General features: G+C 39.3%; 6 protein-coding genes across 7 annotated transcripts; 3 read left to right on the forward strand and 3 right to left on the reverse strand.

The window, feature by feature from the left end:
- The first annotated feature begins 19,010 nt into the window (after nucleotides 1-19,010).
- slc39a13 (solute carrier family 39 member 13) lies at nucleotides 19,011-36,914 on the forward strand. Its single transcript, XM_042480911.1, has 10 exons — nucleotides 19,011-19,349; nucleotides 20,749-21,114; nucleotides 24,562-24,669; nucleotides 26,320-26,462; nucleotides 28,969-29,088; nucleotides 30,172-30,261; nucleotides 33,045-33,095; nucleotides 33,268-33,400; nucleotides 33,485-33,584; nucleotides 34,899-36,914. The coding sequence occupies exons 2-10, from the start codon at nucleotides 20,787-20,789 to the stop codon at nucleotides 34,972-34,974; spliced, it is 1,149 nt and encodes a 382-aa protein (XP_042336845.1). The 5' UTR covers nucleotides 19,011-19,349; nucleotides 20,749-20,786; the 3' UTR covers nucleotides 34,975-36,914.
- A 2,574-nt stretch (nucleotides 36,915-39,488) lies between these two features.
- tmem276b (transmembrane protein 276b) lies at nucleotides 39,489-51,949 on the forward strand. 2 transcript variants are annotated; one of them, XM_042484402.1, is made up of 4 exons: nucleotides 39,489-40,215; nucleotides 44,591-44,704; nucleotides 46,716-46,853; nucleotides 47,622-51,949. In XM_042484402.1, the coding sequence occupies exons 1-4, from the start codon at nucleotides 39,819-39,821 to the stop codon at nucleotides 47,867-47,869; spliced, it is 897 nt and encodes a 298-aa protein (XP_042340336.1). In that variant the 5' UTR covers nucleotides 39,489-39,818; the 3' UTR covers nucleotides 47,870-51,949. The 2 variants fall into 2 exon arrangements, with proteins under 2 accessions (XP_042340336.1, XP_042341125.1); XM_042485191.1 differs by lacking the exon at nucleotides 46,716-46,853.
- A 1,343-nt stretch (nucleotides 51,950-53,292) lies between these two features.
- Nucleotides 53,293-67,839, reverse strand: gas2b (growth arrest-specific 2b). The gene is made up of 7 exons (XM_042492706.1): nucleotides 67,617-67,839; nucleotides 66,783-66,892; nucleotides 65,355-65,496; nucleotides 62,819-62,882; nucleotides 60,892-61,453; nucleotides 60,697-60,804; nucleotides 53,293-53,502 (listed from the first exon to the last, which is right to left on the reverse strand). The coding sequence occupies exons 1-7, from the start codon at nucleotides 67,837-67,839 to the stop codon at nucleotides 53,293-53,295; spliced, it is 1,419 nt and encodes a 472-aa protein (XP_042348640.1).
- A 26,016-nt stretch (nucleotides 67,840-93,855) lies between these two features.
- slc17a6b (solute carrier family 17 member 6b) lies at nucleotides 93,856-108,642 on the reverse strand. Its single transcript, XM_042486328.1, has 12 exons — nucleotides 108,224-108,642; nucleotides 106,484-106,739; nucleotides 105,419-105,537; nucleotides 103,433-103,547; nucleotides 101,986-102,073; nucleotides 100,623-100,709; nucleotides 100,039-100,181; nucleotides 99,688-99,837; nucleotides 99,064-99,196; nucleotides 98,591-98,701; nucleotides 95,264-95,391; nucleotides 93,856-94,198 (listed from the first exon to the last, which is right to left on the reverse strand). Exons 1-12 carry the CDS (start codon nucleotides 108,295-108,297, stop codon nucleotides 93,857-93,859), a joined length of 1,746 nt encoding a protein of 581 aa, XP_042342262.1. The 5' UTR covers nucleotides 108,298-108,642; the 3' UTR covers nucleotide 93,856.
- Nucleotides 108,643-114,348: 5,706 nt separating this feature from the next.
- On the reverse strand, nucleotides 114,349-148,091 carry ano5b (anoctamin 5b). Its single transcript, XM_042487460.1, has 20 exons — nucleotides 147,782-148,091; nucleotides 131,279-131,343; nucleotides 128,211-128,318; nucleotides 126,180-126,248; nucleotides 125,711-125,995; nucleotides 125,354-125,473; nucleotides 123,351-123,466; nucleotides 123,104-123,238; nucleotides 122,141-122,246; nucleotides 121,353-121,413; nucleotides 120,710-120,861; nucleotides 120,516-120,590; nucleotides 119,554-119,779; nucleotides 118,555-118,733; nucleotides 118,286-118,383; nucleotides 116,933-117,063; nucleotides 116,570-116,775; nucleotides 116,267-116,454; nucleotides 114,996-115,101; nucleotides 114,349-114,897 (listed from the first exon to the last, which is right to left on the reverse strand). The coding sequence occupies exons 1-20, from the start codon at nucleotides 147,855-147,857 to the stop codon at nucleotides 114,673-114,675; spliced, it is 2,727 nt and encodes a 908-aa protein (XP_042343394.1). The 5' UTR covers nucleotides 147,858-148,091; the 3' UTR covers nucleotides 114,349-114,672.
- A 5,594-nt stretch (nucleotides 148,092-153,685) lies between these two features.
- On the forward strand, nucleotides 153,686-221,929 carry igdcc3 (immunoglobulin superfamily, DCC subclass, member 3). The gene is made up of 14 exons (XM_042488616.1): nucleotides 153,686-153,755; nucleotides 159,632-159,937; nucleotides 193,612-193,756; nucleotides 193,865-193,995; nucleotides 194,213-194,350; nucleotides 197,476-197,634; nucleotides 203,330-203,495; nucleotides 215,787-216,034; nucleotides 218,059-218,223; nucleotides 219,351-219,539; nucleotides 219,894-219,998; nucleotides 220,218-220,353; nucleotides 220,491-220,701; nucleotides 221,804-221,929. The coding sequence occupies exons 1-14, from the start codon at nucleotides 153,686-153,688 to the stop codon at nucleotides 221,927-221,929; spliced, it is 2,295 nt and encodes a 764-aa protein (XP_042344550.1).
- Nucleotides 221,930-223,022: the final 1,093 nt, after the last annotated feature.

The raw sequence follows: 223,022 nt of genomic DNA on the forward strand, positions 1-223,022 counted from the left end.
GAATTTGACTTGATTTAAAGCAGCTTACACACAGTTAAAAAAAAAAAAGCACATGAAGCATTGAGAAAATAAGTAAAGACAGCATTTACTGTGAAAGGGGATGTAATTTAAACTGTTTGCACACTATGTGTGCAGTGTGAGTGTCTTTAAACTACATCCATCCGTCTGGGTTCTGACTGCAGATCTGAAACTAATGGCCCGAGAGGTTACACTGTAGCAAAATGACTAAAACATGTTGCTTGGTGAAACAGGACTTTTAAGAGGAAAAATGTTGACACACAGACACACTCGCACTCACACTCACACTCACACTCACACTCACACATACACACACACACACACACACACATCTGGAAGATAAGATGAAGGTACAGTATCTGTGTTGTAACCACACTGGAGGCAAAAGGGGACTATTATTATCACAAAGAGGAGATACTGTTAAAAGAACCCCTGCTGGGCCTTTGAGTTGTGGTGCTAAAAAAAAAAGAGAAAAGTCTGTTTGTTTTAGTAATGCATTGTTATGCAATATACTATGGTTAATCAGTTGGTGTACATCCATATGACATTTGGGCAAAATAAAAGTTAAATATGTTGGTTTTGACACCTGAAACTGAAACTATATATTTTCCAAATGTAAAGATAGCTGTTAAATTATAGCAAAAATCTGTATATTGTGTATATTGTTAGCACTGTCTGTTTAAGAGGAAGACTGCAGCACAGTGATAAGGCGAAGCACTGAAAATATTGCTTTCTGTAAGATTAAAATACTGAGGTTAAGTTTATCTTCTAACCAAGGTCACCGTGTTTATTCCCATGGGTGCTGAGATCTCAGCTACATGTTAAAAACATGGTCAAACCCTCTTTCAAATACTTTACACAACACAGTCAGGTACATTTACCACACAAGAAGACTTACAATGAAGCTGCAGCAGATAGTGATTGTTGTTTGACATATTAGTTGTACTGTGTGCAGATGTATCTAAAACATTTATCCTCTGCTGCACACTCTATGTTACATACAGGTTGACAAGAATTTAAAATAGTTGGTTTAGATGATTCTACCTCCATGTCTGTTGTTATTTCAAAGGTTTTTGATCAAGGGGACACTCTCCTTGTTAACTTTTGGAGGACCATTGTCATCAGAGTCTCTGTTTGGGGAGCTGTTAAAACCACACAGACTGTGGGCAACCTCGACGGCCCCATCTTAATCACAGCTGGCTGAGCAAAACTGATGATACACAGTACAGTAGCATTTTCCGTGAGTATTAATACACAGAGTGAGCTGCAGCACGCCGGGCACTATTTCCATCATAACTATTTTCAGTGAAGCCACAGGATAATGCTTTTTTCTCTTTTTATTTGGTATTTTTGTGTACATCGTGCAAAGAACATAACTGAAAAGATATACTTTAAGATACATTCTATTTTCAACCAAAACCCTGTTTGTGTTGAGTATACTCAACTTACTGTAAAATACAAAGTCAAGTTTGATCATTTAGATATAAGGTTACAGAACAGCATCACATTGAGCCATGCTGAACACGGTGACGCGACTGTGGTGTAGATTGTTTATAGTCACGCAATAGCTTTTTACCTCTGGCAAATGTGTTTATAGGCTTCAAAAATCTTGAAAGTGGTGTTCATATGGGAAAATTATCCTGCTGAACAAAACATGTAAGTATTATGAACATTTATTCACCACAGAGCTTATTTTCTGCAATAATCCAAAATCCAATGAAAAATCCTATAGACTTTTTTGATGAGAGAACAAGGGCAGTGTTAGCTTCCGATCCTTTCTGGTTGGCCTACATAAAACGTCATCCCTGGGGCAGTCTATGAGGCAGCACGCTACACTATCTGCCATTTTACAGCCTTTTGCCACTTGGTAGAGGGCTCCAACTGTGCTTACAGAACTGCGTTACAATTTTGTAACCTACGTTCTCTCTCAGACAGGCGCCTTCTACTGGACAATGAGCACAGTGAGTGGAGCCTGAATGAACATCCTTTCAGAAGCAACACAATTACCACATACGCAACCTTTTTCACAGTACTATGTTGTTCCAGTGAGCACAAAACATGAAAAGAAGTCTGACATGTCCAGTGACACCACTACTGTGTGTAGTGTGCATGGGCCACAGTGGGAGGGCCCCTGCCCGCCTGATATGCTTGGTAGATGCACTTACAAAGCCATATGGCAAGGCGTTTCTTGGATAGGGCCTTTGTAGCCACACCATCTCTGAAGCACAAAACAGCTGCTCAGTGCATGCGGTGGGGGCCATGTGTTCAACATAACATGCCAACATGTTGTACAAGACAAAAAGTATTTCAGTATATAACTTTAAAACTTAAAGAACTCCAACAGCAAAGGAAGGATATGGTCTGAGAGAAGCCCTGCTCTGGTCACTATGAAGGCGCAAGCTTCTCAGCCAAGGCAAGCAGCAGCAAAGTTGTATTTAATGACAATGCCTTCAGAGAGGAGCACTAGAGGTTAAAATGGATCTTTCAACAAGGCATTGAGCATCAGTGGGAAGTCCAATTGCAGGGAAGAGGCATGCATCACCCGGAAATGTCTCCTGACCCACTGCAAGAACTGCTCAATGTCAGGGTGGGCTAAAACAGGAGGACATGTATGCTGCACACACTATAGTGGCACGTGACAGTGTTCTTTCCATCAAACACTGCAAAAAGCAAAGAACCGATCCAACTGCACATGACAGGGGATCTAGCCTCAATTCCTTGCATCAGCATTGAACATCATGACCACTGTGTTGTAACTCACAGTAGTGGATGCTGCTCTTGCCACCTGGGTGGTCTGCACATTCTTTACAGACAACCCAGCCCCCTTCTCAGCCTGTAAACCTCAGAGGCCAGGCCTAAAGTGGTTGACCCAGCGTGGCCAAAGTGCCTACTGTACCCATCCCCTGAAACAGAGCCCCCCAGAATCCGCCATTTGTCTTGTGGCGGCCTACCCTTGAACATGAGGTTGGCAACCCCATTCTCCAGACCGAGAACATGTAGCGCACTCAGAGACAACAGGTGCTTTGAGGCCCTCAACCACAGACTCAGTGCCATCCTCAACAGTGCAGTGGACCAAACTCCACCCTGTCAGTTGATGTAGGCCATTGTGGTGCAGTTGTCGGCCCTTACTAACATGTGCCTCCCCTGTGACAGGTGCCTTAAGTGTTGGGTAATATCCTGTAGCTCAAGGAGGCTGATGTGTGAGGCCACACACCACCTACCGCTCTCCCAAAGCAGGCCCCTCCCCATCTCATCAGGGAAGCATCCATAAACACCAGGATGCAGGAGCTCACTCATCCCAGCAGTGTTCCCTTGAACACGTGTACCCAGTATCACACCTGGTCCTGTACTAAGTGGGGAATGGCAACCAAGAATTGCTTGTGCTTCTTGGTGTCAAAACAAAGACTGGCTACCTCTGAAGGTGTTGCATGTGCAGTAACCCTGGTGGTGCCAGTAGGTGGGCCACTTCCATGAACCCCAACACCTACATGACATTCAGTACCATCACCGTCGCAACCCAGTCCATAAACTGCTTGCTGAAGGGCCATCCCTTTGTGTTCCAAAAGACTGGTCCACAGCCTGAGCGCATCAAACACAACTCCCAGGTACTCCACTTGTGGGTGTGACAGGGAGCTGCTCTTCTTTCAGTTGATTGTGAACCCTGACTTGGTTAGGTGTAAGATTGACTGGGCCGTGTGGAACATAGCCCATTCCTTTGACATGGCCATTATATTGAGGTTGATGACATAAAAGAAGACCCTCCTGTCACTGTTGCACAGCAGCTGAAGCACTGTCTCCACACGTTTGCTAAAGGTGCAGGTGCCAGAAAACAGCAAACAGCAGTCTGTTGAATTCAAAGGCTATCCCCTAGAAGGCCCAACATGGCACTGTCACCAGTATGTGCAGGATTTTTTGGTTCTTTCACAGTCAGAGTATATAATTATATGAATTTAGAGTGAAAGTTGACCTAAATTAGAAATATAAAAGTTATTATTTGATGATACTGGATTTGATGTTTCCACTTAAAATCAGTGTGTCATCTGGGTTTGATTGCTAGGTAGTAGGACTGAGATGCTGCTTTTATGTTTTGTTTAGGGGTTTTTTCCTAACCTCAAAGGCCTTTGCACACTCAGATGTACAATTACAACATTGTGTGCAGTACTTTATTTGAGAAATGAATCACTTTACCCAGCGAGGGTCAGGCAATGTACTGAACAAGGAGATGGTCAAAATAAAACTTCATCACTGCTGCACTTGCTGAAGAGTTACTAAACATTGACTTAACATTAACACTTATATCTAAAATAACTATTTTTTAAAATATTCCTAGTTTGGTCCTGTTCTTTGTTTCTGTCATACTTTTTGAGGATGTTTCAGATAACCTTTTCGTCTCAGTCTGTTTGTTTTCCTTGTGGCCTGAGAGAAGTACTTGCAGAATACAAAGCATGCAGTGACATATTTTTTTAAATGAGGAACTGGGAAACTTGGCTTTCAGATTCAGTTCCTTGAAGGCTGCCTTTAAATTAATCCATTTACGTGTCATATGGTCAGATTATCCAGACCTCTATATGGGTCGGTTACCTTGTTAGTGAATTTTTCTTCCTATTCGTGTGCGAAATGATCGCCTAGTGGTTCAATCTACTGTTCTTCAACTTTGGTGCCAACTCTCTGTGAAACTTTTTCTCATGCAATATGAATGTTGGCCTGCTGAAATGTCCTTTAACTCAACACTAAATCCACACCAGCTGTAGTTAAACTTTACTGTGTCATCCTCTTGGAAAAGTACTGGATCTTAGAAGTAGAAAATAAAGAGACATTCTAATATCAGCACCCAGTATTAACTGTGTATACACTTGGCATGGTTGACAACTGAAAATTGTGGCTTTTTGTGTAAGTCATATAAGAACAACAGCAAACAGAAATTGGCATATAATAAGTTTGGCTTTATGTATTTATTATAGTGCTGTCAAAAACACATTAATTGTCTAGTATTTTTTACAAATAGTCGAAAAAATGCAATTAATTCATTTTATTTCATTTTGTGTTTAGTAAGCCTTTTTCACTTTGTGCAGGCAGATTGCAACATCATCAAAAGACCATAAACCCTGACAGATCACATGCTGTCTACTGTTTTTTTCCAAAATGTTTCACTTTGTCATGTGCAGTGACCATATATCACTGTTATTGCTCTCAGTGACTTTGACAAGCATCGTCGACAAACACTGGGTGGCCACTTTATTCGGTACTCCTATAAAATGGAGTGCAACACAACACCTCTGCCATGGATTTTACCTTTACAAAGATAATACTACTCAGTTTTGATTGATGCTGTCAGAGAGGTATTAATTCAACTACATGATCATTATTGAGGTTGATGCTGAGTGTTAAACTGCCCTACCAACCCATTTACAAACATGAGAGGAAATATTAGAAACACATTTCCACAACAGTCCACTACAGTGTATTACACTACAGTTCCACACCACCAATAATAACTACAACCTCAGGAACAAACATGAAGGTCAGTTAACACCTCTTTGACTGTGTCAACAAAAACTGACTTCATGTGGAATTTGTGGCAGATCTAAAAGCAGCACGGGCTTCATAAATGACTCCTTCAACTGTGGAAACAGGGACCAACAATATGTAATCATAAAAAAGTGGTGGGCACACTAACATTAACATTTATTTGCTAAATATATTGAAATTCGAACAGCCCTGCAGATCATTACTTTTACAATGTCCAGTTTTAGTTATCTATCATTTCAGCTCTGTTATTTATTCACCCACACCTCCTCACAACTGACAAACTAAGAGCCCCACAAATACTGCAAGAAACTTAGCACAAGTTTAAGGTACTTGCAATGTAATTGGATATTTCAATGTGATGGCTCTGTGTACCTCCAATCCACAGCATACAATTCAGAGGGACATAATTAGACTTTTTAATCCACAAGATTCAGTCTAGTTACAGTTTTTGTATGATGCATTGTTATAGAATAAACTACCCAACAACATAGGTAAGATATTTAGAATTAGCTCTGACTGAACCATCAAAAATGGTATGGGCAAATGAGCAAAGCTGGGTTTTATTGCTTATGAATTCATCATTTCAGTTTGTAAGAGGAATAATGTGTTATTTCTTTTTTTTTTTAAATGTTACATCATCTCACACTAAGTAACATTTTCAAAGCTGAATTTTTACTTGTAACTTAGTATTTTTACAGTGTGGTATCACTATTTATTTTTTTTTATTTCCCTGGTTTCACAGGGTTTGTAACAGACACAATCAGGCTGGCTGTTTCCCCTTTTTTAAGTCATCGTGCTAAGCTGACCTAAACAATGTAAAAAATAACAAGCCAATAGCAAAAACACTAACTACCTCCCAAAAAAAACAACAAAAGTGTAATGCATTAGATTGCCTTACACTGATTTCGTTTACATGTACACTATATTCTACTATCATTCTGAATCTGACAATATTCTGAATTTGATACGGGTAATGTAAACTCCATACTCTATTTGGATATCATGAATTAGACTTCTTTCTGAGTACAGCAATTTGCAATAAGACATTTGGGATATGCCAGTATTATTCAGGCTTTAACAGCATCATTTGGGCATGTTTACTGTACAATCAGAGTAGTATGCATCTCAATGAGGGTTTTTACAGCAGTTTGCAAGGCTGCTATAGAGATGCATGCCCAAAAGAAAAACCCACCATCCTGGTCGCAAGGAGAAACGCACACAGTTTAATACATTATGAAAGACTTCGCATTAGACACATTTTTTGGATATGCATAAATGTTGCAATGCTGACCTTTTCAAGATGTTTGAAAGAAATGAAAGAGGGAGGCTATGTTTACATAGTCCAACAAGTCCACCACTGGTAGGGAACTTTGAAAAAAAATCTATTTTGCAAAGAAGCAAATTGGCACAAGTGGCTCCAGCCATTCCACTTATCAATATTTTGACGTGATATACAACTCTTGTTAACGGGAATATTAGTGGAATATGCACCTTCATTAGCCATGTAAACAGCTTAGTAGACATATTGTCTTTTTTTAGAATAAGAGCAATAACTGGAATATTTTGTGCATGCAAACATACTCACTGAGCAGGTTTTCTGTAGTGACTATTCTCACTCTATAAAAACATATCCAAAGAGATATAATGTATGAAATGAAGTTGCCAACATTGTTATATTTGTTTTGAGGTGTAAGTGACCCACTGTGAAATTACAGAGTTGTGAACTGCAGTTACTCTGACCGAGTACTGCTTTCTGGTTTGATCCTGCTACATGGGTGTAACTAAGCACTTCACAGTTTTCCGTCTGAATGCAGTCACAAGATACATATCTTTGATGGCCATGGCCTCACAAGCATGCAAACTGTTACATTTGCACCTCATCATACACAGTCACATAGTTTGGACCCCTGAGTTTTTGAGCCTGCTGTTTCGAGGTGTTGATGTCCTCATCACCATCTTTGTATGCAGTTATTTTAAGAGGCTACTAATATTCTGAAGGAAGCACTGCTATAGCCCAATTAACACTTCAAAACACAGAGATTACAATGAACAATGTGTTTTTCAGCTCTCAATAATTAAGTCATTTCTCAACAGTCTTGAACATTTATTGTGCTGTTCTACATATATTTTTTGCTGACATTCAGAGTTTTTCTCTGACATGTGGAGTCTCCCTCAATTCAGTCTCATAAGATTCACAGCGCAGGGTCACAAGATTGTGCCAACATAGTCTCGCAGAGGGGAATGACACGCATGACCACTGACTGTGGAAAACAGGATACAGGCTACGTCGCAACAGGAAGTGTTGCACTCCTCCTCTGCAGAACATCAGTTTGACCAGAATGACTGCAGGTTGATGTCCACACTCTGTAACTCCTGTGGCAGTATTCAAATTTCGTAATCGTCTTCGCTCACCATTTCTTCTGAGTTAGTTGAGTAATTCAGTTGAAAAAAAAAGTTAAAAAAAGGTTTTATCAAAACATGAAAAAAAAATCCCCCAGATGGGCTGCACTTTTCTTCATGCTGAATGAATCCAGATAATAAATACAGATAAAACATTTCAATATTCAAGATAGTATAAAGTTTAAATTTAGTGGGCTTTAATATAAAAACATAAATAATAACCAATACGTAACGCAAATAATCTCCATTTCTTGATTATTTGTACATTTTGAGTAATTATACAACAGGATTCAGCCTTTTAAATAAAAAATAGAAAGCATGTAAATTGCCATCTGTTAGGTCAAACTTATCAAAATCTGACAGGTGAATTTAAATCAGCAAAAGTGCCTTTATCTATCTATCTATCTATCTATCTATCTACTAATAAACTAATACTAATACTCCCAGAAAACTACTGTTAAACAGCTTTATCAGCTAGTAAACTCAACACTGTATACCTACAATGCACAAAGTAACACTATCTCCATCCATCTCATATCAGCATGCTTGTATAAGGACAGTCAGGAAACGCCCACAGTCTCACTCAGAGAACAAACTTACTTTGGTCTTGCTGTCGCCCTCTGCACTACATCCACTGATGAGCTGTAAAGGTGTCCACAGGGGAGTTGTTGAACTACTGGAAGCAAATTGCCAAAGGTGGTTGAAAATGCAGGCTTTCTGTATATCTCTGAATTAGCAGGGGAACTAAAAACTTCCTTAATTCTACCAATTTAGGTTGGTACCATAAGGCTTCTTCTTCTTCTTCTCCTTCTCCTTCTTCTTGTTCCTTATTAAAACAAGAAGGTGACAAACTCTTCCGACAAAATAAGTTTTTAAGGTTGTTGATCTAGCGTGAGCTCCTGATAAAGCTGATGAATTCAGTTCATATGGCCACATCTTAAGTCTAAAGCATGTGCCCTTCATTACACTTCAGTGCAATTTTCATTTTTGAATTAGCTGTACATTAACACACACACTGACCCAATGAAAGTGACCTTTTTCATGTTAACGTTGCATGTCTACCTCGATTTTTCTCTTTTTGGTAACGATTAAATAAGCTGTTGCATATTTTTATCAATGCTGAGTGATTAAAATATATCTACAGTACAGAGTGACATGAGCTGTATGGAAACAGGCTTCAACAGAACTGTTGCCACACTTTGAATTCAATGACAGCATGCAACAATTATTAGTTAAAAATTAGTAGTAAAAAAGTAGTAGTTTCCCCTTTATCTAACAAATTTCAATAAAAGACATTCGCTGTAATGTAACAATTATATTTTTTAAAAAGCAGAGAGATAGAGTATTTTTTTAAAAAATCAACATGTATTTACAGAACTAACTTTGTGAAGTGACTGACAGATTTCAATTTGATCATTTTGTGACCAGGAGTATCACAGCAGCTGTGCCACTCCTTGTGATATACAAAGCTGGGATAAATAAGAAGCATTCAAATCAGCTCATTCATTTTCATTTGATCTCACTGAATGAATGAGAGGAGCTCATCTGAATTACAGAGCAGCCTCTACAGCACCGTGTTTTGTGTCCAGATCAGCTCATACCAAAAGAAAGCACATTTTATCTGCAGGAGGTACCGTGTTACAACGTGCAAATATAGTTTTTAAGTTAAATCTAAGTTTCTGAAATGTTTGCTCGCACAAATACATTGCAAACAGTTTTTAGAAGACAAATAAATAAGCAGACCTTTAAAAGCAATCAGATGTGCATGCTGTATTTTTATGCACTAAAATAATCAAAAATGAAAGAGAACGAATTCCGGTGCAGAAATAAATGGATATTTAATCTATTATTATAAAAAGAATTATATGAGTTAGATAATTTATTGACACCCCTGCAGGCATCATTTACTGTGTGAGTTACAAATACCAGCAGATGGAAAAAATAGTCACTTATACATGCAATACAATTCTGTATGACACCATCTGAGGTGTTGACAGGCACAACATCATCGCTGAACCTGAAAAGCAATCCCGCAAGCATCTAAAGCCATCCTCTCAAGGGACACAACATTAAGAACATGTGCATTTGTCCCCTCCAGTAACATAAAGTGGCGGAGGATATTTGTTTGGACAAAATGAAAGATGTTTACACCTAACTGTTGCAGGAAATGCAAAAATTGGTCCAACAGTCTTTAGAATGCAGCTGTTGCAGGATTAGCCTTAAATTGGAGCCACAGATGGGCTTTTAACAAAATTCTGTTTCACCTACGAGTCTCATGAAATCTGCAGAAACAAGTGAATATTACACTGAATATTTCAGTTCTGTGGTGGACAGTCCACAGAGAGGGCCCATGCTTCCTGGCTGATAGTCACCAGAGGTTTCAGTGGCCATCATGCGTTTCACAATGACATGGAACGGTCGCTTGACATGCGTGCAAGGGGACATCCAGCCCTCTCACTTCTTATTCCTGATTCCTCATTTTCTCTGGACTCCACAAGAGTCAACTATCAGACAAGGCTGTGTGGGTATTATTAGACAAGGGTGAATCACAAGGCACATGGAGACACACACACACACACACACACACACACACACACACGCAAAAAACTATTCACAGTGGAAAGCTACTTTTTTTCCATTGCTTTTACCCAACGTGTCAAGAGCACCATTCTGCAGTGATAGATCTAATATGATGTCTCAATGTCTTAGACAACATTTGAGTTTTCGCTCATCCTTATTCCCAAGCAACACACACACAAACACGCACATATACCCGTATACACCCATATAAGGCTTTCGGGCTTCAGATCCCACCAAACACCCAAGTTCCTCTTTCTTTCTGTATTGCTCAAGTCAGACAAGGATGACTCAGTGCGGATATTAATCATGTTTTTTTTGTTATCTTCACATCTCGCTGTGCTAAGTCCGCCTGTCAGGGCCGCAGTTAGCCAGTCTATTTTTAAAAATCAGAGAACTTAAAGATTGGTTAGTTGTTAGTAGATGTTGTTCTGAAAAGTTGAAAACAACATCCCTAACAAACACATTGTCCATTTGACCCTGACAAAATGCTGTTGAGAGGAGTTAAGAGTGTTCATTATCATATGTCTGTACATTAAAGCCATTTTATGTATTTCACTGTAATGGTGGCAAGCTTACTTTAAAGTGTCAGCTACAATTATTTATTCTGGAACTCCTTTAAAACATCTCAGGCAGTGAGAAACAAATTAAACAAGGGTTTTCACAGTTGATCCAAAATCAAAAGGAGAGGAAAAAGGTCCAAACCAACTCAGGAGATACTGCTGAGTTACCTGTGTGTTTAGCTACAAGTGCAAAAAAAGATTTAAAAGCAGACAAAATGTAATTGCAGTGACTATATTTTTTCTTGGCTGGTGTCAGGGAAAATGTCATTAATTTATGCAGAAAACTTTTGTCACATGCACCACCTGCTGGTCAGGCAGTTTATTAAGAGAAGTTATACTACTGTTGGCCTTGGGTGCGCCATGAGAGGTGAGGTGGAGATGTGGGTGCACATACATTACTCAACCATGGGAGCAAATAGTCAGTGTGGACCTTGAAAGAGCGTATTATTCAAAAACAGATAAAATGCTTTTACTAATTCACTATTTTAGAACAGCTTCTGTTTAAATTTAAGAGAGGAAGTATTCTCATCCTGTGGTTAACCCTTTAGCATATGGATCGACATCAGTTTTCTTGCGCTGCATCAGATGCTTTTTACCAGCACTTAAACCTCTGAAACCCAAGACTTTTTTTTTTGTTTGATTTCTGTCACAAAAATGAGCAACTTGGCAAGACATGTAAAAATGCAAAATGCAAAAAATTATATTAGGATATTTCTTGTTAAGTTTCATATCACCCTCTTCCAATGTTTTTGAAAGAAATTCAACTTTTTTTTTCATTTAAAGTTTCTCATGTTTCAAATGGTTAAGTAAAACTAATACATGAATCATAAAACTACTTCAAAAGTAAAAACCCCACATCAAATGCATTATCATGTACACATTCTGCAGAAAAAAATGGTACTTATATGTGAATATATGATAGTTTTGTCAAAAATATCAGTTTACTGAGAAATATTAATTCTGAACATTTAAAGCAGTTCGATACATCGCTGCCCTTTCTTGGTATTTCTAATTGTTATTTTTTTTACTACAGTCATTCTGCTTTTTTCTGTTACAAACAAAAAAAGAAAATCTGTATGTTATATTATTTTTGTTTTTATTTTTTTAAAATCATGTGTATGCCCACAATTATTGAAAATTGTATTGAATATCAATATTTTTCCAGGTATTGTATTGAAGTTAGAAACTCCAGTACTATGAACACATTGGTATATGATACTGACAGATTGCTGCTGATGCATTAATGTGTATGTTGCAATTTCATTGTTGTAGCTGCTCTAGGTGGAGCTTGTTTTAACAATTTAATATACAGCACGATTGATTTTACTCAGTAGCTCCCAAAATGGGGGCCAGGCCCCTAAAAAGGGCAACACGATAAATCTGTGGAGTTGTGAGATGATGAATGGGGCAGGAAGGTAGAAAAAACAACAGTCTACGGCACAAATCCAAATTCATTTTTGGTGCAGTCTGTCCTCTTTGAGACTCAACCAGCTTATGTACCATTTGAAAAGGTTAGAAGGGATTTCTGTCTTTTGTGGACCTTTCAACAACTTAAAGACAAGAGGAGCCCCAATTAGACACTGCTTTTTTGTCAGAAGTCCTGACCCAAAAAGATTGCAAACCACTGGTTTAATCTTTAACAGTGTATTGTTTTACAAGCTTAGAGATTCAAAAATAACTCTGAGGAAGAGCGTTTTGGCTCAAAACTTCACTTATTTTGTAGAATAAAATCCTTTAAGAGGAGCTTCCCGGTGTGCAGATCTCTGTCTTTTCACATTTTGTTTTACAAGCTTATCATATGTTTTTATTCTAAAATCTTAATCTGAAAGTGACCAGTAGCTACAGCTATCATATACAGTAAATGATAAGAAAGTCAAGTAAATGTAGTGGAAAATGAAATATCTCCCTCCTAAATATAATAAAAAAGGAGTATGAAGCACCAAAAATTTAAATATTCAAAGAAACATACATATACTTCATAATTACACTTAAAGAGATATATACCAAAAACTAGCATTGGAGACAGAGGGTGACTACAGAGAATTAGACAGAGAAAAATATGACAAATATATATATATATATTAACATTAAAGCATGTAAATATACTCTATTATAAACTAATATACAAGTATGAGCCTCAAAATGAGGATAATATGAGTCCTCTATGTACAGTAATTACTTCCTACCATTAAAAATAATTTTTTTCCATGTTAGCTATGAAACCATCCCCCCTAGACAAAGACTTGGCTGTACAGTGAAAGCACACTTATTGATATCCACAGGGTCTGTGATTTCTTTGCTACACCTATGCCTGGTTTCTATTACCTCCAGATATATCCAGTGGCTTGTAGAGTTTATTAATAAGCCCCATTTTTTCCATCTAAACTGATAGGGTTTCTATTTATACCAGCGAGAACACTGCTGCCAGGATGGTGGGCTTTATAACAGTTTTAATATATTCTTTATCCCTTTCTACTTATCGTTTGTCTACTTCAAAACTATCTGGCGTCAAGCAAAGCAACAGCTCATCACTGCAACAAATTTGCTATTTCTATTCAGTTCAATTCAAAATGTTATTTTATGGACTCAGCTTATAGAGCGGTTCATAGGTAAGGACACAAAATAAAAGGAAAAAAATATTTATAAAGATATATAAAAACATAGCACAGTGAATCAGTCATTTACATACAGACATGAACGCCAGTGGTTCCAAAAAATTCCAAATTGAACTCAGTTCAGGATTGGCTACGGCCAAAATAACTCTACATACCTAGAAATCAGATTTCTTATTACAGCACAACAAGTAGGAACACCAACACTGGTAAACATTTGGCTTTCACTAGAACTCCAAGCAGCTTTCAGCAGCAGCTTCATACTGTCATTATAGGGCAGTCAGTCTCTGCAAGCTGTCTTTTTTGTAGTGATGCCACAGATGGGCCGTATACAGAGGCGTACAGAAAGCTTTAAACAGAGAGATTTTCACAGGCTGCGTACACATACTAAATTTACGAGCCAACATGTTACCTTGTGCGTATAATTTACAGCGCTGTCTGAGTATATCCCAATCATCTGAGCGATCACTGCTGATGTAATGGCCCAGGTATTTTATCTCATACAACACCTTAAGAGCTGTACAAGACAAGAGGAAGTCAGGGAATACCAGTTTTCTGTCGTCCTTACTTCTGACAATCATGATATTACTCTTATTTGCGTTACATTAGATGTCAAAATCTGTGTAGTTCTGGACTTCAACTGTTGAAGAGACAAAATGACCAAATCATCTGCGTACATAAGGTGATTGACAAGAGAGCTACCTACCATACATCCAGAGTACATCTGTTTAACTGCATTGACAATTTATCCACATAAATATTAAATAAAAACAGAGATAAAATACCACCCCGTCGGACACCATTACTCACTTGAAGTGGGGCAGATATAGAATGTCCCCATTGTATTTGCCTTGTCTGATGCACATAGCAAAACACCAGGATTCTTACAGGGAACCCAGGAACCCCTCTTTGCAACAGTTTCTTAAATAATTTTTCATGATTTACACAATCGGAGGACTCGATGCATCAATAAAAACAAACACTGTGAAATTTTGCCTGTGATATTTATCAAGGATTGTCTTTAATGCAAAAAGGCACATATCAATGCCATGTTAGTGTTTATAGCCACACTGATTATCGGTAGTGCAGGTGTCCTGCTCTGGCCTGGTCAAGAGGACTCTCTCCAGCACTTTGGATAAAACACTGGACAGGGCTATGGGCCTGTAGTTGTCTGAGCTGTTCAGTTTAGCAGATTTATCTTTGATAACAGGCACTAGTATGACGGATAACAGAGTCTGGCAGGATTCCATGGACTAAAAAACCTGTGATACACAAAGATAACAAAGGAAAAAGTTTTTTACAAGCAAATTTTAAGTGTTCTGCAGTTATGTTATCAATGCCACATGCCTTGTTATTTTTTAGCTTAAACATCGCTTCTTCTGTTTCTTGAGAAGTACCAGTCACGCCTGGATTTCTCTCTTTGTTTCCCACTCTAAGTGTATTGCTTTTGATAAAGTTAAACATATCTTAACAATGTTTTTGCCACAGCTGAAAAATATCATCACAGCCACTTAGTCCATCATCTCTAACCTAATTCCAAAAATCATTGTAGCTATTATTTTGCAACTTCCTTGCAAGTGAATCTGACCTCAGTGTGTTCTCATTCCTTTTAATAAATCAAAGAGCATGTTTAAAATTTGCATTAGTGCATTTCTTATAATCAAACAAAGGGCCATGTTTCTCTCTGCCTGACTCTGCTGATGCTTTAAATGCCCTTCTAGCCTCAGCTTGTAGTTCTCCTACACAGTCATTCCAGCCTGGCTTACCCTTGTACTTATTGCCCTTCTGTTTATAGAGAGGCCTACTAGACAAGGAGAGGACCTTTACAATAGCATCATAAAATATACACAGCTTGGTACTATGTTTCGGGTTCTTACAATTCATATCACAACACACTATGCATCTGTTGGTAGCTCATTACCCCCGAATAAAGTGTCAGTCTGAGAACTGTATTCATTAAGATCCTCTCTTTATCAAAGCATGTAAACATTGAACTTAAAGCTTGTCCAAAGGTTTATCAATTTGTGTGTGTCTTATAAAATATTGACCTTAAAGACAACATGGGAGCTGCTTTCATTGAGTATAATAATGGATTCAGCTACTGGTTCCCAGAACTGAGCTCTGGCAGGACTTCAATTATTTTACTTCCTGCACATTGGTATAATGACAGTACCCATGAGGATGAGCAATTTTCTCATAGGTGTCGCTTTTCACCATTTTTATGTTCCCATACACAACCTACAATACCACACAGGCTAACTCATGAATGGAGTAATTCTGTCAAAGGTTGTATCTAACAACAGCAGTGTGCTTTAACGGGGCCCTTGCGGGCAAATTTTACAATATGCCATATTGGCCATTTTTATATTTGTATTGTGAATATTTTGGTTTTTTGTTTCACCTAATGATCTTGTGCCTTATGTAGCTTTATATGGTGTTTTGTTGTTATTCCCAGCAAACACTGCTCTGAGCTGAAGAAGATTGAGTCAGTGATATATATCTTAAATCTGATTAGAACAAGTCTGTAATGATGTCTAACACAGATTTATTTCCAGGGAACACTGATATAAAAATGTTTTGCCAACAAGATTTGACACAGACTTTTTGGCTCCTGGTGTGTTGAATGGGTCCTTTAATGCTGTGCTCATGCAAGCTAACGCTAAAGTACTGAATCTCAGACTGCTCAAATGGGGAACCCTATGTTTTGATTTGTATAAGACTTTGAAGGAACAAAGGGAACATATTCATTTTACAACACGGTACACCTTAGTTCAAAGTGTGAATTTAAGAGAAAAGGACTGTAGTGATATTTAATCCTCGAGTGAGTACGTAAAGGCCGTTTTCAAAACAGACTTTTATGTAAGTAGGAAACAGGTGTTACTATGAACACTAGTGCAGTCCATGTTGTGATAAAATCACTGTGATCTGCGGCTTAAAAGGAAAAGTTGGGTCAGGGACGTAATTGGACGTAAATTGGAGGGGTAATGGCCCCTTCTTTTCTTTGTACCCCCAGACCACACCTCTCTTCAAATTTGGTACCCCTTTTTATCTCAACTACACATAGAGTTTTATAAATTAAGGTTGCACTGTTACAACGTCATTGTATTCACAAAAGTGTCTATAGACACACAGACATTGTAAAAAATATGCAAAATGCTCAAAATGGCTTGTGTCTTAATGCCACTATAATAGGTGCTACCAGGACCACATTTTGCCATGATGACATGACACAAACACACACATAAGACTAGGTAAAAAGAAAACTTACAATGTTTTTGCAGCTAGTAAAAAGCCTATATATAGTCACATGTCGAACCAAGGGAGCAGCAAATTACAAAAAATGGTGCAAACCTACCGTAAAATGTTGTCCTCAAGGGCCTCATCTGAGTACACTGCTGTTGTCCACTATGCAGGCTACCTGTTGTGAATCATAAGAACAAAAAACTGTAGTGAAAGGTGATTCAGTGAAATATTGAGTATGAATGGAAATAAATTATAAACTGTATTAAAGGTCCAGTGTGCCCGATTTAGTGGCCTCTAGTAGTGAGGTTGCAGTGTTGAAACAGCAGTGTTTTTATGATTTTTGAAGCGTAAATGCAATTGCGAGAAGTAAAAAGCTAATGTTAAGCTATGAACAAAACCACAGTTGCATTCATTTAACATCACCACCACCACAAGGCTGTAAGGTCATGTTTGGTGCGGTTCAACATAAAGACATTTTATGGGCCTAGTCTCACTTAGCCACTTGTTAACAACTGTCTTTGAAGAAAGGCTTTAAAATTCACAAGTCGTGTATTTGTTGATGTATTTTATGTCATAGAACAAAATGTGAAATTTCTACAGCTTGTATGAACCACAGACCTTATTTCAGGCATCTAACCAAAAAACCCATTAACTTTGAGACAAGGGCACCAGGAGTGTTAAAATGTTAACTCATTTCCAGTTTTTAGGAGTCATTCTTGCACCACTCTAATGCTGCATTCAAATGAAACTCGCAAGCTTGTAGTTACGACATGGACAATGACATGGTCACGACATAACAATTTAGCAAGTAAGTCATGTAATACAGGTAATGCAAAGGTATAGTGTCAGGAGTAAAAGATGGGGCCATTGGAATCAACATTTCCTCATACTATAAAATTAAGACCGATTCTGATTCTTACCATCTGCCAAAAAAATTAGCATTTATGGCCTGCGCCATTTTTGAATCACGTCACAACTCGCAAACACTGATTCCACTTATGAGGTGGTAAATACGATATGAGGGGGGCAATCATATGGATTTATGTCATGAACACGGTAAACACGACCCCAAATGAGAACACCTTTTGAGACGAGGGAAAGTGCTAAAATGCTAACTTATTTTTGAGTTTTAGGACTAATTCCTCCGCTTGAGGAGACATGACGTTTTTCTGTTGGCCAACCTGCAAGTTAACGTTGCCCTAGTTCCCTTGTCAAAACATCTAGTGGATTTTTCCATTGGATTTTGGATAATTGCAGAAAATAAGCTGTTTGGCAAATAATCATTTATGACTCTTACACATTTTGATCAGCAAGATAATCTTCATAAATGAATACCACTTTTAGGATTTTTGAAGCCTAAACGCATTCACCAGAAATAAAAAGCTATTGTAGGCCATAAACGATCTGTACCACTGCTGCATCCCCCTACAAGGCTGTAGAGCCGGGCTCTGTGCGGTTCTGCATGATGACGTTCTGTAGTCTCATTTAGCCACTTGTTAGAAACAGCCTTTTCAAAGAAAAGTCAAAGCTTAAAAGTTTGCCTGTGGGGTACTTACTAATGTATTTTATGATGCAGAATAAACCTGAAAGTCTCTTAAGCTTGTGTTAACCACAGACCTTATTCAAGGCTTCTAACATCAAAACAATTCAAAAACCCTGTTGACTTTGAGAGGAGGGAACTGAGGGTGCATAAATGCTAAAGGATTGCTTGGTTTTAGGACTCATTACTGGGGTTCTCAAAGTGCCCCTAAATCCTACATAGCGGACCTTTAAAGGAGTGCATCATGTACATTTGGAACAGCTACTGAGACTGGATGAAAAACAGTTTCAATTCCTGTATTCAAATAAAAGTGATTTGGGTAACTCAAAAAGAAACTGTCTTTCAAATTCTCATAAAACAAACCGAGCTGCCTTCGTGTTGTGATCTCCAATTCACCAAGATTGACCAAAAACTCACTGTTATCCTTTATGTGATTTTGCGTGTTAACTGAGCCTAAATGTGAACATCCACGACTTAATTACCAGCTGGCAGATTTGTTCATTGGGTTTGTTTATCTTCATTTACCCACCCTTTCAGTAACCTCTCCTGAAGTCTCCTCCTGAATGTGGAAAACGTGTCTGCAGTTCTTTGGGCTAAAGTAACTTCCTATAATCTCCCGTGGGGCGGGATCCATGTCTGTCCCGGGTCTCCCCTCCTCCTGTTTACAGTTTTTTCTCCCCTCCAGGATCCTGATACGTGGCTGTTTGGGGGAGCAGCGGTGGCGGACAGTAACTGCCGTGCTGCAGCTAGCGGCTCCCCGCCTTCAGCTGCTGGGAGTCTGGAGAAAGTCAGCGGCGTCAGCCTGCATTCATTAAGTCGGCCTGGATGGCAGGGACACACTGGTGCAACGACTGCCGAAACCACAAGGTATTTAAACACAAAATGTCCCATTCGTGTTTGAATTTGACGGTAGCGGGTTTCCCGGCCCGTAACGTTAGCATGAACTTAGTCAAACTGATGCTAGTTGAAGCCGTTAAACCCGTTAGCGTTGATTTGCAGTGATTGCTAGCTAACCTCTGTAGCTGTGAGCGTCTACATGGCACTGAGTGTTTACTAGCTAACGTTAGCTTGCTAACTTTTATTCACAGAGTTAGCTAGTGAGTAAGCCGCGGTTAAAAAGCACGATTATCAGTGCAGCTTAATTAGCTGTTTGTCATTTTAGCACCGTGCCGTTTTAATCTTATGTACATTTTATTTTTAACTGTAGTGAGTTAAGTGGTACTTCATTTGGTCGCCTTGTCCTGTCAAGTCCCAGACAGGAAACTGATGAGCAGCATGCTTTAAAACGCTGATAAATACTTGTTGTAGAGAGAAAGATGAATAATCGGTTGCATTAAGGTTAATGCTGCAATAACTTAAAACTGCACATCTGGCCAGACAGCCGCAGGCAGCTGCTAAAGGGAAGCATACACTATAGTATTTCTGGACTTTTCTCTTCTTGGCACAACTTATCTGACAACTGAAGCATGTCAGCAGCTGGTCAGAGTGACATCAGTTTACATCTGGCTGGATTTAACATTCATTTGTTCAAGCAAAAATGCAAGCAAGCTTATTCCGCTTTGACTTGTGTCATAGACACATTAATATTTTTAGTTTTAGATTGTCAAACAAAACAAGTTGTTTAAACTGTTGGCTTAGGAAAATAATAACAGGAGTTTCTTCTGAAATTTAACTCCAGACCAGATTTAGTGATAAGTAAAATAATTGTGAGTTGCTTAATTTAAAGGCTTAGTGTGGGGCGTATATTGTCAGAAATGGAATATGGTTCTATAGTGTACAATGATGTGAAAATTAGGAATTTTTTCTAGTATTTTTTACCTCAGAATGAGCTGCTTTTACGTGCATATGGAGCGGGTACTCGTTTGTGAATATTGCACGTTGCTCAGCCATGTTTCTACAGTAGCCCAGAACAGACATATCAAATACTGACTGTAGATAGGGCCATTTGCTGTTTTACATGTTTGACCACCATAGTTAATATGAGAGCAATGAGATGCAAGCATGAGAGCAATGAGAATACCAGAAAACAATGATTTAAAAAAAAAACATTTTTACATGTCACTGCTTCATTCAGTGTTTTTATCAGTTTAAACACTGGGTCTGTTTTAAGTTTCAGCAGATTGCAATCTGCAGTCTGCACTGTTATATGCCATTAAATCCTCCTAAATCTTTCACACTGTTCCTGTAATGCTAATTAAAAATGTTCACATGTGTTTGAGAAGGTTTGTGAGAGGCCTGTTTGTCTAAAAGTGTGCCCTTCTTGCAGCATTACTGGTTGCAAGTGCTTTTTGGACCGTGGGACGGATGAACGGTAGAAGCTGTAGGAAGCCCAGCTGGGCTGTAGCTGCTCTTTTTATCCCCGTTACCCTGCTGATGCTGACCTCCAGGGGGGCATCAAGCAGCCACAAGATGACACAAACAGCTATGGCTCATGCAACAGACAGGGCTGCAGGACCAGGCCCCAGCCTGACAGATGACCTCCCAGGCCTCCAGGCAGTAGCAAGCTTCTTATCCAGCGAAAATGCCCATGTGTGGCTCTTGTCCCTCGTGGGCTCTGTTGCTGTAGGCCTCAGTGGGATTTTCCCTCTTCTTGTCATTCCCATTGAAGCTGGAGCAGCCCTCAAAACAGAAGGTAAGAGACGGTAGCATGTAACCCAAAAATGCCTGTAAATTTCTTGCAATGCAATATTTTGCTCATGGCAAGAATAATTAACAACCAGAGTCATGAAATTCCTGGAAAAGTTATGAAATTTGAAGTACTGTTTTCCAGGCCTGGAAATGCTTTGGAATTAACAGAAAGTTTTGGAAAAGTTTATGATATTCATTGTTTCAACTATCTTTGAAATTCTGTCCATAAAATTCCCAAAACATGTTGAACATTGCGCACAATATGTAAAATCGGCGCTGCGTGGCCATGGATTGGACTGACAGTTTTTTATCCCCAAAAAAGGAGATTTAGCCTTGGCATTTTGTGAAGTACCGGTATGTGATGGTTTGGTCTAATGGTATATGCAACTAGCTCGTGTAAATTTCTAACTCGCAAGTAAAGATATCAAAGCTTTAGCAGTTTGCTTATGTAAATGCGTGGGAAGTGTTTGTTTACAGCCTACCCGTTTTAAACTACTTAAATAAAGTCATGGAAAAGAAATAAAACATGATCTGGAAAAGTTTTGAAAAGTAATTGGTAAAAACACACAATTCTGCAATATTCAATATTATACAAAACAGTCATCTATAATAAATCATAGCATCTGTGTAGAAGAAGAGGTGCCTTTTAAATGTAATGTAACTTTTTGACAAGCAGGAATCAAGTCATGTCCTTTCCCAATGTACTTCATTGGAGATTGTCTTTGTGATGCTAAGACTACTTTGAATTTCAGCATTAAAAATAGGTGCAGTATTTTTTATGCATGCATGTCAACATAACTACAAATGGCACCATGAAAATGCTTAACGGCTATAAACTGACAGAAGACGGAAGCATTTAAAAGCAGAAGAGTTCAGAGTTCAAATAGTCGCAGTAAGGAAATATTTCTGCCTCATTAACTATATACGTAAAATTCCAGCTCTTTAGTGGCTCTGTAGTAAATGTCAGCTCTCCACACCCCATAACAAGAGAAAACAACTGCTGTTGGGTCAGAAAGTAGTTCTGTTGGTTTTTTTGTCAGTGAGTCCTAGACTCAGCTGTACCTTCTTTAAATTCTTAAGTTGTGTACAGTTAAAGATCCCATAAAATGGGCACTTGAACTTCCTGGAAAACAGCAGCTTCCTGGAAAACAGAGCATCTTCAGTCTAGTCTAACTGAGACTGCAGGCTTTGAAAGCAGGCTGCCCAGTAATAAGTATGTAAATTTATGTGAAACTTTTCCTTAAAAACTTTTTTTTCCTCTTCTGTAACATGACAAAATTGGTAGCAAGAGTTGCATTTTGTAGTGAATAGGAGGAATGTCAGACTGTTAGTTAAAAGGTCAGCCAGTTCCACATTAAATAAAACTGAATTGAAAAATATACGGTGGAAAACAAGAATATTTAAAAGTAGGTTGGGTAATTAAAGGCACTATGTGTAAAATTTCCACATTCTCGTGTCAGGCACCTCCAGAGGTACCGTTAAACCATAATGAGAGTCTACAGCCTTGTGTTTAGCTTTGTGAGGCTGCACTGAGCATACTAATATGCTTGCAATATTAACAACTACAATTCATCCTGAGGGGGACATGAATGCATTTAGTGGAAATCCATGTAAGTGAGACATTTCACTCAAAACCACAAACATGAACCTCAAAATAGCACAAGAAAAGGGCACAAGGGATCACTGAAGCCATTAGGACGCATTGTCTGTCAGGGAAGCATGAGTGTCTGGACAAAATTTCATCACAGTCCATCCATTTGTTGATGTCCTCTTAGTCTGGACTAAGTCGGAGGAAAAAATGACACAGAACAGACTCCAACAGACACTGTGGCAGACAGTAATGTGCACTGGTTATGCCCAGAGTCCATGTTGATAGCTGTTTCATCAGAGGGATTTTCATTCCCTTTTTGTAGCCCCTAACACCCGGACCATCGTCAGTTTTCATGTGCTGCATTTAGATGCCTTTCACAAGCATTTTGACCTCTGAACCCCAGACAGTTGGTTTGATTTCTCTCAAAACACATAGTGAACAACTTCGTGAGAAATATCCCTCAAACTGAAAAAAGAAAAAAAAAAAAAAGTAAAAGGGGACATGGAAATAATAAAAATGAGAAAATAATTCCCAGAAAACTTTATTAACAAATTTCTTAATTATATATTTAAATTCATGTTACAGAAATAAAGGAAAGAAAGTCATTTTAATTAGAAAGAAAATTATTTTTGGGTACTTTCTTGTGGTTATTTTCTCTTGTTTTGTTTGTATGTTTGTATTTTTACTTCGCGCCTCCTCACTGCTTCAGCGGCTCCTCCTGGCTGCGTGCTTATGATCTGGCACCTGGCGGCTACGTTTTAATAGAGTCCTGCCCTCACACGCTGTACACTGTTATTGGCTGGGGGTTATTGCACACTGCCCAAACGGTGACACCCAGAAATGTCCTGAACACAGTACAATAAGAAAATACAGGCAGAGGGCAGACTCTCTGCAGATACAAATACTGCTAAAAACTTAGTCTATACATTTTGAGTCTTTACATTTTTTTTTAGATTTTTATTTTTCTGCCGAGTATGCCTTTTAATTTATGCTTGAATACACAAAGTAGGTTTCAGTGCACCTGTTTCTATGTGCATTTTCAATTTGCACATTCAATAATCCAGCCCAAGTGATTGTAGGTCAGCCTGCAGCCTCTTTAGTGGCCCCACCCATAGAAACGTGGCATTTCAGATGTATTTTAGGCCGTGGGGTTTTCATGTGCAGTCCTGACCGGAGGTTAGTCATTACAGAGGAAACTCCTTAAGAATAAAAATGTTCTGTGGGGTGCATGAGTGATCACTGTGTATATTAGTAGCCAGAGACACATTTGTGAATTTATGAGTGCGTCATGTGATTTAAAACATATGATTTAATCAGTAGAAAATTTCCCATTAAAAAAAGGAAAAGGCAGAAGGAACTGTAGAGCTGTGAATTTTTATTTGGGGCTGCAATCACAAGCCAAAATGAAAGAAGATCCTGTCACAAAACTGGCCTGAAGTTGGTGTCATAGAAAGGGAATTACTCATAAAATAAGGTCAAATAAAAGTAATGATGTTAATCAAAAAGGAAAGTAGAACAGGTGATGAATGCAGTAGAAGGATAAGTGTTTGATGGGTGTAAACAAATTACAAAATCTGAACCAAACGTGCTGGTGGAGGCCTGGGAGGAAGAGAAGAGAGGGGTTAGAGATGAAGCCGTTTAACTAGGCTGAGACAAATTCATTCACGTGTAGGCTTTTTCCTCATGTCCTTTCCCACTCTGCCCATTGACTCCCGAACCAGGAAGCCAAGCCAACCATACAACCAACAGGCAGAGAGAAATGTCACAGTCACGTTAAAATCAATATGCCGTTCATTATTAAACACACCGTACAGTAATTGCTACCTTTTCCCCCTTCTGTCTTTCCCTGTGTTTTCTCAGCTGGAGGCCAGAAACTGAAGCAGCTCTTGAGCTTTGCTATTGGCGGTCTCCTTGGCGATGTATTCCTTCACCTCCTTCCAGAGGCGTGGGCGCTCTCTGGCTCCTCAGGTGGGCTTCCTTTCCACGAATGCCATCACCACTATTGTATTAAAAGTTTTTTCATGTCTTTGACCCCTTTTAAACATACATGAGAATAATGAGGACAGGTCTCATCAATTTATAATACTTTGTTAGAACACACACAAACCCCAATAGGATGAAACATTGTGGAATAAGAACTTCTCTGAATCCACAGACTGGAGCAAACTTTGTGGAAATGTTTTTCACAAAACTTCAATAAAATTAACAAATGTGAATTTCATGTATAAAACCTATTTGACACCGAAGTTACTGTAAACTATGTGACTACATACTTAAAGGCTGCTATGGCTAGTAGCATGCACTGTTGCTAAAAAAAATGTTGGTGGTTAGGTGCAGCCACCACACGCTCTTTCTGTTTAGCATTGGATTCATTCTTTAACTGAGATTTTATTTGTGGAGCTCTCTGTTGCTAGGATAAATCATGCAGGACACTTTATGCTTGAGGCAGGGGAGGAGGCACTCAACTTGACTAGAGATATGATATGAGTTTGCATTCATCTTTTTTCCTTGTTGTCACTCTGTAATGCACATACGAGAAACTTTGAACATGTATATTGGAATTTAGAAAAAGACCCAAGGGGAGGAGGCATGTCAGGTAATGTATTAAGAGAATGTCAAATATGTATTTCATTTGATATGTCTTTTTTGTTATTTACCTGGCTTTTATTGCCCTGATATTTATGTGTTGTGGTAGTGACACAGTTATTGGTTGATGTAATCTGTGCTGAAAAAAAATACAGATATAGATATGATTTTATATTAACAATAATGATTAATATATAATATTAATATAATAATAATATATTAGTAATGCCTTATATTGCTTTTAAAAATAAATATCTATTTTGCAATAATTTATTTTTATTTAATGCAACTCTTAGTTTTAGTCATTTTTAACCAGGGATCGAAATAATTTTCCTCTTTGTCCATGCACTGGTTTACGTATCTTTTCAAAATTACATGCACCAATTTTTTTTAACCTGCATATGAGACCAATTTGCTGTCATTTTAATCATAACGTCCATTACTATTGTTATGTCAGCATGAAGGTGTGGAAAAAACCACTGGTTTTGCATTATTTAAACAGTAATACATTGATGATCCCTAAATTAGCCCCTCTAGCAGTTAAACAAAGGGCTGTGAGGTGACCTCGCCGTCCTCCTACTGACTGCATCGGGCAAAACTGAGTAAGACGCTGCTGGGTTCGGAGTGAATGTCGGTGAAATATCCAGCTTAAAACTGACTTCATCGTGGCGCACCAGCCACAGCTGGCTTGACAGCAGTGTTTTATGATGCTGCACTGCTCTTTCTGTCTTTCTGTCAGTGTCATCTTTTCTCACAGCAACGTTAAGTGCGTTTGTTTGAAAATGGACGAGTAAACAGTCAGTCATGTTCGATGTGTGACAGTTGGCAGCTGTAGCATTTTACATGCACAAGTGCCTGTGGAGCTGAGAATTATATGCATAGCTCAAATTTTATGGGCATTACCATGCATTTGCATGAGGTATTTCGATCCCTGTAAACAGTGCTGTTTGTAGCGCTCATGTTAAAGTTTGGTTGTCACTTGCTGCCTTTGCTTACACAGTCTTATGTGCAATCTCTCCATTTCCATCCCAGCTGGTAAACACAACCACTACATGACCCAGGGCTTGTGGGTAATCGTTGGCCTGTTGGCCTTCCTCCTCCTGGAGAAGATGTTCCCAGACGAAGACGGCTATGAGGAGCCCACTTCAAATTCAGACCTGAATGCTAACTCTGCTGTAAGTGTTTCAGCTGAATATATATATACATTTTTTTAGGAAAATAAGCTCATTGCCGTCCACTGCAGGAGTCTCACTGCAAACAGACATGTCACTACAAGCCTTCACATATTTGTTTTGCATAGGTCTGTTAGTGCTCAGTCTGCATATTTATGACTGTAGCATCAGATGACCTACTGTACCACCGGCCTATCAGTGATCTGCTCTAACAGGGAGGACTTTGAAGGAATTTGTTTGACATTTTCTTGCTGTCTTGTTGTCACTGTAAGGATGCCAGGCAACCACTGGAGATTGGGGGATGTTACTGCGCCCAAAGAAGAAATAGCCCAGCATGTTACCCCCACAAAACAGCAAGGTGTTGCTTTTACACTGAAGAGTTTGTTCAGATTTAAACAGACAAAAGATGAAAACTTTTATTAGTGAGATTTAGAGACAATTGTTGGTGGATTTTGTTACCCTTGGACAGAGCCAGACCGCCTGTTTCCAGACTTTATGCTAAGCTAAGCTAAGCAGACAGACACAGAGAGTAGCATCAATCTTATAATTTAACTCTCGGCAAGAAAGCAAATAAGCCTCTTTATCAACATGTCAAACTATTATTTTTATCCTTGTAGTATGAATAATTGCAAAATAGATGTTTATCAATGAGCAAACTCAGACATGAGGTATTGTGTCTTTACTGGGTTGAAACATTTTTTCATATCTATTATTTAATGTGTTAAAGTAATACTTGATCCACAAAATGACAATATGTATATCAATAAGTCATGCCATGTTACCTTGAAGTCATAAGAAAATGTTGATTTTGTGCACTCCTTAATAGAAAACACTACACATATTAATTTATTAATTAACTGTTTAATCAATGTATTTTGGAGTATAGCTTTGAATTTATTATTAAACATTGACCCCAAGTTTCACTTTCAGTTCTTTTATTTTTTTTTATTTATTTCTTTTTATTTTATTTTAATTTTTAAATGCATGTATTTGGGAATTGCTGAGCATATGACTGTATAGATGAGACTCGGATTACACTGCAGGAGTTGTGTAAGAGTATGTTAACATATATTAGGATATACTTTTGCTGTTGTTATAAGTGGTCCTCAGTCACTCAATAAATTGTTGTGCTCACCATTTTCTAGTGATGTGAAAAAAAAATGAATTCAGGGTAACAGTATAACTAATTTATACAAGTAGTCATTTTGTGGGTGGAGTATTACTTTTTACTGATGTCAAAATGCTTGGTAATGATAGAATAAACAGTATAATCTGAAAAAGCCCCTGGAAGACTGACAAATACAACTTTTGAATCCTTGGCCTCTTTATAGACAATGAATGGCTGACTGCAGCGTGTGTGTAAAGGTCGTCTCATCCTCCCTCTTGTCTTCATATTGCCAGTGAGGGAGAAGATTGGAATCCACGGCTCAGCTCCTTCACCAGTGTCTATTTATAGTGCCAGGGTGAAGCAGCTGCTTTAGCCATTTCAGTGTCCACAGGAGAGCACTCAGTTTATAGACAGAGGCAACAATAGGCGAGGACGGTGTGTGACAGTGTGTGAGAGAGAAAGTTACAAGTGTTTTTTCTTTAAAATATTGTGTTTAAGCATATCTTACAAAATCTAACTGAACTTCTTTTTACTTGAATTGGGTCAGTGTTTCTGATGGATGTGTGATATGTGTGGAGAGCTCTGATGCTTGATGTAAAGTGCGATGAAGAGATTTAATCACTTTCTTATTTTTAGGTCATTTTAAACTAGTTGTGTTGCAACTACAATTTAACTCCAATCTGTCTTACAGCAGGAGGAGATTTATAGCCCCGAAAAATCATCATACTCTATTACTTCCTCATGTTTCAATCACAGACACAGAGCAAACATTTCCTCTTTGCAACCAGAAGACAGCAGGCTATTTTCCTCCCACGTAATTTAACTATCAGTCTAAATGGCAGCGTAAGTGTTTTCTGAATGAGGGAACAGGGAAGTTGCACTGTTCTCGGAAAAGGAAAGGCCATAGCCTGAAATGAATCTGTCTCTTGTTTTATATTCAAAATATAAACATGTTTAGCAGTTTGGGAATTTAAAGGTCATCTGTTGTGTCGGGAAATTAAAAGCAAAAGTACAAATGGCTGCTTATTACTAAATATGTAGGATGTTAGAAAAATAATCAGGACTTTTTTTCAGCAGCTGTTCTGCCGGCAGGAGGTGAAGGCCTTTGACGCACAGTAGGAGCAACAATAAAATGCATGTTTATTGCGCTGTGGAATCCAGGGTACCATTAACTTACTGTTTTTAGAAAGACTGGTGTTTTTCTCTCCACGTGGTTTTCTCAGGGGAGATACAGTATGCCCTTCCAAGTTAATGGCATTTTACTGATGGTGGAACTTGATGGTTGATAATAACATAAACAGTATTTATGGAAAAAAAACTTTAGTAGTGTGTAAAACAAAGGTTATAGTGGAGAATGCATCTTCATTTTTGTCTTGTTATTCTATATTTTTTCCTCCACAGTCACAGTCAAATTCAGCTCTCAGTGGAAAGGCAGTGGCAACGCTCAGAAATGGGCACCATGCTGAGTCATGGAAATCCTCCAAGCAACAGAGTCTGCAGGAAAGATCAGAGAAAATCAAGGTAAATCTGACAACCAAAACATTTTCCACTTAACTGAAAAGACAGAAATTTATTTTGTATTTTTTTTAAATAGACACTGCTTGGGGTAAATGCTTGATATAGGTTGCTTATATGGGGCAGCAGTAGCTTAGTCAGTGGGGACTTGGCTTTGGAATTGGTGGGTTGCTGTTTAAAGTCCCGTTACGTACCAAGCACGGAGTGTGGCCCCGTAGCTGAGCAGCCAGTTCTCCTTGTGGACACTGCTGGGGTGCTCTTACGCCAGGCACCAAACCCCCAAAACTGCTCTAGGGGTATCATACTATGGCTGGTTATGTGTGTAGTATCTAGGAGGGATGTGTGGGAAAATATATTTCAGCTTCCTTGTCTGAATTACCTGGTGTATTTTTTTTTTTTTTTTTTTTTTGGACAAACATAGTGTCTGTCTTTTCTCTTCTTATGTAAGAGATTTTGCATTTTCATTCCTCCAAACTGATTCATGTAGTTTAATTGATAACCAGCAAGTTGGGCAAGTTGGCTCAATAAAATAAAATAAAATAAAGTTTGGGTTAAAATCTCCTCAACCAGCTTTCATCAGCCAAACAACAAGCAATTGCCAATATATTTGTGTAAGTATGTGTGCAGGTCACACTTAACTGTAGTTTCAGCTGGGAGATGTGTTCACGCAGCAAGTGTGCTTTATTCCACATGCCCTCCGCAGCTGCCAAGAAACTCACAAAATAAATATTCTTACACGTGTTTTCCTTCTAACACACGTCTTGTTAACTCATCATAAAACACACCTCATTTAAACTGGACAGAGACAAAATAAAACTCTCCAAAACCATCTCAATCAATGTTTTTCCACTGTTTCAGCAATCACCAACTCTGGTTTGGTTAAAATAAAACATTAATTCACCAAGCTGCGGCTCTCACTTGTTTTTCTGACATCATTAATCATTAATCAAAGATCATTAAATTACCACAATAAAATATCAAAAATATTCCAAAAACAACTAGCAATGTGAAACAAACAAACAATGAAAAACAAAAAATGTAAAGTAATATAAATAATGTAACAGTGGCATTATTTTATGTGTGTTGCAGACAAGTGGATACCTAAATTTGCTCGCCAACTGCATTGACAACTTCACCCATGGACTGGCAGTAGCAGGAAGTTTCCTGGTTAGCAAAAAGGTGAGACGCTGTGATAATTTCAGCACTAAAAAGTAAGAAAATAACCATCTTATTTTGGAATATCTGTCTTTCTCATTCAAATGTGGTTAACACACACAAAGAGAAGATTTGTTTTTATCAATGAATGGGAGCACCCACAGTCTTTCACCCTTTCCTACAGTTATACTAATATGTAGTATGTAGATTAAGAACTGTTTGTGTCGCTTAGATGTTTAATGTTTCTCTTAAGTAAAGATCTAGTCTCGAATTTGAGTTTTATAGTCCTATAATAGCTCTGACTATACAGCAGTAAATATTACAGTATAGTTCTGACGATCTCAGAATGCAGCATATGTAATACACGTTTAGTTATTTCATGCAATCAGTCCTTGAATCAAAAATTTAAATGTTAAATTTGATGGTAAAATGTCTTTCAACTGCTTCCCAAACACAGAATATGAAGCAGTGAGTAAATTGTATTTTAAAAGAAGAGTGCACTGCAGTAACAGACCTGATGCTTCAGTTATCAACAGCGAGTAAGCAGGGTTTTGTGCCAAAAATGTGTATATTTCTAACTATAATGGTAAGCGAATGACTCATGCGTAAGGATGTGATTACATTCACATTAAGTCCTCAGCATGCATATTAATACACGAGCTCCTGGTCTTCATAAAGTATAATTGCAGGTGAAATAGCTCCCTGGGGTTGCAGACCAAATAAGCACACAATTATGAACTGACAATCATTGCTAATGAGTAAAATGCTGATAACTGACACTGGACTGTCTGTCACTTCAACATGTGGGACTATTGAGATACCTATATAAAGTTGTTGTTCAGTGTCTATTCAGTGTAACATTAGGCTGGTTGTTTGCTCTTTAAAAGTATGCAGGAGTGCTGTAAAATGCCCAATGAGGAGCGCTATAATACCTGATTTAAGCAAAGGACTAAAATATATCCAGGGAATTTGGACATATAACACCTTCCTTGTGAGTACAAGGTTTGGCAGCGTGTGCTGGCTCACTGGCAGAGCAGCAGATCTGTTGTATCGGCAGTCTCACAGTCCTAAGAGTTTAAAGCTCAATGGATATTTAATACGGAATATAACAAACTTTTTTTTTAGTTTGAAATGCATTTTTGTGTTATCGCACAAGCTTAGCTAGGAAAAGGTGCACTTTAAACTGCAGTAAGATGTGTTTGCGTTGCCTCAGTAGGTTACTGTGTATATGTAGCTGTGGGAAGGAGAGGGTCCAGCTGGAGAGACATAAGGCTAGCAGCATGAACTTTGGATCATTGTGCCAGAGAGGAAGTTAACTAGATTCCTCAAACATACACATACAAGACATCTCACCAGTGTTTTCTGTTTTCTCTCATGCACGTTTATCACAATGTGACTTTGCCACAGTGAAATGCTGTATGAAAATGATCTGTATCAGCGCAGTGTTGATTTAATATGTAGATGTTCGAGTTCACAGTTTTTAATTCTGAATGGCCACTGAACATGTTAAACTTTGATCTTTCATTAATTAATAGCAATTAAGGGATATCAGGATAATGTACATTTGTGGATTTCCTGCCTGTGGTCAATAAACTTTTATTTTGAAGGGAGGTCAACGCTAGAACCCAATTAGCTTAATGTGGCTTAAACCACAAACCACATTACGTCATTCAGTTATCATGTTTTCATCCTACAGTGCTGATTTGATGAGTGGAATTATGAGCTTTTGCATCCCTCTGCTTCCTGGACAAAGTTTAATATTATAATCATCATTTAATTAGGCATCATTGTGCTTTTCATTTTTAATTTAATTTTGATGCTAACAGATTTTTCTTACACTTATACTTGAAGACATTTCTCATTTACTATAATACACTCTTTGGCTCTTATCTCCAAAATATAATATAATATAATTGTAACATTAAAATAAAAAAATTAAGATTATTTCAGAAGTAAGTTATTAAGCTTTATGATACCTCATGGCATTTTGTCTATATTTCCAACTTTTGTCCTTGAGATGATGAAGAGATACAGCTCAGCTATGGTTATCAATCGTTTACATAATCCTTAAAATTCAGTTAACTTTATTTTGACATAACATTTCACCTACATGGTGTGTAAAACTACGTTCCCAACTTCATTCTGATGCACACAGTTGATAGGTCTCATCTAGGTTTGCAACGGCAGCAGATTCTCACAGAACCATAACTGTCTCAGAAAATATCACATTTCACAGTATGACAGTATAAGGTATTGCATAATTGTTGTTTTCATTTCTTACAATGATTCTTAAAGGAGTGAAAACAGAAATGCTTTTTTGATTGAATAAAATGCTTTATTACTATAATTGAAATTTAAAACCATTGTTTCAATGGTTTGATTAATATATATCTCCCTTTTAGAAATAAATTAAGCTGAAATTCATCTGGTTGCATCTTTTTTTCAAAACCATAAAAAAGCAAATGTACACGTGTGATAACTGACATTTTTCAGACCACATTATACCTTGAAACTGGTAAACTGCTGCAACCCTAGTCTCATGCTCTTCATGTCGGATTATAAAAAACGTATAAAGACTTTAAGCTGTCGCAGCTTTACAGCTCTTTTAGTAGCTCAAAGTCTGTACTTTGTCTTTTACATTTTCCCTCTCTGCTCTATGCACTGCAAGCTGAACACATACAGTAGAGCTTAGCACTTGACTCAAGTGCTCTCTAGGATGAATTTGTTGTATATTTTCCCTTTGATACTTTTGAGCACATTTCTGTACCGAGCAAGACGAAACATTATTAATGAGACTTTTCTTGCAGGTTGGGTTCCTCACCACCCTCGCCATCCTACTCCATGAAATCCCGCATGAGGTGAGATTTACAAATCCTTGGTTAAACTGTACAATATCATTTCTAAAGGTTTACTTGGAGGTTTTGTATTTACATAGCAGAAAGTGCATAGGAAAATTTGACTGACACTGTGCTTGTAAACACACTGAATGTTTAGCCATTCCTCTGCTGAGGGAAATGTCATCGTCTGCAGGTGGGGGACTTCGCCATTCTGCTGAGGGCCGGGTTTGACCGGTGGAGTGCTGCCCGCATGCAGCTATCCACAGCGCTGGTTGGGGTCTTGGGCGCCTGCTTTGCTCTGTGCGCTCAGTCACCAAAAGGCACAGGTAAGAACCTCAGTGTGAAACACATTTTATTCAACTGGAGACCATTTTACAGTTTCCAGAATCAGTCTCTCCTACTGTTTCCAGAAAATGCCACAGCCTGGATATTGCCATTCACCTCTGGAGGCTTCCTCTACATCGCCTTGGTTAACGTGGTGCCAGACCTGCTCGAGGAGTCAAGTTTAAGGTGTGTATCGCTGTGGATGTCGGCATTACAAACAGAACAGTGACTCAGAAAAACATGAATCCATAGCACAGTTAATGACTTCAAACAGCGCAGTGTGTGCAGAAGAATAGTGTGTCTCTTTACCTAGAGCACCACGCCCATCCCTCACCGCAGGGCAGGGCACTTCCAGCACGAAGGGAAACCAAACACTGTTCATCTGCACACAATGACATGACATGACATATAGCTGATGAAATATCAGCAAAGTTTTTCTTTAACAGTGTTCCCACAGTCATGGAAAACCTGGAAAAGTCATGGAATTAGTAAACAAATATTGCAAGTTTTGGAAAAGTCATGGAACTTTGTTGTGGGTAACGACATTAATGTCTACAGTAACCCTCTGCGGATATGCATTGTGTGTCGACTCAGGGCTGCACGATATATCATTACATCAGTGTCAACACTGTGATGTGCAGTAGCTGCATCCAAGGACCTACAGCGCCAACTCAGGCAAAATTACTCAAACAACTAATTTGCTGCTTGGTACAAAAGGAAAACTTGCACAGTTTTCTCATTTTCCATGACTCATACTGACCAAGCCCTCCCCTTGGATACTTTTAAGCGCATCTTTGTACCAAGTAAAACATTATCAATGAGACTTTTCTTGGAGGTTACGTGTTTTTGTGATGTAGTATTTAGTTTTAAGCTGTTTTCAGTGCAGAGGGAGTTAAACATTATGGAAACATCTGTCAAATGCACATTGCAGTCCCTTATTTTTGCTTCCCTCTGAACACCCTTTTTGGTTTTTGTGTTATCGTTTTTTTTAAATGCTGATATTTCTTCAAGGAGTGCAGTTAGCTCCAGTAGCTTCCCGGACATTCACAAAGGGGCGTTTACCCAGGGGCAAGTTACCCCTGACTCCTCCTAAAATAATCCTTGAACTATCATCCAGGCAAAGCTGGGAGAGCTGGTGATTTCTCCTCTTTCTGAGGGTCGCCAATTTCTGTTTCCCTGCGACATATCAGTGACGGCAAATGCCCTCCGACTGTCCAGTTTTCATGCAGATTTTAAGGTACATATCTGCAAGTTTGTTTCACGGTAAAATAGTGGTTACGCTGAGGGCAGGTGATTCTGTGGTTGCCTAGCAACAATTGGGGAAAAAAAAAGAACCAGCAACCTGCAAAACATGTTCCTTCTTAGCGGGGCTAAGAGGGCTGTTTACTGTTGAACAAAACTTTGTATATGTTGTCCTGTGGTGTGTAAATGTGGCAGATGGTATTTTTCTCTAATATCCTTGAAACTGTCTGAATCTGCCCTCTTTGTTTGTTTTTTCAGGCAGTCACTTCTGCAGATCCTGCTCATTTTCTGTGGTGTGGCCGTCATGGCTGCGCTCTCTGCCATTGTTGACTGAACATGGAGTTACCCCCCCCCTTTGCCTTACCAAACACTAAAGCTCAGCATTCACAATCTACCCGTCATATCTGGTACCTTTCATTTATCATGTTACATCAAAACAAATATCTGACAAGAGAACAGCACTTTATGGATGGATGACTGAACGGAAAACCCTCTTGATCTGCTGACAGGACATTTGTGTGGACACTTTAAAATGTGCCAAACATCAAGGGAATTAAGAGGGTTTGTATGGATATGTGTTACCAAATTGTCTTATATTGTTGATCAGACAATCATGTTGTTTTGCACATACATTTACACAGGTACATCTGACGTACCAGCTCAACAGAACAGGTATTATTGACCCTCTACAGGGGCCTCCCTCTTTAAAATGTATTCAACCCCGAATTGTTAGGACATTGTATGTATTGTTACTTTTTCTGATTTAGCTGCTGCATATTTATTGAAAATTAGACAAGCAACATATAGTTTTATGAGATGTGCACCACCACCACTCCATAAGTTTTTCAAAGAAATAAGTGCCGAAAAGTCAGGATGGTCTGTTACACCAGAGTCAGGTCTACACCAAAGTTAAGTTTTTTTCTGTTTTGTATCTTCCTCACTCAATACTGTCTGTAGCTTTTGATCTCTGCTTTAATACGTAATTGTGATAAAGTGGAAGTTATTGAAGAAAAAAGATTGGTACTATTTGTTAATTCAGTGGAAACCACTTTAAGTGATCTTTTTTTTCTCACGCTATTAATTGACATTTATGAATTCATTACATGACTATTATGGACTAAAACAGACATCTACTTACAGTATTTCACTGACTGTTTCAAAATACAGCACAGCTGTTTGATTTCGTGGGGGCATTATCAATGCAGTTGACGAAGGCGGCTTCAACCACAGGTGCTCTCCTTGTGTGCATTTGTTTTGTGTCTGCATCACCAGCAGACTTTTTTATGTTGTTTGGATTGACATGAGTTGGTCAAAAGCTTTTAGGAGACTACAGTTTCTCAACACAATTGCCAAACACAAATGTTGGCATTGTACTTTTCTGTAAACCTCTGATGTTATGTTTGCACATTATTATGTTGTGGAGACATCGTTAAAAACACAGAGTGATGGGGGTTCAGTCCTTGCCAGAGAAGCAGCAACGTCTCAGTAAAACAACAGCAGAATTTCATGCCACTGTTCTGGCAGTAAATACATTGATGTAATTGCTCTTCATGGCACTGTTCTTGCAGGAAAAAATGATAGCGGTCGCTACGAAACACCCACAGTTAGCCTAAAAAGATGCCAGAAACAAAGGTGTGACTCACTAAATCACAACTGGTTTTCTTGTATTCTGGTCTGGAACAGTGGTCTGCAGCTCAGCAGGAACCTCACTAAAATGACACCATATCCACCATCCCTTCCACCTCCCAATAATGAAGTCAGCTCAAATATAACGCCACTTTAGAAACGTTGACATGATATGTCTAAAATTTGAAAATGTTACGTATTTGTGTTTTGCAGAAACAAACATTGAAAACATTTTCTTATGGTGAGAGAAAATGACTTTCTTTTTCCCGTCATGATGTCAGTGAGCACACAGCACCAGCTGAAAGCTGACGGGTTACCATGCAGCAGAGTATCATGGGGCTAAAGTAAAAATGAAAAAACTTACACTGTAAGAAGAGTACTTGATTATTATTATTATTATTATCATTATTATATGCAAATTATTTAAACAACATTTGTACAGGAAAGATCTTGTCCCAACCTTTTTTGATCCATATAAGAGGTTTCCACTGTATTAAGTTTTGACTTCTATTTGTTGCCAAGGATTTTGTGAGACTAGGGACCGATAACTCTTAAAAAGCAGGATTATTCAGAGCATTATGTTTTTGATACACATCTTGGTGAAAGTTTCCATTCTCAAAGAAATAAACTGTAAAATCCAGAAATCTATGTAAAGATAAGAACTCTGTTTATCAACTTAATGACAAAAGCAGCACACACAATGCAGAAGTACGATGTAAAAGTACTAATACTACACTGTGAAAACACTTTTTTTCAAGTAAAAGTCCCATATAGAAAATGTTACTTAATAATGTAAGTATAATAAGGAAAATGTGCTTTAACCATTAAAAGTAAAAGTACCCAATGCAGAAAAGAAAAACTCAGAGTTATATATATTAATTATATTATATAATTTTAGATGTTTATACATAAATCTTAGTTTGTAACTAGCAACTAAAGCGGTCAGATAAATATAGTGCAGTTAGAAGTACAATATTTTCCTCTGAAATGTAGTTGAGTAAAAGTGTAAATGAAAAGAAAATACTCACGCAATGTAAAAGCACCTAAAATTTGTACCTAAGTGCAGTACTTGATTAAATGTGCTTTGTTGCGTTCCACCGCTTACCACACATACGAGCAGACAGTTAGTATGAAGAACTGCGTCGCAGGTGTTTTAATGATCTCAGAGGGATTAGGATATCCTGATATTGATCGGTGTTCCTGTGTCGAGGTGCTGAGGCAGCCTGGTGTGTTGTGACCTCGCTCCACAGAAACCTGTCCACCGTGAGCATATTTTTACCGCAAAGATCCCATGCCTAAAAATGTCATATGGGAGTGGAGGGAGGGGGGTATTGATTGTGTGTTCACACTTGTCCAATTTCAACACAGTCTGTTTGGCAAGCTTCTGTTGCCATAACGACTCCGCGGCGGGTTGCCTTCCTTAGTCATCAGCCTGTGAGCAGCCTATTGTCTGTGGGAGCCTTCCTCAGTCACAGCACAGAAGGACAACAAGCAACCACTATGTACACTGTAGTGCAGACGCACGAGTGACAAATCTTTCATTGATACTCAACTGCGCTCCCAAAACATCAGAGCTCAGTCCAAGTGATAAATTCCTGGAATCTGAATGAGAATATCCGATTGATCTTGTGGACGAAAACATTTGAACCGTTTGCTCAGTTGTTGAGTGGATTTGCTCACAAAATCCTGAAATGATCTATCAGCTTTGTGATTTAATTTTCTGTGCTGGAATCAACATGTCATACACACAAACTGTGACTGTCTCCAACATGACAACAAGTTCTTTAATGAAAAAAATATGAAATATCAGTGTTTTATGCTGTAATATGGTCCTGTGCTATCAGGAATGGGTTCCAATAGGCTTGGTAACAGATGGTCATTTACAGTGGCTGACATAAAGTAAGCAGAAGTAAAGAATTAAAGGTGCAGGCTTCCTTTGTCAGCCTATGTAGACATTTCCAAATCAAATTAATTTTATTGACATGATTAGAATTTCAGAAGCAATATAAGTAAAAGTAAACAATAAAAGAGTTATTGTTTATCAGTGGAATACTATTATGTATTTATGTATGTAGAGTCCCCCTTATAGAAAAACAATCTATGCAGTATTTTACATCTCAAACTCACCACCAATGGTGGAATGTAACAAAGTCATTTACTCACACACTGTACTTCAAGTATGACTTTGAGGTACTCTTACTTTGCTTGAGTATTTTCACACCATTTTCAAACCTTTACTACATTTCAGAGAGAAATATTGTACTTTTTACTTCACTACATTTAGCTGACAGTTTTAAGTAACTTTACAAATCAAGGTGTGTATAAATGATATAAGAGTTAATAAAATATGATGTGTTATAAATTAAATTACCAAAACAGTTTATACAAGTACAGCTGCAACAAATAGCTGAATAATCAACGAGTTGCTCACTATTTTGATAACCATTTCAGTCTTTTTATAATATAAACAAAATGGCAATCTCTGTAGAAGAGAACCTACTCCTTATAAAGATATTAACCCCTTAAAACCTGGTTGGACATCAGTTTTCTTGGGCTGCGTTCAGACATCTTTCACAAGCTATTTAAATCTTTGAAACTTGAGAAAAATGGTTTGACTTTTTTTCAAAATCATGGGGGGAAAAGCAATGAGCAACTTGGCAAGAAGTGTCCTGTTAATTGCAAAAAATTAAAATTAGTTTTAAAAAAGGAGGGAGAATTATTTGAAAACTGTTGAAAACTGTGGGGATGTCCAGAAAACTATGTTTATAATCACAGTTACATATTTAGTTACAGAAAGAAAGTATATACTTTTTTATTTTCTGCCCTTCTCCAGGCCATTTTCTTGCGGTTGATATATATATATATATATAGTTTCTTTATTTGTTTGTTTTTCTTATTTTCAGCTAATTTTCCTATAACTTTTAACTAAATTCTTGCTATGTTTTGACATGTGTTGTTAAGTTGCTTGTTGCTCAAGGGGTTAATTGACACATCAACAATAATATAAACACAACAATTAAATCACCAGGATTAGGAACATTAAAACTCATCACTTGCTGCTCTTTATGAACATTCAAGTTAAGAAAATAAATAATAATTGATGGAAAAGGTGATTTGCATATGATTAAAAGGTCCCCCCACTGCACCTGTGTTTAACATGTTTACCAGATCCAAAACGGGACCATCCAAGCATCACAAATGACCACTCCCCCACAACAGAGCAGCACTTTCCTGTCTCCCCATCCCGCACCAACCTGGAGGAGAGAGAGCGCAACTACATCACTGCCCCTGCCTCCTCCTCACAGCGTTGGTCGCCATCCATCCCCTCTCCTCCTGTACCATAACAGATGGTGGGAACAACATTGCATCCACCGGGCACCACAACAATAGACCGCAGCATCCAGTCCAGACGACGCTGGCCTTGCACCATCATGCTCCTCGTGCAGGGCTGCGCGAGGCTGTGAGTGCCGTCGTGATCCGTTTCACGCGGTACCACCACGGCCACGGAGGAACCTTCTTGCGACTGTTTGGGCTCTCCATCGAGCGGGGAAGATGGCCGCTATGAAAATATTAACAGGCACGGGGCTCTTCTTGGCTTTCTGTGCGCTCGGGCTGCTCGCCATGGCGATTTGCACCGATTATTGGTACGAGACCGACGCGAGGAGACATCGGGAGAGGTGTAAAAACTATGCCAACAAGCGAAACGACCCGGGCTACATCTACATTTCCAACCACAACCTCCCCCTCCAGATGCCTCCAAAGAGCCTGGAGAGGAAAGGTAACGGCCCAGATGCTGGAGCTCTCATCAGGGGGAAGCGCCACTTTCTGGCCGCCGCGTCTGCCATGGAGTCCCACTGCAGCCGGCAGTTTAACTCCACCATCTCCGGGCTGTGGAGGAAGTGTCACCGGGAGGGCTTCGACCTGGAGACCGAGGACCTTATTTACAAAGGTAAACACGAGCTGTCTGGCTTTTCTTGTGTGCACCAGGCCGTGATGCTCAGCGATGAGCTCACACCTAGCCTGACACAAACAGGATGGCACAGAGGCCCACTGTCTCCTCTCACTTCAGTGTGTGTCTGATTTTTACATTTTGAAGATTATAAAATTAGATAAACCTGTGGGGGTTTTTTTTAAATAGAGGCTTTTGTTTTTCTGGGATTTTCCCTGTCCATGGTGCTGAGTGAACCCCCCTTTTGCTGAGTCTCTCTCTTAGATAATGGCTGCTCCTCTATTCTCTGTCTGTGAGCAACATCTTGCAAAGATTCATGTCTTAAAATGTGATTTTACTCTGCAAACAAGCCGAATCATTGATATATTTGATTTGAGTTTTGGCCCACACAAGACAAAAACATAATGCACAGCCCTCCTCACTGAGCAACAATGAGAAGCCATATTTCAGGCCTCATTCATTTATGTACCTGATTTAGAGGAGGATCCCAAATCTGAGGAGATGCACAAAGAAGGGAACCACTCTGTGCAGAAAAACAGGGGTGTCACGAGCTGTTGTTGTGATTACTGCTGTCAAAGTAGACATCAGTATACTGAAAATCAGCCCAGTGACAGTTTTTCCTTTTAAGCGGTGACTCTAGAAAATGTCCAAAACATCATGTAAATCCATCAAGTCTGAGAATACACCACTTTATCTGCTTGAAAATAATGAATAATGCCATTAAAAAGAATAAATAACACACAAGGCTCTGGAATAGAACCATCCACAGTGTTATGCTTTCAGGTTTTCTAAAATCATAATATACTGACATCAGTGTAGAGTAGTTCCTTTTTTTGTCTTTTTGTTAATATTGTCTTTTATGTATGTTTTGGGTTTTTTTCTTTTGCATTCATAAATTTAGTATTAAATGAGTTACTCATAAGTGTGTGGTAAATAAAAAGGGCAGATTTAATCAACTTAAACTTCAGCCTACACCTTCTCAATCTATACTTTTGTTTTTCCTTTCGTTTCCCTCCTAGCTCAATGCTTTGATGTTTATTCTTTATTATGTGCATTCCTCTTGGAAAACTGAACCGAAATATATAACCACAAACCAACAAACACTTAAAATGTATAAAATGTATTTATATACAGTTTTTACAATGACAACACAGTCTTGTTTTTTGTTTGATTGACCCTCAGTCCAACACTCTTTATGGTCTGACCACATGAATCTGATACTTCTGTAACACATAAAAACTTTATGAAGTGTCTTATCTTACTGTTTTTGTTGACATGTCTGAGAAAGGTGTGGATTTAGTCCTGTTTTTCAAGTTTTATTTTGTAGTGTTATTAATCCTGACTGCATACAGTCTAAAAATAATTAACTGTTTCTTAAAGATAGTGTGAGTGGGGCTGGGCGATATGGAGAAAATCAGATATCACAATAATTTTAAACAAATCCTTCAGTATCGATATTGCAACAATATTGCCATGTGGATTATTGGTGCTTTAAAAACCTATTTACAGAAAGAGAGTTTTGAGAAATAATCATCAGCAATATTAATATAATGACTGTGTGGATAAATAGAACAGCTTGAACAGTCTGGTAAGTTAAGAAAATGAAATCACTTTATTGTAATGCCCCTTTAAAACATTGAAAATACAACATTTACGACATTACGACATCCAAAATCTAAGATGATACCTAGTCTCATATCATGACTTGATATAATATCAATGTATCGCCCACCCCTAACTGTAAACTAAAAATGTAAATCACAAGCTTCCCACAGGTAATATTTGTTGCTGTGCTATAGGCAATCTACTGTAAATGAACACATTACATTCATCAGTTTACTGAGCCTCGTCTAATTACTAAAATCAGATTAAATCCTTTTCCATAATCATGTTTAGGCCCAACATAGGTATTGATTTCTGCTGATCACATGTTAGTAGACTACTGTTTTTACAGATTATTTTTAAAGGTTAATAACTAATAAATGTGCCTCCCTCTGTCATTTGCATGTTCACTACAGAGTAGATATATTTTCACATTATTAGATCTGGCACACCTGCCAAAGTGACACAAATGTACATAATTCAACAACATAATAGTTTATGCTTGTTCGTTTAAGAGCACATTACAACAGCCAGACTACTATACTTTAAGAATATATTTACAGCAATGCAGTTTACAAAACTCTGTTAAGAAATATGTCCTCATGCACAGGTAAAAAAGGTGTCTGCTGTTTGTTTAGTCATGCTTAAAGTTTCAGTGATCACAGTGTTGATGTCAGGAAAATAACAAATGCTGCTGGTGTGGACTCACTAGTAAAGTGTTAAAATAACGCATTAAGTTTTGAACACGTTTCACGTATACCGCAGAGTGCCAGTGAGTGTTGATCTCTGAGTGGTATTTCATTAGGCCTTTTACACCCACACAGGTGTTTTCACTTATTTTGGCTGATTAGACGTCTGCTCAGATTAAAGGGGAGCAGAGAAATGCTGGGAATCAAATCAAGTCACCAAACTCAGTGTACCAGTGAGACTTAAAAAGGCATACTTTGTCTCAACCCAATATGAACTACAAAGCCAACAGGAAAGTCAGGGAGCTGTCAATCAAGCACGGTCCTGAGAGGAGCTCTAATCAGGCAAAATAACTGAAATCACCTGTGTGGATCTACCACAGCTGTGCAGGGCATTTACAATTTTATCAGGTAGCCACTATTTTCTCTGTTAAAGTAACTTAAAAACATAATTTCTTTAGAATTGTGACAGTGGAGGAGTCTTAACTGAAGTGATTTTTTTTTTTACAACATGTTTCACAACTGCATTCAAAGCAGCTTGGTACGGGAATCTGGAGTCTTAATAAAAGTGCTGCTGAAGCTTTTTAGATGTGATGTACTTATGTCATGTTGACAGTAAATGGTGTTTGGGATACAGTGCTTTCCATTTCACACATCAGGTTTTTGTTTCTTTGTGTTTTGTTAGGGTTTTTTGGCGTGATTTTGAATACACAAAATGACAAAACAACAAATATAATACAGTGCATGGGGATGCAGAAAACCCACTGGGCTTACTTGAAGCCTTCACCTAGTTAGAATTTCTCAGTCATCATAAAAGTGATGACAAACTAATAACACTAATGATGTGGTTTAGGCTCTAGATGTACAACAGAATACCACAGGTGCCTAAACGAAGCAGCAGGCTGCAATTTGGCACCAGATGTTGGCTTTTCTATACATCAGTCCGTCTGCAAAACATGAAATATTTGGACTAAAATGCTGCTGTGATATTGTAATGGCAGCCTCGGTGCTTTAACAAAGAAGATTCAGATCAAAGTATGGAGATCACAAATCTGACTACCAGAAGGAAAAATTTGAGATTAATGAAGTTTGACAAAAGCTTTTACAGCTATGGGAATTTAAAATTGTATTCTCACATCATTAAGCTCCCATTATCAAAGAAAGACATCTCCTGTGGTTGTAGCCGGTTACATATGTGAAGTAGAAAAAACCTGGTCTTCCCTAAAATGTTCAGTTAGTCAAAGGTCTATTGTGTAGGGTGTAGGGGATATATTGGCAGAAAGGGAATATAATATAAGAAGTATTTTTTCTTTAGTGTATAATCACCTGAAAAACAGTAAAAACTTTCTGAATGTCTGGATCTTAAGTAGTTGGAGAAAATGGTGAGCAAAAAGACCAGCTAGTGGCTCATCTGCCATATGCCAAACAGCATAGGAGAAACACTTGTAACATGAAACTGCTTTATTCATTGTGGGCAGCGTTTTAAATCACTGGGTCTGTTTGTTTTGGAGAGGATGAGACCTCTGTGAAAATTTGGCTCTGGTTCATAAAAACTCTGAACAATGAACGCTAAAGAAATTCTAACCGGGAGTCAATGTTTGCCACATTGGAGAAGGTTCAGCTTGTTGGATGTCTTTATATACATTGTAGCTGCTTGACTAAAATACTTGTATATGTATTTTGAATATATTGAGCTCTGAATGCTTAGTTTAAACGCAGTTTACTGCACTGACAGTTAAGTCAATATAAGTAGATTCACTTGAAGTGACAACAGTTAAGATTCTTTATGTAGCCTTCAGTAGAATAATTCATATTTTTTTCTCCTCCCCCCTTAATAACAGTGTAGGAGTGGCTAGGAACACAAGGTTAATAAAGCAACCTCAGTAAATTAAAAGTGAGGGTGTAAAGTGAATATGAAGTTTTTCTATAATGTCTGTATATTATTTCACAATCCTACAAGTTGGGCAAAGGTTCTGAATGATATTTATACCAAATTTTCTTCTTTGTTACTTCTCTATACTTGTATTAAAGATATTTGTGCTCCGGTAATAATTGTCTCCATCATATTCTTTTTATTTTCTTGTCAGGAATTATTCAAAGATGTACCCCAGTCAAGTATCACTACTCTTCGTCCATCCTACCACGCAATTTACCCATCAACATCACAAAGACCATACGACAGGATGAGTGGCATGCACTCCGTAAGTCTGAAAGTTTATGTTTGTCTTTATGTTGGTTGGACTTGTTAGTTTAGTCACCGATTATCTACTTTTTGCAAATTTTGTATTTATCAACATTCAGTGTTTGGCCTCATGATTCTACTATTTCATTCAACGAATAAAGTCACATTTAGTAATAAATAGAGAAAACAAGGAAGAGAAAAGGTTGAGAAAATCCACAATCAACCATTTCATAATACTCCAAGCTCAATTTTAAGTCACTTTATTCAAAAAATATTTTAAAATGTTATCCTTTAGACAAGCTTGTCATTTATTTAGTTGGCTATATGAAATTTGATGTTCCTCAAGGCACAATTTTTGGGACCTTTCTTTTTTTCATTGCACATATTTCTATTTTATAACATTATTCACAAACATGTCTCTACCGCTGGCATTCTGGGATGTTTGGGAAATTTTAAGAATAAATCAAAACTGCTATTATATTTTAAATTTACCCCTTCAAAGACTTGCCAGTTTATTTGTTTGTTTTTTTTACAGTCAAACTAGTGAAAAAATTCATGCCATTACCTCCCTGTGCCTTCATTCTCTTCAGTCCCTCATAAATATCTCATCTACACTTACAGCAGCCAGGTTGTTTACCTAAACCAAAACAAAAAAGAGTCTATATTACAATAGCGTTTGCTTCTTTACACTCATAACCTGTTAATTTCTGAATTTTTTTAAAGATTATACTACATCTTGCTCCTGAATATATATCACTGACCTTAAAAGCCCTTCTGTGCTGTGTCTAGACTCATGACCTGAGGTTGTCAATATCAGCTCATCACTGTTAGGAAGCCATTAGCTTAAGAGTGGCTTATCTGAGGGCATTACATCTGACAGATCAATGTCGTCTTTCAAATTTCTACTTAAAACACTTGGATAGGCTTGTATTTCTTACATGATATCCTTGTTCAAAGCGAGGGGGTAAGGGAGTTGTTTGACCTTGGATTGCATCAGTATGATTTTCAGTTTTGAAACCTTTTTTTTTTTTTTTTTTAATCCAGTGTTGTTGTGAATGTGCTTTGATATGGTCTGTTTTGAACATGCTGTACCAAAACCTTATCTGAGCTGTTATTCATATTCGTAGTAGTATTTATGGATACCACAACTGTAAGCTACAAATATCTCTATACTCATGACTGTTTATATCATTGTCATCCATGAAGATTTTATCCTCTATTGTATATTTTCAGGGTAAAGCTAACTGGTACTGACTTTAGGGATAATGGAGACTGTGTTAAATGTATACACTTAATGTACAAACACTTAGTACACTTAATTAATCAATAATTAATTAATAAAGTTGTTATCATGATCTAGTATTAATTTCATTATACATGAAGACTAAAGTTTCTAATTTTAAAAAAAAAAGAATATTTAGTTGGGTTTAATTTGAGGTTTGTTACAAGGATTGTCTTTCCTTTTTCCCTATACCGCTTTTTTCAGAAAACAAAGAAAATACAAATTTCTTTTAATTATAACAGTAACAATAATAACCATAATAATAAAGCATCTTTAAAACAGCAAATGGGATGATATAAATAAATAAAATAAATAAAAAGAAGACAGCACACAAAAGCAAGTCTATAAAGACTGGATTTGGGTCATTTAGTTCTTTAACATTCAAATAATAAAAAAAACCCACTAGTGCATTTAAAGGATCACACATTTTCCTACTGACAATACAATTAAAGAAATGTTATAATCATTTTCCAATTATCTGATAGATCAAAAACATTCCAGTGTCCATCAGGTCTGACAGGCCTTAAAAGCATAACTAAAAAACATTTTTCAGCAAACAATTCATAGAAACATACACATAATTGCATAATAAACCTACTCATCCCCCTCGCAACTTCATGCTCTGGTGATTTGAAGACAACAGATTCTAGATTCTAACGCAATGCAAAATTAGTATACAACAATTTAAACAAGAGTCTTCAGCTACACTCTTCAGTTTCGGCAGTGACGTTTCTGCCTTTGCCTGCAGATCTAAGAAGAATGACGGCCGGCTTTGTGGGCATGGCTGTGTCCATCATTCTCTTTGGCTGGATCATTGGAGTGCTGGGATGCTGCCAGCAGCATGACCTCATGCAATATGTAGCTGGGCTACTCTTTCTCATGGGAGGTACTGTGAGAGCACATATGGCCACATCGACACACAAACATGCAGACAAAATCCAATTTGTATTCAATTTCTGTATTTATTTGGTGACAGCTGAGAGCTTCTCTGGCTAAACGTGAGATAGTAGATCAATCATCTGCAGTAACAAGACTCCTGTCCTGCAGTAACATGCACAGTACATGTAGGAATTTAGTATTTCTCCAATATAAAGAAGGCCCTCACATAAAACTAGGCTGTCTCTGCCGTAGAAAGACGCAAATACTTTTGAAATTGGTGCTACATGGCCAGAGAAAACTGAGAAAAAGGGTACTTTTATTCAAGAGGTGGAAAACCTACAATTACCAGAATGCTATGTGCCTGACATAATGTGGACCTGTCTGTATGAAACAATGGCGCTCGGACAGACATTTGAGGTGAGAAATATGCAACTCAATAACAGAATCTTGGTTTGTATTTGATCAGTGCAGCTTAGTTCTTTGAGTACATGATGGTGGCAGCATGGTTCGTGGCGGGCAATACTAAAATGCGTAAGTACAGCCTGTAGTTTAAGCAACAGCCCCAGAGCAAGCGAAACTCGTTCAAATGATATAAATTATGTCGTTTGGAGGATTTTCACCGGGGGGCAAGAGGGATATCTGGGCACTGGTTAGATGGAAGTAAGTTTACCACAGTTCATCTATAAATAATATCGCACATTGTTTTGATAAAAAGCTGGTTGAAAATCGGTGCGATATCCCTTTAAGTCACTGTTTGTCTCCTCTGCTCACACAGGAACATGCTGCATCATCTCCTTGTGCACATGTGTGGCAGGAATCAACTTTGAGTTATCCCGCTACCCCCGCTACATGTACGGCCTCCCTGAGGACATTAGCCATGGCTATGGCTGGTCCATGTTTTGTGCCTGGGGGGGCCTCGGTCTCACATTGCTGGCTGGCTTCCTCTGCACCTTGGCCCCCTCCCTGAGCACGCCCGCTCGCACAACAACCCACAAGCCCAGGCAGGAGAATGGAACCGTGTGACAGAGGCGTCGTGAAGCGACTGACCCACCGAACGCACAAACCACACCCTTTCAACCTTGATGTTTAACTCAGAAACAGTTTTTGTCTGATCACCATCTCACACCACCCTCGACATCTCCATCTCCCCTTGAGTGTTCAGTGTGCCTGAGTTGTGACCGAAAGGAGCGACAAACTTCACACACCTAATCTCAAAATTTCCCAGAGGGACCTCCAGGAACACCAAGACTATCACCTGCAGTGACATACGACTGGGGCACAGCTCTCATAGCACAAATAAGACATTTTTTTTGGTTCAGATGTTTGACATGCTGATCTAAAGGTGACTGTTTTCTCTAAAGAGAATTTGTCTTAAAATGGTGCTCTCTTAAATACGTAAAGCCACACACACTCCCACACAGCACACACACACCAGCACATGCTTTTCCACACATGCTCAATTACTCCGGATGAATCATGGGAGAAAAAAAACCCACATCAGGCCAGAGCATCTTGTCAGCATTCCTCTTTCAGTCGAGTGATGTGCACTGTGTTATTGTTCGTAATGAAAAAAAAAAATCTGGTGTTGACTGCCCATTGCTTATCTTTAGCATAGCACACTAACTGATATGAAACATGAGCCCTGGGGGGAGCGTCTACAGCCTCTGCAGAGCACAAAATGGATCTAGCAGCGTGGTCAGTACGATAAAATAATCTAAAGTAAAACAGCATTGAAGAGAAAACAGTTTGACTTCTTTAAAGATTCTATATGTATAAATGCATCTCTGTGTAGATCCAGATCATTGTTTGTGAAGTAGATTTTGAATAAGACTGTTTGTTTTCTGTTTGTTTAGAGGTGATGATGGCTGACAGGGAGGAGAGGATAAAGAGTTACAGAGTGGTGCTACAAGAGCGTGAATCCATTCTTGGATTCAGCAACGTAAAGGTATTTTACCAAACTGACAGACGCAACCCGGCTGTTTGCTGACAAAACAAGAAAACAAAACTGTGGAGGGAGTGTTTGATTGCTCCATTGTTTACCCTCAATGTTGGTCAGCCTTTTTGTGTAATACAAGCAAGTTAAGCGATTTTTGAAGGGAGAAAAAAAAATGAAACTTCAGTGATCCTGCGAAAAACAAAAGCACAAGCTGCGTTCCAAATCCTCATCTACACTAAGCACAGTAACATAGTAACATCACACATCAATAGAGGGCCAAAGTGTCATCACATCTTGAATATAATCAGCTCAGTGGTGGTTTAAACAATGAAACAAGCACAGTATGGATGATCATTTATGTGACTGATAATGTTCTCACAATGAATTGCACACAGGAGACAGAGGAGCTGTTTTTTTTAAAACATGTGGACATCATAAATCCATGAGACGTTTGATTTTAAAGTCTAAAACTAGATTCACAGTTTGACTGATGTGTTGAACACATCTTGTATAATTTATTGAGGCGGAAAATACATATTTATTGTGTACTTACATAGAAAATGGTACACTATGTATCATGTAGTGTACTTAATTTTTGGGATTCAATTGTTGGATTAAAAGTACTTCCAAATTTGGTGTTGAAAAAAGCACAAATAGTAATTTAGAAAGGACTGCAGTCGTGTATGTTTAGAGCTGTATTCCAAATACACACTGTAAGCTTATTTTGTGTTTTAATCGGAAAATGACAAAATGAAGTTCACTTAAGAATCAGTACTAAAATGACAAGGTATATTATGCAGGATTTCTATAAAAACAATGTGTAGACTCACGCAGAATCATCCATTATTACCCCCTTGAACTGTGTGGAAGTGTATTTTCCTGCAGAGACTCTGCACTCTGCCTGTATTTTCTATTTTCTGGGTTCAGAATAGTTTTTTGGGCATGTACCCCCACAGCACTGTGGCGAGGTCGGGGCTTTGGTGTCACCTGATGTGGACCCAAATGCAAGAGAAGGCAGGCGACAGGAATTTGATTTGATCACTTTGTATTACAATGATGGAAACAGCACACTGAAAATCTGACAAATCAATGATCCAACAAAGACTGAAATGATAAATGAAATACAAACTAGTCTTGACGAGGGGATGAATTGCAGGTGGAGAGAAATGGTGGAGGAGCTCAAGTGAGGGAAATGAGGTGATTAGGCAGGAGAACAGGCAGCGAGCTGATTGGCTGGGAGAAACTGAGGAGCAGGGAAGGACTAACAAGGCTGATGCGGGACAGCTGTGTAGATGGACAAATAAGGGAGAGGCAGCACAAAAACACAGCAACAGAATCTTCTAAAAAAAAAAACAGCAGAGTAAAAAACAAGGACAAACTAATTCAGGCAACTTAAATGAGTCTTTTACACTCAAAAATGCAAATATAGTGAGGGGAAACGCCAAATGAGAGTGAATCTCAGGTTGGCTTTTACGATGATCTTCATTTTCACTGGAGTCTGTTTACAAACACTATCCAAGAATCCTGCATGGTATACCTAGAAGTGTTTGACAGCAGTTCAAAAACTAGGACATTTTGCGTGAAAAAAAGTAATAAAGTCAACATTTCTTAAAATTGTGCTGTTTCAACTCAGCAGTCGGATTGCTGTTTGGTGCACAGCTTGAACTATGTGTCTTCAGTACAAATCAGACAAACACCAGTTTGTGTGTCTCAACTTACAAAATTGTACACTTCATAGTACGTAGTATGGGTCAGGGCCATGTTTCAGACTTAATTTGTTCAGTGGAAAAATGAGAAACAAAAATGATAACCCACAACAGCCATTTTTCTGTTACCCCACCCCAGTTATTAGAGCTCATTTATTTTCAAACTCATGTCACGAGTTCATGAAACAAGAATACTACAGCCATGTGTGTTGAAGTTTTTATAAATCGCTGGAGATGAGTCATGAGATATTCTATCAGCTATGTCAATTAACTTTCATAAAAAAAGGTGTTATAATGTGTGTTGACAACACTGTGTGTGATGTTCAGTCCTCTCACCATCACCATTAACCTCCTCATGAGGCTAACACTCTTCAGAAGTCGAGGAAATTAACTGAGGCATGATTGAAAACTGTATCTTCAGTGTCTTGTTGAATCTTTGCACTTTGCTGGGTCTCATAAAAGTCTGTGAACCTGAAGTCTGAGCAGGTAGAGTTCTAAGTTTTATGTTTGCAAGGTCACATGTGAGAGCAGAAGATGATCAGAGCATGTAATAAGCACCCTGTTGTGTCTTTTACAACAGGTTTGGGTTTATACCATGTTGTGTGTTTAGGGTCAGTCGGTCTAGGCTCTTATTGTGAAAATATTTATGCCAGAAACAAGGACATGCCATAAATATAAAAGTATTTATATCTATGGTCATTACACTAACACCTGAGTCAGTGTGATTTCTGACGTCCACAGAATGCAATGCTGTTTGGTGTTTTGGTTTTATAAAGTTTTAAGTTCACACCCAGACTGATGTGCAGTAATAGAAGTATTACTGTAAGCAGTAATCTGTAATGTATAAGTACATGGTGCAAGTATAATGTGTTGTTAGGACTGAAGCACAATTGCACACAACTCTTATAAGGTTTTTTCATGTATTATAGTTGGGGAATCTGACTTTTCCAGTACTGATTTGCCACCACTGCACATGTGCAGGACTTAGTATTACAAGCAAAAATTTTCAAGCAAATATTAATGACCCCGTATCGCAAAAAGTAAATTACAAGAACACTAACAATTGTCTGTATTTTCAAGCTAAGATTTTGTCACTGATTGGAGTTTCAATACAGGAGAACAGCAGCACACAGTAGCAAGATTGACAAAACACTAAGAATGATGTGCTTTAGAGAACAAATGAGGTCAACGCAGTGTAACTGTATTTGGAAATTGTTGTAAAATCCCTCTAAAGTGGCAACTTCCTTTGTCTCATGAGGAATTTAGACATGTACTCTGTGCAATGAGAGATGCCCTGTGAAAACGCCACCATTCAGAGTGGCACTTGTTTCAGTAGCACAGCTATTATTTTCTACAAGTCATTTATACTGGTTCAATCCACTGCAGATGTTACGTGGGGACTAAAAGACATTACAGTCTTGCATGATCTCATTACAGTTAGTTTCTTTCAATATATTTAAACTTGTGTCCATTTTTAATTGATTTATTTTACTGAAATAAAACATGTAATTACTAAAGTGTTGTGACTTTGTGTTCTGCAGATTGGCTCCTTTTTAAATTTACATGTATCTCTCTTAATCTTGGTGACGAGGCAGTGATGTGTTTTGTACCATTGTATCTGTGGGAGTCGCTTAGTTTATGGAACTGGAAACAGATTTTCAGTCCAACTAAGAGGTGAATGTCTAGCAGATGATTATAGCAGCAGCGTGGACAGCACCCTCCCACAGATAAGCGCGGAGGCGAGGCCTCTTGTCACTTAGGACATGGTGCCATCTAGAGGGAGTATGTGGTGCTTTGCGTCTTTGCCTCTTAAAGGCTGAGGTGATACAATCTCTGGTATAAGCCCATTATGTAAAAAAACAAATACGAAATATTGGTGGTGGTTTTTGGATCCATCATGTGTTACAGAATATTAAATGAATAATAAATTGTGATACAACTATTAGAAACAAAATGATATAGGCTAGGGTTTTCAACATTTTTAAATCTTTTAAACAGCGTTCAAAAATAGATTTTTGAAACATGTTTATTTTTAACAGAAACCAACAAAAGTATTATTCAGTAAAATACAGAAAAATAATTCCATACATTTAAAGTCATTATGCATACTGACTACTACTAAAACTGCTGCTGGAACAAAATAAAATAAAGCTCACATATAAATTCAATCTACAGTACCATGATACATACACAAATAAATGTATGTTTGCTAACTAAACTAGATCATTATGAATGTGTAATTTAACTTATAATGACTTTATTGCACACAATGCTCTACACTTTCCTTGAAAGAATATTTGATGGTGAGTACACGAGAGTTACATAATACGTATCAACTGTTGCTGCAGCTTTCAATTATTTTCATTATTGTTGTATTGCTTTCACTATTACATATTTAATCTGTAGAATGTCAGCAAATAGTGAACAATTCCTGTGACATCTCATAACCAAAACTGATGTATTCAGATTTTTTATTCAACCACTGGTCTGAAACCAAAGATATTTGGCTTATTATCATAAGAGCAGTGAATCCTCACATTTAAGTAACAAGGACCAGCAAATGTTTGGCTTTTTTTCCTTTATTTTTTTTTTTGAGAAGTGAGTGAGATGATTAATGGATTTTTATAATCGCTGCCAATTGATTTATACAGACTTATACAAATACCAATTATGCAAGAACCAGTCATATTCATGACTTTTAAGTAAAGGTAAAAAACTTAAAGTTAAAAGAAAGGTTTATGTTAAATCATCGACCTTGTACAGTTTGACCTGATTAAGTGAAATGTTTAGAGCAGTTTTAGGGTCTACTTCTTGCTGCGGCAATGGGCGCCAACCACCATGTAACTGTCAGGTGAGATGTTCAAACTGGGTGGCTTGGTTCTGTCCCTGCAAAGCCTGACCTCAGATCTTTTGGCTGGACCTCCTCCTCTACAGGGGTCGTGTTTCTGCAGGTAACTTATAAAGGTCTCCCAGCCGCCGCCTACACGTACCATCACATGACGCTCATTCAGCATCTGCAAAGGTGACACAAGACAGCACGGTCAAGACGGGAAAATGAGCAAAAAAATGTGCATATATTTTCTTTTTGTTGATGAATAGAACTCTCTATATTAAAAAAGCAGCCCCCCCTCCTCTCCGCACACACACACCAATCTAATATTTACAACCTTCTTGTGTGAAGCTCTGGCTATGAAAGGTAAATGATCTCTCGGATAGCTTTGTCAAAATCTCATTAAACCAAATGAAACAACACCTCGTGGCACCAGCTGAGCACACACACAGGACTAATCCACATATGAACATGCGTACACACACATGCAGTGATGCACAAAGGCACACCCACATGGATCTGCAATACCTAACAAACAGTATTTTGAACAAAAACAACTTCAGTATAGCCAGTCTGTCTGTTAACAGGAGTTGCAGAAAGGTCAGATGTATCTCAACACATCGTTCAAAGACAGCCGTCCTTACAGCTGAAAATGAACTGCTGCCATGGCAACTACAGCCACAATATAAAGCCTTGAGAAAAAAATGAAAGGAGAAATTGAGATGAGTTCAGCACAGACTCTCAACTCCCAGCAGACATTAATGTTCCCAGGAGGCCTTGCAAAGCAATCCATTGTCCTATCAGCACCAGCCCACCCCCCCCCCTTGCCCTGTCCCCAATAAACCCTTCCTTACGGAGCCATTAAGAATGTGATAATACAAGTAGATATACTCCTCTTATGTGGCGAGGTGTGTGTCACATGCATGGGGTGAAAAAAATCAATGGCACAAGCACAGACGCACACCGACACAGAGGGAACCCCAGACGTGGTCCGTCTCAGCTGTCATCCTGCAGATTAAAATGTTGAGGTTGACAGAGGTCAAGTCTGACAAGCTGAGTAAAGCACTTTACTGTCAGACGTGGGGGGAATGTAATTCTGACTGGTCTCAAAATAAATAAATAAATAAATCCAGTCATCAACCAAAGTTTATTCTTAAGAAATTAAATATTTTTTTTTAAAAATCCAGCATTTATTTCCGCTTCCAGATTCATATGTTTAATATGTTATCAAAATTTTCTTTGATTTCTGCGCTCTTTTTATACTGCGTAGTTTTATCTGTAATGTTTAACCCTTTGAAACATGAGCAAATTGGCTTGATTTCTTTCTAAAACATGGAAAGAAGGGAATGAGCAACCAAAAAAAGAAATTACCCCAAAATTAGCAAAAGAAATTAGTAAAAAGTACAAGAAAAATACCTGAAAATGTGTCTATAGAAAGGATGAAAAAAGCAGAGCAAAGTACAAGATCAGCCACCATTTAACAAGAAAATAAATGAAGGTAAATGACTGCTGTTGTCATGTTATGCCATTGTTACTGTTCGGAAAGAACATGTTATATGTCACACTAGAGACCAACACTGTTGTTTCAAAGGCCACGCCCATCACTCCTCTTTTGGTCCCACAATGCTGGCATGCTGTCTAAAATCACACACTGGAGCAGCTTCACGCTGCCATTGGTTAGTTTTATGTAAAAAATGCAAAAGCAGCATAAAGAAGGGCCTTTGGAGCAGCCCTATAGCATAATCTCTGTGTAAAACGGGCTATGACTGTTTCTTGTTACCTGCTTAGATAAACTGACAATATTAACTGTGTTTCGATATGTGATTTGTGTATTTCCATAGCTAAACTCAACCGCATATTATACATTAGAGCTATTCTAAAGCAGGGACACACACTGCAAATCTAACATGATGATCATTTAATGGAAAACAGCCAGTCTCTATCTGTACTGTAATATTAAACACAAGCCCTCTTTGTCAGGCAGACTCCTTTATTTCTGTCTCTACACCTCCCCCCTCCCCCCCGTCAGGTCTCCATACAAAGTGTGCTACGTCTGCAGACCATAAACTACCGCCTGGATTCCCCTGTGTCCTTCCTGGCAGCTCCATTGATTCCCTCTCTCCTTTTCTGCTGAAAGATGTATGAGTGTACTCAGCGAGGAGCTGTCATTTAAGCCACCACCAGTAGGAGGCACGCTTTAGCCACAGCCATCTGGCTTTGATGCTGTTTTGTTTTGGGGGGGGGGGGGGGTACAATCAGTCCTTTTTAAAATTTAAAGTACAGAAAGAAATTAAGTAGCACTACAGTGTATGGGCTGCTGACACATATGTGTCTCATCTCCTATCTTTATTTCTGCTGTATGCAGGTCTGCTTTGATCTCAATGAAAATGCATGATTAAATAAAGTATAATGTATATGATATATGTGGGCTACTGTATATTGAAGAGCCCCTGGGTCAGCACATAGTCTGCAGATAAACTATTCTGAAAATAACACTGATTAATTATCAAAGATTTTTTACCTCTTCTTTCCTTCAAAGCTTTTGTGTGGAGTTTTTCAAGGTTTGATGATAAAAGTTTTCATATGAAGTAAAGGTTGTAAAGCCCTTTGAGCCAAGTTTTTGCTACTAAAATTGACTTGAATTATTTCAGAAGATAAGTAAAAAGATTTAAGCCATGCTATTAGCATGACTCAAAGGATGGCAATGTGAGTCATTTTATCCGTCATTTTGACATCCGGTTCAAGTGTTATCATTCCATTAAATGACTGTTATCACTTGTTATTGGGTGCAGTATTTCTGCATGCCATTTATCTCAGGATTTAAAATTGGGCATGATGTCATAGGAGTTAACTGTGTTCCAGTACAACAAGAAAACCCAAGATATACCAGTTTTATCCAGGTTAGACATCATTAGCAATACCAGTTGATAACAATGCACCATATTTTGCTCATACAAACACAGTAGCAACATGTCCAATACTGTGTGTATGACTAACAGTATATACATAATAAACAGTTCATTATAACAGCTTTCACTTCTGCTGATGCATGAAGAAGCCATCTTGGATTTTGAGGTTGGGGTTGGCAAGGATCTTCTGACTGTGACCTCGGAAATTACTATTACCCAGTTCAATCGGAATGGACCATATGGCCCTATTCTATCTCCCAGTTAGGCCTACGTTTATTACTAGGCGGCAAACTCTAGTGGTTGTAGTAAATAGGCAAACAAGCAAGTCAGGTGACATAGTATAAAGAGCGACAAAGTCACCATGGGGAGAAGTTCAGATTAGATGAATGGGTCAAATAAACAAAAGGCTTTGACCCAGGAGAATGCCGCTTGTGTCCTGTGAGAAACCAAAAGTCACTGTTGACTTAATTAAACTTACATGCATTTGCTAACTTACCTGACCAACTTAACTTATCTCACATATGCTATGTCCAAATGATACCTACATTATTTAAAGCCCAAACCATGACCTGTTCCCAAATCTATTCGAGTCGTTTTGGTGCATAAACCTAATGGTGGGTATGCACCTTATGGCCTGCTGGTAGGTGCAGTTTGCCGAAGCATTAATAGAAGAGCTCTCATGGCATTTTGTACAGACATTCATGTTCTTCTTAGCATTGTATTAGATGAATATTAAATGTAATGACAGAATACCTGCAAAACGAATGACATTCCCTTCAGCATTAGCATAGCTTAGCATGCTTATGCTAAACTAAAGTGGTGGACATGATAAAAATGACACCTGCTTAGCATCAAAATGTTAGCATTATACAGTAAGACTATGTTACTAAGACTACTAGTAAGACTATTACTAAGACACTAAGTTCACAAGTTACTGTTGGCATGATACATTTGGCTCAAAATCCGAAGCAATTAATTGAAGTCTAGCTCCAGTGTAGGTCAAGGGTCACCTACAGAAGCAAGACCATGGGGCTTCTAGTCAATGACACTTAAAAAATGATGATAAGAGGGTTGTCTGCGAAACGCTGCTCCGAAGGCAAGAAAAACTATTTTATCACACTAGTTTAGGTCCTGATTTTGGTTCCAGTCTTCATAATAAGACCTTTTCATTTCACTTTTTAGGTTCATGTCTTATGTAGACAGCATGATAAACAGGAGAATTGATGCTTCATGATATTAAGAGGTGTTTTGAATGTCTTTTCCTTCCATTGACACAGTCAGACAGTGTCGCTACAAAGCCGAAGGAGAGCCTAATTGGGCGCAGAAAAGAAAGAAAAGCCTTCCTCTTTTTCAACACCAAAGAATGGCGGAGCACTCCGGGGCCAGTGTGATTGAATAGACTCCAGAGGGAATAGAGAAAGGGGGAAGAGGTGGGTTGGTGGGGTAGAAAGTTACACGTGAGGAGGGGGCGGTCATGCTCAGCCGCTCATTAACAAGCTGTCTGATTAAACCCCTCACTAATGACTCTGTCTCGGTAATCAATAGTATCTGCTCTTTAAAAAGGTCTGTACACATTAAATGGGGTGCTCTCTCCTAGGAGCTGCACAGGGGTTATCGTGGTATATGGTAATTGAGGTTTATGGCATGTTTCCCTGCACGCACGTAGGCAGCTCAAGGTAATGGATGGAGTCAGGGTCGATGGGCTGTGGTGCTCTATTCACACAGCTGAGAAGTGATTGAGAAAAGGGAGGGGAGCCGTGCAAGTAGTGTCTACAAACTAGTAATTATAGCTTGAAACTGACAGAAGGACACAGAGTTATGGTGAAATATTGTACCTGCAAGGCTGCATAAAGCAGTCAAGCACAAAAGGTCAATAAGTCAAGAAAGAGCAGAAAAACAAATCCTTGAAATATTGAAATATGATTTTTCTTGCATTTTGTTGTATCTGACTGTAAACTAATTATACGCTTTGGTTATCACATCTTTATTGCCTTTCTTTGATGTTTTGTTCAAGCCCGTGCTCCCCTGTTATTGACAGGTGTGCTGTCAAGAAACAGGTGTTCTGTGACTTAAAGGAAGGCATTTTTTTCTAAATGGGCAGTAAAAACATGTTGTCTGTCAGCTGGTCAGAAATATAGCTGTTGTAAACGGATGCTCCAGCATTGATTACCATTTTAGAGAGTGTCGGGTCAATACAATCTACAAATCATTAAATCAGTTCCAACCATAAACTGTATGTAAAGATGGACAACATGACAGTTCTCAAAAGTGAAGCAAAAACATCTCGATCGTCCTGGGTCAAAGTACACGTCAATTTTTTTTTCTCCTGAAGATGGTTTCTGTCATTTTTAGATAGTTCTTTTGAATAAATGAAAAATTTAATTGCCCCAAGGGGAATTTTCTTTGTACAAATGTGCATAAGGATTTGACATCGTGACTGACAGCAGTGGTGCCTCTTGCAGTGGGTCAGACAGGTGTATTGGCAGAAACTTGAGATCGCTACTGCACAGACTCTGTCTCCAAATGAGGTCACCAGCACAAGATGGAAGCGGCCATATCAGGGATATCGTGGCTTCATTTTTGTACAGTCGGAGTGAGTGGAGATGCATCATTCTTTTTTATATATAGTCTATGGTTCCATTTAGCGACCAATTAGCCACCAAAGCTGTGATACACCTCTGAGTGATTCTGTTTGATATAGAAGATAGCTTATATGGTTACATTTATTCTGCTGAAAAATAGACCATTTTAAAATTTGCAGCATGTGCTTTTAATAGATTTATAAATAATGCCTTACTTAGACAACATACTCTATACACTGTTCACTAAATATATATTGAAGCTGTTATATTTCCTGTTTGTATTGCCTGAAGTAAAGTAAAACCTTCCTCTTATGTTCACAACCGTCTATACCCAGGAAGACTTGAAATCCTGAGTGGGCTGCCATTTGAACCACACATCACGTTCATATCTTTGCCAAATCATCCTGAAAGAGACATGTATGTTTTTCCTTCAGATTTGAACTCTTCGCTGAAGGTCTATGTACTGAATAAAATCACTGTCAACCCAGTCTTATCCTGACCATTGGTTGCCAAGCAACTCTGCCTCCCCGAAGGCAATTCCTCGAGCCTTTGTACAGACGCACACGGCATGGTGCACGACTCAGGGAGGCTGAAAGGCACCAACGTCTCCATCCCAAATGATTGCTAATCAGTATCTCTGACACACTGCACTTGTTGCTGACTCAGCTGTTGATTAATAACCTGAGGGCCTTCACACCTCACATCTCATTATGTTTTAGCATCTATGACGCATCTTCACCGGATGAGCCATAAGATTATATTTAATAAGTCATGGTATCAAACTACAAAGTGATAATTTCACACATCAGAATTCACACGAATGCATCTAATTTTACACAACTGAAGCTTAAATTTAGTTAGTTTACAGCCTTAATGCATGTATCTTATAAAACAGCATATAAGCAGTTTTATTATCAATCTAGTGGAGGCGGTGTGCATGAACAAACCATCAACCTGGTTGTCAGAAGAAAACGTAGGCATTGCATGTTTAATGCAAACCATAGATATGTTGTATTTGTTCATTTTATTTGCATCAGTAACGCTTTTTAAGTGATGCAGTTTTGATTATATGTGTATGAGCCCAGTTCCTCATTAGGACGTGGAGGGGAAGATGGACTGTAAAACAGCTGCCAAGCTGCAAAGCACTGTTAGAGCCTAACAAACAACAAAAGGGGTTGTTTTTTTGCACAACATCTGCAGCATTTTTAGCCTTAACTGTGGCACTAAAACCTAGTTTCTAATTTAAAAACATGAATTTTTATGACTAAAGAAGTTTTGTGATTAAATATGACTATGTGTTAATCGTAGCACTGTTGAAATGTAAAGAAACATAAAGTGTCCTATTATCTGCTACATGTATAAATATTACACATGGTTTGCAGAAATTTACAATGCCAACAATTTATTCTGGCAACTGGGTTGTAGTCTTCTAGAATATATACATTTATAGCTGATGTAGCTGTTCTGCATCAGCTAATAGGAATTCTAATAAAATTGTGAATCCTAAAATGTGTTTTTAGTACCACTAATTTGTTTTGTTATATTTTTATGTGAAACATAATTATAATTCAGTAACTATGCTCAGTGGGAGTCAATTCTCAAGCGTTAGGAAGTGCTTGATATCTACACAAGTGGTAGGAAAGAGGTCAGGGAGGATGGTGGACATATGACATACATTTTGATTAGGGAATAATTGAATGTTTGGATAAATAATAGTAAACATGTCCTGTCTCAGGCTTACAGTCTGGACTTTTTCAATATTTAGCCAAAACCACCATATTTCCCAACCTATGTGTTCTCTTATTTTGATTAAAAAAAAAAACTGGAGTGGCATACTACGTTTGAAACTTAATTTCTAGTAGACAGAGTAAACGTGAACATACTCACCCGTATATATAGAACTTTATCCCCAACACGGTAGCAGCCTTTAGGTTGCTTTTCAACAAGGAACCTGGTGGGACAGCTGCAGGGAGGGTTTCCAATAATATTCCTTACCTGGAAGGGATTAGACACAAAGATGGTCAATCATTCATTCTCTGTTAAGTCGAATAAGCTTACTTTCACTGTGAATAAAATACGCACAATATCATCCAAAAGGTTGTTGGCACTGGTGCTCCTCCTGCTTGTGGATCTGCTGGAGGAGCGAGGAGCCGCAGGTGGGGAAACGATTGGAGGCGTAGCTGTGGGTGTGTGGTTGATTATTGTGACTTTGGTCGATACCAGGGTTTGGGTTGGCGAGGGTGCTGGCAGTGGAGCTGGAGCAGATGTATCAGTGATGCAGGATGAGGAGAACAAAGGTGTTTGTGTGGAGGCTGTGGTTGAACAGGGGTTAGAGGCTGAGAGGGAGGAGGACTGAGGAGGGGATAAACATGTAGGTACTGGGTTTGTTGTGGCTGATGGAAGATCAGAGGCGAGGGAGGTAGCGAGGGGTTCAGACAGACAGGTTGTGCTTGGAGTGAGGGGCGCAGGTGGATGAGGAGGAGGAGGAGAGGGGGCTGGGGGTAGGGATGATTGTGATGGTGAATACAATGATGTAGGAGGAAAAAAGGAGAAGGGCAGAGGGGATGTTGGAGATAAGCACCCTGCCTCTTCTCTCTCTATCTCCCTCTCCAACTTCACCAGCCCCGGAGGCTCCACTCCATACCTAAGAGAGGTTTAACAGATATATCAGCAATGGTTGGATAAATCAACACTAAATTACACAGCACATTCCCAACCAGGAATTTTTGAACGCCAAGGGATACTTGTGCAGTCCCCGCAGGGCATGTGGAAAGACTGAAATTGGTATAGCTCAACTAATTTGAAGAAAACATACATTATTATTGATACTGAAAAATAAATTCATTTATTCAGCCATTTGTAACTGAACACCATGAGTTTCAAGAGTGTGTGAAAACTTAGATCTGAATAAGTTTTTCAATTAGGTCATTTAACGTATTAAATAAATGATTGACCTTAAAGGAATAAGCTAAAAATATATAGACGGTAGATTTTTTAATTCATTTTTAAACAAAGTTTAAAACTGTCCTTAATCCTGCGAAGTCTTTGAAATTTATAGAATGAGTTCGTTAAAATCAGCAGCTACTATGATAATTCCATCCCGTTGCTTGGACATGTTGCTGCTGGTGGCATCATTCAATATCTGCAGTGCATTTTTTGAATTTGCATCTGTCTTGTGTCCTTATGGCTCCCAACAAGGTCTGCAAGTGAAGCCAATATGGAAGTGCCAAAATCTGCAATTCATCAAATGGCCACTTGAGGTTGGCAGCAAAACAGAGTTAATCCTCAGAGACTCCCATGTTAAAATTCATGACTTTACAGCAGAAATAAATATGTTTAAAGTTACACATATTTCAGGGCAGGGCCACTTGAGTCACAAGCTGTCTGCGAGGCTTTGCTACAGTCTATGAGTCAGATCCACCCTCGCTTCTCCGCAGCTCCAGCCTCTCATCCAAATTTGGTCACTTCAACCTCCAAAAATTTAAGATGGCGATGGCCGAAATGCCAAAACTGAAGGCTTCAAAACGGCATTCCATAAACCAGTGGGTGACATCACGGTAACTACGTCCATTATTCATACAGTCTGTGGTTTGTATGCAGATTTGTGATGTGACTGCAGCACCCCCAAACCCCAGTGTAGCACAGTGCCTGTCATATATATAGACTTTTATATAATTACCTGTGTTAAGTAATAAGCAATTTAAATATTAATTAATGAACACATTAGGAATATTAAGGGTTGAAAGGGTATTCAAGTTCATCTGTAAGGGGCTCTAGGGCATAGCAAAAGCAGATATAAACTAATTTAGACATGTAGGTGCTCTGTGATGGTTTAGCATGCTGCATCTTGTAAATGTAAAATCTAAAATGTAAAAAAAAACAACAACAACAGATAATTTACTTTGTCAGTAAATGGACACTTTCTTTAACCAGAAGAGCTGAAGTTTTCTGCTCAGTGTGATTTAGTTGTAATATTTTTCAGTAGCTGTACCAAAGGTGGGGCAGTTACCTGGCTGCAATCCTTCCCAGCTCCATTAGGCACAGACACACCTCCCGAGGCTGCTTGTGGAGGACTTCAAACAGCATACACAGAGAGCACAAACAAAGAGGGTGGAGGGGGAGATATAAAAGCATAAAAAGTCACTCATCTGAAAGGAAAGATGTTTCCGGAGATAAACTTTTGTCTGTGTCAAAAGCAAACAGGAGCTGCAGTCTGAACAGAGAGGGCACATGTTCTGTGTCTATTGTGAATCTCTGTCTTTGAAGCTGAGCAGAAATTCCTGTGGAGGTGCAGCTGAGGGCACGATAGCATGAAAGCTTCATAAACAAGTCTCCTGAGCAGCTCGATGCAATCAGTTGGGACAAGAAAAAGTCTTGGTTTGTTAATTTGTTATGATGATTTGGTTGAGCATGCATGTCCAATATGTGCAACCAATCTCTAAAAGTCCACAACAAAACAGAAAAAAAAAAAAAAAAGATGTAATGAGCACAGAATATGTCACTAATGGTATTTTTATTCACCTGTATTTGACATCCACCATTATCATCATCATGGCTGCAGCAAGAAAAGCAGATGAGAAAAGATAAAATGTAATAATCTGTGACTTTGTGTCAGTGAGGCAGAAAACTGCAGAAGCCTGTCAAAGTACAATAAGTTTACTCTCAATTCACCTCACTCAGTTAGTAAAGTAGGTTAATCTGCCTGCAGGATGGGGGGAATTTATTGCTAGTGGGGATTAACCTGCAAATTATCATTCTCACGCACCTGCCGCCCTGCGTAGACATGCCAGAGTAAAATGTGGACGTTTAATGATACAGAACAACGTTAGCATGTTAACTTCATGTTGTTGTCTCCTGCAGGCACACATCATAGCATCATACATGCAGAGGGTGAAAGAGAGAAATGATACAGGGAGTCTGAGAGCAAAGAATCATATAATCATCACATTTAAAATGTTACAGCCCATCCCATACAGCTAAATCAAATTCCCATGCTTGCTAAAGCTATTGTAAATCACCAACAATACCAGTTATGTAATGGTTTTCAATTAGACTTTGTTCATTTATCATTCATGTATCCACTTGGTATGTTTGTGCATTGTGCCACTCCCTTTGCTGCCCTCATTCCACCTGCTGTTCATCACTCACCTGCTCCTCATTCCCCCATTAGCTCCCAGTATATATACCAGTCCAACGTTTGGCAGCTCTCTGCGAGATTGTCTTTGTGCCCCCCTGCTTTAGCTTTTCAGCATTTTTTATCTGCATTGTGACTTTTTGATCAAGATTTTGACCCTGCCTACATTTTGGATTCCTGCTCAGCCCAACCCCTTTTTAATTTGTCAATTGCCTGAATTATTTTGCATCCTTGTACTTTGTCCTGCTCAGTAAAGACTCTGCTTTTGTTCACCTGCCTTCTGAGTTGTGCTCTTGGGTTTTTCATGAGTGCACTGTGATAAATTAACCAGAAAACATACCAATGCACAGGAAAAATTCAAACAAAACACATTTATACACAACCCTTTTGTTTTTGATCCCTTTGTTCACAGATTTAACTTAAAGAGCTAAGGCTTTCTTTATGCACGTAAAAGATATACTTCTTTGGTAAAATCCATGTAAGTGAGCACATCTTCTCCAAGACACCTGACAGGTGTGGCATATGAAGATGCTAATAAACATGACTGTTGCTTACAGGTATGCCTTGAGATGGTCACAATAAAAGGCCAGTTGGATGTAAAACCAAATTCATGGCAATGACATTAAAGTCATCTTATGGTACTTAAATGAACATTCAGTTCACAGGCATCAGGTCTGGTGAATGTTCCTGCAGCCAGCATGCCAATGGCACGCTCCTTCAAAACTTGTAACATCTGTGGCACTGTGTTGTGTGATCAAACTGCACATTTTAGAGCAGCCTATAACTGTGACCATCACAAGGCACACCTGTGTAGTAATACTGCTGTTTAATCACCATCGTGATATGCCATACCTGCTGGGTGAATTGATTATCTTGGAAACAGTGCTAACTAACACAGATTTTAACAAATGTTTGTTCAAAATTTAAGATTAAAAAATCTATTGAGTGCCTATAAATGTCTTAGATCTTTAACTTAAAGCTGTGAGAACTTGTTGAGAAAACTCAACAACTCAAAACTAAATGCTTGTCCAAGAAAATGAAAATAAATGTGTTATTTCTTTTAAGCATTAAATGGTGCAAAATGCTGAGTCCCTCACATTGATTCAGACAGAGTTTCGCAGGTGGAAAAAAGCAAGGACATAGTAGACAAGAGCACTAAACACATCAGCACAGAGAGATTTAAGAGTAATGGAAAGATAAAGCACATGATGTTCTCACACAACAAACAGAGCCTACAGTAGATAGATATGAATGGAAATAAAAGTCTAGAGACGGCTCTTGTGACTTAATGAAGGTGAAAGTCCAAAAATTTTAATTTAATTAATAACACACTGTAAGTGTTGCATGACATGATTCACTTTAGAGCTTCTTAACTTCATAATGTAAGGCCCAATCTCCGGCCTTAACTCACCCAAATCCTCTGACTCGAAAAGGTAAGCCTCATCAACGCCAATCTTTCGACACCAGTAAAGGAAGTTGGCTGTGTTGTCTCGGGCGAAGAATGATCCAGAAGTTGCATCGGCTCGCCAGTTAATCACTCTTCTTATTAAAGGCTGTGATTACACACACACACACACACACACAGAAATGGTATTTCATTGTACTTATATATAAATGGTAAATGGACTTGCATTTGTCTCGCACCTTTCTCTTTTTTTGACTACTGTTATACTATGTATCACATTCTCACACACACATTGAGATATTGGCGGCTGAGGCGCAGAGGCTGAGGTGCCCCTTGCTACCCAGCGAGTATTTTTTCCCCAAGGATACTTTGTACGAGCCAGGGATCAAACCACCAATCTTACGAATAGTGGACGACCCGTTCTATCTCCTCAGCCACAGCTGCATTGAAGTGAGAATATAAAATATTCAATATGATGAATTCTGAGCTCATACAACCAATGAATCTTTTTGGGCAAATGTATCCTGGCCCCTCACTCATACGCTAACATACACATACATGTTCAGAGCTGCCAATTTTGCAACTTTCTCGCTAGATTTAGTGACTTTTCAGACAGTCTTTGCAACTTTATTTCTTGCCCCTTTGAAACCAGAGCCAAGTGGCTTGATTTCTTTCAAGAACATAAGAAGAGGATAATGGGCAACTTTACAAGAATTGTCCCAAACACCAAAAATAAAAGAAAAGAAAATTAAAGAAATTAAGAAATTACCTGACAAAGGTGCCACATACTACAGAATTTTTAATATATAATCATAAAAATATTTTTTAAAAATCAAGACATTTTCCCCATTCATATTTTTTTATCGATAATTTTCTAATAATTCTGTCTATCTCGCTTTTTTTTTTTTTTTAGGTCCTTTTCTTGTCACTTTTTAATTATCCCATGCTTTTTGAAGGACATTTCTTGCCATGTTGCTCCTTCCCTTTTCTCTATGTTTTTGAAAGAGAGCAGACCAATTTACTTAACTGTTTACATGCTTATAAAATGTGTCTGAACGCAGGACAGGAAGACCGGTGTCGATCCAGGTTTCAAAAGTTAAAAAACCAATGGTTATTTAGAGGCATCCCCTTCTGTAACATCAAGGCACAGCTGGCTCTGACTCATGCAATGGTTAGTTATCAGTTCATCATGAAGACACACCAAAAATGACAGCACACAATAATAAACTAAGAGCTACGTGAGGACATGTGGACATTCATGGTTATTAGCTCAAGCACATATGGTCTAATTTTTTTAAGATCAAGATTAAGATTTGGTGGAATAAAAATACTGGCATGCTGTGACTTTATGTTTTAGCAAGTTGATTGAATCCTCTCTTCTGTATGCATGTTTGCGTGTGTGAATATGTGCATGATGTTGTGTTGTTGCAGCACCTTGCCATTGTTGGTGTGCATCATCTTCTCCTGGAGCAGCTGTGCCAGTTGACAGAGGAGAACGCCGTTATCCAACCTCTCCATCAGACCGTCTGCTGTGAGGTCCACACCTGAGGATCCACACACAAACACCAAACTGTGTAAAGTAACTTATAGTTACTACTCAAGGCTCATCATTTTACTTTCTGCCAAAAAGAAAGAAACCCAGATCTTTCCAAAGGAGTACTTAAAACAATATTTCTCTCACACTTTATATCCCAATTCATGCTAATACTATTGAGAACTATTTATATAGAACATCTAATACACAAAATGCAGCTCTAAGTGCTCTACAAATTTAACATCGAGAGGAAAACAACATTATCTGTTTAAATCTAGTCCTCATTTATGGATTTACAAAATACCAAATGTAGCCACAGGAATGTTTTGACTAAGAAAAGCTGTTAAGTGGCAGACTCATCCTGTTGGAGTCTTGTCACTTACCAGACACCTTCCAACATGTTGTGGCATGTGCAGACCCTTTTTGTTTTCCCTCACAGTGCAGTAAAGTGGGAAAAACATCCCTTTCCCTGGAATCCCAGCCACAATACCCGCCGTGGAGAGGTGTTTCAAGGATTTGGGATAATAAGTAGGTTAATGTGCTTCTGTGTGCAGCTTTTTTTTTTTAACCTTGTCTTCAAAATAAAAGCTCCAGTTCCAAACTTTCAAAGGTTATTTATCTGTCGATTACTGTGAGTAATTCAGTTCTCTAATCTGTTTACTGTTGCTGATGTGGAGCCAACGTTGTTAACATGAGTTTGCTATATGAGGATTAATGGAGGTAAAATGTCTCACCCATGATGGTGTTGAGCCAGAAGGCCAGGTCTTCCTTCATGGGCAGCAGGCTGGCGTCATGGCGATAAGGCAGCCACTGGTTGTACTCCTGAGGACTGGCGAGGCCGGGCCCAGAGTGTCTGTACTTTGGGCTGAGAAGACAGTTCATCCCCAACCCGGTCAGGTGCCTGGGGCTCAGGGGACTGTCGAGACTGGTGTTCATCGCTTCCACTTCACTGTCCATGCTTCAGCTCAGATTGGTCTTTGATGGACCCTGGAGGACCAGATTACGCATGTTTTTAATGCTTTTATTAGGTTTTGATTTTAACATTTTGTATAAAGTGAGTATGCTCTTATTAACAGTTAAATTTACCAATGTTTTCATCACAATCAGAGGGTTTGGTTTAGATTTAGCAACATGTTGATTGATGTACAATTGACCATGAATCTGAGTCCCTCTGGTGAATCTACTATGCTAGGGTTTAAGTACTTTAATTAAAATTAAAATCAGATAACAATTTTTTGTTTTAAATTGTAATTGCATTGCAATGAACTTTTTTGGGGGGGTACAGTTTGTAAATATTCTGATTTAGTAAACATGTTAAACAAGCTAATGAGGCCTCTTAACTTCAAGGATTAGTTCACTTCCCCCCAAAGTGTAACTTTTCAATCTGGATTGTCCCCGTATGTCTGTCTGCAGTATAGGTCATAGAGTCCTCCCCCTCCATGTTAGTGAATGGGACAAACTAAAAAGTGCATGCCAAATAAATTTTACTGAAGGTAGTATTCATCACCTTGATGTTTGATCAAGAGCTAATTGATATAAGTTTGGTTTTAGTTATTCAGTCATGACTGATGACTGTGGAAGCCTATATAGACCTACATATATTATAATTTTTGTGTCTATGTATTCACATGTAAAGCTTATAAATATAAATACAAATATTTATAAGTTCTCAAACATGCAAACCCATCTCTTATAATGGAGTCAAAAAACTCAATATTAACCCAGCTAGAATAAAATTATAGGCTTATTCTACATATACTATTGAAAACTATCAACAAGCTATTAAAAACGATTCAATCAAATGATTATTTTCTTATTTTCTTTTATGTTTATTTTGCATACAGATGCAGTGTAATTGCTTTGTAAGGTATGCATGTTGTTGTCCAATCGTAAGTCTCTATTTGATCATGTGACAAGACGACGCCACTCCAGCAGGTGAAGCCAAAATCTGTCAACACCGAGCTGAGTACAGATAGGCAAGCCGAGGGAGCTGTCACGCCGTCAAAAACACAAAAGCGGTCGCAAGAAAAGCCAGGAGAGAGAACAGGAGGAGACGGCAGCAAAGCTCCCTAAATTAGACTTTAATAACAAACAGTCGCCAGATCAGGAACAAGCCCCTCGCGCTGCCCTCAGCGTGTCAACGAGCATGTAGCAGGTAAGCTAACGTTGGCAACAAGCGAGATAATGCTGGTCTAAATAATCGTAACGTTTGGTTATTTTGTCATGCGAATTTAAAGACAAGGCATGCATGTATTGTGTAGGCTACGTTGTAGGTTACTATTAAATTAATGTGTCTACCAGGTGGATAGCCAGCCTATGAATTATTATGCTAAGCTAACTAATAGCCTAGTATATGCTAGCTGTTCCTAGCATCAGATAACCATTATATTTACATATTTTCGGTTGCAGGACTAACGAGTCAGAGTCAGAAACATTCAAGTTGGTGAGTACAAGTGACTTTTTAAGGGGATTTTGGGTGTCCGACGGGCCGCCGTGCCCTTGTTTCTAATGTTATTTTTTTGGAGTCAGGTGGCTGTTTCATTGTGTGTGTGCGTGTGCGTGTGTGTGGTTAACTGTGCGCGTGCTGCTGTAGCTGGCTAGTTTTCGTGATATGCTGTTGTTTGTTGATAAGTGCAGTGGTTGTTGTACTAAAATGCCTGAAAAAGTTTGCGGTCATTTCAGCAGACAGTGAAATGGAAAGCTGCTCTGCTCTCAGGTGCTTGTTGTCAAGCGTGTGAACTTTGACTGTCACAGCACTGTCCATGCTTTCTCTTTAACCTCTGTACTCTGCAAATACAATAGCACATTCTCACTTTAAAATCCAACACAAAGCGGGTATTGTATATGTACGCTTAATTGTGTTTGCATGTGGAAGTATGTGCTTATATGTGTGTGTGTGCTTAGTAACTAATGAGCCCCAGGGCCCGTCATAATACTAACTTGATACTAATCTACTCTTAGACATGTCAAAGATGTTAGCCAGTTTTAACTTGAGTCAGCCAAATCAAGAGGGTATTTTCCAAAATCACTTTGTGCAAAATTCTCTTTTTCTGTCAGACATATTTGCTTGCTGAGCTCTGATGGAAAGTAAACAAAAAAAGATGTCTTAAAAAGCTGTGCAGCTATCCTACAGGAAAGCAAAAAATAATTAAAACAAAATGTTTTTTGAAAATAATAATGGTGCAGTGAAAACATAGAGCTTCCTTGCCAAAAATGTTGTTGTACAAAAGCAACAGTACTTGCTGAAACACATTTCATACACTGGCCTCACTTGCATTCACAACAAAACTACTCAATCATTAATCAAGGGGATTAAACTGACTGACTGCAGGTTTAATAAGATGTACAGCTGCAGCCCTGAGCCAGTCTCCTGGTGCCGCTATATGGCTCATTTGTCCTGTTCCCAGGGCAGCCTTCATCATAAAGCTCAGCCCCATGCAGAGACATGCTCTCACTGCCAGTAACACTCGCTGCTAGTCAGCTGGAAATAAGACAACAACACATGCAGCAGGTCACACTAGGTCTGCTGGGTTATATACAGTAGAAACAGAGGCTCAGTTTGTGCCAGATGTAAAGCAACAGGCAGACATTCACATGAAAAACAGCCAGTGGGCGATGTGAAAATGTGAATGCCAGTGTTTGCAATTTGATTGAACATAGATCTGACTGTAGCTATAGTCCACGATCTTAAGATCTGGGGTTGTTATCTGTTCCTATTGCACAGACTGAGCTGGGAAAGAAAGCTTTTATGTGCTCTCCTCCCTTCACTTGGAATAGCCTCCAAAAATATTTGAAATTAAGAGAACCGGTCTCTCTGCCTGATTTAAAAGCTTGCAGCATGTTGGAATGAACATTTGGGACTTGTCATTTTGCGTGGGTGTTTTAATATTTCCACATCTTGTGGTTTATCTTCTATGGTTTGTCATTGTGGTTGTTATTTGTAACTTTGCTGATGCTGCTGTTTTGATCAGGTCTCCCTTTAAAAAGGGCTTGCTAATCCAACGGGAGTTACCTGGTTAAAATGGGTTAAATAAAAAATTGAGAGGCGCCCAGCAGCTCATATATTAGAGGCTACGTCCTTGCCACAGAGGCTGCAGGTTCGATTCGGCCCTTTACTACATGTCATCCTCTCTCTTGCTCCCTTTCGTGCTGTTTCTAGCTATCCTATCAAATGAAGGCAACAAGCTACAAAAAATAAATTAAAATAAATAAATAAGTGTTTGGTTTGTCCATTTGGGGCTACTTTAGAAACATAGTGGTGTCTTCAGTTAATTTTTCACTAAAGAAAACAAACTTTTTAAGGTAATATTCATTTTCTGCTAAAAAATATCCCCCTAATTCCTACACAGTGACTCTTCACTGTTTCGGATCATCTTCAGCAGTTTAAGTGCAGTTTCTTGTTAAAGTTGCCTCATATCAGCAAAAAGCAGTTGACAAATCCCTCTCACATGATCACAAAGAAACTAGGGCAAAGGCGTACATGTATTCATGTATGTCAGTGAATCCAGAACGCAGCTTGTTTGAGACAAATGTGAGGATGTTGTAGACACACAGTTTCGACTGGACAGTGTGAAAAGGGTCTTTTGTGAACACATCGTCATGCAGAGGTGGGACAGAGACGAGGTATATGTAGAGGGAGCTGCCTGCCAAGTTTGAGGCTGGTTTACAGGTTGACCAGCAGGGCATGAGAGCGTCTGTCTCTAACAAAACATCCAGGTGCAATATTCACACCTCTGCTACAGGATGGTTCTGTAGGGAAGGGGAAGGCAAAGGTCACCTACTGGCCTAGCTCTGAGACACTACCAGCCTTTATACTCCTGCAGAGCTGAGGGTCCATGTCTGTAAACACACACACACACACACGCGCACACACACACACACACACACACACACACACACACACTCAGGCCCATGCATGTGTCACTATTTCTATTCCACCTCATTTACGTTGCACAACAATCAAGTAAGATTAGCTTCAGTGGTTTTTCACAGCCTTTAATTGTGTTTTCGTAATAAAAGTGAACTTCTTCGCAGTCAAACTGGCTGTTAGGGGGGAACAGCTTAAATTACACACCAGCCCACCTGAAAAATGTGTGCAAAATGACGGATCTGCGTTGAAGCATTGGCTTTCTACATGTACTGTATGTATGTAAGATGACACAGTGATTGATGATTTGTTTGCAGCACGGCTCTGACACTGGTGTCTGTGGAGAATAAAACCAAAGCTCATGTCTGGTAAACAACTAACTTCACAACTAGTTGACAAAATTCTGTTTCTTTACATGACAGTCACGGCTCTTGTGTTTAGTTTGGAAAAAAAGTAGCACATAGGTCACTGAAAGACTTGTCTCTTCTGTCAGGAATATTTGTTAAAATCACAATCACTTGCGGGCTTTAGCATCTGCTTTTATTCTCAAAGCTTGTGCAGAATCTATATCTCTATTTTTGCATCAAAACTATTCAGAAAACATAATTGGCAACGTCAAGTGCATGTCCAAAAGCACTGCTTGTAGCTCTGTCCATCAGCTTTGACTCATTGATCTGCTATCTAAGGTGTCAGTTTGTAGCAGCTTAAAAGAGGTAATGTTAAACTCGTGATTGAATAAAATGTATTGAATGGATCCAGCAGCATACTAGTTGAGGTATAGGTTTCAGCTATAGTGGAGCTTTCTCCCCATGGCTTTCCTTCAGCTGCTTCTAGACTAAATAAACCTCACATCAACACAGGATGGAAAGGTCTGTTGCCTGCTGAACAGCGGAGACTCACTGTAACTCCAGCTCCAGTAAAACCCAATAAAATCTATTTTGGCACCAAGATTTCAAAAAAAGAACAATCTTTTTGAGGGATTGTTATAGTGTGAGGTAAATGACACAATGAATGGTCGTCTCTGAACAGCTTCTTCATTGAGGAAGGTCTGACTCAACTTTTATCAGCTTTTCTTTATTCGAATCAGAAAACATGCACATTGTTGGAGGATTCATTTCTGTGCTGATATGCTGAGTGCCTGAGTGTTAACTCGTTGTCAAAATGAATTAACACTTACTGTTAATTTACTGAATTACACGGCAGTATAAAACAGAATATTCTAGGACATAAAAAGCGTGCAAAATTTTAGGAAGCAAAAGACGACACTCAAGGTGTTTTAAATTGTACAGTGATGTTAAGGAAACATTGATAAGAAGCCTACAAAATCCTAATAGAAAGTTTAGGAATAATTTAAAACTTTTTTTGAATTTCTAAGACTACTGCATTATCCCTGCAAATAACAAGCGATATAATCATATTTTACATAAAAAAAACTGACCTTCCTTCAAGCTATATCAACATAACAAACAAACTTTTGCAGAAACACTGAAATAATCCCTATTTGTGATTTTCACATGCTATTTGAAGTTTGTTTTGATTGACATCATAATCTGTAACATTCTTCACTTTTAAAACGTTAAAAACACAGTATCTTTAGCTTTTTATCATGCAAAAATGTACTTACTAAATGCGAACAGTAACAGCAGGATTTTTCAGAAGGTTTCCTTTTTCATAAAAGTTTCCTCTCTGTACCTTCCCGCCTGCAGTTTTCTCTTACTTGCATGCACACATCACTCTCAGCCAGATGTTCACCGCCCTCAGGTTCTCCACATGTAAGTACACACGGCTCTGCAACAAGCTGCAGGCTGCCGTCACTTTTAAAACACTCTCTCCTGAACACGCCTGCAAGTTTGTGGTGTCAACTTACAAGGTAAACTACTGAAAACATGTTAGACATGAGAGAGAAAAAACATCCCATCGGGCTGCTCGCTTTTCTTTGTCATCTTTAAAATCAGAAAATTTTAGTGAGCAAAGTTGGCAAACTGTGATTCAGTTTATAATAAAACAATTTAAATTTGCCCCAAGTCGATGTTTATTGGTGTGGTTGCTGCACTGTAAAATCTGACAAGTTGATCTTGGAAACCGATTGCGTTGATAAAGGAAAACAAATATAATAACTATAAATCTTATATCAAATCTAAACATATCAAGCTCATACATTTTTTGCAATTTGTTAAATTTCTCCCCTGACTGAACTGACCTTTACAACCACAGAGAGTGATGAGCTTATTTTATTATTTTATTGTCTTTAGTGTTAAATGGACAGTTACCCCCAGAATCAAAAATGCATAACCTATTTTTCCTCTTACCTATAGAGCTGTTTATCAGTTGAGATTATTTTGGTGTGAGTTGCCGAGTGTTGGCAGTACGTAGTCTGAACAGTGATATGGTTGGCAGGTGTAGTTCAATAGAAAGAAAATAGTTACTACGTGAAACTGCTCACAACAAGGTCTGTGGATTATCTGAGTATCTTGAGTCATGATGTCTGGAAACAGACATTGCTGTTGAGTTTTTCAAATGTATTTTTTGGTGCTTTGAGCACCAAAAGCCGAGACTAGTTCCATTATGTCGGAGAAAAGGCAAACAAATCTAAAGCCAATATCGCCAACACTCTGCAACTCACAACATAATGATTTAGGTTGATAAACAGCACGACAGGTAAGAGGGTGAACTGTCTCTTTAAGCTTGTCTTAATTTTTTCACAAAATAAAGAGTGACCTATTGTAAGCCTACAATTTGTGATACCTGCTGAGTAGCATCAGAGGCAGGGGGGACACTCAACACTGAATTTCCCAAGTGAAAGGAGCTGAGTGCTTTGACGTGGGTTTCCCAGTCAGCCATGTTTTTTGGTCTAAAAATATATTTTTTACACAAAATTTATTACAAATTAGCCTTACGATTGTTAAGAATTAGACAGCTTCAGGCAACAGATCAACTGATTCATCCACCTGAAGTGTCTTTTAGTTAGATAAAAGCCATGGTCAAAATCTGTCTCTTTGTGAAACTGTCCTTTTTAAAACGGAGACAAAAACACCCCTGTTTTTGTGCCACTGAATCAACCAACACTTTCATAACATGTTGGAAATGTTGGCCCACCAGAAGAAGCACATATGCTGGATTAAGTTATGACCTGCAAAAATCGAATGATTGCAGGAAATCATTCTGATGGAGACGGGATAGTGTGATTAGTGTCATACATTGTTGTCTGCTTCGGCACCATTGTCAACACTGCCACCGGATGGTGCTAAAGTAAGATATTTTCAAATCCTCCACATCGACGCTTTAAATTTTAGGCCTTGCAAACTATATTATTCATAGTTAGTATGCCAGCTACACAAGTGGGTTACATAATCTCATCATCACAAACCTCAGTGGCATTCTTTGTAATAACCCCAATTTATTGCACCACTAGTGCACAGTTATGCAGAGCATAACTTATGTCACAGTTTTCTGTCAGAAAGAGACAACGTCCACAGTATTAGATCATTTCAAACAGTTATCTTAAAAAAATGTTTTTAATTTGTACATTAACCCTCTGAAACCTGGATTGACATCAGTTTTCTTGTGCTGCGTTCAGACGCCTTTGCAATCATTTAAACTTTCAAAATCTGAGCAAATTGGTTTGCTTGCTTTGGAAAAACAAACCAGCGACCATTTTCAGGTCATTTCCATTTGTTGTTGTCTCTTATTTTTATTCTTCTAATTTTTATTTCTTTTTTTGCTAATTTTTGGGCCATTTCTTCTTAAGTTGCATATTTCCCTTTTCCCATGTTTTTAGAAGAAATGACGCCAATTTGCTCAGGAATCTTAGGGTTATTGTACTTTTATGGGCAGCTTTAAATCCCAGAAATACAGAGCGAAAAACTTTAGAATCCATCTTATTACAATATCATATTGAGATAAATTGTCTCACTATCAGTATTGACAACTAATAACTCTTATAATAATTCTTCTGGTTGATATTTTTTATTACTACTGTCTGGATGACGTTGGTGTTATTTACACATCCTCAAAAGATACAGTGTTTTATTTTGTTTCTTTTAGTAGCAGAAAGCAGCATCATGTTTGTGTGTGTGTGTGTGTGTGTGTGTGTGTGTGTGTGTGCGCGTGTGTCTGTCTGTTGTGTAGTCCCATGTGTGGCTGCTGGTTCATTTGCAGCACTCTCCCAGGGGACGAGTCCCTCATGTTGCTGCGTCTATTAGACCCTCCCCTCTCCTCCGTCAGTACACTGCACTGCTGCCTCTCTACTCATTTGCACTGGTTAGCATTCATCTGACTTGTGCTATTGTGAATTTTAATGAGTGTTTGTGTTGGTGTATTAGTCTCGCTTCATGCTACATGAAGTTTAGATTATGTATAATCTAAACATCTATTCTATCTATCATTCTATTTTTTAAATTCCAATCCCCGAGATACATAATGAGTCGTTTGAGTGAACTGTTGCGTTGGAGAAGCGTCTGAACAGTGAGCACTAAACTGAGTGTGAATCACATCCTGTCTCTGTTATATACGCAATGTGCCTTTGAGCCGGTATGGTATAGCGGACATACTGATGATGTTTTAAAGACCTGTTAAAGCAATTTAATAATGACTCAGAAGCACCCACAGAGTTAATAAATGGCCCCTCAGCATCTGGAGTGCAGCCTGGGTTGTAAAATGAAGCCAGACAAACAAAGTGACGTACACATTTTTTTCATATGCTTTTCACACAGCTTTCTGTACATTTTATATATTTAATTTAATTTTATTTTATTTGTATCGTCAACGAATACCACAAACAGACAAAAACCAACAATGAGCTTCTGCTGATAAGTATTTTTGTCTTAGCCAAAGCCTGAAGTCATTTATCTGTGCCATTGAGTTCCACTGTTGTCCAAAATCTATAAATTAATTTTGCTTCAGAGGACATTTTCTTAATGAACATGTACACTGTAGTTTATTTTGAGTCAGTTGAACATACGCAGCTGAAAAAAGTCCCTAACAAATGCATTAACTACCCAATTTTGAAAGATTTACATCTTCAGTAGAAATAAATAAACTTTGGATCAGAGAGCTGCAGATGGGGTGGAAATGTCTGAAGTACTGAAAGACTAATTGAGAACAAGTTCATTGGTTGTTTTGGTCTTTTTTATTAGATTTCTTTGATGAATATCTGCCCGTGCAAAAGTTTCACATTTTGGGAAATAAACGTATTTACTTTTTGGGCGAAGAATTACATGAAAAGATTGAATGTTAAATTTTAGACCCAGCGCTTATCTTAGCACCAAGACTGAAAACAGGGGAAATGGCGGGAAAATCCTGTAGATGTCAGTGGAATTTGACATGTGTTTGGATTGTAATTTGGACATGTCTGTATGTATTTCTTTCTTGTTAAACAAATGTTTGTTTGATAGTCGTGTCAAATCATTATTTTAAAGCCTTGCCTGAAATTCAGCGTTTGTGATACCTTAATAAATGAAGTTTGTGACTGTATGTCAGCAGCCTTGCAGTACTAACTGTCACCAGCGTCATTTACCGATTTAACACACTGACAGTGAATATTCGGGAATCTTATGTGCCTCAAATCTCAGTGTGAAAGCCTTGGTTAACATGCTAAGCGACAGCTTTTCAGCATTTTTACATGTCTGTCATATGTGACAGCGTGTTTCCTTCCTCCAAAAGGGGGCGTGGCCTTGGCAATGACAAATAAAAAGTTGCTGCTCCTGCTTAGAGTAGTCCACAAAATTAAAAAAAACAGTAAAACAGTGATTTTACATTTTTACACTTTTTTTATGGATTAAACAAATGAAAAACAGGCAGAAAGTAAATGGATCTTTTTTTTTTTTTTACCTTTAAAACAAACCAAGTTAGCAGTATCCACCTATTTCCAGTCATTATGCTTCGCTAAGCTGACCAGCTGCTGTCTTTAGTCATTGGATGCACAGACATGAAAATGGCATTTTTCAGCTGTAGTCTCTGCATCGTGTCTTACATTGTTCAAAGTGACATATTCCACCACTAATTTTAGTAAAAACCCATCTTATAACTCAGCCCTGCCTGTTAAATGCTGACTGTGTTGTTATATTTTAACAGCAGGTCTGTCTGGCAATGAGGAAATGATTGAATTAAAACAATGTCTCAGCTACACGATGTGCATCAGCACACACATGACAGATGGCATCTCAGGTTGCCAAGACAACTGAACCCTAATCCGCCTCCCTCTTATCCCCTCTGCAATGGTGGTGGTGGTGGTGGTGGTGGTGGTCGATAATTCAGCACAGGGCACCATGTGCTGTGCTACCACTCAAATTGGTCCCCAGGGCCCAGAGGACCCGAGGCCCATCAGATGGGGACACACTTATTAGAGACTCAAAAGTGTTTTATCACTCTGTCAGATTAAAGCCAATCTCATTTTGAGGTGGAATGAGCTGCGTTCATGTAATTGATTGTTTTTTGGTGTTGCTGCTGTTAGCCTGATATGTGCATGCATCCATTTTCTGTTCAGGTTTCAAATATGCAAATTGGTTTGATTTCTTTCAAAAACATAGGAAGAAGGCATGTATTTCATTTTATTATATTTTTCTGTTACATAATTTTACATATAAATGTATTATAAATATAGTTTTCTGGACATTTTTCTATTTAAAAATAAATAAATAAATAATAATTTTACAAAAACCAAAATATACCAAATACGGCCACTTCCATTTTGCACTGGGGACATCATTTGGAGTCTGTGAAGTATCGGGTCTCAGCACCTCACCTGTCTTATTCCAAGCAGCACCACTGAACGGCAGCCCAACTTTTGACTCACACAGCTGTCAATTATGACATCACAGCTCACTTTTATTGCATTAAATAACTAATTTTTAAAAACTTAAAACTTAAACGTCAGTATTTTAAGAACTAACTAAAATGTCAGAAACTGTCTTCAGAAAAAAAAATGACACATACTTTGACCTTTTAGTTTGTCCCATATCCCATTTATTAACATGGAGTGGATGGGGTTTATGACCTATGCTGAAGCCAGCCACAAGGGGGCAATTGAAATGTTTTGGCTTCACTTTTGTCCTCTTATAGGCTGCTGTCATGTCCTCCATCTGGAGGAATTGTCTCCATGGTTACTTAGGCACAAGCGTAGAGACAATGAGTGCCTGTGTTACAAAGCACATGGAGTTTGAAAGATGTGTGTATTTACCAGGCAGGGAGTGTGTAATGAAGAGATGCTGAAGTGATGCTGAGGGTTTGTTTTTGGAGCTTGACTTACACTACAGACGAAAACTCAAGATATCTTGGCCTCCGCTGAGTCAAGTTTCACAATTTCTTTTTACAATGTGTCTCTTTTGAGTCCATAAACTTTATGGAAGATCAGTACTAAACTTAGGACAATTGCCATTTTTACCTTACCCTTGTGATAACCCCTGGGGTGTCATCTCTATGCTGTGCGATTTACCTGTGTGTGTGCTCTCCTGCTGCAGGCAGGTGATTGTTAGGGTAACTGGGAACACCTGAGGTGTTTTAAGTCTGTATGCAGCTGGTAGCTCTGTCTTTGCTGCTGCAGCTCTCTGTCCATCTTTGGTTTGGTTGCTTAAGTTGTTTGTTTTGCTTATGTGCTTCTGTGCAACACCTGCAAACGTTTTCCACTCATGCATCTATGACCACTGACTTCCATATTCCACAAACACTAAGATAAGCTTTAATTTGGGGTAATGTGGTTTGATTTGATAAAGTAAATATCTTTTGTTCTACTTTGCCATGGTGTGTCTTAGGGGTGGGAATCATAAGGGGCCCTATGATACGATATCACGAGACTTAAGTCACGATACAATATAATTTCAGTTTTAAATGTTTTGTGATATGCAGAGTGTTGCCATAACATATATTGAGAAATATTATGAGTTATTACCTTTTTCAAATGCAAATTAAGCTATAAGAACACTTTAACAAACGTTTTGTCTAATAAGATAGCATTATTAGTGCATTCATCTCACCTCAATCTTTTTTTGCAGCACCAGCAGCAAAAAAATGTTTAGTAGACTGAAAATACAAATAATTTTATTATTCTAGTAGGCTAAAAAGTAGTCTAGTAGTAGTATGCCGAAATGTTAGCATCTTTATATTGTGATTGTATGCTGTATTGACCAAAGATTGGCCAGAAAATAAGCAAGAAATTGGTAAAAAAAAAGTAACAAGAAAACTGTGAAGATAATTTTACAAAAGTTAAAAAAAAGAAAATTAATTATAAATATTAATATTGATTAATAATTAAAAATAAAATTAAAATATAAATATAAATAGTTTTGTGTAATATAATTGTAAATATATATAACAATTTGAAATTATAAATATAGTTTTCTGAACATGTTCCCTATTTTTGATCATAATTATAAATCTCCCGATGGCTTATTTTCAAGTCCTTTTTTCCTTATGTTTTACTAATTTTTTTTGCAGCTGTAGGGACATTTTTTTTGTCAAGTTGCACATTGCCCTTTTTCCATGTTTTCAAAAGAAATCAAATCAATTTTGTCAGGTTCCAGAGGTTTAAATGCTTATGAAAGGCATCTGAATGCAGCACAACATGACCAGTGTTCATCCCAGGTTCTAAAGGGTTAACTGATAAAAAAAAAAAAAGCAAATATCATTCAAAGCAAATACAAAATACTTTGTATTTTTGCATTTAATTAAAAAAAAAAAAAAAAAAAACACTTCCATCATCATATTATGCTCTGTGAGGAAAACCCCTGCTTTTTCCATCTCACAGGAATTGATTGTGATTTAGATCACATTAGCATGGTCTTAATTACCACTGATCATCCCCACAAAGCATTAAACACCTGTCTCACTGTCGCAGCCTGTCAGCAATGTGTGGCTGTGAGGCATTCATATAAATGACTAATAAATAATATGTCAGCCAGTCGTGCACATGACAAATGAATACTGGTTACCTCGGCTCAGGCTGGCAGGCCAGGGGTCAGTAGCTGCAGGGAGACCTTTTCTTTAATTAACTACCTGTCACACTGAGCGTCTAAATGCAGAGCCAGTCTGGAATCATAACCAGGAAATGACTGGGCTATACCTTTGAGTCTAAAGTATAAATGTGGGAACAAAGGACCTAAACAGATTTATTCATGCTAATATGTTGCATATATTTTGCAGTTCACTATACTATAAAACAAACCATCAATGCAATACCCTGATACAGCAAAATGGTTTTTAGTGATTGTAAAGAAATGGCAACCAGAGGGCAGCATAGTGACTTCATCAGAAGCTCTTCAAGCCAGACTAAAAAAGGAAACAGGAGGAGCCATCTTTACTTTTAATGGAGTGGGGTGCAGCCATTGTGGGTTTTTTATGTATCTGCTTTTAAGTTAAAAAAAATAATAAATAAATAGAAAGATTGTTCAATTCATTATAAAGCTGCAAACAGCAAATGGACAGATCTTTGATGGGAACCAGAAAAGAATACCTGCATTTAAAAGTGCATCTCAGCACCTGTATGCATTTGCAGCTCCATGGTTACCTGAAAAAATACACGCACTTCAAAACCTCAGTCAGATGTAGAGAGGGCTCTGCTGCACCGGCAGCTGCCTCACTGTCATTCGTCTCTCTGTCACTGCGATCCCAATCACTGGGATTTTAACAAGATTACCGGGAGCGAGTGGAAGCAATGGAGTACCAGTGTAATGTAATTATCAAGTGATGGAGTGCCTCAAACAGCTGTATTATCACTGGCCAGTCGCTTAACCCCTGTCAACACGTGAAGGATCACACCCTCACTCCCTGTGTGACAATGAGCAAACGTTCGTCAGCAGTTATGAGTGTAAATGTGGGTTGATGTTTTCATTAATTTACAAACAACAGAAGGGTGGATGGGTAGTCTTCTGTCTTTGTGTCTATATATTTGTGTGACATAATGAATGGGGAAAAAAAAGAAATTACTTAACTGTTGAGAAAATCGGAACCTTGAGTCCAGACACAGTCTGCAGGTCACTCTTTCAGCCTCAAACTCGTTAAAAAGTTTGGTGTGTGCCATCATGTTCCTGTAAAAATGCAAGTGCAACAACTCCCTTAACACCCGCAGGTGCAACACACCTGACCGTGTGGTCCCAGAGTGTTGCCTGACAACCACATTTCTCTTTTTGCCACTTCCCTTTCACACAAGTATCCCAGTCTCCATAGCAACTCACCTCAGTTTTAGAAACATGGACAAAAGACACAGGGGAAAAAAAGAAAATCAGGCAAGGACATACACCAATAATACGTGTTGACGCACATTAATAATCAATAGAACATGCACACATGTACATTCAGAATCAGGTGTACGCAAATGTTACAACAACACCTACTTCCACTATTTAGAAATTATTAAAAAAACACAGGAATTATTATTTGGATTTTGATAATGTTTCATTGCATCTTGTCATTTCGTTGATTTAATTTCCTCAGTCACAAAGGAACTAATATCAACGTCACTGACATGTTTGCACATCATTATGACATCACTCCAGCCTGAAAACGCCTTGATGAAATGACTAGTATTGACTAGTATAGTATAATATTTTTTATTAAGATGCTTCGTCACCTTAACAGTCCAATTTCTTGCTTTGATAAATTCTATAAATGAAGTTTACAGTTGATGTTTCATATGAACTTTTTCTGAGTCACTTCTTTATTTCCAACTCTGTTGGCCTAATTCCGCTTAATTCATTTGTTATGTTACAAGGTAGGCCATTGTCATTCAGTCTAACTCACGTAATCATCAGCCAATAGGTGTTGATCTTATAACATATGCATATCAGGCTGTCCTCATTATATGACTGAAGCAATAGAGGAGATCAAGTGATGTAAAGAGTGACACAAAGGGAGGCATTTGTGTTGGTTGGATGGATGGGTCAAACAAACACAGGACTTTGACCCAGGACACAGGTTATATTTTGTGAAATCAAATGTCAGTATTGAGATATTTTAAGTTACCCATGTATGCAACGTAGTCACACCCAACCATAAGTCTTTGCCTACACCTAACCTAATAAGTAGGGGACATGTGAGGATACATTGGATGGGGTATGGGAGGCACATCTGTGATATGTCATGCAAGTTAAAATTGTGTGCAAATTATATATATATATATATATATATATATATATATAATTGTCTTTTATTACTTATTTTATTTATATCTGCCAATTTACAAATGGAAAATAGTGTGTTATAAACAAGGGGTTATCTCCAGGTCTGAAAAGTGAAGCCAATGCAGGAGTCTTGCAGAGCCTGCATTCTTTCTAATGGCCAGCAGGGGGCAACTCCACCAGTTGCAAAAGAAGTCAAACTGTATAGAAGTCTGTGAGATATTTAATCTGCTTCTCACTAGATTACCTCAACAAACATTTTCCTAATGTGTTCATGGCCTCAATCACTAGTCTCTTATGGTAAATTATGGTCCCATGTAGAGTAAAACAGACAGTGAAGCAGGGTGTGCTGTAGGGCGTTGCTACCTTGTGCACCTCATGTTGCTACCACAGTGGTTTCTTTAGGTTCTCAGTCAGATCCACCCCTCACTCCTCCACAACTCCACCCTTTTGTCCAAATATGGTCACATCTGGCCAAAACGACAAACTTGAGACTTCAAAGCAGCAATCCACAGACCAATAGGTGACTTCACGGTGGCTGCGTCAACTTCTGTTACACTGTCTGTGGTTATAAACAGTTTATCGCATATATATGTTCTTTATGTAAATGCTCAACAAGGGACTTAAAGTGGAGTGTTACCTTTAAAATGGTAGTTGATTGACATGTTGCTAATTTTAATGACTTTTATGAACTGTTGCAAAGTCAAAGTTAAAAGTACAATTTCACATAGCATGGAAATACTCACATAAAGTATCTCAAAATTGTACAATGCTAAATGTACTTGTTGTTTTCATTCACTGCTTGCAGAGAGCTGCTGAGCTTGACTGACTTGTTGAAGCCTGCGAAACAAAGACTTTGCATGTGTTTATGTTTGTGTTAGTACAGAAAGTAGAGTGTGTAAGTGATTTAAAAACTCTCCGTTTGACAGATGACAGATGACAGATGGACAGAGCGAGCGAGGGAATGAAGAAAAAACTTGCCCCTCTCTGTTGTAGTGGATTGACAGATTTACTCTGTGTGTGTGTGTGTGTGTGTGTGTGTACATGTTTCTTGTGCAGCAGTGGTCAGGGCGGTGTGAAGGAAACACCATTAAAATCAGCTTGTTTGTTTTGTCAGGAGGGAAGGTGCAGAGGAGAGTTTAAACATAAGCTATGTTGGATACGTCAGTCATGGCAGCTCACTGTCTGTAGAGCTGAATCTGCCAGAGCTTTAATGGATATAAGTATGTGCAGCCTTTCAGTGCCAATGTGTCTTTGTGCAGTGTTTGTGTACGTGTGGAAAAAACTTTTCAGAGGTGGACAGCGTCCGATCGGTGTGTGACTCATCCGATATACCATTCAGATGTAGCATCTCTGCAGTGTCTGAGTCACCATGCAGCAGTGACAGAGTGAGGAAAAGGGAGGGAGAGAGAGCAAAAGGAAAGGAGCTGGTAACAAAGGAAGCTGATATGATGAAAGAAAGATCATGACATTATCTTCTTTTCATCTGACTCTTTTCAGCAGCCTTACTTTAGTCTGTCAGAGGTGTTATCTGGTCGTACGAGTGATATTGTGTCAATCTAGAGCTCACAGGAGGTACAAGCTTTGTGAGTGTTTTGAATTTTCAAAATTTTCAACATCTTCCTCAATAATACTGCACATATCAATAATAGTGAATAATATTTGATGTTGAAAGGTGGGCAGGTGTTTCTGAAGCATTTCTTTTACCTTTTTATGGAGGTAGGACAATATTTGCAATTATGAGGAGAAAATGAGACATGAGAAAAATGAAGGACAGCGTTCAATATTTCTACATTGAGTTATTAATATCAGTATTACAGATAGTACTGCTTAAATATGGATCTATTTTTTTTTCTTTTGCTGATGAATAACTGTATATAATTCAATTTCATTGATTTCTAGAAACCTCCACTCATGACTATATCTCAAAAACTCATTAACTCTTGGTGTAATTTTACCAGTTGTGATGTAAAACTAATGGGAGTTGTAGCTTTGCTCTCTGTTTCCATGTTAAATATCAAGCTGCACATTTTTCCATCATCTTTCCAAAGCAAATGTCAGAGGCAGCATCTCCTGTGTGTTTTAACCTATTTGTTTATTGTCTGTCCCTTTTCTCTCACACACCCTCGTCCCAAGGTGTCGCCTCTCACAGGCTCAGCTCTTAAAGGCGCCATGCATCAATATTTCACCACTGCAAAATCCATTAGCTGAATGCAAATATGTGCTGTTAAGCTCACATTAAAAATGGCTGCAGGAAGTCACTAACAAAGAGTGAAAAGAGCAACCCCTTCGACTCTGCAATTTCTTTCAAATGAAGAGCTCTAGTGTTTGGCTGCTGCTGTGGATGGGGAGTAATTGCCTGCAATTGCAAAGCAATTTTAACCCTAATGGGTAAATTGCAAGGCGTTGTTGTTGTGCCATTCATACTGGCAATTACCACAAATGGTTTAACATGAGATGATAAAAGGCCTGTTTTAAAGATTACGGTTGTTAAACATGTGTTTTTATCTAACACAAGTGAAAGAAAATTGATTTATCCTGTTCAGCAGTGGCAGGGAGGAGTGCGTGCGCAGCCGTCTCTCTAAACACAGAACAAAAGGGCAGACGGTGATAGTGTCGTCCTTGTGTTATCTCTCCGCTTTGAGACCTCTATCAGACGTGTCACATCACTGTAACTAATGAAATCAGATGGACAAGGATTGTCCATGAAATCAATAAAGCATCCAAGGGTGTGTGTGCACTTAAGTGTGTGTGGTTTACCTCCATAGTATGAGTAAAAATGTTGTTTCTCTTATTTTATTACTATAAATGTTGTGATAATGTCATAAAAAAGCAACAAAAATGAATTGCAAAAAGTGAACGTAGTCATAGTGATGTACTTTAAATGCTCATATAACACAAAATTGCTTACCTAAGTTATTGCTATTAAATATGTGTCCTCCAGTCCCCATTAGACATGAAAGCCCTCCCCCCATCTCTCACTTTTTAATGAGATTTGGAGTGTGTGTGTCACCCCACTGCGAAGCCATCGGTGACAGGCAAGAGGACAAAAGGAGGCCTGATGCTTTGGTTTTGGGAAATACCCCCCTCCTAACCACACACACACACACACACACACACACACACACACACACACACACACACACACACACACACACAGCTCCCATCTGGTGATGAGGCATTAAAAGGCGAGGCTGAATAAGGAACTACTGGCACACACGCATGCATGTCCATGCACACACACATACACACACTTCAATCCAGGTGCTTTAGCTGCATTAATTGAAAGAAAAAAGAAAAATGCCTCCCTCCCTTGGAGCCCCATGTTCCTAATGTTCTTCTGCTCGGCTTCCACTCGTGCTGCAGAACTGTGCCCCATCGGTTTTGTCTCAAATATTAAAGCACATCGGGCTGCAGAGGAGAAAATAAAGCAACAAGCCATTTTTGTTTGCAAAAAATAAAACCAAAAAAAGAAAAAGAAATTAGTCTAAAAAAATTTCAAAGCCTGAAATGCATTACATTGAATTTGTAACAAGTTGTTTCTTCTTAGAGCTTCTGTGAGAGTGCAATGAAAGGCGTGTTCAACAGATTTCTTCCCTATATCTCTCCAAGATATCAAATGTATGTTTTATGCTGAATAATGTAAGAATTTGTGATCAAACCAGCAGAATCCCTGAAGTATTTTCAAATTAATCCTCCTGAGAGAAAATTACTATTATTTATTTATTTTTGCCTATTTTGTCTTAGAACTGCTTCAGTTTGAAACTGGTCCAAGATCTGAGGTGGAAAAAGAGAATAAGACAAAGAAAGATCATTGTTGTGAACTGTGCACACCTGCAAACTTCTCGGTTCCATGCACATTTTTTCAGATGTCTTTCTTTGTGTGTGTGTGTGTGATCACGCAGGAGGCCTGATGGAGGAGAGTTTCTGACTTTGTAATATTATCATGCCTCGCCCCAGAGGCTCCCCCTTGACAAGCCTATGACGCACTTCCTGACAAGGTGGTAGGAGACTGCATATGAGGAGAGGTAGGGGGGAGTAAAAGGGGGGTGGGGGGGTGATGGTGAGGACCAGCTAAATATACACCAGCTGTGGTGATAGTGCTGAAGGCTGGCATGTGCACCCAATCATGCTTCCTGACTCGTGCGGGAGGAGGATCCTGCTGTTGTTTCCCAAGCCAACCAGTGCTGATCCAGAGCCTGTTGTGGAGGGGGGTTGTTACCCAGCATTCTTGTAGAAGCGCGACATATAGAACAGGATCATTTAAGGTCTTGAATACCACGATGCCATGCTGTATTCTGCATATCTATGTGCCTCTTTGTGGACACGCCCATGGTCGTGTTACGCAGTGATTCTTCATTGAGCATCATGGACAGCTCACGTGTGGATGTATGTGACTGCAGAGAGCCGGAAAGTTACAACACAAAACAAAGATATTTCTCTGTTTGCAGTTATTTTTAAGAAAGCAACTCCTAAAAATGCTAATGAGTGACTCAGAAAAGGTTTAATAATTCATGAAGTTTGGAAAAAGAAGGCAGAGAAAGCTTTGTTTGTGATACTTTGAGGATAATAATTCAGTCAAATGATCCTCAAATGCATCCTGCTTTAAGTCCATATCCTATCTAAAGACATATACTTTCTCATCATCCCATGACTCGCCCAAAGGTGCTGGAGGCACATTGTGCAAATCAGGAGCTTATTTATGGGCAGCACATGGTCTCAGGGGCCCAAACACAACATGAGCACAGCCCCCGAGTCATTAAACAGTGATTTTGGCATCCACTTCTACTCCTCTCTCACACCCCCTCTGCTCCCTCGAGACTGGAGCACCACCTGCCCCCCACCCACATGTGAACAGCCATTTAAGATGCTAAACATATGCGCACGCATTCTCTCAATTTAGTGTCCATGCTGTGAAATGCACACGCCCACATGCTGTATTTATATACAGTATGTGATGCAAATGAAGACATGAAAACCCAAGAGAACATTTAAAGAGCTGCCGGGTGACGTGTTTCTGCACAAAGACTTGCATCAGACGCAGAGGCTGATGTTACCTTCATTTTTTTTTGTTTTATTTTTTTACGTGTTTAGAGACGGTGGCAGGTTTTGTGTAATAGGCGGATTGATTGTCACAAAGGGTTATGGGTCACCTCCCTCGCTTGCTCTGGGACAGGATGACGGTTCTGGCTGGTTGACTGTGAGAAAATACCATTTAGGACTGGTGACACGTTTATTGAGCCTGTCAAATTAACAAAAGCAATGAGCTGAGTCGGGACAAGAGTCGCAATAACACACACACACACACACACACACACACACACACACACACACACACACGGACAGAGAGCATGTTTTTAATATCACCTGATCCAGAAGTTGTGCATCAATAAAACTCTGATCTCAGTCACCTCTGGGCTTTTCAGGGCTCCTGCAGAGTTGTTTGAAGTCAGTGATGTTTGGGGAGAAAATGGACTGAATTTTACTTCTCTGATTTGTCTCCGCACATTAAAGGAAGCCATACTAAGGGACTTTAAAAATAGGCATCTACGTAGGGTAAACTAGCTATGTAGGAAAGAGATGAGCAGGTACACAGATGAAGAACCAGGGGGGCAGACACAAAAATGCAGATGGCCCTATCTAGAGCTAGTGTTTGGCATGTCCCTTCTGGGCTACTGTAGAACAACATGGCAGACTCTGTGGAAGAGGACCTGCTCTGCATGTAGATATAAACAGCTAATTCTGAGTTACTAAAAGCACAACACAGAGAAATTAAGTTATTTTCAGGTGATTATACACTAATGAAAATGTGCTTCTGCTTATAATATACCTTTTTTGGCCAATATGCAACTAAATCACTGGCCCTTAACCCTTTAAGACCTGGATCGACATCAGTTTTCTTTTGCAGCGTTCAGACTCCTATCACAAGCATTCAAACTGGAATACCTGAAAATATTTCTCATGTTCTTGAAATAAATCAAGATAATTTTCTCAGGTTTAAAGGGGTTAAAGGAGATAGTTTAGCAGAGCTGGATCATGTCTCGTATTTTACATAGCTGCCATTCATCATCTATCTTATCTACATGGTCACACTGTCTACTTTCTTGAATATTCATAATTGACAGTACATAAAGCTGCTTTTGAATTATTTTAAAAGCCTTATGGCACATGTTTTCAGACATATAAATAATAGTGTCTTTAGAATCACTGTTTGGGTCATCATTTTGTAGTCAGATGTCTGGTGCTCACATGTTCTTTTGTTTGTTTATAAAAACTGAATATTGTCATGGAAAACTATGGCATCTCAGTCGCTCAGGTGTGCTGTTTTGTTTTGTTGTACAGTTTCTCCTCCTGGTGATCATCTGTGAGAGCTGTGTGCCGAAGCTTTGTTGGTGGAGGTAGGGATCGGCTTCTAAATCGAAATAACACCTCCAAATAGCTCAATAAGTGCTCCTCCTCCCCCTCATCTCCATTAAGAGGTTAGAACAGTCGATAGGTCCAGCCGAACACTGGGGACCCACCCTATTGATTTCACAGACGGGGAGGGAGGGCAGCCATTAACTGTGCACTTCCTGTGGCCTTGGAGGAGCAGCTAACACTCACTCTGTGGAAAACACAACTGTCATTTTTTTACACTGATCCCGTGCATTTTGTAAGATCATTTCGATGCCAGTACGTGATATTCCTAACTTTTCTTTTGCTGCATTTAGACACCTTTTACAAGTATTTGAACCTTTGAAACCTGAGCAATTGGTTTGATTTCTTCCAAAAACATGGGTAAAAAGGCAATGAGCAACTTGACAAGAAGTGTCCCACAACGTGAAAGAAATTAGCTTAATTAAGCTAGGAAAAAATCTAGAGAAAACAATACTTTTAATGTTCATAATTTTGTATTTATTTATTTTTTTTTTACATAATTATTACTACTTTTTAATTGGCTTTTTCTTTCAAGAACACAGAGAAAAAGCAATTAGCAAATGCTCCACACATTGCAACAGATTAGATTTAGAATTTTTTTTTGTCAAGGTGAAAAAAAAGCTAGGAAAAAACTCTAGACCTGTTTATTATTATCGAAATTGCATATTTAACATTATGTGACATTTGCAAATATAGTTTTTAATATTATTATTGTCCTTTTTTATTTTTTATTTTCACATAATTTTCTTGTTCTTTTCACTAATTTCTTGGTAAATTTTGGATCATTTCTTCTTTCGTTGCTTATTGCCATCTTCTCATGCTTTTGGAGGAAATCAAACCCATTTGATCAGGTTTCAAAGGGGTAAGTTAACCCTAGCTCAACAAATAATGTTTTTTTTAACTCAATCTGTCAGGTGGACTCCCTAATTGTCACATGCACTTAGCCAGTTTGTGACATATGTTTGTCAGCACTGTCTGACTTGTTCCATTACTCTTTTGTTTTCAACACAAAAACTCAGGACACAGAGTTGTTTGCTTTTTTTTTTATCAAAAAGGATATAGAGTATTTCATTTGGACACCAACAAATCTCCCAATTTACACAGCAACAGAAGCCATAGAATCACACTGTAACTTCAGAGGCACAAAAACAGGAAACTTTTAACTACTTCAGGTTGCACATTTGTCATTTTTGAAAATGTAGAATCACCTGTTCAGGTTTCATCCTTAATGTTGATGGAAACTGTAACGATGAAATCAGGGTTGATTGGGGGTAGAGGTACATGTGGTTAAGTAGGGGGGTCCAGCCACTGAACGAAGAACATTAATTAAACAAAAAAGTGAGGAAAGAGAGACGGAGACAGAGGGAGAGAGACAGAGAGAGGACAACATGGACCACACCAAAACAGAAACGTGAAGAAGAGCGTCCGCTTCTCACACGGAGCTCTTTTTATCATTCTCATCGGGTGAGCAGCCCCTTCACAAACTCCTTGCACTTCTTTGTGATCAAAGATGTTTGTGTTGGACTCTATTACTATATTTTTTCATACATATATTTATATGTTTTTTTCTTTACAAGTGTTTATTTTCTACATTTGTTATCACAAAAAACACGACTTTTAAACAAATGCATAAAAACCTGTTACATAATGACTGTTCGTGACATTAGACAGAACTGTTACTATGGATTTATTGCTTTGTACACTGAGTAATGTTTGGTGCCACCTGCACACTGGGGGTCCAGATGTTGGAACCTCGCTGCTGATGGTCTGTACTCCCTTAAAAATATTTGACTTCCAGCTAAAAACCCAGCTCTGCTCTTCACCTTTGGTTAATTGTGCAAAGAAATTGAAGCATCAGTAACAGTTTCTGTGACAGACAAATAAGTTTGAAAGAAAAACAGAAAATTTAAAAAAAGGACATACTACAAATTTCACTTTGTTCCATGCATAAATACACATCCACACACATCTATATTGTGAAGTGCTGACTTAAGGTCTCCACAGACAAGTGATAAATTAAACAAAATTGGCCCCCTTCAGACCTTGTCAGTGTAAGTGCAGAATGAAGACAGAACAGATGCTGGAGGTGTTGTTGCTTGTTCTTTCTAATCAGAAGACGAAAACACTTCTCATTACCAGAATCCCTCAAAGACAGGTCATTGCATTGTACATCAAAACATAAAATGTTTCATCTCACTTCCATTCTGTAATGGAAATGGACAAATAGCAGTTTGTCCAAATTGCACACATTTGTGATTGCCCCTTCTGCTGTATCTTCTCAATAACTGTAAATAGAAATCTCCTGTTTTGGTAAACTTTATGCAAAGAATTATAGATATATGTAAACATTCAAATACTAGTTTATTCATTTAAACTTCTATAATGTCATTTGACAATTTAAACTCTTCTCTCTTTACATTTAAAAGCCCTGAAACACATTTTCTCAGTCAGCTTCTCTCTTTAAAGGGGACCTATTATGCTGGAGGTTTATGTTAAATGTGGCCAAAGTTTCAAATAATGACCTTCTGTGACTGTCTTCCTCCAAATTACACCTGCACGGGCCATTTTTTCACGCCACCTCTAGCTCAACATGCAAGCCTAGTCCTTAGCAGCAACCCGTTTGCTGCATGTTATCCCCATTCTCTCTGCTCCATTTCATGTCAGTCTACACCTACAACTGTACTATAACAAAGAAAAAAAGAACCTCATTTAACCATATTTACGTGTTTTGTTTTGTTTTTTTGGGTTATGTGGTGACCTCTAGTGGTCATAGTATTTATTATGGGAGCAGAAGAAGAAGTCAGACAACGTATAGCCTACTGAAAAAAGAGAATTGTTGACTGACTTTTAAAAAATACTTCAGTCAATAACACATAAACGAATTTCGTTTTTTCATATAGTACCAATTGAAGTAATATTTTAAGTTGGCTCACAATTTTCGTTTTTCAGTATAGTGTAAAAAGCCAGCAAGTCTGCTTTGGGTGGGAAGGAGGGAAAGAAGGTGGATGGGTCAAACAAGCACCGGACTGTTATACACAAGACTGGTGTTGGTGTCCTGTGTCAAACTAAATATCAATGTAACTGCTGACGAATCAGAGCAGACTGGGCTTTTTTTGGAGGGGTTCTTAAAAAGAAAGGTGCTAAAGGGGATCGTCTCAGACAGGGTGTGAATAGGGGTGCATTTAGGAAGACAGTATGAGGAAAATAGTGTTGTTGTTTTTTTTTTTTTTTACCATTAAAGCATATAAACATGTCCTACAAGAAACTTAAACACTTGTATAAACCTGAAAAAAACATAATAGGTCCCCTTTAAGCAATGTGTGTTGAGGTTAGATTAGTTTTGATTATTTCACGAAACAGATGCTTTGATTGTTGCTTCTTTTGTCATAATTATTTGAAGATTTAGAGAAATACATTGTCTTCAGGGGCTTTATACTCTTTTATCCATTTTATTATGTAAATATCTATTTCAAGCTATTTTAGATATCCTTTTGCCTCTTCTCATTAAACATTATAAGGTTTGCTGCTCTAACGTAATAAGAATCTCATACTGATTTTGGTTAGTCTCTGCTTAACTCTTTGCATTGCACAAACCCCTCATAAGGTTGTGTACGATCATGAATCTCTTGGCCTAACCTTAATTTATAAACTCTTAAACATGTTTATTTCTAGTAATCTCTGTCATATATGTTTTATCTAAGACAAATCTTTCAACAACGCATAGGTACAACTAGACTTTTGACGGTAACGGAGAGTATAATGATGAGAATGGCTTTACTCCTGCACTACACTGCTGAGATGTGACGGGTTGAAAATGCTAAAATCAAGCGCTCAACTGCAGAGTTACCAAGTTACAAAATGGATCACACGTAGCAAACATTAGATACACGTTTCACCTTATATGCAAGTGTAACCAAACGGTCGTCACAGGTCATTATAAGCCACTCAAATCTCTACACCAGGTCACTTACATGTTAAGGACTTTAACACACACAAAGAAGCCGGTGATAAGAAAACAAAAACCATCATATTGTGCATTAAAAGGACACACTACTCTGAGTGCAGTCAGGAGAGATACAGTACAATCTAGAGTGTCTAGTTTCTGTGTACGACGCTGTGCAGTGACATAGCTACACACTGTAATGGCTGGCTTCTAGGACGTTTCGTACTGTAACAGTTAGTTTGATTAATAAGGGGTCAGTTTAGATGGGCGGCTTCTATGTAACCCTACAGGCTTCAGAGTGGTCAGGAAGCCTCTGCTGATGGGATGGAAATGTTCACATTTACACACAATTGTACTCCAAATGAATATATCTATTATCAATATGCATAATAATACATTTACAGACTGCCAATTTGATATGTGTCACACCTCTATTAATCGAATATCTTTGCTTTTTTTTTTTACACATTTTAGTCATTTTTACATCAAGTTGATCATTTTTTAGATTTTTTCTTTTAGAATTTGTGCAAACGATACAACGATGGATTGTAGTTATTCTCATTTGTTGATATTTTTTGGACTAAACTGATGCACACTCAGGAAAATAAGTCTACTCGTGTCAGCGACTGTGTGTTTGGTCTAGGAGTATCCCTCATCCTGCCTGTATCCGTAGCCTCCTGCCTGCGCCTCTTCCTGGACGTACTCCTCCGTCTTCTCCCAGCCTGAAGCCCAGCCTCCGTTCACCTGTGTAGTCGCACCGTACGTCTTAGGCTGACCTCCAAAGGCACCGTAACTTTGAGTGATGTCGCCCGTTTCTTCTGCCAGCTCATCCTCATCTATGAAGCCACACTTCTCCTCGCTGGTCAGTTCTGGGTCGGCCCACGGCTGTTTTTCTCCCGAAGCGAAAATCCCATAGAAGATCACACCACCGTAATGCACCAAGGAGGCGATCAGGAACACATACTGCCACTCCTCTCGAGTCTAAAGAGATAAGAAAAACAGAATGTTGTATATATGTAGGTTAGGGCTGCCCCAGGGCTGACCCCTCAGGCGACCTGATCCTTAAATCGAGCAGTTTTTGTGTCAGTAAGTCAGTATGCAGTATACTTCAGAGAGAGATTAAGCTGCAGAGTAAGTGCTCCTCGCTTTTAAGCTGCTCTGCGGTACAGGAAGCTGAAGACTTAGACTAAGTGTGAGTGTGAGTGAGATGGAGGCAGCTGTCTGGAGGAGAGGCTTTACCCAGTCAGGCTCTAAGATAATGTTTCCTTCTTTTTGCTTAGAAGTTGTGAATGTACAACTTAATACAATACAGTCTGTGGCTCTTGTTTGATATCTTGTGTCTGCAGAAAAAAAAATGTTGTTGTACATTTCCAATCTTTTGTTATCGTAGTTAGCACATATTCGCTCAGAAGGCTAAGTGGGCTTGTTTACTGTATTACATGCACGTCTTTGTCACTCTGAACATCCCAGTAAACCCCTTTAAAATTCTTAAACTCTACATAAAAATAAATGAATAAAAAGTCAAATATTCGTTTTAACAGCCAAATCTGATTTTACTGACATAATTCTGAGTTTGGTACATGTGTGATGTAGAATTAGGTGTTAAACTGTATAAATGCTAATCAGGGGACTCAAAGTGTTGACAACTTATGGCAACAACAGTGGGGCCCCCAGAAGGTTTTCATTGGGATAACCAGATGAGGCTAATGAAAATCACCAAAACCAAAAGCCACAATGTCGTGAATTCTATAATGCTGTTGAGGCACACAAGCTAGTTGAAAAATATGTCAACATGAGGTTTAAGGATGACGTATTTTGATTTCTTATTTTACAGTTAATGTAACCAATTATCTGATGTGCAAAGACTTAAAAGAGCAGTTAACATTTTGACAATCCGGTTCTAATGTGTTTTGTGTCTCATATACACCTTAACCCACTGTTCTCCAAATAGGCTTGTTGTCCTTTTGTTAGAATGACAAAGATACTGATATAATTTGAAGGAGCATATTGATTGTTAGTTTGATGGCTGAGTGCGGAAGCCCTCACCTTGTTCTTTGTCATGGTACCAACAATTAGCGGGCACACCATCCCAGACAGGGTACCCACACCATTCGATATTCCCATTAAGATACTGGCGTAGCGTGGAGCAATGTCCAGGTGATTGACATTAAAGCCTGATGGAGAAAAAACAAAACAATACTGCTGATAAATTTTACACTTGTGAATTATGACAAGGCCAGACAACCAGATAAAAATGCCAAATTGAGGCAGACACTGGCACAGTATGTAACAAGTAGTAAAAGCAATAGAAGCAGGACACAGTTGTGGATAAAAGCAGCACAAATGGTGACCATCTTGTTTCAGAAATAGGCAGCAACTCGCCACACATCCTCCTCCTCCCCCACACTGACTGGCTGAATGAGTAAGTGTCCTCGCGATCTGCCTCACACTGCCTGCCTGGCAAATCCCCCGAGACAGCTAGCACTGAATTATTAAACACTCCAGGAGAAAGCTCAAGAACAACAGGCAAGAAACTGATTTTGCACACAGTCACAGCTCTCTGCATCTTCTCTAACAAAGCATAAACAGGAAAAGATCTGTTGAATGAATGGTGGCATAAAGCTGAGATATTCATTTTGCCAGTCAGTGAAAACGTGTTACAAATAATATCTGAAATCTGACGTTGATTAAGCTCAGTGTTTGTGTTATTTGGGTGTTGAACATACAATTTGAAAGAGCACACTGACATCCATCTGCAACATCATATTATCAAACATATCACTGCTTTGGATGTTAACACAATTTCCATATAATATTCACTAATTCTTCATGTTCTCAGATTGCACAGAAACCCAAATAAGGCAACACAGTGTTGGTCATTCTCTAAAATTATGTGTTAATTTAGAAAAAAAAAAGGAATTTGGGTTGAAACAAAAGAAGAAATGGTCAAATAAAGACTAAAAAAAAAATGACTAAAGAACAACTACGATGACTCAGCTATCACATGTAAATTAATGAGCTTTAGAGGTGGTAGTTGATTTTGTCATGCTATTAGGTTTTGTTTCCTGTTTTATTTTGTATTATCACTCCTCGTGTGTCATGTCTGGTTTTACTTCCTGTGTTTGTGTGTTTTCCCGCCCTTGTGTTTCTCTGATTAGTTTCGCCTATTCTCACTTTCCCCTATCATTTTCTTGTGTCCTTAGTTCTCCCTGCCTTTGTCTCTTCCCCTCCTGTTTCCTAACTCACCTGTTATGTTTTAGTGTTATTTGCTCTAATTTTTAGCCAGTCCCTGTTTCCCTCCTTTTCCGTGTCCATCTACCTTAGCTGTGTGTTGCTGTCTTGATTAGTTCCCTGTCTGTGTATACCTGTGTGTTCGCCTTTGTTCCTCGTCAGTTCGTCTGTTATCCTCCCTCTGATCCTCCGTGTTGTTTGCCGCTGCCTTCATCTGAGTTCTTCCTTGTTTTCCTGGTTGGTTTCAGTTTGATTCATGTTTTCTTTGTACTTTGTGTTTTTGTTACCTGTTTTTTTGGACATTATTATAGCATCAAAGCTCGCTTTTTGTTTGTATACCTGTCAGCCCTTTTTTGTTCTGCATTTGGGTCTTCATCTTAACATGAGTGTGTTCTCGAACTTCTCATCTAATGTTCAGCAAGTGTATTTCCCAAAAATGTCCAACTATTCTTCTAAAGGGAAAATTTGCCACCTGTTATGTGGATGTCCAGTCAGTGTTGATGGTAAATGTTAACTGAAGCAATAAGTTCTTTGGTGCATGACTAATTGACCAAGGAAGTTGAGTTCTCCAGCCTACATGTACCAAGATGCATTGCGTGACATGTATCACCACCTTAGCCTGTTACTTTTTCGATCAAAAAATAGCTTTAGGTGACAAAAATCCTCACTCAGTGTTATCTGCGCTCTCTGCCCTGCTGGTCTTAGTTGTCTTTCCCAGTTTATCTTAGGGACCCTGAGGAAGGTCTCCAGCACACCTCTGTCCAAGTGAGGAGTAAAACTTTAAGGCACAGTGAGGCTCTCTCGGGGCTCTCCCAAGGTCGACAACAATATCCAACAAAAACTGCCCATGCTGAAATTTATTGCAGCAGAATGATAAAGTTTACATTGGACTACAAGGGAAATTTGAGCAAAGGCACCACCAATCGATTTTTGCTCTCGGCAGTTTATGTTCTTGAGGGTCCCCACTGGTCATATCCTCAAGCACAGCTCATGCAGCTCCAGCCTTGGCCTCTTTCTGCTGCATGTCTTCAGCTGTATAATATAGCTTGAATAAATACATCTCAATATCCCAGTCAGTCAAAACACTAAAAAATATTTTCCCAACCATAACGTCCTCTGAATTCATAATTTGGGATGAAATTTCTGCTATTGGATTCAGAGCTATGCCATACAAGCGAAGAGAGCAAAGGACGTTCTGTTCTTGAGCGGCATCTAGAGCACGCCCTCTGGTTACCTGGAGCCTCAGACTCACAGGAAGTGTGCCAGGCTTTGAAACCGATTTTGGAAGTGGCCAAACTCCGGAATTACAACATGTGGGTCCATCACATGATGCCCTGCAGCCGAACAAAGACTTCTCCCGATTGGCTTACATTGCAAAAGACACTTCTGTAAATTAGTGGGTACATTTAATTGATTGCCAAAGCCTCAGCAAAGTCTAGAAGAGCCACACAATTGAATTAATTTATCCCTGCTCAAGATAGCAGAGTGCTACGCAGAAGTAGTAGTGCTCTTGCTTTATGGGCTGCACAGTGCAGAAGCAGTGTCGGATCATTTGGGTAATTTTATACGCAGCAGAACCATTTCGGTTTATGCATCACTGAGAAACTGTGATAGGAATGAATGAGGCCCTGCTGTAAACAGTTCTCTTGATATGACCATACTGGAAATCCAAGATTGAATAGCCTTTAGTTCTTCCTCCTTCCAACTACGTCAGTCACGTCAAATGACAGCACTGGATGCTGGAAGAACAGCCCATTTAGCAGCTGCGAACTCAGCCTTCAACAAAGCACACACTGAGGAATTAATCACTTCATTTGACTACATTTATTATCAACACTGACGATATCCACATAAATAGTGACACACTCTCCCTTTAACTACATTTTTTAATTTCATTGTTCACTTTCTCTAAAAGTGCCGGTGTATTTTTAAAATTATGCAGAGAAACAGTACTGTAACCCCAGCAGTTGTTGTTGTGAGCATATATCCTCTTCAAATGTGGCTTATTATCTTTCTCTTTGTCGCCTCACATCCATTGGCCATCCATTGAAATCTATGCAAAACCAAACTACATGAGATCTGACTCCACAACAGTGGTCACATGATTTTATCTAAATAACACTGTGTTTTTCTTGTACCAACCTGATATAGCAAATCCACTGAAGCCCACTGCCAGCACCAGGAAGGAGATGGCCACCCCTTTGCTGTGGGAATATCCGACCACCAGCAGCAATGTGGCCTCCATGCCAAATCCTGACGGAGACAGACAGCAGGTCGAGAACACACAGAAACACACACACAGAAACACACACACAGAAACACACAAAGCCCGCAGGCTGTTGGTTATTGCGGTGCCAATTAAATTAAGCATGATACATGGCCTGCACTCAATTACATAAGTGACAGCTATGAAATCAATGCACAGTCACAATCAGCGAGTCAACTAAGTATTGAGCAGATAGATTTTACAAAAATATAAACCCAACTATCTCTCTGGCATTGAAGCGCAGTCAAAAAGAGAGCAGTATGGATCCAACATCATGAGGGTAACACCCTGTGGCTGTGCAGAGGGAGGTGTGAAAAATGATATTTCATCCACAGTTTAGACTTCTCACCTCCACAGTTCATGATTTTCCTGACAGTGGTAGTCGACAGGATGTTCTTGCTGCGTAGGTGGTCGGCCAGCTGGCCGCCGATGGGCACGATGATGGTCATCACCAGATGCGGCAGGGCAGACAGTATGCCGACCTACAACCACATGCAGAAAATCAAACAAAACACCATTGAGATAATACAGCACAATTAAGTCATAACGCCTTTTTGGGAAAAATCGTTATAAAGGGAATTAGGTTGCAGATATAATTTTACATTCATTTATTTTGATTCTTAATGAATCACTCACTTTTTGGCAAATTTTAAAAAGATGTCAGCGTCAAAGACTTTGTGATAGGAGTCAAATGTTTGCGTCCTCTGTGAAACCGATGCTGCCTTATTATGTAATCAGTGCATGAGAGAGACAGACTCACAGGCCACCAGTTGCACTGATATTGATATTGATTTTGATAATGAATCATTCCAAGAGCAAAGTATCACATCCTCAACTCTAAAACATCTAACAATAGTGTTGTTTTTTCCCCCATAGCATTTGAATCTATCATTTTGATCACTCGGGTCATGCTCAGTGTTTGTCACTTGTCCAGTGACTTGTATTAAGACTTGTATTAAATCAGTAATCCCACCTTGCTTATCTCAAAGCCAAAGACTTCTTCGAAGTATGCAGGCTGGCTGATCAGCAGCAGGTAAAACGTCCAGCTCCTGCAGAAGTTGGCCACGATGATTGCATAGACAGGCATAGAGGTGAAGAACTTCCTCCAGGGGGTCTTGAATTTCTGGAATAAATGATCACAAAGGATTGAATTTTATGCATAAATACAGTGTCTCTGTGGCAAAAGACAAAAGGTGATAGAAATGGCTTATTAAACTCTGTATTTTGTTGGTTCTTTTAGTGCCTTCTACAAGGCAAAGACCTGAAAACAGAGAGTGCCGGGTGGAGTAAATTATATTTATTGTCCTCCTTAAGCTGCTGTTACCTCGGCAGGACCCGCTAGCCTGGCGCTCTCTCCAATGCTCTCCTCGATGTAGCAGCGTTCCTCATCCGTGATGGTAGGATGAACAGCAGGGCTTTCATAAGACACCAGGATCCAGAACAAATACCAGAAGATGCCAAAGCATCCTGCATATCAGACAGATTACAAGTCAGAACTTCAGATGATTACAGATGAAGAACTGCAGTTTATTTTGACCTCAGCAGTAAGGCCATGCAGAATATTTGGCAGTCTGATCTTTCCAAAATGCCTGAGAGAATAAAACCCAGACAGGAAAGCTGACTGTATCCAGTCAAGAGAGAAACATGGGGGGGTTATTTATTGACACACCAAAGCATCGGGGGGAGGAAATCAATACACAGTCTGCCTGGATAAATCCATTTGACTTTCACTGGAATCTCTGAGTGTCAAACTCTTGAAGGTTTCAGCCAAGCTTACAAACACTTTAGCCAAACATTTTTCCACACATTTTGGTCATTATTTTACCTCATCTCATATTCACGTTCAATGACACACACACACACACACACACACACACACACGTCACATGCATCATCAGTCTGTCTTACCATAGACATAGAACACGGAGGACCAGCCTGAATACTGAACCAGGATCCCGGCCAAAGGCATCGCTATCACAGCACCAGCATAAGAGCCTGACAGAGCGTGAGACAAGGAACTCAAGTCAGATTTCTTAAAGATGTCTTTCACTCCTGGAAAGATGGTCTTTTCATAAAACTGGGCTGTCTATGCAGTAGAAAGATGCAAACATTGAAACTGGTGCTACTATATGACCAGAAAAAATGGCTGTGGTATTCGCTTTTGCTCAAAAACTAGCAAACCTACAGCTACCAGAATGCACTGCACCACACTGGACCAATAAACTCTCCCGCTGTAAGGTGATGTTATGCTAGCTTGGAGGTTTTTCCATAGGAAACAATATGGCTGCCCGGCCGTTAACAAAAAATCTCGAATAACAGACAGTAAGCTAAAATAAGTTTCTGAAAACAATTGACATTTTGTCTCTCTTTTGATCTGTTTTCTATACTCTTTGTGGTGACAGGCAGCAAATTTGCATTTCCTAGGATGGCAATGGATTGACCCGCCATACTTTCACTCTGTTGGTGGGATTGGTTAGGTTTAGTCAAGAGGAGGAAGGTTGGTTAGGTTCAGGGTGAGAATATCAGGGTATGTCTATCAGAGTGGGACAGGTCATTCTTCACTCTCTTCTGTATCACAAATTTGCTTGGGGCAATACGAAATCCAAGGCTATTCAATGACAAGGTAATTCAACAAAGGCTTGGGCACGGCCTCCGATCCCATGGGGGGTATGACACGTGCATTGTAACTGGAGCTGCGCTCACTCTGAGAGAACGTTTTGCACATGCTTGAGTGGATGGTTGCCAATATACAATAAAATCTTTTATATAGAAAGCATTTGTTTATGGTCACCCGAATCTTTTCAAATGTATTTCAACCCAAGGCCGACAGCGGATACCTGAATGTAACAAATCAGTCATGTTCTATGATAGATCGCCGGCTACTGACTCTTTCAGTAAGTGCAGACTAGATTTTATGCACGTAATATGATGCAATAGGACACTGCGACTTCTCCTCTTTTTATCCTTCTTGCAGAAATCAAGGAACCTTGATGGAAATGCAGAAGTAAAATCTGTAGCCAGCCAAAATCTGCTAGATCATCCAACAGATGATGTGAAACAATTTACGCTGGGAGACGAGCAGCGAGATCTGGGTGCTGCTAAGATGGAGGAAAGTTTACCACAGTTCATTTAAACATACTTCCCACATTGTCGTGATACAAGGCTTGCTGAAACTTGGCAGAGTATCCCCTTTCACCAAGTTGCTAATGCTTCAACATTTCTGAACCAAATTTCGAAAAAAATAACAAAATGATGAATAATGGTTATTTACCACAGAACGAGAGGGTGGCCAGACGACTCCTTTCCAGCGGAGGAGCCCACTTACTCCAGATGCCATGACAGGCCGGGTAGGTCACTCCCTAAACACACCACACACCAACAGTCTGTGTTAATTCACGGTGAAGAAACTTGTTAGAAAATTAGCAGCAGGCTGGAACTACAAGTTCTTTAACTTATCATTTTGGGCTCTCTTACAGTTTGAAATGTCAGTGCTCCATGTTGGACATTTTTTGGCATTTGGTTAAAATAAATGTACAGATTTGTACAGTGAACAAATTATATTACTATTTTCCATTTTTTTGATGGATCCAATAAAGTATTGTTCCAGTAGATAATATTCTTAAAATCCCTTTATAAATAGCAACAAAACCATTTTACACATCTATTCTGAGCATTTCAAAGGCGGTATACTGCGTTACATTTGTTTCTGGACTCATTGAGTTTAGGGATGTTCTAACAATGAGGGAATACCCTTTCAGATATGAGCGTGAACCAACAGATGTCTGATATAATAACTAACAAAAATTAACATTTTCACCCTTGTAATTAACGTCAGCAAATTGCCACAGTGCCAGGAGAAAAGAGGAGCTGTCCGTGGAGCAAAGCAGCCCTGCAGCTATTAAATGTTCATCAGCCACTAATTTGGACAAATTGTGCTGACGTAAAATACAATCTGCATAGACTTTCATTGGAGTGCAGTCCAGTGTGTTATAGATTGCTTTTATTTATTCCACACAAAAATTAGCATGTTGTACGATGCAAAAGGTTACGGTGAAAGAATTCTTTGCCATTATGACTAAGCAACTGATACCATTTGTCCAAAAAGATTGAAATTAAATGGAAAATCCTCAGCCAGACCAACATCTTGAAATTCCTTAAAGTCTGCCATGTTTGCATAATAATTTCAGTGTCAGCTTTCTTTTTACACCATAATAGACAAATTTCTTCAACTTCAGCTACAGGAGACAGATATCTGAGTTTCATGTTTTACTACAAAGCCAGGGGATTGATGTGCTTTTGCCTGTCAGCATTTCCTTTTGCATCTCTCTGTAAACCAGCACTCTGCTGTTGTGTTTCCAAGATACAAAGCGTGACAGCAAAATAGGAAACTGGACTATCCCACAAACGCTCAGCTGTAGTGGACTGGATCAATACAGCTCGCTTCACATTTCCTCTGTTGAATATCCAGTGCATGTCACTTTCCTTTGCTTTTTTGTGGTGTTGCATTTGGAGAAAGCCCCTTTGTGTTGCAAATCCTCAGACATTGATAACCACAATAACAGAAAGTCACATCACAAATGCAGCTTTTATGTTCTGTTAATACTGAGGAGGTTTTTTACTTTTAGATACATTAAATCCATCCATGATCTTCATAAAAGGCAAGAAAGAAAGAAATAGTTTTTTATACTGTAGACCTTTAGATATTAAAATGCCCTTACCTCCACTAACCCTTGTAATATCCTGACAAAGATGACACACCCATAGTGGACTCGGGCAGCCGAGGGAATGAACATGTTGAGAGTCGAGGTGAGCACAATGGCTGCACCAAATACCCTGGAAATGATAGGATGTATTTTAAATATAGCATTTTATATTTATTTGAAATGAACTGACATAGTTTAGCCTTGAGCCACAGTAACAAAGACCAGATCATTAAAATATGACACAATAGACAATAGATGAAAGGCTTTTTTGTTTTGTTTAGGAAATATTCAATATATATGTATATATTTGTGGCCTATTCGTTTTTTTTAATGACACCTTACTTTTCTAAAAGTATTGTGCAAAACTATTGATTTATATTTTACACAAAAGGCCATTAAACGTCTTTTTGTCTTAATCTCCTTCCGGAAATAACAGACATTTCCCACATTGTAGTGCATAATCCATACAAAAGCTCTCATTTGATTTCTGTGCTGGCCTATGATCATTTATTGCGATCAACAAGAGCAGCATCGACGCAGCTCGTAGATGTCTCCTCTGTTCTGATTGGCCTTGCGCCACACGCGCTTCTCTGGCGTCATTGAAATAAATATTTTAAGCAGCACCGCCCCGAGCACACTCACATCAGCACCACGCGTTGCCTAGCAGCCGTTTTCACTTAGCCTACTGTTTTAGGATTTTTTTCTTTCATGCAGAATCATATTTTAATATGGCTTTAAAATAAAGAGGCCTTATTTATAACAAATGCGGTGGCCATTCTTTGCTAATTATCTGACAAAGGAAGGCTTTTGTTAGAAAGCTAACACTTGGAGGCGATGGGATATAAAATAAGGTTTCTTGGGCTTTTTTTTTTTTTTTTTTGTTACCGCGAGGACGCAGCTGAACAAGTGAAATCACGCGCAGGGAGGGCCAGGCCATCCATAAACGCCGAGTTATTTCTCATGTATGTCACGTTTCCCGCCCCTCTCATCTGCACGTGGGGGGCAAATCCTAATCCGGTTGAGACTACTGATGGGCACGAGACCAATTGATTCGATTACACGCTCGTGTCAATCATGAGGACGAGAAGCAAACAGGGTGCAAGAATTTAATGTAGCCTATCTCGCTTGAAAAAAAATATATATATAGCTATATATATTTACATATATATTTTTTAAACTTAGGCTGTAGCAGGTAGGCTATAACTATAAGCGGTTACCTTTTTCACGATTAGTAAGCTAGGCTATTTCTCAATATTTGGCTATTTTGTTTGACTTTTATGTTAAAACATTTATTGTAGTCCTAATAGCGGTTTATAACTGGAACTATTTTTTTCTTTATCTAATGCTGTTTATGATTAAATGACAATTTTAGAGCCATATATCAACATGCAATCCCTAAAAACGTGCACTTTCGTAATAATATTATATCCTATAGTGTCTATAATAATTATACTGACGCTTTGGCATAGCTCGTGTGAATTAAAGCCTTTGGCGACAGGACAGGGTCTGGTCTCCATGCCCTGAGAGAGCGACAGATTAGACCCGGCTCTCCCCGGGGAGCTCATTAACAGGTGGCAGAGAGCCCTGACACCGGGAGCTGCAGGCCTGCCAGCCCGCTGCATCTCTGCGGAGCAGCTCACTGTCTGTCTGCTGCCTTCATGGACTCAAATCAGCCTGTAACTGTCAATTCTCCAATAATTCACAATTCAGGCAAAAATGACGCCATTTTTTATGTCTGGCCTTGGCTGCGTTATTTTTATTGTCTGAATTTATTCCAGTCCCCATGTGTTCATTTTCGTTTCCTACGTGCTTTAAAAATAACAAACAATACAGAATGACAGCGAGGGGGAGAGGAAAACCAAGCCAACTGTTCAGTCATTTTTGTTTAATTGGCCAAAAATGATTTTTTTTAAATAAAATTTGTATTTTAATCACAATGATTCATCAGCCGAGTGAGTGTCGCTGTGTTGTATTTATGGTGATTCACGGGGAGCCGCCTACCTGTTTGCTGCTAGTCTAGAGGAGATGTATCCTCCCGGGATTTGTGTAACGATGTAGCCCCAGAAAAAAGATCCGTGAATCATTCCCACCGTCTCTGGATCCCAGTTGAACTTGGCTTTCTGGGAGATAATGTGGGACAAATAATACCAGTTTAAAGAAGGAGAAATAAGCACTAACATTTTGTGTTGTCAAATAACCTCTAATGAACAAATTTTAGACAATCAACCAAGAAACAAACGAAAGAAAAAATCTGAATGAATTGATCTAAAGCCAGGCCTGTTTATTAAAGGCCTGAAACGGTTTATTTCGATTAGATGACATTGATCTGTGCACCAAAATCATCCATGCGTCCTGCACGGTCAAAGAAAAACTATTGAGAAATGTGTGGAAGTACTAAATGGCTGTCTGTTTGATGAGAATACAAGTATTTAAGTGGTTTAAAATTTGGCCTGAACGTAAAAACAAAAGTATGAAATTAATATCTTGAAATAGATATACATATAGACTATAGGCTGTCGTGAATTCGCCTACTGTGATATCTTTTTAAAGAGGTGTGTATTTTGGCTTTTTAATGCAAAACTGAAGATGTGTATTTTAGAATAACGCCAATTGTCATGATTTAGGTGTTTCACATAGGATCCAGACATGCATTTGATACTAAAAATGGCATCACGTAATACCGAAAGGAAAAGCGATAAAAGATATAAAAACTGTGTGACATTATTACATTATTGTCATCTCCATGGCGCATGAATGATTTGGGCATGTTAAAATATCTTAGTGCTATGGAAGGTTTTTTTTCTATGGTTTCTTTCTTCTTCCTCTTCTTTTTTTTTTTTTTTAAAAAAGCTCATTAGTCATGATAGGCTATATGGGAACCATTTGGGTGATTTTATTGCTTAATATGACAGTAGGCTTTATATATTCTCTATCTTGCATGTAAAGGCGTATATCTTTATACATTTTTTTCTCCTGTTTTTTTTTTTTATCTCTTATTGAAAATAACAAGCAGGTGTCTCGAGGCATGCAGTCTACGTTGTTTTCTACGTCAGGATGTCGCCACACCTCTTTGATGATGATCTTGCCGTTCTGGTGGATGGTGCTGTTGTTGACCATGCCCACTATGGCCACGCCCAGGTTACACCGGATACCGAAGGAGATGCAGAAGCCCAGGCCGCTCATGATGGCGATGATGTAGCGGCGGGGCAGACCGAAGCAGTTGCAGTCGCACAGCGGGGGTTTCTTCTCCGCGGCCTCCCGGGGCCGCCCATCCTCCGTCAGCTCGATCACCTCCCCGGTTTTCTGTTTCTTCTCTATCACCCTGCAACAGCCAGGTGAGGACAGTGTCTCCAAAGTGTCCTCTTATATAAAATGTCATCACATGAGAGGATGCAACCTCAAAATCTCTCCTGTTGTGGGAAATATATCTGAGGAGGCCCCCCTTTTTTTACTTCCACCTTGTATTAATATTTCATAATGAGTTGGGTGCTTGGGTGGTTCATGTGTCTGTCTTAGATTTTTTGTCATGTCAGTCAAGAAAATGCAGTAGTAAATTCTCCCTAAATCACCATAATAACGCAGCTGTCTGGATGGAGAGGCCTCAGTGTCCTTCTGTCTCAACATGAGGTTCAAAGCCGAATGACTCCAAAGACATGAATAACGATATAAAGCAAACACTTTTTTTTCTGTATTTAGGGCTTAAGAAAAATGATATTATAAGTAAAACAACGAACGAATTTCGCCTGTAGCAGAAACCAGGCGAACATGTCCCTGACTGTACCGCATTGCAGCAGCCCGCTCACTTTCACACTCATTAGCATTCACGGGACCGAGCAGCAGCTCCAGCCTGCAGACACATTTCTGTGGGCATTCCTCAAAGTCCCCCCTCTTTTTTTTCCCTCCAGGAAAGTCACTTTTACTCGGCACACTCCATTTGTCCAAATTCAAGATTTAAAACGATGCATATCGAAATATTTCAATTATTGTGTCTGCAAACGAATGCAAACCAGCAGGGCTAATATAGTGTAGAAAATAATAGCCTTTAATAAAATGCAAGTTGGTGTACGACTTGTAACGAAATCAAAGGCCTCAGAAAAATATAAAAATGCTTTTTTCCCCTGAATGATCATTTAAATCCTATTTCTGCAGATTTTCAATACATTTGCATGTGATTCTACTTCACATTATTATGAATAAAGCACAGAAACACCCCCCCCCCCCCAAAAAAAAAAAATACTCGAAGGACACATGGGAATAATCTAAATATAGTTGGAGAAATCTTAAAGACATCCTGCCACATGAAATGGCCAGAGTGATGCTTTTTGAGTTAACATGAGTCGCACGTTGCAGGTTTATCATTAGCCTATGCGTGCGTCACTGGGTTTAATGGATAATTTGAAATGCATTATAAATTATGAATGAATCCCCCCCAAAATTCGCGCGTGGCCTGCACGTCCTGTCTAACCCGCCAGCTAATGAGATTCACGTACAAGCAGGCCCCTGCATCAGGACCAACTGACTGCGTGCACGCTTCCATCCAGTGGCATCTGGGTTCATCCAAACCCCCTGCCGTCACCACATACACACACACACACACACACACACACATTTGATTGCATAATTTTCTTCTCACTTCTAGAGGCGTGACTACAGATCCCATAAGTTGTAAAACAGTTTTGGGTGACCTGCAAACCTACACATCTCCCTGACTTGTGTCTGGTTAAAAACAAGCATGCAAACAATCACACTTTCACGCGAGGAAAATGGCACGCGCCAATTTAGATGAAAAAAAAAGCCTGTCCTTACCTGTACATTTGACCCAGGGTCTTCCCCGCAAATTCCTTCACCCCCGCCGCGGCTTTCGTCTTCACTGACTCCATATCCAGTTTCTGTGTGTCGGCCTGTTTCTCACTATTATTTTTTACTGCTTAATCGTCATGTTACGGCGCAGGATGGCCGACTGCAGCGGCTGCGAGGTAAACAGTCGAAGTTGTGGTCAATCTGAGTCCAGGGACAGTCCAAAAGACGAGTGTAATTTTCAGAATGAACGCGCTAAAGCGAAAAAAGAGGCGGAATCAAACGATCTGTGCGCCTTCATCCACCAGCAGCTCATCTCCTGCCTGGCGTACAGTAGCCGCGCCAAGTGCCATCACGACGGAAAAGGAGTGAAATTGATAGCCAGCGTTGAGCATCTGTTATGGATTTTTCCGGAATAATAATAAAAAAAAAAAGATAGAGAGAAAGACGGTGCGAGAGAACGAATTGAAAAAAAAAAAAAAAAAAGTTCAGAAGGCAAAAGTGTTTTTTTTGAGTAGCTTCAATAAATCAAAGAGGGAGTGAGGCTGAATCGTGTCTCCTGTGGTGCGCGCAGGTTCATCTGACGTCGTGTTCAGCACCGAGGTCAGCGACAGCAGCTCCGCGTCCAACATCTGGCCAGCTGCTCAACACACATGAAGGCCTGAGTGGAAATACAACATGCTAATGCATACATATGAGTCTCTTTATATTAGTCATTTCATAAAACACTGGGGGGGAGGAGAAGAAAATGTTTAATGACCTCCTTGCTTTATGTCGTAGCCTAAATGATATAAAACATACCACAACTTTAGATATTTCGATTCTATTTTTTTTATTTTGTGTTTTCGTGATTTGAAAGCATTTAAAATAGAAAAAAAACAAGGACAGTCAACCCCGTGTATGAAAGCTGCAGCTCTCCTGAGGGCGGTGCTATGGAAACCAAATGAGTGGATTTCCCCCTCCAACAAGCTCCTCTGCTCATCGTAGGAATCCATCAATAATTCAAACCTACTTTCATCCCCCCCGATAACCACATCTACCCACAGAAACATGCACAACATTTGGGAAGCGTTTTTTAAACATGTATATTTTAAAAGCCTTTAAAGAGATTTTAAGGATATGTTGTGTGATAACTGTCCCTCTGCAGACAAAATTTAGACAAATAATAAAAGGCAACGAATGCATAGAAAATGTATGATGATGGCAATAATACTGATAATAGCAGCAATAATTTAAATAGGCCACAAACACTACTACTACGACTGATATTATAAATTTAAGATGTAATTCTTAGATATGCGATGAGGACAAAAGAGAGAAGAAAAGCGATCAGTGTCTCTTTTCATTTGTTGGTATTGGGCATCATCTGGTGGTCACACGTGTCACTGCATCTCGCTCTCACTTTCTTGCAGGTACACTATGTATTCCGCTAAATCATGTTTTATATATTAAAGGGGAACATATCATTGATATTAATATATTATTTATCATGTCACAGTTTATATCCAACTTGACCTGTTGGATATAAACTTTTATTTATTTATTTATTGATAATTTTATCCTATTAGGCATCTGTGTGAAATTTTGAGTTATGGCCAAAAACTTGTTTATTGAGGTCACAGAGACCTTGACCTTTAAACTTATACTACTAAATTCTAAAAAGAAAAAAGTTCATCCTTGAGTACAAGTGGAGGTTTGTGCCAAATTTGAGGAAATTCCCACAAGGTCCTCTTGTCTTGAGATATCTTGTTCACAAGAATGAGTTGGACAGATGGATGGATGGAAAAGGAAAGACCACCACAAAGTCTGTTTTTCTTGCTTGTTGGAGAGGTGGTGGGGTCTTTAGCAGGGGCCCATTGTTTCATATGTTGTTCAACATAGAAAAAGTGAAAACACTAAGTGGAGCTATTTCTGTTTATATAACTATCTGATAGCTGAGCCCAATATGTTTTTGATATTTGCATATGTTTATTTACATGGTTTGGTGAGAATTATTTGTTTCTTTTTATTTTTGTAAGTGCTCTTATTTTGAAGGCATGACTCATCTACCATCTTTAGATATTTAGGATTGTTTTGCAGGTGTGTCATTAGTAATTTAGCTCAGAGAGAGGCCAGCACACAGTTTTTCAACCTCTTTGTTTGTTTTCCGTTGTTACTTGCAGATATTTTTGGATCATAATCACTTGTATCTTCAAACTGGACCGCAGAAACCAACGTGACAATATCAACATTTTAAATAGGTAAATAATGCAACTCAACTCTCTCATCTGTTCACTGTTTGGTCTGGAAAGCATGTTTGAATCTCCGTTTACATGTGGAAATTTGGGCAATTAGAGGCCACTACGCTGAGAATAGACCTAAAAGTGAAGGTGGAGACATCTAGTGTCCAGTATAAAATCTTGAAATTAACAATATAAACATATCAATACATTTTTTTAAAAATTAAATGAGGGAGACAGAGGACTAGTACAGAGCCCCTAAAGGGACATAAGTGGGAAAAAATATGGTGGAAAAAAATGAAATGGTGGAAAAGAAATTAGATGTTGAAAAAAATATATGATGGAAGAAAATTGATTTTGAAAAATTAATTAGTGAAAAAAGGTGGGGAATTTTAAAAAGAGTGAAAAATATATATTTTGAAAAAATAGACAGTGGAAAATATGTTTTAAAAAAAACATTGGATGGTGGAAAAAATAGATAGTGGAAAATAAGTGAAAAAAAATGTGGTGGAAAAGCTAGATTTTGAAAAAAATACTGAAAATTAGTGGGAAAAAGGCCTAGTCTGAAAAAAAATAGATTAAAAAAAGATAGTGGGGAAAACATTAGATGGTGGAAAAAATTGATTGGAAAAAGGAAATTTTTTCCACTAGTTGCAGATTTGCAAATTTGCTCTGCAGATTTGTGAGAAGTTTATTGAACTTTTTTGTGGGCAACAACTTACCAGTCTAATTATTAGAGCAGAGCAGGGTTGTTTTACGTGTCATATGTCCAGAGGGGTGAAGCTCCACAGTGTTGATGTAGTGTTTCTCAGCTGATTCTTATTTCTTTTTTATCAGCTTTTGTGTTGTGTAGGCTACATGCAAATAAAATTCATACTACAACTACTTATTACTTTATTTATTGTGAATATTAACACTTTTACTGCATTTCTGTACAATAGGCTACTTTGAACTCAAAATACTTACAGCAATTAATGCACAATAAAGCAAACAAAACAGCTACTTTGCAGTGAATAGCAGCAGCAACAAATGATATGAAACAGCTTTTGACTTCGGATAGGAAACTTTGTCTTTACAAAACCATACAAAAACAAGTAAACACAGAACTTTAAGGCATTTGTTAGTTGGGATATACATCATGCATGTTGCAGCATCTGGTCTGCACACATCAGACATCTGCATACCGGATCAACAAGCACTGCTCAACAAACAGCAGATGTTTAATCCTGAGATAGTTAGTTTTTGACTATAGCTGGAATCACAATTGCACCATTTACAGAGTAAATTACAAAAAGGGTTCAATTTAAACACAAACCTTAATGTATGTCAAGCTTAAGAAGATAGAAAATGCATACTGTATCTAATAAATGTCTAATCTACTGTAAAGAACAATGATCTCAGGAGGTTTTACTTCTCTGGTCCCTTGATAAAGTAAGTAAATTTTAGCATAAAATGTGAAAAACTTTCTGAACCAGCACAGCTTGATGGTCATTTATAGATCGATGAATCTTGTAAAATAAGAAATCAGGTGTTGCAAGTTATAAGACAGATCCCTAAAAGATGATTAACTCTTAATGCAAAAGCTTCCCGCTGCAGAGCAGAAGCAGATCAATAAATTAATTGCACTACCACCCATTTAAATAGATGTAATGTTCTTTATATCTACAGCAACACTTTGTAACCAGCTAATCAGGTTACTATAAAACATATCTTTTTACTGAAATCACTCACATGTAACCAGGGTACAAGCAATTCTTTTCATTCTGTTTATCTGCGACATGAAGGTTATGATTCCACTATGTGGAGAAAATAATAATGTGAAATCTTAAAACACAAATGTAGGCTATTTATTATGCATGTGTAACACAAGGAGTAAAGCCGGCACACGACTATCTCAAACTCACGCACACAAACTGACTATTAAAACAGAAAATCTGTGGAGAGATTTTCTTCGTGGTCTTTTCTCTTGAAATCCTAATTGGTCCCGTAGCAGGTTGGAAATACATTTTGAGACACCAGCCTGCAGATGCCGTCTCAGCACATTATTAACTCGGGGTGGAATGATTGTTACAGTATGACTGCAGTGTGATGGAGGTACTTGGTTTTCAAATGCACAGTTTTTAAGAGCCATTCCCTAAACACAATACACTCAAAAAACACAACAGGCAATCTCATAGCCCAGCAATAGATCATATGTAGCTACCAATTAAAGTTGTAAGTCTACATTCATAGTTAAATGAGAAAAAGGATATGCAATGTATGAGAAAAATATCCTTAACATGATATTTTAACTGCAAATACTTTAAAGGCTGGCACGTATCTTCTTGTCCCAACAGCTGAGTCCTTTGTATTCTTATCAGAAGAATCCCATGCAGAAAATGTGATGAATGATATCATAATTACACCGAATGTCACATGTTCAACATCACAAACTTTAACTCTATCAGTACATACAGAGATTATTTTTTTCAGTCATGGCAGATGGAGAGCTTGAAGGCATCACATGGGGAAAGATACAAGCTGCAGTTGCAATCTGTTTTTTAGCTTTGTTTTTGTTTTCCAACTATGGCACAGTTGATTGTTTCATCCACTCAAGAAACTGATTTAAAAAGAGCTTTATGAGACATTCAGAGCATGACATGCGTCATTCATTCACAATCCTCTCTCTCTTTCTCTCTCTCTCTCAAACAAATCAAATTTCATGTTGCTGCTGTCAAACTTCCTTGTATCATTTTGGGCAGAATCGTCGCACCTTCCTCCACCCCATCCACCTCGAGTCATCATTTCCAGTGCCCAAGTCGGGCTCATCAAAAGTCCAGATCCTCCTCCCTCATCTCATCACCACCATCCCCAGCGTCTGGACTTCACAGGTGAGGAGAGGTTCCCTGTTCTACTACAGCTTCACCACGCTCTAAATTATACTGTATGAAATGATGGTATGGTCTAATCGCCTAAGATTATTCACTTTCCTTTTTTGCACGTGTACATAAATATTATTTTCCTCAAAAGTCTCTCCTGATTGAACTATGATTCAGTGTCTGAACTGGGATTGTCTTCACACGACTTTCAACATGGAGGTGGTTAGCTAGCAGCTAATGGTGCAAACAGCTCGAACAGTGCTGACAACAACTACAGTGCCGACAGAGCTAACGGTGTTAATGTGGGGTGAACGGGCGGGCGGTCATTATCAGTGGTGTAATGGTTGATGAGGCGGGTGTACCACAAGGTAGACGGGTAGATTCAAATTGCTTTTTGGCTGATAGCTTTGTTATATCCAGTTTATCTGTGTGTTACCCTCCACTACACCACTGAGCATTATGCTTCTGCAACGAGACTGTTGCACCACCTTCGGTTGGGACATCTTTAACAGCAGTAACCATCATAGAAGCGCAGTGCAGACTGGCAGCGATTAGCTAGAATACACACAGCGACTTACATGCACTCTAAAATGCACGCGTGGCTGGCCCGGCTACAATAACAAAGATCAGAGAAGCTCACATTTAGATGACAACTGCCCCACTAAAAAAAGTCTTTCATATGATAACATTGTTAAAAAAAACAATTCTCATGCACACGGATCTGCAAAAACAACCAGAAATGCTGTAGTATGCATGCCAGGGCAGTAGTTGGCGGTTTAACTTAACCATAGAACCACAGAAGAACACCACGCCTATGTGCGACATGCACATGTGACGTCACTGTTCTCACGGGATCCTCATATTGCAAGTTTACACAGAGACAGAAGGGTTTTCAAAAGTACTCTGGCCCCCAAAACACTGTGAGAATGAAAGACCAAACTGCAACAAAAGTTTAACGTTTCATGCAAGAACCGTTGCCGTGTAAACGGCCCATTAGATTACAACACACACACACACACACACACACACACACACACACACACACTCACACACACACACTCACACACACACACACACAGAGGCAGTGTGTCTTTACTGCCATTACTCCACTATATCTTTACATAGCTAACAGTTGTTTGCTGCTGCCTTAATGCTCTGAACGTCACATAAAGCTCCTTTAAGCAAAGTGACAAGGTGAGTTTTTTTTTTTTTTGATGCCTCCATACAGATCCTAATATAGTAGTCCATTTAGTAAGAAAACAAGACAGCATTTTTTTCTCCCAAAAGACAGAAGCCCTTGTGTATGGATGTTCTCAGAGAGGAGAAAACTCCAGACATGTCCCGCCTTGGTTTGGTCAGCTGTGAGGTGTGAAGCAGGAGGCTACAGGCACTCAGACAACACCTCATGCTTGTCCATCATCAAGGACATCTCTGACTGTGGATCTGTGACGAAAGTGGCACTCAGCTGGAGTTTGAGCTTCTCTACCTCGTAGTTATGCAGGTACTCCTGAATCAGGTAGCGTTCTCGTTTAATCCGAGCCTTCACATCTGATGGGACGTCTGGGATCATCCACGCCACAAAGAACTTCACCACAAAGACCACATGCTGCGGCGGAAAAATGATCAAATGGTCAAGATGTAATCTTTTTACTCTTAGTATTTTGTTATTTGAGTAAGGAGCAGAGGAGAGCGGTGACGTCTTACTTCCATGATGATGATGAAGGCCATTTTGGCTGCCAGGATGTGCCAGAATTGCATGGTGTGAGTGTACTCCTTCTCATGGCCTGGAGGGTAGCGGTAGTCACGATATCTGAACAAAACAACAAAAAGAGGGACATCGTTCAGTCAGTAATGTTTCATAATGTAATCAGTAAACAAAATATTCTAGTAAATCAGTAAATGCGACAGAACCCCAAAACTTCTCCAATAGTTCCAACGACAGATATAAACACTTTTAGTTCATTCAGATGGTAGGTTACACCTTTCCCGTTCAACAATGATGAACACACTGTCATAAAAAGCTTTGCATTGAGCCATTCACGCCTCCACATCAGCCATTAAAACTGATGACTAAATTGACACAGAGTCGGGCATTAACCCATACATAAATTGGATATGATGAACATGTTAGCAAATATTTGCTTATTTCAACATCCAGCAAACACAGAGCACTAGCATTCATTTCAAGTCGTGTTTCTCAAATTTTAGTTCAATATTTACTTTTAGCTCAGTTTTTGGTTTCCATCTACTCCTGAGAGAAATACCTGACTGTTTAGCCACTAAATGTACTTGTATGTTCACCGGCTGGTCTCTAAAGGTGAATTCATAGTTTCTGCGTCCACGAGGGTCCAGTTTAGTCCATGTGACATAAATGTCATCCACCCATATCCACAAGGATCCCCAGGCAGACATCCACGTGCAGCCCATTTTTTTGTGACCAGCAGTCCAAAACACCATAGTGGAGCCAGCCACAGCCGCTGCACTGCGGTGAAGTTAGGTCTAAGTTGGATATTTTACAGATGTTCATTCCAGATCCCACAGTGTCTTCTTAGTTTCAGTGCCACCCAACACTGGCAGTAGGAAGACAGTAAGCTCACTTCACAGCTCTCCCGTTTACTTTTGTGGGCTGGCTATCAGCTGTACTGTCAATAAAACTGTGTGCACATCTGTGTGACCACAGCTGTACGCACACGTTCAATACGGAAAGTTCATTGTGTATTGTGTGCTTATCTGAGTGCTCTTTTGTTGAAAGAATGCCGTGAGAATGGTGACACTGAGTCAAGAGTCTGGCAGGCTGCAAATCAAAAAGGATTAGCTGAAATATGCTAAAAAAATCTAACTAAAGAGCCTGTCAGTTTTGCCACCATGAGCGAACCCTGTCACAATACAGTTATTTGATCATTAGTGCCGCTTTAAAGCTTTTCAGATATTCAACAATGAGGTGGATGCGCAACAAGCTCTTTAAGCTCCATTACCTGCAGGTGGTCGTCGAGTTTTCAAACCAGTTGGCTCGTTCCTCGGGCATGTTGTGCTCAAATATCTGAGAGATTTTGTACACTGACAGGCTGTTGTTGACGTAGCCTCTCATGCTTTTATCTTCACCGTAGGCATACAGGAAGACCAGACGGGGGATCATGTCTGAGGTGAACGCCATTATGAAAGCCTGGGACAGAGGTAAGCACAAAAATCTTTCAATCAGATGTTTGTATCTGCACTGAAATTGCTGCAAGTTCCTAATCAACACAAACATTACACACCACTACACAGAAAACACTCACGTTGGTGACAACAGACAAAATGGCCACTGTGTTGAGGATTTCCTGCCACGCTCCGATGTTTCGGGCCTTGGACGCCACGGGACGTCTAAACTGGGTGGTGAATTTCCAAGCGTCCACCCTGATTTCCAGGATGTTGTTGAACAGAGCCAGGAGCGGAGCCAAGGGGAAAGAGGCCACAAACAAAGTGATGAAACCAAACTGGACCACTGAAACGACAGGCAGCGCAGACAGAGACATTAGGGATGAAAAAGAAGGGAAACGGGGAAACGTGATAAAGGAATAGAAAAGACAACAGGATCAATACATCAAACAGCCATTTATCTTGATCTCTGTGTTGTAAACAGTGTTAGGGAAGTATCTCACCCATCTCCAGGTACTCATAAAACAATCCCAGCTGGCTGAAGTTCAGCAGGACATGGTCCTGCTCCCAGCGGCTGTAATGGTTCTCAGGATGGTGCCGTCCTTTTCTGCCACTCCACCAGTTACGCATCAACCTGACAAGAAACAAACATAAAAGAAACAAATGTCAAACTGCTGAGACCTGATGTTGGGATTAACATAATGCCAACATAACATTTCCAGGGTTAGATGGCAGTCAGTGGATCAGCACAGTGATGGCATAAAAACATAAACACTTGACATAAAAATAAACTTACATGTTTCTATGTTTTTGGTGGGAACAAGATCAATATGCTGTGCACACAATTTACGTATTTGAAGGTAAGAAGTTGTTTAAAAGTATGCATGAAAGTTTGCAATAGTTACTCAGCATTTTATATAATATATATAAAGGCTATGTAATTCTTCAGTAAAACAGCTCATAGTATCTTTAGGTATAAAATTGGCTTTTTTTATGGGCATTTGGCCAAATGACCACTTGAAGCCGTCAATAAACTCAACATTACGCATAGCAACCTGTCACACGTGCCTAAAATACTGTAATTTGTTTCTTTTGACGAGCACTGCCTTCTGTGAAGTCGTTACTGTGTTTGTGCTGAACACTCAGGATTCAGCTTTGCTAATAATGTTTTCTTCTTCTAAACTCTGAAGCATTTTCTTGGCGATATGCAAAGTTTAATTTACCCTGTTAATCTTCCTCATCATTGGGTGAAGTCAGAAATGGTCTAAATTTACATTCCTCTTCCTCCTCTAAGCCGACTATTGACTGTTTGTATTTGACAGTTTGTTATTTTATTTGATATGGACCTCATGTTAGCATTAGAATTGTACATTTATGCACAAAACCAGACGTACTGTGTTTGCAGTAAAATGCTCATTTACAACACTTGTCCACAGGAAGTTAAAATAGCAAAAAGGAAAGAAAATGCATTCATGCAAAATGCAAACTACTGGTGGATCAAGTGTGAGAACAATTTTGTTTTGCTTTTAGCCATGAGTTTAAAACCACCCTCTACTGAAAACATTAAAATTGTTTTGCATTTTAAATTCAGTTGGTGGTTCTGTAGTTTAACAGATAAGACTGTTTTTGCCGTGGGTGTGTGCAACTGAATTGTGCAAGCTGCGTAATAGAAAATTATATTTATCGAGGTTAAATCTACTTGCTCCCACTTGATGATATCTTGTGCAAACATTATGATCTCATTATGATGAAAATCTGAATTTAAAATTCTTCTCTTATTGTGGCTATTTACTATTTTTTCACAGAATAAGTGGTTGTGGTGAATAATAAACAGGTGAAAGATGTGATGGACTCACGGCAGCAGAGCTTCCTGAATGTTCCCCCAGAGTTGTTTTCCTGCCATAACAATCACCAGCTGTGTGGTCAGCTCAATCAGACAGCCTCCAGGATCACACTGGAACAGCAGGAGGTTTTTAGTTTACATATCACACTTTTATTTGATGCACTTCCTGTCAGCAGCCTCAGGTTATATGAAGCTGTCCTCGCTGGTAGAAAACTGTGTTAAAGTGTTAAAAATATGACATGAACCTGTGCATAAAGTAAATAACATTTTATAAAAACTCACCTCCTCATTCCTCAGTGTGCTGGAATTGCCAAACATGTACGTGTACTTGCCAGGATGACCCACAAATTTGCCCTTGAAGAAGGCCACATAGAAGCACGATGAGTAATAGTTGACAAACTGGAAGAGAAACATCTTCATGGTCAACCTGTTCTCGTACTCGAGGTGAGTCTTTGGGATTTCTGCAAGAAGCAAACAGCAGACAGAAAACTAGTATTAAAGGTTCAGAGTGTCTGATTCATGTTTTTTCCACATGTAAATAGAAAATAATGATTTTACTGTACTTTAAGTTTTTCTTTAATTCAGTAAATGTCAGATTAATATTATAGCAGCCACAGGGGGCATATTACTGCAAAATGAGTTAATTTACTTTTTATTTTATTTTAGTTTAGTTTATTTTTATTTGTTTATTTGTCAGAGACCATGTTCAATGGTCATAAATCAGATCAAGAAGAGATGTACTGCACCAGATATCGCTTTTAGCTAATTTGACACTTTAACTAAAATGTACTGACAATATTTCTTACTTTTACTAAAGTAGGGTTTTGAATGCACATATTGTTTAACCCGTTAAAACCTGGAGAAACTCTGTTTTCTTGTGCTGCTTTTATTTGTCTTACACATGTATTTAAAGCTTTGAATTAAATAACACTGGACAAAAGGCAATTAGCAACATGGCAAGAAATATTCTACAAATTGCAACTAAAAAAATGAGGGAAACACCATATTTAGAATGATCATAAATGCATATTTAATATTATTTTACAGAAGTATTTTTTTAAGGCCTTTTTCAAAGGTTTTTCTTTTTTTGTTTTTTTACTTTCTGTTTTTGTTTTGTTTTTTATTAGATTTGTCCTAATTTTCTGGAAAAAAAAACCTACTTTATACTAATTTCTTGCTAATTTTTGGGTCATTTCCTTTGTTGCTCATTACCTTCTTCCCATGTTTCTGAGAGAAATCAAGCCAATTTGCTCAGATTTTTAAATATTTAAATGTCTTTACCCATATCAGTGATCCAAACGGCCACCCTCTCATAGAAGAAGTTGAGGATCATGATGATGACAAAGTTGATGCAGGAGGCAGTGACAGAGGTGGCCAGCTGTGGAGTGATGAACCTGCCCACCACCTGGATCTTCCTCATAGGGTCTTTAATGATACTTGCAAAGGCAGCATACACGGCCAGTCTGTACGCTATGACTCCAGTAATACAGGCGATGATCAGACAAATCTGTGGGAACACACACACACACACACACACACACACACACACACACACACGTAAAGCTGTTAACGGTGTAAGACTGTATTTCAATAACACACCCTGTGTTATGGTAGACTATTTTCTTTCATGCCTCCACAGTGAACCAGGAATCCAAAAAAATGAGAAGATTCTTCTTGAATTGAAGTCGTAGGGGTTCGTGTTAAAAAACCATATCAAAACAACAGTATACAAACCCTCACACAGCTTGTGCAGTGTAATCCAAGTGTCATTTATTCAGTCAAATGTTCCCAAACAGACAGGCTTTTCTAATGGGGAATTTTTCTCTCTTCAGAGCCAGACTCCATTAACAAAAACAATAATTTTACTAAACACAGTAGCTGCTGGTCCACTGCTGCCTCCATCAGAAGTTTGTTTGTTTCCTTTCAGTACCCCGTCAGAAAAGGCTGCTGTTTGCAACGTACTGAGCATAGGATGAATAAATGATAAATGAGACTGAGATTATCCTGCGAGTTCGAAAGTGAATGTTTTGATAAAGTTTTTTTGTTGTTAAACATGTTCAACCCCCCAAGACTCCAATTCAGCAAGAAAGAAATATGTGGAAATCTCAGTTTCCAGATTCTTTGTTCACTGTGGAGGTGTAAGAGAAAAACAAAGTTTTCTTTATGAATTCAACATAACAAAGGGTAGGTGATTTATGTACAAATGGTCATTTCTGTGGTGAAATATTTAAGTATTTAGTTACCCAGAATAAAACGGTGGCACCCGACAGGCAGAAGCGAGCACACTTGCTGGTGATGGGGAGATATGGCTCCATTTCCTGTAAAATATTATATTGGATATAATGTTATTTACTGTTCTAGAAGTGTGTCCCATGTTATTATTTGCAAACCACATAGTAAATTATATTTGTCATGTTTGTTTCCATGTTTGAGGCACCTGGGTGATCTTGTTGAGTCTCCTGTTAGTGCAGCGGATCTCAAACTCAGGTCGGATTTGAAGCTGTTGCTGTTCCTCCTCGAAGTCAACCAAGTCCCACTCGTACTCCAGCCGGGCTTGGCGTCTCTTCCAAAACTCCAAAAATAGAGTTACTGCCAAAAAGATTTGAAGACAAGAAAAAAACATGCAGTTATAGCATCTAAAGTTTGGGAGTCACCTCTAACAAATAGATTTTATTGTATAATGAGAGGTATGACGCTGCGCAGGTGTGTCCATCCATTCTTTGGACAGGCCTTTTATGACCTGAGTCATGTTGTCGCTTTAGCACTAACTGAAAACAGAGAGCGCCTGTGTTCAGTTTTAGGAGTTTAATATGTTTCAGCTGTGCCACGACACTTTTTGGATAACTTGTGCATGAGGCCTGTTTTTAGGCACGCTTGGCCTTCAGCGAGCTTTCCGACTGTTTAGTACATAATGACATAAATATGCTGGCATCCTTTTCTGGGCTCAAGCAGTACAGGTTAAGGTTGATGCTTTGGTGTGAAAAGACTTAAAATGTGAAAATCTGTCTCACAAGGGGGGGAACAAACTAGATCTGCTACACAGGTTAAACACAGTAAGACCAGCATCGACTGACACTTACCCCAAATCCCCATAAATATGGCAAAGAAGACGGTTCCCTCATTATCAAACAGATGGGATTGCTGGAAGAGAGAATATGAAATTAGAATAAGTTCCCCAGAGAAGCAGTAGACGCTGGGCATAAACAGGATGACCTACTGCTGACTCAGCAGGATACAATTATCTGCAGATATTAGAGTAAACTACTTTTGCCACACACTTTAGTTTCTTTTATTCATTTGTAATGTAGAATATGAGGTCTACGTTTTATAATGGCCCTCGCCTGATACTCCTCCAGAGATCTTTGTTCTACATTTGTTTTGCGATGTTTGATATTCTTGGTGATCTGGAGATCTCTGACATAAATAAATCTCTAAATATGGTTTAAGCCTTATCCCCCTCTATGTGTATTTTTTCTATATTCACTGTGCGTCACCTGTTTGTGTTTTTGTGTATTATTACAAGTATGGCTTCCCTTTGTATGCCTCACAGTACTCCACTGAGTACTGAAAAACTACAGTTCCCAAGAGGTGTTGCTTCTACCACCAGGATGTGCACCGGTGTGTTGCATTATGCCAGTGATTAGTGCGGGATTTGTTATTTTCACTCACTGTTGAATCCTGTGTGCTCTTATACAGATGTGGTAGACCAAAACCCCCAAATAAGGTAAAACATGCCCTGTCTCTTCTATCAGTTTCAACATATATGTAGTAAAATTAAAGTCTGTAATGTGTCCTCTCAGATGATCACTGTTTTTAAAGTGGTTTCATATTAACATATCATTTGCACAGATGAAGTGTAAAGTTTTACCCAGGATGAGAGACACGTAGAGTTGAGTTTCCAGAAAGGGCACTTTTTGTCGCAAAGTGGACACATCACAATAGTGCCTCCAATATCTGCATTACATATTTCTTTGCTAAAAGGAGAAAAAAGAACGAGACTTTAAAAAGTTGAATGTCTAAAAAACAATTATAACAGCATCCAGTTCTAACAAGCCAGAATTTTTTTCTATCAAAATCTTTCAAGAACATGTTATTATGAAATATGCTGAAAAGTATGTGGATACTCCTGTACACCTGCGTCGAGTACTTTTGGTCAGAGGGTGTTTTTCATGGTTTGGACTGGACCTCTATGCAACAGCATCCAATTTGTGGCCACAGTTTAGGGAAGGTTATCTATTGTTTCAACATTACAATGAGCGGTGCACAGAGCAGCCTCCATAAAGAAATGGTTTTACTAAGTTTGCTGTGAAGGAACCTGACTGGCCTGCACGGAGCCCCGGCCTCAACGCCAAGAGTGTAGCTATAGTTTTAACATTTAGGACGATGTATATGACACGCATCAGTTTGTGCCCAACTGCATTATCTTATAATGTATTTAATTTTGTCAAAACAAAAGTCCTCTGCTACTTTAATGTTTCTATTGGGAGATAAAAATACACGTTATAAATATTTATGGTAATGTATCCCATGCACCCCCCAAATTCTATACCTTTGCTCAACCTAAGTCAACATTTCTGGGATAAACTAGCCAGGCCCTATTGCTGAACATCAGTGGACTTTATTAATGCTCTTATGGCTGAATGGGAGCAAATTCCTGCAACCAAAATTGTGTGGAAAACCTCAGAAGACTGGAGGTAGTTATCGCAGCAGATTGCTGCTCATGGTTTAGGAATTAAGTGGTCAAGAATTACATATGGGTGTAAAACACAGGTGTCCATATACTTTTGGCCATACATTCATCAACTCATGCATGCCCTCTGGTGGTACAAACCTCGACACATTGTCATCATAACTGAGCACTCCATAGGTGAAACATATGAGGCCCATGACGGCTGCAAAGAACAGCATCTCTGTGTAGAAGCCCAACCAGGCAAAGTAGATCCCAATCTTCTCCCCGTAGTACTTCCTGCAACCAAAAACAGCACATTTAACTCTGTCGAACTTTCTTTACACGCACTTCAGTGAAAGAAATATTCAATCTTGTGTGAAGACAAAAGATGGCAGCCTTTTGTGTTTACTTGATGAGGTTGAGAGGCTGCTCTTTGTAAAAGCAGAGAAAACGGGCCCAGTGTTTGTACAAGTTGTAGCGTTCACTCTCACACTCAGCATTTCTTGCCCTTTTCCAGTATCGACACTGAAAGGAAAATAAATAAATGCAGCGTAAAACCATTGTGCAAATAATCCTTGGAAATAAGATGAAGTTTTCTGCAATAAAGTGAATGAGTGCATTTCTGTAAATTGAAAATTATTCTTTATATTCCTTCTCTTGATATTAACATTTTAGAACAGTTTCATCATATTTCCTTCTGTTATATAATTAGTAAAGAAAAAATAAATAATGTATTATATTGAGACCATGACGACTACAATAGAAAAAAAATGCACATGAAACAAAAGACCTGCATTCAACATTTTTCAGGTCAATTTACTTTTACAGAACTGCTTTATTTTTTTAATAAAAGTTACAGTACTAGTAGCAGAGAAAGTAGCATTAACATTAACAATATCCTCATTTTGCTCCTGTCAGTGTGATTAATCATGGTGCATTTAAGGGCAACGTCCGTGCAACTTCTATTCTCCATGTTTTTGTATTAAAGTGATTAATGTAGACAACAATTTGTTAAATTGGTCCAGCATTTAGCAAGATGGCTGCAGCCAGCGGCTGCAAAACAGGGTGTATGCTGCTTGGGACATGTCTGTCCATTTAAAAGGGCTTGTTTTTGCCACTGACATGCTCAGATTACTATTCTAAGTGTCTGACATCATTATAGAAAGGATACCTACAAAGATGGATCTTTATTAAAGAGTAAGATCCTTTTTGTTAAACCAGAACCCCCCAGAAACCCACCAGACTCCATTTAATAAACAGTGATTTTATCATCATAAAACACAGTTAAATGGAAATTAAGCAAAAATAAAACTTACAAAAACTGTCTTAGTTGTTCTTACCAGTTTCAATAGACACCAACTCTGGTTTGGTTGAAATAAATAAATATGCTGGCTCTATATGAGCTAAAATTACTGTTTATATTGTAGTAACCATGATATCCTGTTGTGTAAGTCACACTCGCACTGACTGAGATTTCTAAGACGCTTGTGTTTGCTTTAATAAAAAAGTGGAATGTCAAGATGCAACTCAAAAATAAAAAATGTTTGTTTGCCACTTGCTTTGCACTGATTGCAAAAATAAAACTTAAATATAAACTAAATTGTACTGGCTGATTTACTGTATTATACATACATGCAAAACTATTCAATTCAATTCAATTCAATTCAATTCAAAACTTTATTAAAGACTCAGCTCAAAGAGAGGTCCATAGGTCATAATAGGAGAGGAGGATGAAATTTTAGACACACACACAGCACACTTTTAAGACTGTGTGCTTTCCAGTCAGCCAGGAAGCAGCACATTCAATGTATAAACTTTGAGATCTGCAGGGTTTACAGACTCAAAGACTATTTTAAACACACATTACACAAAGTAAAAAGTAAATAAATAAATAAATGTAAATATTTTAATGAATAAGAATAACTGGAGTCCAGTGAGTTTGGCGATGGCAATTTTGGGGTTTGGGGTTAAACAAAAAGGTTCTTATTCTTTCACAAAAAAAGTTTATCTCTGTAGGGAATCTTTCCATAGGTTGCCAGATACTTAAAATGACAATCTGAGCCTGTCAGTGGCAAAACAAGCACTTTCAATAAACGTGAATTGACGGTGTATAATTGCCCACAGTGGTTACACTGCAGCCTGTCTTGCTCAATTATGGACCAATTTTAAAAAATGTTGTTTCAACTGGTCACAAAACATGGGAATAAATGGTCCAGTTAGAAAGAAAAACAGTCTTTTGATGTTGTTTGCAGTCTAGGAAGCATTACCCTCAAATACTTAATACGGATTGGGTTGCTAATATTCATCATATCATAAATATTCATGTTGAATCTGAACATGGATTTAAGAAGCAGCTGGACATTTTTCTCCCTTTGTAGTGATGAAATACAGGTGAAAAGTCTTGTGACTTACATCATGTAGTGGAAAGGCTGCTGTGTACGTCCCATTGCTGAGTAGTCTCTTGATTCCCGTCTTGTCTTTTTCTTTCTGTCCCTCTTTGTAGTACGGACAACGAGCCAGGATATAGAACACCTTACAACAAGAAAGGGATTAAGGGATTTGGATATGTATATGTAATTTCTTAGATAAATTAATTTTGCGTTTTGCTTTATTGCTCTGACACTGCAGAGTAAAACCCTGAAAAGGCAACACGTCTCTTATCCAGAAGAACAGTGAGAGTTACATATATTTATCAGTTATGAACTCTTAGACTGAAGAGACATTTAGGATGAAACAAGAGAATTCTGATATTAGATAAGAAATACTTACAATCCTGTTTCTTGTGGAAGGCGGGAAGAAGGTGTCCTTGTCAGTGATGAGAAAAAAGTCAGTCTTGTTTTTGTCGAAGGCGTGTGTAAAGTAGTCAGGTTGTGGGTGCATGACGTGCTCTGGCAGGCGGAAAGGATGCGAGAGCCACTCCAGTGGGACGTCCTGACCGTGGGGGATATCACTCGGCTTGAAGGGAACTTTGATCTTTAACACATCCGCATAAGTGGCCAGTACATCCCACGGGGCATGGATCTTCAAGAAATATGTTTTTTGGTCTTTAGAGTCCTGGTACAAAGATGGAGAAGAGGAAAATATACTTATTGTCAGTTTCTTTTATGTACTTAGATGGATGATTTGGCAATGTGTCTGTTATGGAACCATCCCTTTAAGGCTTTTTTTCTGTAGAATAGGTGTGCCTCAGCACTTTATCCACTAGGTGGTGCAGGTATGCTGTGGTTGAATTTCTTACTGATTTGTCCTCTGTCTCCAGCTGCAGTCCGGCTTTCTCAAGGTTGGCCTCAAACTCCCTCCTCCTCTCCTGTACATAAACGCACAAACCACAAAAATGAGAGTCACACACTCACACAGTCTGCTCATTTTGTTTCTTCTACCCAACAAGGTTAGAGAAATTAAACAAAGTCCCTGTCTGAGCTTCCTCACTCTTTGACTCTTTGGTTGTGGGGTTACAGACTGGTCACACAGGGGGCGAGAAGTGGGTGTGATAATGGGTGTGGTTTCGCACCAAAAAAAGTCGCAGTTATAAAAATACTGTTATAGCTTCCAAATGGATTTAAGAGACAGTTAACCCTTTGAAACCTGGATCAACATCACTTTCCTTGTGGTGCATTCAGATGCCTTTTACAAGTATTTAAACATTCTTTCAAAACTCAGGTCAAAAAAGGCAATGAGCAACTTGGTAGGAAATGTCCCAGAAACTCTAGGAAATTAGTAGACTTAGAGAATTATTTATTTTTTTAAATAAAGAGATGCAACCCAGAAAAAATAGTTATAAACCAAATCAGCACAGTGTGATCTTTGGCACTGTGGCTGTTCTGTGCAACTTCCAGAGTGAGAACGTGAGTATAAAAATAGCCTTCCTGAAAATAAGAGTGTTGCTCTTAGTGAAATCTCCCTGGATAAATAAAGTTTGAAAATGTGGCACTTACGCTGAGGGGAGAAAGCAACTTATTAAGATCAGACCCCCCAGGAAGTTTGCTGGACTTTGAAACCAATTTTTGCTGTGGCCAAACAGTGGAATTATATCTGTAATGTGATGCCATGTTGCCCAAAAATACTATTCTTACAGACTTATATGGTTAAAGAGTTGTCTGTGAATCAGTGGATACCTATTTTTTAACTTGTTTCATTATCATCAGTTCAGTCCAATGGCACTGAGCAACTTTCATAGGAATGAACAGTATCCAGAACCTGTATCCACTTCTCTTTATACGTCCATGATTATGACCGATATTTATGTTTATTGTTAGGCAACGAGACCTCTGATGGCTTTAGTAATCATGGTGGGAGCAGGTCAGGTGATGTAGTGTAAAAAGCAACAAAATCCACATAGTGAGCTGGTTGAAGCGGAGGACGGCGCAAACAAACAAACACAGGACTTTCACCCAGCAGACTGGAGTTTGTGTCCTGTGTGAAACAAAAAGTCAACATAAAAGACATATTTATTTTCAAACACAAGCATTATTGTTTGCCGTGTAACTGCAACTATTTCACAATGTTAAGCACGTGATTATAATTTGCGACCATTACTGCGTCATATATGTTGTTTTGGAAGTTACTGGCAAATGACGTATTCTGAGCTATGAGGATGTGCTGCCTTTTCAGATTACTCACTGATCACGATAACTACAACATGCTTCAAAACAGGAAGTATTTGAACATCCTTTGGCCGTCGCTAATGTTGGTGGACAGCTGTGCAGAGAAGACAAGGGTTAGGCCTTTGAGGTCTTCTCTGCAAGTAATTGTGGAAGAATTAATGGATAAAAAATTCAATTATAGTGATTATAAATAAAACAACAATGAGATTCCCTATACAAAATTTAATTAGCACAACAAGAAGGAAACTTGATTAACTAAAGTTTAAATTAGTTATCAAATGAGTTACATTGTGATTCAATGTCCCAGTCAATTTTTTTTTGGTCCCAGTCTGAGTCCTTTAATAACTGGTACCAAGTAAGATCTGATCCATAACCTCAATATTGATTAAATAAATCTGTGATACACCTAAATAGCAGATGTAGCTTTCCAAGTTCTGCCAATCTTATTTGTCACACGCTACTTCACCCAAATACTGAAGTCCAGAGGTGTCCTGTGTCATGTGGAAAAAATATCATCAGAATCTCACTTCCTCTTTGTAGTAGCATGTATTCCTGTTCTGGATAGGAGTTGTGTAACATTAATAGAGTCACAGTTAGTTGCACCGTAAAATGCACCATAAAATGCTGTGTAGTCAACTGACAGCAGCTTGTCACTTTTCTGTTACCTGTTTCTTTTCTCCATCTTTGTCATCTACATAAGATAACACAAAGTCTATCCTCCGAACTCCGTCCCTGAAGAACACGGTGTCTTTGTTTGGTTGTAGCTTGTCGGTCTAAAGGAGAAACAAACAAACAAACAAAAATATTACTACTAGTTGTCTTACAGTGGGAAGTGGGAACCGAAAGCAGACATGCAATACTTAATACTCAACAGATACTGACAGAGCAAGAAATCAAACCTTCTCTAACTTGAAGACAGACACAAAAGGCTCAGTCTTTAACACTGATAGATATATTAAGAAGAACATTGTGTCCCTGAGTTATACATGTAATTAGGGTTACTGTAGACTATTGACTCCAGGGAGTAGACATGCACTTGTTGGCTCATGGGATGGTATTGAAAAGTATTTCAAGAGGATGTTTTTTCCTTGGGAGAAAACTTTAGAGGGAGGCCACGATGGCTGAACAAAAACCACATAAAACAGAAAATTCTGGACACAGTACAATCACAGTCTTTCATTACACAGAAATAGCAGACAGTGGCAAAGAGACGTGCTCTACATGTTCTGTCAACTTCTGTGTTTCACCCACTGACTTATCTCACAAACTCCTAAACTGAGTTCGATGGGTTATTTTCATTATAATGGAAATGTGTTTTAGTGCACTAATTATATTCATGGTCATTTGGAAATGGCACTCTTACCGAAATGATCAAATTACGAAAATGGATAAGATCAAGTGATCTACAGTAAGTTATTTACTGCAGTGCTGCCTCATTATTGTGGATTACAGGAATGCGTCAACCACAAAATGACCATTTGTAATAAATTACTCATGTTACTTTGAATTCATTAAGAAAACATTGTTGTTCTCATATGCCTTAATGGACAACAGCAAAATATTTATTCACTAATTGGGGATCACATTTAAAAACTGCAAAACTACATCAAATGTACTTCACAAGCCGGTGAGAGTTTGTAACTGAAAGTTTTGATGTAGTTTTCTGTTGTTCAATGTGTTGTCCAATCAATTGATAAATTATTATGTTCTCTGTTATCCTTGGAGGTATGTGAGGAAAATTACATTTTTTTTACGCATTCAAGGTAGCAAAGCATGAATAACTGATATAAAAATGGCCATTTTGTGGGTCAATAATTCCTCAAATACATTCATATATATCTCATAACTTTTGAAATACGACTATAAACTTTTGGTCTGCACTTGTCAAACAATTGAAAGACCCAATTCTTATAAACTGTTGCACAGCTTTACATTGCCATACATTTGTTTTATAAGAATAGGTAAATGTAAAATGTTTGTAGACAAAACATTGTTTTTATATGAATTATTTTACAATTTGTCTTATGACAGAAATGTATTGACATGCAATGCCAAACTGGAATTTTAAAAATAATTGGATTCTTTATAATGTATAATGTAATTATTCATATTAATACATATTACAATTTTAAGCATTACATTAAAAAAGTCCACTTTCAACTCTCCACTAAGATTTATGCTGTTAGTGTTTGCACCCCAGAATAAAAAAACAGAGAATAACATTTTTTTTTAAAGCATTAATTTAATAGTTTGTTGAATTTTCAGTTGTTATACCTGGGCCCTTTTAGTGAAGCCCATCTTATAAACAAATAAATGACCAAGCAAACTTAAAGGGCTACTCTTTAATGGGTTAACCACAGCCTGGGGTACCCAGTATGTCAGTAGCTGACTGAACCCCACCCATCTTGTTTATCAGACCCTCACATCCACCAACAGACCTTCCTGTGACAGGGGTGTGAACGCTGCTCGTTTACGCCTTATTTAATCCCGTTCTGAGATAATGAGAACACTGAAAACACAAGTGTTTGATAGATTAGTGCTGATCCATTCATGCACTGAATCCTGAAGTCATACATCACAGAAACATAATATAATCAGTGTGGGATAAACCATCTGTTTTTTTGTCCTCAGTGTACTGCTGAAAAACCCAACAGACTGATGAACAGGCTCCTGTTTGAGCAGCGACAGTTTATTTATGCCTCGCTGTGAGAGAAACGAGAGGAGCTCTGTGAGAGACAGAGGTCTTGTGACTCAGCGCTGAGCGCAGTGAGTCAACAGAAGGTCAGTCATCTAAGCCCACAAAATTACACAAACACAAACAATTTTATGACTACAAACAAAACAGCACAGGCTTTGAAAATCTAACAAAAGCCACCTACACCTGCATAAGTATTGCTGAAAAGCTTGCATAAGACAGCTGATTTTAAAATTGTAAAACAAAATGTTATTTAACAATGTGATGATTAAAGGAACAGTTCAACATTTTGGGAAAGATATATTCACTTTCTTTCAAAGGGTTAATGTACCGCCATAAGAGTGGTGTCAAACCCTTTGAAAGAAAGTGAATATATCTTTCCCAAAATGTTGAACTGTTCCTTTAATCCAATAAGCGGCTTGATAAATGACTCAAAAATGAGCAAAACTTGATAATTTGCCTGCAAGAAAATTACTTAAAAATTAGCTTTTTTGTTAAAAATGTAAACATTAAAAAGTGTTAAAATATGATCATGTTAATATATATATATATATATATATATATGTTTTGTGTAACACAGTTTTAATTATATCATTTGATTAATTATTATTTTTCTTTTTTTTCTGATCATTTTCCAATAATTCTCTCTCTCTCTCTCTCAAACCAATTTGCTCAGGTTCAGGTTTTAGAGGGTTAAACATGAAGCTACATCCAGCAACTAATCATTTTTGTACAAAGACAGAAAACAGATAAAGCTCTTGTTGTCGATGAAAGGTTGCCCAGCAACCAGTGGAGAAACAGGAAGCTTTAACACATAGATTTTTATATTGATTAAACAAATTAAATATAAAAATATGTTACTTTGTAACATCGAGACGTGTCGGTATGCTGACTTTTTTACCGTACAGACATGAGAGTGATAGTAATCCACTCATCTAACTCTTGGCATGAAAGAATATGAGCTTATATCCCAACATATCAAACTTCTTCCTTAACTATTAAGTGTGTTGAAACATCCACAGATAAACACGAACTTACCTCTGTATGTCCAGGCAGTGTTGCTGTTTCAGATAATGAATTGAGACCACTTCCACCATTTTCATCTGCAAAGGACAAAAAATTATTATATTTTTATGCATTTTTTTTTCATATATTTATATAAAAATAAAATAATGCCTTATCCAGCTGAAGAGAAAATGATGTACAACAATCACATGTACAGAGGCAGGTAATATTGTCTGTAGTAAGTATAGTAAGATTAAATTTGTGTAGTATAAGCTTCATACAACTGAGTGCAGTAACAATACTGTTGTATTGTTTTGTGTCTGTTGTGATCCTAACGTGTAAAGTAATATGTGTGTGTACAGCATCAATTACAATCAGAAAGAAAATTTTAGTTTATGTTTAGTGAGTTTTGTTTTGAATTGTGTTACTATCATGTTATATATTTTTTCCTTTGACACTTGGTGCATATGTCTTAAAAAGGGATAGTTTGAGTTTTTTGGTTATTTTTTTATATTTATATTTTTATTTTTTTTGCCTGCAGTTTTGAAGGTGTGTTGATGGGTCATATAGTCTAGATATGAGCTCCGTCAGTAGACGGCTGTAGGATCTGGAGCATGTGAACTCACGCAGAGGAAGATATCAGAGAGCAAGAGCCGGTCAAACTAAACTACATGTGCAAATTTTCTTTAAAGGTCCTATGTTATAAAAAGTCAGATTTCCATTCAGGTTTTTTTTTTTTTTTGGGGGGGGGGGGGGGGGTGTTAATATAAAGTAAGTAAAGGGGCTATAGAAACTGAAAGGACCAAAATGCTCAATCCACAGGGACGTGCACACAGTCTGAATTCAGAAACCATGATTTTAAAGGAACAGTCAGGACTTCTGTGAATTTGCGATGTCACAAATATAATATATATACAATGTTAAACTTGAAACATAGAACAAAATAGGTCCTTTTGTAATTTCTGCTGGTATGTTTTGAAGCGTATGTGAATAACATCAGCTGACAGTAAATAAAGACTCAAGCTGTTGCTTAGCAGTGCAATTCAAATGAAAAGAGATCTATCTATAAAGATTTTTAAAAAGTGCTGCTACAGTGCTGTTACACTAATTTCACTTACAGAGACAGGTGCTAAAACAGAGCGTCTCAGACAGAGGGTGAAGACAGGTGTACTCAGGCAGGCAGTGTGGGAAAAAATCTATGTTTTTTGAACATTAAAGCATGGAAACATGTTATTGTAGAAACCCGAAATGAAAATTAGAAGTAAACCTGAAAATGTGCAAGGGGACCCTTAAAGAGGAAAAGTTTGCTTTTCAATCATCTGCTCCAGCTTCCTGTTTACATATATCCACAGCCATCAAAGGAAAAAACAGCTCCAAAAATAATCAGATCATAATCAGAACAAACAGGGAAAAATGCTCACACTAGCCTAATGGGTTGACAGTATGGTATTAAATCGAATAGCAGTGGAGTGGGGTATTCTCATTTACTTGTCCCACCAACATCCAGCAATTAAGCTAATCTTGGTTAAGCTTTAATCTCTGTTTATATCCACGCAGGGTACGTGGTGTACAGGATAATACAAGACCAAACTGTCCCTTTAAGAGTAATGAGCCGGCAAATAATTGTTATAGCGGTGCACGCATCTGAGACAAACTTAATTTCACAAGGGCCTAATAAAAATCCTCCAGTGTCCTGGCAACATCAGCAGATATACTGTTGCCATATTGGTTAATAGGAGCTGAGAGAGATGAGAGACACAAAGGCAGCGGCACACACACACACATACACTCCTCTTCATCTCTAATACAATGACACAACATTCCTGCAGTGCTTTGCTTTCCCTCACACTCTGGCAGAGAGAATGTGCTCATGTGGCATTGCTCTGCTTGCTGCTTGCTCCCCTATTATCCCCAAACGGTGGGAACGCGGCACTTCCTGTGGGGGAGGCTGGAACATGCATGGAGACATCAGTAAAGGGGGGGGCCCCGCAGGGATGGTGTTGCTGCTGTACCAGAAGTCTTACCTCCCCTTGGTGAAACACATACAGCACACAAAGGACACAAAGATCCTCAGCTTCAACCCTCTGATTAGACACAGTGACATGACGGACAGCAGCGTGAGCCAATGAGAGAGGGACTGTGGTGTCTCCATGTGGAAGCTCAGTGATAAAGACTCACTGGTAAAGAATGAAAATAAGCCATGAGTTAGAGACAGGGAATCCCTGTGGGGTACAAAGGGCAAAAGACAGAGTTTGATTTTCCCAGTTGATTCATGGGAAGCACTGATGACTGTGCAGCTGATTTTTTTTCCCTTTAATCTTGGCAGCTTTCTTTCTCTTTCCTTTTTTGTCTCACTTTTTTTGGTCTTACTCCAACTGTGCACAGCCAGTTATCAGAGCCTCACTTAGGCAAACAGAAGCAAAGGCCAGCAGTGTGTTATCCCTACTTTCACAGAGAGAAAAATAGATGAAGCAATGGGTCATCAGCAATACAAAGAGCAAAACTGAGCAGTAATGGTAGACTACAGCACAGACACAGTGACTGGCACAAATGAAGAACCCAGTAATGAGTCCTAAATCCAGAAATTAATTAGCATAAGAGACTTTCACGTTTTGTTCTACAACATAAAATACATCAGTAAATACCCTACTCTTTTCTCTTTATGCTTTTCTCTGGCTTAAAAACGATGGCTGCTAACAAGTGGCTAAAGAAACGTCATCAAATTGATAAGTGCTGAACATGGCTTCACAGCCTCATAGCGTTGGCGTTGGCTTTTTACTTTAGGCTTCAAAAATCCTGAAAGTGGTATTCATTTGTGAAGATTTTATGCTGAACAAAACGTGTGAAGTATCATAAATGTTTGTTTTCTACAGCGCTTATTTTCTGCAATGATCTGAAATCCAATGGAAAAATCCATAGGCTTTTTGACGATGGAACCACGGTGATGTTAGCTTCTGGGTTGGCCCACAGAAAAACATCATCCCTGGGGCACTCAAAATGTTTAAAAAAATAACTATTGTATATGCAAATTACACAGTTATTGATTCATGCAGTTTAAGTAATCTCAGACGGGAGGGAGTGCTGTTCAACTGTATAATCATCACGGCTGTGATTTGGTTCAGGACACCAGTCATCTGAAGTTTGGTGGAGATGTTATTCCAGAGCCAGTTTTTCTTTTGGTTGTCCTTTTAAGTTGCTAGTGCTGTAACTCCCGCTACCCAGACACCAACATTATCACCACCAACATCTTATCTTCCTTCTAATTCTGCGGTGACTGCTATTTCTATGAGCAGCATGAGTGCGATGTAGCTCTTTCTCTTTGCTTTGATCTACTGTCCCTGTTATATCAAAATCTTATTAGCAAATATAGGGACATTTTTTCACATCTTTTTATACAGATTCTGACTCATAAAATTTTGCAAATGTGAGGGACAACTTACTAGCACAAGTGTCCTAAATAAAAGCCACCAAAACTTACTAGACCTATGCAAAACTGTCCATAAAGGAGCAAGAACCTTAACTCCTGGCTCAAGGACAGAATCAACTGGTCTGTTTTCCTAAATACATCACTTCTCTACAGAGACACATGCAAAACACATGCAAGTCCCACCACTTCAGTGATTCTTTGCTTTCTGTAAAGATGGACTCACATAAGACAGATTTTTAAAGAGAATGGTCAAAATTGAAGCAGCAGCGGCTGAGACATGCTGGCTTTCAATCCCTGTTACAGGTCAAAGCTGCACTCTCAGGTCAGGCCCATAGAGAAATATGTTTCTAAGACAACCCTCACCCTAAAAAATTCAACAAATCAGTGGCCTCCAGTATATCAGAATGGGAGGTCGTTCCTGCCAAACTCTCACTTCCTAGAGGCAAGTGCTAATCCTGCAGAGAGGGATAAAAAGCAGAGGTTTTGCGCTCTCTCTTGAAGTAATCATATCATAAATTCCCCAGCCGATTCATGCCAAAACTTAATTCACTACAACCTGATGAAGTTTCCATTCCTGATGATTGCCTCTGATCAGAATATCCTCCTCTAACTCCATGCGTGGCCCCCATGAGAAGCTAATGTAGTGCTCCACAGTTTCATTTTACATGCCAGCATGTGTAACTGGTAGGAGAGCGGCCCCCTTCAGTGTATCCCAAAGTGAGTCACCAAAACAAATGTTATGAGAGGGAACCTGCTTCTCTCCATCTGAATAGACATCCAGGGTCTAGTGTTTGTCTGTCAAGGAGATGTGAGATGATATCTCAGCCACCCACACACCCACCTTCCTACACACACAGGAACATTATGCATTAAATATAATGAATATTTTCCATTATCAAAACACCATCATAAACTCGCCTTCTAGTTCGACACTTGAAAGGCTACACCAGCACTGGTGGGAGGTAACAATAGTTTACACAAATAATGTAGCGTGGGGTGAATTGAGCTAGTTTTTACAGTATTGATGATATTAAGCGATGATTTTTTTCATTTATTTTTTTTTAAATTACATTAAAAACCACAGTCCATATATTTTTTCTCATGTAATGTGAGACATTGGGTACTTTTTGGCTTGACATTTGCAAATGGACAAAATAAAATATCCTCATCAATTCCAGCTTCTATCTCTCTAGATAATATTACATTTTCACTTGAAAAACAAAGAAAGGTGAATGCTGCATATATCAATACAATTCTATGTCTTACAAAAAGAAAATCATACATAAGAACAGAATCCTGAATGCCCCTAATTATATTTTTGTTTAAATTAATTTTAACTGTGCATAAAGTATTTAAAGCTGATAAAAGGACTAAAAGCACAAAAATCATATGAGATACTAAGCATTCCCCTACTATATCAGATCATTGAGATTAATGTGTATTTCCCCTTGTATGTTGTTGTTCATTTTGTTATTATTTCTTTTAACATTAGGTATAAATTTCCATTCAAAATTTACAGTCAAAAGCACTTCCTCCTGCTGTAAAGATGTTTACATGTGTATTGTTAGATTTGGAATTCTTTGCACTTTTCTGTACATAATATATATCGATTGTTGCCATAATTGTCCTGTACATTTTCAATAAAATCACATCAAAGCAAAAACAAAAAACTGACTATATGCAGCACTCTGTGTTTTGCACGGATGATAACTACAGTGACACAACCATGGATGTATAAGAAAACCTGGATACAGCAGGCACCTCTCGGGCGTGACAAGTGACGTAAGGAGGACGCGTCAGTACATCGATAGGGGAAGTGATTTGATGGCGCGGTTTACAAAATGACAGAAGTGGGAGAAAATACAGAGTGGTAAAGAGAAAATAAAGGCTAGAGAAAATGACGAAAAGTGTCAAAAGTTTGGGGTTATTTCACTCTGAAAAAAACGGAAACTCTACAGTGTTTTTGTAACGTTAGCTTAACGCGGTAGCAGGAAGTCAACTTCATGTCAACAGAAAGCATCACTGAGCGGACCGACGCACACAGGTAACGCCGGGCGTTAGCATTAAGGTTAGCCGCCCTCCGGGCTGCCTGGAGCTCCACGTTTATCCACCGGGAAAAGTTCGGAGGGTGACGCGAATTCGGACACCCGCCGGCGGATGAACGGGAGGCACCACAGCAGCATGGACGGAAGCTAACACCGTTTACCTGCAGGAGCTGCCCACACTGCAGTGACACTGAGCTGTTTGAAAGGAACATTAATTGGTATGGTGACTAGTTAGGCTTTCCCAAATTCACTTCTGCATTTGATTTTCTGTGTTTATGAGAAAGACTTTGGGACATAAGTGCTGTTTGTGGAAGCTTGAGCTTCTCTCCTGTTATCATGATAGTCACACATACTCATACACCTGATTTATTTCAAGAAATTAAGAAAACAGTGAGCAACTTTGCAAGAAATGACCCAAAAAGTTAGCAAGAAATGAATAAAAGCTACAAGAATCTCCTGATAAATAGCAAAAAAAGAAAATAAACAGGAAAAAAAACAAGGAAATGACCTAAAAACCTGCTAAAATATACAGAAATATATTTCTGTAACATAACTTTAAATGTATAAGTATGTATATATGTATATATATATATATATATTATATATATATATATATATGTATTATATGTATATATGCATATGCATTTCTTTTTAAAAAATCCTTTTTATTTATTTATTTATTTAATTTTACATTATTCAATTTTCAATTTTTTCCTCTCTCTCTCTAAGGACATTTAACTTTAACTTATTTCTTGCTTATTTTTTGGGTCATTTGACAAGATGCGCATTGCCTTTTTCTTTTTTGAACGAAGTCAAACTAATTGATTCAGGTTTCAAAGGTTATAAATACTAATGAAAGGCATCTGAATACAATAAAACTGACATATCCAGGTTTCAAAGGGTTAAAAAGTTTGAAAAGGCATTGAATTAATTAATCTAAAAATAAGGCCTTATAGATCTTTCAAAAGTCTTAAAAATGCTCTGACATGGGAAATGGAATTTTATGATTTTTTTTGCATTGCACTGTAACATTTAAAACAAACTGGTATGATTGCGTGTATTGTGATTTATTTAATTATTTTTGCCTTTTTTTGAATAGACAGCTGAAGACTGACAGGAAAAATGTGATAAAGAGGATCACAGGTTGCACTCAAAAACCTTGGCCGTTACAAAGGACTCAGCCTATATGGGGCACAGACTCCACCAGGTGAGCGAGAGGTCGTCCAAATATTTGTGATATTTTTATTATTAAACTGTTTATGATTTAAATAACCAGACAGGACTGTCTATTTTTGCAAATCAAGAAAAGTAAACACCTTAAAAATTAAGGAACTTCATTACAATGATGAAAAAATCCAATATTGACATAAAACTGTCCTGCTTATTGATTTGTAACCTTTCCCACTGTGACACAATGCAGCTGGAGATATCAAAGAGACAGCTATCACTGTATAAACAGCAAATTATCTGGTGACAAAGATATATCTCCTCACAGCATAGATTGTCAAATCACCAGGCCTGACCTGATTTCCACATGCTTATGCTTCTCTTCAGTATATATGTACATATACAGTATAAGTGAGGACATGCATCAGTGCAGATTTTTTTTTTCCAGCCATGAACACAGGACATAATACACTGAGCTGCCAGGCTCTGCAGAAGCTGAGATGGAGGCTGATAGAGCAGACAGACATCTGGGTCTGATTAGCAGACCAACCGGAAAGCAGAGTCAGAAGAACAGAAACAAAGACACGGTCCTTTACTGAGGAGGAGAGAGCGAGCGAATGGATGATAAGCGAAAAAGCAGGGGGCAATGATGTGAGGACGGACAGACAGGCGTCACATAAAGCCTCTTATCTGCCCGTACCTGAGTGCAGGTTTATCTTGAATGCGGTCAACACTGCAAGTCCATCTTTAAAGGACAGACAGATAAACACAGGTTAGTGTGAAACTGGAGGTCAGGAGGGATGGACATGCATGCTTTAAGAGTGCTGAGACACTCTGATTGATCGCAGAATCCATCAAAGAGTCTCGCAGTGTTAAAAGAGGGCCAAGAGCCCACTTACTCTAACCAGTGCACAGAAAATCAACGTTAAAACGCAGCAGAACATTTATCTCTTGTGGTGATCAGACCTGGGGCCAGATGCATAAAAACTGCGTGTAGATTCACAACTAAAACTGTGTGTACGCACAGAGGCAGACATATGCATAAGGATTCTCTTCATTGGATTTATAAAACCACGTGTACACCTGATTCTGTTTTAAAAATCTCAATCATTGGTGCTGGGCCTATTTTCCACAATGCTCTTAAAAATTTGTTTTCATTTGGATGCACATGCCCCTCCACCATTCATCACACCTGTCAGGGAGAAACAGTATTTTCACCGACTGTGTTGCGTTGGAGAGGTTCTCTGACTGCCAGAGCAGCCGTCATTACTGTGGATATTTGTAGTGTTTGTATCACAGTTTATCACATTCATCACATTCCTGCATGTCGTTGTTGTGATGAAATCTCAGTCGTCATTATTAAATATCCAAAAGGACCAATGATTCATTTATAGCGCTCACATGGAAACTTGACTTTCCAAAATGCTCCACATGATAAAATTAAATGATCACTAACAGGGAGATAAATTTAAATAAAAAATAATGCTAAAATGTAGCCTATCATCCATAAATAATTTAAAATTAACTTTAGAAATGCGCCTCCAATTGACTTTTAACTGAATGCAGAGTAAGCTGCAAAATTAATAAATAAAAATAAAACAATCAGTGAAGTTGGCAAACAACCTTGAAACAATGCTTCAACTTATATTTAATGTCCTTCTTATCATTGCACCTGCAGCTCTCTCAACTAAAGCTGTGTGTAGGCCTGCTCTGAAGAAAGTGCACATATTCTCACCGCACATTCCTCCTTTATAAATTCTTGTTAAAGTTTGGATAAAGGCGTACTCATGGTTTTTGTGTGTACACATTGTTAATGCATCTGGCCCCAGGTCTTCCATCTGTACAACACACATCTAAACAAGCCGTGATAATAACCTGAAAATGATGCAAGTGGTTATACACATTCGATTCAATAACAAACCAAATTGTTTTTTAACTATGACTCAAGCCGGCCATGTGGGCGCCTACTGTCTGAAAAAAAAACAGCACTAACAGCTCTTGTGTTGCTCTCCCACGAGGCTGGCAATCAGCGAGAGCGCCCTGCTTAGTCCTCTCGAACACATACACCTCAGATCAGTGCTTTGCTTTGCACTTCAAAAAGTGCATACCACAACCACACCTCTGGATTATGATGACATAAACCTTTTCTCAGGGGAAGTGATACAAACATGTCGAAGATTGCCCTACAACTTCCTTTAACTTTAACTTTAACTCGAGTTAGTGGCAGAATGATTGCGTGTAGATGTGGATGAGATATTGATGTGATACAGGTTAGTACTCTTCTGATTTAAATCTGATGGTTCAGCCACTATACAGTCTCAGAAAGGCTGAGTGCCTGTCTTGGTTTTTAAGGGTAAATTATGAAGATGTGGTGGCAGGAACTCACATATATACTAGTAAAGTACTGTACTGAAATATTACATTTCATACTAAAACACATGAGGGAAATGAGTACTGGTGTTGTATACCAAGATACAGTGAAACCACAACATCCTGAGCTAAAACCGGGCGCAGGTCGTCTATGACAAGACATCCTCTCTATCGCTCACCCCATATTTCCTGTCAAGTCAACTAACTATATACAACAGGAAAAATATAAGCAACTCCAGTCAAATGTGAATGTGTTATTAGATCCCTAGAGAGAAGACACCAGGCTTGAAAATTGTGGGATTCTGTTTGAACAGGCGTTTAAAAGCAAAATGGTTACAACTTTTTCAGTTCATTTTTGATCTTGGAAATAGGAAGTTAACCAAAAAAAATCTCACTTCAAGGTCTATTTCTTAGCTGCTCTTGGACTTTCAATCATGTCACATGACTTTCATCAGCATATGGAGCACATGCAGTCAACATGGAACTGTAAACTTTTTTCTCTGAGCACTTTAGGCTGAAAAAAACCCAACTTAGATTACAAAGTAAAATAATATCAAACAATAAAAAACAAAACCATCTCACCTCAAGGCTTATTTTAGGCACATAAACCCTGTGAATTATGAACAGCAAAGAGGGAAAACATAATAAAAATAACAAAAAAAAAAATCCTACTTTCTTTTTAGTATTATGTTGAAAGTGCGAGTCAGGTTTTTGTGTTAGCATCAGGCTTGTATTTTCATAAGGAAAATAAATTTCCTTTCTTATCATCAGGATATTGTGGTCCCAAAGGGGAGAGTTCCTGACAATCCCCGGAACGCTTGAGAAGTGCGACAGCACCATGTGTTCAAGAGGTCATGTATGAGTAGATGAGGTAAGGTATTATATTTAATAATTACGATATGACATAAAATACCAAATTTGATGTCTTTGATGGGTTGTTGAGGAAGGCATATATGAGACATGAGCCCCTTTTACACTACCTGTTCTGCCTTACCATTCTGTATAAACGGTAGGGTCACGGAAAGGGGGAGCAGAGCTGGCAAGCGAGGGAGTAACGGCGCCAAATTGACGTCTGTGAACAAAAGGGCAGCTTGCAGGACAGATGTGACGTTTTGATGTTGTGTTATAAGTGCAACCATCCGCAGGAGATTCAAATAGCTGTTAGCAGCTACCCTTAATAAAGAAAGTGGCAGCTGAAAATGTCTGCAAATTAGGGAGACGGTAATGTTGGGGAGCTCCTTACCCTCCAAGCAGAGGATGAGATCAGCTGCTACATTACAGAGTAAATTACTGTTACTGTTATGCTGCCATTATTATGGTTGTGCCACTGCCACTGATGTGTGTGTTATATGTCACACTAGAAGCTGATGCGGTTGTATTAAGGCTCATGTATACTCCCTTTATGAATGAAAATATTCCTTTTACAATATTATCGATTTATTCTGTTCTGCAGTTTTTTATATGTCTTTATCTCTAGTTATACTTCGCTTGACTGTCACTTGACTGCACCCATGATTTCCAGTTTTACTGCTCTGTTTTACCCGTATGCGTAGGCTTTCAGAAAACGTGCACTAATATGGACAAAATGAGCACAGGGTACGGACAGAAAGCCCCATCCATGTCTGCACATTTTGGCATAAATCTGCCCTTACATGTCATAACTGTCACATCTCCTTTGCTTCCGCTATGCCAGCATGCTATCTGAAATCACACACAAGGGCAGCATGCCTGGTTCTGTGTAAAACTGCAAAGGTGGCGTAAAGAAGGGTCTTTGTAGAGGCTGTATAGCACGATATCTGTATAAAAATGGCTAGAGAGTTGCCAAGGAGATCCTGTCAACATAGACTGTGACACAGAGTTGTTCTCTTGCATGACATTTAACCTTTGACCTGGATTTTTGGCACTGTAAGATGACAACAAAAGTATCCTTGTTTCCTTACTATCAAGTGCCTTCTTGCTCAGATTAGGACACTTTTATGAAGACATACAGTTCTCTACTACATGTAAAAATAGAGTTCATATGGGCACAGCTGTTCTATAAACAGCTAACATACATAAAACATGGATTAATGGCCCACGAGAGTGTGTTTGTTTTCGCTCAAAGTGTTTCATGTCCATGAAGGCCAGAAAAATATGGGCCAAGGCCGAGGGGAGGCATGTTGAAGCCATGTTCTAAACTTAGACCACAACATTTTTGTTTCAATCTATGAAAAACAAAGTCTGGAAAATAGTCCAAACAATTCTCCTGTAGATGTCATCTAGTTTGTAGAGAGGAAACCTTGGTTGCCCTCCTTGTCTTATTTAGTATCATGCTTCCATCAAGGAGGTAATGCAATTACAGCCGGTTTCCATAGTAACTCTTTGGCTCTGTTTCACCTCTGACTGGAAGATGACTTCATCTGCCATGGATACAGAGAGCAGAGTGGGATCACCTTAAATGGAGGCAAATCCCATAAAATATGTGTTTTTACTACTCAGTTCTTTGATAAGAATTACTGCCTAACTGTCCCTCAAAGCTTTGAGTTAAATTAAAAAGATTAACTGAATGAAGACGACACATTGTACCTGCATCATTGTGTATCATGTTACATGTGGCCGGCCAGGGCTGCCTATAAATCAGTGTTTGAGCAGCTGTAAACGAGGTGATACACTTCAAATGCACATTTAAATACCAAGGTGAGGACAGGGCCCTTTCTCTTCTTTCCCACGTGACTGCAGAGCTGCCCTGATAAGAGCCTGAGCAAAGCCTCTGCAGAATGAGAGCAGTCTATTAACCCACAGCTCACCCAAGATAAACAGACACATGTCTTCATTAACAACACGCTAATGAACACAAAAAAGAGTGTAGGATTTGCAAATGGAAAAGGTCTGATGGGATGCCACTGTGTTCACTCAACACACATTGATTCAGTGTGAATGCTGGAGAATAAATAACCTTTATCTTGTATTTCCATTTAATGGTCTTTTACGTGATGCAGTGTTGTGAGCGTGTCTGATTTTAATCCGGTTTTTAGATAGACTCGTGCAGGGTTACGATACAAGTCTGTTATTATGACATATTGTAGCTACACAATTTAATCACAGTTAAGCTGACACATTTTTTCTTATCTTGTTCTCTATTGCTGCTGGCCACTGAAAAGTGTAATTTTGTTGTATGCCTAAAATAACAAAGTGTGTTATGTTACATTTTAATCATGTTAAAGGTCAAGTGTGTAGGATATAGTAGAATCTAGTTGGGAGGTTGCAGAAATGAGACCTCTCCTGTGTGCCAAACATGTAGGAGAACTACAGTGGCTGACGCGAAAATGTGAATGGCGTTTTATAGAGCCAATGTTAGAGTTGTTCATTCTGGGCTATTGTAAAGATAACATGGCGGACTCTGTGGAAGAGGACCCGCTCTGTATATAGATATCAACATCTCAGTCTAAGATGATGAAAACACAATATTTCTTCTTTCAGGCGATTATAAACTAGGGATGTTATTTTCATTCAGTTTTGCTTTTGAAAGGAGGACAACCATTAATCTGTAACTAGCCAGTTACTTTAAAAAATGAAAGAAAAAAAAGACATGAAATACAAGAGGCCTTTCTTTTAGTTTACCAGCACTTTAGTCATTGACTTTTAGCGCTGCATTTCAAAGCGCTATCTATTTAGAGGTGGTGAAATTTGAATGTTTAGTGATGTAAATGCCTTTTTACTTTTTAAAAATGTTTCTGTTGGCTTGGCTATCAGACAGCTGGCCAGTCGTTTTGTATCGTGGAAACATGCCCACTCTCCAGCCTTTGGTCTGTTTGGATGCTCTGCACTGCACACTTCCCGGGCCGCTCATCCAGCGATCAGCTGGTGCTGTACTGGTGCCTACATCGGTTGCTACTGGAATATAATGCCTAACCTTCAGTCTCTCCCCAGGTCACCCTGGTCAGTTAGTGGCTTTATTTCGACTGCAAACTACTTGAGCATTGTTGGCTATGTTAGCACCACTAGTGCTGACACTGCTAACTGTGGTAACAGAGCTAACAATGATAACATACTCAACAATGCTTAAGGGGTTTTACAGCTCAAAAATGTAGCTGCTTACTCACTGGGGCGAGCTGGAGGGCGACTGGAGGATCCACACACTGTTTCCATAGAAACACTGTTGGGTCAAGATGGCATTATTAGCAGTAATTGCTGAATGAGCCTCGCCACTAGCTAGCTTTAATTTCCCCATTGTGGGACTAATAAAGGATTATGTTTTATTAACTATGGACCAACGTGTATTACCCAGTCAAAAATACTCTCTGTTGACATCCCTTTTATTAACTAATGAAACGTTTTTCTGAGTATTATATGCCACTCCTGCCAATACATGAAACTAAATCCTGCTCTCAGAGCTAATGATAAAAACATTATATGAGCTCGACATAAACTATTTCCCTTGGAATCAGTATCATCAGATTACATTCATAGCAGCGCTGCAAATCTTAATATACTAATTGTTTATAAAGTTCTAAGATGCAATTGAGATATTAGGCTACATCATAATGATGCTTAAATGTACATTTGGACTTATTCTATTATTGATTTTCCATTAAGACCAGTAACTCTACAAAAAAAAAACTTTCAGTACTAAGTGCAAACTTTAGTCTCTTATTCTCTGACAGAACCTCATTAGAACGCAGTACTGCAATCAATACATGCTATGCACTTATTGTATCTTAGAGTGCCAAACATGCTTACTTTACTTTTCATGCCATGGATTCCCAACCAGCAACTTTCTGTGGAAACCATGATGTCTCCTGACCTCTCTGATATACTGGACTTCTTCGGGAATTGAAAGAGATTCTGAGAGTTCAAAATGTGCATGATAAGATACGACAGGTTCAAATGAGGAATTTTAGCCCCTGAGATAAGTGAGACATGGATTACAAATACAGGGATTTAGGACATCAAACCAGTGTGTTGGACACATTGTCAGAAAGTCAGCATTTTATCACTTTACATCACACTAATCTGCTTCCTTTGAAATGGAGGAAAAATTTGTTTTTGGATTCATGCATTGTTAATAAGATCTTCAAAAAAGCCTAACATTATGGTGGAGCCATTAGACTTTACCCACAGCTGGTCAGTAAGTGTCCTTTTGCATTTGTAAATTCTTAATTTCCTTTCCATTTAACGGTTGATGAGGGAAATCTCAGATATTAGAGAGAACACAACCACTTGTATCCTGGCTGTGAAAAAACTTCACTAACACAGACTGAACTGTTTTGTGGCATATACATTGAATCTTAGGGTGAACTCTCTGTTGTTTAGTTTGGCAGATGTGTTGGGTAATAACACCACTGGACTGTTGTGTTGTGGGACCTATGGGAGACATAATGCAGGACATTAAAGACCACAGCCCACCATCATTATGACACATGGAGCTCCATGGAAGTGAAAACTATTAATCTTGACTCATTTTCTGGTGCCCTCAGAGATCACTGTGCAACAAATAATGGCTAATTCCATCACACTAATGGCAGAAGCAGATATGAACGGGTAAACTGCCCCTACTGTTAACCTCCAGATGGACTCTAGTGACCACACACTGTCTGAAACCACAAACTGAAAGTGGTTTGCTGTTTTGCGAAGAGTCAGTGAAGCCTGACTGTGTTGGGGGAAGCAGTCTAAATAGATACGGACACAAGATTGACAGGTAGCAGAAAGGAGAAAAATTGATTTGTTTACTCACATGCTTCACTTAAGATTTTTTGTCCTTGAAGGGGAACTACGCCCATTTTCAAGATTCATACATGTTATTCCTATGGTCTAAGACAATCCAAAAATATTAGTGAACTTGAACAACTCTCTCCCAAATCCAAAAGCGAGAGTGCTACAGCTCAGATTTGTGACGTCAAAGGGTGTGAAGTCTGGAGTTGCTCCATAGATGATGAATTGGGAAAGATGCTCTACATGAGAGCAGCTACGGGGATTGCTGCTCTCAAATGGGGTCATGTTTACTGTATTCACAAGAAGGGACCATATAAATGTCCCCCCTAGTGTGGTAGTCATGACCTCATGAGCGAAAGTTTTCAGAGGGCTTACGACCTCACGCTTTTAACATAAATTCAAGGGTTCGATTTGAAGACAGCTAATGTTCATACATTTTCTGTTTCAAAAGTGACAACACTACAATAGAATAAAGATCATTTGGGGATAAAAAAGACACCATTCTGTCGCTCCACACATTCAGTCTCCCATTCATTGTCTGTGGAGCAGCATCAGACTTAAAATGCCATGACAACACAAGTTTGAGACTTTTTTTCTGGATTTGAGAGAGAGAGTAGCTCATGTTCACAACTATTGATTGGACTTTCCTCGGCCATGGAGATAATATATTGGAGCTCTTAATTTAGGTGGCATTTCCCTTTAACCTAATTTACATTGAGGGTGATTACATGGACATGAGTAACCCACTATGAGACCTATCCTGGTTGTGATTGTATTCATATACATATGGTGTTTACATGTGGACAGAGAAAGTGGATTATTTATATTTCCTGTATACATACTGGTTCCTGTTGGAGCACTCCAGCTCACATATTCAGGTTTCTCATGAACAGAATATGGTGTTTAGATATTCAGACACAAATAGGATACTCTAATAACCTGATCATAAACAGGCAATAAATGTCCATGTTGATGCACTCTTTAAAAAACAAATTCAGGCAGAGATTCTTGAGCCCAGATTCTACAAATGTGCCTGAAATTTAAGTTTGGGAGAGACCTACCAGAGTTCAAGGACATGCCTGCAAACCAAAGCAAAGAACTAAAGCCCCCATCACATACACAAGCATGCATTAACCCCATACATGCCTGTTTTGAACTGTTTGCCTCCCGGCTTGTCATGGGAGCTCTGCTAACTTGCCATAAAATGACAAACAACAGATATAATGAACTCTCTGTGTTCAAAATGTTTTATTTTTATTTTTGGGGTTCATCCTTCTGCTAGAAAGCATTCATTGAGATTTGATGGCTGTGACCTCGTGTTTGAGATGACTGTAATTAATCCAAACTCGCCGTCTTTCTAGTCATGAATGACGTAATTGCGCACTATCTGAATGCTGAGAACAGCTGCAGAATTGAACCAAAGGCATAATTTAAAAAAGAGTAAATAACATGCCTTTAAAAAGGTTAAATTAAACTGTGGGCAAAACATACACATGCCAGTTAACCAAATTGTGTGTAATAGAGCGCCACTCATATTTTTTATGCTTTACGACATACTTTAAAACGACTATAATTTGTACAGTTTGCTGTTATGGCAATCTACAAGCTGTTGTTTTGGCATGAGAATATATTCTTCAAAAGTTAATTTTAATTGTATCATCCATTCTTTGGTATTATGATCACTACAACATGTACTCGTACTGTGATGTGTTAGGATGGTAAGCAGTAAAAGTAAGGCAGCCTTTAAGACAATTAACACTATTTGACACACTGTAATCCTCCTCGTGACTCCCTGGCGCTGCACAAGCTTTTATGAGCGCGTGTTTATTTCATTACCTGCAGTCTGTGAATCCGTCGCGCTCTGCAGCTCGATCAAAGTTTCATCCTTCGCCTTTCCCGTTATTCGTCTCATCGCGGTGTTATTGTAAAGGCTTCACCTCCTGAGGAAAGTGTGGCAGGGCAGTGAGAGGATGCCGCTTTGATCCGGTCGCGTGAATGAAGACTCCACCATACAGGCATCGGCTGATCGCTCTCTGAAATCAATGAGTCCGATTCAGATTAATGGACGGAAAATGGATCACATTTTTTTTTTAGCATTATGTCCGATCCGCACTGTAACTGTACCCTGCTGGGCTCTCTGGCGCTACCCGAGAAGACCAAGCACACATAAAGGGGAGTGGCACAAGGGATTTTTTTTTCCGTCGGCTGAACGTGTGTGTGTGTGTGTGTGTGTGTGTGTGTGTGTGTGTGCGCGCGCGTGTGAGAGAGAGAGAGAGAGCTGGAGATGGAGAGAGAGGAAGAAATGTGGAGAATGTCAAGTCTATTAAACATGTATTGTATTGGGAGATTTGTAAATCATGTTGATGTCATAAAACAGCAACAGGAGCAGGTCACAGGTAAACCTTAAATCAAACAGAAATTCAAACACAGGAGATGACAGTGGGATTAAAGTCATCAATACGATGGGGACATCTTGTGGACATTTTTAATATTGCATGATGAATAAATATATAAGTTGTAAATGTTCTTTTTATGTTTTATAGCTTTCTGTGTGTCTAGAAAGTAAACTATTTTTTATTTTATCATTTTCTCAATGAGAAATTGGTACATTTTTTTTTAAAAATAGTAACTGAAGGATTGATAGAGAAGATGTAGGCAGTGGTGTAGCAGTAGTTGATGAGGTGGGTGTACTATTATGGGTAGATTACTGAGGCGGAGGTGGATATATGTTGCTCTTCTATATATTTAAGAGGCTTTTTGGCTGGTTGGTATACTGTAAATGACTAGAAAAAGATGTCGGTATACCCGTTTTATTTTCTTATCCTCCGGTACACCACTGGTTACAGGCCATTATTAAGAAGAATATTTGGGTCTCCAGGTCGTGAAAAGCAAGTGTTTATCCTCCGGCAACTTTGTCCCTTGGTTCTTTAGTTCACCTCTGTCTTTATTGTCCCACATTGGAAATTTGGCTTGCAGCATATATTTCAGAAAGAATAACACTCATAACAGTTAAAAAGTTAGTAAAACAATTACTAGCGGCAAGTTATAAACAGTAAAACAACAAGATGAAGCAGAGGCCATGGTGTACATTTACAAATTAAGTGACTTATTTTTATTTATTTTTTTGCACATTTACTGTTAATTTATTGGATTATTGAATGACTCCTTTATCAGTGTCTTTTTTCAACATTTACACTTTATTTGCATGCAGAAAACTTACTGCCATAACTTTCTAGCTAATTGGCTCATTATAAATTGGCAAAGTTAGGACTCTTTCATCATTTGTGTTTTCCTGTGTTAATATAGTTTTTGTTATTAAAAAAAATGCACAGCACTGTTGTGGTTATTAAATGTTCCTTTTAAATTAATTTGGATTGCATTGGCTCAACAAGGGTATTGCCATGTATTACTGCAGAATTAATAAAATATGACCCTTTATTAATTGACAATATTGTGGACATGAATGCTAGAAAATGAGAAACAGATGAGCATCTGTTAATGACTTGAATCAACAGCAAAGGTTTTTCCCAACCTGTCAACACAAATGAGGCTCTTATTAGCAGGTAATAAGTGATCAAATAGATGTTTTATTTAACCCTTTATAAATTGTGGTTTATGAGAAAGTAGTACTGAGAATTAAATCTGTATTGTCTTCCAGATGCATTTGCATCCAGTGATCATTTCGGCTCTCCAGTGAAAATGGTGATGGGTGCATTAGAGTAAACAACAGTCCAGTACAACCACGCGTCAAACTGCAGCCTAAGAAATGGATCAATGAACTTTGTCAGCTTCAAAATGATGGCAGGGTTATTGTGTTGGATTCCGTACTCTACATTATTTATCTTAATATGACTTTTCCATGTTTGTTATATGGCAAAAAAACATTTCCTTCAATAAATCACCACCATCTTTATCATCATTAGCATAATCTCTCTCTTAGAACATCTTTGGGTTTGCACAGACCAGCTCAACTAACTGCAAACCACACTGTACCAGTCACCAGAGGTTAATGGGATGGCTGGCTTTTCGGGTTTGAAATGCCCCACTCAGCAGATTAAACAAATACCAACGATGGCCTTAATTGGTATACACTGTCTCCATCTAAAATCACAGCTGCAGTGTTTTAGCTGATAAGGAAGTCTCTTTATGACTTAATGGAGGCCCTGGTTACAAATCCCAGACTCCCTGAACAATAAACAAGTAGACTATTGCAAAACAAAAAAAATCCCCATATAACTTTCAGCCTCACTGTGAGGCACTAAGATCCTTAATTCAAACTCCTACTTAAACCTATGTACTAATGTATTATTAGCAAAATGTAGCACTCATTAAGCATAAAACTGCCCCCTGTGGATGGTTAGATACAACCTAAGACATTATTACAGTAGATTGTTAAAATTATTGCTTCAGTACATAAGCAGAAATTCACTGTTGTAACTACACAGCTTTTGTTTTTATGTTTGTGAAATGTTGTTTAATTTTGCTGTGTTTATCCTGTGTTTTATATATTTAAAAAAGGCTAGCAGAGTAAAATGTGGGGTATAATTTCCATCTGAAAGGTGTAGTAGAGTAGAAAAATAGCATTAAATGTAAACACTAGCAATGTACAAGTGCCTTAAAACACAGGGCCTATGCACAGTGGGATGCTTAAAGAGGTATATCATGGCTGGAAAGTTGCTCTTTATGCAGTAGAAAGCTACAAATACTTTTAAAATGGTGCTACATGACCATAGAAAACAAATAAAAAGAGTTGCAGCATTTGCTTTTGCTCAAGACGCTCAACTACCAGAATGCACTGCGCCACACCAGATCAATAAATGCTCCCGCTGGTGGGTGACGTAATACAGTTAAACGGTAAGCTTGATTATGTCTCAGAAAACATTTTAGGTTAGAAATAGGCAACGCAGAAACAGAATCTTGGTTCATCTTTTATCTGCACTTCCAGTTTTATTGTTTGATCTCAGTTTTTCAACCTTTGTTTTTACAATACAGGAAACAGTATGCTGCCCACTTCCTATTTACAAATTGTGGTATTACAGCCAAACAAAACACTGAAATATGTTTCTGAAAATATTTTAGGGTAGAAATAGAGAATGCTGTACCATATTCTTGGTTTATATCTGATCAGCACTGCCCAGTTTTAATATTTGATCAGAGTTTGGACTGTGTGAGAGAGAGGTTTGGTCCCTCTCTTGATCTGCTTATATACTCGTGTTGTGGTAGTGGTGGGCATACAAAAATGTCAATGTACAATTGGTGTTTCAAGCAACAGCCCTGCATGAGACAGTGACATTATTTGAGCTGAGCTGAGAGATGCAGGAGGAGCTGTGTGCTAATAAAATGGGGGGAAGTTTTTAACATACTTTGTTTTCACATACTACCATCATAATAATGACACAAAGCTGGTTGAAAATTAGCAAAAAATCTCTTTAAGTAAATGGGTAAAGGGTATTTAAGTACTTCCCTTTGATGGCACAGATCTTTAGAAACTGTTGACTGTAGCGTTAGTTCAGATCTTTCATATTTTTTTCCCTTCTCATGTTAATTCTTTCCTTTTTCTGTTTATCCGTAGTTCTCGTCCAAAACTTGGTGAGACTACCTGGACAACAAAAGATGACTTTCCATCCAGCACCATTCACAGGTCAGATGCTCCACTTTTCTAACACTTCCATTAATGGCAGGTTGGGCCATGAAAATGAAAATAAAGGTGAAAACACTGTAAAGTGAATGTGCTTTATATCCAATACCTGACACAGAAATGGCCACTTTAAAATGGTTACTTAAACTTTTAAAAGTTTGATTTAGTGTTAACGTATTATTTTTCAGGTCAGTATCTAAGTGTCCTCCTATAATATTTCTAGTTTGCTTTTTTTCTCTCACTTTTGGCAGTATTAAGTAAAAACATATTTTTTAATGGTCCTTTGGTGCTTATTATTTTATAATCATAATGAATCATACAAGTGCATTAGGGCTCAGAGGGAAAAAGAAGCCATTATATTGTGATTAGGCGCATATAAAACCCCCGTTCATCTAAATAATCTTATCCTGGATACTGTAAAATAGTGATGGATGCAAAGAGACTTTTTGTTTTTTCATATTTTTTAAGACCTGAAGTGCATATTTACTTCACTAGAGGGAGCTCAAGTACATCTAAAGAAGCACAGCTTTGTACTAATGAGTGTTGGAGGTTTAAATATCATACCACACGCACTTTTACTCAACTATTGGCTTTGCGATTAAAAAAAAAACAAAAAAACACCTCATATAATGCAGTATTGCTGCTGTTATTCTCCAGTTTCAAACTGTGTCAAAGAAGGAAGCTTTGGATTGCTGGTCAGATAAAACAAAAGATTTCAAGACTTCACCTTGGAATCTGAGACACTAGGATGGCCATTATTCTCAGGATATTCCTGATATTTTACAGACTAAAGTGGTAAACCAGTTAATAAAATAATAATAATAAGAGGATAAGTGAATCATGAAATAAATCTTTAGTAGCAGCCCTGATTACAAAAGCCTAGTCATTAAGCCTGATTACAGAGAGCAAGGAAAACATTTATAATACAGTGTAGTATCTATTTATTTATTTATTATTATTATTAGTAGTAGTATTAAGTAACTGGCATTGTGAAGGTGTATTGTCAGTAAAGCACCAGCTGTCTGTTTGTGATGTGAGCTCATGCACTGGGATGTAGGGTCGGTTTACCATACATTACCTCATCTATGGGACTGGACATTGGCTACTGCAATCGCAAATGGGCTAGATATTTATGTATTTATCTTTTAGTTAAGATTCAAAATACGTGTTTTTAACCACTAGGGGGTGATCGAGCACAGACAAATATCCTCTGCTTTGTTGTAACTGAGTGCTAGAGGTCCTCCTTGTTTATTTATCATATCAGCTTCACGTGTCCAACCATAAAAATAAAACATTCTCTTCACAGTATTTCATAATGTTGGTTTTATTGTCCTTATGAAACCTTATGAGTCTGCCTTAAAAAATACACCATCATGGTGCCATGTGTTGAGTGTGGCTGTTTTTGACATTTGTTTCATCATATAGGCTATTTTGGTTACATATGTGCAGTGATTTTTTTGTGATCATAGTCAGATCAGATCATAGATTGTTTAAAAACAATATCAGTTGCATTTTATTCAATCATAGGTCTGTTCTTATGAACATGAGTATCACATTTTATTTGTTAGTGGCTTACTGTTAAGAAATTTGCTGTTATTGTGATTATTGGTCTGTGTGTGCAAAAGTAGTGCTAGTTGTGGCTGTTTTGTTGACATGCAGAAATCATGCAGTTTTTGCAGGTTTCTCATGCGCTGGGAGCGAGGCAGTCAGCAGTCGGCTCTTTTGTTCCAAGAGCGGATTCAGCGAGTGTGTACGCACACACACACACACACACACACACTCACACACACACACACACACACAGAGAGAGAGAGAGAGAGGGAGAGAGAGGGGGGAGGCAGTCTTTGGGATACAGCAGCGTGAGTGAGTGAGTGAGTGAGGAGGAGAGAGCGGGATGCTGACAGATTCCTGATAGATGGCTAAAATGGCGAAAGCGTGTTCGACCCCAGCGAGCCACCAAACTATAGCACTGTAGGTCGGAACATGTAGTAGCTGGAGCTGGATATATCTCTGTGTGTTTTCTTTTTTTTTTAACCCCATCGTCTATTCACCTCACGTTGTCTACTGCAAGTGCTGGAATAATTTTCTATAAGTGTGTTTAAATGGCATCTACAAGGCGCCGCCGCCTTCTTCTTCCGTGCTTTTTGGGAATACTCCTAAATGCTTTAATCGGTAAGTGGAATTATCTCATTACCCCGAGCAGAGAGTGCAGTGCTGCAGGGTGTGATAGCTTTGTGGAGGATAACTGCTGGTTAGTGTGCTGCTCTCCGGAGCATGGTGCATGCTGCAAGCAGCGATAAGTGCGCTGCTGACCAGTAACCCTGAACTTGGCCCCTCTCCGGTGTCCGTTAGTGTTTCGGCTGAAAATGCCAATGCGGAGACTGGTGCCGGAGCCGTGTGCACTGTGGAATTTGTACCTGCAGGTTACTGAGTTACACACGTATACTTAAAAGTGTGTTTAAAGTTAAATCTAGCGTGCATTCTGCAGAACTTGAAATGTAACGACGGTGAAGTGAGAAAGTCAGATTCGTGCTTTTCAAATTGAAGTCACTGTGCAGAAAATAGTTTTTTAAAAAAAGTAGTTCTCCACATGAACGCCTTTTAATCTTAGCAGGGCTACAGAATCAGAGCCACTTTCCCAATGTTATTGTTAATCACATGGTTCTGATATAACAAATTCAGCTCTGAGGGAGGGGATGAGGACCATTAATATTTATAAAACTTCATCAGACAAGATATTAAGATATTGTAGTTTTTACATGCGTTTGAGGTTGAATTTAAAAGTGATAAAAAAATATCCTACTACTTATCTCTTAAAGCTGACTTTACTTTTCACAAGTAGATAGAGTTTCATTTCATATCAGGGGACTTCTGAAGTAGAGTTCCTTACTGGTCAGTCCTTACAGCACACCACCCCGAGGCTGGGTGAGATGACAGTGGTTATTGCGCCGAGGATAGATTAAAAGACTGGTTATTGCCTGCTGGGGCGAATATTTGTACAGATTAAATGTCAAGACTGTTCCTCTCCTCCTTTTCAAATTTCCTTTTATTTTGGCCCTTTGTTCGCTATGATAGACAGTTTCTCTCTCTATGTGAGGCCCCTGAATTCAAAGGCAGGAGAAAGTATTGAGTATTTGCAAAGCATACCACACGGGGACCCACAAAGGCCCCGACTGCAATCATAGTACACAGTGGTTCATAACATGTTCAGTCAGAGGAGCGGGGAACAAAAACTTCAGAAACCGCTCTGTGATGGATTAAGTTCCAATTAGATAAACTGAGCTCTTTTTGAATCTGCTTTGGAGATCAGATTCAGTTAAGACAAAGGCTCTTTTTTAAAAATGTCATTTAAAGAAGAGTTGATAGGAACAATATCTCGGTACATCTCTTATGGCCTGAAGAGCTGAGGAAACTTCTGATCTTCTGAATGAAACGCTGTTGTTCATTCAGAAGATCTCATGATGCGAACATATGAGTTTATCAAAGGGTTATCAAGTGTTTGCTTTGAATGGACTGTATGGATGTAAAGTCAAAGCATCTAAGAGGAAAACAAGTGAGAACTTAATGTTTCAGCACACTAAACTGTCAAAAAACTTGTTGTTTTGACCCAAAGCTATCAGAATGTATGCAGAGTGAAATAGGACTGCTATAGAAAAATACTACAGATGAATACTTCTGCGAGAGAGGGTTGTACAGTACATTAAGAGGTTAATTGTGCAACAGCTGCCCTACATCCACTACCATGCCAACACGTTGACTTTTTCTCAGGATTCTTCTTTTGCATTTTACTACTGTAACCTCTATTACCGTCATTTCTGTGTCATTTCACTGAGCTGCTGCTTTCGTAACAAGTGAAAAGCAGATTACTTGAAACTACATGCTGATGAGCGTTAGGTCGCTGGAAATGAAAGGGTTCTGATTAATAATTTATCAAGCACAAGCCTATAGGAGGTAATGCAAGTATCAATGCTGCGTGCGTGGTCTTCCCCCTGGAAGAAGAATAAATATTGCTTTAGTGCCAGAGACTATAGGCTTTAAAAGAAGAAATTGAGCAGTTCTCTTGATGCTCTTTTCAGTAGCTCATATGTACTGGTGACTCCCTGCTGTTCCATACACATATACATAGCATACATGATCTAAATACAAATATGTGACTTTTGCTGTGCATGCTGGAATACATGTTTAAAGTAATGCTTAATACGTTTTTAATGTAATTCCTATCTATTCCTTAAATCTATTCCTATTCAATACTCACTGCTCATGCATAGGCAAAGATTTCAGAGGGGTTGGTTGCACACAGGGGACATGTCCCCCTCAATATTCAGAACATGTGCATTTGTCCCCCTCAATAAAACAATGTATCCTCATAGAACGGTTCATATACCAAAATGCACACACAACAGTTTCAACTCAACTCAACTCAACTTTATTATCCTGCAGGAAATTCGATGTGCAGCAGGCATCGAAACATAAAAATTACATAAAGAACAACATCAAAAATAAAGAAATTCCTGAGCTCAAGTGAAAACAAAGATACTCCTTTCACATTGAAATAGAAACTGAAAAGTTTTGAAAAATAGCACTGTAAGTAAATGCATCATCAAGTCAGGTAAAGTGCTGTGCGGGGCAATAGATAAAATTCAGCCATAAATAATCATGGTAAGATAAATAGGCAAATAAATAAGTAATACATTTTTAAGATATCATATGAATTACCACCCCATGACTGACGTTACATTATTAACGTACAGTTATGCATTTACCATGAACTTACAGAGGCTGGGTTAAGGCAAGTAAAGTTACCTTAGTTAGGTTCAGCTTCAGGGGGAAGTCCCAGGGGAAAGTCCACAAACACTTGAGACTGCGTCCTTGTTTACTCCTGTCAGCGCATTGATCACATGATTGCAGCCTTTCAAATTATGTAAGATATGTACCAATTTGGGTTCATTTTTTTTTTATGTGTTAGGAAAACATACAAAGAGTTAAGCAGAACAGCCTAATTAAAAGCATGAAAGGAGCAGAGGACTTCTATTTTCACTCAATTAAAGACATTACACCATTAATTGATGTTTTTAAAATCCACCACACTGCACAGCATTTTTGATGCTCAAATTTTTCTAGGTGAGGAAGACGTCCTCAAAAGCTCCAGCGTAATATGCCCTTCCCTCCCATGTTTAAATGAAACCTTCACCCTTGCGCTCATGTAAAACGAAGGTGGCTTGCATCATTTTCTTCAAAGTGCTACTTCAGCTTTCCATCTACAGTTCAGTGAAATTAATGGAGGATAAATCCACAGCTCTTGTGCAGTGTACAAAACATTACGCCACATTTCAAACAATGACGCAGCCTGCAGCAGTCTGTCACAGCACATTTAACCGGTTATTTAAAGTGTGTTGTATTTATTGTTATGATGAATAAGAGTGCGCTGCAACAGATGGATGCTGAGAGACTAAGGAGAGAAAACAAGTCATTTAGCAATAAAAGCTGATCCGAATTGGTATTATTTTGGACTATTCTGTTATGTAGCATTTGTAAGATACAAGTCTGATCATTGCCAAAAGAGTTTTTCTACATGATGCCAAGCAGTTGCCTTGCCGCCTGTAACAAGCCTGTGGTGTGTCAGTGGTGCTTGTGTCTGCTAACTACATCTGTCTGTCAGTAGCTGCTGGTGTGTGATCCAAACTTTACTGTTGCAGCAGTAAACCTTGTGCCAGCCAGCCACACTTATCTGTCAATAGTAAGCCAGAGCATGAGGCACACTTAGCCAACACTTGTCTCTGGTCTCACCCGGTAATCCGACATGCTAGTCTCTCTTTCTACCGCATTAGGACGTGTGTGTCTGTCTGTCTCCTTATCTAACCATGAAAATCCACGCCTGTATAGATTCATGTGTGCGGACATGTGTTTCTGTGGATAGGCGGTGTTCTTGCCACCAGCCTCCACAGCTGTGCTCTCCTCTCTGCTGTACTGGATGCTCAGTGTTCACAGATGGACTTAAGCTAAACCGCATGAAGTGCAAAATCTGACTGTCCCCTTGTTTATTTTGTCCTCTTATCTCCTTTGTCTCATTAAATCTATCAAATGATTCCGTGTTATCTAAAAAAATGATTTCCTTTAATGTGCCTCAAACTGTTGTTTGTAACCTTCCACCCTCAGCAGCTCAAGATTGCATTAGCCAGTCACTCTGGCAAGATGCTTTATTCATTACGAAAGCCAAAGCCCAAGAACTTTCACATTGTTCCAGCTAATGGAAGAAACTGATTAATTGAAGTCATGAGGACGTATATACAACATCGATAAAGCTGTTTAATCAACTCAAAATCAATGACATTGTATCACATTGAACACTGAACTGTTATTAACCTGTTTGCTGCAAGGCGTGATAACATTGACTAATGTTATTTGACAGCTTTGAAAGCTGAAAATACAAAGCCCCCAGTATATTCCAGTCAATATGATCTGATGTAGAACACACTCATGTGTTTTACATCCTCAGATTTGTCCAGAAGCCTTTTGCTCAGTATATAATACTTAGTTTATTTGAGAATCATCCATGTTTCGATGAAAGCATGAAGTGTAACTGACTTGATGTGTGGCTGCAGGCTTGTTGTATGCAATGTTCTTCCTCCGGTGGCTGTTTCCCGTGTGAAAATGTGATCTTTGTAGGAGATGGCGCTCAGTGGCCAGCATCATTTTAGAGAGCAGGGGGATCACCGCCTGCCAGCTAAGGGTTAAATATTTCTCCACCACCACCCCCTTGTTTTTCACAAGTGGTAGCACTGATGTCTCTCTGGTCCCATGGCCATTTACTTTCCGTGCTTGTTGAGTGAAAAAAAAAGGGGGTGGGTCACATAAAGAAAGGATACAGAGTGAGAAGAGAGGGAGAGGAAATGTTTCTTTACATTATACTCCATATGTGATCTTCTTGGAGGAGTGTGTCAATGAATTCCTTGTCTGCACCTAAGGGGAAGTATTCTCGGCTGGAATTTGAGGGATGAAGCCGGAGGTTCTCCGTTTTGACCCCTGTGCTTTGCTCCCCCTCCGCTGCCCTCCCCTGGCCCCCCTCCCACCAGATTCCAGGGCCTGGGGCAGAGACTGGTAGTGCTTAGTCCATCAGCCACTGAAACATGATACCAAGAGAGCCCTCTGAGCTCCTCTTTTATAGTACAGAGTCAGGTCAGGCTGTTTACATCCTTTATTTATTGTTTTCCCGCTCCCCTCCTCTTTACCCTCTGAAACCGCAAATATGAAAAATCAAATCTCACATCGTTAGAAAGCAGAAAGCATCACTACAAACAAATCACATCATTTCATGTTGAGTGGTGATAAAGAGGTATCAGGGGGACAAAGTTTCTGTCACTGGTTACAACACATACAAGACAATGCATGTGTGTGTGCATGTATAGTACAAGAGTACACATGCTCACATGGTGTATTCGATCTATAGCCTGTGAATTCCCTTGTGACTGTAGCCTGGAGGTAGCCCAGTCAAGACTTTTTATTTGTGAGCTGGATGCCTCGTGAGCTGCTATGACATAAGGAGCATTCCTCCTGTTTGTTTAGGTGTGAGGGTTGTTGTGAGAATGATATTTAGTCCCTCATGACCCTGTATTGTGTCGAGCAGGTATGGAAAAGGCATGAATGGAAGAGTAAATACAGCTTTAGCGCTGCGGCTCGAAGTCAGATTCCTAACCTTTAAATCCCAACTCAGTGTTCACTTATTATCCTTTTGTGAAGCTCCTGAAAAGACAGTTTGGCTTTTTGAAGGGTGGTTGTATGGGGTATTTATCCACAATCAATCATAGACAGGAGAGGTCAGTCCATGTTGGACTGCAGCTTGTATCTCCATACTGAGGCCGTGGTGAATGATGTCTATTTTTTTCTAATATACTGTCTATTAGTAAATAGTCCCTCATACTAGCTCACTTCAAAAAAAAATCTAAACAATCCCTTTAATGATTTAGATTATAACAGCTGAGCAAACCCCATCTGCTGAGGAAAACTAAGAGCTTAAAAGGCTAAATTGTGGTTTATGTGTCTCTCTTCAGGTGTAATGTGTGAAGCGGAGCTCTCCTTCACGCTGGAGCCCAGTGACATCATCGCTGTACAGGAGCAGCCCCTCATGCTTCACTGCCAGGTGGACGGCATCCCGCCAATTACGACACAGTGGAGGCAAAACGGCCTGCTTTTAACTCAGGATCAGCATCACACCACCTTCATCAATGGCTCACTTCTGATCGCTCACTTCCAGAAGACCAAATCTGATGGCTCGTCGGATGAGGGCGACTATGAGTGCGTGGCTGAGAATTCTTTTGGGCTTGTCGTAAGCCGCAAGGCTCGTATTCAGGCAGCCAGTAAGTCTTTTCTTCTGTCTTATAGTAATTCACTTTTAAAAAGTTCTTTATATTTAGATTGATTGCATGCATTTGCTCCAAAGTCAGTTTAAGGAATAGTTTTGGGAAATATACTTATTTGCTTTGTTGCTAAGAGTTACCGTAGATTAGAGGATCAGTTCCACTCTTATATCTGTCTGTTCACGATAACTTATGTCAGCATAAAGAATGGAAACAGAGGGAAACATTTAGCCTGGCTCTGTCCAAAGGAAACAAAATCCACCTCAATTCTCCACTAGCCTGTAGCCTGTCAACTTCACAGTGACAGGAGGCAACTGTACCTGTCCGAGAAATAGTCCCAACAACAGACTGTATATAGAGATGGATTACATGACAGCTTCCCAAAACTGAAGCCAAAACATCTCAATTGCCCCCTACTGGCTTGCTGTAGCATAGTTCTTAAACCCTGCCCTCTCTGTGTTAGTGAATGGGACATGGACCAAACTAAAAACTCAAAGTTCATGTCAAATAAATTATTTACAAAGATGATTTCTGTCAGGTTAGTACAGCTGTGTGCAAATTCAGTCTTAGGTGGGAATGGCAGCAGTCGTATCCGAGGTATTTTGCCTTAATTTTTCATTTACAGTCGGAGGTAGGAGCGATGCGATGTCCATTTTTATATGCAGTCCATTGTACAAACACATAACCCCCGTTACACCCCAAGGTACCATTTGGATGCGTCAGTTTTAGTAGTGATGAAACAAATGAGAGATAACGTCTTAATTAGTGCTTTAAAGATGCTGGTCCGGCTGTTGCCTCTAATTTCATATTTAATGTACATATATGAGAGTGATATTGATCCTCTTATCTGACTCTTCTTTAAGAAAATATCTCAGCTGGGTTTTAATTTCTTTCTGCTTTGTGTTCATTGCGGTTATCTTAAAATTCAGGTTTCTTCATTTTAAATGATCTCATTAACTTGAGATACCAACACAATATAGTAGTTTTTATGGATTTTGTTAGTATGAATGAATGAAGTCTCAAGTGTCCAAAGAAGAAGTCATGACCGATCAATGCAGACAACTGCATCCTCAGCCACTTACCTAAGTTTGATTTGTGATTTCCTTCAAATATAAACAGTGTAATTGAAATATTGCCATAAGTTTTCACATGTCACTCCAGTCGCAGTCATTGGGGTATTGCTGTGCTGTAAATGTACTTAATCTCCCCGGCTGTGCAGTCATTTGAATATTTTAATGTCATTCTTTGAGTGTAATGAACTTTCTGATGCTCATCTACAGTGCTGCTTAGAAATTCAGGCTTTTGAGTTTAGCATTAACAAGCGCTCATGCTGAGAGTCTCCAAGCTGCTTTGTCAGAGTGCAGTAAGCTCGAAGCAACCCAGCAGCCCACTCACTGGTGGAGGCATCAAGATAAATCTTCTCTGGCTTGACCATTAGGTCTCTTATTTGAAGTCACTCTAGTTCAACATTAAGTTCTCAGCGTTGTTGCCGTGATTCATTTACAGCATTTTCATCATATCACAGTCGATCTGACTCTCTGTACTCCTCTCCTCTCTATTCTCTCAGACAAATCCACTGCCTGCCTCAACTTACTTTAAATCGAAGGCATCAGGGATGTTAACATTCCTCTGTGGACATGCTGGGATGTTGCAGCAGCAGCTTAAGTGCTGCTCTACTGTTGCACACTGTGTTGCGTTAAGACTTTTGAAGCCTCTGATATATATACTCTGTAAAACAGAGATGGACAAAGGCTCGCAGAAGCCTGTTGATTCCCGGGCTGTGTGCAGACAGCACACTGCTGTGCTGTTGTGGCCAATACAGCTTTTCCACTCAGCGGGATTGGGAGGTTAGCATGGATGTCTCACTGGTCGAAGGGTAAAGTTACTTTAGCTCAGTGGCTGGTGCTGTCAAACACATGCAACCTTTTAAGGCCTCCCCAAAGGTTCTTTCTTCTCAAAGGTCAGATTGTAGCCGCTGTTTTATCTTTTTTTTTTTTTTAATTAATTCTGCATCAGGAGAAATCCTCAGTATGAACCCTTTTTTATTTTACATGATTACTTTGAAAAGTAAGAAAGAAAGTCAAGGATATATATATATATTTAAGAACACATAGTTTATCACCTGAAAAGGGTACAGAGAGAGAAATAGAAATGTCTTGGTGACTAATACTGAGCGCAGTATTATACTTGGTTTCAATATGTGGTAGTTTTTCATATGTTATTAATTTGATGTTATGGCTTTTATTTTCTTGAAATTATTTTTTGAATCAGAGCGAGAATCTGTTCGATGGCCAGATGGATCAGTGTGCTTTAGGTAGAGTTGTGGACTTTAGTCACAACTTTGGCGACCTTTGATTTGACACGATGACATGAGATGACCTCAGAAAATAATAAAAAAAACACTTGCAACTCGACTTGGACTAAACACAAGTGACTCATGTCTTCACTTGGACTTTAGCCTACAAACTTGTTTTAACAAATAAATACAATTTGTAAATATAACATTGGCACGGCTTTTATTGTAGATGGTACTGTGACTTGTTTAGTCTTCGAAACTTAAAGTTCAGGACTTGGATCTTGAGTGCAAAGACTTGAAACTTAGTTGTGACTTGCTAAAACAATGATTTGGTCAAACCTCGGCTTTGAGTTGTGATTTTAATCTGGTGCACACCCTGAAATGGATTTAACTTTTTGCAATCAATTTAGCTTAGTATACACTAGCCTCAAAGTGATCTTATACATGTGTTTCTCTAGAAGGAAACTGATGCATATTTTGGCATATACATATTTTCTGTCTCAGCTGGGTTTTGCTCTCCTGCAGAGCCTTTCCAGTGCTTCCTCTCGTGTTGTATTGATTAGGAAGGGACTGAAGGATTACAGAAACTCTCATTCTGACCCTTGACCCCTAATCTTTTGGGTTGTATTGAGCAATCTTTCAAGGTCAGGCATTGAGTGAGTAGAGACTGTGTTGTAATGATAGCCTGTCCTTCTTTAATGGAGTCTCACTTCTATGGAGGCAACAAGAAGCCATCACTGTGAAAATAATCCTCTAGAGACCCTTCACAGGGAAGATAAGAACTTGTGATTGGAAATGTCCCCATGTTACCCATCATTACCCACTAATACCTCTGGTATTTTGGAAGATTATCCATAAGACAGTGATGTTGGTATTTCTCTGTGGATTTGGCCACGTTTCCATTGTTTTGCGGTGTATGAAAGATGCCACTTTCATTGCACCATTAGTTATGATCGTTGACTTCCAGTCTAACCTAGAAATCTTTCCCTGTTGTATCACATAAAGCAGAATCCCATATTTCCACTGTTCATAAGTGGGCATAACGGCTTTCCCACCTGCAGTGTTTCTGTTCAGCAGTCTTGAGAAGGCCATATAGATGATTTTTGTACTGTACATTCATAAAAAAGGTAATCATCCTTCATTGCCCAGCCTCTCTCAGTCCTCAGCCTCCAGGTTCCTACAGGCGCTTTTTCAGTGCAAAAGTGTTCCCCTGCCGATCAAGCCTCAATTTGTCAGGCGATTATGTTTTAGGTCTTTAATATAAGGCCTTAAAGCAGCTTAAGGTGAAGTATATTCTACCGGGATTTGGACAATTGCAGGCCTATTTCATATCATCTCCCGGCCCACCAGATTTCAGTATGGGACATAAATAATTTAAGATCAAGTGTTTTCATTTTGTTTATGAGGAGAAATGGCCCCAAACGAGTCAAAGCTCTCCTCACAAAGATCACTGACTAGTGTTTGTTTCTTGTTCTATTCCAAGTGTTTGTTAATGTTGCTGCTCTCTTTGTGTTTTTGAGGTAATTCGCTGTGTTATAGTCCCTCTTACAACAGAGCTCTGACTTGTACCACTGTGATGCAATGGGTGGTGTGATTACTGAAGCCACTTTATAGCCCTTCCAGTGGATAAAGCTTCCATCTCACCCTCCAAACTACCTCCCTCCATAAATTTCACTTTTTATTTGCTTGACAAGCATTTGTGTGAGCTCACTGTCGGGGGCTGGTATAGGACGGACGTCCCGTTGCCCCTCTAAATCGGTGGTCGGCCCAGGAAACTCTTTTTTCCTCCTAAATGTTATCTCTTTGATGGTCGATTTCTCTCTCCGTCTCTCTCTTTCTTTCCTCACTTTCTCTAGGACCTCCTCATTAGCTTACGTTCAGGAAGCTTTTCATCATTTGGATGAATGACAAGCTGGGTACAGTGGGCCCAGCCACAGCTCCTGCCCCTCCCCCCACAGCACAGCCGCGTCACCAGGCAACACACCACAAAAGCCCCCCTGTTACAAAATAGCTTTTAGGATCAATTGAAATGACTTGCTTTTGTCTGTTTGTCTGGAATTAATTGGAAAGAGTTGAAGCTCTGTTAGGATATAATTTATTTTTTTCTCCCAGTCCCATTCATATGTGGAGACTGCAATTGACCTCAGGGACCATTCGAAAAAGATTTGCAAACACAATATGAAGTGTCCTGAGAAAAGGCAAAGTCAGTGCAAACATGAGGAGGGTGACAACACAAACAGTAAAAACATGCAAGGTATAATAACCGGACATTATACATGTTATTTATTTTATTGACTCTTTCAGTATAGATACAGAGCCCTGGGCTGCTGGATGATAATTTCCACCTTGTTTAATTCTGAAATGGTCATGGTGAATTGAACTGCCGTTATAATGGGAGGCTCCTGAATGAGACTTTAATAAAAAAGAAGAACCCAGGGGGCTGTAAACGATGAAACAGGAGAAGACACAGGATGCCTGTAAAAGTGTCTCAGTTTATACCCATACCTCTCATTTGTGTGAATTTAACTGCTTTCAGGGGTGTAAATGTAAATAAGTGTGATGTCGAGCGGGCAGAGTCCGATACAAACTACATGTGGCAGAAGATGAGAAGTTGCTACATTTAAAAGCTGCGTAGATGGATTGCCACAAGCAGTAGACACCAGTTAGTGAGAGTGATTTATGGGCAGCTCCTGTTAGTTTATGTGAGAGTGTTTGTGCGTGGGCATGTGTTTGGAGGGGTCGACGGTGGCTCTCCGTCACCCCTCCGACCTTCCTGTCCCCACCCCTTTCATGGCCTCCTGCCTGGGTGAACGCTGAAGCGCTATCCCTACATCTCCTTGTGGCTTCCTTTGTCTGCCAGCCAAACCCCGCCCTCCAACACCCCCCTCCACCCTTGCTCGTCCCTGCTCGCTTGCCACGAAGCAAGTCATCTCTCTGTCATATAGATTAGCCAACTAAATGCCATATACGCTTGTTTTGACATTTAAACGTGAAGCCTCTCAGTGTTTTCTTCTAATCCTTGCAAAATCAAGATTAGTTCATTGGAAAAATTCATGGCATGTTTGACTATGGAGCACTTTAACCATTACAGTTTTTGTGGAAAAGTCATATGGCATCCCATTTTATGCCACAAAGCAGATAAAAAATAGTCATTTCTCTCACTGATATTATTCCTCTTATTGATATTCCTTTCTTGAAAACATTACACGGTAGTAGTATGGACATGGCCTATGACTGCCCTTTTCCTTCCTTTGGGCATGTATGTGGGCTGATGTTAAACCAGAGTGTTCCCTCCTGCTGTGTAGTCAGTGCCCCTCCATCTGTCTGCCAGTGTGTCTGAACAATTGAGGAGGAAAGGGCTATTTTTTGCGTACTGATGAGGCAGGCTGAAAGGATTACATTACAAATCGGTTTATTACTGTACACCTGCGGACTAAAAACTAAGATCTGATTGCCTGATAATGCACGTTCTTTTTGAGCTGATTTAGAATTGGCAACAATAAAAATGAGATTTTATTTCATATTATTGAAGCAGCCTTTCAGAAGTGGCTCGAATCAGGCGCTTTTTCCTATATGGTTATATACAAGTTAAGGCAAGGGTAAACAACTGCCGCTCTCATTGTGTATCTCACTCTCTCTCATGCCTATAAAGATGCTGCTTGTCCTTTACGGGTTGTTTTGTATCTCAGCGAGCTGAATAAACAGCAATACTGAACGCCCCCAATGCCAACTCTGAATATATGCATTGACAAATGCTTAAGCTGTCCATCTCTCCTGTGGAGAGGGGGCAGAGCGAATTCTTATAATTTCTGAAGATGACACATCATTGACCTTGAAGCAGTGGAAAATCACTAAGGGATGCCATAATGCCTACAGTGTGCTTTATTGTCTTTGTTTACCGTTTACGGTGGGGAACTATTAGCTGTAATGTAAACTTTTATTTAGAAATCAAACCGCTTCAGACAGTTTTAGTCACATTTCTGATCATTTCTAATCCAATATTTGTTAAATATGTCAATATTATAATCTTACAGTATTGATAATGCTGCATAATTGGAAACATAAATGGCATGCACCTTAATCTTCTTCACATGATTGCATTTATTTATTTTCCTCTATCTCCAGATGTCAGGAATGAACAGCTAATACAACAAAATCAGGAGCACAATGGTTGCCAGTGTGCTTAAATCCTGAGCTGTGCTGACAGGACTCGAGCCATGCACAGAGCACAGACATGCATGGAGAGCTAAAACAGTTTTCTGTTAGAGGAGAGCTGCCTCATAATGTGAGCGATGAGCTGCTGCACCCTTGTGCACTAAAAATACCCGCCTGTGTAAACAGCATCACTTGGCAAATCAAGACAATAAACAGGGGAAGGGATACTGACGAATGGTGAAACAGCTGGGTGATGGAAATATTGAACTGTTGAAAATAGCAGTTTTTATATTCCTCCAGGCGCACACTGTCTTCGTGTTTGACATGGCTTTAATCCTGCTTATGTCTTTCTTGGAGTGATCAAATAGCAAATGGAAACATGTTATATGTTTGTTTATATGGCGCTTTGAAAAACAAATAAGATTTGTGGCAATGTGCTTTTTACACAAGAGGAGAACAAAGGCACGATACACACATGTACATAATATGTACCTAATGCTTATACACGTATATCCACAGAAAACACATTTAACTTGGGTAAATTGAGAAAATCATATGTCACAATATTATCGACGAAATACATCTATCAATATCGCAATACTGTAGAGTTGACGATTAGCGCTTTCATGTGAAATGATTGATAAATGATAATCAATTTGTGGATAGAATGGCCAAGTAGGTAAAGACAAATAACAGAACAGCTTGGACAGTCCAGTAAGTTTGGAAAATTATTGCTCTGTAATGCATGCTTTAAAACCAGGAGAAGACATTACTTATGATACTACAATAACTGAAATCAAAGACAAAAGACAATACCTAACTAATCACTAGAGATGGTAGCCATGCCAACTGACTTGTTTTGTTAGAGTTTTAAGAATTGAAGCAAAGCATAGAGTCATAAACAAACTATGACATCAAGCGATAATAATAAGAAGACAGGTTGATTTAGGACAGCCTTGATAACTGTCTTTCTCATTTATAGTGGTTGCCATTGTTGCTGTTACTCCTCAGTGGTTTCGCCACTGCTTGATGATGACACTGGATTGATTATCGCTGTTTCCTGTCACAATGTCAGACCAATCAGTCAACTTGGTTGAGTGGGTGAATTTCCAGTTGTGGACCCATACTATAATTTTTCATAAGTTTTATGAGGAAAAAGACAGACATTTAAGGGGAAAACCACCTAAATTAAAAATTAAAATATGTTATTTAGAAGGAAGAAGGTAGACTTATTAGTCATGTTTTAAACAAAGTTTAAAAAAACTAAATTACATTTTCCTTGATCCTGCTACATCTTTGGAGTTGAAGGATGAGTTGATTAAAATCAGCAGCTATTATGAAGATTCCACCTGGTTGCTTGGACATGTTGCTGCTGCTGGCATCATTCAGTTCCTGCAGTGCACTGAATTTGCACCAGAGTCTTGTGTCCTTATGGCTCCCAACCAGGTCCGCCCTTCCATATGGGATGTTAGGGGTTAAACATGTTTCTGTGAAGATGTACACAGAGCAGTCTCTGATTTCCCCTTTCTAAGTGAGCCTCAGTCGCATCTCATCCACTTTATTCTCCTGTGACTGGACATTAGCCAGAAGAAGGTTTGGTAGAGGAACAGCTCTCGGTCTAAGCCGGGTCAGCTGCGCCCTGATGCTGGCTCTCCTTCCTCATCTGGCGCTTTCAGTTACGTTTCTCCCCTCTGGTCTGGCTGGCCACTTGGTGTACGCTGTTTGTTCGGGACCCTCACTTGGCTTGCTTCATTCAGTCCAAAAACCACACTACTTTTCCCAATGTTGAGTTTCTATCATAGAACAGCCGTGCTTCAGCAGCAGAGGCCATGGAATCGAAAAAATAGAAAGATATTGCAAAGAAGTAAAAAGAATTTGAGGAGCATCTACGTGCGCTGCCGTCGTCATAGCAAATGGCCTAGGAAAGTTCAGTTAGTAATTGTGAACATGAGCTACTCTCTTAAATCCATGAACTGGAGAAGCAAGTCTCAAACATTTGATGTCTTCAAGTATAAAGTCTGGAGCTGCTTCATAGACCCATCAACGGGAGCCTGATTTTGTGGACCCACAGAATGCTTGATATATTTTTTATTTCATTGAAGTGTTCTCAGTTCTGGCATAGAAGATGTTCCCATACACTCGGAACATTTCCCTGGATGCTCTCAGTGTCGTTTATAACATCTTTACCAAGTAATTGTCTATTTTTTGAAAATATGCGTAGTTCCACTTTAAGTCATGGTACAAAGTAACCAATAGTTCTTCAATCATCAGCATCCTGGATTCCAGTCTTTTTTAACTGGTTTAATTATTTTTTTTCCCCTTTTAATGGTGCTCTTTAGACATTTAGCTAACATATTTAGCTCTTATTCAGAATGACTTAAAATGCATAGGAACACTTTGACCTTGTCATTAGAGGGTGCTCCCTCCTGCAGCTGCTGTTATCAGCTGTGTACACTGTAACTGATCATCCGGATAATGCCCATTCAGATTATGTCTTTTTTTATTTCATTGTCCAACAGAGCAGCGGTAACTTTGAAACAGACTCTAATAACACTAACAAGTCCTTGTACCGAAAGCAAGTGGCACGTGCTTTTGACAATATGATGAATTTAAAATAAAATAAAAATACAGCTGGCCTTTACCTGTTCATTGTATAAAGATCAGATCAGGTCGTGGTTGAAATTCAAGTTCAATGTTGAAGTTCAGTGAAGTCTGTGTTGCTCTCTGGATGTCTCTGGACCACCCGAGCTATTCTCAAACAAACAAATGAAAAGGGGGCCTAAAATTCCTGCTGCCTGCTTTTAAGGCTCATGGGAGGAATTCCTTCGTAACAGAGGTGAAAGGTGAAAGAGAGAGCAGAGGCCGGGCCAAAGGTTGGAAAGGTCGGGCCATTTTCCAAATGCGGGAGTCTGGCTTTCCAGTCTATACACAGCGATGTTTCATTGACTTGTTTTGATTTTGACAAATCCTGTATGATCTTCTCACTAAGAGTTTTGTCTACACGAAGCATGTGTTAGTGACGAATCCTGTGTTTTCCTGCCAGCACGTGTGCCTTTTCATCATCCTTTGGTCAACTCTCCCTTGGATGAGTGTGTTTGAATTGCAGTCCTCCAGAGTAAAGACAAAAGTGGTAGTTGCTTCTTCTTTAAGAGCCTATGTTAGAGTTTGAACCGTCATGTAGTGTTAAGATCAAAATGTGGATGTGCTTTAGGTTAAGGTTGGGCAATTTCATCAACAAGGGAAGAACAAGAATATGTGGGTGTGTATTGCGTGTGTATGTTGGTGTTCCTATGTTTCCAGGCTTCACTAGGGGCTTGGCTAGCTCTCACTACTGCCCCGTCACCGCGCTTCACTACACTTAACAGAACCTTTATGGCCAGATTGGGCAGTTAAAAGCCTTTACGGGGTCTGCACCATCCACCAATAAAAACACCAAAACTCCCTCTTCCTGTCTTCTCCTCTGGCAGACATTTTGTTTAGCATGTGTTAAAATGTGAGGTAGTTGTAGAAGAGATAATAGTAATTATAATAGTGTTATATCTCCCCCTCAGTGTTCACAACACACACACACACACACACACACACACAGAGGGCCCCTCAGTCCAGTTTTCCATTTTGTTTAAGCAGGGATCAGGAAATCTCTCTGTGGTGGCCAATAAGCAGAAGAGTCGGAGACAAAGGCCAGTCAGTGATGGGCAGGCAGCAGCTCTCCTTTGGGCCTCAGCAACCTCTCCCCTCTTTAGCCTGTGTGTGTGTGTTTGTGTGTGTCGGGGTACCTCTCGGAGCGGAGCAGCACCTATTGTTGGTTGTGAAATGCAGGGCAGTGGAGTGGCTGGGAACAGGCAGAGGCTGTGGAGATGTGCAGCCTCTGGTGGCTCCGCTTTGTGACGGTGGCCTGAGCGTTTGTTCTCCTGACCGACTCAGCTAGCTGTGGCTGAGGCCCCCTTTTGTCACTGCTGACTCTGGATGGGTGTGTTTCCCCTTGCACCCTCCCCTCGCCTCCTTCTCCCTCTGTTTCAGCATTGACTCAGAGGGGTTAGAGGTCACGAGGGGCTGGACGATGGGGAGGGGGGTTTATCTGGGAAACGGTGACCTTTTTGTGTGCACTAGGGCAGAATACCCCTCCCCCTTTTTTTATTCTCCTCCTATTACGTTCCCCCTCCTCCAGCACTCGGCCTCCTGCTCATTCCCCAGTGGGGACCCATCCCCCTGTCTGCTGGCCCCTGGGCAGTGGCAGTGACCTTGGCTTTGGCAGTGAAATTAGGTGGCCCAAACCTGCCACAGCATCACAGCTCTCACCCTGCCCTTTCCCAAACAAGCAACGCAGCAGCCTGGAAGAACAAGCGCAAAATAAGCACATTTTCACTCACTCAGAAAGGACATTTATTTGTCTCTGTCATGTGTTTTCTGCTCTTCCACAAAGGCTGAACAGTCGATGCAAATAAAAGCCAGTCCTACACAACAAAATACTTCTTTACTATTACCGCGGTTATTTTCATGTGTGTTTCATACATCACTGATTAAAGTTGGACTTAGCTTGAGGAAATGCGTGGCACTGTTGCAATTACAATTGTAATGATTAGGGCCTGCATTAAAGGTATTATTTGACCAACAACATGCTAGAAGACTTATTTTTCACTTTCAGTGAAGGATAACTGTTATTTCTGTATAGGGAATAAAGAGCGAGGGCGAGCATGATACTGTGAGAGATTGTGGGAGTAAATGATGGAATGGGCTCAGGGTCTGCGTGTGTGTGTGTGTGTGTGTGTGTGTGTGTGTGTGTGTGTGTGTGTGTGTGTGTGTGTGTGTGTGTGTGTGTGCGTGTGTGTGTGTGTGTTGTAATCATCATAACAATCAAATACTAAAATAAGGGATGTACTGAAAAAAACATGAGCTCATTGGGATAAACACTAGAAGTAAAAAAACAATCCATACCCTTGTTTTTGTGTAGTTGTCACAGAGAGACGGAGCACCTGAAGTGTTTGGGGTTAAAAGCATGTCAGGCTCCAGTGTGTGTGGAGTCGGTCACCAGGGATGAAATGAATTCCACAGGAACCAATTAGAAGAGGTTGCTGCTGGCATAGGATGAAAGATTTCTGGGATGGCCGATTTCCTTCTGACAACCTGTTTGCAATGTCTATGGTTTGTTAGCATGGATCACTTTTGGGAATCTAATGAGCAAGAGGCTTATATAGCCATTTATTATTATTACATATTGTCATAACATTCAGTGAAAATTTATGATATTTGTGACTTAAGAATGATGCAATTTAGTGTGGTTTCTCATCCACATGTAACAGACAAATATCAGGACTTGCAATAATAAAAGAACCACCAGAAGTTTCAGTAACCACTAACTATGATAAAACCTGCAGTGTGATTAACCCATCACCCAAAGGTGGTGCTTGTTCTCTGGACTCACCTTATGCACAGATCTAAAAAAAAAAACTGGGCAATTGATTAATGAGGCACAGCCATTTTCTTATAGTCTTTGGGCACATGGGACTACTGTTTTTCTAAATGTTTCTATGTATTTTAGTAAGAAAAACTATTTGAATGTGCCCAATAACTATTAAAAAAATAAGCAAAATCAATGTTTGGTATCTATAACCTCATATTAAATTGAGTTAAAATATGCACACACATAATAATAATATTAATGTTAATAATAATAACTTTATTCTAGGGCTGTCAAACTATTAATTTTGTAAATTGCAATTTATCGCAGAATTTCAATTGTTAATTGCCATTAATCTCATTTCGTAATCACATGTTTTTAATTCCATTCCTTTGCATTTCAACAGTCAAGTTATGAAGGCCATATTTACAAGGAAAAGCATTTTAGTTAAGGTTAAATTAAACAAGGGATAAGAAGCAAAATATATCAGAAAGAAGACAGATGATACTGAGAAACAGATAGAAATGATTACAAAAAACTGTACCTGTTTCAGTAAATACAGTAAAAAGAATAAAAGCATCAATCAAATATAATAATATCATGGAGTATCATACACAATTATAAGGTAAAAAGGTAAAAATATGCAATGTAAAAAATAAATTAATAAAAGGGAAAACGTAATAAACACAACATACTCTTTTCAAAAAACCTGACTGTAAGTATCAATACATTTTTCATGTTATCCCAAAATTTCAAAGTTTTGCTGTCAGATACTTGCCCAAAGTATGTCCTTACCAGATTTCAAGACTTTAGACCCATCAGAGAAAATGTTGCATTTCTCTTTATCATATTTAACATAGTCTTTGGGGAAAAAATGGGCCAATTATTTGTTTTGATTATTGATCTTTGCATCATTTCTGAACAATCCCTTATTCCAGCTTCTCAACTTGCCTTATGTCTTAATAAACTTAATTCTTTAGTTTTTGGACATATGAAGACATCATCTTGGACTTTAGCAAGTCAGTGTAGAGCAAAAAGGTAACTGATTAATCAAGAAAATAATCAAGTCAGAAATACTTTATTTATACGTGGTGAGATTGTGAGAGCAAGTTATATAAAATAAAACAGCTAAAAGCAAGAAAAATTAAGAAAATGAGCAGATTGATCAATAATCCAAATAAATGCAGCCCACAGCACAATGTGCATTTATTCATAAGTACTGTGTGATAAAACATACTTTTATCGCGTCCTTTGAGTTTCCTTTGATGGTGGAGTTAATTCAGTCATGATGTAGAAGTGTAGGTGACGTAGCAGCATTAATTTGAATGATTAGAGCGGCAGAGCGTCCATCAGTAAACCATGCAGGCAGGGATAGATGAAAGCAGAGAGAGGTGGGGAGTAAAATAGATGGCGCATGTGTCGGTGGTCTCAAATGATCTCTGGGCCCCTCTGGCTCTGGAGGCTGGACCTTGAACCAGGAAGGAACATTCCATTCTGATGCTGTGCTGTGACCTCTTGACCTCGGCAGCTTTGTTTCAAGGGCAGCTTTCGACAGGCAGCAGGATGCAAAGCAACAGCGGCGGGCTCGCTTAGCTTGAAGAAGCACGCCTCTACCGTTAGAACATGCGGGAAAACTGCTCCCCTGACCCCATGCTCGTAATTCCTCACTGTAACACACACGTTATTCCCTACGCTTAACATCAAATAAATGCACTGACATGGACATGTGGGCTCATGGTTAGTGACTGTACATACCTAGACCTGCAGCTAGTAAAATGCTAGTAACTAATGTACAGTGTGCGTTCCTTCAGTAGACAACATAAATCAAACACTGAACAAATTAATACTTTTGAATGCTGAAATTAATATTTGAATGTGTATTTTTCAAAGTGTTTATTGTGTCCTAACAGCAAATGATCTTCAGACAATTGCATTGCATCAGACACTCACCGTCCAAACTGAATCTGCTAAATATATTACATCATGTAAACAAACCACATGGCTATCAGCTATCAGATCAGACTGTAGATATAACCACTTAAAAGATGGGTGAGTAGCCTGCTTGCTATCTTCCTATGTGTGTACTTTTTAAACAGAAAACATGATTTATGATTTACTGTAAACGACTCACAATTTAAACATCAATCAAGCCAGTTTTTACAAGTCATTATTGGTCATACCAGCAACTTTTTCATACACCTTATTGAGGTTTTGGTAGTGAAAAGAGGAGGTATAGATTATTCCTCATTTCAACTTCACCAGTTGTTCACTGTCCATTGCGGCGATTTCAAAGCGAGCCATAGATATAAATAGAATCAGGTCATGACAAAACTGACAAAAGTTGCTTCTGATGAACAATAAAGTTTTCTGAATTACAATCTCATGTTCAACCATTGATGTTAACTTCTAATGTTACAATATCAGAAAATGTAACATCAGAGATGTTTATTAAAGTTGACAGTGAAATGTTAATTGTTCTGTGCCTAAGCTTAATCATTGCCTAGCAACAAAGCTATCACCTAATGATAGTCTGATTCTACATGTTGCTGCTTTTTCTGTTGTGATCTTAGAATGAATAATATACTAACCTCCTCGAGTGTCGCCATATTAATTGTTTATATCAGGCAAATCCAAAAGTTCTTTATGGTCTGAGTTCTCTGTTGTGTAGTGTAATCCTTCTGTAAAACATGTACGTAGGAAAGTATGTGAATGATTACATTCATGATGCAGCCAGTTGTCTATGTGAACATGTGGCCAAGAACCAAATGTATCTCCAGCCTGTTAGACTTGTTACTGAGGCCTGTTTTTCTCCCAGAATGCATCATTGAAACATTTAATTCAATTACCACGTCAAGTGATGCAGTAGCAATTTTAGGCTCCATCGTAAGAGATGTTTCAGCGTTTTCAGGCGCTGCACAGAGGATGAGATGTGTTTATTTTATAATCATATAAAGAATTTGTGTCATCTGTCCAACTGCGGCCTTTAATCATAGTTATGAATGTGTCTCCATTTTTTTTCCTTTACAGAAGTGGTTTCATGTCATGTGTAAGTAAGTCGTAAGGCGGACCGTTTCATTGCCTCAGCGTGAAAAGATGAAGCATGATTCTAGTTGTGTAATAGCCCTCTCCATTTGCAAGCATAGGCATTATTTGTGAGTGGGGAGACAGTTTTAGAGGGTTAGCTGGCTGATGGCAGGTTGGAAGAGCCAGTGATATGTGCTTATGTCTGACAGCTTATGGCAGTGCTCCTCCCATCCACTGCAGGGAACAGACGAGAGGAGTGCATGACAGTCAGAGAGCCACGACCTCAGGCTGCTTGTGTGTTCTTTGTCAACCTCTGTGTTTTGAGGACAGTAGTTCACACCACATCTCATAGATGAGTACACAAGCATGATTATGTGAGCGCTCAGAAACATCCCAGATGTTGACTTTCAGTCAGGGAAATAGTCATTCTTTGTGGAAGTAAAAAAAGGATCTATTACATGATGAGCTGAAAAAATGTTTATCAAATAGTTGTTTATTAGACAATTAGTGGAATATGACAGGAAACTGAAAATTTCTGAATTTGGGTTGGAAAAAATCAAGCAATTTGAATATGTCACTTTCTGACATATACAAATAAGGTGAATCGAGGAAATAATTGAGAATAATTTTTAGTTGTATTCTTAAGGCAGTCTATGCAAACTATCACACTAAAAGAAAAAATATAACAAGAAGTAACCAACAATTACTGTTTTAAGCTGCTTGAAACCACAGTCTAGCTCTAATTGAAAATCCTGATATTTTATGTACAATAAGAAATACAAAGACAAAGCCTATCTTTTTATTCCATTGTTCATAAGCCTGAGCCTTGGGATTCCTTTTTCTATAGAAATAAAATATTTCTCTCAATTTATGTAAATCCAGAGCAACCCTTTGTTTACTCAAGTCCTGAAAATGGTATTTCATTATCTGATAGAGTAGATATGCCATTGTAACAAATACAGTGTCTGCGTCTTTGTTTGCACACACGCTGTAGGTAGATGCTGAGACAAAGGGCTTTCATTTCTCACCCACTGTCTTGAAACGCTAAGTGGTTATGACAGGTCCTGCACTTGCCTCTCCTCTTTCCCTTCGTCTACTCCTCTTCCTCTGTGGTTATTTTTCCTGGTGAATTGGTGTGAACTAGGCGCTCCATGCAGGGGGCGTGGCAGATGAGTCGCACATGTGCGTACAAAAAGAGCTAGGGGTTACTGACTGCGTATTAGCATGAATTCATCAGGATTAGCCAGTTTGGAGATGAGTGGGGGGCTGGCTTCCTCGGATCAGCAAGGGGCAGTAATATCCCTGGTGACCGCAGTCAGCTGGCAGCCTGAATGGAGGGAAAGAGGGAGGGCAAAGACAGTGAAAAGAAAAGAATAGCAGGCAGACTTTGAGTTTCCAGCTGTCTCAATAAGAGGATGTGGCGGTGACAATATCTTGACGTCACAAAGCGAGGCAATGGCAATTCTCCATACATTAATGGCTGCTGCTCTCTTTGTTATTATCTCAAATGCCCCATGCACTTAAAGGGCCGCTGTCACTGCAGCTGCCATGGAATTACTCGCCATTTATTCCACTGCCTCTCCATTTGCTCCATGTTATGTTTTAAAGCATTAGCACACACAACAGTTCTTTCTCCGCTTACATGTGCATGCATGTGTGAATATATATTGCTAAAAGTTTGTAAAGACGTGCAGTGGTTGGCAGAAATATGTCCCACCTATCTTGTTGACCTTGATTGATGTTACTGCATTTCTTCTCCCAGTAATTGAGCTCATATTTACAGAATAGAGCATCTGGGCTTTTGATACTCCCTGTCTTTATCCTCCATTTAGCCCAGTGTGAGCCAAGGCCCACACTGGCTCTCAACAGAAGGAGATAATTTACCCAATACTTTTTTATGAAGCATTATTTTGCTTTTTTTATGGTGTTCCTCATTTCTTCGTCATCACTCCACTCCCTTTGTCTTTGTCACAAGCTCCTCCTGCACTATGTTGTCGTCCCGTTGCCCCCCACGAACGCATCTCTGTTTGCCACACACGTGATGGCACTGTGTTGCCCGGGATTGTGATTAATGGCCGCAATTCAGCCTGAAAAATTCCCTTGAGTGGGTGCCAGTTGGCTTACGCAGAGAAGAAACTCATTACTGCTGTCAGTTGAGCTGACGGAGCAGGGAGGGGTGTGAGTGATTGTACGTGTGTCTGTGTGTGCGTGCATGCGAGGGGGGGGGAAACTCATTTTTGTGCATGTCAGTGAGTGCATGCATGTCTGTCCACCTTTGCCATGTATAAGCCATCATGCGTGAATGAAGTGTGTCCACTTGTTTTAAGCAGAGTGTAAAAATGACAGTGTGTCCCAGGGCTGGTATCCAAGTAACAAGGGACTGAGCCCGGTATTGTTATCACCCTGGACACACACACACTTAAGGCTTTTAATGGATAACCTGTGTGCACAATGGTGCATTATGAACACCGTCATTCTCCTCCACAGTATGTTACATATGTTTGGAACATACGGATTTTTGTTTGTCCTTTTCTACACGCTCATATCTCCATTCACAGATAAAGGTTTTCTCTGTGGTAAGGTACATATAGTGGATAGTGCGGATATTCCTCCTACTCATTAGTCCTATGTTAATGGTAATACTTGTTAAATTACTGGAAAGGTTTTCATTTATAACAGGGTAATTGGCTGACCACTTTTAATAAAGATCAGGAGGTAATTAGAAAGTAAAGTAAGGAATTAAAAGAAAAGAAAGAAAGGGCAGGAGAGAAAGCAGTCTGAAATGAGGTTTGGCTTGCATAATATGGATAAGCAGAGGAGAGTGCAGCTCACAGAGAGATTGCAATCTGCATTCAGTGACACCTCAAACACCGCCAAAATGAAGATTTGAGGACATGCTCATATACATTGCACATATGGGAGTTGGTGCCATATGTGGCTCAGGCTTTTCGCTTCTTAGATTTAAACGAATGAACCAGGGCTGTGAGATAAATCTGATTATGTTGGTTAATTAAAAAATGTTTGTACAATTTGTATTGTCATGTCATGTTTTTGTGCTATGGGCTATGTGTTCTTTTTATCTCTAGGACTGACAGGAACCCTGTATTCTGAGAGCTGAAAGCAGTGGTTGAAATATAAGATTTAAGCAGATTAGACTGGTATGAAGGGGCATATTTCCTTTCTTACATCAGAAGCACTTGAGGTCTGATCTGACATGGATGGGCAGCCAAGGCAGGGAAGCTAAAACAATGGCTTAACAGCAAGACATGAATTAGGGTCTCTGCATCAGCCATAATGCATGAAAAGACTTAATTTTAATTATGTTGCTTGATGAGAAAAGGCATTCTTGGGGATATCAGGCACACACAGTTGACTATTAGCATAGCAATGTATGCTCAAAGTCCATTACTGGCAAAGAAGTGAACTATAAAGATAGAAAAACAGCAGGCCAAGAGCAGAGCCCTGAGTTACTCCCATCTTTCAGATCAGAAAATTACAATTATTATAGAAAACACACTGGCTTTAACCACTCAAGGTGATTGGTGTCTCAAGCCTGGTGGCCAGAGACACCAAATTGTTTTTCCAGTTGGTTTAGGAGCATGCAGTATCTACGGTGTCAATGAGATCCAGTAATAAAAGCACTGAAAAGGAATCTGAATCAATAGTAAGCAGAAGATCATTTACCACTTTATTAAGTGCAGTTTCAGTGGAGTGAGTGACAGGCCCTGACAGCAGATTGAAAAGATTACAGAGATTCTGGATCAAGGTCTGGTTTCTTGAAGGAATACTTTGCTGACAAAGTTGACAGTTGACAGTGCTGTCAACCACCTGAAAAAAAAAAGCAAACACGTCATTTTGTGTCATCTGGCAGATTTTGGCTTGTGGATGAGCAGGGAATTCCAGGAGCTGGGAGCTCTGGGATGCCTTAACACCATTTATCTGCACAAACTCCCTACAGCACAGTGACACTGATTGAAAGTCAGCAAAGTATCCCTCTAAGTAGAAGTTTAACCATACTGGTCTTAAAGATAATGGGGTGGCAGTCGTAAGTGATAATTTAACATGATTCGGCATTGTAGATTAAGAAGGCAGGTAGTTTGTTTACAAGCCACCACCAGCTGAGATGTTTCAAAATAAATAGTCTGATAATTTGTAAGAACCGAGACCAAGATCTGAGAATCAAGAAATGAAGCCACGTGAGTATTGGAACTGAAATTATTCAAGTGAATATGAGAACTTTATCAAGTTTTTCTACCTTGAGTGATGAGTGAAGCCTTAGGTTCGGCATGTCTGATGCCATCTTGGCTTTTGGAGACAGAAATGACCATACTTGGCCAAAAGACTGGTGCTTCAGAGGAGTGAGGGATGGATCTGACTGAGAGGCAGATGATACCAGCGGCAGACAGTCTGTCACTCAAAAAATCCCACCCTTAATTAGGTATAAATTTAAGCCTTAATTAAAATGTAAACAGGTGAGTTACATATAAATTCTCCACTGTGTAGTTGTCATGAATCAGAAAATTAGCTATAGAGACTAAAACCGTTTTCCGCACCAGACTCTAAACATGTTTATTTCTTCTATAAAGTTTGGCATTTTACTATGGGGGGTTGACAGGGATTGACTTGCTTTTTGTGCCAGGCTCAAGTAACCATTCAAAGAAATCCAGTTTTTGGCACATCTGTGTTGGCTTCTTTTTTCAGCTCCAGAGGTTTCTGCTTAGAGGAGACATGGATACTTGTCATTGTAAATAATGTGCCTTTGGGTCATAGTAACCATAGTTATTATATCCAGCCTCAGGTCTTATCATATCTGGTATCGCCTACATAATAGGTGGGAGGACATTTGTTAGTCTCAACACAAAATATACAAAAATGCATGCAAGCATTGTGGGGTAGTCAAGGATGGCTGGTGTTTGCTGGAAGTCATTTTGAAAAAAAAAGAATTGGTCTATATTGTTGAGCTCTAGACTGGAGATTTATAGGAAATGGACCACTGGAGAATTCAGACGTGCAGCTGTCAGTTTGTTGATGGATTTGTTCGTGTGAATTTTTGACAGGACTGCATTTTTGGAAACTGTGATGTGAGGATTTGGAAACCAATAGGGACACTGATAAATGCCCAGTGGGAACCACGCAGCTGAGGCACAGTGGATCTCCCTCTTACAACTGCCAGAGGCTTCGTGTGTGTGTGTGATTTACAAAGCCGTTTTCAGCCGTTTGGGGAGCCCAGTTTTCAGGGTGCTGTGAGATGCAGTGGAGCGCATGGGTCGGTCCCGCCCTGCGTCTTTCAGATGTCCCGTGGGAGTGCCAGATGTGGGGTCATCCATCTACCCCTGGTTCAGGCCAGCCCCCCTCAAAATCACTGTCAGATGCATAGTTAACACGGCATGCTACGCTCTCAGAGAGGACCACACTCACACATCAGGCTATATTCATCTCAGAAATTTCTCTAGACTTATCTTCTTTCCACCAGCAATATTAGATCGAGAAACAGCAGGACAAAGGAAAGACTTTTCAGTCGAGATCCATCCTGGCTTCTTTAGACTGGCCTCACTGCCCAACAGTTGTCCTCTAATGAGGGGGAAGTAATGAGTGCTGGACTGAGGAGAATTGTGATGCCAAATGTCCGTCCAGGTTGTTATTCAGAGCTGCTGCTGTCTGCGGGCCTCGCTTATTTCTGGCTTCACAAAACAAGAGGCGGAGACGAGCCAAAGAAGAATTTAATGGCATTTCCATTTGAATATAAATGTTATCTTACCCCAGATGTCTCTTAAACGTTTCAAAATATTTCAAAGTCTCCAACACCTAGAAACAACAAGACAGGACAGGGATAAAGCAGTTGTGGGGTTTTGCTTTTGTGCAGAGGGCGTACAGTGAATGAGCTGAATAACAGACAGCACATAATTCATGTGGATATGTGCTCATATATACTGGTCGAATGACGGCAGAGAGGCATCTCATTTGAATTCTAAAGCAGGCAGTTGCATGCTGAGGTATGGGCGATATTAATTAGATATGTGGCCTCCGGGCAAGTAGAGAATGGCTCTGTGAAGGCATAGCCTCTTCCCAGCAACAATCAGGTGTGAAAAAGAAGAGTGACAGATTATTATTTAAGGGCGCATTACTCTCTGCAATAAATGCACGGAGAATGATGTTTTTCATAAAAGCGTAATTTCAAAATTGACAAAAAAAATAGGAGGTTAATCACTTATTTTTTCCTGACTTGTCTCGGTGACGCTTTTGTGCTACGAGTTGTATGAGCAGGATTGTGTAAAGAGTGCATGTGTGAGTAAAGTAGGTGAATTTCTTCCACTACTACCAATGGATTTTGAACACAGACCCTTAAGGAAAGCTTAACGCTCCCTGAAATGCTCAGGAGAAAATGATTCCATTAACTTAAAAAGATTTACTCTCAGCTACTGAGCAAGTTAAAGAAAAGAGAAAAGGTAGGAAATCAGCAGTCTATAGAGAGCCCCAATCCTGACCCACTTACAGGTTAGCCGCTGGTAGCTTTCAGTTCTTGTTGTCTTTCCAGTAGAGGCTTTCTTTTAGTACTCTTTGAAAATACTACTCTGAAAATATGTTTTCTGTTAAATAGATATCGATTACTATACTGGACAGTGTATTAGTGCTATTTAGATCAAGATAAAAGAGTGATTTTTTGGCCGTATTCAAAAACTACAGCTCCCATGAGTCCCTTAGCCACTCGCGTACTAGCAAAAGTCATCAGGGATAAGACAAGGTAGTCAAGTTTTACAATCCAGAACAGCCCTCCAGTATCATTATGAAGCGTTTCAAACTCCCTTTGCTCTGTGGAGCCATCACACATGCAGTGTCCTTAATAACGTGGTAATTTGGCAGACGGACAAACGGAGGGGACAAGTTAAGAGGAGGAGATCAAATTTTTTCAAGCAGAGTTCCCGGCTGCAGTAACGGGAGAGTACGCTCGTTCACTGAGCAGTCTGTGTCCTCAGACACTCTCTTTCTCTCTTTTTCCGTTTTTTTTTTTTTTTTTTTTATACCATTGCAGAAGCAGAATTGTGTCCCCTGAGTACAGAGAGGAAACAGAAATGGAAAGCTGTTTGGCTGAGAGGTATTTCTTGAAGATAATAAGCTACATACAGGTGATAGCTGCACATCATATAAGGATATAAACATGAAGTCCTCATGTTGCACTGGATAGTAAGTAAGGTTTCTTTTCTGCATCAATCTTGAAGTGATCAGGATGTTTGTCAGTGTGGAGATGCCTGCATCTGCAAGGATGCAAAGCATACACATGGGATGAACCCCAGTGAGACACTAGATGGTGCTGAGACTGGACGTCCTGTGGCCACCTGCATGTTAAAGAGAAAGACCTCTGTGTTTTACAGTCAGGGTTCCTGCCAGTATATTGCAAACCATACACATATACACTGAGAATCAGGGAGTTTTTAAAAAATGTAATTTTAAGATTTTATTTTTTTAACTATTGTAGTGTAGAGAGTAAATAAAAACATCCGGCTAAGATGATCTCTGACCTCAACTGCCACAGCTGCAATGACGAATTCAACCCCCATCAAAACATTAAGCTTACAAGAATAATGTTAACAGTACCAGTTAGCTAACATTAGACTGTCTGGTATTGATGGTAATGTTACAGGTAGTCCTAGCTAATGATAGAGGCCGACGTTTGCATTTATTATCATTTATTTTGTTAGCTATGAGGAGTTAAAAGTCTCAGTCGAATCAAATCATGTTACCAGCGCTACCAGCTACTTTTGAGCTCACTGCTCTGCATGCACATCTCTTCATCATGTTTTGTCCTTGACAATATGCTGCATCTCTCCCTCAGACTGTATATAAAGATGGACGACGTGTCCCGACTCACCGCCCCCCCTCAAGTGAAACCAAAATGTCTCCTGAACGGCTGCTGCCATCTTGCACACAAATTGGCATACACTGCTGTCAGTCATTATGGAAAATCCTGTTTTAATAGATTTAAATAACAAATATATACCACACTAATCAGAAAAACACTTGAACAAACATCAGGGAGATGAGAACTACCTTTAAATCACAAAAAAACATCTTTCAGAAAAATTTATTAGGTCTGTACTTTGAGTTTTTAGTATGGCCAGTGTCCCATTCGCTAACATGGAGGGGGTGGACTTTATGACCTAAACTGCAGTCAGACACCAGGGGGCGAGGGAGATGTTTTGGCTTCACTTTGGGGAAGCTGTCATGTCATCCATCTTTATATACAGTATATGGGCTCTCCTGATGATGGGTGCATCTTGCCCAGTAGTCACATCAGCTAACAGGGCTGTTTTTGGCATTTTGTGGGGCTATGACAAAATCTTGTTTTCTAAGATTTCAATCACTCATGAACACACACCACGTCTACATCATATTCTGTAGGCATATAAGATCAAATGCAACTTTTTATACTTTTAAATATAAAAAAATAAAATAAATTACTTAGCTGTATGGTTAACGCCAAAAATCAAAACAAAGTCTACTGCTAGCCCATCAAAAAGACTCTTGGCTGCCGGCCTGCACTGGGCTGCCGGCCCACTTCAAAAGATACTTGCCACCCGACTTGACTTTTCTTAGGGAAACCCTGAGAATAAACTAAATTGTGTGATAGGAGGAGTGGGAAACACAGAGCAGAGTAGGTGAGGTCTCTGGACAGCAGGAAAGACTTTTGAGCCACGTCTCTGATTATCTTGAGCGAATGTTTGAAGCCATTTGAGTACGCAGTTTTACGCTCAGTTAGTCCTAAAATGATACAAGAGGCCCACTCTTTTTGTTCTCAAACGTCAAATCCCTTTTTTGTTGCTTGCGAGTCTCACCGTTCACAAACACAATATAAACACTTTTTAAATTAAAAAAAAGGACGCAGTATCAACACCAACAAAGAGAAACACTGGCAGTTAATTCTAATACAAATGCCACTTTCATGGCAGTGGTTTGTCTGTTATTTTAACCCGCCTCTCTCTGTTGTCCTCCCCCCAGCTCTCTCACTTTTTTCTAATCTTACCCAAGCCGCTGCAACTGGGAATCATTTAAATAATCCCTTAATTTTTAGCATCTGTTGTGCTTTAATGGGTCTCTCTTTAATTAGGGTCTGCATGCTGAAGTGAGTGTAGGAGGCTTAGTGAAGAGATTTGGGGCTACCAGGGCAGAGCGGCATTGCAAGGGCTGGGGGTGCCGGAATGGGAGGAGCAGGGGCCGGAGGGATGATGGGGTGTGGTGTGGGGTGGAGGGTGGAGGGGGCTCGAGGTGGCGCAGGAGTTAGGGGTGTGACGGAGGCACAGGCACAGAGCAGGGCACCAGGGGAGGCCCAGGCTTTGTCCCCAGAGTGGGGAGGTTAGGAGGGGCGGGGGAACAAAAACAACTAGACAGTGAGCAATGTGCCTTCCCATTATACTCTATTTGTGAAAAAAAGCTTTTATGTTCTTACTTTAATTACTTTGCTATTATTGGCAAAAGTGATAACTAACTGCATTTACACTGATGCAGTGTATGTTATATGTATGCAGTGTTTGTTGAGCATTTGCCACCTTGGCAGGCAGTAATATAATGTTTGCTATGACTGTAATGAATATAGATAAACCTATAATGTCATTAACCCACCAAAGTGTTCATAGTAGCAGCATTATAAGATATAATACTGCTTTGTTTAAATAATGCCGAGCAGATGATACAAGATATTAAACAAAAGTTAATTGCTTTACCTTATTTACTGTATGAAGGAGCTAAATATTTGAAAACAGTCATCACATAGCACAATCCAGAATTGAGCTGCATGGCTATGTTTATCATTGAGTAATCTTGTAGATTATTTTTTGATTTATTGATTTATTTTTCTTTTAAGTACTAAGAATACTAAAAAGTGCCCATAATATTTTTTTACTTAATGAAAATGCTGTTAAAATGTCCAACTAATAGAGATTTAGTTTAATATTATGGAGTGTGTTCACATGGACATGAGGCTTATCCTAGTAATGATCAAATTTGAGATATGGTGTTTTATGAGCACAAGGAAATCAGGTTATTTATATCCCTGTATAGATGAAAAATACTCATAACCTGGTTACTGATTACTCCATTCTATTTGTGCTAACGTCTGTGACATTTACAAAAACAGCCCGACATTAGGAGATACGTGCAATAGGAAATATTAATATTATTATACATTTACTACCACTTGAAAACTTAACTTTCAATGTCTTTTATAATTTAATGTCAACCATTGTCTGCCTCTCTTTCTCTCTCTCTCTCTCTCTCTCTCTCTCTCTCTCTCTCTCCCTGTCAACTACACACGCACGCACGCACGCACGCACAGACACACACTATGTACTGAGCTGACATTTTTCCTTAAAACAGCTATGTTACTCTTTTATCACCGTCCTCCACACTGCTGTCAGCCTGTCACTCAGTACCACTGTATAAAAGACAGGGGAGCAGTGGATGAAAATATGCAACCTCTTTCATATAACTAGAATATTTCACATATCATATATCAGATATATCCTACTCTATGTAAAGCGTCTTCCAGGACTCTAAAAAGCGCTATAGTCTGATGTATTATTATATATTAATATAATTACTCACTACCAAAAGGCAAAACTCTGTTTCTTCATTCCTCAAGAAGTGCAACGCAGTTGCTGCTGCCATTGTTTAGTTCTTTTTCGTCAGTCTGTTGAAGCCTTTCCTACACAGTCGACAGTGCTTAGTAACTGGGTTTAAGTGTAGACATGCAACAGTTTCCCATTTTAATGAGCATATTCAGGTTTCTTATTAACAGGTTAAGATCGTTCGGGTTTCTGAGAATGGAATATGGTGTTTATATGCACAAACGCATAAACGGGATACTTCAAGAACCCACTCATAAACAGGTAATTCATGTCCATTTAAATGCACTAATAGAAAACTAAGAAAATCAGTATTGGTGTGCTGAAATGATTGTTGCTGATAATTTTGTTGATCAACTTATAGATTAATCGACTACTGAATTTAGGTATTATTCTGCACAACATAATGGTAAACTATAGCCCCCAAAAATAACATAAGGTGCAAATTTTACAAATGTATTTGGCATAACAACTGCTGTGAATTTGAGCACCATAAGGACTTCCCATTTTTACAACTATAGTATTAATTACAGAACTGTTATGTTGGATTTTATTGTGATATAAATGTAAATACAAAGAATAAATAAATGGGTGCTATTTTCCAGGTCACTCAGCATGTCATTGCTTCTCATTAACTCTCTTGATTAAACAAAAGAAATATTAAGCATTATTGTGAGTGCTAACTATTGTAGCATTGCTGCTCCCTCCACCTTCTACAGGGAGCCTTAATAGCAGCCATCAATCTTACTATATTTAACTTAGTGCACACAAGCACCACAGTATCGATCAACACAACAGACTAAGGACAATCACACCACGGGAAAGCCAAATGCAAACAAGCCTGTACACGAGCAGAAAAAGCAATTAAATAGCAGTCAAAACAATTTAGTAATCTGAGAGGGGGAAGTAAGAAGATCTGTTATTTTCAGCTGTAAGTTTAAGAAATCAGATCTGATCAAGTGAAGGAGAGGCCAGGGAATCATGAGAAACTAGCTTGATATTTGTGGTGGACTGGATATACAGCACATATGTGATCTTTGGTTGACATCTGTGTTCTGATATGTCCAAAAAGCTCATGCCCTGGTGTCTGATTGCACTGTATGACTTTGACTTGTCCTGTGTTGTCAGATTCTTCTCACCATCGTCTCTCTACACTTGGTACAAGGTCACATCATTCAATATTGATATTTTTAAAATGATGCTGTTGAGCATGCAGGTAGTTTTTAGTCACAATGGTAAATGGAATGTACTTGTATGCGCTTTTCTAGTCTTATTGACCACTGAAAGTGCTTTCACACTACATTGTGACATTAACCCATTCAAACACACATTCACACAGTGGCGTCCAAGGCTACCGCTCAAGGTGCCACCTGCGTAATCATTCATGTGCACTCACACTCTGACGCAGCATCTGAAGCAATTTTGGGTTCAGTATCTTGCCCAAGGATACTTCGACGTGTTGCCCGGAGGAACCGTGGATCGGACCATTGACCTTTCGATTAGAGGACGACCCGCTTTACTTCTGAGCCACAGACACCCCAATGGTATTGAGGCCCTGAGGATGAAAATTTGGGTCTGTCAGTCAGGTGGTCCACCACTTTGGTCCACATGGAAATATTCAAACAAATAGTGGATGGATTAAAAATATACATTTGTCCATGTTTCCCAGAGGATGCATCCTCATGACTTTGATGACCACCTGATTTTCCTTCTATTGCCACCAGAAGGTGACTTTTCTATTTTGTAGTGAGCTGTCAACCTCTATTGGTTTACTAACCATAAATTTGGTACACACTAAGGTTGCGCCGAATTCTCAGATAAAGCAAGTATCTGGTACGGATGATGTCAAATGTATCAATATCTGTACTTAATTGGGTAGCGTGTCTCTCACTCTTGTGATCAAAAAGTGAACTGCAGCTCAATCCCGAGACTGTCCTGTAAATAGTTTTCTAGAAAATAATAAATGTAGCAACTTCTGATCAAAACATATCAATTCGATGCCACCTATATTTAATAAATAAATTAAGTACCCATTCCAAGTAAAAATACAGATAATTTAGTCAGTTGAATAGATACAGATAATTTAGTTGGTCATACAGATACAGATAATGGTGTACCTGCCTTAATACACATATCCATGGCCCCATCAGGATGTTGAAACAACTTGGATTACATTAATTTAGCACCTCCTTTCTTTGTTTTCATGAGTATATATGCTTGTAAAAACAGAAGTCTAAAGAATAATTTCTTGCATAGTTGGAGTCAAAAAGACAGTGCATGCCTACAACATGTAAGGACATAATTGGTTTGTGCCTGTTGAGTAAAGATTCTAGATACAACAGAAAAGCAAAAGGTACGAGAGGATATATGTTTTTCATCATAAAGTAAAAGCTAGAAAAAAATAATAAAACCTGTAAGGTCCTGCCATAGAAGACATATTACAGGTATATTTGCTGGAGAGGTTTTAATATAAATGATCAATAGGGCTGGTTCCTGAGATTCACTGTTGTCATGCACATCCTTTCATCTGCCAGCTGAGCACGAATGACAGATATGCAGCTCACATCAAGCATCATGCAGGCCTGGACACAGGAAGGTTTTGATGAGCCAGAGCAATAGAAGGAGGGGAATGAGGCAGAGTACAGCCCACATGGTGGTCCCCTATCTACTTCCTATCCAGATACTTCGGCACCCTTGATCAGACCACACCGATCTTCACACTCTGCCTTCATTTTGATCTCAATCACATCTATACATTTTTGTGACTGTATATTGCATAGTTACCACATTATTTCATCAACAAAAAAAAACTGTAAAACATGTCTATAAGCTCCTGCTGTAAAGACATTACAGGTATATTTACTGGAGAGCTTTTAATATAAATGATCCAAAGGGCAGGTTCCTGAGAGTTACTGTCTTCATGCACATCCTTACATCCGCCAGCTGAGCACAAATGACAGATATGCAGCTCAGCTCAAGCATTCGCTCACGCAGGAAGGTGTTGATGAGCTAAAACATTAAAAGGAGGGGAATGAGGGTGTGTGTCGGAGGGAGACAGCCCGCACATGTGCAGCCTCTTCCTTTCACAGGTGATAAGCATCACGCATCACGAACCAGCAGATTGATCACAGGAGTGCCCAAGCTTTGGCACGGGGGGGGGGGGGGCTCGTGGGGCAGGGAGCCAATAAAATATCACATCTGCATTAAAATGCCATCTCTAGGGTCCCAGCACAGGGCCTGCTATTTCAGGGATGCCTATTTAAAGGCTGTTGAAGTGTGGGCTCTCCACGCTGGAATAGCACCGTACACCGTCTCCATTATTTATGGGCCTCATCTCTATTTTACTGGTTTACCGAGGTGGGGGGGGGGTGGGCACGGCAGTCATCAGCGCTGCTTGAACAACATGCGCTTAATGATGTCACAGGTCTGAGAGGGCTCGTGGGGGTGGGGTAAGGGTTGCAACGAAGACTCGAGAAAACGGTTGAAACGTACGATTAGAATGGGGGGTGGCCTGGAGGCGAGGGAAGATGTGAGAGAGGGAGATGACATTATAACATGGGAGTTCACTGAAGCTTTACACCGTGGCTGCAGGTTTGAATGGTGCTGTAGGATGTATGTTCCTCCACTGGCATCATTACCTCTGTCATATCAATTTATCATCCCCAGCACAGGGATAAAAAAACATCCACATGTGACCACAGGTCTGTGGAAAAAAAAAAGGAAACATCTCATCAGATTGATTTGGTGAGTGCAGCAGGAGTCGTCACAGAAAACAGCACAGTTTGGGCTTTTAATCACCTTGTTAATTACTCTCTGTTGAGCATTTTTGTGTGTGTGAGTGTCTGTGTGTCTGTGTTTAACTGAGCAATAAAGAAATGGATCATTACTTTGGGGCCATTAGGCAAAAAAATAATGCAGCCAGGGGTCATTCAAATAATCACCATTTAATCTACATTTCTTCATTAGATGGATCGGAGTTGCTCGCATGGAAAACGCAGAAAAGCCACCATTCTAAGTATTTGTTGCATGTGACCAGCAGTGTGGAATTGAAGGATGGGGGAAATTCATGAACTGCGACTGCCCTTTTAGCTTGTCATTGGCCTTTGAACCCAATAATCAGTACATCACTTGGAGTCAAATTTCATGCTTTGTGTGTCTGTGAGTTTTCAGTGTAAGCATGTCAAATTTCCACTTTAAAAAACAAATTTTCACGTTAATTTTTTGCCTTCTTTGGACTCCGTTTTGAACTATTTGGTTGTAAATTGCAAAACGAACATTCAGGCAGCACTACTCACTTGTTGGCTATTATCAGATGACCAGAGTTTAGACAAGAACTGATTTATAGCTCGGCTACCAGTCTAAATCATCATGCTTCACCTTTCCTGTCTGTGACCTTCCCTCATAATGCTCCCTCACTCATTCTTCTTTTGTGGTTGTCACTGAGGAACTGTCAGACATATGTTCAAGGAGCAGCGTCCTCCCTGTGTGCTTGTGTATGGATTTCTTTTTAGCATGCACCCCAACCATTCTCTGCCTTATTGCAGTAATTAGACCTGCTCCATTTACGCCAACAGCGTCATGCTGGCAGTGGACAGTCTTTAATCATGGGTGAGTGTCTGTCAACACTTAGCAAAAGAAAGAGTGAAAAACAATAGAGGAACATGTCTTTCGGGTGTTGGTATGAGTGATCTGGCGTCATGTATGTCGGTCTGTTCCTGCAGCATCGCGGGGAGATCTATGTAGTTGTTTGTTTCTGTTGCAGCAGATCTTTGCATTTGTTTGCATGTATGTGCTACAGTTGAGCGTTATCACTGTAGATTGACTCTGCAACCTCTCACACAATAAAAGGCACATGCACAAAGCAGATTACGAACGGCTGTTTTCCTTTTACATCCAGCACAGATGGTTAACAAGTTTCTCCGCTTCTGCATGTGTTTATCTGTGTATGTAACGCCATTGTGATTTCTCTGATTGTGTCTATGAGTGTGTCGATAGTCGCAGGGGTGTGGGCCTCTTAGAGAAGCCATGTTTTATGCATGAGGGCCAAGGGTGGGGCCCGTTAGGGGGGTTGAGTCGGCGGACACACACAACAGCCAGATCAGCGGACACCATGGCTACTTGGCAGAGATGCACAAGAAAGCTCCCTATAGGCACTGCTCCTCCTTTTTAACTCCCTTTGTTCCCCAGCATTCAAGTGCAATTTTGTTTCTCTCTCCACGTCCCCCAGTGTTCCCAGCACGCACGGACAGTACAAACAGCAGTGCATCTTAATTTGAGACTGTATTCCAAGCAAGCAAGCATCTTTGATCACATCAGTCACTTGGAGCTCCTTGTTTTCTGTGCATTGTGTTGTGAAGGATTTCACCACTCCTAACCTTTCTGCAGTGACAGTGCCAGCAGGGCCTTAATTCAATGCTTCACTCTGCCAGTCTCTGCCCCAGGCTCTGCATTACAGCAGGCAGAGACGGAGAGTATCGCTGATTGCTTTTGTCAGCGCAGAGTCTCGAAAAGAAGCCATGAAAATATTCTTCAGGGCCAATATTGTGTCATGTGAGATATACAATAATTTGATACCTCTGACAAGTTTCCAATGATTTTTAGTGTTTTACAGCTTTAGTAAATGGATGTGAAAGAGAGGTATGTTCTAGGGCTTGCAGTTCACTGTGGTAAGAGGAAGTTATTATCTAAAGAACATGTAAAGAGCTGTGGTGGTTTGGTGATAAAATATTGCCTATGTTCTCTGCGTCTTTTAAGCCGTCTATGCTTCACAGAGATGTTGGCCGAAAATGTTTTATGGCCAGAAGGTTGTGGGTCCCAGGTGGAAAAATTGCAGTAGGGCCCCTGAGATAGGCACTTAGGCTGAATTACCCTGCTAAGATATACAGCTGTTTAAGCCTGGCCTCATAGCAGAGAGGCAAAAGAAAAAATATGAGCCCCAGAAATCTGTCAGGCTGAGTAACAGTCAGATTTTCTGGGGCGTTACATGAGTCAAAACAAAGGAAACAGTGAACGCGCTATCTCCTCTCACAGAGAACTCGCAGCATAGGAAGAGTGAGCTGTCACTAGTGGAAGAATACTAAATTAGCATGTTTAAATTTTCATCAGAGCTCCATACATCCACTCAGAGATCTAAGGTCAAGTCGTGTTGGAGAATGCCACACTTCTCATTAAGCTCTGAAATGGAATAAACACAGCGTTAGACCGCTGATGCAGCCACACTGGTCTAAAGTACTGCCACTCTATATGAAGTATATCTCTCTCAATCCATTAACAGAAATCTTTGCAGTTTGTTTTTTTTTTATATTCAGACCTTTTAATCTGTACTTCGTCTCCATATCAACCCATTACAATGGTGGAAAATAAAAAGGAGTGACATGTCAGCTGAAAAGATTAAATGCAGAAAAAGAAGAAGTCAAACTGAACGCACTATCTGCAGTGCAAAACAAAGACAAAGGGGGGGGACAAAAGAAATTAGTGGCAGGACAAACATGTCTTGGGCATAGTGCTGCCTTCTTCCTGCTGGTCCTGTAAGTAATGAATTAACGCAGGCTGCAGGTTGGGAAGAGCAGGAGGTTAGGAAATAATAAGGGGTCCGTCCCTCTTGTTATGCTAACAGTGTTCAGATAAGTCCTCCTGCGTCCAAGTTAATTATGGTTGACATTTAAATGAGTACACTTGTGCTAAAGAAGGTGGGAGAACTGTGGAAGAAGAGAGGGCCTCTCTCTAATTGAGTTTGTCGCTGGCTCCACCTTCGATGCCGCCTTTGTTCTGTCGGCAGTACACATGTGAAGTGCAGCTGAATGAGGCTCTCTGTAGGGATATTGATATTGGTTTTGCTATATGGCGATGGTTGTGTGTCGTCTTTGTTTGCGTTCGCATGCATTTTATAAAACAAGCCTGGCACATGTACTAAATGTCAACATATGGCAGGAAATCCATGTGCTCTGCACTTTACATGTAGAGATCACCTTCAGCAACTGGTGACTCAGATACTGTTGTACATGTGTCATGTCTTCTCTCAAGCAGAACTGGCAGACATGCTGCTATCATGTGAATGTGTTACTTCAAGGTTTTTGTAGAGAGGTTTAGAGGTTTTTTTGGAAGTTTTCTAATAAATTTAGGACTTGGGACAATATTTGGATCAAAATAGCATTTATCACATGATCATATTGAAAGAATAAGTTATAGGGTTTTATTTTAAAGAAATATACTCTTTATCTCTTCCATTTGGCCCCTGCCACCAAATAACTTTCTTAAATTAAACACAAAAGATCTGGGGCACAGAAGGCTCTCTTGGTAGAGTGTGCACCCCATGTAGGTTAAGTACAACCAGTAGCCCTTTACTGCACATTGTCTGTCAACCACTCCTCTCTAATAAAGGCAATAAAACCACTCAAAAATAATCTCTAAAAAAGGTCTTTCAAATCTGAAGTTCCAGGGTAGATTACACCAGGGATGAGTAAATGCAGTGCAGTGCAGTTTCTTTGAGGATTTCTACAACAGTACAGTCATAGGTTGTGACTATCATAGAGCAAAGACAAACTAACCACCTACCCTTCAGTGTGTGTATCCAAGGATTACTCTAGTGGTCATGACTGACAGTATAATTTCAGTCCACATATATTCTGCACTTATGAAAATGTAGACACACTAGCTGTTTATCATTCTGAAGTACAAGGTATCTTGAGTTAAGTCACAAAAGTCTTTTTCTCAAGTTATTGTTTTTTCCATGCACAATAACAGTACTGATAATGAAGTGAGTATAGTTTTGGTGTGGATGGCTGTTATATCATTTATCTGTTCAGTACTGCGATGAGTAAAGAGAAAAGTGAGCACTTTATATCGAGCTCTGTTGTAAGATGATGCTTGTGTCCTAATAGCAGCAACTCTATATGGGTCTTTTTCAGCCAGTCAGTTTTCACACTCTGTAAATCTTGTTATCTTGTGTTTTTTTTCCAATGAAGTGTTAATGAATGCATTTTTTTTTTTACTTTACCCTTGCAGACATAATCACTGAATGGTAAATGAAAACATAAACATGTCAGGAGAATTCTCTGTTGTTGATTTGATAGATTTGTTGTTAATTTTTATGAAATGAAAGATGTATGAATCTTAGAGAAATAGTTATTTTCCTGTTGGCAGCTTGAATCTCTGACCTAATACCCCCCTCTCTCTCCCTCTACAGCCATGGCAGACTTCCATGTCCAACCAGAGTCTGTGCGTGCTGAAGAGTCCGGCGTGGCGAGATTCCAGTGCCAGATCCACGGCCTGCCAGAGCCTGTCATCAGCTGGGAAAAAGACAGCCGTCCGGTGGATACCAAGGACGAGAGGTTGGACCAAACCACATTGCAGCCTGACACTTATTAGAGACGGCAGCACTTACTCGGTCATTTAAAATGTCTCATTGTATTTGTCTCCTTCTGTCTTGTGTCTCGTAGGTACACTCTCCTGCCAACAGGTGTCCTGCAGATCACAGGAGTGCGTGAAGAGGACAGTGGGAAGTTCTGCTGCGTGGCTCACAACAGTGCAGGAGTGAAACACAGCACAGAGGCACTCCTCACAGTTTCAGGTTGGTGGATTTAATCTTTTTCACATCTACATACCACGAGCAGACTATTGTCCCAGCATATTCCCAAGATTTTCCAAAGCTATTGTTCCTCTTCAGTTGATCTCAGAGATAGCTGCATATCGAGCTAATGCACTCTAGAGAAATCCAATTAAAGGATGCCATCCATCATGCTTGTTCCCATCTTATTCTTCCCTCTCCCCTGTTATTTTTCTTCCAGGCTCTCAGTCATCTGTTTACAAAGAGCCTATGATAGTGGTCGGCCCAGAAAACCTTACCCTTACTGTTCACCAAACCGCCATCTTGGAGTGTGTTGCTACCGGATACCCTCGGCCCATCGTGTCTTGGAGCAGACTAGGTGAGAAAAAAAAATCCTAATCAGATCAAAGAAGGTGCATATGTGTTTCTTGAATTTTTCATTCTGTGCTTGTGTGTTTGAGGAATTATGTGTCACCGAGCCAAAGTACAATCACAGTGTGCGTTCGTGCATGAGAAATCTGAGTGTTTCATGTGGGTCGTATGTACTTTGTGTCCTTGTGTGATTGTATGTTCTTCGCTGTGCAGCTTTGATCTGTCAGCATTGTGTTATGTACATGTGTGCACAGAATACATTAGATACAGTGGAGCATCTATTGTGTATACATGAGGCAAAGGGATTCAACATTAGGCCTTGGGGCTAAACATTATGTTTGACTCTGTGTTGATAAATGCATGCTTCATCTCCTCGTGAAGTTGAACCTCCTTCGAAGCACCGCAGAGCCCCTGAGTAATTGCTGTGAGGTGCTGAAACAGATACGATTAGTTTCTCCCTCCTGCCATGTGCGTTTTTTTCGTGACTATCACTCAAAGTCTGTCGTGACCAATTTTTCAATCTGGTATCTGTTTTCTTTACCTATTATCCAATCTGATTTGCTGTTCCAAATGTAAATTGCAGCCCCTCCCAATCAGTTGGGCATAATCAGATTGAGGGTATTGCCTTACACAATGTTGCAAGAATGAAATGCTAACACGATGGGATTTGTATGTATTAGATTACGGCAGGGAGGCTGGGATAAGCTGCATAATGAATCTGATAGTTTCACATCAGTCACTCCTTAATGCTGGAGTTTGTTTGCTGCTATTCATTCAACAGCACCACAGCCTGCTAGCTTGTGCTCTTTCTTTTCTGACACTAAGTTAATTAGTGCCTGACGGAGAGAAACTGATGGAGGGGGCAAGAGAGAGAGAAAGAAATATAGTATGAAAAGGCAAGAAAAGAACAAGAATGCTTTTGTTGAGACAAAAGCTCACTTGACTGAGAAGTTGATGTGTGTGCTAGTAAAAAAATGCAGAAATAGCATTCAAACACCTCACAATGACAGACGCAGAGATAAACGACTTGGCAGGTAAGTTGGATTGATTCATTTCATCTCAGTCACTTGTCATAATTAATTACAAATATTATCCTCTCCATAATCCATCACAACAAAAACATCACTTCTTGTCTAAATGAAGCTGCAGGATTTCTTGCAAAGACTGTTTGGCTGCCAGTAAAGTTTAAACTGTCTTTAAGATTCTCCTGACTACTTATAATGGCTGTTTTGTGAATTTTAAGGCCCAGACACACCAACCTGACATCACAGAACTAGTGGCGACAAAGGCCGAGTTTCACATCGCCTGTGTCTCGGCCAGAAAGTTGCACTTAAAAACACCACAAAGACGGTCAGCTGACATGTATGATCTGTGCCGGCATGAGAGGAATTAACTCTCTATAGCAGCAGGTGGTGGTAGTCTGTATTCATCATTCGAAAAGGGAAACTGGAAGATCGACAGAACAGATATAAGATGCTAGTTAGCCAAATAGTACATTAACAATACAACCTGATGTTGAAAAAGAAAAGGGTATTTCATTTCTCTTCTCATGCACTGAGCATAACTGCTAATCAAAGTGATTTTATTCACCGATGGCCTCTGCTGGCTGACAAGGGTGACTAGTGCCAACGGTGCAGGACACACAGGCAGAAACTGGGTGAAAGATGTTCACCACGGCCCGACATTGGCTTGGTGCGTCAGGGCCCTTAGACTTCTGCTGGAAAGCTGTTAGAGAGGTTTGGTCTTCAGACAAAGGCTTATATTTTTTGCCTGACATCAGGCAGTATTGTCAACTACTTACACTTCATTTCCATCTTCGGAATCAGTCAACTCAAACTCAGTTGAGTGGACGAATCGAGAGGTCTGGACCCAGTCAATTTTATTTTTATCATCTGTTGAAAAAGATCTAGAAGGGTCTTTGTGTTGGCTTTGATTATTGCTTATTACAGTATAGAGCCTGTGAACATATCTGATTAAAGGGGATCTCAAAATTCATCTTTATAGAGCAATTTCTAGCTAAGTTTATTGCATGATTATATTCTCTTTGTTGTTTATTTGTCATATTTAATCTCTTTCTATATTTTCTTACTGTGTATTGTAACATTTTGTATTTTGTTGACATATTCAGTAGCACCACGCTATTCAGAGAAATATTTGATCACAAACTTTGATTTAAACTTGCCTTGCCTTCATAATTTGCATGAAAGATATGAAAGAACATGTAAAAATACACCTTTGACTTGTGACCATATGTTTTGTATCTCTGGCTGGAGCTCCCGCCTCTGCATGTGTCCGGCATGGTGCCCGTCCCCCTGCCTCCCTGACTGGCCTTTTTACACATCAAATGTGGACCATACAGGCTTACAGGCTGCAGATGGAAGTCAAAGATGGGATTAAAATGCCCCCTTGGCCCCATAGCTAATAGACTGCAGATAGGGAGCACAGGAAAGTGTGAGCTTATCGTGTAAGTACAGTGAGAGCAGAGAGGAGGCAGCTATGGATTGTGTAAGGAGATAGGAGATTAGAAGTTGCAGTTAGTTTCTGGTCCCTCAGTGGTGGCTCGAACATCTCCTGTGTAACTGTTTTATGTACTACAAGGCTTTGCCAGACAAGGTCTGAAGAAAAAAAAAATTGCTGCTCATGTGTGAAAGCTTTAATTAACCGAACATCTATTGGAGAAGCTGCACTTACAATAAAAACATTAAAGGAAAAAGCTGCTGATGAATGTCTTTAGGATGTCACTCTGACAACAACCTAACCAATTACAGCATGTATGCTGCTCACACACAGCAACAATAAACTGTGTGACCTTCCTCTCTGCTGTCTTTTGTACTGGCAGCGTCATCATAACACTTTACAATTCAGAGAATCACACACTTCCCTGTGAAAGCTCTATTCTGGACCTCTCACAGGGCTTGAAATAGTACTGCTTCTGTGAAACTGTGACTTTAAACGTGCAATAGGTTTAATTAGTCTATCTTGTGGGCAATTTAAGCAAGCCTAACAAACCTAATCCTGCCAAACCTAACATAAACACATACTGTACATGTGTGCAGTCTTGTTTGCTGCTCTACTTATATAAAGTCTTTGTCATCCATCTGAACTGCTCTCTGTGTCGTTTTCCTCAAATAGACGGCCGTCCCATCGGCGTGGAGGGAATCCAAGTACTCGGCACAGGCAACCTGATGATCTCAGATGTCGGTGTGCAGCACTCAGGGGTCTACGTTTGTGCTGCTAACAAACCAGGGACCCGTGTTCGTAGGACTGCTCAGGGACGTCTTGTAGTTCAAGGTGAGTCCTGGATAAAAGCTGTTTTCAAAAGGTTCAGTAGGAGCCATGGAGGGAAACTCAAAGCACAAAAACACAGTCATGGTCAGGTGATTAGGTAAAGCTTATGAATTCTGTGGGTGGACCTCTGTGCAGGCACACTGACTACTATATGACAACTCCACCAACTTCCCATAAGCCAACACTTTCAGTTGCATTTGTGGTTTGTCTGTAGTTCAACTAGTGTCTCTTCCTTCCAGTGTTTTGCTGCTCCACCACTTTCATATAATGTGATAATTCTGTCAGACTTAAGGGTTTTTCATTTTTATGCCAACCAAAAGTTAACACAAAAATTTAGACAGTTTTTCTACCTGCCAGACAGCAGTTAAAATGTTTGCACCAGGCACACTAGAAAGCAGTGCTTTATGTTTCCACCAAACATTACAAACATTAATGGCACAGTATAAAGAGTCAGTGATCTCCTCAGGTGTGGACAAACGGTTTATGAATTTAACTAACCAATCATAGTCTTATGATCCAAATCCTCAACACTGGCAGCCAGGTGGGGATGAGGATATAAAGGATAAAATGTTTTTATTAACATAAACTCTGGTGTCGTCGATAATGCTTAACAATGGAACTAAATAAAGCAAACCTACAACATCATATTAAAAAGTAGCAGTCTCTAAAACTCAGCTTTTGTGGTCACTAAAATGCTGTGTAAGGGAGTTTTGGCCCTGCATGGACAGGCAGTCGTGTACAGTGTAGTACATTTGTGGAGCCCCATGTGATTATATCTTCTGTGGCAAACGGCTTTTTAGAGATAGGGTAAACAAACAATATGTTTAGTGTCCATAGAGATACTTGTGATCAGAGTTGGGGCTCAGAAGAATAAGTTAGGAGCACATTTAGAGACATAGTTGTCATGACATAAAGCAGTGACACTTAATAGGCCAAATGTGCCCCCCTAACCATTGTCTAAGTCACAATAAAAATAATTATAATAATTATTTTTGGATTTAAAGTATACATACGGTGCCAGAGTGCATAAAATGGAATCAAAATAGAGCTTGCTTTTTAAAAAAAAGTGCCAGTGGAGGATTTCCTGACAGAGGTTCTAGCTAAAACCCAATATCCTAAATCCTAGAAACATACTAAAATACTAATATTGTCCAAAAATTCTAGAAATGTCCTAAATCCCTGGAAACATGTATATGGCTGCTGTGACTGGCCCCTGGCCTCCTGTCATTTTGCAAAAGTGGCCCCCGAGCAAACCAAGTTGAGTATTTCTGACATAAAATAATCTTGGCAAATCTATGAAGCTATCCTTCGCAGTTAAATCAGAGGATAAGATATGTCAATAGTTTTCGATTTTCATTAAATGTGTAGAATTTCAGAAAGGCTGGACTACGGTTGTCGTTATTTCTGGTGTCCCCACCCAACATAGTCTAACAGGAATACGTGAAATAGACACAACCTCTTAACAATGCATTATAAGGTGGAGGGAACAAAATGTCTTAAAACAATGCCAGTGCAAAGTCTCTTACAAATGGTTGTAGTTTCAAAGACATCGTTGACGTGGTCAAAGTGCTGAATCAGTTGTAGTTTGGTTTGGCTTGGGAAAAGAAAGACCCTTGATGAGAATACAAAGTCAGAGTACAATGAAACACATGGTGAAGTTAAGGAAAATATTGTGGCTTTGGTTATAATAATTATGGGACATAGGAAATAAGTGACATGAACTTACGTACTTTGCTTAACTATGTAAAGTCATGTAACTATGTTGACTTTTGGTCTCACACTGGACAGAAACTTTTGTCTCCTGATTGAAATTCCTACTTTGTTTGACCCACCCACCACCCTTCTACCCGTCCTATGTAGACTTTGTCTTATTTTATTCTCAATTTGTGTGTCCATCTCGAAAAAAGATCACCATTGACTTTGCATTGGCATTGTTTTCGTGTTGCCGGCAAATTATTCAAACACAGTTCTTGCTTACCATTAAATTAAGAGTTTGTGTCACGTATTTCGATGAAACCAGACTGCTTCACCTCAGAAACTTCTCTTTCATGCCCACAGCCTTTAAAAATCAATTATTGTCACAGGAGAGTATTTGTATCTGCTTCTTTACTGTGGTAGTGTCTGCGTCTTTTCCCCTCTCTGTGGACACACATATATATATAAAAAAAAACAGTTAAATTGCAGGTTTTGATCTTTCGATCATTTTTATCAAGACTATACAAACGCTGTCACCACTGAATGAGTGCAACAAGGCCAACTCTGTGAGGTATAATTGTACTGAAACTCTCAATGTCACAAGACAAAGCTGCATCTCCGGTACATCCCCTATGGCTTCACTTAAGGCCATTGAATATTTGCTATAAGAATGTACAATATTTAAATACCGGGACATTAATATAGAATTTATTGTCAGTAAATGCAATAATAAATCTTTAGTGTACATAGCATTTATAGTTGATGGGCTGTAACATGCAAAACTGGTATTGTCCTTTAAAGTGCTTTGGAAAAGTTTATTATTTTATTTTGTTCTATTATGTTCTTCATCATGTGAGTGGTGCAAGCAGTACCATGAACTTGTTGACCAGTGGGATGAGGCCAGGTGTGGGTGGCCCCCGCTGCATTAACTGTCACCAAGCAGGAAACATTCAGCATCTGCCAGCCTCACTCACATATTGATCAGATGGACCACACTTTGCTTCAGCCCATAGCAGTATTGATCCTGATCAATATTTCATTTTATCTGCCTGTCAAGTCCAAGACAAGCTCCTACCCGAGCAGGAACAAAGAGGAAAAGCCACGGATGTTAATTACGCATCAGTGTCTTTGGGTTCTGCTATTGATTCATCGAAACAAAAGTGTACTGTTTACTCCAAATAAATGTAGATTATGCCGATTTCATGAGAAGAAAATGATATTATTAGTGAATTAATCTAGTATAAATAAGCCATTAGCACCTCTGTGAATATGTGAGGGTGTCAATGACTATCAAGAGTACAGTGGTCAGGAACTCCAGCTCCAGATGAATGCAGACAACAGTACTCATTAAACCATCACACATCAAACAAATGCACTGATACAGCAAATCAATTAGGTTCATTTTGGTTCCTTCGGGGTACAAATAGACAGACAAGAGAAACAAAGACCGGAGGAGGAGTCAAGCTGTGACAGCCCAAAGGGAAAAACAAGAGCAAGATGGATGGATAGTGCTGATGATCTAACCCGCACCCTTACAGGTGCAAATCAATATCTTACCAAGCTCCCTATGACCTTCACCTTTAAGACAGCCCTCAAAGAACACATCGAGAGAGAGAAAGAGAGAATGAAGCCGGGAAAGAGGAGAGATAAATGAAAGGACCATCACACGCTGTCAGCAGCCTCCATTCAAGTGCCTCAGGGTCCCTCAGCTTTTCCAGTGGGAGAATGGAAATGCTTACATTGAAAAAGTGTCAGACAACATTTTGTCTATTAGGATGGGAACAAGATGGAGGACAGAACAGTAGGGTGGAAATGTTAAACTGGAGAAAAGTAAAACAATAAACAAAGATGTTTAGCTTGCCAAAAATGTAGCTGTTGCACTTAAGAATGAAAGTTGTGCTAATCAGTTTTCTTGTTGTTAACAAATCTTTTGATCAAAATCAACAGGAGGCCACTAACACGTTTTCTGTGTAGCCAACTGCTGCTATAACTAATTACCGTGTGACATAGACCTCCATTATTGTCCGAAATCTATCTATGTACAAGTTTCTTCATCTGAGCACATGGACACTGCGGTTGTAAATCCTTAAACATGTATTAGTTTACAGCTGAAAATGGTCCCAAACAAATGCAATATTTAGTCCTATTTGAGTAACTTTAGCTCAAAACCTCAGTACCTGGCAGGTAAAGGAAATTAATCATCCTTTTTATAAAATGAAATTTCATTTCAATTCATTTATTTTATTTTTTTTATACAGGAAGGGAATTAAAAGTAACATTAGGTATGTTACAGTTATAACTGGACAGTCAGTTAGAAACTGGTTTTCAGCAGCACAAAAACACATTACAATACAAAGTAAAGAAGAGACAATCAACAGAGACAAGACAACAACAAAACTTAGGCACCTACACAGACGTTACAGGTTAGAGCTCTTAAGTCACATGAGAAAGATGGTATATGAGATTTGAATCAGTGGTTGCAGGTATGTCCCCCATATTTCTCTCCCAAGCTCCTCCCACCAGACTTCCGAGGGCATATGCACATGCTTTATACAGTAACTTAGTTTTTCCCGAACATTGATGTATCTAATCCTGTTTCATTGTTGCACACTCATGTTTCTCATTTGTTCAGCCCCTCCTTGACCTGCTTTGTCTGTTTATCAGACCACAAATTAGACAAGAATTAGGTAGCTGGCCTCCACAAGGTCTTATTGCCCCGCTTCCTGCCTCTGTGGACTGCCTCCCAAGAAGTAGATATAGTAGCTCAGGAGAAGGACCATCGGTTGTTGGCTGTAGTGGCTTAAATTCAGCAAACGCAAACCCTCAAGCCCAAGGTGTCACACCGGGCTGGTGGCTGGCAGCAGTGCTTGGTCTAATTCATGTCATGGCAGCAACAGAAAGTTTGCTGATCCGGTGGAGAGTCGGAGCTGTCCTGTCCCCTGGATGTGGGGTTTGAATGAATGAGCCTAAAGCTGAGAAACACAGGAGTATTGTTACAGAGTGTTATTTCACAAGAATCACAACACTGGTCCAGGTTTCTCTCTCTGTGTTACAACAGAATTAAATGCTGTTTTATTCCAACCAGCATCTGTGTTAAAGGTGTAATTTTACAATATGACTCCCGTTACTCAGTCCCACCAGGTAATGATGAGTTAAATGATGGCACAGAAGGAAAGCTAATTTTTTCTTTTTTAACAGGCAATATGATACGCCTGGTGTTCCAGCTTTCTACCGTCTAGTGATGACTCTGAGATATTATAATTACCATAACATTTTTTCTGAGTTAATATGGGCATAAATAATTCAGGTTATCAAATCACAGATAACCATTGGGACAATAATGAGTGCAGGGGAGATGGTGCAATACCTCTCTGTCTGTCAGCTTAAATAAAAACATGAAGCCAGAAATTAAACTCTGGCGGATGTAAGTGTAATTACTCTGTGATTTAAAGAAAGTACCTTCTCTGCTAAGAGAACCATTTCATATGAATAAGTTATTACCACTAATTGACCATAGCTGGGAAGCCTGAAGCAAATATAAGGCAGGAAATGATGAATCTATAAACTGCATCACTGTATTTTCATCTAAATGTGTTGCTGTTTTAAATCATATTAGTCCCAAATTAGTGCTGTTGTTGATTCTCTTGCTCTCGTCCTTCCACTTTTCTGCTCTCCCCTCTCACTTTTTTATTTCCATGTATCTGCATTGATCAAGTGTCTTGTATAATCCTGCTAATTGACCCTGAATTATAGATTTGCAACACTATTTATACCATACACCTACAGTATAATGCAGTACTCTGCTTCTTTATAATAAAGACAGCTGCCTGCAAACCCTGTGGGCTCTTCAGTTATTTTCATAAGTTAAGCTGTGGTACCTCTGGATACTTCTTAAACATCCCAATTTGTTTCTCTGGCTCAGATTTTTTTTTGGCACTGTCCTTTTGATTGTGGGAGTGAGTCCAACTTATCTGACTCTCTGTCTCCCTCCCTCTTGTTTCAGCTCCAGCAGAGTTTGTTCAAGCTCCGCAGTCCATTGCTCGGCCTGTTGGCACCACTGCCATCTTCACCTGCCAGGCACAGGGAGAGCCAGAGCCCCAGCTCACCTGGCTGAAGAACGGGCAAATCCTGGAGCCTGGGGGACACGTCAAACTCAGGAACAACAACAGGTGAAAATTGCATTCATATATACAGGAGTACCCACTGATTCACCAGGGTGCAGAAAACACCCAGTCACTGTCAGTTTTCACAAAAGACACCCTAATTAGTAGTGATGTTAAGCAAATGAGAGGTGTGTTTTCTTGCCAATTTTCTTGGCATCATGTTTTTGTAGCATCTTTTACATCTGATGCAACAATTTACTGTTCATATATTTTACATGTACACATGCAACAGGATGGAGACTTTACCAAAGGTGGATAAGTTTAAAAACAAAGAAACAAAAACAGGAGTGGGATGCCAAAGGGGGGTTAACTGTCATGGGGGGCATTGATGAGCGAGCCTGATGTGGGGGTATGTTGCTTGTTCAAATTGTCATATTGCAATGTTTACTCATGCAGCGGCTCATATGAGATCTTAGGCAAATGCACATACAGTGGTTTGTATTATATCTGACTAAGATGCACTCCACATTACATACTTAATGTTAAGTTACATAGGTTAGGATTAGAAAAAGGAATTTGGTTAAAATAATTCAAAGCTTACTTTGTCTCACACGATTCCAAATACCGGTCTTGTGGGTAAAAGTCCTGTGTTTGTTTGACCACCCTAACCTGCTGTGGTATGCAGACTTTCTGTCTTTATGTTACTGCCTTTTTCACTCGTCATGTGATCACAGGGGTATACGCAAATTACTGGCTAATGATTACATGGGTTATATACAAATTGTTGTGCATTACTTTTTGTAGGTAATTCACAAACTCTGGCATAGTGGGACTGAGCAGATCTGACTGATGTGATGTGATGTAGCGAGGGATCAGCTTTGGATAAACTGCAGTAAAAGGGTTGTTATAAAATGGAATCAGATTGTCCTGTAGTGCTGCTGTGAGCTTTAGATTTGAGTGGTCTGTTTACAGATTGAGCCAGATACTTTAGTTAGTTGAAAAATATGGGTTTCTTGGCCACAGATATTGCTATTAAGATAAACGTCTGGAGATGTTGTCGGATTATTAGAGAGGAGAGAATGCCTGACAGAGATGTTTGTTAGGACTGAGACTTCCTACTAGAGGAGATTTTGAAAAAACTTTCGAGTAAATTACCCTTTATATAAGGGCTTTGTAAATCTTTATCAATGGATTGTAAATCATTTAGCCCTCTTCAAGAGTAACTTTGGGCTGCCAAGCACCGAAAAATTGTTGTGGCTGCTGTTTATCCTCCAGCTAGACACTCTTAAATTCATCAGTAAGACCCTCTAATGGGGCGCTTAATCCGGATCAAAATCCATGATTTAAAAGCTTGTTAACATGTGTAAGTGTACACTTGATGTCTTACTAGAAACTGTGAAACCCACAAGTATTATTACAAACATTTAGAACTTTAGTAGCTCTTCTTAATGTTTAATAACTGATCTATAAAATGTTATGAACCTTTAATGAAGCCTTTATCGCCTTAAAAACACAATATAAAGGGTGACTTATCAGAAAGGGTTTCAGTAATTTTAATAATTATTTAATGTGAAAAAGAACCATGAACAGGTCGTTACATAATGCAAATTCCCATTAACACAGCCCAGCTTTCCCTCCTGACCATGTCGGCACCCCTCACAAAGTTGGACCCTGCACACAGAAGTAATATGGACGTCATTATTAATCACCACTGCCTTGATCTGATCATTGGCATCATTAAATCTTCAATTTCTCTGCGTTTCTGTTGCTTCTAACGCGGCAGCTGCTGGAATTTACGCCTGCCAAGACATGAGCCTCAATTTATTTGTGCCTTTGTATGCGAGCAGTGTATTGACTGGATGTTGGATGCTTTCCCATGGCAGTCCTCCTCCCAGGAATGTCATGAGGAGGAGGACCCAGCAACTGGCTCTGGCTCTGTTAGTTACCATTCCCAGCACCACGCGTTGTAATGGCTGCATGTTGCAGTGGCTGTTTTCTGCGTTTAGGTACTGTATGTGGCAGTCGAGCACCATCTTAGAGATGGAGCAGAGGAGTAATTATATGTTGGTTGTTCTTTTCTGCTCTTGGAGAAGCTGCATGAGTTGTACAGAATTATGGTTGATGACATGTCATGATCAACAGTTTTCCTTTAGCTTCAAGGCTGTGCTTAAGGATAAAACATAAGTGTGCAGCCTGTTGCTAGCACTAATTGTAAACTGCTACACTCTATCCATCCAGCAAATATGTTTTTGAGTAAATTCTGTTATGCGTTAATGCACGTGGAAAGTTCAATTTTTCCAGTCGACCTTGGCAGCCAACCATCCGTGCATGTTGTTATTATTCATAAAAGAGAAATATGAAGTGAATACATTACATTTGCACCTCAAAAAATCAATACTTGCACTCTGTATCAGTGAGTGAAGGGAGCAGACACCTCCATCGCTCACAGACACTGCTCCACTCCCACTTGCCTACACCAGTCTATATTAGTCAGGGAGATGGAGCGAGGGACTAACAAAGGAGGAAAGAGGAGAGGGATGAAATAAATGAGAGGCCGAACTTAGACGTAGGGGAGAAAAAAAGAAAGGAAAAATGAACGGGTGGTCAAAAGAGAAATGATGAGTCGGCAGGAAGAGCAAATGAGGAGAGAGAGAACAAGACAGAGCGGGTAGTCAGAGCATCACAGCGTTTTCCACTTGCCGCCATTAGTGTATTCTATAGACCTGCTATAATGTGGATGTCATGCATCACAAAGCCTGCACTGCGATTGGTTAAGGAGGCAGGCCTCAGCTTGAGATCTACCATTAGCTAATTAGCTCATAAACTCAGCTAGTTGACCAGGAAATGCAGTCAGCCATTTAGAGCACAGAGCAGCTTGATGTGCATCTTTTTTGCATTGTGTAGCTGGACTGAGAGGTGAGCGGAAAGAGCACATTACAATCTGATTCGTTATCACAGTCTCTAATTAATGATTGGCGTAAAGATAACTGATTTCTGGATTGCATTTATTCACCACAAATACTAACAATTTTTATCATAACTAATTAATCCTCAGATTGTTTTGTAATTAAAGGTCAGAAAATAATATTAAATGTACATCACAGCTCCCCAAAGCCTTAGTTGAGGGGTTTGGTCTGACAAAGAGTTAAAAAAAATCTCTATCTCTTGCCAAAATGACAGAATAGGTTGATTTCCTCTGATTTCCATGATGACATAAATGACATATATGACCGTACTAAAAATGATAAATATTAACTTGTTAACAGTTGCAGTTCTAAACATGTCCTAAGCACTCTGAAACAGTTGCCGATTTGCTATGAAACTTTGTTGTTAGGTTTTAAAAAAACAACAGCGAATGAGGTTTAAAATTTTACTTCTGTTTCTAGTGAAACATGACGTATGTGGCGTCCATCAGTGGTGCAGTGCAGGCTCTGTGCAGGTATACAGGCTATGCCCACCTCTTTTTCTTGACATTTATGGTATACCCACCTATTAGCCAAAAAGTTGTTGGAATATATATTTTAATAACAACTTTATTTATATAGAACCCTTAAAAACAGGTGTTTACAAAGTGCTTTAACAGACAAAGCAAAGGCAGGAACTCAGGGACAACAGTCAAACAAAAATGTTAGAAAAAAATGCAAACACAAAAGGTCAACGAGAATAAAGCTAATAAAAGGAAGAAAAGTGATGAAACAGGTAGATCCCAAAAGGCATTTAAAATACTAAATGAATTAAGTTTCTGGAAATATAAAAAATAAAAGCAATAAAAGATGATAAAAATGATATAAACACAATATACGAAGGCCACATCAGTGCAGATAAAACAAAGATAAGAAGATAAAAACAGGTGAATAAGAGATAGATGTAATAAATTAAAACATGAAAGGATGCCAAGAACAGGACATCAGATGGATAAGGTACAATAAATGAAGTAAGAGCAGCAAAATGAATAGAGGAAGAGATTTTAAAAAAAAATTATAAATAAATCAATAAATAAAGGTGATATCACATAAAAGCAAGTCTGTAAAAGTGAGTTTCAAGAAGTGACTTAAAAGAAGTCACTGATTCTGCGAGGAGAGTATACTAACTACACATCCTACCTATCTAACCTAGTAATACATCCAACTCAACTACACCACTGATAGACATCACATATGTCACTAGCATAGTATTTTACACATACTTCCATGCTGCGCTGTTGTTAATAAAATAACTCAGCGTTGACTTTTGTCCACAAACACCAGTCTTATGGGTGAATGTCCTGTGCTTGTTTGAACCATCCTCAACCGCTCCTCCTGCCCACCCTGTAGGGACTTCTTCCATTTTTAAACAGTTTTACACAGACTTTGTTGATTTTTTTACTTCATCACCTTCTCTGCTCCCATAAAAAATTACTACAGCTACAAGAGGGTGCCACCTTTGAACGGGTCATAAAAAGCTGCTTGCCCGGTCAACCTGTAGAGCTGCCTGTTCCAAAACTAAAATTAAAAAAAAAAAAATCAATATAATCAAAGTACCGTGAAATCCAGCACCTCATATTTACAAAGTGCAGCGTTATAAAAATGACAACTGATCCTCAAAATTGCTGGCAATGTAGTTTTCTCTGGATGGATTAATTGATTAGATCTACTTGCAGTGTTTTTTCCAATCCAGAAAGTGTGATGTTTCTATGTGTCACAGAAGAGGATGACCATGGGTTATTGGCCATACATAACGCAGAACACCAGAGGACAGAATTGGTGTCCTGTGTTTCTCATGTTGTTCAGTTCAGACTTCTGAAACAATTTATAAAGGTTGGGGGAAAAAAACATTTAAATATTTAAAAGGTCAATTAAAAGGACAAGATGCAGTGATGTTATCAATATTTAACAACAATCTTTCACTAAGCAGAGCCAAGTGTTTTGAATAGCTTTAACATTTATCCTGCTTTAGTTGCCAGGAACAAGTGTTGTAGAAAAAACTTAAAATTCATTTAAAGCAAACATTTTGAACATTATCTGACTGATTTTGTTGTTGCATTTCATACAACATGGAAATGTCTTGCTGCTGATCAGTTACATCAGAATATAACGACATAACTGAAACGTTTGTTTTGATGTCTATCACATGACTTTTATCTAATGTATATACATCGGAGGATCAGGGAAGAACCGTCAACTTTTTAAGTCTGGGACTTAATACCTGGGCTTTGATTATATGTCAATAATTATCACTGGCCTGATGTCAGTTTTTAATTAATAAACTCTATTTCTCACTGTGTGTGAGTGACTTAGACCTTTCTTTTATCTGTAAGGGCCCTGACACACCAAGCTAACAATCAGGTGTTGGTCTATATTGGGCTGCTGGTGAGCTTCTGTCGCCCAAGTTTTGGCGTTGGCACATCTCTGCACTTGTTGGCCCTAGTGGGCTTTTTATGTTTTTTGGCAGATTCAGCATGTTGAAGTAGCGGAGACAGCGGAGTCCCTGGGTGTGGGAAATGACTCTGATTGGCTTTTCATCTCAGAGCATGAGAAAAGCCACAGAGCTTTTTAGAAACTGTTAACTGAAGGAACTGTCATAATTGTTGATTGCTCACTTGCCTACAGTGTATATGTGTTGTTCATTCGATATTGTGTTGTGTTGTTAAAGTGCAAACTGGTAAATAACTACATTGTGTCTTGAATTCCTCCCGTCAGTCTGTAGTTTTTCCCTTTTTTTAAGATGAATACAGACTGCTGCCACCTGCTGGTAGGGAGAGTTATTTCCTCTCACGCAGGTGCAGATTGTACATGTTTGTTAGCCATTGGTTGTGGTCTTTGCAGTGTATACAAGTACAACTTTTTTGACAGAGACACAGGCGATATCGACAATCCAGGTATCTGAGTCAGTATCAATGAAGTATCAGTGCATCTGCGGCACCAGCCCCTATGATTGGAGGCCAACATGCTCTCTCTCACCAAATTCATAGTTTTACTTGAAGCTAAAAAAGCCATGTGGAGTGTTTTTTAATGTAGTGAAGGTCCTGCCAGGAAGGAAAATGATGTGGCATGGGGTGCAATTTACCTCCTGAACCAAGCCAAAACAAAAGTAATTATATGTAAATAATATTCAACAGCTCCGAGCAGTGCAACGATACTGGTCTTATATAAATACATACTCTACGGGAAGCCTGAATATACAGTGAGTGCAGCACACAGAGAAATTTTAATTAGTGTGTGTGGTGGGTATAACTTTGTGTGTGTGTGTGTGTGTGTGTGTGTGTGTGTGTAAAAATATACGCACACTGAGGTTTCTCCCTTCAGCCATCTCTCACGACGCTGACCTTCAAAGCAAATCGGACAAGGGAAGGAAGGGGAATCGATTGTACATTTCATTCACACACACGCATGCACACACATTAATCAAAAAGCAAGTGAGCGCCGCATGTGCACAAATAGCCCCGCGGTGCATGCCATCATTCATTTTGTGCACACGCATAATCAAACACGAAAATTCACAAACGTGTTGCTCCCTTTCGTCCTCATCCGAACACACAGACTCTACACGGAAAACACACACGAGGAGGACATGGCTACGTGAAACGCTGCATAGGATATGCACACACCTGCACACATGTACAAACACACACATCATTGTTACTCCATTCATTATTGGACCTTGCTAACCATGGCTCCTGTAAAACACGCTATTGTGGTTATTTGAAGCCTCTGAGAGTTGTTGCTAATTACATACTAGGACTCACTCTTCAGTCTCTAAAGCTGACACGTGTAATCATCCGACACGTACAGGCTGTGATCTCACATCACACAGTGTGATAATGGTGAGATGGAATTCCAGCCTGTCCAGTTGTTGTAAAAGTGATACTGTAACTGATAATTAGGAAAATTTAATTTTCGCGTAGATAAGATATGAGAGAAATATCCCATGGGCATTTTTCTAATTTAGTCTCTTTCTCTAAATAATTTAGAAAGTGTAAGATCCTTTTTACTTTGGTGTAAAGAGGGTTTAAACTGTGTAATAAAAAAAACATGCTGTGAGTAAGCTGTGTGTGTGTGTTATAATTAATGGCCAACATCTGAAGGAACAGGCTACCACACAAACCTGGACATTTTCTTGCAGAATCCTTTCAAAGGATTTTCTTTTTTTCCCCTTTTTTCTTCTCTTTCTTTCACTCAGACCTGCCTTTCTTGTTTGCGGCCCCTCTCTGTGCCCCACATCCCCCTTCCTGCCCCCATTACAGAGAGCTGGGGCCTGGGCATTGGCCTTGAACTCTGACCCTGCCTGTAATCAGTCATATCCCTGGGCCCTTCCCTCTTCTCAGGCCACAGACAGCTCATCGCTCCTCCCCTCCCCCTCCCCCATCTCTTCCTCCTGTTCTCTTTTTGTCCCTGTATTTTTTCCTCCCTCTCCCTCTTGCTGGATCCAGAACGGCCACGCTGGCTTTTGATGGGGTGCCGCTCAGAGACAACGGAGAGTAAACATAGCCGAACAACAGGCCCAAGGCCCCGCTGTCAGCCACTCCCCTGGCCCACGGCCTTATCCATCAATCTGTGAAATGACCTTGAACTGATGAGTAAATGATGGTGTCAACCTGTCAGGACAGGACAGCTTGGCTTTGGAGCTCCTGTAAGACGAGCAAACAGCCCAAATTCAGGCCATATACGTCCCAAATCAATTCTTCTCTCTCACTTAGACTTACCATCTTTCATTTCTTCCCCACACATCTTTGGTGGCCCTGCTCTGCTGCTGAATGTTAATGTATTTTAAAACTCAAACCATTTAATCGAAAAAGTCTTTTGAAAAAAGGCTCAAACTGAATCGCTTGTCACTTTATAATCTCTTTGGCTGAAAATGTTTAAATGAGAAAAAGTTTTAAGCTTGGAGACTTGTCTTTGACCTTCAGAAATTAAACAGTTGGCCGTACTAAGACCTTTAAAAGTGTAGTAGTCTACTTTACATTGTCTTTATGTAAAGCTACAGTGTGTAGGGTTTATGGGGATATATGGACAGATATGGAAAATAATGAAATGAGTATGTTTTCTTTAGTGTATAAACACCTGGAAATGAGAATGATGGGGTCCATTTTTTTTTTTACCTTAGAATGAGTCATTTACATCCATATAGGGAGTGGGTCCGTATCCACAGATCACGGCATGTTTCTACAGTAGCCCAGAATGGACAAACAACACACTGGCTCTGTAAAGACCCATTCATAATTTCACATCGGCCACCGTAGTTTAGCTTCACCAGAAAAAACGTTTTTGAACAGGAAACCACTTAAATTCAGTGTTTTCACCGTTTGAAAAAGTGACCTGATCCCTTTGTTTTGGAGAAGAAGAGACCTCTGCCAATAAATCAGCTCCCAGTAAAAACCTCTGGAACATCTAGATCTCAAGTTATCAGAGAAAACACGGGATCACACGTTAGCAAGGAAAACACTGATTTGTAACATTGAACTGCTTTATAATTTTAATCACCTGGTGTTTTTGTCGTAGAAACTAAGACCTAGACCTCTGTGGATAATTCGGCACCCTTAAAAACCTCCTTAAAAAAAACCACACTGATTAATTTCTAACCAGGAGAATTTTTCTTTCATTGCAATCTTCAACAGTCACCATTAGATGCCACTAAATCCCCCTAAATCTTACACATTGTACCTTTAAACTGAAGTGGGAGCACTTGGCAGTCCAAAGGATTTTCTTGAATAAATGTGTATTTTGTTTCTGTTGGTCTTTAATTAATTCAACGCAATTGTGATTAACCCTAACCCTAAAATAAATTATTCTAAATATGCAACATCCTGGAACAGACAGAAAGATGTTTTGCCTTTCCAATTTCAGCAGCAGAGCAGAAAAGAGTGACTTCAAACAGCAACACTATGCTCCTCATTCACCAACACTTTGATCCTGGAAGAAGTAGGAAGTTTTGACTGTAGATGTGGAATTTCATAAGCTACACGTCAGCAAGATCAGTCCGCATGTATGTGTGTGTTCATGCACGTGTATGTGAGTTAGCATACATGTGGTTGGACGCTACTATACCGTCCGAAACAAGCAACATCTTGTGAAATTTCCCTGCATTCCCCTCAAACATTCAGGAGGCCCATCCAGGCCCGGTGGCATCAGGGCAGTGCGTCCCCGGGGCCCTCTTTGCTGCGTCTGTGGCGTCTGGTCAGAGCTGCCTGTCTGCAAACACTCCATCCATCACTGATATGAAAGGCTGTCAGAAATGTGATGGTTGAGTAGCGAGCCAAGGGCTGGCGACTGCTGTCACCTCGGGGGTCAGAGGTGAGATTGTCTCAGAGAGGGTAAAATACAGGGGGCCTCTTTGACCTTATAATTATCCAGATTGAATCCACCTGGCAGACCGGAAAGAATAATAACTCATCCGCCTCGCAGCCTATTCTGACCCAGATTAGAGCCGTACAGTAATTGTATCCCGGCACATCAATTTTGAGAAGGAAATGGAATGATTCACTTCTCTGTCCTGCCTGCTGACCCAGAAGAGCACTCCCCTGTCTTTACAAATCCATCCTTGCAAACCACTTCGAGGCCGTATGGCTTCGGTGGCGTCCGTCGAGAGAGCCGAAATGCCACTTTCCTCATGTCCAATTTCACAGGTCCAGAAGGTGGCCGGTGACAGACCATGTACGGCTGAAATGTCGTTCTTTCGATAAATGGCATGCTTCTCCTCACGGGATCGTCCTGGCATTTCTCAATAAATTTTGATTTAATACACCGAGGATCCAACCTGTCCGTCAAAGAAAGATGACAGTCTGTTCGACAGGTGCCTACAAACTGCCAGTGACAGATTAGGCGGGATGCTGTGTGATATGTTGAACTCTTATGGCATTCAATTCTAGTGTTTCAACTTAAAGCGCAGCATGAGAGCCAGAAGCCAGAGGCTTTTCTTCCTTTTATTTGAAATATGCTTCTGATCTGTCAAAATGCCCTGACCAAGGGCTTGAAGGAGTGAAAATAGACATAGCTACAACTCAAGCCCTTCCATATTCCCAAGATATTCATTATTTGTACATTCTCATTTTTTCTCCTGCACATATTATACCTTAAATACAGCAGATATGGCCTTGATATGAAAATGGCATAAAGAAATGTTTCGCGCCACCGGGTCTTATTTCCATAGTGTGTTAAATGTTTTATTTTTTCTTTTGCCTCGAGACAAATAAGAGGAGTAGATTATGTATTCTTGTCTAATAACACCTACTCAGCATGCACACACGAATACATATACACACACACAAAGCTTATATTTCTTCCATAGCAGCGAGATCACGTGGGAGGGAAGAAAAAGCAGAGATGCAGTACAAAAAGACAAAGAGAAGAGCTGTGCAGGTACGACAGTGAGAAGCGACGGCTTGGAAGAAAGAGAATATAGAGTGAAGGCAGTGAGTGTAGGAGGTTGTGATTGTGTATAGGTATGAGTGATGAGGTGAGTACATCTGTGTGCATGGACAGATGAAAGGTTTCACTGATGTAGGCAAATTACATTTTTTGAACCGCTGAAATAGATTTATCGACTCCGACGAGAGTTTCGATAGAAAAGGAAGCAGTTTGAAAGTACGCGCTCTGCACGAGTGAGGATCTTCTTTACACACTGCTGCCGTCTGTATTGTGTTCTTTCTTTCACTCACTCAAACACACACACACAACTGAACACAATACATCTTGACATACTGTCACATTAATCTTCCTTACTTTATGCAGTCCTTATCCGAGGTACGAAGTAACAGTGCATTCACTCAGCACAGATAATTTACTTTCGAAGACTCAAATGTACATTTTCAATTTTATTTCAGATAGATTAGTTACTGTGATTAAAGAAAAGACATGTCTGATAGTGTTTGTCATCAGAATATTTTTTTAAAACTAGTAAAAACAGGTTTCAATATGTTTTTGAAGAGAATAGTGTCACCATGTGATCATTTATATTGCACATAAAGGCTCAATGTGGGTGTAACAATTTGTCAATGAATTGTGGTGAACTTTACCATCTACCCAAGACCCAGATATCCCTGCTTATCTCCCAGCTCCAAATTTTATTTTGCTCTTGAGCTGTACAGATTGTACTTCTGCATTTTCATATGCCTGCTACCACAGAAAGAATAGAATAGAATAGAAGCAAATCAAGAGAGAGAGAGAGAGGCCCCTCTTTTCTCTTAAATGAAATGGTAAAGCTAGGGAGTGCTGTTCAAATGCAAACCAATACTTTGGTACTGCATCGGCTATTTTATCATCTAATATGTCTCAAAAATACATATTTCGGTGCACTGTTTGGCTCTAATAAGATCATTTGTGAACAGGAAGTGCCACACGATTTCATGTATTGTAAAAATGGAGACTGGAAGTAGATTAAATGGGAAAACTAAGCAGTTCTGATAAATTATAAACCAAGATTCTGTAACTGAGTTGCCTATTTCTCACCTAAAATGTTTTCAGAAACATATTTTAGCTTTTTGTTTGACTCTCATTAGAGATTGCTTGTTACCTGCTGTCCACCATATTGTTGTAGAAAAATGGCCATTGCATTACGTCACCCACCAGCAGGAGTGTTTATTGGTCCAGTGTGGTGCTTTCTGGTATTTGTAGATTTTCAACATGACAGCTCTTATTTTCTGTTTTCTCTGGTCATAAAGTACCATTTTCAAAGGTATTTGTATCTTCCTGCTGCACTGAAAGCCTAGTTTTATGAAAACAGCATCTTTCCAGAAGTATATATCTCATAATTCAACTCCTGATTTCTACGTACAGATTTCCATTATTTTGCATTTCCATTACAGTTTTTTTCAACAATTTACCTTCACATTTCAACTTATGTACACCAAAATAGGTGCATAACACATATGGATGAGTCTGAAAGCAGTCGAAAAATTGTTATTATGGTATATATGTTATATGTTATTGGTTGCCAAATATTTGTGAGTATGGCCTATTTGATATGAACTACTGCAACTCTTGAGAGCATTACACGTATCGTGAGTAATCCTGTAAAGTTAGATGGCAGAAAAACATGTTCTGCTCTGTAACATGTTGCTGCTGCTGTTATTATATAACCCTGGTGCTGGTGTGCATTAAGCGCTTTAAAGTTACACACTGACATACCTTAAAAGTTAACCAACTCAGTGTGCATGTTTTGGTGCACTTCACTGCAAATACAGTATTTTAGTTTAATTTGGTGGAGATTACCGTTATTTAACAACTATTCAAAAGCAGGATTCACCTTTTGGACTTAACATTTCTCATATACAGTCATACGCAATCAACTCTTGTGTTTCAAATTAGTGTCAGAGAAACTAAACTTCCCCATTTCCTTTTTTCTGTCTTTTCTTCCACCTCTTCTTTTTCGCTCCTCTCATAGCACACTGACGATATATGGCATTAGCCAGGATGATGAGGCCATCTACCAGTGTATAGCTGAGAACAGCGCCGGCTCCACTCAGGCCAGCGCCCGCCTCACAGTGCTCTGGGCCGACGGACTGCCCGGTGTGCCCACCCACGTGCAGGCCGAGGCCCTCTCACCCACCAACATCCAGGTGTCCTGGAGGGAGCCGGATCAGAACACTCAGGACATCATCGGTTATGTGCTTCACATCCGCAGGACCTCAGGTGGGGCTGCGCAGAATTTATATGCAATCGATTACATAAAAATAAGTTACCATAAAATGTGATCATGTAAATAAGCAGTTATACTGACCTAATGAAGATAGACGGCACTGACGTTCGAAGCGAGGGGCCCATTTCACAAAAACAATTTGCAAGCATGCAGATCGCAAATGGTGCAAGCATCTGTTTGTCACTCTGCTCTCACATGCTTTTTCTGCTGTTTCTTCTGATAAATGAAATGTGTCAAAATGAGGAAATGATCTCATGTTGCAAGTTGCGGTTTGTATGTTTCATATGTGTCGAAATGTGTCCCAGACATGAACGGATTATGAGACAATGGGCCCCTGGTCACAGGCATGCAAAAGTCCCAGTACCTCTCCTACATAAGAGCAAGACACACAGACTTTGAGGTGGTTTAGCATCTTGTTGTTGTTGTTGTTGTTGTTTTGCATCTTTTCCTAGTGTTTACACATCCTTCTGTGGCTTTGTGTCATTTTGTTTCTCTTATGAGTGATTTAGCATCTCTTTGTAGTTGTTTTTGTCTCTTTGTGGTCATTTTGAGGCTCTCTGTGCTTGTTTTGTGTCTCTGGTTGTTTTTTCCCCTTCTGTATTCATTTCTGAATCTCCTTGCAGTTGTCTTGTGTCTCTTTGTAGTTGTTTTGGGTCTTTGTGGTATTTTGAGCCTTTCTGAGGTTGTTTTGTCTCTGTGGTTGTTTTCTCATTCTTTTTTGTAGTCATTTTTGCATCTCTGTAGTTGTTTTGTGTCTCCTTGTAGTTGCTTAGTGGCTTTTTTAGTCCTTTTGTGTTTCTCTGTATTTGTTTCGTGGCCCTTTGTGGTCATGTGTCTTTTTGTAGTTGCATGGTATCTCTCTCTAGTCCCTTTGCATCTGTTTGTGGTTGTTTTGCATCTCTTTGTAGTGGTAGGGTAGTGTAGTGGTCATTTTATGTTTCTATATGGTCATTTTGAGGCTCTTCCTGGTCAGTATGAGTCTCTTCAAGTGACTTTTTGCAGATGAAGGCTAGGGCCCCCCCTGATACTTTGGGCCCCTGGGTCTGTGTCCATTCAGTAATTCATCCATGGTACTAGATTACAACTCTATCAGCAGTCTCAACAACAGAGTATGGAAAAAATGATAAAAGGCCTTTTGTTTGTTTCCCAATACATTTACTCCACCTTCATGTGGTAGATGCTTTTATTCAAAGCTACACACAGTAAGTTAATTCAAGCAAAAAGGAAATGCATCTCTCCCAATGAACAACTTCAAATGTGTTTAGTGCTTCAGTACAAGTCCCCACACTCCAATACACAGACGAATTTAATAAGTATTATTAAAAAACAAATTGTCTGATTTATTGCCTTGGGATCCGTGTGTGTTGACTATTGATATGATCCCTATGTGTGTATTCATACATGCACATGTACATGCTTGTTAATGTACATGCAAAGTGTTTGTTTACAGCTTTGGGCAAGTGTGTGTGTGTGTGTGTGTGTGTGTGTGTGTGTGGTGAGGGTCTCATTGTGCCAGCTGCTGTTCTCCTCACTAGGTTTATCAGATGGATAATTAAGGGCCCCAGGGGCCAACCAATAGGATCTGCTGTAATTACCCTTCCAAGATGGTATGGCCCTATGGTTGGAGGGCTAGAGGTAGATGGTGGTTATGGTTGGTTGTCTCCGGATTGAGGGCAATAAAATGCTTTAACACATCCTTTGTAACTCCCCCTTTTACCCCTCCATCTTCTCACTCCACCCCTTCAATTCAGTCAACCATCATCATTCAGGCTCCCAGGGCCAAACTAGATTAGCTATTACCTAACGGAGCTGCTCTGATAAAACCAGTGAAATGGGCAATAACCATAAAGTCATGACAGAAACAGATTGTACTTATTGTTTCCTCTCCTGATCCCGTTTCCATCACTTTAATGCCTGCTCCTGCTTTTCTTTTCCTGTTTATGTCTTCTGTCTCTCACTCTTTTTTTTAATCTCACCTTCTCTTGCTGTCCTTCCACCTCCATCTCTTCTCCTTCAGACCCAGCAGAGATGGAGTATGAGGAGGCCGTCAGTAAGGTGACGCTGCAGCAGATTATCAGGGACCTGGAGCCCTCCACCAGTTACACCTTCTACGTCAAGGCCTACACTTCCCATGGGGCCAGCAAACCATCGGACAGTGTCACCGAGAGCACTCATGGGGAGGGTGAGCTGGAAGAAGGAAACACGCGCGCGCACGCACACACACACGCACACACACACACACAGTGGTTTGTAATAGAGCTTTATGCTGAGAGTAAAAACATGCAAGATTTAAGCTTTTAAATGAGATATGATGCTTTTACTGTAAATGTTACTGCACATAAGCAGCCGTAATTTACACTTCAGACATACAAAATAAGAGCTCTTAGTGCTGCTGCTATTTTCACTGGATGTTTGACTTAACTCAACTCCACTTAACCTATTTTTTGTACTTGGTGCTTTTCTCAATTTTTTTCCACCACAGATAGTACCCTGTTAGTGTAGGGGCTCTTAGCTATGCCTCATTGCTCCATCCAGCTCTCACCTCTCACCTTTAATTGGCATCCAAACAAAGGAATTTTATGTATTTTGTCAATTTTTGAGAAAAACATTTTTTGCTATATCTTGGTTGACCAAATAAAATACGGAAAACATAATATTGACGATAGTTTGGCTATTTAAAAATGGTGGGTTGGTGAAGAATTTCCCGTGTTGCACTTGTGATTGTTCTCTCCGACCGTTCAGTGGTCTGCAGTGTTTTAACTCCCCCATTTAGTATTGACTCAGCTTACTTGGAACCTCAAACAAGGTGATACCAAAAATAGTGTTGGTAATTGATACCATCTTATAGGGCAAACACTCGTCCAGCGCCTCCAGGGCTTGTTCATAGCACCCTCAGGGGTTCTACACTGCTTAGTGTCCGTCCTCCATTGACAGTTCATTTGTAGACATTGAACACGCAGACAATTACTTGATACAAAACTTCATAGGGAATAGGAGACTCCACCGCCTGTCTTTCTCCTGGCACTCAGAAACATCTCTCATCAACTGTGTCTCACGACTTGTCCATATCATCTCTTTTAATTACTTCAGCATGCCGTCTTTCCAACTAACACATGCTCTACACCCAGCCCAACCCACCAAGTCTGAGCACCATGCAGGATCACCAATAGAACAGTGTACCAAAACAGTACTATCCACAACTTTTGCTGACGGAGAACAAGTCGTTTAGCCTTGCCAGTCCCATGCAGTGGAAATGAGGCTCATCATATTGTTGTACCACTCTGGTTGACTGTCTCTGTTGTGTTACAGTGCCAGCGCCTCCTTCCCTCTTCACCAAGGTGGTGAACACCAGTGTGATACAAGCAACGTGGGAACCTTCCTCCAAGATGGGCCAACATCAGGGCTTCAGACTGTATTACAGAAGAGCCCACACACCGCTGTTCACTGGTCCCATCAATTTTCCTCGCAACATCACCCAGTACAACATCACTCAGCTGGGTGAGATGTGTTTCTCAGGACTACAATTTATTGCACCATAGCAGATTGGCTTAGTTTTTTTATTGACCATTCATCTTTGTAGTCTTAATTAAAGAAACAAATATTTGACAATGTGATCTGGCCCTGTAAACAAGCTTTTCATAATTTCCAAACTGGAGCTGTGCTGAAGATTAAAACAAGACTAAAAACACTTCTTGGGGAAGAACTTAGGAGTTGTTTATGAAGCCTCCTGCTCTTAATTTAGGCAAGGAAAAGCACTAAATATCAGCACTTCAAGTTAAAAATGTTAAAAGAAGAACCAGATTTCATTGTCTTAACTTCTTTTTCTTTTCTTTTTTTTACTTTTTTGTCCAGATCCTTCACTGGTCTATGAGATAAAGCTGCTGGCACACAACCAACATGGAGATGGCAACGCGACCATACGATTTGTTTCACTTCGGGAGGCCGTGGAGAAATCTGGTGATTGTCCCCCAGACACAACCACATATACTATAGCTACACATAGTCCCACATCACCACAAGGTTTAATTTGCCTCACTGATTGAAATGCCATCTTTTGTCTTGAGAAGAGTCAAGCTGACCTTCACAGTCACACACTCACCCACATCTCCCTGATGCAGCCGTGTTAACTCAAGCTTTGTTGGTGGTTTGACTGTGAGGTATTCTGTGTCTCCTCAGTGTTGGATGCCCCGTGCGATTGTGTGAAAGACGAACAGAGCAAAACATCCACGACAGGCATCATAATTGGCATTCACATCGGAGTCACCTGCATCATCTTCTGCGTGCTCTTCCTCGTCTTCAGCTACCGCGGCAGGTCAGTACAAACATGACGACAACAACAAAATGTAACGATGGAAATAACTTGCCAATAATTGTTGTTGAAGGTTAATGTCAGTCTGTTGTCTGTTTGCAGCTGACAATAGTTTTATGTGTGTGTGTTGTAATCCCCAGGCTTATGATGTGTAAGACGGTTCAGGCCACGCCTCAGGCGGGGCACAGCACAGTGCTGGAATCCTCTTCCTCCTCCCAGGGGGCCTCTGGGCTGAACGGCGCTGCCAGGAGAGAGATGGAGGTGAATGGCAGCACAGCGGGGAAGAAACTGGCTGACAGCAACGAGCTTGAGAGACTTTTCACTCAATCAACCACACAAGATACATGCATGGTGAGTCCTAAGAATGAGATAACTGTGTTACATTTGAAATGTCTGTACACAGACATAACATGGCTAAAGATATTTTGAAGAGAAAATAAAGTTAATTACAACTTGAATTATTTTTTCATAAATTTGGCTATCAGTTCTGTCAGTAGAGGGAAAATTTCAACCCCAGACATTCTGCTGTAAACATCCACCACAGCTTATATCCAAATTTACTGTTTTAAGTGTAACTTAATGTACTTGTTGCAGTTGTACACTCATGGGTTTCCTGTTGAGAGATTTTTTACAACTTCACAGGTGCACTCACTTATAGTTTTCCCCTGAGGAGATTACCCAGCTTTTTTAAAATGTACAGTGGTCTACTCACTTGTGCTTTGTGCCCTGACATAACTTTTCTTAGCAATGTTGCACCGTTCCGATATCTCCAGAGTTACTTTGGTGTGAGCAATGTTATCGTAACTAATAGAATTGATGCCTGGAGCTGCAAAAAGTAGAAACTAAGTGTAGTTGATCTCCAATCTGTTGTGCTTTATTTCCACTCGTGCCCAATTTATTTCCAATAAACACAGAAAACAGCTCTACAGGCTTTTATTTGTAACATCAGATAAAAACAATCCAACAGTGTAAATAACAAGCTAAAACTATGGTGCAGCGTTGAGTGCAAATATAATATAAATCTTTCTATTTTTTAAAGAATTTTGCAGCAAAGAGACAGCAACAGATGATTTGTTTTTCCTGCATTTTTTCCCCCAAAATAATTTAATTTTGAACTGTTCAGAGCATATAGACCCTACAATAAATAAATTGGTTCAGAACCCAAAAATGAGTAGGTTTTCCTTGAACCTAAAGTGTGAACTGAATCTGTAATAACAGAATAAAGTTTGCATTTAAGAAATTAAATTGCAATATTGTTATGACTGGTGATGACACATCCTTGATTGCAGTGGCTCCGTGCAAAAGTTGTGGAAACGCGGCCTGGTTCGTTAGATAGTACCAAGGTTCCAACAATCATGAACAGAACCGATTAAAAAAAAATGTAGTGGAAAGGGGGAATCAATGAATCAAGTGTACCGTCTTTCTAACTCTTTAATTATGTATGTGTTTTTAGTCCGACTCCTTCGCACTGAACAACACCCAGCTGTCTACGATACCGCTGGACGAGTTTGCGTTGGAGCGGGAGACGCAGTTCCAGGAGCCTCCTGCAGCAGGAGTGGGTCGGCAGGACCAAGGCTGATCATGTATGAAGGCCAATTCACACGACACTGTTCACAGTGTCCACTTAGACTCTTCTCTCACTCAGGTTGACAAGTGTTTCCTTTCAAAGTAGTTTTTCGTTTTGTGCAAAGATTTTTTTTTATTGGTAAGTTAAGGAGTTCTAGAGGATCTAGGACCGTGTATCGCAGTGTTTGTGGCCTGAGGTTCGGGAGAGCTCTCTTCTGATGGACAGCTGTTTCTACCCAGAAGGCCACTTAAACGCTCTTTATTTTTACAATTTGGTCTTTTGTTAATTTTCTGGTGTTGGGCAGCACACAGAATAGAGGCCCCATAATGTCCTTGTTATACAATGATGATTTTATTTTTAAGTTTATAAATATATATATACATATATATCTTTATCAACTATACTGTATGTCAAAGTGGTTATAAGTTATTGGTCTTATCTCTACTTTTCTGTGGATGTCAAAGACTCCTGCTGCCTGCTCTCACCTACCAATGATTCCAACTTCTCGCTCACAGAAGACCTCAGCCTTCTGTCTCAGGACTTTGTTTCAGTGATATCAACATTTTTTTTTATGAGTTCTCGGCCTTCATACAGGCACTAGACTTGTGCTGTGTGAACCTTAAGATTCAACAAAAACCTACCTCAGCCGGAATGAATGTGTTGCGGGAAGCTTTTAGGGACTTAACCTTCCCCTGTGCTCACAATTACTTTACATGCGGAGGAACTGATACGTTTGAAAATTACAAGATCAGGTGCCGCACTACCTCAGATGTCAAGAATCGTCTCTCTTCTCCTGCTTGTCAAAGCAAAATGAAAAAAAAAAAAAAGAAACGAGTATCCAACATAAAGCACTTCCAAATGCTGAAGTTAATGTTCTACCTCAAGATAACAATGTTAATGTTGTCGCTGTTGTTGTTGTTGTTTGTCTGTTTATTGCATAATGAAAACCCCTCTTTTCCCCCCTCTGTGAAACCCCGGCTTCCCTCTGTTGATGAATATGGTGTTTGTAGATTCAGTGTCAGTACTTCATGCAAGATGACAGACTGATAACACTGTTGTATGAATTACGGTGTGTTAGGACGATGTTTGAATTATGCTGTTCCAT

Source organism: Plectropomus leopardus, chromosome 1 (assembly GCF_008729295.1).
Source record: "Plectropomus leopardus isolate mb chromosome 1, YSFRI_Pleo_2.0, whole genome shotgun sequence".
NCBI lineage: Eukaryota > Metazoa > Chordata > Actinopteri > Perciformes > Serranidae > Plectropomus > Plectropomus leopardus.

Excerpts from the sequence above, each read along its gene's own strand:
- slc39a13 (XM_042480911.1), top strand. The coding sequence starts at position 20,787 with ATGAACGGTAGAAGCTGTAGGAAGCCCAGCTGGGCTGTAGCTGCTCTT. Across the intron at positions 24,670-26,319 it reads GGCGCTCTCTGGCTCCTCAG|CTGGTAAACACAACCACTAC; the intron begins GTGGGCTTCCTT and ends TTTCCATCCCAG. Across the intron at positions 26,463-28,968 it reads ACCTGAATGCTAACTCTGCT|TCACAGTCAAATTCAGCTCT; the intron begins GTAAGTGTTTCA and ends TTTCCTCCACAG.
- tmem276b (XM_042484402.1), top strand. The coding sequence starts at position 39,819 with ATGGCCGCTATGAAAATATTAACAGGCACGGGGCTCTTCTTGGCTTTC. Across the intron at positions 44,705-46,715 it reads GGATGAGTGGCATGCACTCC|ATCTAAGAAGAATGACGGCC; the intron begins GTAAGTCTGAAA and ends CTTTGCCTGCAG. Across the intron at positions 46,854-47,621 it reads GCTACTCTTTCTCATGGGAG|GAACATGCTGCATCATCTCC; the intron begins GTACTGTGAGAG and ends CTGCTCACACAG.
- gas2b (XM_042492706.1), bottom strand. The coding sequence starts at position 67,839 with ATGGACAGTGAAGTGGAAGCGATGAACACCAGTCTCGACAGTCCCCTG. Across the intron at positions 66,893-67,616 it reads CTGGCTCAACACCATCATGG|GTGTGGACCTCACAGCAGAC; the intron begins GTGAGACATTTT and ends GTGGATCCTCAG. Across the intron at positions 60,805-60,891 it reads ACAACCTTTTGGATGATATT|GTAAGGAATATTATTGGAAA; the intron begins GTGCGTATTTTA and ends AATCCCTTCCAG.
- slc17a6b (XM_042486328.1), bottom strand. The coding sequence starts at position 108,297 with ATGGAGTCAGTGAAGACGAAAGCCGCGGCGGGGGTGAAGGAATTTGCG. Across the intron at positions 103,548-105,418 it reads TCTAGACTAGCAGCAAACAG|GGTATTTGGTGCAGCCATTG; the intron begins GTAGGCGGCTCC and ends TATCATTTCCAG. Across the intron at positions 99,197-99,687 it reads TTGGCTTTGAGATAAGCAAG|GTCGGCATACTGTCTGCCCT; the intron begins GTGGGATTACTG and ends ATGTGGTTGTAG.
- ano5b (XM_042487460.1), bottom strand. The coding sequence starts at position 147,857 with ATGAGACGAATAACGGGAAAGGCGAAGGATGAAACTTTGATCGAGCTG. Across the intron at positions 123,239-123,350 it reads CAGCCTCTCAACCTCATCAA|GAAGTACTACGGGGAGAAGA; the intron begins GTAAACACAAAA and ends TTTTGGTTGCAG. Across the intron at positions 116,776-116,932 it reads TTATGAGTACCTGGAGATGG|TGGTCCAGTTTGGTTTCATC; the intron begins GTGAGATACTTC and ends CTGTCGTTTCAG.
- igdcc3 (XM_042488616.1), top strand. The coding sequence starts at position 153,686 with ATGGCATCTACAAGGCGCCGCCGCCTTCTTCTTCCGTGCTTTTTGGGA. Across the intron at positions 194,351-197,475 it reads CGTGTCTTGGAGCAGACTAG|ACGGCCGTCCCATCGGCGTG; the intron begins GTGAGAAAAAAA and ends TTCCTCAAATAG. Across the intron at positions 219,540-219,893 it reads GTACAACATCACTCAGCTGG|ATCCTTCACTGGTCTATGAG; the intron begins GTGAGATGTGTT and ends TTTTTTGTCCAG.